At 36.9% G+C, this 288358-nt stretch overlaps 6 protein-coding genes across 25 annotated transcripts in view; 3 read left to right on the forward strand and 3 right to left on the reverse strand.

Annotated features, from left to right (window-relative positions):
* Positions 1 to 9066: 9066 nt before the first annotated feature.
* On the forward strand, positions 9067 to 128827 carry RASGRF2 (Ras protein specific guanine nucleotide releasing factor 2). Of its 3 annotated transcripts, none has more exons than XM_034441205.3 (27): positions 9067 to 11570; positions 43420 to 43526; positions 46862 to 47009; positions 47808 to 47897; positions 49545 to 49798; positions 50783 to 50862; positions 51447 to 51640; positions 52966 to 53075; positions 55680 to 55798; positions 63166 to 63326; positions 65439 to 65505; positions 67010 to 67146; positions 70790 to 70872; positions 71907 to 72155; positions 72952 to 73334; positions 84778 to 84906; positions 86681 to 86770; positions 91982 to 92088; positions 112933 to 113045; positions 116398 to 116458; positions 120447 to 120550; positions 122314 to 122398; positions 123020 to 123217; positions 123727 to 123806; positions 125623 to 125740; positions 126586 to 126654; positions 128364 to 128827. In XM_034441205.3, the coding sequence occupies exons 1-27, from the start codon at positions 11286 to 11288 to the stop codon at positions 128454 to 128456; spliced, it is 3714 nt and encodes a 1237-aa protein (XP_034297096.1). In that variant the 5' UTR covers positions 9067 to 11285; the 3' UTR covers positions 128457 to 128827. The 3 variants fall into 3 exon arrangements, with proteins under 3 accessions (XP_034297096.1, XP_034297097.1, XP_034297098.1); XM_034441206.3 differs by having other exon boundaries at positions 84781 to 84906; XM_034441207.3 differs by lacking the exon at positions 125623 to 125740.
* A 9091-nt stretch (positions 128828 to 137918) lies between these two features.
* On the forward strand, positions 137919 to 168016 carry CKMT2 (creatine kinase, mitochondrial 2). 4 transcript variants are annotated; one of them, XM_060690635.2, is made up of 11 exons: positions 137939 to 138004; positions 145886 to 146007; positions 146362 to 146546; positions 148465 to 148663; positions 151695 to 151790; positions 153335 to 153556; positions 155126 to 155211; positions 159057 to 159180; positions 161220 to 161354; positions 161557 to 161682; positions 167288 to 168016. In XM_060690635.2, the coding sequence occupies exons 3-11, from the start codon at positions 146395 to 146397 to the stop codon at positions 167405 to 167407; spliced, it is 1260 nt and encodes a 419-aa protein (XP_060546618.1). In that variant the 5' UTR covers positions 137939 to 138004; positions 145886 to 146007; positions 146362 to 146394; the 3' UTR covers positions 167408 to 168016. The 4 variants fall into 4 exon arrangements, with proteins under 4 accessions (XP_034297099.1, XP_087741963.1, XP_060546618.1 ...); XM_087885836.1 differs by lacking the exon at positions 167288 to 168016 and adding an exon at positions 163324 to 163439; XM_034441208.3 differs by lacking the exon at positions 145886 to 146007 and having other exon boundaries at positions 137919 to 138004.
* An 11821-nt stretch (positions 168017 to 179837) lies between these two features.
* On the forward strand, positions 179838 to 189981 carry ZCCHC9 (zinc finger CCHC-type containing 9). 4 transcript variants are annotated; one of them, XM_034441211.3, is made up of 7 exons: positions 179838 to 180185; positions 181827 to 181886; positions 183577 to 183954; positions 185822 to 185972; positions 186284 to 186376; positions 188338 to 188406; positions 189789 to 189981. In XM_034441211.3, the coding sequence occupies exons 3-7, from the start codon at positions 183595 to 183597 to the stop codon at positions 189905 to 189907; spliced, it is 792 nt and encodes a 263-aa protein (XP_034297102.2). In that variant the 5' UTR covers positions 179838 to 180185; positions 181827 to 181886; positions 183577 to 183594; the 3' UTR covers positions 189908 to 189981. The 4 variants fall into 4 exon arrangements, with proteins under 4 accessions (XP_034297102.2, XP_034297103.2, XP_087741973.1 ...); XM_034441212.3 differs by having other exon boundaries at positions 179854 to 180185; positions 183557 to 183954; XM_087885847.1 differs by having other exon boundaries at positions 179934 to 180185; positions 181831 to 181886; positions 183557 to 183954.
* A 293-nt stretch (positions 189982 to 190274) lies between these two features.
* ACOT12 (acyl-CoA thioesterase 12) lies at positions 190275 to 220615 on the reverse strand. Of its 2 annotated transcripts, none has more exons than XM_034441210.3 (15): positions 220174 to 220615; positions 215355 to 215424; positions 209376 to 209436; positions 208436 to 208537; positions 207334 to 207469; positions 205488 to 205644; positions 203079 to 203198; positions 199608 to 199755; positions 199073 to 199128; positions 198398 to 198461; positions 197347 to 197430; positions 193685 to 193818; positions 192472 to 192600; positions 191665 to 191791; positions 190275 to 190864 (listed from the first exon to the last, which is right to left on the reverse strand). In XM_034441210.3, the coding sequence occupies exons 1-15, from the start codon at positions 220289 to 220291 to the stop codon at positions 190721 to 190723; spliced, it is 1650 nt and encodes a 549-aa protein (XP_034297101.2). In that variant the 5' UTR covers positions 220292 to 220615; the 3' UTR covers positions 190275 to 190720. The 2 variants fall into 2 exon arrangements, with proteins under 2 accessions (XP_034297101.2, XP_060546617.2); XM_060690634.2 differs by having other exon boundaries at positions 199608 to 199626; positions 220174 to 220479.
* Positions 220616 to 233172: 12557 nt separating this feature from the next.
* SSBP2 (single stranded DNA binding protein 2) overlaps positions 233173 to 288358 on the reverse strand; it is a 166167-nt gene continuing 110981 nt past the window's right edge. For 5 of the 11 annotated variants that reach the window (XM_034441218.3, XM_087885854.1, XM_087885852.1 and 2 more), the window contains 13 exons: positions 274524 to 274613; positions 264663 to 264722; positions 264183 to 264249; positions 262911 to 262981; positions 260842 to 260909; positions 257619 to 257667; positions 256233 to 256268; positions 255077 to 255131; positions 253096 to 253166; positions 252535 to 252613; positions 250724 to 250752; positions 242537 to 242635; positions 233173 to 237315 (listed from right to left, as the gene is read on the reverse strand). In XM_034441218.3, the coding sequence (XP_034297109.1) occupies positions 237286 to 237315; positions 242537 to 242635; positions 250724 to 250752; positions 252535 to 252613; positions 253096 to 253166; positions 255077 to 255131; positions 256233 to 256268; positions 257619 to 257667; positions 260842 to 260909; positions 262911 to 262981; positions 264183 to 264249; positions 264663 to 264722; positions 274524 to 274613 (804 nt within the window). In that variant the 3' untranslated portion in view covers positions 233173 to 237285. Of the gene's footprint in view, positions 237316 to 242536; positions 242636 to 250723; positions 250753 to 252534; positions 252614 to 253095; positions 253167 to 255076; positions 255132 to 256232; positions 256269 to 257618; positions 257668 to 260841; positions 260934 to 262910; positions 262982 to 264182; positions 264250 to 264662; positions 264723 to 274523; positions 274614 to 288358 lie in introns of all 11 variants that reach the window. The other 6 variants (XM_034441216.3, XM_087885850.1, XM_087885851.1 and 3 more) reach the window with 3 other exon arrangements.
* On the reverse strand, positions 281645 to 284750 carry LOC148115080 (uncharacterized). The gene has a single exon (XM_087885849.1). The coding sequence runs from the start codon at positions 284313 to 284315 to the stop codon at positions 282402 to 282404; it is 1914 nt and encodes a 637-aa protein (XP_087741975.1). The 5' UTR covers positions 284316 to 284750; the 3' UTR covers positions 281645 to 282401.

Consider the following 288358-nt stretch of genomic DNA (forward strand, 5'->3'; position numbering starts at 1 on the left):
GGAAGAATGTTAATCTGGCTCTGAAGAAAGCTATTCTTTGTTTTGGGAAGATCAGGTCATTTAGATATCTTGCCAATTCCCACACACCCTGTTTGATTCTGTTCCTACTGAGGAGAGGCAATGATTTCTTCCAACAACCAGTTCACCAAACTGCTCAGAAAGTTAACAGTCGGTTCTCCCGAAGTGGTGCGAACTGGCTGAATCACACCACTGTCTATAACCTGTTTCCAGGTGGAGGGTATCATATGAAGCTATGCTAACATAATGTATGATTAAATACCATTAAAATAGTTCTATTTTAAAAAATTACTTATTAAAAAACATTTTCAATATGAAGTACATGTGAATTTACATATCACATTAATCAAAGTTTAAAGTGCAACAAAGTAAAAAATGTGACTGGATTTTTTTCAAAGAGCTTGAGAAGAAAGAGTACTCTCTCAATACTTTATGAATTAATTTATGTGAATCATATCTCCAATTTGTAAATAGCCATTTTTTATTACTATGTTTCTCTCCCAAAAAGATTTCTATTGTCCTTTCTTTTCTTGTAAAACTTTGCTCTGCATAATACATTCTCTAATCCAGACCACTTATTTTCCTTCCTCTCAGTCATAGTGCTTGTCAACTTGCATTACAGCTGAATAAGAGAGAAATACAAAGGCATACCCTTGGGTGGAAAAGTGGTTCAGCTTTGTAGGATGGGCAAGCTTAATCACATAAAATAATCACAATAGGGACTTATAATAAATATAACAATAAAGGTAATAACCTTGACTGAGTATCACTGACATTAATTTTAAGAACCAAAACTGAACAAAAGGGAACATGATTAGATTAGTTTAGATTAGACATTTGTTATGTTTTCAGGTAAAGCCCATCTATTTCCAAAAATATCGTACTGTTCATATAGGATCAACATATTTATTTAATCTTCAAATCCGGTTGTTCCTGAGGAAGTGGTCTTCTAGCACTTACTTCTTGATTGGTGAAAACCTCCAAGGAGGTAACAAAAGGTTTTGTCAAAATGGCAGTGAATCATCTTGAACATGCAACATAATGCTGTTGGTCTTTAAAAAAATGTGCAAGCCCCCCTCAAAAAAGGACATGCCAGATTTTGACCAGGAATTTTGGAAAACTATTGCCAATTAGAATTTTGGAGAACTATTGCCACTATTGTCAACTTCTCCTTTGAGCTAAGATTTGTCAAGAAAGTGATGGACTTGCAATTGTGGGCATACCTGGTTGAGATCATACCTGGATGTATAATTTTAACTCTTTCTAGTTGAATTTCAAGGTGATAAGAACTGAGATAACATTGATTATATTTTGATGGGACCAGGATAGGAGAGTACAGACTTTTTGATCCTGCTAGATGTCTCAAGTGCCTCTCATACCTTTGATTACAGTATCCTTCTAGACTACCTTTGATGGCTGGGAATAGGGCCTCTGCTCTCCACTCTTCAGGGGGTAAATTGAGTCCTACATTATAAGGTGCCACAGGATTCATCTTTCCTCCAACAGTAGATCGGGCAGGCAGTGGCGGATTAAGGCTCACTGGTGCTCTAAGCACTGACAAATCTTGGTGCCCCCCTCCTTTTTTTTTACATTTTTTTTTATATAAATCTTCATTGGGTTCTTTTCTTTCTCAACTTTGTGGTGCCCCCTTTGGGCCTGGTGCCCTAAGCACGTGCTTAGTCTGCTTAATGGTTAATACACCACTGCAGGCAGGCAAAATCTATAGAGAAATAGTGGTCTCAAAGACACCAATTCCTAAGCCATATAAGATATCACTTTATAGATGATAAACCAGCACCTTGCTCTCAGAAATATATTAATAACAAGTGCAGCTTGGTTTACATGGCAATAACTTGATTGTGCATAACCATACATGTAAAACTATTAATGGAAGTCTCTTGAGCAGATGGCAAAGCTGTGATAAGACTGCAGTTGTAACATAGTACAATGTGGGCAAAGGCTCTATTCTCATTCTGTCTCCAACATATAGACACTACACCAACAATAAATTTTGAAATTAATATCTTTGTATGGAGCAATTTGAAATTGCTATCCGTTAATTTATTTATTTTAAAATTGTTTTTTGAAAACACAACTGATCTGAATTAAAAATCTGATAAAAAGTTTTCCAGAGCTTCATATAGATTTTAAGGGATAAAACTGAAATTCAGTTAGAGAGTAAGATTAATACGTTCATATTTCAGTCTACATACAAAAGTTATACAGTGTCCTTGGTATTCTCCTTAATGTGATGATGAACTGAAAAGATATTTACTGCTATAATGTCATAATTTTAGTTTGATTGTTTAAAGAGTGTTTAGTATATAAATTATAATAGCATGAAGTACATATTTGCTTTATAATGACTGAAGATTACAATAACCCCTTGTTGACCATCCATTCTTTAGAGATAACCTAATTATGGCTGGAATATTGAATGCTACTTAATGTTGTATATTGCCATCTGAAAGACGCTTCAGATTTTCAGTTCTTCAAACAGTGACCCACAATTCTTGTTTGGCAAATGGAAAGGGAGAGCAATTCAAATATTATTGCTATGATTTTTTTAAAAATAACTACATGATAAAATGGAATAGTAAAGGTTCTTGTCTTGTGGGATGAATCATTCATATATATCCACCAGTGACAAAATTGTGGAGAAATTTAACTGTAAACTAAAATTTTGGATAGCTTTTCCAATTACAATTTTCTGAACTAATATAAAAAATAAAACTTAGGTATTATTTGAAAACGTACTTAATGTAACTTTTCAGTATTGTTTATCAATGAAAAATAAGTATTAGTCTTTCTAGAAATACACAATGAGAGTGGAGTTGTAAAGATAGAGGAAGATTAATCTGATAGCTCCAAAACAAACTGACAAATAGTAAAGTGCATCCAATTGCAACTATTTATTTATTTATTTAGTTTGTCAAACATGTACGAGAAAACATCTATAAGTATAAACATGGACATAGACACAGGAAATGAGTACGAATAAATGGGGACAGTAGGACAGTAGGCTGGTGCGCTTATGCATACCCCCTTACAGACCTCTTAGGGTCCACAGTAGACAGTTTAAGGTTTTGGGGGTTTGAGGATGTAACATCAGAATCAGGTAGTGCATTCAGGCATTGACCACTTTGTTGCTGAAGTCATATTTTCTGCAATTGACTTTAGAGCAGTTTACCTTGAGTTTGTATCTATTGTTTGCCCGTGTATTATTGCAGTTGAAGCTGAAGTAGTCATTGACAGGCAGGACATTTAGGAGACAATTTTGTATACTACGCTTAGGTCATACTGTAGTTGGTGTAGTTCAAAGTTGTCCAAGCCCAAAATTTCGAGCCTGTTGGCATAAGGTATTCTATTGTGAACAGAGGAGTGGAGTACTCTTCTTGTGAAATACGTCTGGACTTGCTCAATTGTATTAATATCCGATATACAGTATGGATTCCAGGCAGATAAACTGTATTCGAGAATTGGTCTGGCAAAGGTTTTGTATGCCCTAGTTAACAGTTTGATGTTACCAGAGAAGCAACTTCGTAAAATTAGGTTAACAACTCTTAATGCCTTTTTGGCAATGCTGTTACAGTGAACTCAGGGGCTTAGATCATTTGAGATGACTACTCCTATATCCTTGACAGAGTGAGGGTCGTCTACAAGGTCATATCCGCCCAGCTTGTATTTAGTGTTCTGATTTTTATTGCCAATGTGTAAAACAGAGCATTGTTGGTTGAGATTTGAAGTTGCCAATTGTTCGACATTCTGACACATAGTCAAGGTCGCTTTGTAGGGTAGCAGTATTGTCGGTGGTGTTATATAGTTTTACGTCATCAGTGAAGAGGATGCAGCTGCTTATAATATGATCGCAAAGGTCGGTTTTGTTTTTTCACTAAAGAGATTTTTTTTTTGGATTGAAACTTCCTTATTGTTATGGGTAATTTGTTTTTTCTGGTTTTGGAGGTTACTAATGGTACGTATAGTTTAATGACTCTTTTGACTTCAAGCAAAAAAGTGTTATAATGGTCTTCAGCAGTATTACAGTCAGTGAACAGAATGTGCCAATCAAGAGATGAGAGGTTGGCAGCTATGAGATCATAGTTAGCTTTTTTAAAGTTATAAATTGGAGTTCCATCATTATGACCCTCTTTGCAAGGATATAAATTGAGACAAAAGTCAATCATGCTATGGTCACTGTTGAAAAAGGGTTCTTTTCTTTTCTTTTCTTTATTCTTCTTTATTCCCTTGCTGGTGGATTTGTACAGATAGAGAGGTGGTAACTTATCCTTCTTCTTGTGACTGGTAAGAAAAACAGAGATGTTTACCTTCACCTCTGCAATGACAACCAAGGTCAGTTGGCAGTTATTCTGTCTAAAAGGAAGGAAGTTCCCTGCACTCAGCTAATAAAAGTATCTCAGCTGCATTTATTCTAGGACAGGGTCTCCAACCTGGGCAACTTTACGACTACAAAGCTACTTCTTCAAGAAGAAACTGTTAAGATATCTGCAGATTAGTCTTGTGCTGGTAGTTGTAAATTCCCCAATGTGGATTCTGTGCCAGTTTGAATCCAGTTTTGTGTTCGCATTACATTAACTATGTATGAGATATATGTTGGGCTCAGCTGTTGTATAACTGATGCTGCAATATATATTTTCTTTAAAATGCTCTGCTGGAACTATTTCCTCAGCCTATTTGCTATTGGTGGGTATAACTGCCCTGACTAAACTTACAAGGGGAATTTATATTTACCAACAAAGAAATAAAAGGAGACTAGTATAGATCTATTTCAAGCTATTTAGCTCTCATCAGCTAGCCATACCCTTCTGGGATTCGAATCCGGGTATGGCTAGATGTGAGAGCTAAATAGCTTGAAATAGACTTAGACTAGTCTTCCTTTATTTCTTTGTCGGTAAATATAAATTCAACACAAAAATAGTTTGTTGTGAAAGTGACTGCCTGCGAAGACTCCTGGATTGGGGCTGAAAAGTGAAAGTGGAAATAGTGTGCTCCATCCCATAATTGGGTAGACCAGGTTGCCCTGATAGACCGGTCTTACTGGTAAAAACACAAGGAGAAAATAGCTTCAGGGCTTCAGCTTTTAATCTTATAAGAACCACTGATTTTTATCTATCTGAATGGAATCTATGCACAGAAGAATTTATACAAGTATTGTCTGTTTCCATTCAGTTTAAACATTAGGGGAACAACATAGAATTGGGCATTGACAAATTAGTTTTATCTATATGCATTATCTATGTCTATAAAACTCCATCCATCCTAATTGCAAAAAATGGTATTTCCCCAAGGAACATAAAATGGAATATTTTTCATGAGATAAGTTCCCAATTCAAGAATTGGGTAATATTTTTATAAGGACCAATTAAAATGACATAAAAAGCGTATGCAATACATTCCCACATTCTCCAGAACATAATAAAAAATTGAAAATATAAATTTAGGATTTTGAATTAAAGCCAAAAATTGTTCCAATATTAAACACTTATTGAAAATAAATCCTTATCAATCAAACATCAATTTAAGAGTGGCCTACAGGAAAGAAGAGTTCAATCCTAGGCAGTGGAAGATGTTTCTCTATCAGGCCACAAAGAGAAAATATCTGCTGTGAACTCTGTGTAGGTGTCAGGAAGGCATCTGGCCAGTAAACACTCAGCTCCATTCAGTCGTCCCAACTCCACCCTGAACAAAGGGATTAAAGAGTCGTATTTTTTTTTAAAAAAATCAGACTCCAATTATTTGATTGATTGATTCTTACCAGAGCCTAATCTGAAATTATGGTATGACTTGCTTAAGGTGAGTAATACTCAATCAAAGTATATATTTTGGAACTCAAAAGAGTTTCTAAACATTATTGATGTTCTCAGTTAAATAATTTATTAAATATTTTACTTGAGATGTCTATAGGGAATGATAGCTATCTAGTTTATGAATTTTGTTCCAATGAAATGAATTTCAAACCTTTATATAGTTTTGTATTTGCATCATCAATTATTTAATATTAGCAGTATATTCATGCTTGCTATTTTTTTCTGCAAATGTTGATGTTATTGACCAAAGACTAGTGAGCTTTTCCCCCATAAATTGAAACTGACTTTGGATTCACATCTTAAAAAGTGAGTTCTTCTAAATTTTTAAACTGTTTTTTGGCAGTAGAGTTGCTGGAATACCTGCTCTAGGGCAACATTCATGCTGAATATAAGCTATTAGTAGTGAAATTTACCCCGTTATAACACGTTGCCTTAGTGTTAATTTTGTTGCCATAGTTACCATGTTCTTTTTGATACATTTAGCATTACCAAACATTTCCCTTTTCGAATTCTGTTGTCAGACCATCTCACTTGACTCATACTGGAGAATGCTGCTGTTTTAAGAATTATGCAAGCTTTTCATGGAGACAAAGAAATCTGGCATTGAAGTATACATTGATCGAGAATCAGGGGAATATGACATTGGTCTAATAAATTAATGACCAGTTTTCCTTCTTCTGGTTACTTTCAGTTATGTTGAACTCAATTTCTAATGTGTATCTGGGAATTATGAGAACATTGATCCAAAAGATCTAGAGAACCACAGGTTAGGGAAAATTGATTTTACAGTACACTAATTAGTAGCAGCACTCCATGGCTTTTCATACAATAATCATTCTCACTGACATTTTAACCAAATGCTATTTATAAAGCAAATGCTTTACCTTTGAATTTTCAGCCACTACACATTGGCTGCACTGACACGTCGTGTCAGCCATAACGTGGAATATTTGGTCTTTTATTAATTATGTGTGAACTACAGTATGGCTGGTTCAATAAAATATAATTAAAACAAAGTATAGTTAGAATGTTTGACATCTGAGTTTGGATTTCCTAAATCCATGCCACTATTGTTGGAACAGAACTTTTCTAGGATAAATGGCGATTTTTATTTTTTAAATATATGGGAGAATAATTACTCCATTCATGTTGAAACATATGTGTCCTTCTTTCCAAATAACACCATTTTCTGTACAATACCAAAGGAACATATTAATATGAAATCAGGAGATCATTTTGATTTTTCCAAAATGTGGTGTTGTTCCCAATTCGGGTCTGAACATGGTGCCAAAGTTGATGAAGAACACCATACATGAGGTGCAGGTTTTGTTTCCTTTCACTGAAGTGCTCCAAGAAAAGGGGTCCTGGCTAGAAAATGCGAAGGAACCTCAAACAATAGAATTAACTTTATACATTTTCACTAAAGCGGAAGGTGGGATAAGGGATATATAAAACAAATAATCTAATAAACATTTAGTAATGATCTAACAATTGTCCTATTGATCTCTAGCCGTCCCTATTCCTTAGCCTTTGCTAATGAATGTTCCAGGTCGCCACAATGTAAAAAAGATGTTGAGACTCTAGAAAAACTGCAGAGAAGAGCAACAAAGATGATCAGGAGACTGGAGGCTAAAACATATAAAGAACAGTTGCTGGAACTGGGTATGTCTAGTCTGATGAAAAGAAGGACTAGGGGGAGACATGATAGCAGTGTTCCAATATCTCAGGGGTTGCCACAGAGAAGAGGGACTCAAACTATTCTCCAAAGCACCTAAGGGCAGACAAGAAGCAATGGGTGGAAACTAATCAAGGAGAGAAGCAACCTAGAACTAAAGAGAAATTTCCTGACAGTTAGAACAATTAACAGTGGAACAACTTGCCTCCAGAAGTTGTAAGTGCTCCAAGACTGGAAGGTTTTAAGAAGATGTTGGATAACCATTTGTCTGAAGTGGTGTAGGGTTTCCTGCCTAAGCAGGGGGTTGGACTAGAAGACCTACAAGGTCCCTTCCAACTCTGTTATTCTATTTCTGTTTATTCAAAACACATTCTGTTTGCTCCAGGCCATCCCTATTTCTAACTTCTAGCTGAGGAATGCAGGATGACTCTTTGTTACTGTTATCAGTCCTCTAACCACCTAGAATTGATGCAAGTTCTCTGTGAATAAACATACTTTGTTCTTGCCAGAGAGACTCCACAATTACAGGCACCCGACTTTTCTTTCAAGTGGATGCCATAGCCTTGCTTCCTTTTAGCGGACAGCATCAGTGGGAACCTATCTAACAATGTTTGGATTTAAATGAGCACCATTCATACATCTCTACTGATAGGTATTCCCCACCCTATATCCCCATGATTTACATGTATCTAGAACTGTAGCATTCAAGACATAAGTCACAGCCAATTATCTAAAATGTTAATTGGAAATCATCTTACTCCTTTGTCTGGCATTATATAAATCAGGAAGCAAAATAAAAGAGCCTTAGAAATGAATACTTCAGCATGTATGCAAAATAACTTATCCTTGTTTTATTACATTAACAATATTATGAATAAGATCTGGCAAAAGTTCAGTGTGCTTATTAGGATCAACTAGCAGTTAATTTGATGTACAGGTATAAAATAGGAATTACTCAACTCTCAGGGCTACCCACTCAATAAATGCCTTATATTATGCTGCAAGCTACAAAATAGCTCCTTGAACTTGGGCACGTTTGCAGAGATAAAACAAATTAAATGGTGTTAAAAATAGTTTAGCGATTATGAGTCTCAATGAAAAAAGGAATAGCAATTGCAAACAATGTTTAGCTTAGTTATAGACACTGAGACTCACTCATCAATATCTATTTTTATTGTAATGATTATTCTGGATTTTTGTTTATGACAAGGCAGCTGACTTGATGCAAATTGAAATAATAAATTTTATTTTTGAAACATACCAAGCTATATGAAATGAATAAAAGTATGGGGTAAGGAATAAAAATTTATTAAGAATAAACTATTTTTACTGAGTAATTACTTTCCAAATTGACTGAATCTTCAGAGAAGGAAGGTGTGATCTTTTAAAATGGAAAAGCTTTACAAACGTATTTGCCATTTTATATAGAGACAAAAAGGAAGCATTATCAAGCATAAGAGATAAATTGTTAACCTGTTGCTTGATGTCAGCAGGTAAATCAGATTATAAATTATATATCCTGTTTAAAATGATGCAATATTATTTTGGATGGAAATCTACGTAGTGATGAGGAATGTCTATGCTTGAGGGATTCCAATTACAGATTTTGGTTAATTTAGATTTTGTCAATTTGCCAAGTGACCTGCCAGTCGTATAGAATAGAATAGAATAGAATAGAATAGAATAGAATAGAATTTTTTATTAGCCAAGTGTGATTGGGTATACAAGGAATTTGTCTTGGTGCATATGCTTTCAGTGTACATGAAAGAAAAGATACGTTCATCAAGAATCATAAAATATAACACTTTGCAAATGTGACTGACCTTACAATTGTTCGGGCATTTCAACAACACTAAGCCTTTCATTAGTTATAGATAGTCCTATTTTGCATAATTTTTGTATAAATAGCTGTAGAAGAACATCAAACAATTTTACAACAAACTTAATAACCTATGTTAATTTCTGGAGGCAGATAAGTATATAGTTGCACTATTACTGAACAGAACTCCAGTGCCCTACAGTAAAATAAGGACATTTTTCATTCCAGAATATAATGATATGCTTATTCAGATTAACTGAAACTGAATTTAACAGATTTAAACAACACAGTCCCATGTGGGTCTATTCAGAAGTGACCCTTACTTTAATGGAATTTCAGGCCGGAGTTGATGGTCTTAAGGATGCCAACACTATGATTCTATGGGTTTTTTTTCACCAGTTGCAAAATCTGAAAGGACACAGCCTTCTGTGCTTTTGGGAAAAAATGATAAGATGCTACATTCACCTATATTTATATACTCAAGAAAAATCATGAAGATTTTTTTAACCAACGAAAGCTTATTTGATAATCAGTTTCCCCTTAAGATTTCAAGGACACCTGCAGAAAGATTCCACTTTTTGAGCTGACATTCTTCCAAAGTTTATTTTATAACTTCCTGTCTGTCTGCTGTCTGTGCCATGCAAGTTGCTGAGGGATTTTTGGAGAGCTCAGGAGCTTGTACATGATTGGGTGACATTTTGCCCATTCCTAATGAAACTATTATTCAACTCTCCACTGAAGGTTCCTTTTCCTTCTCAGCATCCAGGCCCAGCACCTGTTCTTTGAACTCCGTAAACGTTCAACCTGTAGAGCAGATTTTGTGACTTCAACAGCCTTGAAGATGACGTGAGGAAAGAGTGGAGGGAAACGCTCTCTCCGTCTCTATGTGAGTTACAAACACTCAGGAACGAGCGTTTACGCCAGAATAACTCCTCCACTAAACTGACGTGTCGTGAGAGAATCTGAAGATACTTTATTCTCGCTCTCTCCAACTAATCCCGCAGCCGGGAAAGCACCGCAGGAGCGGATTATGCACTCCGCTTAACTTCGCAGGTCCTCATTCGAAAGCTTCGTTGGCCCTCCCGCATCGACGTTTCCCCCGCAGAAAAAGCGACCGCTGCCACACACACCGCCTCGGGCATTTTGTCCGACAAATCCGCACTTCTCCTCTCCTTTCTCCCCCTCCCCCCTTCAAACCCCCGTTCCTTCCCTTGGCTCGACGGGCTGGAGATAACGCCCCCATTCCCGGAGGCGGGCGGCAAAAAAAAAAAAAAAAAAAGAGGAGGAGGAGGGAGGTTTGAGCTCTCTAGAGGCGGGAACGCGCACCCACTCCGAGGGAGGGTTGTTATTCCGCGCTCTGGCACCGGCCGCGGTGGCGACTTTGTGCTTTAAATTGGTCTCAAAGCCGATTACGGCTCATCTCCCGAGTGATTATTTTCCTTTCTGGCTCCCGGTGGAGGAGAGGGCTGGGGTCGGGTGTGGAGAGGTTGAATGGGCAGCAGCTGCCGGAGGAGGAGGAGGAAGAGAGGTCCGGAAGCTTCAGCGAGCGCGGCGCGGCTGTAGTCGGGGAAAGCGCGGCTCGCAGAACTTTCCTTGGCGAAAAGACGCGTGAGGCGCCCAGAACAAGGATGCCGCCGGCGCCCCTGGGCGGGGCTGAAGCGCTCGGAGCAGCCGCCGGCTGAAGCAAAGGAGCTCAGCTACAGCCCCGGTCTCCAATAGCGCCCAAGGTGGCGACACCCCCCACCAGGACGGAGGAGCGCGCCGGCGCGAGGCTTTGCAGTGGTGTGCGCCACCGCGGAAAGGCTGATGGCTCTAGGTTCCGTCAGGCTTCGCCTCGCCTGTCCGGAGAAGCCGCGCTCCCCTTCGACGACGCGCTGGTGACGGCAGGGGCTTCTCCCCCCCACCCCCGCGTTGATCCGAGCGGTTCGCCGTCGGCGCTGGAGGCACCATGCAGAAAAGCGTGCGCTACAACGAAGGGCACGCCTTATACCTCGCCGTGTTGGCTCGCAAGGAGGGCACCAGGCGCGGCTACCTGAGCAAAAAGACCGCCGAGACCAGCCGCTGGCACGACAAATGGTTCGCCCTGTACCAGAACATGCTCTTCTATTTCGAAAGCGAGCAGAGCGCCCGGCCCGCCGGCGTGTACATGCTGGAAGGCTGCAGCTGCGAGAGGGCGCTCGCTCCAAAGGGCGCATCCGCCGCCAGCGCTAAGGACTCGGCGCTGGACAAGCAGGTAGCGGCGGGCCCCGCCCTCGCTAGGGTTTTCCCCCTTTCTCCACCTCCTCCTTTGCTAAGGCTCCCTTCCCGCTAATGGGACGTTGGCGCAGAAAAGGGGCTCAACTTTAAAATGGGGTGCCTTGGCCCTGGGCCACGCGCGACCGCGGGGTCTTCTCTGCTGAAGTTCTGGGGCTACTAGCCGAGTCTCACTTTGGGTAAAGGAGATCGTAAGGCAGGTGGAGAGATATGTGCTGCTCTACCCAACGGAGGTTTGGCTCTCCCTGAGCTTACAAGTTTGAGCTCTCGACTAGCTTTTCTCAACCTTCTGGATGAGTTGTGGTACAGACTCCTCTGCGTTGCCCAGCTAGCGCTTGGGAAGGCTGTCGAATGAGTTAGGGTGTGCTTGAAGCAGAAAATGTTAGCGTATGTTAAAGGTGGGGATGAAATTTAGTCAAGGGCGTGATTTTCAACCCGGTTTTTTGGGGGGGGGAAGTCCCCAAGAGAACAATAGAAACATTTCTCTTCCCTGACAAATGTAGTTAGATTAACACGTCTTTTTAAAAAGCCGTCAGCGGAATTGAAGGTATTTTCAGTCTCTTTAAATAAAGCCTCTAGATTTTTCAGCCCCAGAGTACAGGAGGAAGACAGCAGCTAAACTCTTCAACATTCTCTTGAATAGGGAGCAATGTTAATGTTTGGTTTTTAAAAATCCTTGGCCAAGTTTTGGTAGATAACTTGTTTTTCTCAGACTGCCTGCCAGGTGTGAATTATGTTTCATTTCCTGATGTTTTTGCTGGCATATAGCAGTGACTGCTGGCTGAAGAAAAAGATCTTCTGATTCTTCTTAACTGTTTAATAACATTAACTTTGAAAGAGCTATGAGAGAGAATGCATACAATGCAAGTCCACATCAAAATTCAATAAACCAAGGCAATACAGGTAGTCTTTGACTTACGACCACAATTGAGCCCAAAATTTATGTTGTTAAGTGAGAAATGTGTTAAGTGAATTTTGCCCCATTTTACAACTTTTCTCCCCACATTTGTTAAGTTAGGACATTTCTCCCCACATTTGTTAAGTAAGTTAGGTTTTTAAGTGAATCTGACTTCCCCATTGATTTTGTCATAAACATGAACTATTTGTGAAACATCTGAATGTAAATCACGTGACAATGGGGATGCTGCAATGGTCATAAATGTGAAAAATGGTCATGTCACTTTTGTCAGTGCTGTTGTAACTGTTGTAAGTCGAGGAGTACCTGTATAGTACAGTACTACAGTACTAGTCTTTCTATTTATACAACCTTAGAATATTGGCAACGCTTGTTTATGAAGGAGATTTGGGCACATCTATGCATACTTTCGACTAGCACTGATGATGTTACCTAGTTTTAGTAATGAAACATCTGTAAGAAAACTACCAAGCTCAGAGAGTACCAAGGACTCCTTATATTTTTGTATTGCCTGTCTGCAAATGAAATACAGCACAATAATCAGAACATTCACTTTGTCTTTAGCTTCCCTTTAGAAAGTTTTTGTTGTTATTTTGAAACAGCAATAATTAGTGGACATGCAGCTTTGATCAACTTTCTTCTTGAGTTTAACTCTGTTTAATGCTATTCTAGTTGCTCTATTGGCTAGGCAGGAAACATTTGGAAAAAAGGAGTCCAATCATAACTGTCGTTCTTGGAAAGCCAAGACACTCAAGTTTTATTTCACTCTTGGAAAAACAATATGCTCTGCAAGTTATTTTGATACAAAACACATGAGTTTTAATTCAGGATTGGAACACTCAAAAAAGGTATTTTGAGATGAGAATATTTTTCCGGTTGTTTTGTACATTCCTGGTTATAGTCCAATTCATCAGAAGGCACCAGATCAGAAAGATTGGTCTAAAGCATGCTGGCTGGAAATTTGTGAGATGTAATCCAGTTTATCTGAAATACACCAGATTGGGTCTAGAATAAGGCTTTTAAATATTGCTACCTCTTTTTGTACTATATCCCCTGGAGATACGAATCAGGTCTCAGTGTAGAATAAGGAATTAGATGGATTTCAATGGAAAAAAATGGTGTGATAACCTGATGGTGTACTGCCACTTTTGAAAAGTGATCAGTTTTCCATGACATATCATGAAATATAATAGTAAAGTCAGAGATGAAAGAGATCTTTAGCAATAGAAAATGATGTGGTGGCTTTGAAGTAGTCATTCTTAATATAATCTGCCTGGTAGGATTGTTCTTGTGAGAAAAAAATGGAGTTAGAGGCAGAGCTGTTTATGCTATCCTGAGGAAAATATACGATATAAAGTGGATTAATAAATGGATTTAATCTATTTGGAAACTAGTTCTGGAGTTTTTAATGTCAAATGTTTCAAGTATTCGAAATGTGTAAATCTTCAGATGTTTAAGTACAGTTAAACCAAATATTTCTGAACTTTTTCTTATTAAAAACAGATTGTATACTGATTTGTATAATTTATCACACCTTACTGAATTAATTTGAATTTTGTAATCATAATTTTTTGTTTCTTGAAACATAATTCTGGCATTTCTTTAAATATAATATGGGCCCGGTGGCTCAGCAGACTGATAGCATTGTGATTAACATCAGCTGTCTGCAATTACTGTAAGTTCGAATCTCACCAGGCACAAGGTTGACTCAGCCTTCCATCCTTTCTAAGGTAGGTAAATTGAGGACCCAGTTTGTGGGGGCAATAAGCTGACTTTGTATAAATATACAAAAGTATGAAGGCTATTGCTTAATGCATTGTAAGCTGCCCTGAGTCCCCGGAGAGGGGCGGCATATAAATCAAATTAAAAAAATATATATGTGGAAACAATAGGTCCAATTAGCCAGATGATGGATCAAAAGAGCTCAGCGATGTTTATAAGATGAATATATTTCAATTTAGATAACACTATAGTTATTCAAAGTCAGGATTAGATTCACAAGTAGGAAGCAATTAGCAATGGTAGTTTTTAAAAATTGGAAATATTATTATAAAGTTGAAAGTTTAGGAAACGATGCATTTTAACTGATATTTTGACTCAATACAGCGCTATTCTAGACTATTAAAATTACCAATAAAATACTTTGGTTATTGAATTAAATTGTTAATTCATATAGCTTGCTTGATCTAATAAAAGGAAAAATATTTTATATATTCAGAAGTGGTAATGATACAAAGTAACAGAGACAATATTCAATGAGTGATAATATGATGTAAATTCTTATAGTCATTTTACAAGTCTACTCTAAAATAAATTTCATCATGTTCAATAGGTATTTCTAGAATAAGAAGTATTGAACTCCAATTTTAGTCATATGCTATATCAGACTTCAGCAGTGGCATCTTCATTGCCAGTGCATTGTTCCTATGTGAATACAAATTTGCATTTGATGATAGACACTCATTTCTTTTGATTTATAGAATCAAACAGGTGTCAGTTTCTTTGGAAGCACTGGAATTTTATCTCTAAAGGAATAAATTTTTGACGTTTAAAATAATAGGAAATAAATTCTTCATAGCTTCAAAAAATCCATCAATTTAACTATATAAAAATCCAAACCATGCCAGAAAACAAATGTTCAGCTGTTACAGTGAGAGACAGTTAAACATTTTTAGATAGAAATCAAGATGATTTAGAAGAATGTTTTAAAATAGAGGTATTTTGTTTTTCTACTTTTGTGACAAGTTTAAGCATAAATGGTTTCATGCTTAGTTAGCATCATCTAAACACACACACAAACACGGTCAGTTCTTGTTCCCTTTTGCCTTAGTCCCAGCCCCAGCCCCAAACAATATTAATTGTATGAAATTATATTAATTGTTAAATTCTATGTTAATTTTGGCTAAAGAGATACATGTGCTTAAAATCTTGATAAAAATAAATGAAATATATTTAATGGGAAATACGTTTTATGGATTAGACCTGAATTTATTTCACCTGTATTTATTGTATTTCACTGCAATACAATGTTTGGTGATCTGGGGTGGTGATATAGGTGGCACAGATCAAATTATCAGTTCATTACAGTATGCAGAGTGGAGGATGAATGACCTTTTTGGTCAAAGTAACAAGCAAGCCTTCTGTTATTCTACATGTAACTGCAGTTTTTTTTAGTTCTGTGCTGCCATTCTCTAACATGAATTGCCTTAATCATGTTGTTACCTGTAACCATTATTTCACAACCACATAGATCCTAAAATTTCTGTTATTTGGTAAGGAGTAGATGCTGCAAATCTACCATTGGATGATGTGATTGTCATGCATTAGCTGGCTTTTGAGTAGCTAACAGTCACAATTCTTTTTATCTCACAATTTCATCATTTTGTTGCAATAAATACCTATCCTGAAATGAAAAGATTTTTATTTACCGTGTTTTCCCCAAAATAAGACCCTTTCTTATGTTTTTTTGAACCCTGAAATAAGCGCTTGGCTTTATTGCCATGCGCTCAAAAGCCTGATTGGGCTTATTATCAGGGGATGTCTTATTTTGGGGAAAACAGGGTACTTTTGCACTGTATGCAAAACCTATACCTATACCTAGAATAGGTATAAAACAATAAACATATATTGGGCTAGAAAAAACTCTAGAATGATATATTAAATAGGATTAAAATTTCTGGTGGGAACAGTGAAACTAGTTTAGCATTCTCCAGACATGTTAAGACTGAATCTTCCAAAATTTCCCAGACATTGAAATTATCAAGCTAAGTCCCTACCCATGTTTCCATGAAAATAAGACTGGGACTTGTATTAATTTTTGCTCCAAAAGATGCATTAGGGTTTATTTTCCAGTTAGGTCTTATTTCTGAGGAAATATGGTACTAAATGCATCCATCTGGCTGATGATTTTAATGAGCTTATTTTTGGGGTAGGGCTTATATAATGAACATCCTGAAAAATCATGCTAGGGCTTATTTTCTGGTTGGGTCTTATTTATTCATTTGGTTTTAAATATGGGAAGAAAGAGAGCATAGATAAATTTTGCATCAACAGGCATAAAATAACTATTGCAACTACATCTAAGGTTTCATATCTCAGTCTTATATCTCAAGTATCATTAAAACATTTAAAAGTTATAATAATGTGAAATATTTGATAGGCAGAAACAATACTGAATTTGCAAATGCAGGCAGTGAAACAAACAAAAAAACCTTTTAATTTCCAGAAGTGGTAATTTCACATAACTACAGAGCAAATTTTACAGTAATTCTTTTGAGCACAGTACATTATATAATGCATTGTCTGCTTTATATGCCAATCCTAAGCACTATTAATTAGAAGTAAAATCATTTACTATAGCCTAATTTTAAATTAAATTTCAGGCAAAACTGAATACAGAAGATTTTGCTTAAGCACTAGTAAAATATAGTGAAACATCAGGACTTACAAAATTGCAGTATACATTATTCAGTGTTGGCAAACCTTTTTGGCACCAAGTGCCGAAACTGGAGTGCGCGTGTGGGGGGAAGTGCTGGAAACCGGAAGAGCAGCTCCATAGAGTGCCCGCGCGGGAGTGCAGAAAACCAGAAGAGCAGTTCCCTGGCGTGCATGTGCATGCCAGGAAGCTGAGCTTCTGGTTTCCGGTATGCGCATGCACACTGGTCACCTGTGCTTCCAGTTTCCAGTGCTCCCGTGCGCACGAAGACCAGCTGGCTAGTGCCAGAACCCGGAAGAGCAATGGGCAACTTTTGGCGTGCCCAGAGAGATGGCTCTGCGTGCCACTTCCAGCACGTGTGTGATAGGTTCACCATCACGGCATTATTTACTTCAATGAAATCAGTGAAAATAGATTTCATTAGAAGTAAGTTTGGAAGCAGAGAATATTAACAGAATGTAAATATGTACTCATTATTTGCTTCTATATAGTTATACTTTGAAGTTAAGATTATTCAGATGTATTGTGTGTGCATGTGTGCATCCCATTTTAATCTATGTATCAATGTAATACATTTTGAAGAGTTTAGGATGAAAAATGCAAAGTTGCATGGTGAGGTGTAAGCTTTCATTTTCAAAGAACTCAAAGAATCTGAATGTGGAATTTGATGTCAAGTATATAGATGTCAATAACACCACAAAATCTGTGTTATCAGTTACTATACTACTAATTTATGCCAGCACTTTGCTGATTGATGTTATTAAATATCCTAAACAGATAATGAAGAGTTATTTCTTTCTTCTTTGACGTACGTTTTATTCATTTAATTAAAACATATATCTGTCAAATCTAAAAACAAACTCTGGGTGTTTTACAGCCCAGCAGTAGAAACAATATATGTAACTATATTTAAACAATAAATAAAACCAAATCCAGAAAAACCTGGCACCACAACCACACTTCATTGATGTAACCCACCACATTTTCATCATATTCTCACTTCATCTGGAAACTGAAAGAGTGAGGACCTGTCAGATCTTAAGAGGGAGATTATTCCATACGTCAAGGCTGCAATGGAAAAGGCATGCTTCCAAGGGCTACAAGAGGCAATATTCAAGAGAAGGGATCTGGAGCATGGATACCCTGTCAGCTTTTGTAAGATGGGAAGATAGCTTTAGGGATAGGCGGTCCCTCAGACAATCTGGTCTTGTGCCAGGTAGGGCTTTAAAGGTGATACCCATCACTTTGAATTGCACCTGGGAAAAAATTAGGAAGCAGTGCAGTTCATGCATCCGGGATATAATAGGCGCAAACCTAGGAGTGCCCAACATAGCATGCACTACTGCAGTCTGGACCAGGTGGTCTTCAAGAGCAGCCCCATGTACAGCACATTGTATCAAATAGTGATTAAGGCATGACTTCCAGAGAGCCTAAATTGCTTACCAGCTCCTTGCAGGGGAGTGCAACCCTGCCCAGAGTCAGAGATGGCATATCATCAGACCAAGCACGGGAGGTGGGGGAGAAGCTACTCCCATCTTGCCAGGGTTGAATCAAATTTGGTTCTTCCTCATCCAGACCCTTTTAGCTTCCAGGCATTTGGTGAGCATTGTGATAGCATTACCTGCTTGGTGAAGGGTAGAGATGTACAATATAACTGGGTATTATCAGCACATTGATGATACCACACATTGCCAGCAAATGACTTCATCTAGAGGTTTCATTTAAATGTTAAAGAGGATAGGATTAGGACACAGACTTGAGGCCTGAGAAACCCTGTATTACAGGAACCTACAGCTCAACCTCTCCCCTCTTAAGGAAAATCACCTCCCCTTTTAAGGAAAATCACTGCAAAACTGTACCTCCCCCTCCAAATCCCCAACGCAGGCTCAGAAGGATATCAAAGTTGATGGTATCAAAAGCCATTAAGAGATCCAGGAGAGCAAGGACAGTTTCATCCACCACCTCCCTTGTGTCAATTCCTCCAGAATTATCTGCAAATTAATGCAATCTTGGCAGGTACCCTGGCCTGAAAAGGGTCCAACTACAGGCTCTCTGTAGCTAAGCTCCGATACCCTCTCATCAACTTTCCTAAAATGGGGAAGAGTGGGAGATGGGTTAAATATCTAAAACTGTTGGTTCCAAGGATAGCCTCTTAAGAAGGGAGCATAGTAGCTTAAGATCTTCCATTTTATTACTTCTAGGACTCATACATTCTTCTTATAGTTATAGAAGCAATTTGTGGTAAGATGTACGAGAAGGCCTAGCAAAAACCTGGGAGTGGCGTCAAAAGAGGAATCAGCTTAGAGTTTCTGCAAAGCTACAAAGGGACTTAGTCCAGAGGTGAAATTCAGCCGGTTCTATCCAGATCGCGCGATCTGGTAGCGCTGGCGGGAGGCTCCGCCCACCCGCCCAGACGTCATCACGTCCCATTTTTGGCCCCCCTGCATATGTGCAGAAGACTACGCATGTGTGGAGGAGGCGCGAGCGAGTGTAGCATACGCACGCTCACATTTGTGAACTGGTAGCGAAGGTAAGTGAATACCACTCCTGACTTTGTCCAATCCTCTTGAATTCTGTTAATCCTTATTCAGCGCTCAATTCAGCGTTTGTTTACGATTTTTATAATATATTTATATTTATTTTGAAAGTTACCTAAAAGTCAAATTTGATACAGGAAATAAGATCTACTGTATACTGTCCTCATCCTTTAAAGGAATTACGTAACATGTTCCATTGCCAGACTGCTTTATTTTGTTCTGTGAAGGCCATCAGGTTTTGGATCCTGGATTTTTGTCCATAAAAAAAAAGTAATTTGTGGACATTCTTGAGGCAACAAATGATATATTAAAATAAAAATTGATATGTAAAATAAATTTCAAGCACCTGGCTGCCTTCCATTTACTCTTGCTTCGCTCTTTGCTCTGCATAAATGAAATAACTAACTGCAATTTATCAGCATTTTCTGGTCTAGCTAGAATAGAAAGTTAAGATTAATGTTTTCTAAAAAAGGATATGAACCCATGGTTTAATTTCAATTTCTGAATCCTAATGAATCTGGAAACAATTATCCATATTTCACAGGTTTTGAGTTTTTGAGATTTTAATTTAAGACACAGCAGATCAGCACCCGTTTTGGTTTTTTTCCCTTTTCATTTAGCAAATTCTGTCCTAATTCCTACTTAAAGGCAAGGACCCAATTTGTGCGGGCAATAAGCTGACTTTGTATAAATATACAAAAGTATGAAGGCTATTGCTTAACAGATTGTAAGCTGCCCTGAGTCTCCGGAGAAGGGCGGCATATAAATCAACTTAAAAAAAAAAAGTAAGAAATAGTTATTCTAGCTGACATTCTTTTTCTCTCTTGAACTCCATTTGCTCTTCCATTTCTGGCAGAATGTGGGCCATTTTTGTTCAGCCTAGGTAGAAATATTCCCTGAAAGGTTTTCTTCTTTAGCACTCTGGATTGTACCCTGCCTGTCCCCAAGAACAAACCTTTAACAACCAAATTCTGTGTCCATCTTTGGTTTGCTAGCATTACACCTCCATCTATATTTCTTTTTTAAAAATGCTTTATCTGTCTCCTTCCTCTGTTAAGCTCAGCAGTGTCATTTTCCTAATGGAGAATATGCTGTCTAGTAAGAAGAATAGTGTCCTATAAAAGTTACAAAGAACAACATGACTATTTGTTTATATGTTACAGAATGTTGGAGAGTTATGTGTGGCTGGATATTGTCACACTATATTGTCTTGTCAGCTACAATTTATAGTTCGCATTGTTTGTTCAGCCTGATAATAGAAAGTATGTGTTAAAGGACTGCATATTACTGCATGAAATACATATATCCTGATTTATTGAACCAGGTTGAGCCAATAAAACTGTAGGTTAATGCTTATACAGGTAATCCTTGACTTATGACAATTATTCAGTTACTGTTCAAAGTTCCAACAGCATTCAATGAATGATACTTAGGATAAGTCCTTGTAGTTCTGGACATCACAATATTCCTGTGGTCACATGATCACAATTTCCCATGTTCCTTCTGGCTGGCTTCTGACAAGCAAAGTCAACGAGGAAACCAGCAGGTTTGAGTTTGAAGTAATAATCACATGAGATCCTCTCTTAACAACCTTGTTTAAAAATGGCAACCGGGATTGCCAGAATTGCCATTGCACAGGTGACATGGTCACATAATGTCTAGCTTTACGGCCATGTCAGTTAGCAATAGCAATTCTGGTCCAAAGACAAAAGACTAGGACTACATATAGTTAGATATATTATAACACTGTATGTAAAGTTGAGTACAGCATAAGAAAGAGTAAAAATAAAAATATGAAATGAAAAGTAATAAAAGATACCACATTTTCTTGGAATATAGTACATGGAATGATAGGATAGTTTAAGGTAGGTTTGCTGACAGTCAATCAATCTTTATTCGGCCATAGAACAGCAGAGATTTGGAGAAAAATCCTGTAATGTTTTATAACATCCTTGATTGGATTTAATGTTACATGGAGCAAAATGTTACAAACTACAATATTTGTTCTTACAGGTGGAATGATGAATGGTCCATGCTCATCATTCTCTTGAGTGTCCCCTATGTTCTTGAAGTCCGCCTTGGAAAAATTGAGATAGATTTTTAGGAGTTGCAAAGGAAATTGACACTCTTCTTCCTCTAAGATACACTGTAATGTAAAAGAGAAGCAGAAATTTAGACAACAAAGTGCATTTTTTTCCAATATTAAGAAATGGAATGGAATGCACAGTTTGGAACTAAAAAGTAAAATATAATTGTTCTAAATGCTCTTTAAATTGTTTTAAAATTATTCTTACATATAGCAAGAGAAGAACTTACACAAATGTTTGTTATTTAAAGATGAGTAGTTTAAAAATAGGCTACTAGAAAAACCATTTTTGTTGTTTATCTCTGTTTAACTACAGCAGAGGTGTCAAACTCATATTGTCACATTGTTGTCACGTGATGTATGATGGCTTTCCCCCCTTTGCAAAAATGGGGGTGGGCGTAACCAGAGTATGACACCTGCGGGCTGTGAGTTTGACACCCCTGAACTGCAGTATCAAGATCTCTTGGGGCCTAATGTAGGTGTACCATATGTAGGTTGCAAACATATGGATGATCACAAGAGGTTATCAAAAAGTTAATGCTTTTTATATCAGTTTGCTGCTATCTAATGACTTCCTGGATTATTGAAGTTCGAATACCATATACCTATTGTAATAAATATGATAGGCATATTTGAGAAAAATTGTTTGTGCTGCTGCAGTGTTAAAAATGGAAATTGGAGAACATGAAAGAAGGAGAAATTTTTTCAAATTGGTTTCAGTATTGTGGTCCAGTATGTACTGGCAGACATTTTTTTTGATAAATTTTAGAATTGCTGCTAAACACAGAGAATAATTTAAAGGAAGAGTAGCTGAATTAAAATGTTAAGAAAAACAGAACAGTACACTTTGGTAATACTGTAGTTTGTAATATAATTTCAAGCTAAATTTGAAATTTTAATCAGACACGTTATAATAGCTACTATGCAGATTTTTTTTAATTAAATAGCTTTCCTATAGCTATAGTCATCTCTGTGTTTTTTTGTTATTTTTTTGTTATTGTTAGTAGTGTTATTCTGTCGTATTGATTTTCCTATTTTATTATTATTATTATAAGAAGGGAATATAAGCTGGTCAAACTCCTGATGCATTAAGTGTCATGTAAACTCCAGGAAATAATAAATGAAATATTAGTATTATCATGTTTAGATGCAAAAGATATATTGAAATTCACTCAAGGATGTGTAGGACTTGTGATATAGGTGAAGAATAGATAGACTTGGAATTTATGTAGGTACTCTAATGAGATGTTACTATTGGAGATTGTAGAGAGGCAGGATCAGGGGAGGGTTCTAAATTTTGTTACTACCGGTTCTGTGGGCGTGGCTTATTTTGTGGGTGTGGCTTGGAGGTCATGTGACTAGGTGGGCGTGGCTAGCTGGTCAGAGTCGTTTCTGGAAGGTCCTCGCACTTACGACCAGTCCTCGCACTTACGACCCGACTCATTTGTTTGCTTTTAACCCTGATCAGCTGTAGGACGGCCCTTTGAAGCCCCGCGGCAAGAGTTTAAACAGTTTTTTCCCTCTAGTCATCAGCTGGGACTCAGGAGGCAGCAATAGATTGGGGGTGGAACCAAATAAAAGGTAAGAATAACGTGGGGGGGGAGGGTGGGGGGGGAGAACCGGTTCGGTGACGTCATATCGTCACCGCTACTGGCTCGGCCGAACCGGGAGGAACCCACCACTGGGCAGGATGATGAGTGAATCTCAAAGGAATTGTTCATGGGCACACTGGTTGATTGATCAATGATTTACTGATTATATGCCATTGTCAGTGTACATTTGATTACATACAGATTTTGTGGAGACTCTGTCCCCAAGCTGGCCGTTCAGGTATTCTAACACTGTCCAAGCGTATCCACTTAAGGCAGTGGTGACTAACCTTTTTGTTGTTGCGTGCTGAAAGTGTGCGTGCATGCGCATGCCAGTACTCTCGTGTGCCAGCACCCATAATGTATTGCACATCCCCCTGTGCATGCGCGCATCCCACACACATGTGCCCAACCTTTGTGACCACATGTGACCAACCTTTGCCGGCATGAATGGCTTGCTTTTGCAGAGGCAGTGACAGCTCCTTCTCCTCCTGCCAGCCTCACGATCTGGGCAACGTCCAGCCAGCCAGTCATGCCAGCTGGCAGAATCACAGAGAAGCGAGCCACCCAGGTTGCTGCTGCTGGTGCGCCACCCTTGGAGCAATGCTCCATTCTGCCCATGGATACGCAGCAACCAACGAGGGAGAAATGGAGTTGAGAGAGCTGGGGTTGAGTGCGTGCTATCGCCTCCCTCCAGCCCAGCTTCCTGAAGGGCATCTTGCAGCCAAAAGCAAATGCCCTTTTGGCCCACCTGAGGCCTCCTGGTCTCTAGCGCCCGTCTCTTGCAACTGCTCATCCGCTCCCCACAGGGGGAGGGAGGAGACAAAAGAGGGCTGCTCCCAAGAGAACTTTAATTGTTCCTCTTTTGGGTTTGCCTGGCAGCAGCCCGGTTCTTCACATGCTCCTGCCAGTCTCTTGAGACACCTACCCGAGCGAGGCACTGGAATCGTCTGCCATGCAGCGGCAGGGGGGTTGGAGTGGTGGAAAAAGGGCTGGCTGGGTGCCTGACTGGTGGCTTCCTTCCTAAAGAGAGTGATTACAGGTCTAAAAGGAGACGCAGTGGCCAGGAGTGCTGCAAAGAACAATCTCCCCCGATTTGCACGGCAGCTGAGAAAAGCGCCTTCCTCCAGTTGCTGGAAGTTAAAAGGTGGCTCTGCACAGCTGCTCGAAAAACTTTTCTCCCGATGGCCGTTCTCTTTCACGCTCAGAGCCCCATGGAAAGGATTGAGGGAAGAAAGCCGGAGCTCTGGCAGCCTCTGGAAAAATGTTTGGCTCATCGATTCCCCCACCCCAGGAATGGGGAGGTACGTACTCCCAACCCCCCCAGCATCTTTCTGAGAGGAGAGAAGCTCCCTGCTTGCTCGCACACACGGCTTCGGCTGCTGCCCATCTATTGTCTGGCGCCCACAGCGAGGCAACTGGGGAGACGCCTGCATGTTTCACAGCGGCAGTGGCAGCAGCAGTGGCAGTGGTAAAGCCATTGCCCCCATGAGGTCTGCTGCTCCCAACTTCATCCTCTCGGCCTTGGTGCTCTTACCTTACATGGTGGCGGTGCCTCCTCCTCCTGCAGGCCAAAAGTGCAGCCATGCTCGCCTGACCGCCCAAGCTGACTAGTCGCTCTTGCCTTTCCCGCTGCTGCCACTGCTGCTCTTCTGGGTTGGCGGAGCTGCGCAGGAGGAACGCCAGAGACAGTGTGCTAGACGGCCATTGCCATTGCTGGTCTTCGCACGCGCATGCATGTCAGAAATCAGGAGACCATGGCCGATGAACATACACATTCCTGAAACAGGAAGATCATCTTCCTGGAGCACACATGCGCAATGGGCGGCTGTTCTTCTGGTTTTGTGTGCACCAGTGCACATGAAAACCATCTGGCTGGCATGCCGGAACCTGGAAGAGCAATGGGCGATGGCTCTGTGTGCCCAGAAAGATGGTTCTGCGTGCCACTTCTGGCATGCGTGCGACAGGTTCGCCATCACGGACCTAAGGCGTTACAATTTTGAAGCACTGAAAAAATGTGGGTCTAAGATAAATACTGTATGATAGATCTAAGCCAATGTTTTTCAAGCCTGGCAACTTTTAGTAGATGCATAGACTTCCAAAATTCCTCCACTAGCATGCATCTTAAAGTTGCCAAATTTGAAAAGCATTTATCTAAACCTACCATTCCAATGGATTGCTTAGGCGCCAAAGCCCTTCCTGAATAGAGAAAACATTATGTAATTGTGGTGAACTAGGGAACAATTTATAAACAGTAGCTGTTTTGTTTATTATCTGTCATCCAGTCTATTAACTGCTCACACATCAGTTTGGAGCATCAACTGTTTCACTTGTGTTAGTTGAAAAAGGAAGATAGGACTGACTGTAATCTTGATATTAATGACAACAGGGCATATTCTCAGATAGCCTCTTCAGGTGGTTTCACAGAAATATTTAAAAGCACTTGGGATAAAATAGAATCCTAATGAACCTCATAAGATAACTAGCTGCCAAAGAGCAGTGCAATAATTCCCCAATATCATCTTCTGGAATCTATTATGTACTTGGAATGGCACCATTGTAATACACTGCCTTAATATCCCACTACTAATAACTAGCCCAGAAGGACATCATGGTTAATGGTACTGGAAATTGCTAAGAAAACAGACTAGATCAATTTTCCCTAAGAGAGTAAAGCAAATAATTTTTGTTCCAACTTTCTTTATTGATTTCATGTTTTTATGATGAACTGTAGAATAAACAATATTCATGGAGATTTAAAAAAATATAAAATCACAGTGTTGGAAGAAACCTCTTCTAGCCCAGACAGGAACCTCAGATCATTCTAGACAAATGGTTCTCCAATCTTTGTTTGAAATTCTCCAGTTATGGAGCATCTACATCTTTAGCATGAAGACTGTTCCACTACTTAATAGCTTTCACAATATGTTTGGATTCCTATCTGTAAAGCTATCATATTCATTCATTTGCATTGGCTTGCAAGCTATCCAAGGTGGCTTAATTTATTTGTATGACACCCATTCCTGAAGACTCTAAATTAAAGAAATCAAGATGATAAAATAGCAGTTTCAGAACTAGACAGAATGTAAAGTTATAACTTCCTGTTAGGGTCATAAGTAATCTCACTCTGGTGCCTAAATGAAGAACCAGGTTTTCAAAGGATTCCTAAAGGATAGCAGAGTTGAGACCATACAGATCTTGGAGGTGATGCAAGTGCAGTGATAGAAAAGGCACTTCCCTGATCCCATAAGACGACATTGTTTTATTGATAGGACTTTGATAAATGGGAATTTATCATCTGCTTTTGATAGTGTTGTGTGCTTCTTGTTTGAAAATACTATGAAGATATAGGGAAATGTCTGCTGATATTCTCCCCTGTTTTGAAATGTTATTTTCCCTGTGCTGCTTTGGTGAAGTGTAACCTTCATTTGTGTTTTTTTCTGAAGTTTTATTGGCAATTAAGATAAATTGTGTGCTGAGATTGCTAGATTACTTGACAAAGGACACAGCTCATTTGCAAACTAATTCAGATATAATTTTATTATGTCTGAGCTGTAGGACCTTAGTTCTGTACTACCTAGTTATTCAAATATTGCTCTTTTATATAACTGGCTCCTAATTGCTTATCTGCTCAGGAAGCCGAGGATAAAGTGGAATTGTGTTACACTGGAATTTTGGGTGCGGTTTTTATTTTATTTTATTTTTCATAAGGAGAGCTTGAATAAACAATCTTCAGCTAATCACTCCTTTTCCTGAGGCTAACTACATTTTTGTGCCCAGGGAATAAATGCCATCCTGAATTCTTTGGAGAAAGAATAGAACAAAATGAAATCAGTCAAACTGTTTGACTTTTACCCTACCTCTCTGCTTTACACTCAAGTTGCTATCAAAGATTGCAAAACAAAAAGAATATAAAATTTAAAACAAAAAACAAAAAGGGAATGTAAAGTTTAAAAATGTAGATTTAAAATACCAATGAAATATATACAGAAATAATGTAATAATGAAAAAGCATATTGAAGGGCCTGTATTCTTTCAGATTTTAAGAACACCTTTTTCTAATCTCTACCCTCTCTTTTGGGAGGAGTTTGTTGAAAAAGGTGATCAGGTTGGAATTTCAGAACTTCCTGGAGGCAACAAGATTACCAGTTGAATTTCAGGCACAGCAGTACTTTTTGATGATCTCAGCAGAGTTCTCCTAGCAGTTTTGGATACCATCAGTTGTGATACTCTTCTGGATTGACAATGTGCTAAATCCTATGTGGGGTGGTTGTAGTGATTCTCCTTTTTTTGTGTATGGTTACAGTCAGTGATGGTGGGAAGGGCGTAATCAAGTCCAAAGCCTTTGGACTGGACTACTGGATGCCACAGAATCCAGTGCTCTCATCTCTTGTTGTAATATCTATAGGCAGCTGCTGAGTGAAGTTATGCATTGGTCAGGTATCATCAAGATGCTGGTAGTGGTATACCCCTCATTGACAAAGTGATGCTACCAGGTTTCTGTCTCTGGAAGCTAGAGGGAATTAAAGGGAGGCATAGATTTAAGTTCAACCCTCCCAAGACCAAGTGGCTATCAGGATTTGGACTTTTCAAAACCAGGATTTTACATCGCAAGTTCTGAATGGGATTGCATGTCCCCGGATGATACTGGTGCCCAATTTGGGAGTTTTGTTGGACTCTCAGCTCCTGTTCAAAAAGCAGGTGGCTGTCTTATGTGCCAATTCCAGTCATTGCTGAACTGGATTTTCATATAGTATCAGGCACAATCAACAAGAACCACTCATGAATAGTCTCAAGCAGAAGCTTTATTGTTAGTCACCTATGTTACAAGAATCTCACCAGACTGATTGAATTTCCTTGGGAATAATCAGTTTCAGATTCAGGGGGAAGTCAGGCCTGAACTGCTTTTTGCAGTGCAAGGCATCAAAGCTCGCCCCCCCTTTTAACACTTCCCTTCAGTCTATCAGGAGATCCCACCATGTCTAGTCTCTCATTTCTGAGGAGTTTTATGTCTGTTCTTCCAGGATGACTGTCTTCTTTTTTTTGTTGCCCTGGTGTTTCTTTGATTTTTAATTTATATTCCACCCAGAGTCATTGAAACGTTTGGTGGTTTTAGAATTAAAAAACAAATAATACTCAAAGGAATATAAAATATTAAAATGTATGCCCTTATTTATGTGATATCCTTTACATGGAAGTGATTTAAAATCTGGGTGATGTGTCTGGAAGGCAAAACTTAATAAGCTTTGCCAATAAGAGAATTTTAAATTGATATGCAGCTTGAATTTTCTTTTCTACTTTTAAAATGCCAAATTGAATAAAATACAAGATTCTTTTATTCTGTTTCTTATGATTCTATCTAAGATTGCTAACTATCCCTAGACTGCAATAGTTATTTTATCAACTGCTTCTCACAAAAACTTAATGTGCAAATAAAAGGTAATGAGAGCATAGGACACATGGCACTTGGACTGCAATCCCATAATTTTCTGAGAAATGCCTCTGAACTTAGTTGTATTTGTCTTTCTATTCATGTACTTTGACTGCAGAAATAGTGTGTTCTGACATGTATTCATACGCTAAAACCTTAACTCATTGTAAGATTACTTTTAATTGGTCCAGAGCAGGAAGGATATAGATAGGGTGGGGTATGGTGGGAAATTTTGCCTTTAAATGGAAAAATGATTGTGATATAGTTAACACAGTCCAAAAACAATTTGCTGAGAGTAACATTTTGGAAGCCGTCCCAAAACATTTCAGTTGACTTAGCTGTACATTTTAAAGTAACAAGATGATAAGATGAAGTATATTAAAACAGAAAAGCAGTATAATTTAGATAAGGAAAAGTGGCTACTTTCAGCTTTTTTTCCTCTCAGATAACTTCTGTCATAGAAGGCATTGAGTTCAAGTAAGAACTTTAATTAATGTATCAGTTCTTATTTTTTCATTATTTCAACAGGAAATACCCTTCTTGAACAAAACAAAACTTTCAGGTGTGCTTTCTGAACCCGATGTCATCTCAGAAACATCAGAAGGGATGCCTGGTTAGGGAAAGTTTACATACAATAAAGCTCCCCCCCCGCCATCAAGAGTCATTGACCCAGAGGGGTAGAAGAACATTGTATATTTAATGATAATATTAAGTGTACAATATATTCAATTATTTCATTGTATTAATTTAAAAAATATTGCAAGATCTAGGAAGTTAATCTTGAGTGAAGATTTGTCTATTCAGGTGAGAATCCATTTATTATTTATTTATTATTCGTATTTCTGTGCCGCCCAACTCTCAGAGGACTCTGGACGGCTTAACAACAAAGACAGTATGAACAATATACGATAAAAGATGTTAAAAACCCATACACACCCCTCATGGCCGGACCTCACAAGATCGCAGTGGTGAGATCAGCGGCCCCAAGCCTGCCGGAAAAGCCAGGTTTTCACCATTTTCTGGAAGGCCAGTAGGGTGGGAGCGGTCCTGGCCTCAGGAGGTAGCTGATTCCAGAGAGCCGGGGCAGCCACAAAAAAGGCCCTCCCCCGCGGACCAGCCAGGTGACATTGTTTAGCTGACGGGACCCAGAGGAGGACAACTCTGTGGGATCTTACCGGTCGTTGGGAGCTATGCGATAGAAGATGGTCTCGAAGATAGCCTAGCCCTAAGCCATATAGGGCTTTAAAGGTAATAACCAACATCTTGAATTGTGACGAGAGACCAACAGGAAGCCAGTGCAGCTCACGGAGGATTGGTGTACTGTGGGAGTACCTAGGTGCACCCACGACTGCTCGAGCAGCTGCATTCTGGACCAACTGTAGTCTCCGAACACTTTTCAGGAGTAGCCCCATGTAGAGCGCGTTGCAATAATCCAACCATGAAGTGACAAGGGCATGAGTGACTATGACAAGAGCCTCCCGATCCAGGTAGGGTCACAATTGGTGCACAAGGCGAACCTGTACAAAGGTCCCCTTAGCCACAGCTGCCAGGTGTTGCTCTAATCTCAGCAGTGGGTCAAAGAGGATGCCCAAATTGCGAATCCGTTCTGAGGGGGACAACTTCTCCCCCCCCCCCAGAGCTAAGGATGGACAATTGACATAGTCCTTGGGAGGCAATTCCCACAGTCTTGTCTGGGTTAAGTCTGAGTCTGTTTACTCCCATCCAGACTCTCACAGCCTCCAGGCACTTGCACATCACATCCACTGCTTCACTGAAATGATGCAGGGTGGAGATATACAGCTGGGTATCATCGGCATACTGCTGATATCCCACCCCATATCATCGGATGATCTCCCCCAGCAGTTTCATGTAAATGTTAAATAGTAGGGGAGAGAGGACCGAGCCCTGTGGCACTCCACAAACGAGGGGCCTAGGGGTCGACTTCTGTCCTCCTATTAACACCGATTGTGACCGACCAGAGAGATAAGAGGAGAACCACCGTAACACGGTGCCTCCCACTCCCAACTCCCTTAGTCGGCCTAGTAGGACACCATGGTCTATGGTGTTGAAAGCCGCTGAGAGGTCAAGTAGCACCACGATAGAGGAATGACCCCCCATCACGGACTCGCCAGAGATCGTCCATCAGCGCGACCAAAGCAGTTTCCATGCTGTAGCCAGGTCTGAAGCCAGATTGAAAAGGGTCCAGATAATCCGTTTCATCCAATGTCCATAGGAGCTGATGTGCCACCACTTTCTCTACAAACTTCCCCACAAAGGGTAAGTTGGAGACTGGACAAAAGTTCTTTAATTCTGTTGGGTCCAAAGAAGGCTTCTTGAGGAAGGGCCTTACAACCGCTTGGAAGCGTTAACTAAAGTCAGGAGCCAGCCTTGTGTCACCTCCCTGCTGGCCGAAACCAGCCAGGAGGGGCATGGGTCCAACAAACAAGTGGAGGAACTCATTGCACCCACAGCCTTGTCCACTTCCTCAGGAATCACAGGCTCAAACTCATCCCACACAATATGACTAAGACCTGCCCTGGTCATCTTGGTCAGAATTGCCCAATGAGAGTCCAAGTTCATCTGAACCTGAGCGACTTTATCCGACAGAAACTGCACAAATTCCTCAGCTCTATCCTGTAAGGGCTCTTCCGCTCCCCCTACATTAAGGGGAGAACGAGTCACCCTGAACAGTGTGGCTGGGTGAGAATCAGCGGATGCAATAAGTGCGGAAAAATGTGAACATTTTGCCAACCGTACCGCCACTAAATAAGCCCTAATAAAGGCTCTTAAGAGTGTTTGGTCAGATTCAGATTTACTGGTCCTCCAGCACCGCTCTAGACGTCTCTTCTGGCGCTTCATCTCCCAGAGCTCCTCGGTAAACCAGGGAGCTTTCCTGGATCACTGCTCTTGAGAGGTCGCAAAGGCACAATCCAGTCCAGTGCCCCAGACGCCACCTTATTCCAGGCAACAACCAGGGTCTTTGCCGGACTGTGGACAAGGGAGTCAGGTATCTCCCCAAGCTCCTTCTGTAACCCTACAGGGTCTATTCGGCACCTGGGGCGAAACCACTTAATCGGCTCCACCTCCCTGCGATTGGGGAGTGGCATCCTAAAGTCCAACTTCAGCAGGAAATGATCTGACCACGACAAAGGAGAAACATCAATAGCTCTTAATTCCAGATCGCTTCTCCACTGCCCCAAGAGAAACACCAAGTCGAGCGTGTCCCCCCCCATGGGTCGGACTCTGAACTACTTGGATCAGGTCCATGGTTGTCATGGGAGCCATGAACTCCTGAGCCACATCTGAGGGTTCACCAAGTGACGGCAGGTTAAAGTCCCCCAGCACCATAAACTTGGGGAACTCCACCGCCAACCCGGCTACTGCGTCTAGTAGCCCAGGTAGGGATGTTGTAATGTAGCTGGGAAACAGGTATGTCAACAACAGACCCAACTGAACCCTTGAGTCCAACCTCAAGAGGAGGGACTCACATCCGACAATCTCCGGGGCAGGGATCCTGCGAGGGCAAAGGCTCTTATGGACAATGACTGTCACTCCTCTACCCCTTCCCTGGAGTCATGGCTGATGCAGTATCTGAAACGTGTCTAGGTACATCTCTGATAGGGGAACACCCCCCTCTTGACCCAGCCAGGTCTCAGTTATGCATGTCAGGTCAGCCCTCTCCTCCAGGATTAAATCCCGAACGAGGGGGGCTTTATTAACAACAGACCTGGCATTAAATAGCAGCAGCCTGAGGCCAGGGCCCTGATTTCCCAAGTCACCAGGTATACGGGATGAGCCTTGTGAACCAAAACCAGAGGGATAAGAACACGTAATCGCTTTGACATAGTGAGTCCTAGTTCCCCGAGAGTGGCCTACCCCTCGGCTCCCGTCATATCTACCTCTCCCAGTCAAAACCGCAATATTCCGGCTTTCCATCTCCCCAGAGACCCCCTCGCCCTCCCCACCGGCCCCCCTCTTCCCCAGCAGGCAAGGCACTTCATTCATACCGAGCCGGGGGTCATATCTGGGCCCCATCTGCTTCTGTTTGCACACTCAGCAGAGCGGGCTCCATTCTTTGTCCCCGGCTCCCTCATTCTCTACAATTCAATCCCCCCAATTCACTCCTTCTGTTTTAAAACCAACTGAATTCTGAATCCTAATCTATCTAAAACACACTCTCACACACACATATATACATCTCTCCCCGGATAGTTAGTATATCAGGCCACAATGCGGGTATGGTCTAAACTTCAAAACAAATTTGGTCGACCCGGCAGTAAAAATCTGCGGAAGGAGCCACACATTAACTAAACCCTCCAAAATTAGGCTTTTATTTCTCAGTGGCTGACTCTTTCAAGATGTTTTACCAAGGATATAGATAATCGTTAGTTAACAGTCATCTGTATTACCCCAAGAATCTTCTATATTTTTTGTCCTACTGAAAATCATTTCTTTTAAAGGGGATTTCATTTCTTTCTATAGAATAGTCAGCGATTGAAGTGAAGTCCTCTCTGGAAGCAATTTGAAAGATACAGTAGTGTGCAGACATTCAGCTCCTCCTACCTGGGAATATTTTTACTCTAGAGAAAAGCAGAAGAATGGGGGAAATTTAGATGCAGCTGTTATGAGGGGTTTGAGTTGTCTTTTCACAGTAATATGCAACAACCTAGTGTGTTTGTCAGCTTTTCCTTTGGGCTTAGCATAGGTGATGCTTCCTGGAAATGCCTGAGGCTGGATGATTTTGAGGCCAGTGTAGCATTCAGTCCCTGCACATAAATGTTCTATCTTTTCTTTAGACTGAAATGTTGAGGAAATAGCAACCCAAATTTTAAAATATCATTTCAAATTGGTTCCATTAAAGGGATTGGGCATGTAATCAGATTTCTCCGTGCATATATTTTGCTGGATCAAAATTTTTCAAGCATAGTATAATGTATATAATGTGTATTAAAGCTAGTAAAATATTAGATTGTAGAATGTTTTGTATTTAAAAGGATACATATAGCATTTGGCTATACCTTTTTAAAATGGCTGTATTTTTTCTTGGGATCGTACTGCAAAATCCAAGCATTCCACATTCTTTTTTTTAAAAAAAAGTTAAAATAAAAAATAGCAAAAAAAAATTTAAAGAGACAAAGAAAACAAAATAAAATAAGCAAGACATTATTAAAAAAGGAAAAAGTGCATTAAAAAAAAACCTAACACATATATACATATTGTCTCCCCAGTTGAATGCTGATTAATATATTACAAAAACATTTATTTATTTAGAAAATTTTTATTGCCACCTATTCGCACATGGAGACTCAAGGTGGTTTACAGGAATATAAAAACATAATATATAAAAAATAAAACTAATAGAAGAAATTAATCTAATAAAATAATAATATAATATAATAGCCTCCCTCCCCCCATCCTGTGACAACACATCACACAAGCCATTTAATGGACTCCATCCCGCTCTGGGTTCCCCAGGCCTGCTGGCAGAACCAGGTCTTTAATGCCTTCTGGAAGAGTGTTAGAGTAAGGGCCATTCTAATGTCTGAGAGAATGAAGTTCCAGAGAGAGGGACCCACCATGGAAAAGGCCCTTCAGGGTTCCACCGAGTGTATCTCTCTAGGGGATGGGACCAGGGGTGGGTTCTATTTTTTTTTACTACCAGTTCTGTGGGCGTGGCTTATTTAGTGGGTGTGGCTTGGTCATGTGACAGTGGGCATGGCTTGATGGTCATGTGACTGAGTAGGTGTAGTCAACTCAATGTCACTCACGTCAAGGGATGCCTCACCTGGCCCCTTCCCTCCCAGCCATTCCTTATCACATCCAGCCTCAATATATCTATAGTTCTGTAAAAATGTTGTTCACCTTTTTTCATATAGTATGTAGATTATTATCTACATGTATGTAGATTATAGTATGTAGATTATTATCTACACACTATAGATGCACTTTCATGGACCACTGAAAGGAGGAAATGGCTCACATACTTTGGCAACAGGCTTTTAAGGGGCTGCCAGAAAGAAGTGGGAGCAATGTATTTCCAAAGCACCAGAAAGCGAAACAAGAAGGAATGGATGGAAACTGAACAAAGAGAGAAGCAACCTAAAACTAAGGAGAAATTTTCTAACAGTGTGAACCAATATAGGTGCAGAAATATTTCAGTCATAATTTCACATATAAAATAGCCATTCGTGTAATGCAACCTGCATATTGTTCAAAACAGTCATTAGTATTATTTATTTTATTTTATTTTTATTTTTATTTTTATTTGATTTATATGCCGCCCTTCTCCGGAGACTCAGGGCGGCTTACAATGCGTTAAGCAATAGCCTTCATACTTTTGTATATTTATACAAAGTCAGCTTATTGCCTCCACAAACTGGGTCCTCATTTAACCTACCTTAGAAAGGATGGAAGGCTGAGTCAACCTTGAGCCTGGTAAGATTCGAACCTGCAGAAATTGCAGGCAGCTGTGTTAATTACAGGGTGCATTAAACCACTGTACTACCAAGGCTCCTTGGTAGTTATGGTACATTATGGCTGATGTTTGACAGCAAGCCTAAAAATCAAAGATTACAAGAGTGCTTCTTTCTCTGTATGTATACAAAACATCACATACCAGGAATAGCATATTAAGATGGACTTATGCAGTGGTGGGTTTCAAATCTTTTTATTACCGGTTCTGTGAGTGTGGCTTGGTGGATGTGGCGTGGCTTGGTGGACGTGATGGGAAGAATACTGCAAAATTTCCATTCCCTCCCCACTGCAGGGGAAGTTTACTTCAAAATCCCCATTCCCTCCTCACCCCACTAACCTGCTCTGGGAAGGAATCAAACTCCCAACTCTTCATTTCCCCAAATAAAATATTACTCATAAGAAAAGGCTCCCAGAAAAGCAAGGAAAAATCAAGCTGCTAACAAGGAACCCGCCTAATACTCATTCCACATTCCTGCCAGCTGCGTAAAGGAAACTTTGTAAGAAGAAAACAGCTACTGGTGCTTAGAGATAATAGAAGGTGAAAGCCAGAAGTTCGGCTCCATTTACAAGCAGGCAGAAAACTCATTCAAGACAGGATATTCACAATGGAAATTGCCCAAACCTTTTTAGAAACAAAGCCCATGTTGTACAAACCCCAAAATTTCAAAAACATAGAACCATATAAGAATCCCTCCTCTTATCCAATTTGTTGTTTGGCTGACCCAGAAATGAACTACTAAATGTCACTTCGCTTCTGTAAGTAAAAACCTCCTTCCAGCAGGTGCTTCTTGGCTTTTCAATTTAAAGCGACAGCATCTTTTTTTTTTCCTTCTTTGCCAAGTGATCTCCTGGCTGAAAAGCGAGCTGATTTTTTCCTTCTAGACAATCAGTTGGGAGGCTTCTTGGCTTCTCAATTTAAAGCAACAGTGTCTTGTTTTTTTCCCCCTCTTCTTTGTCAAGTGATCCCTGATTTTTTCCTTCTAGCCAATCCTGCTGGGGGACTGGGAGGAAGCGAATAGATTGGGGGTGGAGCCAGGCAGAGGTGGTATTTACCGGTTCTCTGAACTACTCAAAATTTCCACTACCGGTTCACAAGAACCGGGGAGAACCAGTAGCAACTTACCACTGGATGGGACCCACAACATTCCTTGCCTCCACGTTCTAATGGTAGATGTGAGAGAGCAAGAGACGGTCCCACAGATAACCTGGTCTCAAGCCATGAAGAGTCTTAAAGCCCAGCACCTTGAATTGCACCCGGAAACAGATCAGCAACCAATGCAGCTCCTGCAGGAGAGGTGATACATGTGCACACTGAGGTCTACACAAAACCATGCAGGCCGCTACATTTTGCACCAACTAGCGCTTCCAAATGCTCTTCAAGGGCAGCCCCATGAAGATGTTGAAGAGTACTAGATCTAAGACAGAATCTTGAGATATTCTACTGCATGCTTCTCTCCATATATATATAGATGTAGTTTCATTGAAGACTAAACACTGAGTCAGTTGGTCAGCCAATTTTGAATGCATCTGATGTTGATGCTGTTTAGCCCACATTTTTTTCAATCTTATCCAAAAGTAGACTATGGTCTACTTTGTCAAATACCTTACTGAAGTTAAACATGCGACAGCTTCACTTAACAGATGAGTTGCTATCCCAACTGTGGTAACTAAATGAGGATTACCTATGACCATTTTTCAGAATTAGTGTATATCTAACCTGTGGTAACTAATTTGTAATACGGGGTAAACTCATGGATGAAATCCATTAAATGTGAGCATATTTCTTCCTTTGCTTTGTTGTAGGCTTTTTGGTCAGGACCTGAGATTTCACACAGCCATGCTCATATACATACCAAGTATATGACTTCACCATAAAACCAAGAATCCTTGCTCTTATGCACAGTTTGAGTAGGAACAAGGAGAGCAGTGTCAGCAGGGTGCTGGGTCATGCAGAAGCTCCTAGGCAACAGAAGGTCTATCTAGGTACTAGGAAAACAATGTTCTTCTGTAGAACTATTATTATTGAAAGGCAGATAATTAACTAGATACATGTATATGAAATATTATTTGACATTTTTGGATTCCTAGTTTTCAAATTTATTTGATTTTTTTTTTAAAAAAATAGATTACTTACTAATCTTGAGATGTGTAACAAGATTTTCCTAGCAGTAGATGTTCGTAAGTAAGCTAATGATCTGAGAAATGTACAAGAACTAGTATATTTTTCCCCAAACTGTAATCAGCACATCTGTTATACTTCTTATAGCTCTAGCTGTTTTTAGTTCAAGTGAATGACAAGTCCACATTTCAATATATTTAAGACTAGATTTCAAAGATGGCATGTTAAGCTGTTACTGAGATACCTTAACCTCTGCTAGCTACCAAATTAAATACATATCAACAACAAGCAAACTGTGTCACATGGACGGCTTTAATGATTGCTTTATCTGCACATTTCCATTTAAAATAATTGCAAATTATCAGTATATATCATGTAAGTTATTTTCTATGGGTACATTACTTGGAACACTTGACATCTTGTTTATGTAACCAAGCTTGTCTCTGAGGTGGTGTTTATTTGTACTTTCTGATTATAAACAGAAGTGTCCATTTAGAACATAGGCTGCTTTATGCTATTTATTTTTGTGTTTTCCTGAAAATAAGACCCGGACTTATATTTTTTGGGGGGCTCAAAAGATGTATTAGTGCTTAATTTTGGGCGAGCCAAGCCAAGAGATGGTGGGACAGATTGACACCCGATTTAATGGAAGCAGGCGATTCTGATGTGCAGTGACACCAGTAGAAAGCAGAGGTATGGAGGGAGAGCAGGCGATTCTGATGCGCTGCGTGGCCTTCTGCGCCGTCGTGGCCATGGGCAAGCCAAGAGACGGTGGGGATGGATTGAAATCTGGTGAAATCTGCTTGGAGGGTCCTGCTGGTGCTCGCTGGGACTCACCTGTGCTGCACTGCACAGGCTGTGGCTGCTGCTGTACACCGTCTGCCCCCACGCATTCATCATTTCCTGTGCTGGCCATTCCCCCCACCTGGGCTGATGACAGTCTTCACTGGGGCTTATTTTTGGGGTTTGGGATTTTGTCATTTGGGATTTTGTTATGGCTCCTTTCGTAGATGAAATGGAAAGCAGCAAGAGTGACCAGAAAACAAATTCTGGTTATAGAAATGTAGATATAAGAAATCTGTTTCTGGTTGCTTTAGGTTTTGGAATTTGCATATTAATTTGAAGCTGGTTAACCATTTGATAAGCTAGATACTGCAACTTTCTTAAGAGCTTGCTTTAGTCTACTGCTATTTGCTTGTTGAGGGTGGTTTAATAAGATGCTATATAAGGAAAGGATATTCTGTTGTATCAGCTAACCGTATTTTAGTTGTGTTACATGTTTTATGGGGACATACTATGTTTGTCTCATTCATTTTATCAAGATTTTTCAAGTAGTTTTTGTCTCCTGTTGGTGACCAGATAGGTCTTGCAGCATTACACAGTATAACTAATATGTAAAGCCTGGTATGAGATAATAGTGAGGTCTTTGTAATATTTTTTTCAAATCTAGTGAAGTTGTTCATATTCCTCTTTTGCTGCATAGTACTCTCTTCATTTAGCTTTATTTTAATGTTGCTAGTCTCTGACTGTAATTAGATTTTCAAGCAGGCAGTAGCTGACCTCAGGTAAAATGTGTAATGTTCAAGTCAGTGAGGATCTATGATTGGTGATGTTGGTTGGTTTAATATAATAGTCATTCTCAGGACTAAGTGAAATGGGACTTGTAATTAGTTTAAATACAGGAATTGGTATTTTTGTTTCTTATTTGCAACTGTGTCAGAGGAAATGGAGCAGATAAGCATTATTTTTCTTCTGACATGTATATTTGGTAAACCAGGAGTCTGTGAGTTCTAGTCTCAAAAACCAGCTGGGTGATTTTTGGCCAGTCTCTTTCTTAGCCCAATTCATCTCTCAGGGTTGATGTGGGGAAAATAGGAAGAAAAAAGAGTATTGGGTGTGTTTGCTGCTTTGAGTAATTTTTTAAAAAAATGATGTGGGATATAAACAAATAAAATAAAGGCTAATCTTAAATCCAGATTATCTGTTTATCTGGAGTACTAGCTTTTCAGATTTATTTGGGAAATATTATTGGAAGGGAAACCATGTTATGCATTCCTAGACTCTAAGCTAAACGTTATAGTCATTCCCTGATGTTTGCCCTGAACATCTTGCTATTAAGGTATGTTTATGGATAAAAATAAATAGTAAAATATGTAAATCTGGCTTTCAGGTAAAAATATTCATTTGCAGTTGCTTAATAAACCATCAGTACCGTATAAAGATATTTCTGCAGTTGTATGCACTGTAGAAAAAAGAGATATAAACTTATACAAATTCCTCCAATCTGCAAAGATTTTTCTCTCTCTCTCTGTCTCTAACCCTAACCCACCCCCCCTCTCCTAAACTTCACTACAATAATCCATTCTTTCCTAAAAGGCCAGCTGCAAAAGTTCAGGTGATAAGAAAACCCCCCCCCCCCAAGAAATTGTAGTAGAAAGTGAAAGGTTTGGCAGAAGAAGCAATACTAGTACCGTATCTTCATATCTGGACAGCCTTGCTTCAAGTTGAGTTGCAAGAATCATGTACTTTGTGCACTTCATTGTGCTTTTAGCTGAGGCTTCAGGTACTTCCAATTATTTGATTATTTAGGTGCCGGGACTGTTTAGATCCTGGAAAAAAAGGGTTGATTTCTGCATTTGCTTGGAATTTTAGCAGAAATGTGAAGAATTTTAATGTGGGAAATAAACAGGAACAAGGGCACAATAATACTTTTTTAAAAGCTAGGTTGTTACATTTGCTTAGAAATTATATTTAGAGTTATGGACCGTTTTTTTAAATCAATCCTCTGCTGTTTAGATTATTACTCAGGAGACTTTTGGCTAAGTCCTAGGTGTGATTTTGCAATTGCATACAAATAACTAAAATATTTATGTTGAAATGTCTGCTACATATACATGTTTCCAATTTGCACCATTTGCACCATTTTCTTTATTTTGAGATATACAGGTAACTGTCAGAAAGAGACTGGCCAAACTGGGGGGAGTAGTTAAGGTGGAATTAGTCTGGAATTGTTATGTAGGCACACGAAGGCAAAATCTGATACTCCCCACCACCACCACTGAATGTCATTGAACCTTATCACGTCAGGCCCAGGAGCAAACTTCCAGTCTGGGAAGATTCCTGTGAAAAAGGCATCAGCAATGAAGTAGCTAATTGAACTCTTCATGTGTGGTTCTGGTTCTTCATGCCCAACAAGGGGACAGATTTATACAGCAAACTATACAATACTAATAATATGGTATATCAAATAGTATATTAAGTTTTCCAGAGTAAGTCATTATATGACAAAATATGCTATTTCTAATTGAGTCTTGGTATGTAGTGAACAGAGTTGCCCAATGCCTTATTTCTGAATTTTTGATTATATGAAGCTTTTGAAAGTTCCAATAAATAATTCTCACTGAAAGAGATCAACTAATGATTGATGTTGTCATAAAGGAGATTAGATCAACAAAATAAGTTTTTTGGCAGTATCATTCTGGGTCAAATCCAGTAGCAGAGATTGGACTCAGTGTTTGTTTTTTGTTTTTACTTCATGACAGTATTTATCATTCCTTAACTCACTCTGAGCTATACTATCCAAACATCTTTTAGCCCAATTTAGGAAATAATAGTTTCACTTACATGCTGAAAGATTCATTGTAATTCAGTACAATGTATATTACTTGATGTAACTGATAACATCAAATAATATACCTGATGATAATTAAAAAGTAAAGGTATAAGACAATGGCACACAGACAATTAGATATGAACAGCATACTTGTTTTGTGCTTGCTAATGCTTATTCCAAAAGTACTTTTTCAAGAGGCAACTTGACTTTCTGGTTTTTCGTTGAAGACGTTTCGCTTCTCATCCAAGAAGCTTGTTCAGCTCTGACTGGACAGTGGGGAATGGAAGGATTTATACTTCTTGCAGACAGCTGGTCATTTGCATTCTTTTAGCGAGTCATTGAGGCCACCTGGAAGTATATCTGTGTTGTTAGGTTCACCTGAGTAGTGCAAATGGGTGTGGAGCCTTCTTGGAACTGTTGAAAGGACTGTGTTGTAGACTGGAGAAGCGAAACGTCTTCAAAGAAAAAACAGAAAGTCCAGTTGCCTCTTGAAAAGGTACCTTTGGGACAACCCTGACCTGGATGACTGAGAATCTCCATAGACATTGCTGATGTTTATGTTTTATCAATACCAAGTCCAATTTGTAAGTCAACAGCTATCAGCCTATTAAAAATTTAAAGTTAGCCATTTTAATCTTTTTGCAAAGTTTGCTATACAACAAAAGGGACAGCATAAGTAGAAAAGCAGAAGTCACCATTCCCTATTTTACATGTTATAGATAAATGTGTGTTGGTGTACTTCAATTCCCCATTAGATGCAGGAGATAGAAACATTAACAAGGTGAAGAAAAGGAACACAGGATCCATATTCTGTATTATTACCTGTCATTCCTTCTTCTGTTTTCTTCTGTTCTTAAGAGGCCAAGAAGAATTCTTGAGGCCTTAATGCAGGCATCTATCAAGTGTCATCAGGCCAAAGAGAAATGCTTGTTTCAGTTATTAAATCAGTCTCTTCCCATCCCAACTTTGCACAGTTTGACAGAGCATTTCCTAGTTTAACAGTAAAATACAAGGAAACTGTTGTTATTGTTTATGCTGAGTATGACTGCTCTCAATTGCCTATTTTTTATTGTTCCATATTCCGGGAAATAGTTTAACTTGAACATACTGAGTACTTGATGAGAAAAGCTGCAATATTTTGGCAAGCACCCCAAGGTGTTTAGAGAATCAATGGCCATTTTCTAGTTGGTCAGCTATGGATGATGATACCTTTTATATTTGAATCCATATTTTCAGAGGTCATACAGGGCCAGTCCTAAAATTACCTAAAAACCCACATTACTAGTCAGACTGTAACACTCCAACATTCTGGGTTTCTAATACACGAATAAGTGTTTCTTTCAATGTGTACCTATCTAATTATTAAGATCTGCAGGAGCAGGATGTGTGTGTGTGACATGTATGTGCTCTTTGACATCCCATAGCTAGGAGAAGCACTTTATTTGGGAACATGGAAACATACCTTTTCTGTTCTAGAATTCTTTTCCAAGAGATCAAGTTTGATGCTGACCTTGGAATTCCTTTCCCACAGAGGCCACAGGTACCAGCTTTGTCTGCTTTCATTGCTAAGTGATGCTACTATTTTGATGCTAGTATCTGAGCCTAAGGAAACATTGCCCAGTCTTGCTATTTATCTACAAATGCTTTTCTATTGGTATATTTTTTTTTACTGTACTTAATTTTATTCCATTATCTTATTTAATAAAATGCTTTATGAAGGAAATTTGGATAGACCAGAAATAATTTTCCTTGCTGTCTATAGTTAAATTATGCTATTTGATATGGTAATCAGTATAGATAGTGTTGAAAGAGTAATAGACAGAAGTATAGGACATAAGGGGTTTGTATAAGTTTTTGTTTTGTTCTTACATTGTTTTTAGTTGCTGTAAGACACACAGAGTTATGTGTGAAATGAATGGCCATATAAATAAGGGTAAGTAGGTAGACAGACAGACAGGCTACCTGTCATGATAGCTATATGATTCATTTGCAATTAGAAACAGTAATGGTGGCAGCCATTGCTAGGACATCTTCAGACAGCTTTAGGCTGTGAATCAGTTATGCCTGTTCCTGGATTAAGAAACTGCTTAGTCGCTTCCCAATTGAATTATTGCAATGTACTCTACATGGGATACAAATGATTATTTCTCTCTCTCATTTATTCAAGTGATATAAGAAGCCTGAGGAGTGGCTCAAGAGCTATGTTCAGTTATAAAAGGAATCAGGAGGTACAAGCTAGCTAAGACACAATGCTAGCCTGCTGAAATATCAAAGATGGTTTGGCTTAAAACACCTTTTCTGATGATAACATATAGGTGACTGCAGCATTGTGGTAATTTTATTGCTGAAGCCTAAGAACGGCAACGTAATGTGTTTAGAACAGATGCAGGGAGAGTGTCCTACAAACTTGAGATGTGTTTCTGAAGCCAAATTCTTTTTCTGAATAGAGGACCTGTTCAGTTCAGAAATATTTATCACCAAGAGAAATCTCTATGAATAAAGCAGGGGTTCATTGCATGTACTGATTGTACTGATTGTACTATTTAGTTAATATTTACATTTTAATTTTATTGTATTATTATATTGACATTACATTACCACATTTAAACCTTTTAAAAACTATTTACAGTATTATTTCACAGTCCTCTTTGGCCACGAAGGGCAGAAGCCGCTTGAGCTCCGTTGTGAGGAAGAAGCAGATGGAGAAGAGTGGGTGGAGGCTATTCAGCAAGCCAGGTATGAAATTCCAATACTAGCTACTAATAATTTAGTTTGGCTAAGGGACAATGTCTTCCTTCCTTTCTTTCCTTTTCTCCTTCCCTCCTGGGGATTTCTTCACCGTAACCAGCTCCTTTTGTGCCTCCTTCTCTTATAATGCAGAAAAAGAAAAGTTCAGGCCAATACTCTTCAAAATATTTATTTTTACATCATTCATAATGCTCAACTGTCCCCCTTTACCTTGTTTTGTCACATTTGTTCATTATACCTGATATGCAGATCTGCAGTACTAACCTAGCATGATTCATCTATTTTGTCTGTATGGGTAGTCATATCTTCTGAGGTAGGAGCAGCAACTTGAGTCACTTTTTTATTGTAACAGTAAAGTAACATGAAGAGCCATTGCTGAACTCACGTATGTAGACCATTTTTTAATGGTGTCAAGTCATCTTGAACTGTGAAAAGGATGGAAAATAAAACAAACAAACAAATAAAACAAGAGAACGCAACTTCTGGACCATATATGACCTTGCAGCATTCATTTTGTAGTTCCCCCCCTAGTACCCCTAGAACTTTCCACGCCTTAAAATATACAAATAATTTCTCTTTCCTTATGGGTGGATCTCATTGAGAAAAGGACAAAATGGATGCCTTAAGGCAGGAGTGTCAAATTCAAGGCCCACGGGCCAGATGTGGGAGGCGATTGCAGCAAAAAATGGAGCTTGGGTGGGCTGCATGAGGCCCTCCCAAGTTCTGTTTTTGCTGGCAGAGGGCTGGAGTAGGCCATCGCAGCTGAAAATGGAGCTGGGGGGAGCGTGTGAGGCCCTCCTGAGTTCCGTTTTCACTGGCAGAGGGCTGGATCAGGCTGTTGACCCCAGCCATGCCCCCTGCCCCCCTGAGGTCAAACACAACCCTGATGTTGCCCTCAATTGGCCCTCAATGAAATCAAGTTTGACACCCCACCCCTGTATCTTTCTTATCCATTAAAATTCCAGATATTTTGTAAAACAGTCTGAAATAAGTTACCAACCCACTCTGATAACACCATGACATTAAAATACACTCTCTAAAAGAAGATGCTTACTTATAGTTTGATCTCAGCCCCAGTGGCACCATGATAGTGGTTAGTTAGAAATCTGATCTAACTGGAAGAAGTTACTTTGTTCCCCTTCTAAGGAATTAAGAGCAGGATCTTACACTGGATATCAGAGAAGCAGCTGGAAACAGAACCCTTCTGGAGGGCATTTGGTTGGGTTGGTAGATTGGCTTTGCTATATATTTTGCAATCTGTGTTTTACTTTTATTTGATGGTAGATATTTTGTGTATTTTTATCTGCCATCAAAAGTCCTTTAGGATTGCACCTATCTATAAATTTGATAAATTATTTGCTAGTGCTGAATTTCAGAATTTATGGTTTTTCAGATAGTGTGAGAAGATTGAGAGGGAATTTCTTACTTCAGCATTACATTTTTAGTGAAGGAGTTGACCAGAGAAGACGCACTTGTACTTTCTCCTATGAAACTTTCAGCAATCATCCACTTGAAAATCTTGCTAACTTCTAATGCTGGCTGTTCTTGGTTGTAAATATTTCTCTGAACTCTCAGACATATGTCTGGCTACAGTCCACTATTATCCTCATTTCTTATTGTAACTTATTGCTTTTCTTTGTGAGGTTTTACAGAAGGTATCTCTTTCTTGGAACAAAATAAAACATATGGTATACATTAAAAGAGCATTCTTCTGTTTGTTATTGTAATCACAGTTATTGGAATTTAGGTGTATTCAATTCCTGACAAAATGCAAAGTGCATAATATTATTAACTGAGAGCTAATTTCTTTCCTGATGCAGCCCTATAGAATATGGCTTCTATCTTGTTTTCCCAAGGAAAATAGGAGGCTTTAGAGTTGCTTAGAGTTGTAGCCTTCTCCTTGCTCCATTGGCCTCACTTTCTGCTCACAGGATAAATAGGCTTCACAGGATGGGCAAGTAGCTGGAAGTGAAAATAGCCTTTCCTGTAAAAATGAAGCCACCTCATCCCAGCATAGTTGAAGAGTACATATAATTCTGCTTTAGTAAAAGCATTCATTGAAGAGGTAACTGGGCTGGGGCTCCTATAGATTACATGAGCTGACAAATCTTATCCTTCAGAGATCATTGATATTTAGCTGACAGAGTAGAAAAAGACTCAAAAAGTGTGTTCTTGATAAAGAATTAGTGATTTGAGTGCTGTTCTTTCTGGTCTGTCTCTGTAGTTGTTGCCAGAAGATTGCTTCTCTTGTCACCCAGTGTCACCCACCTCAAAAAAAGAGAATATAGGTCTACCTGCCACTTAACGTATTGCATTCTCCTTGGCTGGTTCACTTTTTCTTCTGATCTGAAGGCTGCCCGTTCCCTGAATGACTTTGGTTTTTGAACAGGCCGCCAGACTCTTTTCCTGGCATTTCTTTCCTCAATTTCTCTCGCCACTTTCTCTGTGGATATCTTGGCTGTAGCTTCCTGCTTGTAGAGAAGTACCAGAAACCAGAATTGTTTAACTAGTGTCTCAGAACCTGAGAAGACGGCAATTGCTTTTCCAAGCACACAGAGTACAAGACCGAAAGAAAGCATTTCCTGCATGACACAGGAAGACCTTCTTTATAACTAGAAGAAGTGGAGTAAACCTTTTATTATCAGATCAGTCTACAGGAATTGGGAATAAAATTCCTCTTTGGAAGGTGGCATCACTCAATAATACAGGTTTTTTTTTTATATTCATGCTTGTCCCAAAGCCAAACAAAGCATTTCCATACTGATTGCACAGCTTTAGCATTATACTTTGAGACAAATATATGTCAAATTGCTATGACCAAAGAAAAATCAGTTTTTCTAAAGCCAATGTTTTACAACAGGACCTTCTATCGTGTAATATCAGTTAAATAAAGCATGTATTCCATAGCACATTATGTTGCAATATTTATTGAAAGTAACAATTCATTTATTAAAAACTGTTTCCTTTATGTGTCCCCAAATTAAATATTGGTTCTATACCAGGGAAACCATTGTAGAATGCTGAGAGTGTATAGAGTAGCTACAGTTTATAAAAAAATAACCGTAATGGAATAAATTCTGTTTTGATAAATGTAAGAGTATCTCAACATCAATATTACTAATAAAGCTCTATTTCTCAGCTCTGCATATTTAAATATTCCTGGTCAGATTTATACATAAATTGTAAAACATAAAAATGTTTGGGAATACACTTACTAATTTATTTATTAAGAATAATGGAACCTAGTATGTTAGACTTAGCTTCAATATGTTGCCTACATAATTTATAATGTAAACATTTTCATTATTTTTTTCAACATATAGCTATTCAGATATCCTGATTGAGAGGGAAGTATTGATGCAAAAATATATCCATCTAGTTCAAATTGTAGAGACAGAAAAGATTTCAGCAAATCAGCTACGTCATCAGCTTGAAGATCAAGACACAGAAATTGAAAGGCTTAAATCTGAGGTATATTTCAAAATTCATTCTTATTGTGCTGCTATTGCTGTATTACAGTCTGGCTTCCTTTTCAATCATTGGCAAAAGTTTCATTAATTATAATGAAACTTTGTCTATGAGTAACACCTCTAAATATGAACCTTATTATCTTTCTATTTTGTCAAGTTTATTAATCATTCTTATTAGTCTTGCAAGATTGTTTTTGAATGTTATTTGGAATGGTTGTCTTTTTTCTACAATAGATTGCTTTGCTTGTTACTCTAACCTGGGCAAGCTAAAAGCAAACAAAAAAATATCTGTGACAATTTGCTTTAATAACAATTTGCTTTTTTAGATTCAAGTACTGAGAAAATTTATGACTTTCAGATCAAACAGGTGTTGGACCGTATATGTTTTGTATAATGCATATTATGTGGCCTTAACTTGAAGTAATTCTCATGGTAATAATGTATTTTATTCTACTATGGATCATTATATCTTGGCAGGTATCCCTTTGCCTGCCTGAGTGTTATTTTATATACCTTAGTCCTTTTTCAGAAATTGAAAGTTTATAAAACCACACTTAGACTTAGAGTAACTTGATTATCACTTTAAATGTACACTAATCATCATGCATTAAAATGAGACTTTGTTGCATATAGCTCTCAAAGGGCCACCACCACAATATACACTACATAAACAGGACAAAAAGTAAATAAGTAAGTAAGTTCCAGGGGCTTTAAATTACATCTTCAAAATTTCATGTGATATTCTGAAATCTGTTGAAAACTTTTAAGATTTTACATCTTTGTTTGTTATTTTTGTTAGATTGTAGCTCTCAACAAAACAAAAGAAAGAATGAGACCATATCAAGGCAATCAAGAAGAAGAAGATCCAGATATTAAAAAGATTAAAAAGGTACTTTTCCACTCCTTTTAGATTGAGAAGTGATAACAACATTTCCCATTTTTTCTTTCAGTTAAAGAAAATATATTTTCATTTGAATCGAGCAGCATAACATTTAGTAAGTGTTCCAGAACAGCTAATTATCTTGATGAACTGTTTGGTGAAAGAGACAGTGATCTTAATAAGGACCATGTGGCTTAAAATTCATGTATCAAATACTTGTGAAAACAATTATAAAGAAAAAATTTCTAAATATTGCATTTTTAAGCTTTTGAATGTAAAGTATCACTACAAAAATGAAGTTTGAGATGAACATCTTTTAAGGGGAGGCCCTTAATGGTTGCTATTCTGGCATTAGAAGAGGGAAAAGAGAAAAAAGGGGAGAGAAATTTAAAAGTTTATATAGTCAACAGTGCATTGTTATTGAAGTATTCTATATACATACAATTATGGATGATAATGATACTTAAAATAATAGGTCCTATTATTAGCAGGATTTTTTTCCTTTTCCTTTTACATTAGGGTTATATATTTGTGGCATTTTGACACATGCATTGGATAGAAAATACACTACCACTTTGTTTGACTATTTAAAACCGCTTAATCATGAATAATGGCATTAGGTTTGCCAATTGTATTCTCTGGGAACTCAAGGTAGCATGCATGAATCAGTTCACTCCTTGTTTTATTCCTAAAGTGTCCAACATCCTTGGGAAGTAAGTTGGCATCAGAGAATGACTTGTCCAAAGTCAACACTAAACAATGTTGAATCTGAGTCTTTCTAGTTGAAATCCATCAACTTAACTGTTATGCCACATTAGTTCCTCTATAGTTAATTTTCATTTAAATCAATACAAATTTATTATATATACCTAAGGGTATGTTTCCTTTCCAGTTGATTTTAAATGTGAGAGTAAAAATAGAATACATTAAGTAGAAGCCTATGTAGAGTTTTGGATTGAATGTTCTAAAATGCATATAAACTCATTAAAATAGATGCATCTTTACCCTGGGAGCAGGCATGGTTGTTTTAATAAGTTTTGGATTAGTTGTGTGTTTACTTTCCCTCATGTTCCATTACATATCCTCTAAAACAAATGTGAAGTATGGCTGCTTGGATTTGGTGAATTTAGTTCTGTTATTCAGATGTGACTCTCGTAAATATATTTTCGCTGTACTTAAATCAAACCAAGCATCCTAATTCCTCTGCATAGTTCTGTTTTCTGAGCCAATCTACAATGCCAAATATTCTAAGATCAGCTAAACTATTCTGGTCTTTCTAAGCATGCTCTAAAATAAGAAATAGAAGAGTAATTGCCACTTTATATTTATTAACTGCAGGCATGTTTGCCTTCCTTTCTTGAGACACTGATATTTCAATACATCTATTTGAATGGGATATATATGCATTTCAAAGACAAATGGTTTTTTTATCAGATCAATATGAAGTAGTTTCTCTGAAGGTGGCCAAATTCTGTTATACTGTATATAAAATTAGGTAAGCTTTAACTGCCTACTGCCCACTGTTAATCCATTATCAATCACAGTATATTATTCTGTCTTTATTTTTTACTATTATTGTCGTTTTTAATGCTTTTATTTGTAATGCTGGTCTGTGACAGTAATAAAAATTGATTTTTTAAAAAATTCACTCTTTAGGTACAGAGTTTTATGCGTGGTTGGTTGTGTAGAAGAAAATGGAAGACAATTGTCCAAGATTATATTTGTTCTCCACATGCAGAAAGTATGCGAAAAAGAAACCAGATAGTTTTCAATATGGTTGAGGCAGAATCTGAATATGTGCATCAACTTTATATCCTTGTGAATTGTTTTCTAAGGCCCTTAAGAATGGCTGCAAGTTCAAAGAAACCACCTATTAGTCATGATGATGTTAGCAGCATCTTCCTCAACAGGTATTATTGGATACATTTTAAAAAACACATTCCAATATGATTGCATGAAATTGTTTTCTATCTGTTTTGATTTATAGTATTAAAAATCTGTAGAATGTATAGTACATAATTGCATTTGATTTTTAGAAGTTTGAAATTGAAAGCTCTCATTTCCTTCCTCTTTTGGGTGGCACGGGAAGACTAGATGAATTCCAGTTTTCCCATCTCTAATTGCGGTAGCTTCATTGGGACGATATGGAAAACTAATTTAGGTTGATATTTTCAAAATTAAATTGAATAACATATGACCTTGGATATTTTAAAACTAATGGGCAGGTAATCCCAAATGGCTGAATCAAAGTCAAATGATGCATCTATGGACTCTGCGATATCCTTGCCAATCATATTAATTAGGATAGAAGGTGCAAGAAGGTGTATTTCTCAGCCTAGCAAATCTAGGTGTTTTAGTTTCATTTTCAGCTCTTTAGATAACTTAGGTTTGGGACGTAGCTGATGTGCGTTTATTGGCAACATTCAAGTGATCAAATTGACTTAGAATTTAGTGGGTCCAAAATAGTCACTCCCCAGTCACAGAATGCCCAATTTGGGGATATTCTGTCTGCCACTATTAAAAGAGCTACAGATGCTACTTGATAATCATCCTGATTTTGTGCCTAAACTAGAATTCTAGTTGATTCTGCTTATGATTGATGTATTTAATCTTTTTTTCTTTTGTATACTGCCCAGAATTAATATCTGCATAAATTATTTACATAAATATAGTTAAATAAAAATATCGTTTATTATTTTAAAACTATGAAAAATGCTGCTCTGTAGTTTTATTTATTTTTAAAGTTCTAACTCACTTCATGAGGTGGCAATGCTTATTCAGATAGCCTGTTTTAATAGTCATTTCATGATATGTGCTGATAATTTCAAATAATATATTTTACACAGAGATTTTTAATTTTTTGCTTTATTTTGTCAACTCTTATTTCTCTCCAGTGAAACTATAATGTTCCTTCATGAAATATTTCATCAAGGATTAAAAGCAAGAATAGCAAACTGGCCTACCTTAATTTTAGGTAACTTTGTGTGTTGGTTTCTGTGTTTAAAGAGTAGCATTATATTTTTTATTTAAAAGTTAAGTTTTTTTTAGTTTCTTTACAATAAATTGGTTTATTTTTTATTTGCCCTGTTAGATAAATTTAGAAACTTGCAATATCCCCCTGTGTATTCTTTGTTCAAAAGGAGTGACAATGTTAGGAAGCTGCACTGTATTTCATTACTGTGATATAGTTTACAGCTTTTTTTTTCTTCAGTCAGAAATTTTGTTTTTTTAAATAACTATATTACAGGCAGAAATAAGACAAATGTGATATTTTTATCATTTGAAGTTCTGTCCTTGCATGAGATATACTTGCAAAGAGCCTTCAGGTTAAATTTATTAATATACTGTAGATAAAATTGTACCAATCACTTAATGTTCTCGGAAGAACTGAGCAGGCAAATCGTGACAGTATTAGGGGAAATTTTAATAAAGATGCTTTCCTTTTTAACACCTGTAATTATACAATGCTACAAATGGAATTAATGTGGTTTAGAGTTTTTATTTCTGTGAAGAAAAAGGAATGATTGCAAAAATCAACTATCTTTTTTGTCTTTACAGCTGATTTATTTGATATACTTTTACCAATGCTGAATATATATCAAGAATTCGTTAGAAATCACCAGTATAGCCTACAGGTGCTGGCAAACTGCAAGCAGAACAGAGATTTTGACAAACTCTTAAAGCAATATGAATCCAACACTGCATGTGAGGGCAGAATGCTTGAAACATTCCTTACCTACCCTATGTTTCAGGTAATTTGATTGCTTGCATAATTTTTATTATCATCTTCATGATTTTTGCTGTCAAATAATCTTTCCCAAATGACATTGTTAGAAAGAGTGGCTAACCTGGACTCACTAAACTGAAGAAAATTGCTGTAGAGTAAGTCTTTTTATTTTATTCAATCAAGAGAGATTCTGTATTACAATCTTTTATACTAGTCAGAATTACATAGGCATTAGTATTTTGTTGTTTATTATTTTTTCAGTCATCATTTTGCAGTGATGTATTTTTACACTATACTCAGTTTTCATCTTATGAAAATTAAAATACTTGGGAGGATACCCAAATGGCACTATCACACTGTAGGAATGATACTCAAGCATATCTAAGTATGCATGAAAGTCACAGTCCTCTTAGAGAATGAAGACTGCATCAGCTAAGTATGCTGTTGATGCCATGATATTCTGGTTAAAAAGGATTGTTAGCTCAAATAAGAGAAATAGGCAAACTGGTCCTGGATAGCATCCTGGTTGGACGAAAAGCTTTCAAAATACTTCTGCTGATGTACTTTGCCCATTGCAGCATGCATTTAGAACTTGCTGTAGCTTTCTGCAGCTACAGATTATTCTACTTCAAATAATTATATGGCAGCTACTGTTATTAGCTCATGAAAAATCTGCTGCCAAAGTCCTAGTGCGGGCTTTAAGACTAACAGTGACAGCTGTCAAATAATCACTTAGGAAGAGAAAAATAAAGGTTCATTTTGGTGAAAAAAGCTGGGATGGAGGGAGTTCATCCCTGTCAAGAAACCTGTCACTACAATTTCATTGGGGAATAGCCTTCCTCCCCCCCCCAGCAATTTAAGTGAAGCAACCTTTATTTTTCTATGTGACAGCTGCCCTCAGAATAGTTAATGAAAGCAGCAACTCCCCTAAAGCAGCTTATTAGAGCTTTAATAGCTGCCCTGATACTCTACACATATCTGAAGCCAGGTCAAAGATTAAAGATTAATCTGTTTCACTTTGGATGACTTTCGAAAAAAAACTGATTCAATTTAAGATTTAGCTATCATCAGAAACAGATGCACGCTATGTTCATATTACTCTCACTGAATTGGTATTGCTATTTTAAGTAATTTTTGGGACTCTGAAGACTCCTGCACTGAGCCAAGGATTCGGTGGCCTCAATAACCCCTTCAGACTCCATAATTCTGTGACTGATTTCTGAAATAGGAAATGCTATTTTTTTAGATTGTATTGATGATATTGTAAGGAAATCCAAGATGGAAAACATATCAGGTTATAATTAATTATACATTTAAAATGCACGCTGACCAAGATTTTAAATCCTTTAGATTCCTAGATATATTATCACCCTTCATGAACTTCTAGCTCATACACCACATGAACATGTGGAAAGGAAAAGCCTTGAGTTTGCTAAATCTAAACTGGAAGAACTTTCAAGGTTTGACTGCTTTTTTTTCTCAATATATAAATGTAGAACAGAAGTTTAATATGTAAAATCAGATATTTTTAAAAAAATTGCACTTGTATATTTTATTTATTATGTTTTTATAATGCCATGTTTGAAAAGACTAGTAGCTCAAAGTAACACCTATAAAGACACAACAATCAAAACTCACTCTCTCTCTCTCTCTCTCTCTCTCTCTCTCTCTCTCTCTCTCTCCCTCCCTCCCTCCCTCCCCCTCCCTCCCTCCCTCCCTCCCTCCCTCCCTCCCTCCCTCCCTCTAGGCCAGTGATGCCTTTGCCATCGCATGCCAAAACCAGGCGGAGCGCGAGGGGGTGTCGTGCGCTCGCATGCCCACACCCATAATTCTATGTGCCCTTTTCCCTTGCACATGCGCATGCGACCACCCTACACTCCCCCCGCTTTTGGCATGCGATGGCATGGTGGGCCCATTTTTCGCCCTCCCCAGGCTCCAGAGCCTTTCTAGGAGCCTGGGGAGGGTGAAAACGGCCTTCCCCATCCTCCCCTGGAGGCCCTCCAAAGGCTGGAAACATCCCGTTTGCTGGCTTCTGGCAGGACCGGAAGGCCGTTTTTCCCCTCCCCAGGCTCCTAGAAAGGCTTTGGAGCCTGGGGAGAGCAAAAAACAGGCCTTCCCCCACCCTGAGGTCCTCCAGAGGCCAGAAACAGCCTGTTTCCCTACTTCCGGTGGGCCCAGAAGGCCTGAAAATAAGCTGAGCTCACCAATATGGCGCCGCGTGCCACAGGTTCACCATCACGGATCTAGGCCATGACAAAAAGCTTTACAAAATGGATCAGTGCAAATTTCATCCTGTGTCCAGGTCTAACCAAACTGAAAGGGGTTCAAACAATTTACTTTTTCTGGGATATGTTGACATCCCACTTCCTTGCCAATTACTTTACCCCCAAACAGAAAGATGCACACAAAATGAAGGTTGAGCAACACCTTATTTTGTCTATTTTTCTCCAAAACATAGTAGATAACTTTAAAGTAGACCACGAGGGTATATCCCATCAATGCAATAAGAGCAGCGGTTACTAAAGCTTTGATGCTTTTACTGCCAATGTATAGAGTTGAATGTGAGCTCTTACAGGTATTTAGTCAGATTTATTGGGACCTTCTTCCACTGGCATGCTAGGCATTTAACTTGCCATTTCATCTCCGGGAACCTTTCCAGTAAAATGAAGAGCTCCACATGTATGACCCTGGTTGCCTCTGAATTCCAGATTTAAAAGTAGCACTTCATGGAACTATCTGCCAGATTGCTGAAAAACCAATAAGTGTCTACTGGAATCCATCTGGATCCAAAAGATACCTGGACATGCTGCCTCAATCAGGCCATGACAAAATTAGAATGTCATCTTTTTTTTCAAATAACAAGCCAAATGCTTTGAGTTGGAAACAAAATCTAATGTTTGATTTAAACTTAACATTGCTGGAGTGTGCCCATAGTTGCAAAAGAGGTCATGAACTAAACTTTTCCAAACTGTCCTGCCGCTAGATGTAAACACTAAAAATACACCAGTTTCAGAATTGCCAATTAATTCTTGTACATCAGCCCTACAAGATAGATCAGATCAAGAAACAGATGCAGTGTATAATTACTTTTATTAGAATAACTATAGTAATAGAAACTAGCAAGTTTCTGACTGTGATCTTCTTCTCCCTCTTTTATTTTCATGTGAATTGGGAGGGGGCACCTGCTTTATGCATTTTCATAAATGTTTATCTTTGTATGGGCTTAAGCCATATGTATCTGTTTGCTGGCTTGCTAACAGATCTTCCCAGTCTCTGTCAAAGTCATTCTGTATGATCTCTATGGTCTGTACAATTCTTAATTTACTGCTTTTTAAACTTTATCATTTATCATTTATCAACAAACAATTTATTGGAGAGAGCGAGAGAGAAAGCACGAGAGCGAGAGAGAGAGAAATTATTAGCAGTTTGACCCAGGGTCAAGGCTGAAGGTTCTGAAGAACTTCCTTATGACTCCTGTCATATAATTTTTGCTCTCTCACACCCCTGATCTGCCTATCCATCTTTCCCCGAAGGAACCCCAGCCCTCAAATTCCCTACATCTTAAAGCATGTTCTGGAGAGCATAAGAATCTAAAAAAATATTTCCATTTACCCAGGTGAATTGCAATCTTAGCCAGCAATGCGACAGATATCTGAGCAAAACTATTCTTATAAGTGTACAATTTGGTGGGGCTGTTTAGTGAGAGACACCCCTCCTCATATGTTGGTATAATAAATGAAAAATATGTTTTAAATTGTTCCCCAGTTGGGGGAATTTGTTAAGGGATGTTCCAAAATAAAATAGCTTGAAAAACAGGAACAGCAATTGCTAAGGAAAGAGGCAATTAAACTATTCAGTGTACTAGTATCAAGGAGATCTTGATGTGATAGTCAGGGGAAATGATAGACAAACTTTGTCAAGGATAGCATTCTACTTTGACCAAACAAATATCAGTTATGATGCACATAGAAAGTCTTATGATGGCCATAAAGTTCACCCAAGATATTCTTGCTTTACAAATTCATAACTAGATAACTGATATTTTTGATCTTTGTTTGCAATAGAATAATGCATGATGAAGTGAGTGAGACAGAAAATATACGGAAAAATCTTGCAATAGAAAGAATGATAGTAGAAGGTTGTGACATATTATTGGACACCAGCCAAACTTTTATACGACAAGGTAAGAGCAATGAATTTAACATGCATGTATTGATTAGGAAGTTATACAATATGAAGGAAAAATGAAATTGAAAACAATAGAATTCATGTTGGCATCACCGGGAAGTATAAGATGCAAAATATCTGTTTTTGACATCTGCACATCTATATATTTGTAATTTCCGGGCTGCTGTTGAGCCCCACCTCTGTGCTGTTTTTTTTCCAGGAGACATGAAAAACAGCACTATAATAATAAAGCACCCATGGGAAAGTCACATACACAATAACCGGACTATCATCTTCAGTGGACCAGAAATTCTCTCCAGCACCATGGAAAATAGTTCTGTCTGGCCGATAGATGTTGCAATCCCAAATGATGCCAACATTCGGGCAAAAGCACAGGAGAAACTTGAAGTACTTGAAGCTTTGTCAAATGGTGGAGCGATTGTGAGGAATGAAAATAGCTGTTTGTTGTTCCCATTTTTCATTTGTACTTCTAGAACAGCTCACACAGATATCATTTGATTTCTTTTTAAATTAAAATCATTTATAGTGGCAGATTTTTAAAATAGTGTGAAATATCTGCTGATATGCTTCAGTTCTGCCAATTGGAAGTCCTCTCTATAGTCCTTATGGAAGCTTATCAAATGTTCTAGAACATTATTTACATAATTGTGGTGTGAACTGCTATCATATATGCTGTGTACTTAATTCTCCAAATTCTCCTTCTTATGGAACTCTAATACTGTTCCTGTAAAGAAGTGGTAGTAGAAGTATAAAAAATGGGTAGAATCCTTTAAGGAATTACAAGGCAACTTTAAGCAGAGAATAGAACAGAAATACTAGAGGAAGACATATCTGGCTAGCTGAAATCATGGAGAGGAGCAATCACTGTAATTTGTTTATTGCACATCCCATTCGTGCTATAGAAAATGCTGAAGCAATGTATAGTTGCTTTGTGTTTGTACTTTATAGAATAAAATGATGGCCACAGTCTAATGGTTTGCTTTAAGAGACCCCAAGGCCATTTGCCCATCTCTAATGGAATGTTTTCTTTGAAAAACAGATTCCAACACTGGATATAAGCTGTTGATTTAATGTCTCCACATTCCTAAGGAGTTCATTGTTTGTGAGGTTGGCAGTGGAGATGGAGAAAATGTTTAAATTGCCCAGCGGGAAATGCATTGCAGAACAACTCAAATAGGAAATTTTATAGATATATTTGATTGGATACTTTTTTTTTTCCAAAGAGAATTTCTACAGAACGCTAACACAGTTTTCCAAATTTATATAAAAATTCCAGATAATAATTGTAGTAGAAAACAATTCTCCAAACAGTAGTATAGAAAATAGATTTAGATTAATATGTTCTGCCAGGGAATACAGGAAAGAAGGAAACTGAGTGACTGGAAGAATTTTAGACATCTAAAATTTGATGTTGCCAAGGTGCCAGTGTTTTAAATAATCCTGTTTCCATCCATATTTATTTATTTATTTATTTATTTATTTGTTTGTTTGTTTGTTTGTTTGTTTGTTTCAATTTCTATACCGCCCTTCTCCAAATAGGACTCAGGGCGGTGAACAGCCAAAGTAAAAAACAGGACATACAAAATTTAAAAACAGTTTAAAATAATTAAATATTTTGGCCGTAAATTAAAACAACCCAATTTAAAATCAATTTAAAATTTAACTCAAGCCAGCCCAGCTAGTTGAAATAAATAGGTTTTCAGGGCCCGACGAAAAATCCGGAGGTCTGTTATTGTACGTATCTCTGGGGGGAGGTTGTTCCAGAGGGTGGGCGCCGCCACAGAGAAGGCTCTCCCCCTGGGGGTCGCCAGCCGACATTGTCTGGCGGACGGCACCCTGAGGAGGCCCACTCTGTGTGAGCGTATTGGCCGGTGGGAGGCTATTGGTGGCAACTTCTAAATATTAATATTAAAGTAATTTCTTCACATCGGTGTTTTCCTTGTATTTTCTGTCCATGATTTGAAAATGAAATAGCTATGAAACAGAAAAGTTTGAGTCAGGGCACTGGTATAAATATAAAAATATTTTAGTATTAGAATTCATTCACATACTTAATATTTTTATGATGAGGACTTTCACTTATGAAGTATGGAAAAGGAACTTTTTCTACAAGATGAATAATATAAATAAAATAATTCTAATTAAATGCCAGTTTGTAGGCTTTATCTTGTCATATTTTCAAGATTTTCCTGTGGCACGTTGGCAGAGTTTTTTAGTATTTGTCAGTGGTCTATATAAATTACTTTAAAAAACTTTCAAGGTTTTATTACAAAGCATCCTTATCGTATGTATGTATACCTACTTAGTTTTGGAAGACTGCATTCTTGGGAAATATTTCTGATTATGGAATTCAATAAGTGTATTGATAACCTCTTGATCTTTTTTGTTTGTAAGGGGATTATGCTTGAAATATTCAAAACTAAAAAAAACATTTTGTATGTAGATTACAAAAAGGCAAGTGAATTTTATTAATGTTAAACCACTAATTATGGGTAATCATAGAATATCTATGACTCTTAATGCTGTGTATTAATCATATTATATTTTGGTGTAGTAATATGTGTTCACTGACAGTTTACGTTTGTGCCCATATATGTTCAAACAATATATGATTCATCACATAGGCAGCCAGATCTTCAGACTGGATGTGGTATTTTTGTTCGCTTATTGCAGTGGTGTCAAACTTGATTTCATTGAGGGCCACATCAGGGTAGTGTTTGATCTCAGAGAGCCAGTGGTGGGGTGGGGTGTAGCTGGGTGTGGGTGTGGCCATGGTGGGCATGGTTGGGGTGGGCGTGGCCATGGTGGGCGTTTGGCACAGGCTCAAGATTCATTTTTTCCCCTTTGCATTCAAAGCAGCTATTCCAGAAAAAGGGAGATTTACTTTCTGGCACAAATAGTCTCAATTCCATAATGTAGAGATTAAAGACATGTAAAGTTCCCAATTGCTGTGGAGATTGACTCTTTTCTACAGGAGCAGAGCATAAATGAACAGACAATTTCTCTCCAAAAACTGTCTGTCCAACAGTCTATCATACCTCTGTTACTACCTCTGACACAGCCCCAGAGGAGGACTTAATATTAGTAATAATTTATAAACTGATATACCACCCAATTCTCAATGATTCCAGGTGGCTCACAACAATAAAAAAATTAAATCAATCCCTGGTAAAAGATTAAGATAAAAGATGACAAATTCAGTGATACGAGGGGGCTCACTCTCACTCATCAAAGACCTGGGTGAAGAGCCAGATGTTTTTGGCTCTTCTGAACAACAGCCATCCAGATCTTAGAGGGTATCTAGTTCTAGTTGGCAGATGCTGCTAAAGAGAAGGTGAAGAAGGTGTTGCCTCCTGCAGCACTCTGCCAACCAAAATGTGCCGCGGGGTGCCTCTGCCTCCTACAGCACTCTGCCTCCTGCCCATGGGGCCAGCCTGGAAATATCAAAGGATCGGCCTGTGGTGCCTCTGGCAGCTGAAAATGGGCTGCGGGGGCCTTGCATGGTCCCACCATGGCACATTTTCAGCCTCCATGGCCTCCTGCAGCACTCTTCTAGCCAAAAATGGGCCGTGGGAGGCACCCCTGTGGCCCGTTTTGATATTTCTAGGCCAGCCCCACAGGCCAGATCTAAGCACCCTGCGGGCCAGATCCGGCCTTGAGTTTGACACCCCTGGCCTATTGGGTCCTTCCAGGGAATCTGGAATAGGCAGATATGGATGTTTGATGACATTACAGATATCATCACAGGATATAAACTGTTCCAAGTAAAGCTGCATTTTGCAATTGACTGATCGTGAATTTGTCAGTGCTGATGGTGTTTAAGTGGTGCTCCATTTGTTTTAGGATTGCATCCAAGGCACATACTACTACTATTTCTACCTTTTCTCTATTTTTTTTGCCATAGTCATTCTATTTCTATTTGCATATGTTTGTATTTTGTTTTTTCCCCCTCCAATTCTTTCTCTTCTATTCTGCTATCTCCAGGTATTGCCACATCCACTATCCAGACTTTTTTTGCCTTTCTTATAGACCCTTGTTAAGTCTGGGCTGTTATTTGGCTAGTGCTTGTTTGTCTGAATTCTAAAGTCCCAGAACACTTTATTTTCTTTATCTTCTATTACTTTCGATATTTTATGGTGCTGCCAGTTCTTTCTTGCAGGCAAGTGGTATTTCTTGCAAATCTTCCAGTGTACCATTGTTGCTACTTTGTCATGCTGTTGTTTGTAGTCAACCTGGACAATCTTCTTGAAGCAGCTAACCAGGTGATCCATTGTTTCTTCAGTTTCTTTGTAAAGGCGTCACTTGCTGTCTGTTACTGTCTTCTCAATTCTAGTTTTGTATGCATTTGTTCTTAAGACTTGGTCTTGTGCATCCAGAATTAACTCCTTTGTCTCTTTATTCAACTTTCCTGCTCTTAGCCATTGCCAGGGTTTTGTTATTATCTGTTTCTCCTGCTTATTTTTTTTTAATATACTGGCCATATAATGCTTTGTCTTCCATGCTTCTTTTCTGTTCTTCATTTGGTCTTTCTTGTAGACCAGTTTGGTTTCTACCATACTCAGTAGGCCTTCTTGGTATACTAGCTTCAGTGCATCTTTTTCGCTATCCTTCAGATATTCTTCCAATGTTCTTTTTTCTTCTTCAACTACCTGATGTACTTGCAACATTCCATGCCCACTTGTTTTCTTTGGTAAGTAGAGTCTGTCAACATCACTGCATGGATGAAGTACATGATTCATTGTCATTATTTTTAATATATTTCCAGGGTTTTATCAGAAAACATCCTTATCAGATCTATATCTACTCAATTTTGGATAACTGTGTTCATGGGAAATATTTCTGATAGCATGGAATTAAATAAGTTTATTGATCTTTTTTAAGTTTGTGAGGGGATTATGCTTGAAATATTTAAAGCTAAAAATGCTCTATTGTACATAGACTACAAAAAGGCAATTGAATTTTATTAATATTAAATCACTAATCGTGGGTAACCCTTATAGAGCTATGCTAATACATATTACTCTTAATGCTGTGTGTTTATTATATTATATTATAGTATATTAATATGTGCTCACTGTCTATTTACTTTTGTGCCTATGCATTTACACACACTATATTATAATTATTATTGTTGTAATCCCAAATCAATCCAGAGCAGGAAGATTTCTTCATTAAAAATTATGGACTAGAATCTACTACATTCTCAAGTGTGTGTTGGTAAATAGATTTTTTTGACTTCCTTGTCTGGGGCTGAGAGGGTGGCTGACACAAACTCCCCCAGGTGGTTTCTGTGACTAAGGGAAAATTGGAATTTGGATCTCCCCACTGCTAGTCCAGTACATTAACTATTAAATTATACTGGTAATCTTTGTCATTTTCCCTTTCTGCTCTTTCTCTCTCACACATAAACACAATAACTTAGAAAATATCAAACTATGTTTATTTGGAGTCAAGGTTCATTAAGGACCTCATTTAAAAGTGGTTCATGAAAAAGATTTTGTGGGATCTATTCCTCTGAATTTTTCTGAATTGTTACACTGAATCTTCTCTAAAAGATCTGTTTGTTTCTTGCAAATTGTGACCTATTGTATAGAAAGAACATATTTTTACATTACAGGGTTGGTGTCCATATTAAAATATTTTAGTAATTGGCTTCATATGAATGCATTTATCAGGATCCAGCATCTTGTTTAAATAGATGCCACAAAGATGTGTATTGTCTTGGCTGAGTTTGATTTATTTGGCTGAAAATATGAAATTCAATAAACTATAGTATAGCAAAATTGCATTTAGTGTATTGTATTATTCACATTGACTTATATTTTTAGAATTCTATGTTGTTACCCAGAAAAATCACCAATATTATATTCTCACAGCCACTTAAAAAAAAAGTAAATCTTACAATACTCGTGATTCAAGTTTTTGTTTGCTTTGTATATTTAAAAACCTAATTAACTTGGATGAAAGGGCTACAAACTTCAATGGAATTTACATTTCAATGAATGAATATGTTAAGTATGTAATTGAACTTTATCTCAGGTATATTTTAATAGTGTTTTCATTTAATCTCACATAAGGATTATATCTTTCCATCTATTTAATACTTTAGAGATAGGTTTGCAATAACATAAGTTATGTTTTTTATTTTTGGTTTGTTGAACACATAATAATAGCCTTGTTTATCTGTTAGAATAATCCATGAAATGGGTATATCTCTAAATCCAAGCAAACCACATTTTGAAGACCCTTGATTCAGGATGTGAACACAGTGATATAGTGGATATGGTCTTAGATTGGGAGGCTTGGGTTTTAATTATCAGTTAATCCTGAAGTTTGCATAATGCCTGGAATAAATCTGTTTTGGCACATAACCAAATTACCCTTTTTATAGCATTGTGACAATAAATTGGGATTAATGTTTATATTTCTTTAGCCATCCATCCTCTTTATATTATTTAAGTTTGTTTCATGTTTAAATATAAAATGTATCAGTTTACAAAATAAATATAATACAAATTATGTAACACAATTATAAAACCAGAATGCAACTATTTCCAGGCAGTAGAGTATGTGGCAGAAACCAATGAACTCTGAAAATAGAAAAATGCAGTGTAATACAGAATTAAGGAAAGGACTAGTAAGTGTGTATCCAATTATATGCACAATCCTATACCCTAACCTTACAATATATACTTAAATATTGAAGAATGAAATCCAGATCACATTGGTAAACTTCTATTTGCAAATCCAGACTTTTTTCTCTTCTGTTCTGCTTTTGCTTCTATTGCTGGTTAAACTTGTGACTTAAAAACCTTTTAGAAATTTTTTAAAAATATATATTAATTAGTTACACACTGTTAGCACTCTTTTAATATGCTGCTCTCCAAATACATTGGCATTACAACTTTCAGAATACTCAACCACTATTAGTTGGTTGAGGATGCTTAGAGGAGGGTGTATTATGTTTTTTGTCCTGCCATTGTTTGGTAAATGAGCTCTATATGTTATAAGAAAACATTGTCCTCAGTAAAGGACAAGGTAAGTTTTTTTACTGGACCTTGGGTTTCATGTTATGGTTATGTATAATGAATATATTACAATCTTGTGTGACCACAGGCTGGCTGCGTCACGCACTGGCCACACCAACACCTGGTTTAGCGAACGGGGAAAAAAGTCCTGATACATCACGTGATGCCGCCGTGATGACATGAGTTTGACAGCCCTGATTTAGACGGTCATCTAAATTTGTTATTTAGGTGGCTACAAATATATGACACTAAATTTATTGTAAACCATAAAGAATAAGAATTATTTATGTGCATTATATGTTTACAGAGTACTATTTGCTTTTCTACTTACTAGGAACTCTTATTCAAGTCCCATCAGTTGAGAGAGGAAAACTTAGTAAAGTTCGCCTGGGATCATTGTCTTTGAAAAAAGAAGGAGAAAGGCAATGTTTTCTATTTACAAAGCACTTTTTAATTTGTACAAGGAGCTCTGGAGGAAAGTTGCATCTACTTAAGGTACATATTTTTGTAAAAAAAACTATGACTAGAATAGTGAATTGTAGAACATATAGTAAAATATATGTCTGTTCCGATTAATTGCAGTAAAATAATATAAATCTTTGCAAAAGGAAGACTACACTATTGCCTGCCAGGCAATCAGAGCATCCAGTTATAATATTAACATGTTTAAGGGGACTTTTTGTATTTGTATATGATGGTTTGTTTTATCTGTATAATTCTAAGACCAAAATTCATTTATTTTAATTGTTTTTAAAATAAATATTATAAACTGAATGTATAGTTCAGAAAATAATTAACATTTTCTAAAGAATCAGATGGATTTTCATGCATTTCTACATCTCTGCCTTCCTAAGCTAAATATCCTCCAGCAGAACCATTCGAAATTACCACCTGGCACTGAAATTCTGCTTGTTCCCTCAATGATTTTCTCTGACCACCTTTTTGCTTTTAATATTACATTTTGTATTTTAATTATTTGTGATGGATTGAACACATGGAGAAGCAGTGGAGGGAGAGTTGGCAGCACAGAGCTTTCCAAGGAAGGAGGCAGTATATTCCATCAGAGAGAAGCCCACATTAAGAGACTGCCATACCCTATCCTCTCAGTATATATTTATTCAGGTAGAGAGTGATAGCTTTTATACCTTGGCAAATTCTGTCCATTGGGTGTAAGCAAATAAAGGATTGGACTCCATTGGATTTTTCTGCACCAGGGCTGGGCCTGACATCATTCTGGTTATGACAAGTTTTTTTTTTCAATTATTTTATGGAACATTTAAATATAATACAGAATTTCTAGTACAGCTGTATATTACAGAATATTTCTGGAATTACAATAGTAATATATTCAGATATTAAAAAATAGATATGTTCTAATTTCCTATTTAAATATATTGCTTATTTTGTCAAAATATTGCTTCTGCTGTATTGAAATACTGCAGTTGAGTGCTTCATGTTATTAATCTTATCGGTAAAATTATTTTCAGTTGAACTGGGATAACAGAATTGTTTTAATTGGAAAAAGGAGGTTATGCATTTCCACATTCTTTGCTAGAAATATTAATGTCCTCTGTATTTAATTTAAGAAACTCATTGTCGGGCTTCGAGGTCGTCTCAAATAAATTGCATTTCAAACAAAGTCTTTGAACTCCTTCTTATGTCAGCACTAGAGTAAATGCAGCTTGAAGTGCTGACACTCATCTAGTTATTGGAATAATGCATTATACCATGTACAATATAGAATCATCCTGTCTAGTCCACCTTTATGTATGAAGCCAATAACTTTGGTCCATTTCATCTCTCTGAGACCTAGGAAGAAAGCAGTGGCAAACTGTTTCTCAAAACGTTGCTAGGAAGAGTGCAGGGACTTATCCAGTAAGTTATCAGGAGTTGAGACTGACTTGAAGGCTTCCCCCCATCTCTCTCACACACACATGCACACACAGAGGATGCTTGTCCAAGTACCATATTTTCCGGAGTATAAGACGCACCTTCCTCCCCCCCAAAAGGGGGTGAAAATTTGGGTGCATCTTATATACCAAATGTAGCCCTGCCCATCCACTGGCCCCCACCCTTTGGCCTCTGCCTCCCAGCAATTTACCTCCTTACACCAAGCAGCACGAAGAAACAGCCCATTTCAGCTTCAGCACAGCCTAATTAGCACAAGTTGATTATCCGTTGGATTGGCCTCCCGACTCTCAGCTGTCTCAGGCTGCAGGGATTGCCATTGCCTGTTGCAGTGCGGGCCTCTGCTGCTTGCTGCAAGGAGGTAAATTGCTGGGAGCAGATTTTTTTTTCCTTGTGCTAATCAAGCTATGCTGAAAAAGAAAATGAAAGTAAAGTAGGCTGTTTGCTGTTTGCTGCAAGGAGGCAAAATTGCTGGGAGTCAGAGGCAGAGATTTCTTTTTCTTGTTTTCCTCACTAAAAAAGGTAGGTGCGTTTTATAGTCTGAAGCGTCTTATACTCCGAAAAATACTGTATGTTGAATGAGGTTTACTTTAGGTTTGTATTCATGGATTGTACCTTCTGTTATATAATTTCATATACTTTTAGACTGAAGAATGGTGAAATAGATTTCTGAAAAAAAAATGCAATTTATGTCTCTAGGCCGGAGGTGTCCTTTCATTAATAGAATGCACACTATTTGAGGAAACTGAGATGAATGATGATGAATGTAAGTTCTATCAAATTGTTTTATGGAATTGTAAAATTTTCTTTAAAAAATAGCATTTTATTTGCTTAATGAAATATAGTATAGACACAGAGAGTTACTAATAAAAATTCTAATTCAAGAAATAAAAGATGTACGTATATATGTGTTGATTTATTTATCATTATACCAGAGAAGAAACTGAGAGACTCTGAATTCTAGTCATGCCTTAAGCATAAAGCCAGCCAGGTGACTTTAGCCAGTCGCTGTTTCTCAGTCATAGACAGACGGGAAATGGCAAGCCATCTCCAAAATCATGCCAAGAAATCTGTCTCTACTTGTCTAGCTCTATACATATGAGGAGTTGGAGAGGCTTGGGGGTTTTCAATTGTGGCTTTTTATTGTTATATGCCACTCAGGGTCACCATGTGTGTTTTGGATGGCCATATACATTTGTTTAATAAATAAATAAATAAATTTTGGACTGTTTACTGTTTGTTGGGCTGTTTGTTCTGATTAAAAGCAGAACAACCCATAACAAAGCACACAAAGCAATAGAATTTAGGATAACAAATGCTAAACAGCAACTTATTCCAACTAAGTCATTTCAGGATGGAATCATCCAATATACTAGTCTAACCTCTCCCCCCCAAGGCAAAAATCAGACTTTGAATACATTATGTAAAGTCAACAGGGTTGGGGATCTTGTGGTTAGAAAATAGCAATAGCAATAGCACTTGGGCTTATATACTGGCCCATAGTGCTTTACAGCACCCTCTGGAAGCTTTATAATGTAAACAAATTGCATCCAACAATCTGGGTTCTCATTTTATTGATCTTGGAAGGATGGAGGCCTGTCAGGATTGAATTCCAGGCTGTGTGCAGAGTTAGCCTGCAATACTGCATTGAAACCACTGTGCCACCAGGGCAGGCAGTAATACTGTGACAGAGAAGGCACATTTTCTAGGACCTGCTATATGACTTTACTTCATGGAAGGAATCTCAAACACCTTGCCAAATCTTACATTTTAAAAATAATTACTTAGAAAGGAATATTCTGTACTTTTATCTTAATTTTAAAAAGGTTTAGAAATAATAATGCTGGCATAAAAATTATTACTCAGTTTGTACCTCTGTTTTGTTTTTTCTACTATTAACACAGAGTAGGCTCTGAATTAGGTGTCTTGCCAATTAAAAGTCAATGCTATATTGTCATAACAGAATCATATATATATACACACACACACACACACACACACACACCTCAAGTGAATAGGTTTTAACTGGAACACATAATATAATTTCTCATTTGCTTAATTATAAATTCTGTGAGTCAAAAATATTTTACATTTGCACGAGTCTGTAATGTTTAAAAATATCACTGGTCAAAGATACTAAATTTGTACTTTAAATTTTGACCGTAACTACGCATCACAATGGAAAGTAGTTGTCTCTGCACTGTGATGTAATCTAGATTCTACATTTCAACCTGTAACTGCCCAATTCTGTTTCTCTTTCAATCATGAAGCAAAAGGTTCTGGGCAAGTATTTGGGCACCTTGACTTCAAGATTGTGGTAGATCCTGCAGGTGCACCTCCATTTACGGTGGTCCTTTTAGCTCCTTCGCGGCAGGAAAAGGCAGCATGGACCAGTGACATTAGTCAGGTAAGCAATTTGAGGGGGAGGAATACTACGTAATTCATTCAGCACATTAATGTTGTCTTGGAGCTCATTATAAAATGTATGAATTATTAACAGAATATTGCTTTGAATACAGTGTTGGTGAATGAGTGGCATGCTGACATAGCAGGTAAAAGTAGATGTTTCCCCTGTCCAGTCATGTGTAACTCTAGGGGGTGGTGCTTATCTCCGTTTCCTAGCCAAAGGAGCCACCATTGTCCAAAGACACTTCCGTGGTCATGTGGCCGGCATGACTATACACCGAAGCAAACAGAACACTGTTAACTTTTCACCAAAGTGATACCTATTTATCAATTGCATTTGCATGCTTTCGAACTGCTAGGTTGGCAGCAGCTGGGAGCTCATCCCGTGGTACTTGGGTCTCGAACTGCCAACCTTCAGTCAACAAGCTGCATGTCTTACCCACTAGGCCACTGCACCCCCACTAGGTCTCCACACTCCCACTGACATAGCAGCTGGTGTCTTGTGCTTAGAGTGGTAAAGCCTTCATTTAAATAGTTATTCAGCTGTGAAGCCAAGTGACTTTGGGCCTGCTACTGTTTCCCAGCCTAAGAATTTTAAGATTTTTTTTTTTAAAGGAGCAGGTGATAAAATAAAATTTTCTTAAGTTTCAGTAGTTGGTTTCTAAATGCCATGAAAAAAATAAGTTCCAATTTTCCTATGGACTATTTTCACACAAAGATCTTTTTCATTTTATTTAATAGCTTAGCCCAGCCTTTTACAACGTAAAGCTCCATTTAGATACATTAGAACTGTGAACCGCTGTGCTGACTGACAATTCAGTTGGAAGGGTACCAGGTTGGAAAAAGCTGTCTTTAGTCTTTATGCACATTGCATGCAGATGTCATTACTTTCCTTTTCCAGAATTCTTTAAAAATCTATTGTATCTGCACATTTTCACCTGCATGGAACTGTTCCTGCACACAGAAAAAGTTTTCAAGGAAAATTGAATTTAAGATTAAAGAGAATTGAAAGTGGCCAAATCTGGATATTCTGGAATGGCTTTTATTTCTGATCTCATGTTACAACTGTACCAGGTTTATGTTTTTGATTGCTTGGATCCATTGTGTTAATTGTAAAATAGTTAAAAATAAATAAGTTTTGGCAATGAAAATAAGAGAATGGGACAGTAGTTTGGAAGAGTCACTATGCAAGGTTATACTGCACTAGATGCCATATATGTTTATATATGTTTTAAATAGTATAGAAGATTTTGTACAGAAGTGCCAAGAACTGGAGTACAGAAATAGTTCATAATGTAATACAGATTATACTCACATATCTGCCAATATATATTTCATGGTGCTGCTACAAAAACAATATTTTTTATAGTTACAGTTGCAAAATTTACACTAATTGCTGCAGATCAGCTCAGTTAATCCGAGTTTATCTGATAGTAAAGGAAAAACCAACAAAGTAGCATTCATTTTTTTTTCTCTGTGCACTGGTAATATGATTACAATTGCAGCTAATTGGTATATTATGCATTTAAACATTTAATTGCAGATTTAATTTTGCCTGTCATTATTTAATGGGACTTAAATTAAAGGGCAAAGCTTTTTGAGGCCACATGGTTACTGTATATGTCCTTGTTTACTTTCTGCATGCTAAATTTGCAGAAACAAAATAAAGTTGACTGTTTCCTCCCAACTATTTTATTGTATTAGAAACAATAGCAGAAAAATATTATTTATTTATTTTATAGAGTTAAAAAATGCCTGACTCCATTTGACTGTTTTTTGTATTAAGAAAGTTAAAACAATAAAATATGCATATCCAGAAAAGCATCACAGAACCCCCTGAGAGCTCTCAGTTACTCATGGCTAGGTCTTCTCATCCTCTCAATGGAACATTCTTTCATCACTCCCTTCTTTAGGGTACCCCTTCATGTTCCACTCCCCAAAAGCAATCCAAAGTTCCAGGTCACTCTCACATCCTGTCCATACAGAGCGTCCAAAGCTGGTTCCAGAGAAGCAGAAACTCAATTCTGTTGGGGACTCAGTTAAAGCTGAGCCTTGTCCAGCCACCACAAAGTTAAATTCAGACGGGTATCACCAGACACCAACTTCTGTGTGTTGATCTAACTGACAAAGGACACAATGCCATGCTGCATGCTTCTTCCCCAGCAACATTTCTGTGCAATCCAATGTCCCATCAATCTAAGCTTCCCAGAAGATTCCCTCCCACTCTTTCATTGACTCTCCAGCCCAACCTGGGCCTCTGCTGGCACCTGTTATCTTTTGCTGTACTACTATTAGATTTTGGATTTGATGCCTTAATGAATCATCTTTCAAATGGTTCTGTATAAACTCCAATTGATTCATAGCATTGTATTAAGCCAATCTATACAACTGCTTCCACAAGCATAGTATGTTTGAATAGATCAGAAAGAGTATTTTTGCAAGACTCTATTTAAAAAGAGACTGGCAAACTTTCATATTTTAAACACATTTCAAATGTATTAATACATTTATTAGGAAATATTCAATATTCCTGTAAAACCACCGTTGGAAAAGATTACAAATATTTAAAGTTAAAAAATAGCAAAATGAACATTTGTAACCAAAATATTATTGGTCAATTATGTATGTATGAAAGACAGTACCAGATGAGTTGTTGAGGCCAGGCCTATTTCCCAGGCCTAAGACTTGACACACCCTGGATGATTATTAAGATGGAGGAAGGTGGGCCAGGCTCAAGTGTAGTGGCCTCATTTTTGGCTACAATTTGAATTTGATCGTAATCCACCCTAGAAATAAAGACCTGAAAGATTAATATTGAAATAAAACTGTATTAGCTTGGTTCAGTACCTCACACGGCTTTCTCACACTCTCGAGCAGTTCCACCAGTTGCCTTCATATTTTTATCTGCAAATTATATTGTCTCAGAGCAGTTAATGGAAATAGTGGTGGATAGAATCCAGAAACTGTGAAAGACAGAAGAGTGAACTGATTAATTCCCAAATCTATTATGAGCCTGCCCAGTTGACAACAGCTCCTGGAAAGATCCTTAGCAGCAGACTGTCACTTTTTGAAACTTAATCTTATGACTATGGAAGATTGTTATTTCAGAGGCTTCAAGGCATCAATTGTTTCCAGTAATCGGGAACTGCTGTTTTCAGTGCCTTGGGATTGAATGACCTGATGCAAAAGGAATTTAAAACCTGTGGTTTTGCAATGTTTCCAGGAGCAATACATTTTGAGATGGGAAGTACATTCAGAACAACCAAATATTATTCATTCATTTGCTTATTGACTGGAATGATATTCTAGGCTTTATCCAGTTTGGCCAAGAGATAGAGCTCACCTCAAAGCCACCCAATGAACTTCTGGGGTTGAAGATAGACATGAATGTAGGTCTTCCTTAACTGCTCCAACATTTTAATTTCTGCAGCACACTGATTCATTTGCAACTTCAGGGACTTTAAATAGTAAAGTTTAGTTTTGATTCTGAAAATGTTAAAAATATGGCAGTTCATCCCTTCTATCTTTCCTACTAACTAAATTGTTCCAGATAAAATTTTATTTTCTGTAATTGTAGGATCTGAGATATATAGTATTGAGCAAAAATGAATCTATAATTTGTTTTTTTTAATCAACCTGTCTAGTGTGTTGACAACATACGGTGCAATGGTTTAATGACAATAGTGTTTGAAGAAAATTCCAAAGTCACTGTGCCACATATAATCAAGTAAGTGTAATTGTGTTCTCATGTTACATATGGTTGTCTAGTTTTGTTTAAATTCAGATACAGATTAAATAAAAATTAGAAGTTTTATTTAATTGTATTAATTCTGCATTTCATGAGAATATGTTACATTATATTGTCAATCATTCTTTCATCTATCTAGCTATCATCATCATCATCATCATCATCATCATCATCATCATCATCATCTATCTTTTTAAATGAATTTCCTGGGACCAAGATTTACAATTTACTGCTAAAATTTCATGTAGATCTCATAAATAACCCTGAAAAATAGATATGACCAGTAATAAAATATTCATGTATTAGCTCTCCTTCCAGGATGTTATATGTCAATTATATTACCTTTGTTTTTATTTGGCCAGTCAGATATATTTGCAGAAAGCAGTGGGTTACAAACCAGTAGTTTTTTGGGAAGCAAAAATGATGTTAAAGGTTAGGATTTTTTTCTTTTCATCATATATTTTTTTCAAAATTAAAGGACTTCAAATAATAGCAATAGCACTTAGACTTATGTACTGCTTCACAGTGCTTTACAGCTCTCTCTAAGCAGTTTACAGAGTTAGCATATTGCCCCTAACAATCTGGGTCCTCATTTTACTGACCTCGGAAAGATAGAAGGCTGATTCAACCTTGAGCCAGTGAGATTCAAACTGCCCAATTGCAAGCAGCTGGCAATTAGCAGAAGTAGCCTGCAATACTGCATTCTAACCACTGTGCCACCATGACTCAAATAAAGAACTTAAAGTCAAGAAGGCTGGAAGGCTTCAGGTAAAACAAGAGATGCCCTAAGCATATTGGTGCTCATGTCTCCATATTGCAAATTTGGCCCATCGAGAACCCATGAGACTATTCCATTGGCCATAAATATGATTTTGATTTTATAAGTAGTGTCTACTTAATATTATAAGCAGAACTTGTTTCTTCATATCAGAGACAATCTGCCAAAAAAAAAAAAAAAAGATATCTGACTTTCAAAGCAACTTTTGTAATGTTTTTCAAATAATGTTATGTAGGTCTGATGCCCGTCTCCATAAAGATGACATTGACATCTGTTTCAGCAAAACTCTGAACTCCTGCAAAGTACCGCAGATTCGTTATGCAAGTGTTGAACGCCTTTTGGAAAGATTAACAGACTTGAGATTTCTCAGTATTGATTTTCTTAATACTTTCCTACATACTTACCGCATATTTACCAATGCAACAGTTGTACTGGAAAAGCTATATGATACTTACAAACGGCCTTTCACCTCCATCCCTGTCAGGTGAGTTGTTTTCTATTTTTTACTATTATTTTTATGAAAATATTGGTAATAATAGTCTTCTTGCAAACTGCATTATGTATTAATGGTTTGATAGAACAAAAATCACTTTTGTCCTGCAAGATGCACTTGTTAAGTGAATCTGGTTTCCCTCAATGACTTTGCTTGTTAGAAGCCAGCTGGGAAAGTTACAAATTGTGATCACATGACCCTGGGACACTGCAACTGTCACAAATACATACCAGCTATTAATTGTTTGAATTTTGATCACACGACCATGCAAGAGTTGTAAGTGTGAAAACTTGGCATGTCACTTTTTTCAGTGCCATTGTAACTTCAAACAGTCACTACATGAATGATTGACTAACTGTAGTTTTGGAAATTTTCTACGTGGTATTCAGAACTACTACCATACAATTTTTTTAAAAACAAAAACAAAAACCAGGTACTTGATAGTTTGGACATTCTATTCTCCAGATAGGCAATCTTGGACTAAGTTCTTGGCAAAGACAGGCCCTGCCTATAAATGTGTTACTCTAATCTCTCTGACCTGTGTTGTTGCTGATAAGAATACTTGACAAGCACCAACTAGATCCTAACCAGCAAGGTTAGGCTAGCACATGGTGATTTCTTATCTAATGAAATCACAGATTATAGGAATTAATTTTGTATCTTGGGTTTTTCATTTTCCAGGATGTTTCCAATTGTATGTTGGTTATAGTATTTTCTTTATAAAGTACTTTTTAAAGGCAGTTCTGGCATGGTAAAATTACTTCTGAGTTTTTTATTTGTTCTCTAGGTCTTTGGAGCTGTTTTTTGCTACTAATCAAAACAATAGAGAACATATGGCTGATGCAAAGTCACCACACCTCTGCCGCAAGTTTTCTTCCCCTCCACCTTTATCTCTCTCTAGGACATCTTCACCCGTTAGAACAAGAAAATTATCATTAAATTCTCCATTAAATTCAAGAATAGGAGCATTAGATCTATCTGCTTCTTCTGTTAGCAGTCCTACCTCAACATACAGCCCTGGAATATCATCACCCCCCATGTCAACGAAAGTGCCACTGGATCTCAGCAAAAGCCCTTCATCTCCAGAGCAAAGCCCTGTTTTTTCAGAAGACAATTCAGAAAATCCACGCAATGAGCTTTGCAATAAGCTACGAAGAAGTATTCGAAGAGGTATTTGTCTGTCTATCTATCATATCTACTGTATCTATCATTTATCTATTTCATTATATATGTAATAACTTTATAATGTAGTCTTCTTCAATGTGATCTCCTCCAAGTGTGGGGGCTAGAAATCTTACAATATCCAGACATCCAGGCAGCAGCTAATGGTTATGCTCTCTGCAAGTTTGGGAGTCTCTAGAAATTAAGTTAGGGAAAGTGCTGGATATTGCAGCTATTGAGTGCTCACTGTGATTAATGTGGTTAACTGGATTGCTGTAGAATAGTGGAAGTGGTTTTGCTGATGTTTTGTGTGAATACTGCCCATCAGATTTCTGATACCAATATTTCACTTAAATGTATATGTGAAAAGAAGTAAAAAGCAATACTGGAAAAATAAGCTTTTCTACTTCCAATGCAAGGATCTACAGTTAGGCTAGAAAAAGTTGTTATGATGCAGAGCCAGATACTGTCAGTCATGTGTGTTAATGTTTACTTAATAGGTATGTATGCTATATGGATTTTTATCCCACATTTGTTATTTTTATAAATAACTCAAGAGCATGACAATGACTAATATTTCCCCCTCCTATTTTCCTCACAATAACAACCCTATAAATTGGGTTGGGCTGAATGAGAGCGATTGGCCTGAAGTCACACAGCTGGCTTTCATGCCAAAGGTGGGACTAGAATTTACAGTTTCCACCTTGAGGTTTTAACCCTATTGTTCCGCCAGGCTGGGTTAGCAACATAATTTTATATTGGATGTTTTAAACTTTTGGGGTTTTAAATTAAGCCAAATTTATTTAATACTTTTAAATTATTTTAAATTGATGTCTATTCTGTTTTTAAATAGGCTGTACACCGCCCTGAGTCCTTCGGGAGAAGGGCGGTATAGAAATAAAATAATAATAATAATAATAATAATAATAATAATAATAATAATAATAATAATAATAATAATAATAATAATAATAATTATTATTATTATTATTATTATTAACCATTAGGCCAAATTGTGTCTCTGCCATTGCTAGAAACGGGAAAAAAGATTGTATGGGGATTTATTTATTTATTTATTTATTGGTTCGATTTATATGCCGCCCTTATCCGGAGACTCAGGTCAGCTTACAATGCGTTAAGCAATAGCCTTCATACTTTTGCATATACCTGCTTAGTAGGGCTTTCCCCCCCCCCCCAAGTGGTGTTCTTTTTTATACAAAGTCAGCTTATTGCCCCCACAATCCGGGTCCTCATTTTACCTACCTCGAAAGGATGGAAGGCTAAGTCAAACTTGAGCCTGGTGAGATTTGAACTTGCAGTAATTGCAGGCAGTTGGTGTTACTTAACAGTGCTTTAGTCTGCTGTGCCACCAAGGCTCATCACTCTTTATGCATTGTAATTGCAGTAAAATAGTCCATTACTATGAATTTAATAACATTTTAGAGGCATCTCTTCCACTTTACATTCATTCTCTTGGGAATCTCTTCATATTTTTTTCTTCTTTTTATTATTCTCTTTTAGTTTATTTCTTTCTTTCCTTTTTTATTTTATGTTCATTTCCCCCCAGATGTCTTCTTGACACTATCAGATACATATTTATCAGATAAAACATGTATAACCACTCATCAGTCTTGTATGTATTACCGATTCTCTTGTTCTTTCAATATAAACAAATCAATCATGCTTTTAGTTTTGTATTAATTCTTTTAAAATAGATAAATATGAATACATAATGTATTTGAAATAATTTTTTTCCTAAGCAGATCTCCAATCACCATATTGATTCCTTCTTGGGTCTCCAAACAGCCATGTGACTTTTTCTCTATTTTTTGTCCCATTTCCCACTTATTTATTCATATCACCTAATATAATTTTTTTCTATTTTTTTCTTGGATCATTCATTGAGAATATTGCACAGTTTTCCCCCAACTTTTCAATGGTTCTTCTATTATGAATGTGTATGAGTGTGACAGAGCAGCAGGGCCTTGCCTGCCAAAGGGAACTTACTGGGCCTAGTTGAGAAGGAGGCAGTGGGAAGGAGGCAGCTTTTGCATAAGGCAGGAGAAGTATGAAGTTCTTACCTAATCATGGTGTGGTTCTCACCTAATGACCACAACTAGGATTACTGGAATTACCATTGCTAAAAAGTGTAGTCATGTGATGTTTCAACTAACAATTGATTTGCTTAGCAATGGAAATTATGATCCAATTAGGGTTGTTATATGACCACAACCTATACATTATGTGCCTGAGATAATTTTTTCTTACAGATTCTAGGTAGTAAAATCCAGGCTACAGCCTGTATTTTTCAAATGTGCCACATTAAATGTAGAATAACTGTACTAGCCTATCTTGTGAAATATATACTGTAGTTCAGAACTTAGATGAAAACATTTTCCAGTTTTTTGAACTCTAAAACTCCCATTTATCAAGTTACAATTAGAAAATAGGCTTCGCTTTTACTTCATTTCTGTTACAGATGAAAATACCTAACCTGATATCTGTAAATATGTGTGCTTGTTTATATGTCATTGTGTGATGTCATTGTGTCACTTACCATTGGTTAGTACTTACCATTAGCCCCGCCTTCTCTGTATATAAGTTCTTGCTCCTCCCAGATTAGTGCCTGTCTAATTGTGTTTCTGAGGAAGAAAAGAAATAAATATTACTATTACAAGAAAGCCTACAGTCTCTTATATATGGGCCTAACCAGGATAACCAAACTAGCAACAAATTGGTAGCAAGAGGATGGTTTGGTAGGCCCAACCGAACATAAAGATGCAAGACTCACATAACGACAAAAGAAGACCTGCCACCAGATACATAACGAAAAGAATGGCAGCTCAACTAACTCCTGACAAATATACACCACTTGAAAATATTAAGAAACAAACGCAATTACAAGAAAATGAACTGCTAACACCAAACAAAGAAGATGAGGTAAAAAGAAAAATACTAGAATTAATAGAAACAACTACAGCTGAATCAAATCTGCTTGTGAAAATCCGCAGCATAATAAACGACCACGGAACAGCAGCAGATAACGAAAATAACAAACAAGAAAACTGCAAGGTAAGAAATTCAACCCCTGACTTCAAAAATGACACCAAAGATGGCGACAGCTTCCCGCCTTTTTCATGGCAGCCATCTTACCCACCTAATACCTCTAAAATGCCTGACCAATTACTAAAAGAATTCCAAACCTCAAACTACGAAATAAAAAACAAAACCTACCAAGAAGATGATTACCCGAGTCCAAAAACAAATAAAAAACAATTATTTAAACAAAACAAAGCTCAACCTACTGAAGTAGAAATAGACAATGCTATACAGGTGCTAACTGCAGCACTCGGGACTAAACTAACAATACCAAACAAACAACCAGAAAATGAAATAGAAAATTCTAAACTACCATCTACCAAAGGCCAAAAAGAAATAGACTGTCTAAAGAAAGGCCTAGCCACCCGAAGAAAGACAAGCTGGCAATCATACTTACCTACTGAAGAGCAGCTCCCTGAACAACCCGGCTCCATTGGCAATGGCGGCCCGCCTCAAGCTCCACTTACTGACGACCTCAGAGAAGACTCCCCGATGAGCAGAGCAGCACCCCAGGCATTCTTCAGTCACCAGAGGCCCTCCGGAAACAAAGCAGAGCAACAGAAGGCCGTCTGGGACTTCACCCCAGGAGCTGCAGACACAGGAACCTCCCTCATCGACTGCTGGAGAAAAATGAGGACTGAGCATGCCCAGAACGAGCCTGCAAAGAAAGAAGAAGGAAACATAAATACAAGTCAGCGCAACATAGAGATAAGTAAATACAGACATACATCTACCATACCCAGGCCTTATTGTGAGTATGCTAAGGTCTTAAATCATGGACAGCTACTAAACATGAATAACACCTCACTACACTCAGGGACAATACCTCCAGACTTTATAAAATTGAAATTAGATGGAAGCAACTTAATGGAATGGGATCAGTGTTTACAGATTGTATATATGAAAGAAAATGTTTTATTTTTTATTGATAACCCACCAAATAAGCCTTGGACCTATGAAATAGACTGCCTCCACCACAAAGCATACTATATGTTAATTGTTTCTATTTCCCCAAGTATACTCCCCAGTATAGAGCATAATTTAACTGTATTTGAAGTATATCAAAAATTATTCAGACTGTTCTATAGCAAAAATGTAGCCACTACCACAAAAATCTCTAGGGAATTCTATTCTGCCAAACTAAAACATGATACATCCATGAGTGAGCATATCTTGAATTTAAACGCTGTAAGAGCAGACCTTATTCAAAGGGGAGAAACCATTTCTGACAACACCATGAAAAGCATTATAATTAACTCACTAGATCACAGCTGGGATAACTACATTACACTAATAGATAACCTAAGTATAGAGCAAATTACTTTAGAAAACCTTACCAATAAGCTTATTACTGAAGATAGACTTAGAAGAGAGCGATATACACAACAAAGAGAAGGTAGAAATCAAAGAAGGACTGATTTCAGGGCCAGAGACAGATACCCACATGAATGTCTCACATGTGGATCTGAAAGACATCAGAGTAGAGACTGTCCCAAGAATATAGGATACAGTGACTCATATAAACACAAGGATAGAAGAATACACTTTTTAGACAGAACCTCCCCAGATTACAGGTATAAGAGAAGAGAATCACCACACTCTAGAGAAAGACAAACATACAGAAATAACCCTAGAGAAAATAAGAAAGGATCACTATATGGAATAAGAAATAATAACACTTTGATATCTGATTCACTCAACACCTGGCTCATAGATTCAGGAGCCACATGCCATACAACTCATAATAGAGAAATATTAAGTAACTTCACTGAAAAGAAATATTATATTAAAGTAGCAAACCAAAATAGAGTCCTAGTGAGAGGAATAGGAGACACGCATATAAAAGGTATAGGAAAAATAGAGGGGGTACTATTTGTGCCCGAAATTCCAAATAACATATTGGCAACCCTAAAGTTAAGCTTAGACAATGCAATAGAAACCACTTTCAGAGGTGGAAAGGTATTCATGACTAAGAACAACAGAAACATAGGTAAACTATTTACAAATGATGGACTAACATACCTACTGCCACAAGATAACGAACTAGTCTATGCAAACTATCAATTAAGAAACAAAAAACCAAATTCAGATAGCCATGATGAAAATAATGATAAGAATGCATCAAACACTGATACTAATATGTCTGAAAATTTAAACAATGGAAAACCTATTCACGATAATTGTAGTCACTTACTCCACAGAAAGCTAGGACACGCGAGCTTTCCAGTCATACGAAAAATGTTAGAGTGTTCCGAAGATTTAAAAATAAAGAACTGTAAAAATTACTTAGAATGCTCTGTATGCAATTCTTCCAAAATTAAAAACAAGCCAAAACCCAAAAAAGCCACCCGCACCACACAATCAACCTTTCAACTAATTCATATGGATGTAGTAGGCCCATTAAAACCTTCAATTAAATACAAAAAAAGATACTTCCTGACCATAGTCGATGACTATAGTAGATTTGGTTTTGTATACACCCTTAACCACAAAAGTGAGGTTTTCAAAAAATTTAAGGAGTTCTTTAAAATGGTAGAAACACAATACAATACCAAAATCAAACAAATAATGACTGACAGGGGGTCGGAATTCCTATCCAACGAATTTTCAATTTGGCTAAAATCACAAGGAATATTGCACTTTAAATCTTGTCCATTTTCCCCATTCCAAAATGGAGTCTCTGAAAGGAAGAATGGTTTGCTACAAACCATGGTTAAATGTGTGTTAGATGATGCTGGTTTAAACCAGTCATTCTGGGCTGAAGCCCTTAATTATTCCAATTACACTATAAATCGCTTATGGTCCAGTACAATCAATAAGACCCCATACGAACTCATGTATGGAAGGAAACCAAAAATTGGGCATTTACACGTATTTGGTGTATCTGCTGATGTATATGTGCCCTCACAGTTAAGACGCAAAGGAGAGAAAGTATCCAAAAGACTGATATTTATGGGGTACGAATCAGGAACCAAGGGATATCGCTTCATTGATAAAAATAATCACTTCATTGTATCCAGATCTGCCGTGTTTCATGAACACATGAACTGGTCAAAATTACATCTCAATGAAATTTACCCAGAATCAAAAAATATTACACACACGCACGCAAAACATCACACATCAGATACGAACCCCAAATCCACATCTACTAACAGAATCAAATGCCCAGTAATAGTTAATGATGAATGGAAAAAAGGACACCCCACTTTGAAAGTAGATCAATTAACCGAAAAAGAAGCTAAGTATATGCATAGCGATGAACATCCCCAGAATAGGCCCATTAGATCCAATAGGGGCATAATTCCTAAAAGATTAGATGATTACGTACTGTCTATCCAAGCTAAACACCTGACTCCTAACACATATGATGACATACTTAAGCTACCCCTAGAAGAAAAAAGTAAGTGGGAGGAAGCAATGAAAAAAGAGATGGACAGTTTGAGAGAACTAAATGTATATACACCAACAGACCTGCCCACTGAGAAATCCCCTATTGGCACTAGGTGGATCTATAAAATCAAGGAGCTAGAGGATGGTAAATTCCTATACAAAGCCAGGTTGGTGGCTCAAGGCTTTGCCCAAAGATTTCCGGATGACTATGAAGACACTTATTCCCCAACCGTTAGATCAGAAAGCGTGAAAACAGCACTAGTGTTAGCTTCTATCTTAAATCTGGAAGTATATCAATTTGACGTGCAGACAGCCTATCTGCACGCTGATCTAGATAAAGAAATTTATGTGAAAGCACCCCCAGGAAAGGATACAAAAAAGGGAGAAATTTGGCTATTAAACAAGAGCCTTTATGGACTAAAACAGTCCGGTAAGCGGTGGTATGAGTGCTTATCAAAGATACTTAAAAATATGGGTTTTGTAGCTACTTCATCTGATTTTTGTTTTTTCACAAAAAAAAAATAATGATTCTATTGAATATGTTTTGATTTATGTTGATGATATATTGTATTTTGGACACGACAAAATTAAATGTGATAATTTCGCTGAACAACTAGGCAAAAATTTCAACTTAAAAATATTAGGAAAGGTAAATAAGTATCTAGGAGTCCAAATTGACAAAACAGATAAGGGGTTCAAATTATCTCAGAAAGACAAGATTATGGAACTCATACAAAAATGTAATTTAATTAATTCAAAAATTTGTGATACTCCTATGTCAACTGATTTTTATAGGAATGTGTATAATGAGTACGAACCATTCAAGGATAACACGTTATATCGATCAATTATTGGGTCCTTATTATACATATCTAATTGGACCAGGCCTGATATCACCCTTGCTGTAAATTTGTTGTCAAGACATGTAAGCAATCCTAACTCATACCACTGGGAAGGAATTAAGAGGATTCTAAAATATCTAAAGTCTAGCATTGATATGTGCTTATTCTTAGAACCATTCATTTCTGAAAAACCAACTTTGACCTGCTACGCTGATGCTGATTGGGCTACTGATTCAAAAACCAGAAAAAGTACTTCTGGATATGTTTTTCTTATAAATGGCTGTGCGGTGCACTGGTACACAGGCAAACAGAATTTAATTGCCACTTCCACAGCGGAAGCCGAATATGTTTGTTTATCCAAAGCGGTCAACAATCTAACTTGGTTCGATGACTTGTTAACCAATGTGTGGGATGAACCTGTTTATCCAATTATTATCAATGAGGACAATAAGGCAGCAATTGATATATCAGCTTCCGAAGCAATAGGTCAACGATCTCGACATATCGATATAAAATATAAACATGTAAGACAACTGTCAAGTATAGGATTTATTAAAGCTATCCATTGCAATACTAGTGAACAAATTGCTGATATCCTCACTAAGCCATTGCCAACCAAACAACATATGTATTTGACTTCCAAACTTGATGTGCATATATAATCTTAATAACCCACCATTAGTTAGGTATTTTAGAGGGGGATTTGTTACAGATGAAAATACCTAACCTGATATCTGTAAATATGTGTGCTTGTTTATATGTCATTGTGTGATGTCATTGTGTCACTTACCATTGGTTAGTACTTACCATTAGCCCCGCCTTCTCTGTATATAAGTTCTTGCTCCTCCCAGATTAGTGCCTGTCTAATTGTGTTTCTGAGGAAGAAAAGAAATAAATATTACTATTACAAGAAAGCCTACAGTCTCTTATATATGGGCCTAACCAGGATAACCAAACTAGCAACAATTTCTCTGTTCTTATATTTAAAAAGCATTCTATAGTTAAGGAGTCACTGGCAAATTGTGGATATAATTAAAAGATTTTCTGTTACAGTTTTTAAAAAATATATTCCTTTTTACAAAAAAGATTAATTCCATTTATCAGGAAAGGCAAAATAAATGCTATTTCAGTTATATAATCATAATAAAAAACTTCAAAATGTGAACTTTTCCATTGTTATGTATTGTATATAGTGTATAGTTGTCAGCTGAAGTTCTCATTCTGGTCCTCTATTGGAGCGGGAAAATACTCTTTCCTAATTGGTTGTTTGGCAGATCAGTTTCATATAAAAGGAGCTATGTCAGCCAGGGAGAGAGATTGCCTCACAGGCCGTATTGAATAAAGAACTGTTAGAAATCACTCTGGCCTCGCCTCCATTCTTCACCCAGAACTTAACACCCATGGTCAAAGTAAATGGGATTGCAGACAGAATTTAACCCTGATAAACAGAATAACCTGCAATAGAGAAATGCTAATTACTTCTGTGCAAAGGATGTGTGTTAAATGCACATGTCAATGGACTGGGAGGACTTAGAGCAGCGATGGCGAACCTTTTAGAGACAAGTGGCCAAACTGCAACCCAAAACCCACTCATTTATTGCAAAGTGCCAACATGGAAATTAGACATTAATGGCTGTGTGTTGTGTTATTTTGAAGGGGCAGCACATTTACACTGTTATACAAACTGTATACTCACTACTTTACATTGTAGCCAAGTCTCATTTCTTCAGTGTTGTCACATGAAAATATATACTTAAATATTTACAAAATGTGATTTATTTGACAGGCCTAATTAAGCTTTAGGGTGAATATCCTACATTCCTTTCCCCCTCTCCAAAATAACTGAGCAGGGATGTAATTGTAATAACTTCCCCCCTTTCCTAATATTATAATAATATTTACAGATGGGCAGCAAATTGGAAAGAAATTGGCTTTCAAAAGCTGCAGCTTGGAGGTGTGGCCCTGCCCCTTTCCATCCGCCGTGGAGAAAGGCTCCAGTTCTTTCTAACCGAGTGCTTCATGTTAGTCTTTCCTTGCTTCTTTTCCTCTGGGGGTGGAGGGCTTGAGAAGGGGATTGGGGCAGCCCCGGTGGGATCAGGCGTCTCGCAGAGCAGCCTAGGGGGAGGGGTCTTCACCCTGGCAGAAAATGAGGGGGCAGGAAAAGAAGAGCCTGACGGAGTTGGAGCTGCGGAAGCAAAGACTGATGTTTACAGAGGGCCGAGGTAACCGCCCCCTTGGCGAATTCTGTGCTGGGGTGACGGCGCACGTGCCCACAGAGAGGGCTATGAGTGCCATCTCTGGCATGCATGCTATAGGTTTGCCACCAGGGACTTAGAGTGATTCATGCCTTATTCACCTCTCATCTACTGCAAATGGTCCAAAAGACACTAGTGTGGACAATATTTGGTGTCTCTCATTGAATTCATAAAACACAAAGCAAGCTTCTGCTTCATGGACTGCACCGACTCCCAATGGGCTTCTACGTCTGATGCAGACATATGACTGACATAAAAGAGTTATTAAAAATAACCTAATTCATGCAAATATTATTTTGCATTTTTTAGCTTATAATATGAGATATCTGGATTTTCTGACAGCCTAAAGAATTATTCAGGAGCATTTACTGAAGAAGAAGTGGCTAATATTGTGAGAAAGCTAATAATGAACGGGAGAGTCACAGGATTGAAGGAGCTATGTAAAATATCACGTCCAACTCCTTGCTCTGTACAGAAAGTCAAATGCTTAAAATACCGAGGATAGATAGCCCTTTAGCTGTTCTTGAATCCAGCCAATGAATGGAAGCCCACTATTTCTTTGGGTAACTGGTCCCATTGTTGAGCTGTCACTGTTAGGAAATTGTTTTTACCTTACAAAAGAAACAATGTTCTACTATAAAAATAATTATCACTGCCAAATAAAGTGTTAAATCTAGAAGTCAAATATGTTCCTCATTATCAAGTGCTTTCCCAATCAAAGAGTGGAGCACAGTAAACTCACATCTGGAAACAATTCATGGCCATGATTTTATTATTCTGAATGTTAGTCTTCTGAATGAAGAAATTGGAATTTTGGTTCAGAACCATCATTATTTTTAGAAAGCATCCTTTAAGGCTTGTGATATCAAGGGGAAATGTTTGACATCTCTTGTGATAGATAGAACCTTAGGAATTAAGCTGATAATATCTGAGCTTGTCTATTCTTCCAAGCTTGAATTAGAATAACATTATAGAGGGGATAATTTTATGGGGAAAAAAACTTCTCAACTAAATCAAGTCAGTGGTGATTTATTTTAAATATTAATGTGTAGTACTTGATAGATGAAAGGATTTTTTTTCATAAAGGTAGAACTAAATCAAATCTCAACACTGAAAAGAAAAGCTTTTCTCAGTTAACATTTAATACCAAAATGGTTTTGCAAACTATTTTTAGTGAGCTATATGTTTCCTCTTTCATTAAGCAGTCTTGTAATTCAAATTCCTTCCTTGTTTCTTTAACCTGGATTCTGAGATTTTGTGTGCACCATTAGACTGTCTAAATAGAACTGGTGCAAAAAGTCCAACGTTGCTACTTCCAAGTATGCAGTATCACATTCCCCTAAATTATGGTTGAATTGTTGAATTGAGTTAACATTGAGCTGACATTGCACCTAGTTCAAAGCATCTTGTGGTGGTATCTCCTTAATCCAAAAATGTATTTTCCCTAGGTTGCATGGCTACTATGCAAACCCAATAAATGATGCAACTTCTTTAAGTAGCACTGGCACATGGATAATATGGGTGCCAAGATTATATCAATATAGTGATTAATTATTGAACAATGGTGTTCAAATAGAAACCTCTGCAATTTTATCACAATTTGTATAAACTGAATACCTCATACACACCATACCCCAGTTGATCCATGAATTACTAGACATTGTGCTCATCAATTTAAAAACCTGTTGAGATATTTTTTTTCTTTCAATTATGTATTTTTATATGTGGAGTTATAAATGCTGGTTATTTACTGCCCAGACACAAAATACATTCAGATTTGTTTCTGCACACTGAAAATTAAGTTTTTAGAATAAGAATTTAGTATCTTTCCTGTATTTCTATAGTTCTTATTTTTTTTTATAGCAGGAGTTTTGGAATCTGTACCGGTTGATCATCCTATCCCAGAAAGTGCCTCAACAGTAGATCCTCCTGAGCTGTCTCCATGTAGATCCCCTTCAACTCCACGACATTTACGTTACCGGCAGACAGGAGGTAATATGAAAATATTGACTTCATTACAAAGCTCTGCTTCATGGATTTAAACTGTTCCAATAGGATTTGAATTCTTGTGTAACTCAGTCTGGATTGCAGTCTTTGTCCTGAATTTGTTTCTCTTTTTTCATTTTTTTTATCTCTAGGATATTAATTTCCTATTTTTTAAATGCTTGTTTATCACACAGTATATAGAAAAGAAAATGTAAATAATACCATTCAAAATAACACTGGCAGCAAGATAATTTTTTGCATTCAGCTGTGAGGAAATGTTCTGAAAAATTTTGAACAAAATATACATTTGTTTGAAAAAAACATTAACTTCAGCCTTCTGACAGATTTGTGTGATACAAGCTGAGGGCACATTTTGGCTACCTGATGTGAGGAAGATACATACTATTGTTAGTGAGAAATAAATCTATTTTGTACCTAATAGTAAAATAAGTGTATCCCGTATATACAGTATAGGTAGGTGTCCTAATCTGGCGAAAAGGCTTGAAATTAGCTATTAAGGAAACTGCAGAGAGTATAAATACTAGTTAACAATAACCCCAATGATGGCCTTGGCATTCTTTTTCCTTCCTTCCTTCCTTCCTTCCTTCTTTCCTCATAATACATCTGAGGTATACTGCATGCTACTGAGATATAAAGAATTTAAAATATTTCAGAGGTAATAAAGTATATATGTACAGAATCATACAGTATTCGCATAATATGACATTAATAATTTTGCCTATATAATATAGGGTCACAAACCACTAACAAATAGGAAAATCAAAGACCAGGTTACTGTTAAACAGAATGAAATTTGGGAAGAGGACTATGGATTTGAGCCTAAAGAACATAATGTTGTGGAATCCACTTAAGTCATTAGGTGTTCGCCTGTTTTGGTTACTCCCTCAATGTGAAGAGACAGGGGCATAGCCCAAAAAACAAAACTTCTCAATGGTGGCCCAACTTTATGGAACATGTAGTCCCTGGATAAGATTTTGTCCTTAAAATCTTCCTTTTAAAATAGGCTTTTAATATCTTGAAGCCTAATGAGAAAGAAGGATAGGCATCTTTGTATTTATTTATTTTTTATTTGTTTATACTAACATATTTCAAGATTGCTTGTTAAGATAGATTTCTGTACACTCCTCAAAGTCATGAAAGTGGAGCAGAAATGAAACTGTGTTTGCTTCCGTTCTTGAGTTGCTGTAAAGATTCAGACTAGACATACTGTATCAACACTCTGGAAAATTCAAACAAATTCATGCCTGCCTTGGTAGAGCTTGACAATGGTACTGTTACTATACAGTAAGACTCATTCTATAAGCTAATTCATTTTTGGGAACAATGGAAAATACTAAATTCAGTGTTCGAGAAGCAGGAGAGAAAGAAAGATATGTAATTCATATAATACATAATTCAAAGCAAATAGGGATATGGATATGACGACAGCAAAAACAACACAGCTAATTATAAGTGGGAGACGGCTGAAAGGGCCTATTATGCGTGCAATGGCCAAATTGATTAATGAGATATAAAGGCAGAGATCTCTGTAATGGTAGTTTAATACTCTGACGATGTCAGCTGATGGCTGACGAAAGCTTAGTAAAATAAAAAATTAATTATTTTCGTTCCGGAGCATATATATGTATATATGTGTGTATATATATATAATGCAGAGATATTCAACTGGATTTTTATTTATAAAACAAAGTTAAGTGAGGTGTTTTTATTTATAAAACAATGTCATCTGATGTTGTATTTATTTTTATTTTCCTTGCAGGACAGGTGACTGACAATGGTCATTGTCCTGTTTCTCCTGCTTCGGCTTTTGCTATTGCTACAGCTGCAGCTGGTCATGGAAGTCCACCAGGTAAGATTACTAGTAGATCTATGTGAATCAACCCTGATTTGAATTGAACTGGATATTTGAGCATGATAAGTTTCCAATTCAAGATTTAAGGACAAACCAATTTATTCTACCTGATATGAGATTTGATTTTTAAGAAGAAATTGTTAGTCTGTAATGAGAAGTATCAGAACATCTAATGCTTCTTCAGCTTTTGGACTGAATGGGATAGAAATATTAAGGATTACAGAGCCAAATTTAAATTAATATCTTCACAAATGCTGCTACAATAAATCTTGAATTGCATTTCCAACTTAAAAATAAACTTTTTGAAAAATTATAAAATATGATGCTTTTATGAAAAACCATTGAAAAACAATGACTACTGATTTTCCTTGTGGAGTTGCCATGAGTCTTGGCATCACTGTCAAGCTTAGCTCTTCCAGGGATGTATCTCCTTAATAAGTAGCCGGACACCAATGTAGCTTAATAGTAATATTTTATGTTAATTGCTGGTTGGCAAAGGCAGAAGGAGCAATCTGGTAAAAAAGATTACAGTAAGATATGCATTCATTTGTTTGCTTGTTTTCTTACTTAAGTACATATGTTCTTCTGACTATACTAATTTGTAAATGTTTTGTCTCACGCCCCTTCGGGCAAATATTTAACATGGATAAAGAAAATGATGTTACGATTACAAAACTAAAAGGAACTACATTTGGTGAAATTGTCTGTGCTGTAGCTGTTGAAAGTGCAAGCAACATCTGCCTAGTTGCTAGCATTTCAATATCTTATTTTTACAAAAATCAAGAAGAATAGTATTTCTGTTATAAAGACTGCAGTTTTTTCTAAGTATGAACCTGTACTTGGCATTTTCTTCCTATTGCTTTTTATTGGAAATCTGTGTATTGTTTTATCTCCAAAGTGTCAACTCTCTGGGGTGCAAAGACTGAACATAAATTTGCTTCAATCTGTCTGTAAATTATATATCCATCTACATATATTCTCTTTTCCTTGTAACTTTCACAAACTGTGATGAATTTGAATAGAATTCTATTTTTGTTCCAGAAGTAAGAGCTGTTTTGAAACTGGAAAACTGTTGCTTAGCAATTCTATCAAATGGTTGGGTAAATGCTTTCTTTCAGACTGGCAAATCACACTATGAAGCTTTTATTAAGCAATTATTAAGCAATAACCTTGTATTAAAGTTACTGTTATCTGAGAAAGATAAAGAGGACTCCTCCTTGTTGATAAATACATGTTAATAAATATATCTCCTTTTATAAGGAAAGGCGATGTATTTTGGTGATAGTGCATATAAGGTAAGTTCCAAATTCAGTCCTCTGGTCTTCAGTTAAAAGCATCAGCAGGTGATGGGACCAAGTTTTCCAGGATGTCCTTGAGATACCCTAGGAGACCAATAATACTTTACATTAGACATGATACCTCTTAATAATGCCTCTGAATTCTAATTTATATTAGAAGTTAGTGAAATGTACACAGCTTTCTTTATATTAATACATTAGAAATCTTGGTTGTGGTCCGTTCTTGCCCCATGATAAAGTCTGCATTTGTGGTAGTGCCAAAACAAAAACAAATCTCATTTTATTTACATTTTATGTTAATTAAAATTAAATATACTTATGCTTTATATGTATTTAAATCTGTTCAGATGTTTTTATAAGGAGAAGTATTTTTAAAATAAGTAAATTCTAGTGCGGAAGAAGCAGGAGATAAGGAGTAATTAAATAACTCGCTTCCTTTTTTGGATAATAATTTATTACACAAATGTGTATATTTTCTACTATGTAGACTCTTGAGAATGTATCTGTACCATTCAACACCAGTGTAGGAAGTGACTTTTTGTAAAAATTTCAATTGCCTGTCTTCATTTGAATAATGCTGAAAAACTGTTATAGAAACACAGGATTAGTCAAGATTCATTCTGTTTTGACAGAAGGAACATTCTTATTTATGTGAGCAAAATAACTCATTTATGACTCATTGTTTCTCTTCAACTGATTTAACATTAATTTGAACAAGAATTGCAGTTTCAAATAACAATAGTATAAAACAAAAAAATCAAAATGCTGCACATCTTCATAGGTATTGTTAATTAAATCCTGTGGTTGGAATGGCTGTTCAAAAATACTTCAAAAATACTCCAGACATTTATTACTTCTTTAAAAAAAGGGGTGTTTGGTGGGTGCTTGTTTAGAAATTTATTAGAAAAACAGGAACAAGAAAGTTATCAACACTCTTCATTGCAACATTCTTTCCCATTGGTGGCTGTATAAATGAATGAGAGCAAGAGTAATTAAAATTTTAAAACTGCCTTGCTAGAATATAGCAAGAATATAGTTGAACAGGCGTCTGAACAATGATCATCTGGATGGAACTGGACAACAAACAAATACAGTAAATCAATAGCAGAGATTGTCATCTCTATTCCTGACATGTTTTGACAATCAAAAATGTATTGCCATATACTGTGTGTAAAAGCTACATTTATAATTGCCTTATCTAGTATTTGACTGATAACTCTGGGCATCCTAAATATAAGCTCTTGTTATAACCACAGTTAAACTATCAAATTTTGTAGGAATTAAGTATGCAAGGTATGTACAGCTGAAAGAAGAAATATTTGTTTTCTTTTTGCCTATATTATATTCTTTTGTCTATTCTACTAAGTTACTATTGAAACATCCTGAATGTAACTGTTGTTCTGTTCACTTGCTTTAAGTATTGCAGAGTTGCTGCTCTGCTAGTTTATAGGCTGGAAATAAACATTTTCTTAACATTTTTTCCAAGCCTTAATAACTGTAGTTATTTTTAATTTTTTATGTTTTTATAACTAATACGTTTAAGTAGAATATTTAAAGTGCTGGTAGCTTTCTATAAATTTGTGTAGCTGAAAATTGGCTTAAAGTACTTTCATGAATTAGTTCACATGTATAACACGCGATTGACATTTTCAGAATTCCCTTTATTCCCTTTTGCATATTAAAATATAAATTCCATTAATAACTAAGTACAAAGATGGCATAGCCTCTTCAAAGTAAACTATTAAGATTGCATTCAACTAGCGTAGCTTTGATTTTATCATGTTGAATAATAGACAGAAAGTTAAATGGAAGTTCATCATAGAACTAGAAAATGTTGAAAGTTGGCTTGTTTAGTCCCCAGATAAATGATAGAGCCATACACAGAGAAAATCTCATCTCTAATTCTGTGATATACGACAGCAATATGTGCATTGCAAGCAATGCAATAAGTAGCGGAAAGATTCCTATGAAACAGCACACTTCAAGTGGTTGACTGTCTCCAAATCAGTCAGTAGGTCCTGAAAAGAAGTCAAGCATTCTCCCCAGAAGTAGAATAAGTCCTTCCAATCCCAACTATAGGAAATCTGAGAAAAGGAGAAATGTGCTCTTTTTCTAAATATGGAAACCATTTTGAAGTTTCCCTGCATGTGAAACTGTCTATTCAGTTTTAAGGGAATCAGTTTGGTATAGTGGTTAAGGTATCAGGCTAGAAACAGGAGACCATGAGTTCTAGTCCTGCTTTCAGCATGAAGCCAGTTGAGTTACCCTCTCTCAGCTCTAGGAACCAGGCAATAGTCAAATAATTCTGAAATCTTGCTAAGAAAACTGTAGACACTACAGGTAGTCTCTAGGATGCTATAAATAGAGTGACGCCTGGAAGCTATAGCATCTGTCTATCAAATGTTTGGTATATTTAATTTGTCTGAACAGATGGACAGACTAGCTGCTCACATGGACACTCAGCTCTAATATTTCTGGTTATACAGTATGGGAAATAGATATCTATACATTTATAGAATTGTAGTTAAATCTGCTAGATTCTGTATTGCACTATTGCTTTGAAAATACACGTTTTATCATCTGATGGCTGTCTTAGAGCCAGCCTTAATCTGGTTGGAGTTTGCGGCTAGATGTGCCTTTATGCAATTTAGAGTAGATATGTGCTATTTGAAATGCTGTTAATACACTCTGCAGGACCTTGCCTTTGAAAAATGATCAGAGACTTCAGTGATCCATAAAGCAAATGGTCATGTTATTAACAGAAGCAACATATTGAGACTAAGCAATTACATTAATGTATTAAGAAAATTGTGAACCTTAATTATTTGATCCTTAACTATCAATGTTTGAAACCATAAGGAATTGACTTATTAAAGACTATTTACCAGTAGGCGTTCATGTTTGGGTAAGGTTAGAAAAAACCTCCTTGACAGCATCAGGTGTGCTGCTCAGCCTACCGCTTTCTTTGTAGTTTTGGGGGAAAAAATCATACAATGAGAATTTGAGATTAGGTAGTCCTCAATTTATGACCACAAATGAGCCCAAAATTTATGTTGCTAAGTGAGAAATTTGTTAAATTTTGCCCCATTTCGTTGCATAATTTTTTAAGTAACTCACTGCAGTGCTTAAATTAATAACATGGTTGTTAAGTAAATCTGGTTTCCCTATTGACTTTGCTTGTCAGAAAGTTGGAAAAGGGAATCATGTCACCCCGGGACCCATCAACCACCATAAGTATGAGCCAATTGCAAGTGCCCGAATTTTGATAATGTGACCATGGGGATGCTACAATGGTCATAAGTATGAAAAATGGTCATAAGTCACTTATTTCAGTGCCGTTGTAATTTCGAATGATCACTAAATGACCTGTTGTAAATCGAGGACTACCTGTATTTGGTATAGGGAATATTAGCTACATTCCCCACAATGATACAGTAGCTGCATGTATAGATAGTTAAATTGCATGTCAATTTAAAAGTTAAAAATCTGAGTGGGTAGTAGGGAATAGGTTATGAACAATTAATTTATTGTTTTTTTTCTCCCCTTTTCTAGAAAAATTGCACTTGTGCTTGTTTTAAAATGACCCACATGTTGCTGTGTAATATTATAATATAATATTGAATTCACTTTATAATAATCAGGATTATAGAAAAAAATGAAGCAATTCAAGCAAACATTTTGTTTATAAATGCAGGAAACTCTTTTGGCAGTTGCAAATATATGTTGTAACATTTAATATATATGGTATGTGTAAGCAAAATTTTCAAAATCCTTTGTGTGTCAACAATGAAAGGTTTTTTTTTTAAAAATGGCTTTATCCAACCTAGCTATACTGTGAAGAATTTTACTTTGATAATTTTCTTCATCTAATTGATTTTATTTTATTTTATATCTCCTTTAAAATATGTAGCATTTAATAATTCTGAACGAATATGTGATAAGGAGTTCATAATACGTCGAGCAGCTACTAATCGTGTCCTGAATGTCCTTCGCCACTGGGTGTCAAAACATTCTCAGGTACTTTTTATAATATGTGTTTTCATGTGAAGCAGTGACACATTTTTTTCCACAATTTATGTATTGTAGAAATTCTCCTACTTTCCAGTTTTACAAAAAAGTCAAGAATTTATTAGAGTCGCATCCTTTTTTGTCTCTTTGAGATGTTAGCCATGCTGAATGAGAATTCTGGGAATTTTAATGTCAACACCTATATGGTGAAAACTGCTGGCATTAAACTTTGTAATAGCTTGCATATAATTTTTGGCAGCTTTGCCTTACACTAAGTAGCTCTTCTGGATATTGCTATTACATGGTTTCTATAAAATAAGGTTTGTACAATAAACTGATATGAAAGTCGTTTCCCCCCCATTATTTCTAAAGTATATGCAAGGCTGTCAAGAATCCAACACTGAATCAGCAAAATAGGTTTTCTGTATGCTTAGTTAACTCCTTCTATGATCAGGGCTTTGTTAAATGTAATTGGATTTTTGGCATGATTTTAGAGCAGATAATAGAATCATTATACTCTCTAAATTTGATCCATGGTCCATCTTAAAATTAAGTGTATTATCCTAGAGCCAATTATCCGGGTAATATCATTTCCTATAAATTGTGCTTGACATTTATAGCCTCAAGAGTTCAATTGTGTCAATAGTAGTGCCAATCTCATTTAGAAGATGTATTCTATTATTGGCATGAGCTATGGAAGTGAAGAATTGTGTTTTTTCTTGCTTTTGAGGGCAGTTTCTATTTTCTAAAGGAGTATACTATAGGTTATTTATCTATAATTATTGTGCTTGTGGAAAATGGTACTGTGGCACAGCAGCTTTACACACAACAAATAATGTTTGAATGGTATGTATCATGTTTATTGGCCCACTGATACAGTTACTTAAGCAGCAGTGAAATTGATCCACATCACCTGTCCACAATCTGTCCCCTTTCAGATTGTGCTGGAATACAGTTCCCATCATCTGGATAGCTTTGACTGGAAACAAGATAGTAGCACCTGAAGAGCACAAAGTTGGAGAAAGCTCTCCTTCTAACTAGATTCCCTAGATAATACTCTGATGTCAGTCTTGACATGCTAAATCCTTATTTATTTATTTTATTGTTTATTTATTGGTTCGATTTATATGCCGCCCTTTCTCCGGAGACTCAGGGTGGCTTACAATGCATTAACCAATAGCCTTCATACTTTTGTATATACCTGCTTAGTAGGGCTTTCGGCCCCCCCTAAGCGGTGTTCTTTTTTATACAAAGTCAGCTTATTGCCCCCACAATCCGGGTCCTCATTTTACCTACCTCAAAAGGATGGAAGGCTGAGTCAACCTTGAGCCTGGTGAGAGTTGAACTTGCAGTAATTGCAGGCAGCTGGTGCTATTTAACAGCACTTTAGTCTGCCGCGCCACCAAGGCTCTTATGATTTAATTCTAGGTAGGTTTACTTGGAAGTGACTTACTTGACTAAATATGCTTAGGTTTGAGCTACATAATTACAATTAATTAATTATTAATTAATCACATCAAGGGGATTGTGAAGTTATTTTTTCTTATGTTAACACTTACTACTACTGCAAGCTTCTGTACGTCCACTTCAAGAAAGTAACAGCAGCATACTGTACATTTTTTGCCTTCATCTCTTCATGGTTTTCTACTAGGGCAACAGACTATTGGATAGCATGAAACCTGTTTGCTATATTATTCTGATGTTAATGCACTTCCATGTGATAATGATCTTTTCCAAATTAGATCAAGTATATCTGAAAATTATGCCATAACTATTCACTGCTTTCCAAATTAACTTGACTAAGTAAAATATCATAAATAAAATTGTTCTTTAGGCTTTGTGCGTTTATGTAATGCCTTCATTTACATGCACAAGACTTATGATTGAAGCTGTGTGAATTAATCAGCCATGTGATTTTCAAGCTTTTAATTCAATTATAAGGCCTGCTCTACAATATTCTGATTAAATACTTGGTCTTGTCTGAGACAATTCAATATCATATTAAGTTATAGGCTGCCAAAATAATAAAAGGGGTTTAAAAATTATAGTCATTTTATTAACATACTTGGTGTATTTAAGCAAATGATATAACCAAATTTGATAGATTGTTGTTTAAGAAATAACTGGTAGTTTCTTCAAATGCTTAGCTTTTCCTGAGATATGTTTTCAGACGAGTCAAGAGGGTATGTTGGAATTGGTCATTTATCTTATTATATTTATTATTTATTTATCTTATTATATTAGCAATTCTGCTTCATTTAAAATGAACATAGCTGAGACAAAGTGAATAGGATTTATTTATATATTAATCATTCTGAGAATTATAAATTGTGGATTTATGTGCATTATGTGATTTATGACATTTTGTCTAATTGTTTAGACTCTCTTCCTGTCCTTAAACAAAATCAGAATTATCATGAACCCAGTGCTTTAACTTTAAGGGATCCTATTCTGAACAGCATTCCTGAACAGCACCAGGCTCAAACCTGAATTGGGGAGAACACTTAGGCTTCTGATCTAGAGATTCTTGAGTAAGAATAAAAAGCCAGGAGACTCAGCTACTGCCTATGCCTTAGTTCGAACTTCAGATAGTAAGTTATGTAGCTAAATATGATTTTAATCGCAGCTACTCCTTTTAGATAAACATCATGCAAATTCTTTTCCAGGGAAAGGATCAGAAAGGGATCTTTTCATTAAACACAAGCCACTAAAACTAATGCAAACTAGTTTCTTTCTCTGCTAAAATACGTTTACTGTTTTGGATTATGCATCTAATGAAATACCAGGAAATACTACTACTATTACCAATAATAATTTATTAAATTTATACACTGCCCCATTCCCAGCAACACTGTTTTTCCCCTGTTTTAAAATTCTTTTAAATCAAAATTTTAATCTGTTTTAAATTATTGGGATTTTTTAATTGTCTTGGGCTAAATTATTTAATCTGGCTTTAATTATGTCTTTTAACTTTTGTATTCATGTATTTTATTTTGTGCCTATTCACCGCCCTGAGTCCTTCGGGAGTAGGGTGGTATATAAATCTAATAAAACAAACAAACAAACAAAACAAACACTGAGCAGTTTACAATTGTTAAAAAAAGTTAAAACAAGGAACAACAACATACAATCCACAAAAACAGCACAAGATAAAAGAAAATAATGGCAAAGAAAAACAAAGAGAGGAACAGAAAGGAAGAGAGGGATGTCCTATTCAAAGGCCTGGGAAGAAAGGCAGGTCTTTAAGGCCCTATGAAATACCAGTAGGATGGGAGCCATTTGAATCGAGAGAACCTCATTTCAGAGAACCTCATTCCAGAGGGCAGGTACTTCTACAGAGAAGGCCCACTTCTGGGGTCCAGACAGATGGAATTGTTTAATCAATGGAACCTGGAACATGTCAACCCTGCTAGATTGAAGTAGTCTGAGCAGATACTGTGAATGATAGATGGTCTGTTAAGTAACCAGGCCCTGTGCAATGTACGACTTTATAGAAAGTGACCAGTACCTTCATTTGCATTTTGCAAATTCAAAATTTGCAAAGCTGTTCCTTTTGTACAAGAAAGCTACCCAACTCTATATCTGGAGATGAACTCTACACAGTGGTACAGCCTTATTTGGCATTATGATTGATGTATATCTCTCATTACATGTTCACTGTATGTACATTTTGAATTCATTTGTAGGAACATCATATTAAAGATAGCCCAGGATGCAATATTGAGTACAATATCCTCTAAACCTGAAATATCCTTCTCTTCTACCATTTTGAGAATCAATCTATGTAATATTTTTTATTTACTGGAAATGTAAAATATAAATTCAATGCAAATCTTATACATAATGTATTTAAAGTATGATAAATAAAATATATAGCATGCAGTAAGAGATAAAAAATAAAACACAGTAATAAAACACAAAGGACATTAGGAAAAGGGGTCTGAAACTACAGGTATCTCTCGGAAAACAGAACAAGGTGGGACAACATGTATCTCATGATTTTTGTACTTGTATCAGACTTTATTACATCCTTACATGTTTTACCATTTGGACAAAGACCTCATGATATACATGTCATCATTTTGACTCCCAATCCCAGGTTGATGATTTCACATTGTATTGAGTTTTATTCTAGAGAAAGAGGTGGAGGAAGATAGAGTGACCAGATCTCCATCTGGAGCACCATGCAAAGCTTTTAAAGAAAGGTTAAAGAAAGGTTTTGTTAATGTTTCTGTTGCTATTAATTGATTGTTTAATTCTTAGTAGATTTTTTTTCTTTTCTCTAAAAAGACATGAGAGGTATCTGTGTTTTATCAGAATCTCAACACCTACTCTTTGATATATTGGCTCTTCAGTAAAAAAATAGTCCATTATGTGAGTTGGATATTTAGCACCCAGAATGCATACTCCCACAGCTTTCCTGTCACAACATCTCATAGGTATTTGCATTTCGCCTCAGTAAAGCACAGTGTTAAATAACACGCTATAGCAAATGTACTTTCTTATTTGACACACAGAATTCTTTGATTCATGGTGGCAAGCTATATGCTTTTCTGTTTCCCATCATGTTACATGCATTTATGTTCTGCGAACACAGCCCTAGTTCCTTAGAAGCTAGCTAGATGGATGAGCAAATAGTTGCCCAGGTAGCTGTATTCCATGCAGGGCAGAAATGCTACGATGGAGGGCTTGAGCTACGTGAATAGCTAAAAATGGTAAAATAACACATGGAGCAACCTAGAAGTATATAAAAATGCTTCCTTAGTACAATGTAACACATCACCCTAAAGAAAAATATTGTGAAATGTCCTAATTTTGGAATGATTACAAAAATGGTGTAAATTACTAGAGAAAGAAAAAACAGACTTCTTGAGTTAGAGGAAGAAATGAAACTGGGATGTAGAAATATAGGGAAGATTTTTTTTCTTGATTATGGAGTCACAAAAACAAAAAGATAAGCTATGTCATTGTCAGGATAAAGAGGTCCGGGAATGCTATTTGTCTTACTGGATTCTTTGAGTAACGTACTCAATCAGGTACCTACTCCAATTTGGTTGGCTTTGGATTTCAGAAGATAATACAGGAAGAGGCAAGGACGATAAAGCTACAAAGAGTGGCAGAAGAAAAGAAAGGGAAGTTTATTAAGCAAGGCAGAATTTGTTCTTATATATAGGCAAATTATTCCATCTTGAAAAATAGTGGGGCCCGCACAACACTCCTCCCTGCTACAGACAGACTTCACCATCAGACTTCAGCTGGTGGCTTTCAACTAGGACTTTCAGAATTCTCTTATCAGCATAGCCGTTGAAAACAAATAAAGAATATGCTTGCATTTCCAATGTTAATAAATTTGAAATCAAAATGAAAAAAATGTAATTATTATCAATAACTGTCAAAGCTACTATGTAGAAGTTGTACTCAATTAAAACGATAGTACTAGGAAATGAAAATCTTTGGCTAGATAACAGCTTATTTGCTTGAGAGATTTGAATGTTCCTCTTAACATTTACTTTGACTGTCAGTTTCTGTAGTTTAGTTACAGTATAAATAATACAAGTAAGGAGCTTGCCAGAAATTCAAAGTAGTAATATATTTACATTACATTTTATTTATTACTTAATCGTGAGCAATATGGTAAAAGAGACAGATAGATGAAGAGTGAACTTTTGTTGAATTTTATCTTGATGACTTCCCACTGTGAGATGAATTATTTTGATATTCATGTTTGTACAGTCAAAATAACAGACTTTGATGTCAGTGATGATGAAATCTTTAGTACAGACATTGGCTGGTTTAGTCTTAATACTAATACTAAAATATGGCTGCATTTTCATGAATCAGCATACTGAGCTTATTGCAGTTCCTGGGAAAAATAATTGCCCAGTGATCCAAAGGGACATTATTGATGAAAACAATTAACTGACCTAATAAAAACTATCTTGGGGTGGCTTGCTCCCAGCTAACAGCTCCTGGGGACTTTCCCCCCAGATTTTAAGTGTCTGTGGTATGATGAGAGTCATGAACAATTTGTCAAGAAGAGGCTTAGCTATCTTCATTCCCTTTTTATCCCCTTATTTCAGGCCTACTACATATACAGGGAGGAATGAAAATTAAAAGAAAAACGAAGATGGAAATATTGCTTTGTGGAATTGTTTTAGATTCATGTCTTTATGCTCTAAAGACAGAAGAATGGGTTAAACTGGTCTTGATTTTGTATTGTATGCTCTGATAAACCCAATTTATTTTAGAATATATTCGAACTATTTATGATCTGATTATGTATGGAACTACTGGAATTCTTGATTTTCACAAGATGTTGGTCCTTTAAATAACACAATTAAGTGTGCCATATAAATGCAACCTCTGTGATTTAAGCTTGCATTGATGTACTTCTCCCCTTTTTCTAGTTATCAACTGCAAAATGTGGAGTATTTTTTTTCCTCCTTTAACTATCTGTATCTTAGCATTATATCTAATCTGTGAGTGATGGTCACTTTCAATTTGGTGTAATAATATATTTTTAATATTATTTTTAATATATTTTTTAATATATTTTTAATAATATATTTTTCAGTTATTTTTTCATTTCTTTAAACAATGTATAAGCTACTCTCATTGTTGAGGCAACACTTAAGTGACATACTAGCACCATAAACATAATTTACAATTCAAAATAGAAAATAAAAACCCCTCTTTGCTTGTTTGTAATTAAAGCTATCTACATTTACATGTGTTTACATAACAAAAAAACTGCTGTTAGTTGAAAATATATAACTGGCTTTCAGTGAAACTAAAGGAGGGAAACAGTAGGTGAAAGAAACTTACATAGTTTTGAGAATGCCAGAAATCAAAGCTACTAGATAAGCAGGTAACTAATAAATGTTGAGTAAAGTGTAATTTGATAAGGAAGACAGTATGGTAGTTAAAATGGATTAGAAACCTTGAGTTCTAGTCATCCTTAAGCACTGAAGCTGATTGGGTGTTCTTAGATTGGTCACTCTCTCTTAGCCCAGCCTAACTCACAGACGTATTGAGTTTTGTTATGCTACCTTGAGCTATAAACATAAATAGGGTAGGTTATAAATACAATAAATAACTATAAAGATAACTTATTTCCACTTTAAATAAGAATGTAGTGTATTTTGAAGTAAGATAACTTCACAGTTAGAATTGTACTGTAGATAACTTTTGGTTTCCTTTTAAGTAGTTTTCTAAATGTGTTCAGTTTATCCCTCTCATGATGCTAAGTTACATTCCTCCATGAATGTATTTCATGGAAATGTATTTCCATAACAAGAGATTCTGAACTGGTGGGAAAAGGTAGTTGTGGAGTATGGTGTCAAAAGTTTATAACCACAACCCATTGAGAAATGTATTCATAAAATTTCAGACCTTTATTCTTAAGCATTATATCACTCAAAAATGTTTTCTTCCTTGTCTCATATTTCATGTAACAAGAATACATTTCTTCCTCTTTTCCCCTACTGGATTTCTAATGTGCATGGTTATCATGGCAGACAAAGAGTATATCATGGCACTTAAAATACTATTAGCATTTTTCTTTATCTTGTGTGTAGTAAATTCACTCATGCTAGGGCCAAGGATCATTAGATGTACAGTAATACATCCCACTTCATTTCTGGTGTTAGAGAGGTCATTTTTCTTTTTGACATAGTGTTGATACGATTTTGATCCCATAGTAACAGTAGTAACAGCAGATACGGAAAAAGTGGGAAACAAGGATCCACAACTAAAGCAAGCATTCAGCACAATGGTGAATGTGTAAGGAAAGAGCAGAAAAGGATTTTGGAACATCGGAAAATGTTCCATTTTGGCATGTTTCAGATGGGAGTATATTTAAAAACCACAGTATCTGCATTTAAAACAATGGAATAGGATGCCTTTGCATGCAGTGTAAGTTTTGCATTGAAGACTGAAAGGGCTATTAGAGGTTAACTTTTGTGTCTACTTCAAAGATACTTGTTATGGAACATTTTTGTTGAGAATTTAACTCACTCTTTTTTAAAAAAAGTTATTTGTCAAGAACGTATTAAATAATATATATAAGTATAAGCATGAATTGAATACATAAAATAGATATGAATAGAGGAAACATTAGGACAGGGATGGTAGGCGTGCTGGTGCTCTTAAGCATGCCCCTTACAGATCTCTTAGGAATGGGGTGAGGTCAATGAGCCTTGGTAGTACAGTGGTCTAAAGCACCCTGTTATTAAGACCAGCCGCCTGCAATTACTGCAGGTTCGAATCTCGCCAGGCTCAAGGTTGACTCAGCCTTCCATCCTTTCTAAGGTAGGTAAATTGAGGACCCAGTTGTGGGGGCAATAAGCTGACTTTTTATAAATATACAAAAGGATGAAGGTTATTGCTTAGCGCATTGTAAGCCGCCCTGAGTCTCCGGAGAAGGGTGGCATATAAATCAAAATTATAACAATTATAATTATAACAGTAGACAGTCTTAGGTTAAAATTTTGGAGTTTTTTGGGTGAAACCACAGAGTCCGGTAGTGCATTTCAGGCATTGACCACTCTGTTGCTGAAGTCATACTTTCTGCAATTGAGTTTGGAGTGGTTCACTTTAAGTTTGTATCTGTTGTGCACTCATGTGTTGTTGTGGTTGAAGCTGAAGTAGTTATTGACAGGTAGGACATTGTAGCAGATAATTTTATGAGCTATGCTTAGGTCATATCGAGGGCGGCGTAGTTCTAAGTTTTCTAAGCCTAGAATTTCAAGTCTGGTGGCATAAGGTATTTTGTTGCGAGCAGAGGAGTGGACGACTCTTCTTGTGAAATATTTCTGGACACGTTCAATTGTATTAATGTCCAATATGTAGTGTGGGTTCCAGACAAATGAGCTGTATTCGAGAATTGGTCTAGCAAATGTTTTGTATGCTCTGGTTAGTAGTGTGATATTACCCGAAAAGAAGCTACGCAAGATTAGGTTTGCAACCTCTTAATGCCTTTTTGGTGGGCTTTGGCACTTAGATCATTAGATATGACTACTCCAAGTTCCTTGACAGAGTGAGGGTCATTTACAAGGTCGTGTCCGCTTAGCTTGTATTTTGTGTTCTGGTTCTTTTTGCCAATGTGTAAGAGCATTTGTTGGTTGAGATTTGGAGTTGCCGATTGTTTGACCATTCCGACACAAAGTCAAGGTCTTTTTGAAGGGTAGCAGCATTGTCGGTGGTGTTAAATATTTTTACATCATCGGTGAAGAGAACGCAGTTGCTTATAATATGATCGCAAAGGCATTTATGTATAATATGAAGTATAAAGAGTGTTGGTCCTAGAACGCTGCCTTGGGGGATACCGCTATTAACAGGTGCAAGATTTGACGGAGTGCTCCCTATTTTGACCACTTGTTGTCTGTTTGACAGGAATGCAGCTATCCAATTATGTAGGGGTCCGGAGATGCCATAGGATTTTAGTTTTAGAAGTAGTTTGTCATGTACCACTGAATCAAAGGCTTTACAGAAGCCTATGTAAATTGCGTCTATTGCTTTGCCCTGATTGAGATTTGTAGTCCATATATTTTTGCAGTGTAGAAGTTATAGATTACATGATAATTTTTTTCTGAAACCAAATTGTTTATTAGAGAGTAGGTTGTTTGTTTCTAGGTGGAGGGTAATGGATTGGTTAATGATTGATTCCATGACTTTTCAGGTGATGCAGCATAAAGAGATTGATCTGTAATTTTCAACTAGGCTGAGGTCTCCCTTTTTGAAGATAGGGATGACCGTGGCTATTGACCATAGGTTGGGTAGGGAGCTGGTCCTGAAGGATTTTTCATAGATTATGCTTAGGGGTTATGCTATAGCAGTGGAAAGCTTTTTTAAGAAGTATGCACGTAGTCCATCAGGTCCAATAGATAGAGATGATTTTAGTCTGCGTAGTGCCTTATCAACATTATCTTCTGTGAAATCTATTTGTGTTAGATCGTTGAAGTTATTTGTGGTATGACTAGGGAATGTTGGGCATGAGCCATTGCTGTTTACAAAGACTGAGCCAAAGAATGTGTTGAAGAGGTTTGCTTTAACTGCTTCATCATTGCATTCTTTACCATTAGGTCCTTTTATGGGTGGGATGGATCTTGAGTCTTTAAGTTTGTTGTTTACAAAATTATAGAAGGCGCAGTTGGATTTCGTGCACAGGAGGTTCTCTTCTTGTTTGGTGTGGTAATTGGTGCTTTCAGTCTTTATTTGGTGGCATATATTTTTGTAGCGGCTTTTAAAGTTAGCTATATAGCCAGTTTTGTTTTTTCGCCAGAGGGAATTTTTTTTGGATTGGAGCTTTCTTATTGATATGGGTAATTTGTTTTTCCTGGTTTTGGTGGTGATTAGTGGTACATATAGTTTAATAACTCTATTGATTTTGAGCAAGAAAATGTTATGGTAGTCTTTGACAGTGTTACAGCCAGAGAATAGAATTTACCAATCAACAGATGAGAGGTCAGTGTCTATGAGATCATAGTTGGCTTTTTTGAAGTTGTAGTTGGGTATCCCATTATTTTGGTGATTTTTGTAAGGGCGTATATTGAGACAAAAGTCAATCATGCTGTGGTCACTGTTGAAAAAGGGTTCTTTTTGTAGTCCATAAATTGAGTTTAAGCTGTTGCAGAAAATGAGGTTGAGGCAGTTGTTGAGTCTAGTGTTATTAGTTACTAGTTGATCTATCACTACTGCCCACGTTAGTAGTGAAATTAACTTGTTTGCATGTGCAATATCGTAGTCAGGGGCTCGGTAACATAATAAGAAGTGAAGTGTGGTGTTTAAGGACAGTTCACAGACAATAGTTTCTGGAAGAGCGAGTTCATGTGCAACTTGAATATTTTTTAAGTTTAGTGACTTTTTGTAGAAGATAACTAGTTTACCCCCTCTGCGGGTTTCGCGATCAGACCGGTAAACGTGATAGTCTGTTACTGTGATAATGGAGTCAGGGAGGGATGCGTTTAGCCATGTTTCACAGACAAATATGATGTCAAATGTAGCAGTATTTAATAAGAGGAGGAGTTCGGGCATTTTGTTTACAATGCTGCTTGTGTTTATTAATTTGCATTTGAGGTCAGTAGTGGTTGGTATTGAGGAAGTAAGGGGTGTGCGTACCTAGTTTTGGATGATGGTTGGGTGGATGTTTTGGATGATGGATGATTGGATGTTTTGGGTGATGGAAGGTTGGATGTTGGGGGATTGATTGTGGGTCTTTTTATGCAGTCAGCATGGTAGTCGATATATAGATTTGTGTCGCCTTGGTCTTGGCGTCTTTTGAGTTCTGCACGGAGTTCATGGGAGGGGATCCGTTGTAGTAAGGATAGGTCAGGCCGTGATCAAAGTTTGCTCTGGTTGTGGTTGGATCTGGCAATTGAATTTATAGTGTACATAAACTTTCATTTGATGGCCTCATTTTTGCAGATGACTCTACAGAATCATGGGGCCACTGAGCCATCGCTGTTCTTATATTCTGGGCCATCTCCTGAAACCTCAATGATTTTGTTGGGGGAGATGATTGGTGTGTGATGATTGCTAATGATGTACAATGTGCAATGGAGTACTTTTTGTTCAGGGTGAGGTAGAGGATATTGGTAAGTATTTTGAGGCAATGGAGTACTTTTGTGCAATGGAGTATTTTTTGTTCAGGGGCTTCAGGGGTGATTAATTAGTTTAGTTCAACTTTAACTTTGACCTCTAAAAATGATAATGGATTATGCAGTAGCTGTAACATGCTACCCTCTTGGTACAAGCTCACAAGAGGAGAAATATTCCACTGGAGAATATCATCAAATTGTTGTTCATGTCTCTCTCATTCTGTTTACTGAGTGATTATGGAGTAGAAAGTTATCAGGGCAGCTTCTTTAGCTTCCATCTTCCAGCCATAGAACATTGTCTGGATAATTAATTGCATTTATTCTGAAATTTCTTCTTGCAAAGCTGTAAGTATCAAACAACTTTTTTTTTAAAAAAAAATAATATTATAATTCATACTTGAACCTTACAGAAGTAACTATTTCTTACTAGGAATAAACTAAAAAAACTCCTGACTTCATTAGTATACCCTAGAACTGCTAAGGGATGGGTGGATAGATTCATGAGTGTCTACAGGAGGATTTGTCAAAATTGCAAGAGACAAGTGTAGTGAGTGTCATGAGTGAAGCCTGAAGCTTTTGTCTGTGCATGTGAATAAACTTGGAAAATCCATGGGCTCTGGTTATAAAAGATCCTGATTTTTGATTGATCGTGCCACTCATTCTGCAGATTTTAATCATTTGTGGACAACACTGACTCAAATTCTCCACAAACATACATTACAAGGTTCAGTTCGTTTTCAAATTAAAACATAGATTTTTTAAAAAAAATCAGAAAAAAATCTGACAAATGCTACATGTTTCAGTGTATTCAAGAGCCCAAATAAATAGTTTTATTTATTGTTTGTCAAAATCTTTATTTCAAAAGCCTCTCAAGCATATATTTCATTTTCTTTTTATTCTTTTATACTATTCCTTAGAAACATGGAGTATGACATTCCCAATCTAATGTAACATTTGTATCATGGCCTTTTAACATGTCTTATGTCTTCTTAAAAATTATTGAGGATGAGATCTTATTTTAAAAGTAATAGCAGGCAGACAAACTGGTATTGTGGCAAACTGTTATATAATCCTTCAAACAAAAGTACACCAAAACTCAAAACATGAAACAGACAGGAAAATGTGTAGTTGGTTAATTATTTGAAAAGATATGCACAAAATTCAAACACAGATATCTTTGTTTGCTACGTGGAAAGTTAAATGTGCAGGAGTTTCAAGAACTTTGCTGGTGATCATTGTTTCTGTTTCCATGGAAACATATTCTGAATTGCTTCTCATGTGATGGTATTCATTATAAAAGAGACTGCTACAAAATACTGGAGACATGAAGCTGTTAGTTTAAATCCTTTATTAAAACATCTGCAGTAACCTGAAATATAAATGACTTGAGTTAGTGCTTTTTAATTAATTCAAGCATAAACATCGACAGAAGGTATTTCAACACTTGAATTCACTGATGGCTATCTTCTACCATATTCTTTTTGAAATAGTCTTAATTGTTTATGGGATGGAGGAAGGGACATCTATTAAATAGGAGGAAAAGACTAAATCAGACTGTTCTGTTTTGTAGGATTGAGATAAATAAACACATTCTTTTAAGGATAAATGAGATTCCATAGTCATATAACAAATCAGCTACCTGCCTATTGATTTGATATGGTATAGGTATTTCTTCCCCATTCTAAAGCACTCACTCTGCATTGAAAATAATTATGTAAAATTACTATTTTTAATAACCTAAAATTATCTGAGTTCCAATTATCTACCTTGTGCAGATAATGTCTCCTTCTATAAACTCTTCTGTTAATTACCATAATTACTAGTGTATCCCTGTTTCAGATTCCATATTGAGAGAAGTCTCAATTGGTTTAACAAGAACCAAATTTTTTCATTACAAACTGAACTTCATGGGATGTCCAGCATTATTTTTGTAAAATGCTTTGGTTCCACAGTAAGCTTATGAAAGTGCTCACTTTTCTTAGAAATGTTTCTGCTGCTTTTAATTTGTAAATCAAAATTTTCTTTAATATTTTTTTCTGGATGTTGTCTAGAATCCATGGGCTGTGGTTATAAAAGTGTCAGATGTAAATGCCTTATTCTCCAATGTGTAAATAGTGTACAGACAGGGTATCAGGGGTTAAATTATTCTTCACTTCTTAATGTATTCATAATTCACCACTCCCACATATAGCTCCACCCATTGTATATATAAGGAGCTACCTACACCATTTCCCTTGCTTCTATCTGTGAATATTCAGTGAATATAGAATGCCTAATGTAAATAAAGAATATATATAGTTAAATCTTTAACTCTTGTTGATCTTATTGAGTCTGATCCTGAAAATATTGCAACAAACTGGTAGCAGAGGATGGTTAATTGACTCAATAAAAAAGCTTTAAGATGTCTAAGAAAGATAGGCCCAACACCAGGGCCTACAGCAAAGAAATGGAAACGGAACAAGAAATAATCAACGAATCCACCAATGCAATTTCGAGAGAATCCGAAGAATACACCACTGAAGACGAAGAAATAATTGATGACCAGGAGGAAACCGAAATAGGAAATAACGAACTCAGGTCAGAGATATTAAAACTATTAAAAAGTCAGAAGAATGATGAAAGCCTCATCGCGAACCTCCAAGATATGCTGAAGAACAGCGGAGCAGCGAGAGAGAAAAACATCACCAATGAAAAACCCAAAGATCCAAAAATAGTGAGTAATATGACTGCGGAGAAAATCATTACAAAGAAGAAAAACGATGATCCCGCGCAAAAATTTGAATGGCGGCCATCTTGGTTTCAACCGGCCTCCAAGATGAACGAAGCAGAGCCAATCAGCAAGCTCAATTCAAAATTTCTGGCGCGAAAAATATTATCAGACAACGAAAACAAAAAGGAAGATTCAAACACCTCAGAAGAATCAGAACCAGAAAGCGAGGAAGATCCAACAAAACACCAAATAAAATCAGCGATGAAAACGCTCTTTGCTGCATTTGGGCCAAAACTGAAAATTACTAAAAAGACACCAAAAAAGCGAACGAGCAAGCCAATGCCTCAAGACCTGCCCGCTCCCATCCTGACTACTAGAACGCTGACGCCGGAACCCAGAGAGCCCTGCCGATACCGCCCTACGCCGCAGACCGAAGCAAGCACCAACGCTCTCAATAGAAGAGGAAGAACAGCCACCGTCGCCAGAACCCCCAAAGTCGAACCAGAGACCGACTCATCTGAAGAAGAGCAGAGCGAGCAAGCCGCAATGAGGAGAACCTTCCACGACGACGCCGAAGAAGAAATGAGCAACGCGCATGCGCGAAACTACGCTGACGATCCGGGAAGACATGAACAGGAGAGAAGATCATGCAGACTTGTAGCGAGCATCCCCACGCCGTTTTGCAATTTTCTGCATTTACGAGACCACGGACTACCTCAGGTTGTAAGTAATGGACCCAATAATGTCGGAAATTTACCCAGTGACTTCCCAAAACTAAGGGTTGATGGCATTAATTTACAAGAATGGTATCAACAGCTCCAGGTTGTCTTTATGAAGGAAAACTTACTGTTTTTTATCACTAGTCCCCCAAAAAGACCTTGGACACTAAAAATAGATTGTTTACACCATAGAGCTTTTTTCTTAATAATATCTAGTGTGTCTCCTGCAATGTATCACAGCATTAAGCCAAATTTGACTGTTTCAGAAATTATTCAATGCATGTTTAATTTGTTTCACAGTGACAGTGTAGCCACCACCACAAGGATATCTAAAGACTTCTTTTCATCTAGGATAAAACCAGGGGTTTCCATAAGTGAACATTTAATATCTTTGAACAAAATAAGAGCTGAACTGCATTTGAGGGGGGAGGTGATTTCAGACCAAACAATGAAAAGTGTCATTATCAACTCACTTGATCCATCATGGGACAATTTTATGTCACATTTAGACACAATCAATCTAGGGTATTTATCCATAGAAAGTCTATCTAACAAATTGATAACAGAAGATAATTCTAGAAGGAATCGTTCTAACAATCACACAGAACATAAACCATATAGGAAAGTAGCTTTCCAAGAAAAATATAGTGGAACATTTAAATGTCATAATTGTGGATCCAGGGAACACAATAGAAGAGATTGCCCAAAATTCTTAAAAGAAAGATATAGATCAGAATACAGAAACAAATACGATTATAGACAGCCTTCCATAGAAAGGCATAGATATAGGAGCCCACCAAATCACAGAGAGAATAGAGGGGGCAGAGACAATTCAAAGGATAGAAAGTCTGGTTCACTGAATGGATTAAATAAACAAGACAACACTAACACACAACAAAGTGAGAACAATAATTGGCTTATTGATTCTGGAGCAACTAATCACACCACTAATAACAAAAGTATATTGTCTTCATTTGCAGAAGATAAATTTGTAATTAAGGTAGCTAACCAAGAAAAGGTTCAAGTATTAGGTAGAGGAAATGTAACCTTACCTGGTTTAGGAAAAATAGAGGGGGTATTACTAATACCTGAAATACCTCATAACATATTAAGTGCCATAAAACTAAGCAGAGATTCTGACATTAACATTGTCTTTTCAAAAGGAAAGGCAACTTTGGAAAAGAATAAAATAAATGTAGGCACTGTGGTGACTAAAGGAGGACTACCTTACCTAATAACAAAAGAAAAATGGTTACATAACATTGATTCAAATATGGAAGATTGTATTGAGATAGATGATGAGAATGTTAGCAACAGTGACAATGATGAATGTAAAATATCTCATGATCACACAGATGCACACAACGATAAGAAGCCAAAGATAGGCAAACCAATTCATGATGAGTGTGCTCACATATTGCATAGGAAGTTAGGACATGCCAGTTTTCCTGTAGTGCAAAAAATGACTGAACACGCAGAAGGTGTCAAAATAAAAAATTGTGAAAATTATCTGGAATGCTCAGTATGTAAATCTACAAAACTAAAAACTAGTCCCAGGCCAAAAAAATCTACCAGATCAACTAACAAAATTTTTGATTTAGTACACATGGACTTAGTTGGTCCATTAACCCCATCAATCACTTATAGGAAACGTTACTTCCTGACAATAGTGGACGATTATAGCCGCTATGGATTTGTTTACACATTAAAACACAAAGATGAAACATTTCAAAAATTTAAAGAATTTTACAAACGCATAGAAACACAACACAACATCAAAATAAAACAAATTATGACAGACAGAGGATGCGAATTCATGTCTAAAGAATTCTCACAATGGTTAAAAGACAAAGGAATGTTACATTACACATCTAGTCCATTTTCTCCGTTCCAAAACGGGATTGCAGAGAGAAAAAATTCCACATTACAAACCATGATTAGATGCACATTGGAAGATGCTGGCTTAAGCAAACAATTCTGGTCAGAAGCCTTACATTATTCAAATTACACACAAAATAGAACATGGTCCAGCATTATAAATAAGACACCATATGAAGTGATGTATAATAGAAAACCAAAATTAGCACACATGCATATATTTGGAGTCACAGCAGACGTACACATACCTAAACAATTAAGAAGAAAGGGAGAAAATGTGTCCAGGAGACTCAGATTTATGGGATATGAGACTGGCACTAAAGGATACAGATTCATTGATAGTAACAACAAATTTATAGTCTCCAGAACAGCTGTGTTCCATGAACAAGCTAACTGGTCTAAATTACATCTTAATGAGATATTCCCAAATAAACATGAAGATACAAAATCTCATGAGAAAGGGACTATAGAAAAACAAAATATCAACAAATATAGAAACAAAACTAAAACTTGGACAAATAGCCAACTCAAAATAAAGACAGACACACTAACAAAAAAGGAAGCAAGATATTTGCATGATAACGATAGTAAACCCGAGAAAATCATTAGAAACACCAGAAATCAAATGCCAAATAAATACAAGGATTATGTAATGCACATGAATGGTGAACCAACAACACCCAATACATACGAGGAAGTGTTAAAACTTCCTCACGAAGAAAAAGAAAAATGGGAATTAGCAATGAAGAAAGAGATGGAAAGTTTACAAGGACTAAATGTATTTACACCTGCATCTGCACCTAAAGATAAGACAATTATTGGTACCAGATGGATATATAAAATTAAGAATTTAGAGGGAGGAAATACTCTATACAAAGCTAGATTGGTTGCACAGGGTTATGCACAGAAATATCCAGAGGACTATACTGACACGTATTCCCCCACTGTAAGAACAGAGAGTGTCAAAACAGCTCTAGTGGTAGCTTCAGCACTCAATCTAGATGTATTCCAATATGACATACAGACTGCGTACCTACACGCAAAATTAGATAAAGAAATATACGTGAGAGCACCTCATAGTCCATACACAAACAAAAATGAGACTTGGTTGTTAAACAAGAGTTTATACGGGCTAAAACAATCTGGTAAACGGTGGTATGATTGTTTAGTAAAAGTACTTAAGACCATGGACTTCAACGCTACCACTGCTGATAATTGTTTCTTTGTCAAGAGGGGTGATGATTACATTGAATTTGTATTGATTTATGTGGATGACATTTTATACATAGGAAAACAAAAAGAAAGAAGAGAAACTTTTGTAACTAAACTAAATGAACATTTCTCATTGAAATCTTTAGGCAAGGTAAACAAATACCTTGGTGTCCAAATTAATAAGACAAAAAGGGGATTCAAACTTACCCAGAGAGATAAGATCATAGATCTTTTAAATAAATGCAACTTAAACAATGCCAAACCTTGTGATACCCCTATGCAAACTGACTTTCTAAGGAATTCTGATGAATCTTCTCCCGAGTTCAAGGACAATACATTCTATAGATCAATCATAGGTTCACTCCTTTACATATCTAATTGGACTAGACCGGACATCGCTTTACCACTCAATTTATTATCTAGGCATGTCAGCAAACCAACAATGTACCACTGGGAAGCTGTTAAAAGAATTTTAAGATATTTAAAAAGTACACTAGACTTTTGTTTAATGTTAGAACCTAATGATATTAAAGAACCAAAGCTTACGTGTTATGCAGATGCAGATTGGGCTGGAGACACCTCATGCAGAAAAAGCACATCTGGTTATGTATTTCTCTTAAATGACTGTCCAGTTTACTGGTACACTGGTAAACAAGAACTAGTGGCTACTTCAACAACAGAAGCGGAATATGTTTGTTTATCCAAGGCCGCAAATAATCTTGTATGGTTTAATGATTTAATTTCAGATGTCTGGAAAAAACCTGCTCTGCCTTTTGTTATGCATGAAGACAATAAAGCAGCCATTGAAATATCTAGATCTGATGCCATTGGACAAAGGTCCAGACATATAGATATAAAATTTAAACATGTGAGACAATTATCTCAGGATGGATTTATTAAAGCAGTGCATTGCGACACTTCAGAACAATTAGCTGATATATTAACGAAGCCTTTACCTTCTAAACAGCATAAATACTTAACCTCTAAGTTGTATGTTTTGTATTGTCCTGAATCTGAATGTAACTGGTGTTGTATAACGAATCGGCATTTAGAGGGGGATTTGTCAGATGTAAATGCCTTATTCTCCAATGTGTAAATAGTGTACAGACAGGGTATCAGGGGTTAAATTATTCTTCACTTCTTAATGTATTCATAATTCACCACTCCCACATATAGCTCCACCCATTGTATATATAAGGAGCTACCTACACCATTTCCCTTGCTTCTATCTGTGAATATTCAGTGAATATAGAATGCCTAATGTAAATAAAGAATATATATAGTTAAATCTTTAACTCTTGTTGATCTTATTGAGTCTGATCCTGAAAATATTGCAACAAAAAGATTCTGATTTTCTTGCCTAAAGATGTCCATGACTTGAATATGCTAGGTATAGATTATAATTCTTGTTAATTGGCCCTAAAAGAACATGAAGCTTGGTTCACCATATTATCTTCTAAAAAATGAGCTAATTAAAATGGAAAGAAAAAAATGCTTGGGTGAGTTAAAATTTCAGATGTACATGGAAGTGGAAAAATTTGGTTAGAACTCTGGGGCAACTTTCTTCTGTAAGCCCTGAAGAACCTAGAAAGGAAATAGTATTTTGGAAAGAAACATTGTTATGTGCGAAATTTATGTACTGTACATAAAAATAAAAACAAATATGACAAAATACTGTAACACTCTAGTAAAATAGTTAAGGACTGTTAAACCTATTTAATATTTGCTATCCAGAGCATTGGGGTGAAAAAATGTTTGGATACTAATTTGCATACATTGAAGATAAATTTGAAGGAAGTCAAGTTGTAGCATTTCTAGTGAAAAACACATGTTTCAGGAGGATGCATTTTTTAAAACTGAAACTTTTGTGCAGTTTTAAATGGTGACAAACTGTAAGCTTCTATTTTCATGCATTTTATCCCACAATGCCTTAAACTCTTTAGTGCCTTAGAGTTGTTGTTGTTAGTTGGGAAGTTGTGTCCAACTCATTGCAACCCCATGGACAACATTCTCCAGGCCTTCCTGTCCTCTACCATCCTCTGGAGTCCATTTAAGCTCATACCTACTGCTTCAGTGACTCCATCCAGCCACCTTGTTCTTTGTCGTCCCCTTCTTCTTTTGCCCTCAATCTTTCCCAGCATTAGGCCCTTCCTTCTCATTAGGTGGCCAAAGTATTTGAGTTTCATCTTCAGGATCTGGCTTTCTAAAGAGCAGTCAGGGTTGATCTCCCCTAGGACTGACCAGTTTGATCGCCTTGCAGTCCAAGGGACTTGCAGGAGTCTTCTCCAGCACCATAGTTCAAAGGCCTCAATTCTTTGGCACTCAGCCTTAAAAGAGTAGATCACATAAAAATAATAGATGATACAACTATTTTTCACAGGAGTGTCAGTTTATTACCAATTTCTCTTAAGCAATGTAATTGTTCTGGATTTAATGAAGCAAGATGGAATTAAGTTATAGGATAATAGTAAAACAATATCACCATCATATAAGAATTAATTGTAAAAGCTGCTCAAAAATGGCTTGCATGAAACTTGATATGCATCAGATAATTACAATTGCCAGAAGGGTGATATTCATGGACTAGGTTGTGGTATGCAAACAACTGTAAACAAATAAACCAGAAAATTATAATGTGCAAAAGCAAATGTATGTATTGATTTAAAAATATTTATCATGCTCACAAAGTATAAATCTGTAATATGATTCTTTCATCCAGAAATACTTTGTTTTGCAGGATTTTGAATTAAATAATGAATTGAAGATGAGTGTTCTTAATCTACTAGAAGAAGTTTTGAGAGACCCTGACCTTTTGCCACAAGAAAGGAAAGCTACAGCAAATATCCTGAGGTAAAGAGGATCTATGAGTTTCATAACAGAAGTATTATAAAAGAAACATAAGTGTGATCGATTCAGTTTAGTTTTTGGTGTATCACTTTGAAAAGGGGGAAATATAATTTTGTTACAAAAATGTGGTGTTGATCAACTGTTTCATAGAGTTAAAGCCATTTTAATCTTTCTCTAAGGAATATATACTGCAAAATTATACCCATGAAGAATTAGGATCTTTTTCTTTTCACCAAAAGTTTGATTGCAAATTAAAAATATATGAACATTCTAAATGTATTACATACAAGCAATTTGAGAAGTTAAGCCCCTCCAATAATTCATCTAAGCCGCTTGTTTACATGATAAAAACAATGATTTCCAGTTCCAAACAGTTTGAGTGTTACAATTGAAAAGCCAAAAAATACTTCAAACATTTCAAAAGAAGTAGTGCCAAAATATTCTTCTGCAAGAAAAGCTACAGAAAACTTGTACAGCATCTTATACTGTGGCGGCGGCACAGTGGTTCGAATGCAGTATTGCAGGCTAACTCTGCTGACTGCCGGCTGCAAGCAGTTGGGCAGTTCGATTCTTACCGGCTCAAGGTTAATTAAATCTTCCATTCTTCTGAAGTCAGTAAAATGAGGACTCAGATTGTTGGGGGCAAAATGCTGACTGTGTAAATCACTTAGAGAGGGTTGTAAAGCACTGTGAAACGGTATATAAGCCTAAGTGCTTCCGCTGTTAAATAACGTAATAAATGTTAGCCTGGCATCATAAAACACTTGTTTCTGGTATTATTTGCCCTAAGTATTTTCATATTGATTCCTATATAATTGACTTTTGTATTACACAGTTGATTCAGATAATTTGATACCCTTATTGACAGGTTGGTAGATGGTGGATCTCAGAATCAGTATCAATGGCTCTGCAAGGAATTGAACATCGAGATTCAATGAATGAGTTTTCATAATTCCATGTCATCTCGAAGATAGGTTTTACATTAAGTGCTTCAGGTGTCTCTCGGTGTTGTGGCCTGCCAGCGGAGCTGGTGGCAGACTCGGATGATGAGGAGGTTAGGGAGGAATTTGGGCCAGTTCTGGAGTCTGGGGAAGGCTCTTACGGATGCTCTGGGTTGGACACAGAGATAGAGCCAGGGCTGTCTGACATTTCCCAGCCACCGGAGAGGCAACTGCCTTTGGAGGCTGAGATAAGTAAGGAGGAAGAACAGCTGGGGCCTATTCCAGATGCACGTATGCGCAGACCAGTTAGGAGAGGTGAACAACAGAGGACAAGGAGTCGACTTGGGAAGCAAAGCAAACAGGAACGCTGAATGGCCCCTCCCTGGCTGAGATATAAATAGAAGGAAAGGGAAGTGGTTGTCGTAGGAGACAGCAGTTCGTATTTCTAGAGATTTTGCTCATTGTGTTTCGTGCAATAAAGGCTGCTTGCCAGAACTTAATTTGCAGCCTTTCAGCTGGCAGCTCATGGCCTTGCAATTATCACAAGGAACTGATAAGGTCGGTTGCTACAGTTAACTCCTTGCAGGACTCTTCCTTGGACTTTTCAGTGGGTGAATGCCATTAATTCACAAGTAAACAAAGGGGGGGGGGTTCGTGACAAGGAGTCTGTTTCTTGCTTCTGTTAAGATTGGGTCCGAACAGGGGTGAAATCTAAAATTTTTTGCTACCAGTTCTGTGGGTGTGGCTTAATTAGTGGGCGGGGCTTGGTGGTAAGGTGACTGGGTGGGCGTGGACAAGTCAATGTCACTTCTTTGCCCTTTAACCTACAAAACACAACACAACACAACTGGCTCACCCACAATGTAAAAGCAGCTGTGTTAGACCCAAAATGGCCCCTTCAACAAGCAGGAACCTCACACAGCCACAAAAAGCCCAAAAAAACAACTTTCACACTTTACACACACAAAATTCCACATACAGCTTTGTGAGATTTTGTGTGTTTGTGTAGTTAGAGTGAAACACTACAGAAACACACTAAATCTCAGAAAGCTGCACAAATATTATTTTATTTTAATTTATTTTTATTTTTATATAAAAGCAGCTAAATTTAAAACTTCCTAAACTTTAAATGGCTAGGTCTAAAAAAAGAACAACTAAAAAAAACCCAATTAACTATTTTTTTTAAAGCTCCTAAAGGGGGAAAAAAATTTACCCAATAGAACAGGGGTCTCCAACCTTGGCAACTTTAAGACTTGTGGACTTCAACTCCCAGAATTCCTCAGCCAGCTTTGCTGGGAGTTGAAGTCCACAAGTCTAGGCAGGCAGGCAGAAAGAGCTGCTCACCGATGAGCTTGATTGCAGGCAGAGAGATTCAGTTGCTTGCTGTTGCATGGATTGCGATCCTCATGCGATCAGCAGCTAAGGTAAGCAAGCTGGAGGCTGGGAGGAGGTTCATGGCTCTGTAAATTGGAATTTACAGAGCAATTACATGGCTGATTAGCAGGCAACTCAGCTGGGATGTCAGAGCTTGGCTGGTCAGAGTCATTTAAAAGGAAAAAAAGGCTCTGATGATCGCGGGGCTCAGCTGGGCATGGGGGGCGGGGACAGGGATTTTTGCTACTGGTTCTCCGAATTACCCGCCACAATTGCTACCTACTCCTCCGAGCCAGTCCGAACCAGGAGCATTTTACCCCTGGGTCAGAACACTTGGTCCCTGTGTTGTTTTATAAATGTATGGAAATAGCATGGGATATACTGTATCTGGCATGTATTTATAGAGTACTAGAAACATTGCAATTGAAAATCATTCTGAAAATGCAAGACTTACATGGCATCAGTGGAACTTTAAAATTATGGCTACCATTTTATTAGGCATTATTTCAAAATAGCAGTCATGAAGATGCATCCTGTAAGTTCTTCTTAGGGAAGCTTTTGGTTATATCCCACTTTCTTGAAGTAAGGAGAAGAAATGCAGAGACTTAATTGCTGCTCCTGCTTTGCAGAATACTTCCCCTTACAATTAAGACTTCTTCCATCTCCTATAATGTTCCAGAAGGAGCTGCTAATTTTTCTGTGAAGCATTTGGTTAGTTTATTTTTGCGGTCTTCAATTTATTTCACTTTGAATGACTTATTCATTTATTTGTATTGTTTTAATTAATTTTCCTCTCAGTATAATTTATAATTATAATTTATTCTTGATTGCTGTAACTTTGATTACATATTGTTTTAAAGTATTTATATTTATTGATTGTTTTGTAAACCACCATGAGTCTGCATTGATTTGACAGCATACTAATAGAATAAATAAGCATATATAAACACTTGGAATACCTATAAGATAAATATTAAAAATAGCGCAAAAGACAGCAGATATTTCATTGTGATATAAAATATATCGCTAATTATTTTTAGGACACTTTCTCAGGAGGATCAAGATGACACACACTTAAAAATAGAAGATATAATGCAGATGGTGAGTTTATTTAAATAAATATACGGTATGTTTGGTTTATTTTTTATTTATGTAAATTGAGCTTACTCTGGAAATTATGCTTGACTATTCCATTATTACTGCCCTTTTTGCCTATTACTCTGTGTTATATTTTCCTTTGATCATTAGGTGTTTCAACTGTTCAGTAGTTACAATGAAACAAAATCGCTATGAATATGAACTTTGGTTTGTTGAGATGTTATACAAATATACCGAGAAAGTTGATTAAAATGAGTCATACCTCCAGAAACTATTTATATATCATGACTTTATATATTGTATTACACAAATTGTTTATTTATGTAGCCATCCCTCTCATAGAAAAGTGATTCTAGGTATAGCTCAATATAAAAACAATAGTAAAATAAAAAACAGGTCCAATTAAAAAGACATCAAGAAGTATTATTAATAAGAAGATGGTAGAGGAGAAAAATTGATGTTAAAAACAATGCTGCCATCTCATTAAATCACCATTTCTTTGAGATTCCTAAGCCTGTGACAAAGCCATGTTTTGAGGATTTTTAGAAGAATATCAAACATAGGACTAATCTCACCTTGAGGTGGGGGGGAGATTGATGTTCCACAGGATGGGCACCATGGCAGAAAAAGCCCATCTGTTGGGCCCCACCAGAGGAAATTCTTTCACCAGAAAGAACAACAATATATCTCTTCTTCCAGACCTGATGGACATGGACATGTAAATCAGGTGGAGGCAGTTCCTCAAATAAACCCTCAAATGGCTATTTAAAATTGAAATGGCAATTTGCAAGTAAAACATAAACAGGAACTTATCTTTTAAAAGTGAAAATCTGCTAACCATGGAAGAGTTATTTATGTAGAGAAAATATCAAATTGAATTTGAAGCACAGAAAGTTTTAAAGAGTGTGGAGCACTTGATGTAACTGTGACAGCTTGTTCAAGATCTAGGCCAGGCTCGCGGGCCAGATCCGGCCTGTGGGGTGCTTAGATCTGGCCCACTGGGCTGCCCTGGAAAAGTGAAGGACTGGCCAACAATGCCTCTGTCAGTGAAAACAGAGCTCGGTAGGGCTGCACATAGCCCCCTCCCCCGAGCTCCATTTTCATTGGCAGAGGGCTTCAGGACATCAAGCTGCCCATGCCCACCCTGGCCACACTAACCCCAGCCACACCCACTCGGCCCACCCAAGGTCAAACATAACCCTGTTGCGGCCCTCAATGAAATCAAGTTTGACACCCCTGACCTAGGCATATTATTTACTGTGTTAAGCTTCTTTTTCCTATTCTGTTCTAGGAACACGAATACTCTAGGATTCTGTACATACTATGCATTTTTATTTTAAGAATTGTGTATTAGCAAGTCTTTACAACTCCCCATTATCTATAGTATTTTATCCCTGTACGTCTGTCTGAGTCCACGAGGAAGCTTATCTAGAATCTGAAGATTTATACAAGTACAAGAAATATTTAAAAGGAAAGAAAATAAAGACCCAAATACAGTTGCCCATTTCAAGAATATCCAGGTTCTGATTAAGTAGCCATAAAACTATTAGTTGAAATGGGGTGAAAAAGAATAACATGGTTTACTAGAAGAGGGCATGTCTGGTTGGCTAGAATGCTGAATAACAACACTTCACAAGTAGTCTTTGAGCTACGACTGCAATTGGGACTGGAATTGCTGGTCACTAAGCAGTGTGGTCATAATGTATGATGTCATGTGACTACATCAGCAGTGACAGCAATCCAGGCAGTCTTGATTGCTGCTTAACTCCAGACTCGTGGATTAAGCAAGAAGTGAAAAGGTAAAGAGTGCAGGGATGCCTCAGGAGGGAGATGGAGGCCCTGGGGGCTCACATGAGTTAGCAAGCCACGCATGAATTGGGGGAGGTGGGTTGAGGAAGGCTGGAAAATGAGAACAAGGGGTACATGCATGGGAACACAGGAAGGCTAGGGAAAGGGCATGTGTACAAGCACAGGGTGATCTGGGAAAGAGGAAATGAGGGGCAGGGTGCATGGAGGCAGGGGGGAAAGGGGTGAGATGCTTGGGTACATGTGAGTGCAGGGAGGCTGGAGAAAGAGAACATGGGATATAGGCATGTATATGACTGCAGGGAGGTCATAGAAAAGAGTTGAATGATATGTATCCATATGTACAAGCACATGGAAGCTGAAGCAAGAGGACATGGGATGTTTGCAAGTGAAAGAAGAAAGGAGGGAGTAATGCATGCAAGTGATGAAAGGCCAGGCATAAGGGAGACTTGTCTGAGTGACTTGCAGCCTTCTCTACCAGTTTCCCCATTGACTTTGCTTGTGAGAAGGCTCAGAGAAGATTGCCAATGACAGTCACATGACTCTGGACTGCTGCATCCGGTTGCCAAGTGTTTGTATTTTGTTCATGTTCCCATGAGATGATGCAATTATTATAAGTGTGAGCTGGTTGCCAAGCACTCGGATTTTGTTCACATGACCATGGGGGGGCATTGGTACAGATTGGTCTGTTCCAATGCCCTTCAAGGACCAGTAGTAAATACCTTCGTTCAGTGCTGTCATAACTTCAAACAGTTCAAACTTCAAACAGTTTCTGAACTAATGGTCGTAAACTGAGGACTACCTATACTTCGATAAGAAAGTGCAAATATACTGTAATAGTTTGTTGCTTGTTGTATTACATTTAAGTCATTTTTAAACAGTAGCAATATAATACTCTTTCTGAGAAGTGGCCTACTTCCAGCACAATATGTATTCATATTCTGTATCTATAAATGTCAGTCAAAAGGAGAAAGGGGAAAAATGTCCCAGAATTTTGCAGAAAGATTTTCATTGGTAAAAACCACAAGGCACATTTCAAATCTTGCAACTACAGGTAGTCTTCAGGTTATGACCACTCATTCAGTGACTGTTCAAAGTTACACTAAATGACAGGGATTTAAACCCAGTCACAGTGAGCCATGGCTACTTAATTACCATTTGCAACCTTCCCTACTTAATTCCCACAAGAAAAGTTCTCTGTAGCCCCCCTCTCCATTTATGCTCCATAGTAGCTCCTGCCAACCTGCCCATGTTTCATAGTGACTACCAGTGGCTCACACTGGCCTATCTGCAGCCTTCACTGGCTTACCCTTGCTCCATAGTGCCTACCTGTGGACCTGTCCTCACTCAGTAGCACCTGCCCACAGTTTATGGTCCATCTGCTCTCAGTAGCACTCACCTGTGGCTCTCACTGACCCCCCCCTCCCCAGCAGCTCTTGCCCACTGGCTTGCTTGCCTAGCACTACAGTCTTTTGAGGTCCTTTCTTAATGAACTACACAGTTTCTGGCTAATGGCAGCACCTGGGATTACTAGGATTGCTGTTGCTAAATCATGTAATCATGTGATGTGTTATTGCTTAGTGATGGAAAATCTGGATGGAAATTGCTGTCATAACTTGAGGACTCCTGTAAGATTGGAAAACTGCAATGAAGTTGTTTTATTAGTTTCCAACATTAAGAAAACAATTCTTGGTTTCAGAAATAAGAACTCATGAAATGCTGTTTTGAATGATGGAGAAATGAGAATATATCCTGTCAATGCCCTTTTGGAAGCACTCTTAATTTCTAAAATCTTAAATGTATTAATTTTAGGAATTATGAAATAAAATATTAAAATTTTGAGAGAAATTCATTAATATATATAAAATGATAAACTTTTTAAAATCTGGGTAAAATATCGGCAAAAGGGAAAATTCATTACGGAAGATGATTTTTCCCCCCAGTGTCCTGTATTTTAGGTTGTATTTCTGTTGAAATCAGTTCAGTGATGATTTGGCTGATTTTGCTCTAACTCTCTTAAATAACAGAAAGCATATTTACGTAAGTGCTTTTCCCTTTCAGGATTTTCCTTCAACAAATAATAAAATCTGACTAATAAAACAGCTATTAATCTAATATTGTAGAAAACAAATAAAAAGGTTAAAATTGGCTTTTAAACAGTTTAAAATATATTTTTTCCTTATAGCTAGAGTATCCAAAACCAGAATGCTTTGAAACATTATCAGCGATGGAACTTGCTGAACAAATAACTCTCTTAGATCACATTGTCTTCAGAGGCATACCTTATGAGTAAGTGGTGTTCCAGTCATTATTATGGGAATGAAAATATTTCTAAGCAAAGGTTTGGATAATACAAGAATTTGTATAAAATTGGAATGGATCATACAAACAGTGGAAATCAGTGCATATCTCTCAGCATAAATGGATCATGAAAGTCTAATATCAAAGCACAATGCAGTAAAAGCACAGTATTTCTAAGTTGTTTTTTGTGATCAGGATGCAGTTTATTTCCTGAAAAGGCTAACATATCTGTACATAATAAAACTCCAAAGAACCAGCAATAAAATTTTTGTATGTGCTGCCAATTCAACCAAGAGCCTTGATAGTACAGTGGTTTAGTGCACCCTGTTATTAACACAGCTGCCTGCAATTTCTGCTGGTTCGAATCTCTCCAAGGCTCAAGGTTGACTCAGCCTTCCATCCTTTCTAAGGTAGGTGAAATGAGGACCCAGTTTGTGGGGGCAATAAGCTGACTTTGTATAAAATATACAAAAGAATGAAGGCTATTGCTTAACGCATTGTAAGCCGCCCTGAGTCTCCGGAGAAGGGCGGCATATAAATCAAATTTAAAACAAAAAAAATTCAAAAGTAGAGAATTGAGTTCCAAATACAAAGGAGCCAGGTTCAGTTTGTTACATCGCTAAGTAAAACTTGAAATAATCATTAGTGAAATTTTGATTTGAAAGCCTCAATACTACTTCTAAACAGTATTACATATATGGGCCAGATGGATGAGCACCCTGATTCTGTAGAATGTGGCTTTCTGTTTCCTAATATCTTTACCAGGGGTGGGATTCAAAAATTTCTCTGCCCAGTTGCTGGGTGGGCATGGCCATGGTAGGCGTGGCTACTTGGCCTCCTGCACCACAGTGGGAGGGAGGGCGTTTTTGCCCTCCCCAAGTTCCAGAGGCTTTCCTTGAGCCTCCAGGAGGGCGAAAATGGCCTCCCCCAGGCTCTGGAGGCCCTCTGGAGGCCAGACACAGGCCCATTTCCAGACTTCCGGGAGGCCCGTTTTTCATCCTCCCCAGGCTCCGGAGACTTTCTTTGAGCCCCCGGGAGGGTGAAAACGGTCTCCCCCAGGCTCTGGAGGCCCTCCAGAGGCCAGACTTCCGGAACTTCTGGGAGGCCTGTTTTTTGCCCTCCCAGAGCCTCTGCACTGGCGCTGCACTTACTTGGCATCCAAAAGGGGCCACATGGAGACTCCTGGAAGGGGTGGGGTTGGCGGGGCAGAGACAGCCAGTCCTTGCAACTACCGGTTTGGCGAACCAGATATAAAATTAGCATCTGGTTCTCCCAAACTAGTCCAAACCGGCTTAATCCCACCCCTGGTCTGTACTTTGTTTACTTTTTTAATCAGCAAAAGAGAAGGAGCTACCATTTTCAAAGCATATTCCATGAATATCTTGTTTGGAGGGGGAAGGGAATAATGAGTGTAAAGAAATTATATGAAGCAATATACATGATTCACGCTGTATGATCATGTTAAATAGGAAAATAAGTTGATTTTAGTGGGACCCTATTGTAGTACAAAAGGTTTAGAACTTTTCTCCTGTTTTTTCTTACTTTAAAGATCTGGCTAGAGACAGTTTTTTTCAAACAAACATTATTTGCTGATTTAATAAGGCTTTAAGTAAAGGCTTTTACATTTATAACAAATTCATTTTTAGTAGTTGAGAAAAATTCATTGTAGAATTGTGAAGTTGTGTTCAAAGTAAATGGAGCTAACAAAAATAAATATTTTCTGTTTTTTGCTGTTTCTTTTTTTCCCCCAGAGAATTTCTTGGGCAGGGTTGGATGAAATTGGATAAAAATGAAAGAACACCTTACATTATGAAAACCAGCCAACATTTTAATGATGTGAGTTGTAATAGAAATAGAGAATACTTTCTAAGAATACAAGAATGCTAGATTAAAAATATTTCTGAGACCATAAAAGTTACCAAAGGTAACCAAAATAAAAGTTACCAAAGGATTCCAGGTTTGCTGAAGAGTAGCCAAGCAGTTTGCTAGTAAACATTTTAAATGTAGAATCTTAAGAAATCTGCCAAGATTGCCAAGAAATGGCAAAAGAAACTAAATTATATTTTATTAAGACTGTAAAACAAATTGTTCCTTATTCCTTTGATTATTTCTGCTTAAATGTCACATTGCTTTTTTACTCTTTGTATGCTATTGGAATCTATTGTACAGCTGTTTCCTTTGCTATCTGTTCAATTATTTCTTTGTTTTTGTTTTGTTTTGTTTTGTTTTGTTTTGTTTAATTAGAGGCTTTTGCAACCTAGCATCTCTCAAATGTGATATCAGAATTTTCAATATTCTTGAAAGGTAGCAGGTCAGGAAAGGCTGTCCTATTTTCATCATTTTTGTAATATATGTTTTGTTTGCTAAAAGCCAGACATATTTAAATCATTAATTTAAATATGTGATTAATTCAGTCTTGTAAATGCAAATATTTATGGTGCTAGTTCTTTCATTTAGATGAGCAACCTTGTAGCATCCCAAATTATGAATTACACTGATATCAGTTCCCGTGCTAATACCATTGAGAAATGGGTTGCAGTGGCAGATATTTGCCGATGTCTGCACAACTACAATGGTGTCCTTGAAATCACATCAGCCTTGAATAGAAGTGCAATCTACAGACTAAAGAAAACCTGGGCAAAGGTTTCTAAACAAGTAAGTAATTAATACTGACTGAGACATTTCACAAAAAGGCTTACTCTTGGGTGAAAGAAAGATTGCCCAACCCCGTGAAATAACTGTTGAGCACCAAATTACTTTCATGATGAGAAAATTGTGCAGTTTATTTAACCTAATATTTTTGGTAACCTTTTCATAAGGGTGCATTTCTGGATGTATTACTGTAACGGTTTAAATATTATTCTTGCAAAAATGACATGTTTTTCATGTAAATGTCTGATGCAGCCATGAATTAATTTAAACAATTTTATGATGAGCCTGTTTCAGGACTGTATGTGATAGGACAGACTTTGGTATGTGTATTTGAAGAAGTTGAACAAAGCAGTGAATACACACATAAAGGTTTTTCTGTGCCAACCTCTTATTTCAGTTGGGCTACGTTTAATAAAGATTACTTGAAGAACTACACATTTCTCAGAAGCTAAATTCTTGTTTAGGAAGCACTTTCTGTGTTCTCTTACATTTTTGTCATTTTTTGTTTGTAGACTAAAGCTCTTATGGATAAACTTCAAAAGATTGTGTCATCTGAGGGAAGATTTAAAAATCTGAGAGAAACACTCAAGAAGTATGTCTCTTATTTTGTTCTAATAATTGTATGATTTAAAATTTGCATCTGTAGAGGATGACAGACTATTTTTTTTAAAAAAAAAACATTAGTCCTTTGTTTCTGCAACCTAGCAATCATTGAGACAATTTTGATTTAAATCTGAAATCAAAACTATGTCAGTGATAGCTAATTTGGCTTCACTTCCATATTCTTTAATAGGTTTCCTTTCAGGAAGGGTTCAGTCTCTTTTTCTCCTGCTTCTTACTCTGAGCTGTTAGTTCTCCCTAACATCTGTGTAATATGGAGAACAGAAGATACCAAAGCTTGAATGCTTTTGTGACCTTTTCATTTAGCTAGTTAAAGATTCAGATCTGAAACAGTAATGGCTGTTTTACCATCACATCCATGGCAGATTGGATTACAGCCCTGATTTGTAGAATGAAAGCTCCTGTTACAAAGTTGTTCCCCTTGCGTCCAAAAACCTCTTCTTGCAGTTCTTCCATGAAGGAGGAATTGAGGAATGCTTGTTCTATACAGGATAGGTTAGAGAAAAATAACCCCAGCTTCATTGAGCATATAATGTGTGCAAGAGATGATAAAGAAGAACTTTGACACCTCTTCTTTGAGGAAAAGGACTCAGTGAATTAATGACATTTGTAGGCACAAAAATACGTTATAGGAAAAAGATTATGTTTTGATTTGATGCATGTCCTACCTGTAGTCCAGTGATGGGTTACCGAATTGGGTGAACTGGTAGCAGTGGCGGCGGGAGGCTCCACCCACCTGCCCAAAAGCTTCTGCGCATGCGCAGAAGTGCCGTGGAAGTACGCACACACAAGCAAACTGGTAGTGACGGGATTTGGAACCTGCCCCTCAGGGGTGAAATCCAGCAGGTTCTGACAGGTTCTGGAGAACCGGTAGCAGAAATTTTGACCAGTTCAGAGAATTGGTAGCAGAAATTTTTAGTAGTTCGGAGAAGCGGCAAATACCACCTCTGGCTGGTCTGAGAGTGTGGCGGGATTGAGGATTTTGTAGTATCCTTCCCCTGCCATGCCCACCAAGCCACGCCTACCCAGCCATGCCACGCCCAGAGAACCGGTAGTAAAAAAATTTGGATTTCACCACTGCTGCCCCTGCTGTAGTCCATAGGCTGGAGGTTGCCTTGTTATTCACACACTTAATTCCCTGCAATTAATTGAATTAATTAAAATAGTATAATGACAATCAAATCTGAAAGTTAAATACTATACAGTTATACCATGAATTCAGCCTAATAAATATAGTATTTTCTAAAGCTAAAGTTGTTCTAGCTATCTGTATTCAGAGTACAGGTAGTTCTCGACTTACTACTACAATTGAGCCCAAAATTTCTGTTCTTAAGTGAGATGTTTGTTAAAAGAGTTTTGCCACATTTTATGACCGTTGTTGCCACAGTTGTTAAGTGAATCACTGCAGTTGTTAAGTTAGTATCACGGTTATTAAATGAATCTTGTCAGAAGATTGCAAAATGGGGTCACATGACCTTGGGACACAGCAACGGTCATAACTATGAGTCAGTTCCAAGCATCTGAATTCTGATCACATGATCATGAAGATGCTACAATGGTTGTAAGTGTGAAAAATTGTCATAAGTCACTTTTTTCAGTGCCGTTGTAACTTTGAACAATCACTAAATGAATTGTAAGTTGAAGACTACCTGTAATTTCTGCTAGATAATTGTGCAACTTACTTCTAAATAAAGGTATTTATTTGGCATACATTTTGATAGTGGAAAAAGGGAGGAAAGATTGTCTGTAACTTACATTCCTGACAGTTGGCTTTTCTTATTCTGCAGTTGCAATCCTCCTTCGGTGCCATATCTTGGGATGTACCTCACAGATCTGGCATTTATTGAAGAAGGAACACCAAACTTTACTGAAGAAGGCCTAGTCAATTTTTCTAAAATGCGAATGGTAATTTTTTTCTATAGGTTTTTTTAAAAAAAGTTATAAGAATTTATAGGTATCAGTATATAAGATTATATTTCATAGTTAGTGCAGATAGAAATTAAAAAAGCAATTGTTGATACTTGTATTTACAGTCAATGTTCTATCACCATCTACTGGCATATTTTGGAGAATCAGTATTGTAGTCTTGATTAGCCCTGTACCCATCATATCCACAACATAGACACTAACCCGGTCAAATCTCCTTCTCTGTGTTTCTGGCAACAGAGAATCATTCCTAAACTGGATTAAAAAGCACTATTTTGGAAATACAGAATCCATACCCATTTTTTCTGTATTTTTTAAACCCAAGGGACTTAAATATAACTCAAAGAAAATTAATCTACCCAGTAAAGCATAGAATACTCAAACCCACTCAAAAACCCATTTTGCATACGCTTTGTTAAAAAGGAGCTGGAGAAAAAGAACAGAAAGTTTATTGTAGAATTTAGGCCAACCCAGTAGCATCAAATATACCTTCCCAAATCTCGTTCGCTCCAGTTGATCAGCCACACCCATTGTTGTCTGTTTGGACAATCAGGGAAATGCTATTGGGAAAACAGTTGTTTTAAGTGGAAAGTCCAAAATAGCAATAAAATTATAGTTTTTTCCTAGTTTAATTCTACTGGGTTGGAGCATAATTCCTGCTTTTGGCCTAGGATGAACTGTTCAGAGACTAAAAGAGCTCCAGAAAGAAGAGCAAAGAATATAAACATTGCTATATTTTACAATTTTATATAGAAAAATTAGAATTCAAACCACTGTTCTAAAATTCAACAAGAAATTATTATTGATACTTGTTTATTTAACAGATATCGCATATTATCAGGGAAATACGTCAATTCCAACAGGCTTCCTATCGAATAGAGCATCAACAAAAGGTACAATATTTTCATATCTCCTTTTACCACTCTATACATTTTTTACCTTACTCTGAATATATTAATAAATGCTGCACCATATTTTTTTAATCACTAAAGCATGAATGAAAAATGGTGGACAAATGACTGTACATGTAAATATGTTTATGAGAAATAAAAATAAAAACTTTTTTGAAAAAAAAGCATGTGAAGAGATTTGTGACTTTAAAGTCTCAGCATTATACTGGTATAGGCTTTCATGGCTGGTATCTGTTGGTCAGTGTTTGGTTTCAGAGCTTAGTGATCATGTTGAGACAACTGAATTCCTGATGTTACATCAGCAACGTAAAACCGGTCGTAAGTTACCACAGACCCAAAAATACTTATGACCAGATTCAAAATTCTGCCAACTGTCAGTTCTCCCCCCCCCCCCCAACAGACACATGATTGCATTGTGGCTGTTTGCAGCATCCCATGGTCACATGACTCTGATTTATGTATTTTTGGGGGAGCCGGAAACTGGCATTTACAGCTGGTCCTCAACTTACGACCACAGTTGAGCCTAAAATTGCCATTGCTAAGCAAGACAGTTGTTAAGTGAGTTTTGCCACACTTTATGACCATTCTTGCCATAGTTGTTAAGTGAATCACTGCAGTTGTTAAGTTAGTATCACGGTTATTAAGTGAATCAATGGCTTCCCCATTGACTTTGCTTGTCAGAAGGTCACAAAAGTTGATCACATGACCCTGGGACACTGCAACCATCAAAACTTCATACCAGTTGCCAAGCTTCTGAATTTTGATGGGGATGCTGCAATGGTAGTAACTGAAAAATGGTCAAAAATACCTTTTTTCAATGTCATTGTGATTTTGAATGGTCCCTAAACAAATGGATGTAAATGGAGGACTTCCTGTACTTTTCTGGCAAGAAACACCCATTGCAGGCAGGCAGTGCTAAATGACCGCAATATTCACTTGACAACTGCAGATTCACTTAATGACCACCACAAAAATGCTGTAAAATCAGATCAGTTATGTGATGTTTACTAAGTGGCACAACTGTAATTCTAGGTTAGGGTTAGGGTTTCTGGGCTCATTTATGGTTGTAGGTTGAGGACTATCTATATTCAGAAGCAAGGTGATCTACAATAGTAATATAACAGATGGTGGGGTGGGGGGGGAAGGGGGGGAACAGAGTGGCAGAAGCTGTATCCAAATATTTGCTGGAACTCTACTTCTTTTTGCATGTTTGTAATGTGACCATGTAGAAAAGGAAAGGGGTTTGCATCGTGACACCATGACAGCAGATGCCACTCTTGCTGCCCTCTGGTTCTTCTTCCCAATTTCTTATTGCATTACTATACAAGTCAAAGAGGAAACATGGGGAAAAAAAACATGGGTTCCTTCCTTCTCTGGATTGATCTGTATAAGTAGCCATCACTTTGCATTGAGTGAGATGACAACCTAAAAATAACCCACAGAAGGTGATTTTTAGCCACATTGCTTTGATGGGAGAGCTGGTGGAGTTATGGCAGATTAAATTGTCTGACTGCCATCTGCATTAAAAAAAGTATTTCTGTTCTTTTCTAAATCACATATCTGTTTCCTCTCGTGTTTGTATCAAAGAAGATTGAAATATCTCATTTTGACAGAAACTACAATTCTATTCAAGAAAGTGTATAATGATTCCAACATCACTAAACAATCGTTTCATATTTTTGTTTTCCCAGGTCACTCAGTACTTGTTGGACAAAAGCCTCATCATTGATGAGGACACACTGTACGAGCTATCCTTAAAAATTGAGCCCAGACTACCAGCCTGAGAAACCAATATTATTCTTCAGCCATCCAGAACTTAAGTTTAATGGAAAAAATTATGCATGGCATGCCTCTACAGAATGCAAGGGGCAAAAGCTGAGAAAAATTGAAATTCCCTTTTCCATTAAAGGGTTGCAGAGTCTCACAGAAATACTTTTTCAGAGAAGCAACTGTTGGAGGAACGGAGCCACGTAGCAGAAATGTGGGTCAAATGGTTGTTACTTGACAGAAGTAAAGAGATTTCAAAACAAATAAAGGACTAAAGAAAAGATGGGCAATAACGGTAGGGAGCCAGTCAAGGAGACAGCAGAATGAAATATGAATGCAACGTTTTGCTAGAGTTGAATAAATGATAGCATGCTACTAGAGGAAGAAATCTTGTCTAACTATCTTTGGATGCAATTCAAAAAGCATGCTTTATTTAGGTATTTTGACCAAATTTGCACTTTATCAAGTCTATTGTAAATGAAAGAGTATTTGTAGAAGCAACAATATAATATGTAACAGCATTATTTCCTGAATAATCCGTCCATATAATCCGTTCGGCACGGTGACAGATATTAAAACAGGCAAGATGGCATCTGCAGCATCCACCAGCTTGCCTGTTTTGATACCCTAAAACTGTTTGTTTTAACTGAAGATGTCTGTTCATAAATTAATTTTCCTATATTTACTTTTTTCAAAACCGAAAGAAGACTGAAGAATATCAGTGTGCCATTATGAATACTAGCTGAGTAGTCTAAATATATTATTCATTCTCTAACAATAGCAATATGTGAGATGATCTGGTATGCAAATTAATGCACTGTCTTGCATGGTTGCTCGATATACAAGCTTAGAAGGGACTGGATTGATATTGCAATGTTGTGGCAACCCTGTCTCTATAGTAGGTTAGTCTCTTTGGTAAATTTGTATGTTGTTTTCCAATAGCGCATTTCTCATATAACTTTTGTTAAAATATATATGTCTTAATGAGATTGTGATGTCTTCTCCTATGCACTAGTAGATGAAATGAGTGGGTTTTTTCCCTTTCATACTGGAAAATAGTTCCAATCAAATATCCTATTATAAGGATCGACCTCTTGTCTTCTGCCCCCCACTCCATTGAAGACAAAAAGTAACCCTCAGTTCTGTATTGGCGTCAGAGGCTAGTGACTTATAGTCAGTAGGTTAACCTAAAAAATAATAGGAATAAATCGTGTATAATTTTGATGTTCCGATGGAATTTCATGTTCTTTTTAGATCAAGTTAGGAAGGTGTAGAGTTTCTGAATCTTTTACTTTTTCATAGCTAACGCTACACCCTATGAACACTCTTCTTGGCACTATAATATCATTTAACTACCATTGAGCTTTACATAACTAGGCTAGCAGTAACAAACATATATGTGTGATTATGCATGTGTCTGTATACGATCATGACTCCAGGATCATCTTAATAATGATAAAAGCCAGTTTGTATAATTGTAGCTTGCATTCAAACAGTTGCTCTGCTACATACATTAATAAAGAGATCCCATATTTTCTTCTAAAGAAAAGAAAATTTCCAACACTGAACAGTACATAGACTCTACTATTTATATAGAGTTTTGTGCAAACATACTTGGATTGCAGCCGTGATCTTATAAGAATTAAAAATTATTTTGCATAATCATTTATATTTTTGCTACAAGTCAATCTGTGTATATTACATTCCCTCACCATGAATTCTAGATTACAAGATTGTTCGAACAGCAGTAATTTGTCAAATCCTTGGAAAGTAAAAACATATTTATCCAATTTTTTTAAATTTTGAAAGAGTAAATAATATTTTAATCTCACATTCTCCATATTGACTTTAGAAGGAAGAATATGTTTAAATATTTGTTGCAGAAACTACTTAAGAAGAAAAAATATTTTTGTTTATCTGATTTGAGTAAGTTACTAACAGATGTATTTTTTTAAATCTATGGAGATTAGATTACTTGTAGATCAATTTACATTTTCAGACATAGATACTAGTTCTTTGATTGCCTAAATAAAAGTAGTCTCCCTAAATGGAAAGAATAAACCAATTGTTTAAAAATGCATTTAATATCACTTTTGAATAACTAGAATAAAAAACTTGCTTTTCCAAGGAGTCTCAGCCAGCAGATGAAAAATCCCCTTAAACCTCTTGGGAGCATTACTGTTTAAAAAAGGATGATCATTTGGTCATATTTGAAAATTATTACTTAGTGCTAAACTCTGACAATAGAAAATTAATCTCTGTGGTTTGTTTTTCATCTCTATTTCTAGTATATTGCACAGAAAATCTAGTTTTGTCTAATTACAGATCCCATCCATTATCTGCTCAGTAGGAAATTTAATCATTTAATAAATAAATAAATAACGCCCTATTTTTATATAACTCTATGCGTGACTGCACATTTAAAGGAATTATAAAATACTCTCTTAAGTTTTCAGAAGAACTTAAATAGGAATGCTATAGGCATGTTTAAGTATTTCTGGTTAATATGGTAAATTTCAATGTGAACAATGTTATTTATAGATATTTGTTTATTATCTTTTGTTGAAGATGATTTTTCTTTTCATAAATGCCTGTCAGAAAAAGGTAATAGCAGTTTGAGCATGATAGAAGCATGAATTATATGACCACCAGATAATTTACTGATATTTTCATTGTGTTAATAATAACATTTAAAATTTCACGCACCAGTTATTTAACAGAAGTACACTAATTTCCAAGGCAGGACTTTTCAGTTATTTTCTTTCTTCTAGAGTAAATCAGCTTCCCTTCTTCACAAATTCCATTTAGAACCTATACATTATTTTGTGTAAGTTGTTTGTGAATGTAGTGATTTGTAATTTATTTTGATTTCCTTGTATTTCATTTTATAATATTAGCTTTGTCCTTTCAGGGGGCATTTTGCCTATTTTGGATTCTAAGTGCAACCGAAGGTGCTTATATCTGTTTTTATCCTATTTAATTTACATATTCCATTAAATTATATGATAACTCTTATTCTGTGTGGTCCTTGTTTTCTGACCTTTTTGTTCAGTATCTTTAGCAAGCTTAAATTAATTTTTGTTAACAGGGATTCGACATATATTTCTGCCATCATGAGGGGAGTAGTCAATATTCCTATTGAATATTCAATACTGTCTAAAAGGTAAAGGTTCCCCTTGCACATATGTGCTAGTTGTTCCCGACTCTAGGGGGCAGTGCTTATCTCCGTTTCAAAGCCAAAGAGCCAGCGCTGTCCGAAGACGTCTCCGTTGGTCATGTGGCCGGCATGACTAAATGCCAAAGGCGCACGGAACACTGTTATCTTCCCACCAAAGGTGGTCCCTATTTTTCTACTTGCATTTTTTACATGCTTTCGAACTGCTAGGTTGGCAGAAGCTGGGACAGGTAACGGGAGCTCACCCCGTTACACGGCACTAGGGATTTGAACTGCTGAACTGCTGACCTTTCGATCGACAAGCTCAGCATTTTAGCCACTGAGCCACCATGTCCCCTTCAATACTGTCTAGCGTTATTCTAAAATGTAGTTCCTAGAAGATTTAATTTATAAAAACAAGTTCAAAGTATATTAGAATCATTCATGTATTATTGCATTTGGACAGATTCTGTATTGTGGGCCTTCCATTTAAACAAAATAGAAAATCCCAACTTTTCTTTTTGTAATTGTTGTGATATCTTTGACATTCTATTCATTTATTATTTTTATTGCAGTTTCCTGAATAAATGCCAATAGATTTAAATTGTGTTGAAGAAATATAAAAATAGTAATAGTTCTTTTGCAACCTAATCTGCTAAATACATCAGTGTATCTCTAGCAGTTGTTTAGCTATATCTCAGTGACAAAGTTATCCTGTTTGTAAAATAACTATATAGTACATTATGGTAGATCACTCAAATAGTCTTTTAAAATAGCAATTTTTAATAAGGAATTAATGGCCCATTAATGCTCCATTATAACTAAAAAAAAACTATAAACTTTTTAAGATCAGCAATATTATCAGTCTTTTAAGAAAAAAAACCAATTCAAATTCTTTAAAAGCTTGTACTAATGGAGTTTTATGCAAATTTAGATGTGATGTCAAGAGCCTATTTCTGCCTGTCTGATTTATCTTATAAACAGGGATATTCCTTGGCTGATGTAATTTATGTCACCATACATAATGATCATTTGGGGGGGGGACAGCTGTAATCTTATCTTAAAATGATTTTGATTACAGCCAATATCAGCCTCAACCATTTTAACATTTTGCCTGTTCCAATACTGCATTCATATTTTTTTAAATTTTAGTTTAAGTTGCTTGCTTTCACCTCTCTTATTGGGTAGTTTCTCTGAGAAAAGTCTACATGGTAGACACACAACAGATAAATCTACAGATTATTTTTCACAATAGATCAATCTAGATGACAACTAGTCTGGGAGATAAGATAAATTTCAATGTGCTAGTGAATCTCCTGTTTGTTTCTACAAACCTCTTTACTTGTAGAGATTTAAAAGTTTAATAAACTTTAAATATTAAATTATAATAAAATATGTAAATGCTAAACATTTAATATGGCTGCTCACATTCGTGGAATACTAATAGAAGCAGGTAGGTCTATAACTGTTTTCTAAAATCCACAGGAGGTTTGCTTCAGATCCATTTAGCTTATACTAAAGATCTACTGCTGATATAGAGACAAACTGCCAAAAGACATATAGTGACTATGTCACTCTGTGACATAGGCAAGGGTATCACCAAACCTTCTCTAGCCAATCTCAGACTTTATATGGTCTATGGCTTCAGGGTTGCCAGTCGGTATGTTGATGAATCTCCCCTTGTTCTGCATTCCCAAGAAGACATTAAAAGATGTTTTCCATCTAACAGAACTCTACAATCCTGACCAATTTATAAGTTATTTTTCAGGCATAAATTCTGGGCCTCTTCCTTTTAGAGGCAATGATTATGTAGCTGCTCATTTCCCAAATTAAAGATATCTGCCATCTGTCACTTGTTTACAAATTTCTTTATTTGAAGGATTTACATGGCTGCCAATTCAAATAATGTATTCTGGACAACGTACAATAAATGAACATATCAAAAATGGTTCATATTATTATGAAAAAGCAAAAAAGTTGTGAATTAATGTTAATGCCTTATTTTACTGCAATAGAGAGTCGGGAGTCAATGTTTCTTTTTTCTTTTTCTTTTTTTCTTATCCTTCCTCACTTCTCTTCCCCTTTTTCCTCCCCACTGCTTTTCTATTTACGTTTGTATTTTACAATATTTTATAATTCAATAAAAATGATAAACTTGAACATATAAAAAACAAAATAATATTAATTAAAAACAGATAAACCAAAACACAATTAATTGGTCAAGGGATGCATATTGAAATTCATGGCACTCTTTTAAGCAGGAGCTCTAGTCATTTTCAACAAAAATAGTTTTCCCTTACACAAGAATATGGCATACCATCTCATCATCTTCAGCATTCACATTATCATCTTCTCTATCTTTACCTCCTCCTTCTCTGGTGACCTGGAACTGTCAGGGCATAGCATACTCCCGTGATGGCGAACCTATGGCACGCATGCCACAGGTGGCATGCAGACCCCTTTCTGTGGGCACGTGAGCTGTCGCCCAGCTGAGCTTCACCATGCATGTGCGTGCGCCTCCCATCGGCCAGCTGATTTTTGGAAGGGGTGGGGTGCATGCGGGAGATGCGCAGGGGGTTGTGCAGGCATGCTCGGGGGATTGCGTGGGAATACTCGGGGTGGGGGAGCATGGGGGTTTGTGGTTTGCCCCCTGTGGCCCATTTTTGGGCCCAGGAGGCTGCAAGGAGGCCTATTAGGCCCAAAATGGGGAACGGGGGGGTCGCATGTGCATGCACGGGGGGAATGGGGGGTCACATGCGTATGCACGGGGGGTGGGGGAAGCGTGGCAGGTCATGCACGCATGCGCAGAGGGGGCACATTGCATTATGGGTGCCGGCACACAACAAGAAAAAGGTTATCCATCACTGGCATACTTCCTTCCTTGTTCCATCATGGGTGACTGGAAAGTAGGTCCTTTCTTCCACTTCCATTGTATTTTCAACTAGATTGATTGATTGATCAACTGATACTATACCTTCAGTTCAGTTCTTAGCAGCAGCATTGATTCTTCAGTTGCAGTTCACAATTCAATACTCTGTCTAAGCTCTCAGTCTGTGTGTGTGGGGTGGGGTGGTGGGAGGATTTCCATTTCCTTATCTGGACTTGAGAGTCTCTTCTAACTTATTCTCAGGTGTTTACCATATCCCCAAATACTCTTCTTCCATTCTATGCAGGAGAATGTAATGTTGCCCTTATCTTCCCAAACTAATATGCTTTCCCTTCAGTATCACGAAAAAGCAGATTGTGCAGCATTCAGGAAATGAATTGGGGAGTTTCACAAATGGAACTACTGAAAGAAGCATGTATGTCTCTCTGGGGAGCTCTTCCAAAGAATCAAATTACCAGATTGCCCTTCTGGCATTGAGTACCTAAAACACATTCTTGGCACAAATCTGCAATGCATCTGAGGGTGTGTGTGTGTGTCTGTGTGCACATACGTGCGTGCACGTGTATGTGAGGAGCAATGTGGGACCAGAAGGGAACAATGAAAAACAGGAAGTACACTATCTTCAGGATGAATAAAAGCTGCAGATGAAAATTTACAGGAGAGTTTGTGCAAGTACATGAAATTATGAAGAAATCATTTCAGTGTATTGATCAGTTCTTCAAACACAGCCTAATCCACATTAAAAAGGAATATTGTGGGTGGAAGTAACTATGCAAGGTTTTGATATTATGTACTTAGAGCTGAGTTCTAAAATGTTTATTTTTCAGCATCAATTTCTGTTAGAGAAAATCACTAGTTATTCTAAAATGGAAACAAATTCTGTCAAATTCTACGATGTTTCTATTATATGAAAGTCACTAGAGACCCACTATAACTCATCTCTAACAAATAAAAAAAACTTTTTATTAAATGTTTACCAGACAAAGTTGTTATAACAATCCATGTATTCTCCTCACGCTTTGCTTTTAATATTAAAATTCTGATCTGAAGTCCATACTTTAGTAAACCATTTTGTTCCTATGATTTTCCTCTATTTGATTTTTTTCTTAGCCAGTTTGAGGCAGTGCTGCATACAGTACATTCCTCAGGGTGTGGGGGGGAACTGAGACATAGCTAAACAGTGTGCATAATAACTTGCAGAAACAATTGCCTTCTATCTGCTGTATAGCACTATTGTTAACAGCTTTAAATACTGATTGCCATTCTTCCACAAATTCATCTGACTGTTTTATTTGCTCTAATGTGCACATGAATCTAGATTAGATGAAATGATTTTTATTCTTCTGAATTTTTAATTTTCTGAATATGTTATTTTTCAAATGTACATAGAAATTTGCTATACACAGGGATGTATATTGATTGCCATTTTTAAGAAATTTTGAACACAAAGACAAGTATCTGAAAGAACTTCAGTAACTTAAACAGAGTGATTGATCATTTATGTATTGTCAAGTTGATACTGTCTCTTGGTGACCACAGAGATTTTCTCCATAACAAACTGCCCACACAGGACCTATTATCAATCCATCCACCTTACTGTTGGTTTTTCTCTTCTCTTTCCTTCCACTTTTTCCAGCACCACAATCTTCTCAAGAGAGATAAGTCAATGCATAATGTATCTGAAATTTGATCACTTGAGCTTGGTCCTTTGAGTGTGGTCATTTGTGCTCCAACTCTAGATTGAATTGATTGATGATCCATTTGTTTGTTTTCTTGACTGTTGAATGCTATTTTCTACCTGTATTTGTTCTTTAATTTTAATCCCATTTCTCACTGTTCTTTATAACTGTTAATATTAGGACCTGTAGATCCTTTGTATTTTCAGCTAACAGAATAACGTCAACAGCATAGCACAGGTCATTAATTTTTCTTCCTTCCATTTGAAAACCACCATAGCCTTCTTCCAATTCAGCTTCCCATAGTATATATTCAGCATAAAAGTTGAATAAACAAGAAGATAATGCACAGCTTTATCTGATTCCTTTGCCACCTTGGAACCAGTCTGTTTCACCATATTATGCCCATAATGTGGTTTCCTGACCTATGTGAAGGTTTTGCATGAGATCAATGAGATGTTCTGGGATTCGTTTTTTAAGCACATTCATGGCTTGATATGCTCAATAGAGTCAAACTATTTTTATTATCATATACTGAATTCTTTTTGTTATGGTTTACTTTTTAAATTATCCCAGTGTGCATCAGCAAGAATATCTTGTATTATTTAGCCTTTTGTATAATTTCCTTTTCCAGGTAGGACTATAATTTGTGTTGAATGATCCTAATTATTATTTTGCTAGCATATGAAATTAAGAATATTGTATGATATTTTGAACACTCCATTAATTTTCCTTTTCTTTGGTATTAAAATGCAGATTGTCCTCTTATTTATTTATTTATCACATTTCTACCCCACCCATTTCACATAACTGACTCTGGGCATGTATTGTAAATACAACAAACATCTCACAATATAAAACATAAATAAGAACAAAGTTAAAATAGAATTAAACATGTAAAGATATTAAAAGTTAAAAGAGAAAATGCCCTCATGACACAATCAGGTCACATAGCACTTTCTTCCACTGTGTTGATTTGCTAGCATAGATTGGGTTAGAAGAAACTAATACTTCTTCTATTTCTCATTATATTTCTGTGGCTAGTTCATCAATTCTTGTAGCCTTCCACCCTGATAATTACCAGAGGGCTGATCTAACATGGTCTTATCATACTAGAGGTTCTTATAAGTAGGGGAAATCTTCAAAGATATCTTGGAACAAAGCAGTAAAACGTATGCAAAATCTGTTCAGGCCAATTGTTCTGATACTTGGTTACAAGATTCCAGTAAAAAACAAAACACTACAGAACTAGCCAACCTTGGAGATGCTGCACAAATATGCAGTCTGATTAAACTGAGCAGGAGAAGCCTGTTAATTTGCTGGTACAATTCGCATTATCATGTACAATCCACTTGCTATGGGAATAAGAAGTGAGAGATATGGGGGGGTGGAGATGAGCAGGCAACAGAGCCTACCATATATATGTGTGGAAATCTTCCGAAGCATTGTCCCAGCAGTAAAAGGCCGATACCTCAAAAAGGATAAAGTTCATCTGAATGTACTAATATATAAATTAAAGACTGATGCTAGTTGGGACTTAGGAGTGTCAGCTTGGTATTTTATTTTAAGTACAAAAACCATTACAGAAAGCTAGATGAACTTATTTAATAATAAGAGCACAAAAGATGCCCAACAAATCATTTTGCCTTCAAGGACATAGCTCTATGGTCAAATATTTTTCAAATACCTGAATGGTTAAAGATATTTTTCTCCTCGGTCGTCCCTCCCCATTCTTCATCTTTCACTTTGCTTCTCATGTGACCTATAATTTTGCTGCCACACGAACTTCAGTTTCCTTTACACTTCCTGACTGCTGGCAAACAGGACTTGTGTCACTTCAGCTTCAAGGTCAGTTGTGTTTGCAACTTTTTATTTACCATTGCTGTGACATTTCAAACAGAGGGGTTATTTTAAAAATGAACTCAAAATGCTGCTAATTGAAGCCTTGGAAGAAATCATATTTAATCACTTGCATATCTGTGCAGAAAACTGTGATGGAGACTTATCATGTTTCTATTCTAAATAGTGATCCTGAAATAAATAAGTTAAATACTTGAATGTCAAATTTGTTGTATGCAAATAGCAATAATGTTTCTATAGACAATCTGTTGAGCAGGCAATTTAAAAATGTCACGGCTGCCCATAAATGTCTTTTATTAAGAAGTGAGACTGAAATGTTATTGTCAATGTTTTATTACTAGAGGAAAGTTGCTTGGTATCCAGACTTATTTTTGGCTGGCATGCTCTGTATCTTTTCAAACTAGCCTTCAATAAAGACCATTGCTTTATGAATTTTATTTTATCGATTTCAAAAAAATCCCATAATAATATAATCAGATACTGGAGATTACAACAAGTTAGATTTTGCTTGGTTGCAATTTTCAGCCCTAAACTCTTGACAGTTCAGTAGAAAACCTAGCTTTTCACACTTCTTAATGTTAATGGAAAAAAAAACAAACACTGACAACAAAAATATCACCAATTATTTCTCTGGCGCATTCCTTTAAATGACTTATCATTTGACATGCAGTTTGTAAATGCAGTATGCTTAATTTGACACCACAGCACACAGAATCTGAGTGAACAACTGTCCTGGAAAATATTCCCAATATAGGAGATGACAATTCAAGGTCAGTTTAGAAATTCCTGGTGAAAGCCATAAGTGGATTTTGCGTGTGTCTGCTTAAATAGCAAATGGGGGATATTGAGATCAGCAGGATTGGGGAAGGGGAACAAAGAATTTCACTACTTGATCCACAGTAAGAACTGTGCAGTCCAATTTATGTGATATGTGAAGCTCAGATTGCAAGACTTGGCACCCTATCTGAAACAGAAAATAAGATTTGACACTGATGACCTCTCAAATGGAATAGTAAGGTGGCCAAATAGTTTTACCAAACTAACTTCGCTAGTCATATGTTAGATTTCTTTAGTATAAGAGTGATATTTAGAATGTCCCATTATATTTCTCTTCTCTTAGTTGGTCTCTCAATAATGTAAAGTCCTATAAATATTTTTCAGCACTTAATTTCTTTGAGAGACAGAGAGTAATTGTACATAGTATAACCTCTGATTTAAAAGTTACTTTTGGTGGCATATGGGAGATATTTCAATACTTGTTTTCCAAACTTTTGGAAGTAGCCTCTATTAAATCTTTAGCGCAGGCTGGTGAACATATTTTTTTGGTTCAAAAGTAAGAAGAAATAGGTATATGAAAACATGGATAATAGTTTTAAAAAAGGCTAGAGAAAGATGAATGTTTTCTAATATGTCACTTGCTATGTTGCTTTCAATTTCTTTAACTTTTTCTCTCAAGTTAAAAATGTTGCTGGAGAAAAAAAGCAATTAAATTTGCTCAAAGTTTTCATTTCTCTTTTGTGGCAGTCAGCATCAGCTTGAAAGGTCACAACAACAAATTAGTTCCAGGGGCAGCTTTTGAAATCAGTGTACAAAATTAAAGCATTGTGCTTTGTTCCATCAGCTGCATTCTCTGCAAATTACATTGCCATGAAACCAGTTGTTTCGACTTTAGAATGGGCATCCCATAAATCCTGGTGAAAAATATAGGTTATATTGATTTTTTTTAAAAAAAAATACAACTATTTTAAAGTAGTAAAGGAACTTGTGCTTAGTAACTATTATTGTCTTAGTCGGCCTGAATGTTTCAGCCACATCTCTTTAAATTTTGTCCTATGTGTTTCAGGGTACAAATTATCTTGAATAATATTTGGAGTGGGATTAAAACTCTGGGCACTCTCTTTGCATACCAACAGAAAGTCTAATAATTAACATAATTTGAAATAGAGCTAGGAAAGAATTCTGCTTGAAATTTTGGAAATGGGATGCCCAGCAAAGTAGGAAAGACCTTTCTCTTCTGGGTGCCATCAAGATGAGTTAAATTACAACATCTATTGTACTAATCTGATCATCCAGAGAGTATCATGTTGGGGAAGGCTAATACAGAGTATTGAACCCTAAGGACCCATGGTTTAATTCAAGGCAAGCAGCTTTCTGTACTCCAATCTTTAAGCAATTTTGTGATGATTACAATTACAGAAGATTTTGTCAAACTATACTCATTTTTTTGAAACAGAGCTCAGCTTTGAAAAGGCTATTTTTCCTACTTGGGTTTGAACTATAGGAAGAGATATAGTACTTCACTGAGTCTGAGAAGTGTATAGAATAAATGTACAGAATGCCTTTAAAACTATTTTTACATTGATTGTATACATGTACTGCATACAGAAGAAAACAAGACCTTGATTTATATATGTAATTTCTCTTTCTCTATTTTTTTCAATATGTACGTGATTTTTTCTAAAATGTGTAAAAGGGACAAGGATATCTAACATTAGAAGTCATTTGAAAGAAAGAAATCAGAAGTCATTGAAAAGAAAGTCTAGGGATGACATCATAGCAGTGGTTCAATATTTGAGGGGCTGCAACAAAGTAGAGGGGGATAACCGATTCTACAAAGCACCTGAAGGCAGAACAGGAGGCATTGGATGGAAACTAATCAAAGAGTGAAGAAACCTAAAACTACGAAGAAATTTCCTGTCAGTGAGGACCACTGATTCCATTAATCAGTGGAACAGCTTGCCTCCAAAAGTTGTGGGTGCTCCAACACTGGAGATTTTTAAGAAGAGATTGGACAACAATTTGTCTATAATGGTATAGGGCAGGAATCAGCAACCTGTGGCTCTGGAGCTGCATGTGGCTCTTTCACCCCTCTGCTGCGGCTCCCTGTCACTCAAAATATGCATTACAACCGCCGATATGCAATATGCCAGCACATGATTTATTAAGCTTTTCAACCCCCGGTAGGCCAGCCATGGATAAATCCAAAAAAAGAAAAGTTTCAGAAGAAAACAGAACATTTAATTCAACTACATATGCTAGTTTTGTGGCCACTCAAGAAATAGTCAGGCACGGGAAGGGTTTTGTGGCTCCCGGTGTTTTCTTTTCTGTGGGAAATGGGTCCAAATGGCTCTTTGAATGTTTAAGGTTGCAGACCCCTGGTATAGGGCTTCCTGCTTGAATGGGAGTTGGACTAGAAGACCTCCAAGGTCCCTTTCAACTCTGTTAGTTTTGTTCTGTTCTATTTTTAAAAACTTGGGTTAATAGATATAATCAATATTATGGCATACAGGACAATGTTTCTTTCTCATTTTCCTTTCTTCCTTTAGATGCTGAAAGCTAGTGATAAAAAAAAAAGAAATGTGTTGGTTGTTGAAAAATTGTACATGCAAAGAGTTGGCACCTTTTTCTTATGCAGATTAACACTATTATGGCTTTTACTTTAGGGCAGCAAGATACATCACAATAAAAGACAAACCATCATTCTTTTCAACAATATAATCAAAAGAACTTTCTGGGAGTAATTTCATATAATATTGTAATTGATGAGTATACTTATAGTAAAAAAAATAAGGAAATCAGCCAACTGCAATGCACATTAGTCTGTAAAGGATAGGAAAAGCAGTACCTTGAACTATCAATGTCCATGGTCCTGCTCCTGAACTCGGAGCCATCTTCATTCCTGTCTTGAATTCTAGAAGTTACTCCCTTTACTACTATTTCCAGCTATCTGATTTGAGCTATAGGCTTTTGTAATTATATATTTGCAGTAATGGATATCACTACAAATCAGGTTAGGTTAGATTAGATTACATTAGGTTTAGGCCATTGCACAGTAATGTCCCAGTCAAGAAGCTTTGATTGATATGAAAAAAAGAAAATTCAGTGTCTCTCTATGAACATGCATACATAAAATCTCTTTAGGATAGGAAATTCTTATAAAGAAAACTGTCCATGGTGAACTGCATTTTTTTTCTTTAGCTTTGCAAAGAAGCTAACCAAGTGCCTTACTGAAATTTTCCAGATGACTTTGTACTCTAGACAGTTTCCTCATCTTTAAATTTCAGTTCTTCTCCTGAAAATAATATAAACAGTTCTAACAGTTTCAAACCCCTGAGCTGTCAGATGAAAATATTTTTGAACTTACTTCTTTTTAAGTTCATGAAAAGAATCCTGTTCACTTCAGTAAGCATTTAGAGATGGATTGAGGGGCATTTTTAAAAGAAAAAAATATGGATTACATCATATTTGAGATGTTTGTTACTGTAAACAAGAAGGACTATTTATATTGTCAGTTTTAAATCAACGTGCCTTAAAAGAATGGCTCTACATACCCAGAATGATATTCTGTTATGAGATAGAAATATTATGCAAAACAAAGAAAAAAAAGAAAAGTGGTAAGCAGAAGAGATTAAAGTAAAAAAAGAAAGGCAGAATATAAAATAAAAAAAGGGAAATAGCTAAATCTAGCTTCACAAAATGACCCTGTGGATTTGGTGAACTGAGATTGAACTGACCAGCTCAAGGTGTCAGCCTTGTAAGATAGTGCAGAGAGAAGCATACTCAGAAGTATTAATTCTAACTGTATTGTAAAGTTACATTAACAGAATCTCACACCTTTATAGTCCAAGAAACTAAGGAGCGTCCCTTCTAATATATTTGCCATGTCCCCATTCCTTCTGTAGACTTAGCTGCAACTTGTCTGACTATTGTCCAAACTGTGCTGCTTCCTCCTGTCTTCCAAAGTTATTCCCACATACCATTATACAAGGTTACCCAGCTGGCTTTGTACATACAATGGGACTCAAACACTCCCAATTTCTAGCCCAGTGTCTTAACCACTACATTAACCCCACCAACAGTAAAAATAATATTAGACAGGTTTCTTGCATTTTGGCCAGTATGCCACAAATGCAATTAAAACCCAGTTTTACCCCAAAGATGCTCATTCTATTCTATTCTATTCTATTCTATTCTATTCTATTCTATTCTATTCTATTCTATTCTATTCTATTCTATTCTAGACACTACCACACTATCACCCATATCCCACTAAATAGATGGTACAGTATATGCAATGTGTTGAGACACACAAAACATAGTAATAATATTTTACCATCTTCCTTTCTTAATTTATGAATGTCTGATGAAACCTTTCTCCGGTCCTTATTTTTAGAATAATAATAATAAAAAATTATACACACTGACTTTTTAAAGGTATGAGGCTAGGAAAAATTCTTGATAAAATTACCACATTTTAATATTTTATCTTTATGTCATCATGGAAAGAATTGAACTATTATCATAAGTGTAGGCATTTTTTCCCCTATGTAATAGGCTATAAAATAAGTCTATAACTTATACAACGTATGCTTAGCACATGATACAGCATTGCAACAATCTTTGTGATAAACAACCGTGTTTCCCCGAAAATTAGACCCTGTCTTATATTTTTTTGGACCCTGAAATAAGCGCTTGGCCTTATTGCCATGTACTCAAAAGTCCGATTGGGCTTATTATCAGGGGATGTCTTATTTGGGGGGAAACAGGGTATTAAAATGGAATAATTTTCTTACTATATTTATTTCATTTTATTCACTATTATATAAAATAATAATTAGAATAATTTATAAACTGAAAACATACAGGAATGATCTTAAAATATTTAGCTGAATATTACTTTACTCCAGCACTGAACATTTTCAGCAATATTTTATTGCTTCTAAATTTTCAAATGTACAACATGGACATTTAAAGCATAGCAATTTATTAATGGTTTCTTCTGACAGAATTATAAATTAGATTCATTTCCAGTAGCTCAGAGATATGAACAATTTCTTTCTCCAGGTTAGTTTAAGCCAAATTTTCTATTGAACTACAAAAATCGCTGACCTGGAACTTTTTCTTACGTTCAATGGGTCAGTGCTTCTTCTTGGTGATCAAGTGTTGACAGGTGATTGTGTGTGCACAGGACACAGAAATAGTTTGATTAGTTTTCAGATGTCCTTTGCCCTGAAAACTAATGGAAGCCAGATATCAAAAAGTTTAATATGGATAAAGCACAAACTTCAATGCTGACCTACACCATGATAGGTAATAAGTAAAGAAGTATCAAAAGCACGGATTGCATTTCTAATACAGCAGAATCTTAAAGCTAAAAACTTTTCTAACCAAAGGAAATTACCAAATAGTAGTTACATCACGGTATCAGTAAAGCAAGAACTTGACAGTATTACCAGGATCACCCTAGGCTAGAAAGATTGGTATTTAAGAATGGACTCTTCTTGTACAACACAATGAAATTTCACTAAAGCTTCAAGCAAACCTGTCTAAGAGATGACAGGGGAGAAATTGGGACAAACTAAACAGCTAATTTGATGATTCTGGCCAAGAAAATGTGTATAAGATTGTTTCCTTTTTTCTTTCTTCAATCTACAACAGACTCTTATTGTGATGCTAGATTGTTGCCCCTGGATGTAATGTAACACTGGAAGCTTTTGTCCAAGAGTAATGAACAAATTTTCCTACTTGAAGAAAAATGTATAAGTGCACTGGAGGTTTCAAACAGTATTCTCTATTTTAGACTGGCAACATATAGAGATTAAGCTCTAAAATATGCTTAGCATCATTTGAAGCATTAAGCAAGCAAACAAACATTGTCAATTTAAAACGATCCTTATGGAGAGAGAGAATTTACCTTTGCAGAATCTATGCCAACTTTTCTTTAGCAAGGTTTAGGGATTTTTAAAAATTATTATTACCATTTCTGCAATTTTCTAGGACAAATAGTTTTTGCTACTGGAACACTTGAAGCTTTTGAGTGGCAATCAATACTAGTTTCATATCTGGTTTCAACCCCCCCCCCAAAAATGCCTGGGTTGCTTGGACGGATGACCTGAACAGGAGGAATACACCTTAATTGGATCTTAATTGGTTCTGAAAGCTGACAATCTAGAATATTTCCATCTTTTGAGCATTCAGATTTGCTGGCTCTAAACAGTCCATGTAGACATGGCCCATTAGTTGACTCTGATAAAGGCAGAATAGAGGAAGCATGATTAGTATACTAGTAGCATTCAACACTAATTCCTCGGACTTCACCCACTGACTTTAAATAATAATACCATAGAATATATAGACTTCTATAAAGCCCATAAAGGTTCAGCAGTTAAAGGTGCTAAACTTGCCAGCTGGAAAGCTGACAGGCCAGGTTTTGAAACCTAAGCACTGTGAGAGAGATGAGCCCCTGTTATTTTCCCTAGCTCATGCCCATGTAGCAGTTTGAAAGCATGCAAATGTGAGTAGATAAATAGGTACCACTTCAGTTGGAAGATAACAGTGTTCCTTGCGCCTCGGCATATCGTCATGCAGGCCACATGACCATGGAAATGTCTTTGGACAATGCTAGCTCCCTCGGATAAGAAACAGAGATTAGCATTGCTGCCTTGAGTCAGACACAACTGTACAGGGGAAACTTACCATTACCCATGGAGTCTACCTACTAGCTTTAAGGCTGAGCAGAAATCCTCTAAAGCCACTCTATAAAGAAGATTCTGGTGGTGAGAGCAGACTAGTGCCTCCTAGTCCAGCTCCAGATAATAATTCAGCAGGAAAATTCAGAAAGTTGAATAGGGTATTATTTAGAGCCAGTCAAAAAGTTGTGCTATCTATGGTGGAGCAACAATTGACATTATACTTCTGCTACATCGTATCAATGTGTCTTGTACCAAAACCCACAAAACTATTTTGGCACATAAGGTAGAAAACGTTAGAGGTACCTCTCCAGATCTTTGGAAGAAACACCTGATGTATAACAAATGATATAATTGACAACTTACTTTTCTTCTTTCATCATACTTCTTTCATCATAAGAGCCGAGGTGGCACAGTGGTTAGAGTGCAGTACTGCAGCTACTTCAGCTGACTGCTAGTTCAGCAGATCAGCGGATCAAATCTCACCGGCTCAAGGTTGACTCAGCCTTCCATCCTTCCGAGGTGCGTAAAATGAGGATCCAGATTGTTAGGGGGCAATATGCTATTTAGTATACTGTCTTTGGTGTAAGCCGCCCAGAGTCCTCGGAGAGTGGGTGGCATAGAAATATGACTAATAATAATACTGAAAATCTGCTGCATTGCAGTAAGACTGATGCTTACATTGTATACAAAGTAGATATAACATATTCCAATTACTTTCAGCTTTTCCATTGCCCTATGTTTTTTAAATTATTGACTGCCATGAAAGAAGAATCCTACAAAGAATGCAGTTTGACTGGATGAATATTGTGCTGTGTTTGTTCTACTGATATATATATATGCTTCTGATCTCTCTGGTTTTCACTTTTTTGACAGCGGGCATCTTTCAAAAAGATTAGCTGAGAAACAATGGCTAATACATTTGCACGACTCCTGGTTGGTCGAAGAACTGCTGTTTTAGTTGCAACAGTCAGTACTGGAGCTGTGGCTACTGGATACTTTTTAAATCAGCAAAATGTGAAAGCTGAATCTTTTGGACATAAGAAATTATTTCCTCCCAGGTAATAATTTGATTCAGATACATGAAAATACATTGGTCTGAAAATCTTAAAATATCTGTTGAACATTCTCTACAGTAAGAAGGAATATCCATAATAAAGTTTTTAATTTTTTTTTTAAAAAAAGAAAGAATACCATATACAGTGACTATGAAATTTGACAATGGATGTAGAAACCCAGGAGGAAGGGAAAATATTTCCCAGGATGCAAAGGGAACTAGGAATATGGGAAATATAGCAGGCCAAAAGCCTTGCCAATAAAGTAATGGAGAACAGTGAAATCTTAAATTGTTGCCAAATATCTCATTCATAAACTGAGGGGATGAAAAGTCAAATAGAGAAAAATTATTATTGAGTATGAGGTGAAATGAATGGGAAAACAGAAGCTGAATATAAAAAGTTGTTTCAGATTAGTGATTTTGGCACAAATCCAATGCTACTGTTATAAATTAGAGCTATCGTGCTTTCTCTACAATATGCAGGTGCTATTAATATATAATAATAATAATAATAATAATAATAATAATAATAATAATAATAATAATAATAATAATAATAATAATAATAATAATAATTTTATTTCTATACCGCCCTTCTCCCGAAGGACTCAGGGCGGTGTACAGCCTATTTAAAAACACAAGACAAACATCAATTTAAAATTTAAAATTATTAAATAAATTTGGCTCCATTTAAAACCCCAGAAATTTAAAATACCCCAATTTAAAATTATTATGTCGATAGCCTGGCCTGGCGGAACAACACGGAGGTCGGGGATCTTGCGTATTTACGTATTAATATGATTAGAAGAATGTCTTTATTTAGAAATATACTATTAAATTTCATAAGACCTGCTATTTTACAAGTGTATACAAGATTCTAATCTAAAACTTTTGTAATAATTAATAGGTAGTATTATTCATTTCACTGATATCCCATTTTTCTCCAAGTGATATCTTTTATTTAATCTCTATAATAACTCTATGAGATAGGTAAGATTGAGAGTGACTAAATGGTCTGTTTTCACTTAATTAATTCATAATTGGCTGGCATACAGTAATTGGGCAACCTATTAGTCTTCTGTTAAAATCCGATTTGTAATATTAGGATGCAAAATATCCATATCTGGATATCTAATCTGGTTGGGTTAGATCTGGGGAGACCCAGGTCCTAATCTCATTCAGCCATAAGGCTCATTGGATCTTTCTGGGTCAGCCACTATGATCCATATTGCAAGATAGGTGTGAAGATAAAATTCAGCCTTGTAAAGCTGCCTTGTATCCCTAGAAGAAAGATGGGATGGAAATGTCATAAAGAAATAAAATGTAAACAGACATAATAAAACTACACTTACTTCAGGGGTGGGTTCTACTTACCTTTACTACCGGTTCTCAGCAGGGCGAAACGCTTCTGTATGCGCAGAAGCATTTTGATGACGTCGGGGTCGGTGGGTGGAGCCTCCCACCGGTTTTACTATTGGTTCTATAGAACTGGTGCGAACCGGGGGCAACCCACCACTGACTTACTCATATCAGTTATTTCTTCAGTTCATGCATGTTGTTCTGGAAGTGAAAAAGAAAGACACAAATATGTATTCCCCCCCCCCTTTCCATCTGTCCAAGTGCTGCCATTCTTGACTGAAACTAACTGCAGTTAGTTTCTCCAAAGTCACACTGTTGGGCTTGTTTCTCTTACAAATCATAAATGCCCATCTGAGCTATCAGTTTTCTGCTGTTTTTCCCAAACTACCAAATTCATTGGAAAATATTTATACAGGCTGCTTTTCATTCTTAAAGGCATCCAAGACTTGTAGAATAGTAAGGTGCTGATTGAATGCCTAGGCCACAGTTTCTATTAATGAAGTGGTAAATAGAAACAAGCATTTCCTGCTCAATACAAAAGCTTTACATTTCTTTTTATCCAGTGCAGACTACCCTGATCTTCGCAAACATAACAACTGCATGGCTGAGTGCCTCACTCCAACAATCTATGCAAAACTGAGAGACAAGATGACTCCCGGTGGCTACACACTGGATCAGTGCATCCAAACTGGTGTTGATAATCCTGGACATCCTTTCATTAAAACAGTGGGCATGGTCGCAGGAGATGAAGAATCCTATGAGGTGAAACAGTTTGTATCATATAACAGGGTCTCTTCGACATCTTCATTTACTTCATAAAAACATTAGAGAATGATCGATGCTATTGGAAGAAATATCCATCTGGTTCAGTTCCAAGCTGGGAGAAAATGGAGGCTGAAGGCTGATTGGAAAGATGGTTTAATGATTAAGCAGAACCACATGGTTGTTTCTGAGCAGCTGACCCCATGGAGTTGAGAGGGGGGGTGTTATACCTTCTCTGAGCTTTGCACTTGAGCTTCCTGTTCCTGTGCAAGAACATGTATTGTATTGACTGTTGTAGGGGTTATGCAGGGGTCATAGCTGGCTCTATAGATTGTCTGAGCTCCCAGATTTGATTGAAGTTTGGACTGCTGAGATGATGCAATGAAGAGGCTTTTGTTCTGAAAAGGTGTTAAGCAATTCCTGTTATGGTTTAATACAGTGTTTCTCAACCTTGGTAGCTTGAAGATGGGTGGACTTCAACTCCCAGAATCCCCCAGCCAGCACTGCTGGCTGGGGGATTCTGGGAGTTGAAGTCCACCCATCTTCAAGCTTCCAAGGTTGAGAAACACTGGTTTAATGGCTTTGTCCTGGTTTGGAACTTGAGTGAAGGTTAATCCTATCACTCTGCCTTTGTTCAGACTTTGCTGCAGGGAGTAATGGATTATCAAATCTGTATTTGTAAAAGCTGCCCCAGATCAGTATCTGCTTGGGGGTAGGAAGCTGGTCAGTATCTGCTTGGGGGTAGGAAGCTGGGGCTCTGAGTTTGCCTCCCTTAAGATTTTTTATTTCTTTTTTAGGGGAAATATTTTATCTTGCCTTTTTTTTTTTTAATTATTCCTCAACATATTTCATTCTTCTAGGAGGGTGTGTGTGTGTGGCTTCCCACAATGCATCGCACATAGGCAGGCTTTTAGGAAGACAAAAGAGATCAGCACAAAATTCAAGCTGTGGGATTAATCCTGATATTTTGTTTTGTCTTTGGGGAAATTTGCAGAAGTTTTTTTTTTTTTTTTTTAAATCTGACTGGATGAAATTTAGTGAAGGGGAAAAAAAACCAGCATAAAAGATATACTCTGCATAACCATGTCTTGGATAATAAAATGCAGCACGGAAGGCAACATATATTGGCTTCCAGTATCTGATTTGTCTGCTCAGCTTAAAATTGAGCCACCTTGTCTATGAAATGAAGTAAAAGTCTGTTATAAAAGTATCACATGAAAGATCAGCTATGTAAACAGTTACATCCACATTATTATGCATTTTCTATAGACCATTAGAATATTAAATAATGAACAACCAGTGTCCAAACCAAAAGCTGAGATTTCAACACCTTAATAACACAAGTATGTATTGACATACTCAGTTTAACAGGAGGCAGGAGGAGGCATCACAAAATCTAAATGGAAGCCTATATGTAAATATATATGTGTGTGTTTTTAATAAAGAATCATCTTAAAATATTTATGCACTAATTTTCTGGGTTCAGAATAGGAACAGTAGACTCTTATTTTATTTATTATCTTCCTATAATAACAGAACCCAACACTTTACTGTTTGGCAGAATAAAATAAGCAGAGGCAGTGCAATGTCTCCTGGGTTTGCCTGAAGTATATAACAGCGTGATCAGATATAACTTCTCTTTGCCAAAAGCTCCATAGCAGAGCTTGCACTGCTCCCGGGAAACAGGAGGAAATAAATAATTCCTGTAGATTTTCAAAGCAAATGTTTCCAAAGCTTTATAGAGACTAGGAAAAGGTGGCAAACCTGCTGTGAGTGTTCCTCTATTTTTTTTCTCCTTATTAAATCAACGCAATGGAAGAAAGAGGGGTCTCAAAGTGCCTGGGAAGTTTATTAAACAATAAACTTTTCTCTGGCACATTGCAGCCCATTGTGCCCTGCCCCTTTTCATTTATTTCTTATTAAACTTGAACAAAGTAACCATAGTGAACACTCCAGGGGTGGGTTCTACTTACCTTTACTACCAGTTCGCAACAGGATTGTGCATTCGCATGCGCAGATCGCTGATGATGACATCCGGGGTGGTGGGTGGGGCCTCCCCCCAGTTCTACTACCGGTTCTTGTGAACCGGTCCGAACCAGGCGCAACCCACCACCCATTACCTTAAAATGTGATAATGGGTCTTTTGGTTTTTGCTTTTGTTTAGTAGTTCCAAGAACAGCCTTGGAATCCTGTTTAGTAAATATCTTCCTTTCTATTTAAGTATCCTCTGTGATATTTTAGGTAGGGAATACCAAAAGCATTTCTTAAACTTGATTTTGACTCCAGATTTCTTCCAACTTTTAAAAATTATGGAGACCCCAAAACAGCTTTTGTTTGTATAAATTATATTTATTAATATTAATTATATTAAAAATTAAAACTGATGCATTTGCTGCTTCTAACATTTCTCATGATTGTTTGATGGCAATTTAATAGTGTATTAAAATCAATGAGCATAGGCTGGCAAATAATTTTTATTTTGTGGGCCCCTGACAGAATCTTGGGGGAACACCCCCCTCCGAGGTCCCAGGCCCATATTTTAAGAAACATTGATCTAGAAGATGGTCAATGATTCAATACAGCATTCAGACTTCAAAGTAAAACCACCCAAGAATTTTCCCCATTCCCTAAGTTTAGGTTTCTGCATCAATCACCTATCAGTGTGGTCAAAGCTTTCTTTCCCAGAATGCTTGAAGCCAAAATTTAAATGAGGCTAGCTAATCAATATATTGTAGAATTCCTGGAGCTGAGATACCACAATACACTTGAGGAAGTCAACCTGGCATTTGTTAAAAATTATTCAAAACAAGTCAGCTTCAAAGAAGTACCAAGAGAGCTAAGAATGTTTGTGGTTGTTTTATATTATTGAGAATTTTGTGCAGTTCTTTAGACTGATTTACAAACATAGATGGCCTGAACAAAATAAATAATCTACAAAATAAATGATTAAAATAAAAAGAAAGCACATGGGGGGGGGGAAATTAAATACAAAGTAAACGGGAGAAAATCATATACTTTATTGACTTGACAGGTATTTGCTGCGATTTTTGATCCTGTTATCAAAGTAAGACATAATGGATATGACCCAAAACTAATGAAGCATCATACTGACTTGGATTCTTCAAAGGTAGGACCTAACTTAAGTCTTAAATAAAAAAAAAATCTGAAGACAAAACTAGTTTGAGAATAGCCGTAAAAGAATATTATGATTCTGAATAATATTTCAGTACTATCTTCTCAAAAATTATTTTACGACAGCTAGAACAATAGGACCAAGTGAAACATACCACAAGCCAAACCAGATAAAATTCCCTTAACAAACTAACAAAAACGTGTGCTACATTAAAGCAACTATAGGATACTCAGCAAGTAAGTGTCCTCTTAGCGCTACAAATGGATAACCCACATTTATCTGCATTGTGTGTTTTTATCCCGCCATCTGCTCCAAAGCTGCTCTGTGATGGGAGGTAATTCATATGGGAGATATGACATGCATAACTTACAGTTATAAAAAGTATATAAGTACCTTTATTCTGAATAGTTACACACTTTTCCCAGGTTTAAAATGAAAAGAAAAACCAAAAAAACCAAACCTCCTAAATTTCTGACTGAAATACTCCTAGATTATACCTGCTTTATTTTCCAGATTTGTTCCCTCACTTCCAAATCCAAAACCAATTTTCTCCATATTCCTATCCAGCCATTTCAGGGTTTTTGTCCTGAGTTACAAATAATATTGATATTCCAGATTTTAATTGATTAATATCTATTTTTACTCTGTGCTGTCAGATGTCTCTCTAGAATACTAGTATAGTATCATTTTAAATGTTGGACATTACATGCAGAAAGTGGATGGGTCTAGGATGAAAACTACATTTGTTTTAATTTAATTTAAATTAAATGAATTAAATAAAAACTCCCCATGTGTTTATTGGGGAACATGTATTTGTTTAATTATTTCTAAATTCTGTTACTTCATTGTTACAATTTAATAGGAAAATTAAATCTAGATTGTATGTATAGGTATGTGTGTAGCCATTAAAGGAGATTGTCCATTCCTGCTGCATTTATTTTGTGTCAGGATGTGTATTCTCCTGTAACCCTGTGTGTTGTAAAACAGAAAACAAGGTAAGAGATTGTTATTGACACAAAATAAATGCAGCAGGAATGGACAAACTCATCTGCAAAGAAAAAAGGGAGAGTCAAGATGGGGAAACAACTCCAAAATTGAAGCCAGCTCCTTTTACACATGCCAGGTAATTCCTCATAAAAGTAGGGGCAGGGCTTTGATAATGAACATGGTTTCCATACTGATTGTTTTAACTCCTGTGATGCCCTGATAGAAAGACCAAGTTCACTGCTGAAATAACAAAGTAGACAGCAATTTTGTGATGAATAATTGAATGAAGCATTCAAATTGCTAATTCAAATGGTTACATTTTCTCATGAAGAAAAGTTAACTAATGATGGCTGTTTTTAAATTCAGAGTGAGGTGTTGTAGATCTCCTCCTAGAGGCATTGTAATAACATTGTTAATCTTGGTACCACACAACTGACTGAAATAAAGATTAGGGTTCTTGCTCATCAAAATATGTGAGGCTGATCCTGAGTATTCTTGGGTATAATTCACAACTGTCTCAATATATTTTCAAACTATTTGATTTTGGACAGATTGCCCAAGGGCAATTCGATGAGCGTTATGTTTTATCCTCCCGTGTACGCACGGGACGAAGTGTTCGTGGCCTGAGCCTCCCTCCCGCCTGCTCCAGGGCAGAGAGAAGAGCTGTTGAGAATGTCGTTGTCACTGCCTTGTCTGGGCTGAAACGAGACCTGGCTGGAAAATATTATAGTCTGACAACTATGTCTGAAAAGGAGCAACAACAGCTAATTGATGTAAGTTTAATTGCAAACCTGGGAGTTGAACATAGGTAACAAGGCTATGATTAATAATGTGGAGAGTCTCTCTTGAAGTAACTCCTGGAGATTACATGGACACGGATATGAAGACATGGAACTAATTGTCCTTGCATTCTTCTGGGCCTTTCAGTTTCCCAGTTTTATCTATAATTCTGTTTTCTTGGGGCCCTCTAATGATTCTGCTTGGTTTTTCTGATATCAACCAAGGTTGGTTAGGTGGATTAAGTAAGAGAATTACTCTGGGGTAGGGAGGGTTAATTTGGTTCTGATAGAATTAGACCAGTGGTTCCCAATGTGGGCCCCACACCCCACAGGGGAGCAATTTGATTTTTAATGGGGGCAGTTTGAACCTTGTTTAAATCAAGTTAATGGCCTTTTAGGCTTCCTCCGTGTGAGTAGAGTTCACTTTTTGAGTAAAGTAAGAATTATATGTCATGGTGGGGGGCATCAGGATTTTAGAGATCCTTAGGTGGGGCATGTCCAAAAAAAGGTTGGGAACCACTGAATTAGACAAAGAGCTGGTGTTCACCCTGGTTATGTCTCAAGAATCAGGAGAAAAAAGGGTGCAGTCTCCATTTTGCTGGTTAGATTTATTTTCTTTACCACACTAGAATATAACAAAGTGTTTGTTGCCTGTTGAATATCAAATAATCAACATTTCCCAGCTGGAATTGATTTTTCTTCCCCCTCATCACAATATAAGCAAATTATGCATTCTGATAAGATCCAAGCAATATTAAACACACATGAATATATACACACTAACAGAACTCTTTTATTTGTGGAATTCTGGAAACAATATCTCAAACAATAAAATAGAGTTATTTTAACCACAAATAACTCTAGAAAGTATGCAAGAATTCATAATCCATTGATTTAAAAATGTGAATTGAAAATTTGAAATATATTTATGTGAGGGCCTGGGTAGAATGAGGGTTAAAAATAAATGTAAAAATAAAATGCAAATACACTGCAGTCGTAAGAACACTTAGGAAATGTGTTAATGAACAGACTTGTAAGTACACATAAAACAAAACTGAGTTGTAACTGAGGGATTAACCAGAAAGGAAGAACAGAATTAATCAGCAAAAGCAATATCAAAAGATTAGAATAAATTAGTTTTTTATTTCTATTGTTATTTTAATAAGCCTTGTGTCTCAAAAAATCTTATTTGTGGATATTGATTAACTAAATATTATGTAAAAACAGTAGGTGCGACTCAAATTTTATTCGATGATTCCTTAAAATTAATTTAACCCTATGTTGAATTTAAAGCATAATTTAATTTTATTTTAAAATACTTTTTAATACTTTAATAATTAAAAATACTTTTTAATTCTTTCTATCTTAGCATGTTCCAATTCTTTACAAAACTTTAAAACTACATGAAATTAAAAACATAGGAAACACAGCCTTTTATTTCCAGGGGGAAAAAACAAGTATTATTTTTCTGCACTCTTCAACTCTCTGAACTGATTCACCATTATAATTCAACTTTTTTCTTTTTTTTTCTTTCCCCCTGCCTTGAATTATGCTGGTCTCCAGGACCATTTCCTATTTGATAAGCCAGTTTCCCCTTTGTTAACGTGTGCTGGAATGGCCCGTGACTGGCCAGATGCCAGAGGAATATGGTACGAAATGTGAGATGTGCACGTTTTCAATGTGAAGAAATAATTATACTAGTTTCTAACCCAGTTGCTGCTATTCCTAATTCTGAGCACATGCTTGGCATACACAGTCTCTTCTTTCAGTACATAATCTTTAATCTTGCAATCGGCAATATTTTGGTGGCCATGAGTGACTTTTGACCAGCTGCCAGAAATTTGGATGGGTGGTGTGAGAAGGGAGAATTCAGGAATGTCGTTTTTGTTTTGTTTTGAATAGAGTATTCCAGAGTTTACATTACACTGTCTCATTCTTTCTCACCTCAATATGGCAGGAAACTACTTTGAATTTTCATCAATCATGGTCAGAGAGAACACCAAGGACCATCAAAAAGGGTGTTTTTAGGGCTGCCCATGGCCCTGCCCCCCCTTGTGATCAAAGATGCAACAATAACAAAAAAAGAAAAGAAAATAAATTAGGGATTTGGACCCTTTTCTTTGTTTCTATTCTTAATTGTCAAGAAATATCTAATAAAGTCCATAGATATATTCTGGGGCATGATTTCAATACCTTGCTTGCACTAATGCATGTGTGTGTTACTACATATGTGTATAGATGCTAATTGTTTGGTATTTGTAGACTTCCTGTGTTGAAAACAGGGTGAGGGAGTACAACTCTACTAATTTTTGTGGGCCTCTGGTTGTTTTTAGTACCATCAACCATAATATTTTCCTGGGTTGTCTGGTGAGATTGAGCCATGGGCATCATTTTAACATTGTCTGGTCAACCTATCAGGCTGTGTCTAGAAGGTAATGCTGGGAAAATGTTGTTCAACATTTTCATGAAACTGTAGAGGGAACTTCATACTAATGTCTCCTAGCCCTATTGCTCCTTATTATTTACTTCACATTGCCTAATCCTGATAATGGGCTATATTGGGGTGGGCAAATATGGTCCCTTTATGACCTGTGAACTTCAACTCCCAGAATTCCTGAGCCAGCTTGGCTGTCTCAGGAATTCTGCGAGTTGAAGTCCACAGGTTGTAAAAGGGCACATTTGCCCACCCCTGGGCTATATGATAAATCAGCCTGAAATTAAATCCAGACAACTATTGTTGGTTGATAAAAACTGGACTTGGATATTGTTGTTCCTTCAGTTTTGGATGGGGCTACTATTTTCTGTTAAACAGTAGGAGGTTTTGACAGTTCTCTTGTTTTTCCACTCTTACTGCATTTGCTGGTGGCAGCTATGAAGCTAAGAACCATCTTTGCACAGTCACTTCTATTGCATTAAACTGTTTCTTCTTAACCAGTAGGCTCTGGTGCAATGTCATAGTTATTGCAGCGTAGTCCATTGAAGGTAACTTGTACTATCCCATAGGGTTTAGCTTTGAAGTTAGTCTAATGTTGTTTTACTTTTTCTATTTTACTGATCTCACTTTGAACTGCTCAGGGTTGTGGTTTATAAGATGGACAACCATGTTAGTCTTTAACATAAAAATAAACTGTATAGATATACAAGTATAGTATCTGAGGGACCTTCTGCTGCACTATACAACATGCAAGGTACAAGGTTCATATAATACTTACACAAAACAACCTGCATTAATTGGCCAACTGCTTTTTTTTCTTCTTTTGTTCAATCTTTCCAGTTTTTAGAGACTGTCCCTGCAATTATCTTGGCAAGGTTTTTCAGAAGTGGTTTGCCATTGCCTGCTTCCTAGGGCTAAGGGAAAATGATTGGGGCCAAGGTCACCCAGCTGGTAGCTTTGTGCCTAGGCTGGGATGAGAACTCATGGTCTCCCAGTTTCTAGCCTAATGCCTTAATTGCTACAACAAGCTGGCTTTCACCAACTGTTTACTAGCCTTTGTTTAATGTATTTATATTGATTGAGCTTTTAAGCCTTAAGCAATTTAGGATCTGACTATCCAAATTTCTACTTCATATGCTGCAAAACTGTCTTATTGTGAAGACCTGCCCAAGAGGGTCTTTTGAAGATGCTACTGTCAGAAGTTTCCTTTAATCCTGTTACTTCCAGGCTTGGCAGTTGCAATTGCCCACTGCCCCAATATTGAGAAAATCTGCCAAGACACATCATTTCCTTCAAATGATTGTTACACAATTTTATTTATTTACTGTTCGTTTCAATTTATATTTTAAACCTCTTATGTTCTAGTTTTGTTTCTACATTTTTAAGCTGCCCCAAACGCTCACTAGATCAGACAAGCTGGGTATAAATCAAATACATAGTAAATTAATTAGTCCCAGCTGCACCGGAGAGAGTATTCAAGTGATATTTTTCTTTTGCCTTACAGTGTTCTGAACACTGGCAGGGAATGCCAAAGAAATTTCTATGCCAACCCTCTGTAACAAGACTAGCAGCAACAAGCAGATCATGTGTGAAGTCAACTGACACTAAAGTGCAGCTAAAGCAGGCGGGATGTCAGAATGTGTGGGCAGAACAGGCAGGGAGTAAACAATCCAAGTCTCAAAGGTGCCAGCTGATGAGCCATCGTCAGCCATTGAAAATGCAACCTTGGACTTTGAATTAGAAATCTTAACGGTAGTGGAATTTATCTTGGTAGAATGAAATAGAAATATTTTGAAAGAAAAGAGTGGGAAAAAATATCCAGCCTCTGTTTTATTATATTCAACGGAATACCTTCACTTGTCTGCTTCATCAAGTTTTAAATCATCTTAAAGATAAACATAATAAACAAATGTTCCCCTTAAATCAATTTTTCCTTGCATAGTTACATGATATTCTCCATTATTTTAATTCTTATTCTCTAATGTGTGCTACTCAGCCTGTTGCAAATAATAATGTTAATACCTAGTAATCTTGTGTTCATCCCTTTTCATATTACATAATTATTCTGTCACTCCTGCTATTAAAAAGTTCTTATAATCCCCGCTTTGCCACATCCAACTGATGGCACCCCAATACTCTGACAATACTTTTTGCAATTCCCATTAAAGGATCTCTTAAGGGGTCTTAAGAGAGCAACTGTTTTTTCCTTGTGCAGAATTAATATTACTCTCTAGTAGAGAAGGAACAACTTTTCAAAAAAGGTCTTAGGCATTATCTGATGCAATGTTTCTTAACCTTGGCGACTTTAAGATGTGTGGACTTAAATTCCCAGGATTCCACAGCCATATTCTGAGAGTTTTGGGATTTGAAGTCTGCACATTTAAGGTTGCCAACCCTTAGAAACACTGTTAGTTTTGTGCTGCCCTGAATACCTTGATTACTTTAAAGAGAATGGACAGAATGCAAAGACACTTCTCTCAGACAACATGCTATTTCTGACCCGGATGCTGTTATACCTTGCAGTAGGACTCTCACTTATGATAAATCTGTATTTCACTAAAATTTCCTCCATTTCTGTACCAGTTCTTCCCTGGATTTTTCAACAAACAAGTCAGTTTAGAGAAAATTTAGATAAAGATGATGTATCTCCCAACATTCCTATTTCATAATGTTTTAAACTTGAGAGACAGGTTCATCTTCTTCCATTCAAAACACTCCTCCATGCTTTCCCATTTCCAGTTCCCATAGCAGCATAAGCCTCATATTGCCTTTATTTCAAAATGTTCTAGTATGGCAGCAGTTCACTACCAGTAGGATTAGAGCTGTAATGGTGTTACTTTTTATATAACTTTGGAAATTTGGGATTGTGTGGTTGCTAGTCAAGAGAGGAATGCAGCTTTGGGGATCTTGAGTTACCCTTATTTTTTATGCCACCATGAAAGTCCCAACGTGATAAATAACAAAAGGGAAAGGTAAAATGAATGGACCAGCATCTGTGAAGATGGTTTTGAAGTTTTCTGTGACCAGAACACTAATGAATTGTGCACATCTCTCAACCAGGCACAACAATGATAAAACATTCCTCATCTGGATCAATGAAGAGGATCACATTAGGGTGATCTCCATGGAAAAAGGTGGCAACATGAAGCGGGTTTTTGAAAGATTTTGTCGTGGATTGATAGAGGTGGATGCTTTTCTTTGACTGTTAAAAATGTATTTTTAGATTTTATAATATAAGATCCATTTGTGCTTTTATGTTATTGCTGCTAATTTTTCTTTTTATTGTATGTGATACCATTTGAATAAAGCAGAATCCTATAGTAGCAGAGTTATGGCCTTTTAAACTACAGTGAGGTAATTAGTACAAGCAGCAAATACTGCACAGAAATATAGGAGCTGTTTCTTCAATTTATTCCCCCCCCCTTTTTTAGAATAAGACAGTAGGTACCACACAGCCTGTACTGTGCTCTGCAAATCAACTTGTTTCTCTCAAGTTGGGAGGGATCAGTGACTTTACTGTTGTTAAGGAAGATTTGAAACTCAGTCAAATCAAGTGAAATAGAATTCGGGCAAAAATGTCACACACCAGCTCTTTAGCTAAAGGAAGGGTGTCAAACTTGCAGCCCACGGGCCGGATGCGTCACGCACTGGCCACGCCCACTGCCATTTTAACGAAGGGGGAAAAGTTATGATACATCACATGATGACAACATGATGCCACAAATTTGACACGCCTGACCTAAACAGTTTTAGGATGATATATATTTAATGCTGTTATACCGCTTGTTTAAAATTGACCTGAAATCTAAGATTTTTGTTTTTTGCTTGGAATTTTACTTTGTCTGACGGATCATTCAAATTGTCATTCTTCATTCACATTATGAAATAGTATCACGTACTCAAAAAGTTTTCTAAGTTTAATTCAATGTAGATTTTCTTATAATTTCAGTGAAAATATCAGATTGGCTCAAGTACAAACAAATTGCATGTGAAAGTCAATCAACTTGTTATCTACAAAGCAATGAAAGCTATGAGGAAAGAATATAAATATAAATTATATATTTAATTATAAACAATTAAATATAAAATTTATATATATGATACACACACAGAGACAAAACACCATATTTAATTCTTTTCTCATAGCTTTAATTACTTTGTAGATAACAACCTTGATTAGCTTTCAAATGAAATCTATTTCTTTTTATATGTATTTATGTATGTATGTACCGGTATGTATGTATGTTTGTATGTATGTATGTATGTAATGTTTCCATCTTTGTCAGACAGGTTGGTTAAAAAAAATAGGGAATATTGCCATATTTTTAATTGCAGCAATGATTTTAATATGCATATAGGTTTAAATTGTGACTGAACCAGATTTCAGGAGGCAGGGTTTGAAGTCTTACAAAGTACAAGTAGCAAGAATTGTGTTAAAATGGCCTCCACCTCTCTGTGCGATAAAAGCAACTCTTCTAACATGCTGCTTGCAACAAAATAGAATAGAATTCTTTATTGGCCAAGTGTGATTGGACACACAAGGAATTTGTCTTTGGTGCATACGCTCTCAGTGTACATAAAAAGACAAGATACACTCATCAAGAGGCACAGGTCACAACACCCAGTGACAGTCATACGGTACAATAAGCAAACAAATCATACTAGGAAACAATCAATATCAATATCAATCGCAAGGATATAAGCAACAAAGTTAGTTTTTTTTATTTTAAAATATACTGCATTATTGTGTACTGTGCCATTTGTTCAGGTTAATCATCATAAGCAAATTACACTGTTTATTATATTAAATGATGAGCTAAAATTCATATAATGGCAACAGATTTTATTAAAGAATAACTGAAAATGAGCTGATACATTTCTCAGCTGTGATAAAGCTTTAAACAGCCGAGAAATCAAGATTATACATTTTAGCATCCTTATCTCTAAATGGAAGCCCTGACTAAAATCAGTAGTGTTGTCCTTTAAACTGAAACATGTAGTGTGAAGATCTAATATAGGTTTCTATCTGGCCTCTGAAGCTTTAGCTCTATTTCTATGCTTTATGGATTTATCTGATAGATAAAATGTCCTTATTCTATTTGCAGCAGACTGTTGAAGCTTGTGAATTTGACAAACAACAGTCTGGATACAGACAACTAGTACTGTGCACAGATGGCATGTTAATATGCTATGGTGATTCATTGAATTTTATTTTCTTTCCAGGTTGAGAGGTTAATTAAAGAACAAGGATGGGAATTTATGTGGAATGAACACTTAGGATTCGTCCTGACCTGTCCATCTAATCTAGGAACTGGATTACGTGCAGGAGTTCATGTTAAACTTCCAAAACTTAGCAAAGTAAGTAAGCAATTTATATGACTCCTAAACATAAAAAAATCTTTTGCGATGACTGTAAAATCAATCCAGAAAAGTAAAACAGTGGCGATGTACCTCCTTCCTCTTAAATGGTTTAATTAGATGAACAAGTGTTTACAAACATGCATGTTGCAAAAAAAGGCTCAGTATTTTTGTTTTCAAGTAATTGTTTCTTACATTGTAGGATCCCAGATTTTCAAAGATCCTGGAAAACCTGAGACTTCAGAAGCGTGGCACAGGTGGAGTTGATACAGCGGCTGTAGCAGATGTGTATGATATTTCCAACCTAGATCGCATGGGCCGATCAGAGGTAAATTTCTGCCTAGTTTTTTTTAAATAGGGCCCAGCGCTGAAGAGAAACAATTATTTACCTAAGTGTCTGAATGTCTATGCAGATTCTCAGTCATTCAGGTTACCGTTATCCCAAAGGTGCTTTTTCAAGAGGCAACTGGACTTTCTGGTTTTTCTTTGAAGACGTTTCGCTTCTCATTCAAGAAGCTTCTTCAGCTCTCACTGGATGGTGGGGAATTTTGGACAAAGAGGACCTCTGGTTTGAAAGAGGGGTCAAAGAGGCCATCTACTTCCAAATTGAACAGCCCTCTTTCAACAGAGGGGGAGGGATAGGACATCATCTATCTCCAGTCTACAACACAGTCCTTTCAACAGTTCCAAGAAGGCTCCACACCCATTTGCACCACTAAGGTGACTCTGATGACACAGATAAACTCGAGGGGGCCTTAATGACTCGCTAAAAGAATGCAAATGACCAGCTGTCTGCAAGGAGTATAAATCCTTCCATTCCCCACCATCCAGTCAGAGCTGAACAAGCTTCTTGGATGAGAAGCAAAATATCTTCAAAGAAAAACCAAAAAGTCTTGAAAAAGCACCTTTGGGACTAAGTGTCTGAAAGTATAAGCATATCAATGATATATTCGCTTATATGAGGAAGAATCCCCACCCAACGCAGTGATTTCTGAGCTGACAGTTATACTGGCCCTGAGTGTGTGTGTGATGGAGCTTGTGTTTTAGCTGTGCTTTCTATGATACTCTAGCAGGTATGTTATCTTAACTTTTGGTTTATTTTTAGCAACCTGCGTACAGTTTTATTCATTTTAAAGTTGTGTGCCATTCAGAGTTCTATATATCAGATAGGCGGCGATATAAAATAAATAAATAAATACTGTAACATATGTGTGGATAATATTAAGGAAAATAAAATCACAAAAGGCTGTAATTTTTTGTATGATATTTGAAAAAGTATATAAATGTGATTAACTGAATCTATTCATTGCAAAAGGGATTTCCAATGCCCACAATTCTACTATTCACTGGTTGTTCCTATCTTTCTATTCTGTATCTCTAACATATTTGTTTATTGCTGACCTCTAAATTTCTTTTGTCTTAAATCCTATGTGCCCTGATTGTCATTCTCCATAGAGCAATACTCCTACATAATTCCATGTCACATATAAATGCCTAACTCCCAGACCATCCACTGCCTGGTACAGCAAGGGTTAACACACACACCCTCTCCCTCACCACAGCTCCTCCTTACCTTTAGCCACACCTTCTGGGTACTTAAGGGGCACACACGAGGGCATTGGGCAGTTCTACGGCAACATCTGTAAGAGAGCAGAGTTGGACAAATAAATATCAATGACTCTGAGTATCTTTGGGCTAGATCCTGTTGGATTAACATTCCAACAGTTTTCGAATCTTTTTTACTTTCTGGTTTCTATTTCTCTTCTATCAAAGTCTGTTTCTCCACCTTTCCACTCATGTGTTCCCACCTGAGCTTCCTGGCTCTTCTCTTCTTTCAAATCTTTGATTCAGATTAAGGAAACAGCTAGAAGAACTTTTTCCTCATGCCAGTGTCAGGAAAAAAAAAAGCATGCCTCTTGTGCCCTAGTTTGCACTATCCCTGTTTCTTTGATTCTGTTTATTCCCCCAGGCAGACATCTTCCCCAATGTTCCCCTACCTGCTTGATTGGGAGCTGATGTTTGATTGGCAAATCGATCATCTTGACACGGGAGAAGGACGAGAAGGCAGGAGAAGGAAGGAAAAAGCCATGGGGCTTATAGTCTTCTCTGGTAGCCTATCCTTCCACAAAAATGATTTTAAAAATCAATTAAAGAAATGATACAACTAAAGTATGATAATTTGCAACGAAAGATTGTAACAGTGACTAATGGCTTTTCAGAAGTTGTTATAAAGTTGGATACAAATATTAAATTACTAGAGTCTAAAATGGAGGAAATTGATGATAAGATTTATAATTTGGATAATAAAATACTAAGAATTGAAAAGGATTTAATAAATATTCAAGACAATAGTTTAGAACTAAAGTCTAAAGAGGAAGCCGGTCACGAGACTTATAATGCAGAAGATATAAAGCAAGGGATTGAAAGAGAAGTTGTAATGATGCAATACAGGCTGACAGAATTTGCGATCAGAATTAGAGGTTTACAGGAAAATAACAGTGATGACCTAAGAAAAATATCTGCCCAAGTTCTGGCTGGGATCTTAAAGGTTCATCCTGAGGAGGTATTCTGTAAAATTGATAAGGCCTATAGAGTAAATTCTTGGATTGCAAAGCAAAGGCAACTGCCTAGAGATGTGGTGATTTACTTTACAGATAAAGAAATAAGGAATGATATTGTGCAAAAATCCTTTAATTCTACTTTACAACTGTATGGGAGAAAAATTTGGATATATAAAGAATTGCCGCCTAAGATGTTAAGAGATAGAAAGAAATTTGGATTTTTGGTGACTGAACTAAGAAAACAAAATATTCTATTCAGGTGGGATGTCCCAATGGGTATAATATTGAGATATCAAGGAGTAAGATATCAGTTAAATACTGTTGAAAAAGCGGAAGAATTTTACTACAAGGTCCTTAAAAAGCAAAATCAACAAGAGATAGAAAATCAAGAAAAGCAGAAGGAGATGGCAGTAATGAAGAAACAACAAGTCACAGAGGTCTCCACAGATGAGCCGCTTTTGGATTCTCTCTCAGAGGTCTCAGCTGGACTATTTAATATAAGAGAGGCGGTACCGGATTCTAACGTAATGATTTATCAAGCCACAAACCAGCATGGAAGTCAATCAGTTGATATACAATTTACAGAACCAGAAAGATTTAAGCCACAAAAGCAAAACCAACAAGATCAAGTTCAGCATGAAAACCAAACAGTCAGAATTCAGGATGGAATTCAGAAAGGAATTCAGGATGGAGATCCAACCCACAAAAAGTCAAGAAAAGAAGAAGTAGGTCTCACAAGAACAAAAACTTTTAAACTAAACAACAGTGTAATGCCAGTTATTTATGAGAGGACTGAATATATGAAAAGATAATGGGCAAAGTATTGGTTTATTTTATCCTGAGGAGAGTGACAGATCTCTGCAGTGCTGAACTTTTGGGATGTGAAAAGGGCCTTAAATCGAATGGATTGGAAATATCTTTTTCGTTTTTTGGATTTCTTGATAAATATATTACGTTTATGCTGAGTTACATGGCAAGAGATTTACTGGATTGGGGCACACAGAAGATCTGGTTGTTACCCTATTATGGTGGTTGGAATTAATAATCTGGATAAAAGACACCTCTATAGACATTATATGGAATATAAATATAAAGTCACTCGGGTGGTTGTTGTGTTTTTTTTTTTGCAACATGAAGATATTTGTTATGGATGGGGGCAGATGGTAATTGAAGATTGAAGATACTGAAAATACTGTTGGAATTAAGATGCGATGTTACCCTAACATGGGCGATGGAGTTTATCATCCAGCTGAAAGACACTACAGAAGATATTATATGGATTACAAGTTTAATGTTTTTTTTTTAGGATTTTATTTACATAAGGGAATATTTTTCTAGTTGAGCGGGCAGAAGAAGAAAGATATTAATATGGTAGTTTTGTAGGAAAGTGGGTGGAGATAGGTTAGGTTATTGATTGTTTAGTTTAAAGAAAAGGGATATTATGTCTAGATGTGAATATATATAAAAGATGTGAGCTAAGAGATATAATGATGGGGGGGAAGGAAATGGGTAGCTGAACTGAATAAATGTTAAATTAGGATTTACTATATAGTTTTATAGTGGAAGGTTGTTTTGAAATGTTATATTAATATATACAAAAGATTTGACTTAAGAGATATATGTACGGGGGTAGTAAAAGGGTAGAGTATAGTATAAGGGGGATATGATAATCTTACTAGAAAGAAAGGGTCAGCATATGGAGATGGAGTAAGTGGATGGTAAAATATGATATAATCTGTTATGAATTTGGGTTTTATTATGAAGAAGTCAAAGGGGAAGGGGAGGATGAGGGGGGGTTAGGGAGGAGGGGGGATAAAAAAGGGGGAAAATCTGTATTTGAAAACTTTTTCAATTAAAAAAAATGATTTTAAAAATCAGAAGTAAAAACCACTAATGTCTTTTTCCACTTAGGTTTTATCATACATAAAAGATTTTATCATACATATTCTTGAAAAAATATACTTTACACCCTTCCATTTATTTTACACATATGCCATTTTCCTCATAGGCTACAGTCACAAAAAACATACAAAAAAAATCTTCCTCCAAACAGAAGAAAGGGCCAGAATCACAGATATGTGAAAACCCTTATTCAGCTAATGAAATTTGGTCTGTATTTACCCATTAGAGACATGGATAATGATGTATAATTAAATCATGAATAATGATGGACACCTGAATATTTAAACATCCACATGCAGTATTCCTACATGGAATAATATTTATTCTGAGGAGGACAATCTATCAGGGAAAACTAAGTGTAAAACCAGAATTGAATATTTCTGCCCTTAATTGTAAGGTTTTCCAATGCTGTTAATTCTTCACCCTTTTGATTTCTCCTATTTTGAGGACCACTTTTCCAAATAAAAATGAACATTAGTGTTCCAGTGTCTTTTTAAAAATTATACCACCCCTTATTCATGCCCTGAACTCAAATAAACAAACTTTGGGCAGACATACCCCTTCATCCTCATTCACCAGATCTCAGTGACACAGACCAGGCCCTCCCACTCCTGTGTATTAATCTAGCATTTCCACAATTTAGGACCGTGATGGCAAACCTATGACATGGGTGCCACAGGTGGCACGTGGAGCCATATCTGTGGGCACACGAGCATTGCCCTACTCAGCTCCAACATGCATATGCATACCAGCCAGCTAATTTTCAGCCCTACCTGAAGTCGGGAAATGGGCTGTTTCTGGCCTCCGGAGGACCTCTAGGGGGGAGAGAAGGCCGTTTTTGCCCTCCCCAGGCTCCAAGAAAGCCTCTGGAGCCCGGGGGGCGAAAAAGGGGCCTACTGGGTCCATTGTGCCATTGCGTATCAAAAGCAGGGGTAGCGCAGGGGGTCATGCGTGCATGCACGGGGTGTGTGGCCCATTGAATTATGGGTATGGGTACATGCGTGCACGATCCCTCCTGCATTATCCCCACTTTTGGCACACAACGGCAAAAAGGTTAGCCATCACTGATTTTCAAAAGACAAAAGAAAGGACTACATACTATTACCTTTTAAAGGCTTTATCTGAGAGGCAAGCTACACACATTTTTTTTAAAAAAACCTTGTTGTTTACATCTTTCTAGATTTAACCACTTTGTATTATAGGTGTATGCTTGCACTTTACTTCCATGTTCTAACTTAGTTTGCTTCCACATGGCCAATTTCAATACACATCGTATATCAAAATGACAAGAGATAGATTATTCACAATATACTTTTCTCCTAGAACTAAGAAATGGCATAGTCTAGGAAGAATGGTAAAGTATAATTTACTGAATATATAATAAACCTTGTGGTAAATATTATCAATAGAGCTACCTGATCTTCTTATAGCTTCATAATCTAATATCAGAAACCTTTACTTTTATTTCAGGTGGAACTTGTCCAGTTAGTCATTGATGGTGTGAACTATATGGTTGAGTGTGAAAAGAAGCTGGAGAGAGGTCAAGACATCAAGATACCACCACCACTGCCTCAGTTTGGCAAGAAATAAAACTGCTTCCAGTGATTATCATCTGACTGGAAATATGTCTTGGGGCGGGGGGGGGGTGTGACTATGTATTCTATGTTCCTTTACAATATTAAAGAGAAATATGGGTAACATTTTTCTTCATATAGGTACCTATTAATCAGGGTGTTGGTCAGGGTTGCTGAGAAGAAGACAAGAATGTAAGATATGGAAATGTGCAGAATACAAATGGTTGTAAACATCATTGCTGAAGAGTAGGGTTGTATTTGAAGATTAGTAGTCATGGAGCATTTCCCTATGCTTAATTTCATAAAGCAATCTCATTTCCTTTCTTTTCCTTTCCTTTCCCCAACTATTTCTTCCAATGTCCTTATTCCATTCATTTTGTTCACATTTTCATCTTTCTTTAATCCTTCCTCTTACCCAGCTCCATTACCTCCCTTCCCCCCCACCCCCTGTTTCTGGACACCAATATGCTTATGTTTTCCTCCCTACACTTCCTTTGAGTAGGGAAAAAAAGTATGTTAAATATTGGTTGTTCTCATTTTAGATAAGCACAAATTAATGTAATATATTATTATATGTAAAATTAGATCTTAGTGGAATGTTAAATAAATATTTTCTGATGCCTCAGATGCTACATATCTTTTCAATTCATTTTTAAAAATACATGAGTTATTCACATAGATAATCCTATCTATGGATTTGGCATAAGGATATTATGCCAGCCTCACACTTGTGAGATCCCAGAGAGCAGAAACAGATGAGGCAGCTATGCCAGGATCTTTTGTCACAGTACCCAATGGCAATGTTACTACTCATCAATAACAGCAATTCCTGTTATGTTCCCTCATGGAGTTAATGCGTGGAGTTAAGGCTCTAAATTAGAATGTTACAATGATGTCACACTGCCTGGAATATGCGTATACTTCATGCACAAGCCAAACAACTGTATTGCCATTGTTCTGCTTAATCTCTGACAGGTACCTGCAATTTCACCCTTCTCAGTTCATTCAAATGAATGAATTTTTGTTGATTTCTTGGTGCCCTCTGAGCTTGGTTATTTTCCAGCTGATTTTTCATTACCAGGCTAGCTAACACTATCAGTGCCCAGAGGATGGAGTTTGTTGGTTTATATATTTTATCTTGCCTTGCCAGACACTATCATCCTGAGCACCCATGATGCTACTTAGCCTTATGATGAAATGTCAGCAGGAAAACAACCAAACTCAGAAAACACCAAGACTCCAATAGTTCAACTCTTGGTAGCCTTGGTAGTACAGTGGTTTAATGCACCCTGTAATTAACACAGCTGCCTGCAATTTCTGCTGGTTCGAATCTCTCCAAGGCTCAAGGTTGACTCAGCCTTCCATCCTTTCTAAGGTAGGTTAAATGAGGACCCAGTTTGTGGGGGCAATAAGCTGACTTTGTATAAATATACAAAAGTATGAAGGCTATTGCTTAACGCATTGTAAGCCGCCCTGAGTCTCCGGAGAAGGGCGGCATATAAATCAAATTTAAAAAAAAAACTCTGAACTAGATACAGGTCTACATCACTATTGGAGGTGTAGGGGTGTCTCTCTCTGTGTGTGTGTGAGAGAGAGAGAGAAATAAAGAGAGAAGGAAGGAGACACAGAAATTAGCAGATCTAGAAAGCCTCTTTGAAGGTGAACAAAGACAACATCCTCAACTGGATGCTACTAATTTGGTCCTTTTCAAGTATCTCACATTTACTCAAATAATCAATTGAAATTAGTAAAATTTATTTCTGAATAAACATAGAGTAATTGAGAAGATACATTTCTATTAGCACAGTCTTGAATTTAAAAAATCACCAGATATAACTTCTGGTGTGTTCTCTGTAAACCTCAACACAAAATAACAGTTATACTCCACATCTGCTAATGTCTTTTATGCATAGTAAGAAATAAAATCTATTGATTTCAATTATATTACTGGTAATTTTCAAAAATGCTTATTTGAAGCCAAGTTACAAGTTAGGATTGTGCTACTGATTTTTACTCAAACAGATATGAAGTGAGATACAAATTGTTTATTAATTGCATTTTTTATCTTTTTTCTCATTCTCTATTGAAAACAGTCATGCTGGACATGAACAAACAGATACAATTTATATTGAGATATTATTTTATTAGACCAATACAAAAGACTGCATTTGATTTTTCAAGAATGTTTCATCAAGCATAACGTTCTGTGATGTGCAGTTAGACTATCATGCATATATGCTAATAAGCAAATTAGATAGCAGTGAAGGAACCTAGATTCCCGAAGCTACTTGTCTGGTGTATCTTCACATCACAAAGCTTTGTTGTTTTTTATCACTCATTTCTGTGGCTAGTTTTCAATCAAGTGTTTATATCTTAACCAAGTACCGGTACATCCTGTTTTGGCTTCTGCTATAAATCATCACATGGATTGCCACAAGGGTAACAGCTCAAGTGTTTTTCAGAGAAAAGAATATGGTGAAAATGCATTGCAGGAAGCAAAACAGCTCAGAAGACTTGCCAGGGTTCCAAGGAATATGTGATTATGTCTTAATTAAAAAAAATGGGATGGAAAGCTTTTTTTTAATTATTTTTAAAAATGAATCCTAATCTGGTGTGATTTCCCTATTTCTCTCAACTCTGTTTCAGATGTTCTGTTGTTCTGATAATAGATTTATATCAGATGCTAAATCTCTGGTTATCTAAAATATAGACAACAAAATGCAAAGGTTTGTTGCTATTTATATTAATCTGGGAGATATTGGGTGTCTATCAACTTGATTCTGAGGAGTAGATGATGTTACTAATGTTAGATCGTATTAGGCAGACCCTCCGATAAACAGTTTGTTTCTTAATTTCAGTAGTCTTAAATGGATAGGCTAATTATCTAAGACTATCTGCAACTGGTAATAGAAAGAAATGGAACCAGGTACCATATAAAATTAATTAGGAGAATTCTTTCTATATAAAACCTAAAACAGGAAATTGGTCTTTTTGTACATAGTTGTATGGGTATGATGATAAAGAGAGAAGATTCCTGTTTTAGATTTTATATAGGTAAATTCTTCTTCATTGATAATAACTGGGAAATGCGTATGAAAGTTGTCCTACAAATACTTTTATATAGCAAAAAATTAATTATTTTTCTACAATTACATAGGAATTTGCTGACTGCAAGGAAGAAAGCTGCTGATTCTTGTGAGAAACATAATTAGAATGCTCAGCTAGGAACATAATCAGATTTTTTAAAAATATATTATTTATCTTTTATTAATAAAATATGATTACAGACTGTATTTTGATGAACAAGAATACAGAAACATATGGTCATGTATATGATTTGAAAAAGTTTCATGGAATATAAGATTAATCTAATATAAGATTAAATCAAAAGTAATAATTAAAAAACCTATTAGTTGCAATAAGCAACAGCTACAGATGAACATTTTTTTCTGCAATACTTAAAGATAACCTTTATATTTTATTTAAATACATGCTAAAACAAAGCAAAAAAATCAGCAGTTCTGGAAACCTGTCATTTATGTAGCTATTGGGAATTGTATCTCCTTATATAACATTTCTCTCCTCCCTACTATTAATGGAGCTTTAAGTCCAAGGTGTTTCAGTATATTAATCCTTGCCATTTCGTATGTACTACCCATGTACACTGGATCGAATGATATTGGCACACATTCTGATTGCTAATTTCAAAACTACATCAATTTTTAATTGTATGCATTCAACCAAGTGTTTCCTTTTCCTGATATCTTCTTTCATATTTCCTGTGCTTTCATCTAGATTCACATTCTATATTTAGGAATTTCTTTGCAGCTATTGTTATCCCTCCCCCCCAGTTCTTTTATTCTTTTATCAACCCTGTGCATCTTCATTTAAAAATGTGATCTTCATATACTCTTATGAATTATATGACATTTCACATTTCACAGATGACACACAATAAAAGTATTGTCTCAATCAACCTATATATTTATTTGTCCAACTATATGTTTCCTTGTTCAAAGAACACTTTCTCACTTGAACCAACTCACACAATACCTCACCAGCCAGGAGGGGCATGGATCTAGGGAGCATGTGGCTAATTTCACAGTCCTAAGGACCCTGTCCTCTTTCTCAGGTCCAGCGGGTTCAAATCATTCCCAGATAACCAGACAAGACCCCCTCCATAAGCATCTCCTCCAGACCTGCAACAAGGCCAGCATCCAACTGTGAAAGAATCCAAGCAATTTTGTCTGATAAATGCTAAGCCAATTTCTCTGCATGACTTTGCAAAAGATTCCCTAGACCACTTTATCCAAGAGGGCTTTTGTCACCTGAAAAGAACTGGGGTACAGCAGTCTGTGAATGCAATCACGGCAGAGAAGTACAGCCACTTTGCCATCCTTACTCCTGCAGAATAAGCCTTAAAACAGCTCTAACTCATGTTCAGTCATGTTTGTTCTTAATTGCATGCCAACAATGCTCTAGATATCTCTCATTTCATCTCCCTCAGTCTCTGTAAATCACGGAGAGTGACAGGATCCCTGAGTGGGGAGATGTCAAATGGGTGAAATCTGATCTAACACCTCAGCTGCTCCTTTTTATTCCAAGTGGCAACCAAGACCTTGGATAGACTGTGCAGCAAACCAATAGGAACAACTCCCAGGTCCCTCTGAAACCCACCCAAGTTCATTAGTCACCAAGGATAGGTCAGTCTAATGGATCCAGCCTCCCTGCAGTGGATAGCAGTGCCAGAGAATCCCATGGTAATCAAGGCATGATGGAACCATGACAGAAGCTTCTCTGGGTTGAAGATCATATAGCCACTGCTATATGAACACCAGAACAAGCATGTGACTGCTGTTCTGTGTCAGATTATGAATGACATGAAATAGGCCTATGACCATTATAGTGGCTGGGAACATCTGGGCAGCTTTAGACCATATTCTCAGAGAAGACATATTGAAGTTCCCCAAGACTATAAATCAGAGATGGAGTCAAGAAGCAAATACAGAGATAGAGTCAAGAAGCTCCAGAAGGAAGATTGCTACACAGCAGGCTGGTACCATGGCAACACTCCCAACTGGTTTCTAGAGCCCAACATAATGAACTGGGCCTCACAACCAGTGACTTGTAGGCAGTGCCCCTGAAAGCCATAAGTGATTCCCAGATAACATTTATCACACCTCACCACGGCCCTGGGTTCTCACAGGTGCCCAGCCAGCTTTGCCCAGCTCAAACCTGGCTGGGCAAATCTCTGAAAGGGTCATACCCCCTTCTGAGGCAGCCAGATCTTGGTAATATATGCCAGGCCATTGTTAATCCCTTGGTAATAGCATAGAAAGATTTTGCATTTGACCTTGTTCTATACAAAAGATCAGTGCTTGAGTTAATCCACTCTTTTGTTAACAATAAAAATAATATGAAAACTCCTATTGTAACTTTTCTCAACCAAATACCTTCCAGATATATTGGGATAGCCTTCAGAATTCCCAGCCAACATGGCTATTTGCCATTTAAAGACCAGTACATCTGGACAGCATCAGTTGAAGGTGATTCTAATTCACCTGTTAAATGTTGTATTATTTCAGTTGGATTACTGAGCAGGATTGGCTTTGGATGGGAGATGATCATGGAATTCTACAACTACAGATTAGAATTTTTTAAAAAAGCATATCACAAGAAGCAAAGCCTATATGATTGTATAGTGTATTAATGTACAGTTTTAGCTACTAGAAATAAGATGTTGAGATAGAGTGAGAATGAGAAATCAAAATATTGCTAAAATAGGACAGCATTTTACACTTTGTTTGAATTCTTTTTTAAAAAAATACTATTCCCTTTAGTTTATTGTCCATAGTAAATGCTTAGTGGTCAACTTTTAAATCAAGATCTTGTCTGGGTAGCAACCATTTACAAGCTAAGTAGACTAGTTCTTTGTGCATATCTCCATCTACTGGTAAAGTGTTATAGGGCAGAAAAGTTAATTTTCAGTAAAAAGAGGTAATGATTGTAAATAAATTATAAAATATTTATTATTATCCTATGTTTACAGTTTTCTCAGGAAATACTTGTAATGTTTGATTGCAAGTATTTTCCAGGCAAAGACTTCACTGGAGCCCTTTTGATCCTGGAAGACCACCATGCAAATATTTTTACCATAGGGAACTGTGGTTCATTATATTCCTTATCAATATATTTTTGCTGTGACAAATATTTGCTTGTAGGGATTTGCACAAAGAATTAAAACAAAGTATATCATATGTGCTATCTAGGGAAGTAGAATATCAATATTTTGGCTGTATGTAAACAATGTAGATAGGAATTATTTAAATTATATTTTATTGAATTGTTTTAACTTTTATGCAGATGCATTTGTTTGCTGATAACAATCTCATTAATTATATTTACATATAAAGCAGTTTGGATAAAGCTGAGATAACAGCACATTTCTCTAATATGTTCTTAAATTTCAAGCAGCAATTCTACATTATTACTTAAGGATATAAGAGCCCAATCCTGTGAAATCAAAGAAATGTAAATGTATTGAAATCAAATATGCCTAATTTTGCATTGGATCACACAAACATATAAAACATTCAAGATAAGTGCCACTAAAAATCTTGTAAATATGAACTATGGGTTTATACTCACTTACTGGTAGAATAATTTCAGTAATATATTGAAATAATTAAACAATTCCTGTAATTCTACTTATTTAAACCAGTCCCTAGAACAGATTGTTATAACCTCCTATCTTGCACTGAAAACATCAACTTAGTTTCTTCTGACTGAAATTGGTATTTTGGTTGTTGGAAGGGGTGGGCTTCAAAAATTTTAGCAAGGGGTTCTCTGCCTGGTTGCTGGGTAGGTGTGGCCATGGTGGGCGTGGCCTAGTCAGCCTCCTGCACATGGCGGGGGGTGTTTTTGCCCTCACCGGGCTCCAGAAGCTTTCCTTGAACCTCCGGAAGGGCAAAAACAGCTTCCCCATGCTCCGGAGGCCCTCTAGTGGCCTGTTTTTTGCCCTCCCTGAGCCTCCGCATGCACCCTGCACTTACCTGCATCCAAAATGGGCCGCGTGGGGACTCCTGGGAGGGGCGGGGTGGGTGGAGCGGGGCCAGCCAGGAATGGGATTTGGGGGTTCTCCGAACTGCACAGAATCTTAGCTAGAGGTTCTCCCGAATCCCTGTGAACCCCCAGCAGTCCACTCCTGGTTGTTGGAATGCTGGGAATGTTATTTATTTCATGCTATATGTTGCATTTTATTTTATTCCTAGCTCTATGTTGTTACATTAATACTCATTTGGAGAACTGTAAATCCTTCAGAGTCAGTTATGATTGGAGCAGTATAGAAATCTAGATGTTGTGGATTTAATAAGACAAACACAACTTTTAGATTAATCAGAGACAGATTTTTATATATTGCGCAATAGGTTCAAGGCTCTGTACATGAAGCGTTGAACAAAGACAGGAATTAGGTACAATGGTTTTATACCCTTCTAGACAAAGGATTCTTTGAAGTCAGCCGTTCATATGGTCCTATACATTTATCAATTTTAGTTGACATTACAGTCATAATTCTTTTTGTAGATTACTGAAGCATATCTTTTATCTTTTGACGATGGACAACTTTTAACTCATGTGGATCCCCTTGACCTAACCAACCTTTAAGCTGTATGTCATTAGAATGTTCCTTTCTTCTGACAACTTAGAGGCCTCCTAGAGGAACCAAAAGGATTTTGGCTGAGTTTGTACTTTTTCCAACCGGATGCATTGCTTTTTAGAATAGAGTGAATAGAAAGTTATCCAGTGGTCATCCATCAGGGCCCGCTTCATTACATTATAGAAGTAAACAAATAAAATAAAGTATATAGTGAGGCCACACTGCTAAAGCAACTGCTGAATCTCTTCCTAAACAATTATTATGTTTAGCACAAGTAAATCCTGCTGAATTCAACAGGGATTCTATTTAGGAATATGCATATGATTAGCTATAGTCTGACAGTTCAATAACATTCACTTCTAAATATAATTGATGATGTTATGCTGTTATTGTGCCTTTGTGCATATGTTTCCTAATCTCTTTCATGCAGGAGGGGAGACTTTCAGTTTTGATTTGTAAGGTCCCAAAATACACTTGAGTCACCAGAATGCCAAAGAGAGAGACTCAAGACGAGGCTTGCAAAAAAACAGATTTTATTTATGGCCAAAAACAAAATACTGGGTGGGACTATATCCAGAACATACAGATACAATGCATCAAGGAGGAGATAGCCACACCTTGGGGAAGGTCCTTTTATACCCTCAAAGACGTCAGCTTAGTACCCAATTCTGGCCTCCTAATTTAGGTTTGTGTATTCCTTGTTGCCCTGCAAGGGGGAATAGAAACTTCCCAATTAGTCATCCTTGAGCATTCCTTTGTTTTCTCAATTGGCCATTTGGCCCCCTGGTTCTTGCAAGACAGGAGTTTATCCAGATCAAACATAAATTAGGGCTGAGGTGTAAATTATCCCTTGGAGATACGTACCATGCTCTTAGATAGCACAAGAAAAAACATAGAGAAGATTGATATGGGTTCAGGTCAAATGGCAGGGACATATGTTTGACAAATACCAGATACATTACAGAGGCCTAATAACAGAATAAGTTTGTTACAGGAGATACAAATATAAAGACATAATATGTGTGATACAAATACAAAGGCATATATGTATTACAGGAACCTATGGTTACAGAATCTAGTATACCAGTATATCATATTCTAGTATTATTTATTATATCCTTATTATTGTTTCCGTTTCAGATTTAAAAATATCTTCCTATATCTTAAATCATAATCCATGAAATCTGGAATGATAAGAGAGTTTTTGATCTCCAAAGATGCATTTGAAAAGTGCTATCTTCTCAAATTCATTATGTGTGAGTCCTTAAAGCTTAGCTTTTAGTACCATGACTATCATTTTAAATCATATCTGAACATATTCTAAGTTCTTAAAGAGATAGTGTTTGAGGGAGTTCGACCCTGTTGCTCCCGAGGACGTGGATAGGATACTGGGGCGGCTGAATGCGACCACATGTTTATTGGACCCGTGTCCCTCCTGGTTGGTGCTGGCCTCCCGGGAGGTTACGCGAGGCTGGCTCCAGGGGATTATCAATGCTTCCTTGAGTGAGGGTGTCTTGCCATCCGCCTTGAAAGAGGCGGTGGTGAGGCCCCTCCTCAAGAAGCCTGCTCTGGATCCGGCTGTTTTGGCTAACTATCGTCCGGTCTCCAACCTTCCCTTCTTGGCGAAGGTTGTTGAGAGTGTGGTGGCGCGACAGCTTCCTGGGTACCTGGATGAAGCTGTCTATCTGGATCCAGTCCGGCTTCAGGCCTGGGCACAGCACGGAAACAGCATTGGTCGCGTTGGTGGATGATCTCTGGAGGGCTCGGGATAGGGGTTGCTCCTCTATCCTGGTCCTGTTAGATCTCTCAGCGGCTTTTGATACTATCGACCATGGTATCCTGCTGCGCCAGTTGGAGGGGTTGGGAGTGGGGGGGCACCGTTTTGCGGTGGTTCTCCTCCTATCTCTCCGACCGGTCACAGTCGGTGTTGGCAGGGGGGCAGAGGTAGACCGCGAGGCGCCTTGCTTGTGGTGTGCCGCAGGGGTCAGTCCTCTCGCCCCTTCTGTTCAACATTTATGTGAAGCCGCTGGGCGAGATCATCTGTGGCTTTGGGGTGGAGTTCCATCAGTACGCTGATGATACTCAGCTGTGCATCTCCACCCCAGGCCATCCCAACGATGCCCTTGAAGTGATGTCCCGGTGCCTGGAGGCCGTGCGGACCTGGATGGGGAGTAACAGGCTTCAACTCAACCCTTCCAAGACCAAGTGGCTGTGGCTTCCGGCGTCCTGATATAGCCAGCTGGTGCCATCGCTGGCTATTGGGGACGAGTTATTGGCGCCCATGGATAGGGCTTGCAACTTGGGTGTCCTCCTAGATGCACAGCTGTCTTTAGAAGAGCATATGACGGCCGTGGCCAGGGGGGCTTTTTATCAGGTCCGCCTGACACCAGTTGCGTCCCTTTCTGGATCGGAACTCCCTACGCACAGTCACTCAGGCGCTCGTCACTTCCCGCCTGGACTAATGCAATGCTCTCTACATGGGGCTCTCCTTGAGGAGCACCCGGAGGCTCCAACTGGTGCAGAATGCGGCCGCGCGGGGGATTATGGGAGTGAGCGGCCGCTCCCATGTGACGCCTCTCCTGTGTGAGCTGCATTGGCTTCCAGTGGTCTTCTGGGTGCGCTTCAAGGTGTTGGTCACCACCTTTAAAGCGCTCCATGGCATGGGACCTGGGTATTTGCGGGACCGCCTTCTGCCGCCGATAGCCTCCCACCGACCAGTATACTCCCACAGAGAGGGTGCCGTCAGCCAGGCAATGTCAGCTGGCGACCCCCAGGGGGAGGGCCTTCTCTGTGGCAGCTCCTGCCCTCTGGAACGATTTGCCCCTGGAGATACGAAGGATATCGGATCTCCGGGTTTTTCGCCGTGCCCTAAAAACTTTTCTTTTCCATCAAGCAGGGCTGGCGTGAAACACCCCCCCCTTTTTTTTTTAGTTTTTAGCTTTTTAAATTGTCAAAGGGGTTTTAGTTTTCAATGTTTTAAATTTTTGGGCCACAGTTATTTAATTCTTTTAATCATTTTAAATTTTGTATTGATATGTGTTTTAGTTCTGGCTGTGCACCGCCCTGAGTCCACTTGGAGAAGGGCGGGATATAAATTGAATAAAATAAATAAAATAAATAATACAGTATATAAGATGGATGTGTGACCTATTCAGAGAAATTATTACTTCCCATGATTTGGAAACCGTAATACTGTTAATAAAGTTAACAGTATGTTGGCAAATAACACTGCTGAGTATTTTTTGCTTAAAATTAATTCTTATTCCAAAATTTACAGTTGATTACCTTGTGATTTATATTCAAGGCTTATATTCAAGAAGAAACAATCGCATATAAAGATTATGAGGAATATGATTCTACATGAAATATCATTCTTGAGAACCACAGTAGTATAATACGGTGGTTAAAGTGCTGGACCGCCACAGAGTGACCCAGGTTCTGGTCTACTCAGCACATACCATTCACTGGCTTTGGATCAACCACACTCTTGCAGCCCAGCTCACTTCACAGAATTATTGATGGGGGAAGGGGGAAAGAGGACCCCCAAGATGAGTTCCTGAATGAAAAGTGGTATGTAATCTAACAAAAAATATTTATTGACAGTCGCTGAAAAAACAAGTAGATGGTTTTATATGTAAAAAAGCCATAGACGTAGTGCAGGGGTGTTAAATTGGCAGCCTGCGGCCTGGATGCATCACACACAGGCCATACCCACCCCGGTTCTGCAAAGGCAAAAAACATCACATTATGTCACAATATGTCACACGACACAATCAGGTTTGACACCGATGACGTAGTGGGTCAGATCAAAATCCACAACACTCCTGGTAAACCAACCAGGACAGGAGGGAAAGTAACTTGCTAAAGTGTTCTGACTAACAAGAGGTATTTTACATAAGGTTGCATGTTTGGGAAAAGATGAGCCATTCTCATTCTTCTCTTAGGAAAACTTTGTTTGAGGTATAAAACTATCCCCAAAGTTTTAGAATAGGAATGCAGTTAATGATACAAGATACTCCAATTCATACTTGTTCCTGGTGAATCACCAACCTTAATTTAATATGGGGGTAACTGAAGAAGTGGGGGGGGGGAGGCAGATTTTGTTTAGCAATTTTCAAAAAAATAACAATGTATCCTAGCCCTTTCCTCCATAATAGTTTGCATATCCACCAAACCATGTTACTAAAACCACTATAAAGTCAAACTGCTAACGAGCCATGAAGTCATTGTCCTCTTTTAGCGACCACTAACATTTTCTCTATGACAGGGGTCTCCAACCTTGTCAACTTTAAGACTTGTGGACTTCAACTCCCAGAATTCCTTAGGCAGCAAAGCTGGCTGAGGAATTCTGGGAGTTGAAGTCCACAAGTCTTAAAGTTGGCAAGGTTGGAATCCCCTGCTCTATGACATCCAAATCCGTTGTAAAACTAATTTTCAGTTTTATCAGAGCCACGGATAGCTAGAATGCAAGATCAAATGCACAGTTCGGATAGGTTGAAAGTAAGGCAGAAAAACGGGAACGTTTTATTCATTTGATCAACAAACACTTTATTTCCGTCAGAAACAAGCTCACGTCAACTGTCTATATCCGCGCAAAAATCACAAGCAGCGATTCTTCATCAGAATAACTGCATAAATGTCAGCATATGGTACATTTGTAATTGTGAACGGACAGGAGTCGGTGGATCTAGAGAACAGCATCCCTGCTTCCGCATCTTTAGAAGATATTAATCTTTACGCATTAACCACGCCTTAAATCCCTTCGACTCCGCCCTTGATTGGCAACGTCATAAAAGTGCTGCCTCGTTCACCTCCCGGAAGAGCGGTGCTCAGATGTGGACTTTTTTTTTTCCGGCCGCTCTTTCCTTTACAGGCTGTAGTTTTCGAATGTTCTGGAGGCGTTTTGTCGCATTGGTCCCCGCACTTTCTGTTCTCGGTGCGCAACTGCGTGGTGCGGAAAAGACCTTCCGGACAGTCAGATACGATGGGCGGAAGATAAAATGGAGTTGCTTTTATAATCTGGATCAGCCTAAATCCTGGGAACTGCTCCGAACGAGTTTTAGGAAGTTCGACTGGCGCTCTTCGGCTTCGCCGGAAAGTTTGGGCTCTGAGCCGCTCATTTCATCGATATCTTTAGGTAGGTTGTGAAAATCTTCGCTGTGAAATCCCTTAGAGCGACTGTTAGGTCCCCGGGACAAGAGCCAGTAGCCTCTGACCACGTGTTAGTCTTTCCAACCTGATCACCAGATGTGTTGGGACACCCAGAAGGGACGTCCCATCCAGAATTCCGGTAGTGACTGGAAGTTTGGAGAGTTTTTCATAGAGCACATCTGGAGAGCACCAGTGGTTTCAGGAAGACATGTCATATCTCACTCAAAAACGTTGCTGATGCCAGAACCGAGTTCACAACCCTGTCCTTAATGAAGATTTGCACTTATAAGTTTTCTTTTTAAAATGTTGCAGTGCTGTTGTGATGATAGCTAATATATTGACTGCATTTTATTTCCTTAGTTTTAATTAAATTTCAATGCGCTTTGGTTTTGGGTTTTTTTTTTTTTTTGGTGCAGCTTTTTTGGAGCTCCCTCTATTCACTGAATGGCCAACTGCAACTTTTCTTTAAAAAAAGCTGTGTGTGTGCTTTTGCTGAGGACAGTATGTGGAGCTCCAGGTGTCATGCATGTCAAAGCCTTTCAGCCCTATGTAGGGTATAGGGTTAATAATATAGAATGATGGGAGTTGAAGTCCAACATTTGTAAGGCAACAAACTGCTCAACTCTGGCCTACAAATTCCTTTCAGAGGAATTTTCAGATGTTTAGAATGAGTGAACCTCTATTTCCTTTGTCACTTGGTGGTACAGTTGCAAAATTGGACATATGCCATTCTGAAAAAGAAGTACCTAAGCAACAGTTCTCTGTGCAGGAATGCATATAATTTACCAGTTAACTACTTGCTTTCCATCTTACTGTAGTTTGGTAGATATATGGTTAAATATGGAGCAGCCATTATTAAGTAGAAATACCATCTCTGCCAAGAAAAGAGTGTATGTGGTTAAGGGTATTCCTTTACTCAGAAGTTCTAGTCTGACCAGTTTGTGGAATCGGCTTTAGGATTAATCATTCTTTGGTATGGATTCTGATTTTTTAATATTTGAAGAATCATTAATGAAACTTTTTACATTATCTGTTCCCATGAGGAAAAACTCCTTGTTTTCCTTTTGGGAAGAAACTAATGGCAGAGGACATTACCAAGAAGAAGAAAAAATCCAGAGCAGTGATTCAGGAGTGATTGCATTCCTGATCCAGTTGCAGTTTCCTGATTTATCACCTCTGGATAGAGAGATGGGCCCCATAAACATCTCGCCAAGTCTGTAGAGGAAGCACCCAGAAGGAAATCAGTAGGATTGGCCATTTGACCATGAAACACTTTCTCTGACTTATTTGTGTCTTCTGCCCGAGAGCTCTAACACAAGTTTTGAGCCCATACATTGGCTGCCACTTAACCACTGACCAGTAGATATGGAGGGATTGTGCCTCAGTTAGGTTTTTTAGTATTAGAGACATTAGTACACTCAACCACATTATCTAATATAAAGGGTAATTTCTTACTGTGTAACTATATTCACTGCATTTTGCTGTGTTATTGATTGTATACCCACTTGCCCCAGTGTTTATTGTTGCTACCTGTAGTTCTACTATTTAATCTTATTTTATCCTAAGGGCTATTATCTTAATTAAAAACCCACAAATCTCACAAGGTTTGTTGATTGTGTTTCGTCAGGCAGGCTGGTCATCTGAGAAGAGGAACAGAAGACTCTGATCTTCAGTGGCTCCTTTGGGGGTGAGCACATGAATAGTTTTTATTATCGGAGACATCATTGGTTCCAAACTGTGACTGTGACCCCTTTCTTCAGTCTGTTCTACTACATATGGCCTTTGTGTTTAAAAAGCACAAACTATTTCTTGGTAGAACAAAACCTCCACGTACCTGTTGTAATATATGTAAAGAGTTGCTCATATAAACCAAAGGATTTTTCCATCATTTTCTATAACAACAGGCCTGGAGACTTGCAGCCTATGCCATTTAGAAAGCTCTGGTTCCCCATGACCATCATGCTCTACAAAGCATCTGCTACATTTTTGTTACTTTTGGAATGAAATGTACAGTAAAATTTGTGATATCTTAGTGCTTCTATAATTAAATGTTAGAAGCTCTTCCTGCTATTGGCTCATAATTACTTTCACTTTCTTCATACAGTGATCAGATGACTGTCACCTCATTGATTAAATGTTGAGATGCTATCTCAAAATTCCTCTGTAAATTAAAAACAGATAACCAAGAAGCATTGTAGAATAGCCTGCCTTTTGCTAGTATAAGTTTTGGAAGGAAGATCTATCCCAATAGATGGGGAATGGAGAAAATGACTAGGTATAAAGACATTTTAGATGAAGGAGGAAATCTTAAATCAAATGATGCCTTGAGAGAGCAAGGAATAACTTTAGATTGATGGACCTATCTACAAATAAAATCCAGGTATCAGAAAGATAAAGAACAATGTGGCTTAGAACTAGGACTTAAATGGTTGGATAAAGTCCTGATGGGAACAGGCAAAAAGATCCTGGGTAAATTATACAATTATTTACTAGATGAAGACAGGGCTGAGGATATAACAAAGAATCAAATGAGTGCATGGGAGAAAAATATTGGACATGACATAAATTTTAATGAATGGGAAGAGGCATGGAATAAGAACCTTAAATTGACCAGAGCCGCGACATACAAGGAAAATCATTATAAGATGCTCCACAGATGGTATTTAGCCCCGGCTAGGCTAGCAAAGATATATCCCAATATACACCCCAACTGTTGGAAATGTGGCCATGGTCAAGGCACCTTCTTTCATATGTGGTGGACATGCCCTGAAGCGAAAGAATATTGGAGTAAGATTAGGAGATGGTTACAAGAAATAATTGGGGAAGATATTTAATTGACACCGGAAATATTTCTCCTGGGAATAGTAAAGAAGCCATATGGAAAGGAAAGGATTCATTTAATGATACACATAATTACAGCTGCCAGATTGGCCTACGCACAATATTGGAAAGAGAAAACACAGCCACCAGAAGAGCTTATAACTAGAAAAATACTGGAATGCGCAGAGATGACCAAACTAACCCATGAAATAAACGAAGATGAGAATCCAGAATATTATACTGTGTGGGGAAGGTGGTATGAATGGATGAATGATAAAATGAAAGGAAGAGAAAAAGGTGTGTTAAATAAAAGTAAAAAGTAACTTAAATGACACCAGAAATATATTTTGTATATAGTTAAAACCACTGCACATCTGATATTAATGGAAATGTTAATATTTTTATGTTTTTAAACTTAAGTTTCTTGAAAAAAAAAGTTTTGGAAGGAAGAAATACAGTCAATCATGATTTTCATAACCTCCTGATATTTTTATGCACCTATGACTATTATAATTAGATTGAATTTATCAATGGCAGTAAACATGTGGATTTTATAGGAAGATTTGGATGAAGCCATGACAAGATGGGCTCGAGCAAGAGTCACACATAACAAGAAAGTCCTAGATGCAACACCATGGGATGATCTGAAAAATGGGGCTTCTGGAACCGTAGAAACAAATAAAAGGCAGAGCTCTTCAGATAGATTTTCTTTAAAGAACAACCAAGTGAAAAAGAGAAATAAGAAGAAAAAAGACTACCTGAATGAAGATGTCAATGGCTTTATGGAATACTTAAAACAGAACTCACAGATGTTGCACAATGGCCAGTTGATTGATAGTCATCAGGCAGAGGAAGAAATAGCAACAGCTTTAAAAAAGGACAAGCGGCGAGAACAGAGGAGAGTGAAGCGCCAGGAAATTAAGAAGAATATAATGGTAAGATATTCTTTTTTTTTTTTTCCACTGTTTAATACTTTCTTTTCTTAAAGTGCAAATAAGGACTGCAGCCAAGGGAGATTGAATAAAAATAAGTGATTTACTTTTTTTTCCCAGTTGGATATTTTTCAAGAATATTGCATGCTGCTTCTAAAAAATAACCTGCTCTGAACAATTGGCACATAGAATTGTTAAAATTTTTGGCATTTAATCTCTAAACTGATTTTCATTTTGTACCATATAGGCTGAGTTGAAAGGATTCTTTTATTTGTAAAAGAACAAAATGATAAATTCAGTCTAGTTTCAAGCATGAACAATTGTGTCCCACTCTATTTATGGTAGCAAAGTATTTTCTGACTGATAAAAATAAATTGCCATAGCCTGACAATAACTTTGCTTAATCAGTCTCACTTTATTTGTTGTTTCATCTTTGTGAGGCTACATCAGGGCCAGACAGAGTGCAAGAAGATAGAGTACTGGAAAGAAACAAATTTGTTCGTATTGATTATTGATTGCATGCCATCTAGTTGGTGTTGACTCTTAGTGACCATATATAGATTTTCTCCATGATGATCCTTACCTAACTTTGACCTATCATCACTGTAACTGAGTCAGCCCACCATGCTGATTGTTGTAATTTCTTTTTCTTCCACTTTTCCAGCATTAGAGCCTTTTCCAGAGAGCGGAATTTTTGCATAATGTGTACAAAGTAGGCTAATTTGAGCCTGGTCATTTGTGCCTTAAGTGAGAACTCGGGTTGATTTGTTCAGTGATCCACTGGTTTACTCACTATTGTTTAATATGCAGTTTCTCTGTTCTTTAAGAAACTCACAGTAGCAGATGGTCATAAGAAAGTTCCTATACAGAAATTAGTTAAACCAGAGATACGTGTATATCAGTGCACGAAATTTGTTAAAATCTTAGATGCAACCTCTAAAGACTTCCACAAGCTATTTACCAGATTTTAATTTTTAATGGAAGGGTAAAACATTTAAATAAACTAATCACATTAAATATATTTAATTTTAATGACATTTAAATAATATGTAACCAGTGTTATTTTTTGTTCTGGCCTATCATTACTATGTATAATTTTGCCTTTAGTGTTACATAAATGCAGGTTTAGTGTTCTGGAACTTTTAGCATCCTATTCAAATATATGTGGTTGTAGGATGTTTTTCTTGCAAAACTTTGTTGAATAAAAACAGTTGTTAATTATATGATTGGGTGAGATGACTAGCTTTTCACTTCAAAAAATCTTAACTTCAGAATAAGGGTTAAATTACAAGAAGAATTTTTTATAAAATGCAAATGTAATTAGTGTGGAAGTGAATAGTAATGGATTCAGACAGTGCTGTGAAGAGGAAGTCTGAAAAGAAATCCTTTCTCTGAAGCATTTCTATTTGGAGGATATCTGATTATATATGTGTGTGGCTTCCACTTATAATACACCATGGTAAGTTAAGAGCCTTGGTGGCGCAGCAGACTAAAGCACTGTTAAGTAACACCAGCTGCCTGCAATTACTGCAAGTTCAAATCTCACCAGGCTCAAGGTTAACTCAGCCTTCCATCCTTTCGAGGTAGGTAAAATGAGAACCCGGTTTGTGGGGGCAATAAGCTGACTTTGTATAAAAAAAAGAACACCGCTTGGGAGGGGGGGGCGAAAGCAGGTATATACAAAAGTATGAAGGCTATTGCTTAACGCATTGTAAGCCACCCTGAGTCTCTGGAAAAGGGCGGCATATAAATCAAACCAATAAATAAATAAATAAATAAATAAGTTTAGGTTGAAAAGTGGTTAGTGTAAAAAGATATTGTTTTAAGTCCATAATGAATTCACATGGTAATTCTCCTTGTACTATCAAAGGTATGCTTCCATTGTCGAAAACCAGGCCATGGGGTTGCAGATTGTCCAGCTGTCCTTGAAAGCCAAGACATGGGAACTGGAATTTGTTACCGATGTGGCTCTACTGAACATGAAATTAACAAATGCAAAGCCAAACTGGATCCAGCTCTTGGTATGTGCAATAACTATGGTTCTCAGCATGATAAATGTCACTAATTATGAGGGTAATATTGATTTAAATGTTAGACAGGGGTGGGTTCTACTTACCTTTACTACCGGTTCGCAACGGGATTGTGCATTTGCATGTGCAGATCGCCAATAACAGGATCCGGGGTGGTGGGCGGAGCCTCCTGCCAGTTTTACTACCGGTTCTTGCGAACTGGTCCGAACCAGGGGCAACCTACCACTGATGTTAGAATTATGATGATTTACAAAATCTTAATATATTTCCTTCATGACACAAGCTATATGAATTTCTTTCAGGGGAATTTCCATATGCAAAATGCTTTATTTGTGGGGAAATGGGCCATCTCTCAAGGTCATGTCCTGATAATCCTAAAGGGCTTTATGCTGAAGGTAAGCCCGCCCCTTTTTGAAATCCCATTTTCTTTAAAAAAATGGATTGTTGACATGCTTCAGAATATTTTTCTTATCTTGACAGCTTGAGCGAATGCAATTGCTTTATAAAGGAATGTGTTGTGTATATCTCCTCTTTTGATAAATTCTGCAAATTCTCTCTTGAAAAATTCTGTAAGAAAATACTTTACAGCATTATTTTACACAGCAGCAATATCCAGTGATCTTTGCCATGTTAGTTCTATTCCAAACAAACCCCCCACCCTTTAAAGTATCCTCTTTAAAGATTAGAACATATATGTAGGTTTTATTTACCTTTTCAGATTAAAATTTTCTAAGCAGCAGCAGGAAAAAATTTGAAATTATCTTAATATAGCTGGAGAGTTAGAGGTTCATATCTGTATATTATCTTATGCTTACTTAGTCATCTTTTACTATATATTTAAATAATACGTGCCGGACCTGTTTGAAAAGTTACTTAGTAAAGATAATAAAAGCTGAATAATTTTAGTGAACTTTCAGTAGTACATTCTATTTATATTACATAGATTTTCCAGTAATGGAAATTTTAGAATGGGTGTTAGAACAATAATTGACAAAGCAATCCTGTTTTGTCAATCATCAATCCTGTGATGATTCTTTAACCTTTATCTTTAGAATGTCAGGGATTTTTCAGAATTTAAATAGGACAAATAAAGTGAACATTTTTTTTATTTATTTAGACTTCTATACCACTTCATAGTGCTTTACAGCCCTCTCTAAGCGGTTTACAAAGTTAGCATATAGCATATTGCATATTAGCATATTGCATTAGCATTAGCATATTGCCCTCAACAATCTGGCTCCTCATTTTACCCACCTCGGAAGGATGGAAGGCTGAGTCAACCTTGAGCCGGTGAGATTTGATCTGCTGATCTGCTGAACTAGCAGTCAGATGAAGTAGCTGCAGTACTGAACTCTTAACCACTGCGCCACCTCGGCTCTAACTGCTGCGCCACCAATTTTGATTTGCATTTCCTTTCTTAAAATGTTATTAAAAGATTTACAAAGAACATAAACACCAAGAATAAAAGAAGCAGAGAAAAAAAAATAAGAAAAAGCCTTTTCAAATTTCAGAAAAAAGAATTGGGTAAAATTCTGATTAATTTCGATTTCGGGAAAGAATTTAATTTGGCAAAAAAATAAAAAAAAAAATAAGCAGAAAGATTTTAACCAGTCTTTTCAAGAAACGAAATCTTAGTAAATTTAACCTCCTTAGTCAAAGTGAACACCTATCAGGAAGGGGTTTTCGCCAACTACCTCATTTGTATCCTTTCCCTTCTCTTTTATATTTGAAGATGCCCAGCTAGAGGATGAAGTAGGTGGAGCTGTAGTAGATATAATTGTTTAAATAGCTAAGCAATGGAGAAGAATGGGCTGGGTTAAAGATACAGTAAGGCACATCTTAAAAGTTCACTTGTTTTTCTTTACTTTGTGTGTCTGTGATGGTGGGGGACACATCATGGAGAGAGGATATCAAAATAAGTAGATAAAAAGAAAAGGGTCTTCCCAATCTTGGAAGCTTCACAGAATTACACCTGCTATTCAAACATAATGTGTCTTTATCCAGCCCTTATTAGGCATAGAATCGCCACAGATTTTACTGTCTGTCTGAACTACTTCCCTTTTCTCATCTGTACATGATAGATTCTAATCTACAGTTTCCTACAACTGTTTATGGTCCACTACTAATTAAAAATAATTATGAGATCTTATGCTAATTTAAAGGCTAGCAACTTTTTCTGTTAAAGTAGAATATATTGTAATTTTCATTGGCAGATACATTTTTTTAAAAAATCAATTTCCCGCCATTACATTTATGCTTCATTAAAAAAGTAAAGGTACAATTAATATACATGGCAGAGTGCAATTCATATATATATTGCATTAAATTAAATTATTTATATTTATGCTTTTATAAGGAGGGTCTTGTCGGATTTGCGGATCTGTGGAGCACTTTAAAAGGGACTGTCCAGAAAATCAAAACTCAGGTGAGAAGCTTAGAATTTCTGTTTATTAAGAAGTCAGAGTTATATGTATAGCCAGCAGCACAAATAGGCTGAGGAACAGTTTTTATCTGTGGGCTGTCAAGACTCCTGAATGAGAAATAACACCATAACTACGTAGTATGATGGACTGCAGGGCCGGCGCAATGTGTAACATGTTCACACTGGTGCAATAGGACTGGGTGTTTTGTTAATATGATTTATTGGGTTAGGGATTTTTTGTCTTCACTGTGAGTTGTATTGTGTTGGGGAGGTGCACTGAGGGAACTCAACCAATCTTATTGTACATATGTTGTGCGCTGACAATACAGATTTGAATTGAATTGAAAAAAAAAAGAAGAAGTCAGAGTTATATGTAGAGAGCTTTCTGTAATGAACTCTGGCTAAATAATTACAAAACTCACAACCTTTTTTTCAGATTGTATTGATAAGTTTAATGTGTTATCCAATATTATCCAATTTTTAACAGGTCATTTGATAATCTATTTAAATATGTTCCAAGACGTATCAGCTGTTACAGCTTGAGTACAACACTCACAATTCTTTCTATATATACAGGTAGCCCTCAACTTACAATTCATTTAGTGACCATTCAAAGTTACAATGCCAATAAGAAAAGTGACATGACTGTTTTTCACACTTGTGACCGTTGCATCAGCCCCATGGTCATATGATCAAATTTCAGATGCCTGGCAACTGATTCAGATTTGACGGTTGCAGTGTCTTGGGGTCATGTGATCACCTTTTGCAATCTTCTGACAGTCAATGGGGAAGCCAGATTCACTTAACAACCATGTTACTAACTTTACAACTACAGACTCACTTAATTGTGGCAAGAAAGGTAATAAAATCGGGCAAATTTCACTTAACTGTCTCACTTGACAACAGAAATTTTGGGCTTAATTGTGGTAATTAAGTCTAGGACTACCTGTTTATATATTTTTTGGCACTGAAGAATTTCAGAAGTGAAATATAATGTTGATAGTTATAGTATCATGAAACTTATTAGCCACGCATTATGGAATTCTTGTTACAAATTCTTGGAGTCATCATCTACATCAGATTTATTTTTGAGTAGAAAGAATAAAATTGGAATAAAATAAATAGCATTGTAGCTTTTGGCTTATCAATTGTGTGTAAAGGCTGGAAATGTTAGAAAGTATCAATACTGATATTTTTAATCAAGTTGAATTCTTAGAAGGTTTATTATAATTTGATCTAAATTTAACATGGACAAAAATAAAAAAAAATATGTACTCACTATTGCAAACAATTAGTTGTACAAATTACTGTATTATATCCTAGAATAAAAGACAGTTGATTTCTGATACATTTTTTCTCTTCCCCCCGCCCCCCCAAAAAAACAGATCGAGCAGTAACTGTTGGTCGGTGGATGAAAGGAATGAGTGCAGATTATCAAGAAGTTCTAGAAAACCCTGGACCACAAAAAGGAAAACCAAAAGTACCTAAGATTGTTAACTTTTGACCATACTTATTTTCTGTACTTCTCAACATATGACTTAAAATAAAAACCATAAGCTTTTGGAGATCCCAAAAGTACACATTGTCTTCTGAGTATTGATTTAGTGATAAAATCTAGCCTAAATGGAAACAGCCTGGAGATGAATGAAAAGCCTTTCAATAGGATATGCTAGAAATTGTTTGGTTGACCCATTAGCTTTGAACTGGAAGGAAATCTTTCCAAATATTACATAATCACTTGTCCTTTGCTCAGTACAGGTAACACCCAATTTAGACCACAACTGAAATTGGAATTTTGTTCTCTCAGTGATGTCATTAAGCGAATATTTGCTTATGAAAAATGCAATTTCTAAATAAATGATGGCTAGAACTTAATGTTGTATAAACTTTATTATATTGATTAGATATTATAATATAAACTTATAATTAGTCATTTTTATTAAAGCTAACATTTTAAGTCACCTGATTTATTATACAGAACTCGTGCCAAAGTGACTTGCACAGAAATACAGTTGCAAAATTGTGAAACATAACTATGGTCCAGACTCCTAATACACACATTATAATAAATAGCAGATTTAAGTTCATTTTAAAATAAACATTTGCATCTAAAATATTTAAAATGTAATATTATAGATTGCATATACAAGGATTTTTGTAAAATTTAGAAAATCGTTAGATGGACATTCAGTTAGCCTTGGATGATACTGCAATTGTCATGGTGATGATTTCAAATAAGTAGATGGCAATTGCTTTGTTAGATTGAAAGTTCATAGTTTTCAATGATTTTTATCATTTTCAGTACCGTTTTGGTGCATTAAATGTAGCTCATTTTGCTGCTCTCTGATTCTAAGAACTGGATGCACATAGATGCTATATCTTCTATTGATTCCCGCAGACAAGCAAGGTTTCCAGCAAAGTGAGGCATGATATTATGTACATCATGGATGAAGACAGAAATCTTTAAAATATACAGACAGTCATTGTGATTTAATCCATGCTGTAACCAGCACTAAAGTCACATTGCACTAAATATGGAAGATTCTAAATTTCATATGGGTGCGTGGCTTTCTAAACACAACAAGCATATTCGTTTCAATCACTTCCTAAGGGCTCCATTTTTAGAACACTGGTGTTCATTGGAAGGCCAAATTTATGTTTTATGTTTAGATATAAAAGTTCATTCATGATCAAACAGAGGGTTCAGTCCACCTAATCTCAAAAGATTTTGTGATGAGAGGAGTGAATGAAAGGAAATTTAAATATTTCTGCACCCCAAAAAACAACTAATTCACAGAGATGCTACTTGGGAAGCTATTAAGCTTCTTTTCAATTAAAATGTTTTTCAAGTTGTATCATCCCCTTATTTTTGTAACTTGTAAACTAATATATAAATATCTCAGGTATTTTTGTAACAGTTCTAAAAGTGATTAAAAGGAAAATTTATTTGTCATTTTGATTGGACTTCTATATAAAATCATGAAGATGGTTTAAAGAAAAAACACGATTGTGTGTCAAATACTTCAAGAATCAAGTCTAGTTCATAGTAGACTTGGTGAATATTTCCAATGTAATCACCAAGAGTGTATATGGAAATTTTGAAAAAAACAATACTGGTGAGAAATAGACAGGAATTGAAAATGTACGCTCAGCATTTTCCTCTCTCCATTAGAAAAATTTCTTCAGGTGAAAAACAGAATCATAGCTAGATGTAATTACCAAAATTTACAAAAAGATGGCATGTAACTTCAAGCCACTTACCAAAGAGGAATCCTCATGAGAGTGGATTAGGAATCCAGCACACTGGATTTCATTTTGGTGGTAGTTCTGATGAGCAGGCAGAGTAGCTGTTACAGCAATTGACTTCACTGCTATTATGTAAGGATCTCTAAATTGAATAAGTGTAGCGTTATGATCATTAAAGGACAAAAAAAAAGTCAGTTTCTCTCTCCATTTCTACATGTTTCCCTAAAAACACCAACTGCTGCTCAGGACTGCATCTTGAAAAGTGGCAGCATTGAATGCCTCTATAATGCATTGCTAAAGAAATGATTACATGAAAAATTAGGTATGCAGTTATAGTCAAAAGACTGGTTTGCTGGGATTGTAGCCACGGGCTCATCAGAATTCCAAAAGGTGGGACCAAGAATCTAAGAAATGCTAAGACATTCTATCAATATAAACAAGGCAGGGGTACTATTCAGCAGGTTCTGACAGGTTCTGGAGAACTGGTAGCGGAAATTTTGAGTAGTTCGGAGAACCAGCAAATACCACCTCTCGCTGGCCCCAGAGTGGGGTGGGAATGAAGATTTTGCAATATTCTTCCCCCAGGAGTGGGGAGGGAATGGGGATTTTGCAGTATCCTTCCCCTGGAGTGGGGTGGAAATGGAGATTTTGCAGTATCCTTCCCCTGCTACGCCCACCAAGCCACGCCCACAGAACCAGTAGTAAAAAAATTTGAATTCCACCACTGAAAGGGCTGTTTGCAATGCACATAAACAGAGAAATTACCACAGACACATACATAAACACACTAAATATTTTTTTTTTTACAAATTCGATACTTACTCTGTTTTAGAAGGTTCCCTTTGAGAGACAAGAATTAAAACACTGGGTTTATTTCCATTAGCAGCTGCTGAGGATGTAATGTGGTATATTTTGTCCTCTTCAGTCACACACTCCATGACTCTACAATTTCTACAAGCATATAAAGCATATAGAAATGGGTTTAGAGCTTTGGGTATCACTGAAAAGTAATTCACAGACATTATGTAACCTTTGGATCTCAATTTGTGGAAATCAGTTCTGTTTCAGGTTACATCTGTTGAAGCCTTTTTTGTTTTTAAAGAAATAAGGATGAAAAACTAAAGAGAGATTTCTTTTTACAAATCCAATCTTATTAAACTGACTAACCAGTTCTGCTTTAAAGGGTTGGGGTTTTTTTTGCCTTATTTATTTATTTTACTATTACTGGGCCTAGCTGCTAGGCTGGTTAAGGAACTGTTGATTTATTCCTGAGGTTTTAGATGATGATGATGATGATGATGATGATGATGATGATGATGATGATAATGATGTATTTTGTTTTTTCTGTGTGCTGAAAAGAATACTTTGGCCCCTGAGTGTAAATTAACAAAATACAATAAATGCCTTGGAGAGGTCTCTCAAAACCCTGAGATCTAGTTGATCTGGATCTAGAGACTTAAATTAATTCACAATAGCCAGATGTTTCCTATCCCTTTACTTGCCTTGGGTTGCCACTTAATCCATTTGGATGCAGTTCCATAATGGAAACAAGGCTGAGGCAAAATAGGAGTGGAAGGCCTTAGCTCCTTCTCCAGTATCTTATACTGTATGATCATTTTTTCAAGCAGTGGATCCTGCCTTTCCTTTTCCCTTCACTTCCGGTTCCTTTTGGCTTGTTTCTGAGTCCAAGCTCCTTTTAGCTTTTCTGAATTTTCTTTCTGCAGGCATTTGCTGCTCACGTGCCCCATGGGGGATTACAGCCTAATATGTCTCTACATTTGCTAAAACTGTCTTCCCTAAAAGATCCGTTGTCTTTTTTAGATTTCCTTCATCATAAAATGTTTATAGACTTGGATTGCTGTATATTTCAAATTAAAATATTGCTTTGATTTCACATATCACACTCAATCTTCTTTATTTCTATTCTCATTAAGCTAATCCACATTATTGAAGATTTCGTCAAAATGCCAGCTTTTTAAAAAAAATTAAGGCTGTAAGAACCGATACTAAATGAAAGATATAAAAATATGCTTACGAGTAGTATTTAGTCCAATGCTTATGGAGTGAGAAGTTAGATAAAAGGAAGAATGCCAATTTCGAAGGTATCTGTATTTGCATTTCAACCTTGATTGACAGAGCATTCTCCTCCTCCAGAATGTACATTTTTGTCTAGGGAAAAATGTATTTTTAATGCTGAATTATGCAATCACACAAACTAAGGTTACAAAATGATTTAGTTTTAAAAAGCAATCTCCAAATAAGTACACACCATTCCCTGAAAAGGAGTAAGTCAAGTATCATACAACAATAAAATATAACATTGTGACAAATAATTCAGTTTCAATAAAATAAATTTAGGTCAGAACCAGATGTATAGATTGAAGAATTGTGCAAAGAGAATAAATAAATAAATACAAGAATAGCATTCAGTGAGAAGTAGCAGTTTTACCTTGATAAAAAAACTGTTAACAATAGAAGGAATAATAGCATGCGTAGATATGGAGATGAAAATATGAAGATTTCTATTGGGAATAACCTGCTCCCTATGATTTGACTAACCTTTAAAATAGTCTGCTGAAGACTTCCTTTATATTCTCACTTATGAATAGGAATACAAACCTATCACCAATACGTTCTTTTATATGGGGGAGAAACTAAAAAATTGAAAAGGTTTTGTCAAAAGAAGATTTTTGAGCTTTTAATAACAATAGCACACTGGCTGGGGAATTCTGGAGTTGAAGCCCATAGATCTTAAAGATGTAATGCTTCAGAAACTGTCTTGGAGACTAGTCTCTGGAATCAGCAACAATTCTGTCTTATCTGAATTTGGCTTTGCCCTATTCTCCCCCATCTATTCCCATCAGGTTTGAAGACATAGGCAAGCTCCTAAGAGCCATGGTGGCGCAGTAGTTAGAATGTAGTACTGCAGGCTACTTCTGCTGACTGCCAGCTGACTGCAATTTGGCAGTTCGAATCTCACCAGGCTCAAGGCTGACCCAGCCTTCTGAGGTCAGTAAAATGAGGACCCAAACTGTTGAGGGGAAATATGTTGACTCTGTAAACCACTTAGAGCTGTAAAGCACTGTGAAGTGGTATATAAGTCTAAGTGCTATTGCTAATGGGAGCTTAACAGGAAAGGAGAAGTACTGCTTCAGCATATACAAATACTTTCCAACAACTTCATATATGTATTAAATCACAGGAGAGCCAAGACAATTTTCTCCCTCTTGTGAAAATTCCTAGGGGGCTAAGCAGATGTCTCATAGTAGCACCTAAAAAGCATACCCCACCCCTGCAACTCTTAGCTCATTCAAACACTCCAAAAGGATTATAGCATGAGAAGCTACTGAGAGACGAATAAATACTAACGGGGCCATACCACTTCCATTAGAGCAGCCAAAACTATCTCCGTGCCAAGTCTGGGTTTAAATCCAGACATAAAATCAGCATCCTTTAGGAATTCCTGACATTGCAGTGACTTTGTCACAAGCTTGTCTAAATAGAGAATGCAGAACTTTAGTTTACAATTGTTTGTCTTTTAATGTGGTGGGAAGCTTCAAGAGCTTCAAGAAGAATTAATCATCTCGGGGATCATTAGTAGAATGAAGTTTTATAAGCCAAATCAGGATGTGATCTAATAGGCAAGTAACAGCACTAACCTATTTTATTACTTTAACAGATATCACAGAAATATTGAAAAAGCATCTTAATATGTAATTTACAGATTCCAAGTACTCATTTAATGGGCAAAAAATAATTTTCTTCCTTAAACTAAATATAACTTATGTTATCTACTTATTCGTTTGTTATGTTTAGTAATCATAGTGAACTGTGAATACTGTGAATACCGTGCTGTGAATATGGGAAGACCCGTATTTAATTTTACTCTTATATATGAATCTCTGTATTGAATACACTAGAACAGGGGTGAATTAAAACCCACCCCTGCACTAGAACTACCTACCTCAACTTGATCCTTCACACATGCAATATGTTGGGATTTCAATATGCACTAGCCAAGAAGGGTAGTATTTCTAACCTCAACACATATCAAGAGCATTAAATTGGGGAAAATTATTCTGAAAATTCTGATCAAACTTCTGCCACTGTTTCCTGCACTGTTTAGTCTTCTACTAACATGAAAGTTAATGTTATTTATTTTATTTTATTACCAAATATTTTATGTCCTATACTTAGCAAATAAAACTTTCCCCCCAAACTATATAAATAAGACTAATGAGGATTGTAGTACAATATATCAACAATTATGTTTTGTTGATTATCTTTAACTTTTTAAGGTTAATTCTACAAAAGTGAAAGTCTACAGCAACCCCTAAACAATTATATCTTATGGACTGCAAAGAAATTACTTTGCATTACTCTATCTTGACTCCATTATCTCGGGGTGAAATGCTACCGGTTCAGTCCGTTTCTCGCGAACCGGTAGTAACAAATGTGGCTGGCTCAGGGAACCGGTAGTAAAAATGCTTTAAAAAGTAAAAAAAAAAAGTTCCGAGGAGGCGCAGCACAGCTGATTGTCACAGCTGATTGTCTGAACTTTTTTTTTACTTTTTAAAGCATTTTATTACTACCCATTCGGGCAATAGGTAGTAAAAAAAATGCTTTAAAAAAGTTTTAAAAAGGTTCCGACAATCAGCTGTGACAATCAGCTATGCCGCGCGCTCCTTGGAACTTTTTTTTTTTTTTTTACTTTTTAAAGCATTTTTTACTACCTATTGGGGGAAGTCTGTTTTTGCTCCCAGGAGGCTTCCCTGAGGCCTGCTAGGCCAAAAATGGGGGGGGGGGGAAGAAAGGAAGAAAGAAAGGGAGGGAGGGAGGGAGGGAAGAAAGGGAACGAAAGAAAGAAAAAGAAAGGGAGGGAGGGAGGGAGGGAAAAAGGAGAGGAAGGAAGGACCACAAACCTGGCACTAGACACAGCTTCAGAGGATACCTTGAAAGAGCACAGCAATCAATTCAAAGTTGGAAGGGACCTGGAGGTCATCTAGTCCAACCCCCTGCTCCAGCAGGACATTGTTAGTGAGTTTCTGTCTTCTGACCCCCAGTCACATGACTACATAGCCACGTCCACCCAGTCACATGACCCCACCAAGCCATGCCCACAGAACCGGTAGGAAAATTTTTTAGATTTCACCATTGCATTGTCTTAATGTAAACATAAATAAATCCATGCCTATAGACAGTATTTTCTATAGTTGCTGAAATAATGTGATGTTTCTTGGTCACATCATTTTTCAGCCTTTATTATTCCTAACTGATAGGTATTTAAAAGACACATTTTGAATGTTGAATAGTTAGTAATGATCAATCATGTTTTGTTTTGCAATATATTCTTGGTAAGTAAATCTAATGGGAAGGGGTACAGTTCTGTAATTCGATGGACAGTGTTGCAGTTCTCTACAGAGTAGGAGATCGGTCAGAAGGAAGGTAGTGAATCTTTTGTGACTGAGAGACTTTTGTTGTTAGCACCACGGAAAATAGGAGAAAAGAAAAAAGAATGATTAAGGGAGAGAAAAGAGACCTGTCTGCTTCTGTGATGCATGTAATCTCCTTTACGTCAATTCTCATGTCTTCAGTTATCTTTACTCCAAGTAAAAGGATTTTTTTAAAAAAAGAAACAATTAAGACATGCACACAATTCTTAAAACTATTGTAAGAAAATACATGGATAGTACCTACACGATTTAGAGTCATACATATCTCCCATCCAGGCTTTGCTGCCAAGAAAGTCAATGCTGTAACATTGCTTTTGATTATGAGTGACTGAAATTTAAAACAGATAATTAATTGCAAGCCAGTCAGAAAATATAGGGTTCCCCGCCCCCCTCTTTACAGTGTTGAGAAAGTTAGAGATCGAGATCTTTTGAGATCTTTTAAATGATGAAGGCAATACAAATCTCTATCTCTAAAACTCTATCGGTTTCTCTGATAAATTAAACATACATATTTGACAGGACACTCTTTAAGTTGCAATCTTGTTGATATATGACAGTGCCAAGCTAAAAAAGCATATAGTAAGTAATGGACTAAATCTGAACCCAAAGAACATGCTCAGAATCAAATTTGACTGAATTCAACGCGATAGAGCTAATTTAAAAAAGTATAGAATTGCCACAATAATTTGCACAATTAGCACATTAGGAATATGTATAAAAAATCCTGATACAGACTTACATTACATACATATACAGGCATTACATACCTCTGATGGAAGATTTTCCTTTCCATCACATACTCATAAAATCAGTGCTATAAAACACAATTGCTGCCCTCTCTGCTATCAGCATTATATAAAACCTGTTAATTTTAAAACAATTCTGATAATAAGTAAACCAAGTTTGGTGGGACAAAAGAATATTCCAAAAACATAATACTTAGCAGTAGATTTTTGCTGTTTTGAAAAAAAATAAAATAAATCAGGGTTGGCCAGCCTTAGGGCTTCTAAAAACAGCTTCATTTTTCGTGCTTCTCAAGAATATGCCATCTACTTTTCTTTCTTTTTCTTTTTTACAAAAAAGATTTCCATGGCCTTAAAAATGCCAGAAACAGTGTGTGTGGGAAGAAAGGCATAGACTTCTAGCCCTGGAACTTCCTGTAACATCCCTTCCACATTCCTTGCAGCTGAGGCCAAAAATTTAAAATTGGTCCTAACTTTAAAAAAACTGCTCATCCTGCACTAAATGATCCAATTACTTGATGGATATCAATGTGCAAATAATATAAATAGTACCTGGTGGCTAATGTCCCAGAAATCAGGTGTGAAATTGTTTTCTTTCTTTAAGAGAGCATATCTCCTGAAGGTAATATACACAAGTGGAAAGAAAGCCAAAAGTATATTAAGGAAATACATGGATTTCAAAGAACATTCTACACTTTCAAATAGGTTTAAACTACCCAAACCAAGTATTTTTAAATTACTGTTTATAAATGTTAATTTTGTTTACATTTACAAATGTGATGAGCAATCACTGTAATAACAATCATTGAAAAATACAGAACTGTGATTGCTAAAACGTACCTTGTGGTGATAACTAAATTCCAGCATTATCCTTTCACTGAAATATTAAATCCAACATGCAAGGTATGGATAAGGCTTCTAGATTTTAATGAACACTTGTAGTAATAAAGATAACTATCTGGTAAAACTGGAAGCATTACAAAACAGGAATAGGTATTTTTCCCCTTTCACTTACAATCCCGTACACTGGAATATGTTCCTGAATCTGTTCTGCTCCTTCATTCCAAAATATTTTCCATACACCTATCAGGAATATCCCTCAAACTGAATATTTGTTTGATATTTCATGAATCAAGTAGTCATTTCTGGATGAACTGAGAAATAACAGTGATTCCACTATAAATAAGTTATTAAATATTTATGTAATCTTTGAGGCTTATTTTTTACCTGAATAATCGAATTTTCTTACGTGCAATAGCTCCATGGTACCTTCTTAAGCCATCCTCCAAATGAACAAAGCAGGTAAACAAAGAATTAGCTATAATATGTGAACTTTTCTTAAAAAATAATATTAGTTAAATTAATGTAATTATACTTCATTTTAAGAATAGCTGACAGGTCATGTAACAAATTGTGTGACATAAACATTACAATAAAACAAAGCAGGGGATGAAAACAACTATTTGAAGAAAATATGTAATTAAACTATGAAGCACTCTGAAAAGCTTAAGGCCACACTATAATTAATAAAACAAAATTAATTAGCTCTTTTTCACTGGCCTAAATGATTTTCCAAGTAACATTTAATCTAAAGCACTTTAGAGTCAATGCCTCACATAGAATTCAAATCAAGAAATCACTTTATTTACAGTATATCTTAATTTCTTCTGCTATTGCTGCAATTATAAAAATCAGTAAAAAATAATCTTGCTTTATCTAGTCATTAGCTATTGTCTTCCTTTCCAGTTGAAAAAGAACTCACCTTGGTCATGGAACTAATTCTGGGAATAAGAACATTTCCATGTTTATTGATAGCATTGAAAATAAGAAAGGCACTGTTAATATGCCGTGCTTGACCTTTGGCCCATTCCTCACAATTGTATGCTTCAACCCGAACTCCAACCTCAATACTGAAAAAAAGGTTTTTATTTAGTTTAAAAATGTATTGAAATCTGCAGCAATGATTTATTAGTCAGTAGAATGCAATAATCTTGTAACAACTGGTTGAAATAGATAGCTTAAACAGAGAATGAAAGAGAATATGACATTATTTTTCAAATGCAAAGAAAGCAGAAGATAGGACAAGTTAGAACAGGTTTCAGTTACAGTAGAATTGGTGTTAAATGTCCATTCAGAGAAATGAGAAAGCTCTGTTTGAAGAGAAGTGATAGACTATCTTTTGTGGAACCTCTTCAGACAGAAGCTCAACAGCCAGGTTTTAGAGATAGCCTCACTGGATTTCCTATTTCAAGGAAATGATTGGCTTAGATAACCTAACACATCAAGTTAGGTTCAAAAACCAAGGTTAAAAAATTTGATTTAATACAAGCCAGATTAATTTGTAAAGGGGAAAGAGCCACATTGCTATTGAAAATAACTGGGGGTTACAAAGGAATAGCTGATGTACCAAGTAGTAGCTGTTGGTGACTAAAAGTGTGATCGCAGTGATGGAACTGGCATTCTTGCTGAGACTTGAAGATTTTGGTGGTGCCCAGCAGCATCCTTTGGGGCTGCAAAATTGGCAGCAGTGAATCCTTTCTGGCAGTGGATCCAATTTGGCAGAAGTGGATTTGTTGAGTTTTCAAAAGGCATGAAAGGGCCACACAAGGCAGCTTGGCAGGCTACACGTGGCCTGCGGTTTGAATGTTGTGCAGGCCTGATTGAATGTGATGTGTGAAGTATTGTTTTCTGATCATCCAAGTAATAGGTTGTTTGAATAAAGAAGTAAATAAGTTGTTGTACAATATGATACAAATCTCACTGAAGCTACTTTGGAGTAAAATTGCTCAGAATTTAAAATCTCTAATTCATTAGTATTAATTATTTGAATATGCAGAAGTATATTTCATGTAAATGGATGTTTGCATTATCTGTCCTTGTGCTTTGTCTCTTTTCTTTTTCTGTTATTCTTTTAAATACCAAAAACTTCCATGTAAATGGATTTTGTTATCTTAAAAATATATATCATCGGACCGGGGTATTTACGAGACCGCCTTCTGCTACCAACAACCTCTCACTGACCAGTACGCTCCCATAGAGAGGGGCTCCTCAGGGTGCCGTCGGCCAAACAGTGTCGACTGGTGGCCCCCAGGGGGAGAGCCTTCTCTGTGGGGGCACCTACCATCTGGAACGAGCTCCCCCCAGAGATACGGAAGATCCCGGACCTGCGCACGTTTCGCCGTGCTCTCAAAACTTTTCTATTTCAGCAAGCTGGCCTGGCCTAACTCCCCTCTTTTAAATTTTTAAAATTTTTTAATTCGTGACTTTATAAATTGGGTGTTTTAATCTGTGTTTCGGCCAAAATATTTAATAATTTTAAGGGATTTTTAATATTTGTATTATCTGTATTTTATCTTGGCTGTTCACCGCCCTGAGTCCTTCGGGAGTAGGGCGGTATAGAAATTTGATTAAATAAAATAAATAAAATAAATATCAGAGAGAGACAGAAAAATATGGTATAATGAATATCGATTCCTGCAAATCTTTCTAACTACTGATTTCCTTCCCAAAAATCATTGAATCATTTTCAATTACAGATAGTCCTCGACTTACAACAGTTCATTTAGTGACCATTCAAAGTTACAAAGGTGCTGAAAAAAGTGACTTATGACCATTTTCAGACTTACAACCTTAGCATCCCCATGATCATGTGATCAAAATTCAGATGCTTGACAACTGGTTCATACTTATGACCGTTGCTGTGTCCCAAGGTCATGTGATCACCTTTTGTGACCTTCTGATAAGCAAAATCAATGGGGAAGCCAGATTCATTTAACAACCATGTTACTAACAACTGTGGCAACAAAGGTCATGAAAATTCACTTAACAAATGTCTCACTTAACAGAAATATTGGGCTCAGTTGTGGTAGTAAATCGAGGGCTATCTGTATATCAATTAAAATAATCCAAAAAGATGTAAATCTACAATTGTACTTGATAAAATCTATTTCCTTTGTAAAATATTTCATGTTTTATAGTATGTGAATACATTATGTTTGGCTCCATGGTTAAATAGTGACATAGCTTCAATAATTTACATACCTCTTTAATCCTTTCTATATTTAGAAGCAGAATTAATTTTGCAAAATAAGCACATTTACTTAACAGCAGGAATAATTACTTTTTTTAGGCAGAATACTTTAATCTATCTGGCTTTATACACAATCTTACCACTAGATGTTTATTAAGATGAAGAACAGATTATTTAATCAGTGTCATTGTATAATATTATTATATTATTATTTAATAAATTTAAATAAATAAATATTATATTCTAATCTGTGATATCTAATTTATTTATCTAATCTAGATAAATATTTTTTTTTGCTATCTAAACATTAGGACTTGATTCCAAATATATTATATTATAGCTTCTCTTATTATAGTCAGATTTGGTGATGTGCTGGATTCTGCTGATACTGTAATAGAATACAGAACAGAAACTGGATTTAGGCTTAGCACTATGCAAAGTATCACAGAATCATAACACTGTAGAATTAGATTGGATTTTAGGGAAATCTAGTCCAGTGTTTCTCAACCTTAGCAACTTTAAGATGTGTATGGACTTCAATTCCCAGAATTCCCCAGCAATCATTCTGGGGCAACTTATGTTCCTTATGGATTGTCCTGAATTACCTGGAGCACGGGTATCAAACTCGATCATGTCACTTGACATATTGTGACCTATCACAATGTTTTTGCCTTTGTGGAGCCGGGGTAGCCGTGGCCTGCGTGTGACACATCTGGCCCATAAGCAGGCAGTTGACAGGCATGACCTAGAACAGTGATGGTGAAACTTTTCAGCACCGAGTGCGCGTGCTTGTTGGGGCTACAATCTGGAAGAGGAACTGCTGAGGGTGCATGTGTGCACCGGGAAATGAACTTCCGGTTTCCGGCATGCACATGCGCACCGGCCAGCTGGTCTTCCAGTTTCTGGCACGCATGCGCACGTGACAATCAGCTAGCCAGCACGCATACAAGGTCTTCTTTTCGGGGGAAACAGTATATATACACACACACGCACACACAGTGTGATATATATATGCATATTCTTATATATATATATATATATATATATATTGTGTTATACAGAATGCTTCAACATCAAAGCTTCTTCAAGCAAGACTATACGTATTTGCAGTGTAGTTTTGCACACACACACACATATATATCATATATATATATGAGAGAGAGAGAGAGAGATGATAAATATTCGTAATATATAGTATTTTACCTTTTCTGAAAAGTATTATTAACTATAGCATTGAAAATAAGGCGGTCACCAACAGTTGAAGGTCCTCGGAATTTGAACATATCTACAGATTTCAGAGTTGGATGCACATGACACAGGCGGCTGAATGAAAGCAAACAAAATAAAATACATATTTTTTATGGCAATGCAACTCTGTAAGATTTCTACATAAATACTGCACAAAACTGATTTTCAAGTTTAAACTAGCTCTGAAAAAATTAATAAAAGGTATTCAATGAGAAGTTGTGAAGTTTAAGAATTGTGCTTTAATATTCATATTTGGGAACAATCCTGTATATTTTTTATAGATACAACATTACATTCTTTCTTAAATTTTAATGTAATCTCATAATTAGTCAATATTGCTTGGCTAATAAATCCAAAGGGATTTTAATGAAGTTTTATTTGGGGCTGTTCCAAATTTATCAAGATTTACTGCATCTTTTAGAAATGTTGGGAAAAAAACCACCTGTTGTGGCCCACAGTGATTTACATAAAAATAATTTTTAAAAATTGGCCCAATGCCGTAGAAGATGTATTTTAAAGCCTACAAAGAGAAAGTGATATGGAAACAATGATATGGGAACTTCCCATGCAAATTTAAGTAGCCCAGCTGGAAAAAGGACAGCAACTCTAGGATTTTCTTTTTTCAATGCATATATTAGGAAACTAGTTGTAGCACATTACCAACTATGTTGCTCATTTTTTTTTCACTAATCAAGCTTCTTGAAAAATTCTGTGAAATCAAAGCAACATGTTGACAAATAAGGGAATTTGTCAGTAACAAATTCTTAAGTAGTGACTTACATCTGTATCATCAACGATCACACAATCACCTCTTTGTTTGTATTTTTACAAATACAAATGAAATCCTTTCATTTATATGTGAAAATAAATCTAGATTTATTTAGATTTATTTTAATACATAAATGTTCTATAACACTTTGGCTAAGAACTCAGTGTTTGTATGAGTCCAAAATTTTTAACCTTTGTTTAGCAATGACATTGTTTTGGGCCATTATTTATCCTTAGCGTAACTCAATTACCTCTTTATGATGTACCAGAATTGTTAAATGTGCACAATTATCTGTTTCTAATTAATTTAACTGAGCATCATTATAATGCATTCAAATTACTTTGGATTTCATTAGGAATAATTTGCTCCTCCTATTTAAATTGCTAAATATCTAATTTGCAATACTCACAGTTAAGGGCACCAGCAGATTAATATCAGACCAGATGTGAAGGATATATAGGTTTGTTGTCTATTTTGTTCTTAATGTTGTTATTGAAAATTAAAATAATTTTATTAAGGCAAGACTTCTGTGCTTTCGTATAGATCTTATTCTAAAAGATTATTTCCGGATCTAATGTTTGCTTAGTATTACAATAGTTAAAAATGAACAAAGGATAAAATTCCTCATCATGGCAATGGTCTTTTATTTGTACAGTAAGAATATTCTTTACAGGTCCCTAAACTGATCAGTCCTCTAGGGCAGATTTTAATGTTGGGAAATTACATGGCAGATGAGAAACTATTCTTTTTTATAGATGGTATTAGTTCCATCACTTGATAAACTGTGCTAGATATCATCCATAAACTTTAGATAAACCATTCTGAGTTTTAACTTCACTTTGTGTTTTGCGAACAGCCTTTTTAAAAACTAAACGGCCTCTTTTTATTCTTCGGCAGTGTGTGGCCATAGCAACTCTGCCACCTTCCAAAGGTCAAATCTAATTGTGAGTTGTTTTACAAAAGCTTTGCGGCAAGGTCATTTATTTCTCAAGCAGAATAGACCGTTTTTGGTTACCATTTAGCAATGTTTCTAATGTATTTCCATAAAATACAGTAGAATTTTAACCTTACTGGTTATGCTCCTTATTTTTCTTATTACAACTATTTAGTTTCTTACAGCTAAATATGACCCCTGTTTTGTCCGATCGGATGTATTACAGATATTTGGTGTATATGTTTACGGAGAAATGTTGCTTTCTTGGGTCTTTGGTGATTATAACCTTTGATAGATTTACAATTTTAATAAAATGATTTATTTATCTGGCAACGAAGCAAAAGCAGTTATTATTGCGTATAAGTTCAGGTTACGAATCAGAGCTACATGAATAATGAATGGGAATGACACATCGAACATCCTGACAATGAATCTGGCCCACTGGAGTGTGAAGGGAATTCTAATAGAAATTCATGTCTCTCACACACAAAGAAAGAGCTGCATGTACCCTGCAATTGGGGGAGGAGGATGGAATTCTCTGTGTGATGAGATGAACATTCAGTGAGACCCTCCCTCCTCTTATTTTTCCCTAGTAGCCATTATTTCTCACTAAATGTGCCCGATAATATCTAATACAGAAGAAAGTTCTTTGAAAAGGCACCTTGCTGAAATAGTAGCCACTGTTTCCATCCAAGCCATAATTTGGCCACCAAATGTATTTCCTTGATGATTGGCATGAGGAGGCAGGACGAGTTCAATACTCTGCACATGAGTGCAATCGGTGTAAACCACATCTTTCTCTTTACTGCAGACATGATCTAGAACATATAACCCTGGTGTTAGGATAATTGCCAAGCACTCCAAGTACACATACATTTCAACTGAAGTTACAATGTTTTATTCTAGCACAGCTTTATTGAATTTCATAGACATCGATAACATTTGTATTGCATTAGAAAAATCCTATCACTTCCAAATTCTTTTAGAACAGACATTTCTCACGTGCACTATTATTACAGGAAGTTCTCCAGTTATGAAAGCAATTGGGACTGCAATTTCTGTGGCTAAACAGTGCTGCTGCAAAGAACAACATCACATGACCGCATCACTTAGCAACAGTAATCTTGTAGTCCAAGCTTCTGTCATAACTCCAAGACTATACAGGTCATTAAGTAGGAAGAGACAGGATCTCCAGATAATCAAGCTAGCAAGTGAAAGCTGTGGGTGAGAGCTCTGGGCAGGCCGGGCTTGCTGTGGTCAAGAGGGGGGTTGCCGATGGCAGGGATTCCGGAGCATGGGAGGGTGTTGTGGTGGGTACCAAGGACAGGCACTCCAGAGTGCAGGCAGAAAAACAGCACCAGGGAAACTTGGAAATCACAATCATGTGATTGCAGCTCACTGTAACATCATAATTGCCAGCCAGGCACTGAGCACCCATATCACACTCCTGTGATTATGGAAATATTGTGATGGTTGGAACGGCAAGAGCTGGTTGTAGGTCCCCTATGTTCCGTGCTTTCACAACTTTGAATGGTCACTGAATAACCCAAGGACTACCTGTATTGATTCTGATCTCTAAAAATGTCATGTTATATATCTTTAGAGACCAAATTGATTAGTTAGAATTATAATGGTATTTAAATGTATTTTAGAGATAAAATAGGAAAGAAAATACAGTATCTTTCTATTATCAGGAAGGAAGATATTCCTACTAAAAGTGTATGTTTTTGTTTTAAATGCCAGCCAGGCTAATCTGTCACATGATTCCACTTGACCTAAATTAAGCCTTTGGCTTCTGTCCCAGTTTCATTAGTTTTATAATCCCAGAGTTGTAGTTGGATCCACCTAACTGCCTTGCATTTTGGATTTACTTATCAGCCTATTAAATTAGTAATTTCAACAATATAATTGAGCTTTGCTTCTTTTTTAGTGAACTCTGTGCTCATTTTCAGCAAAGCAATCTTATCATTTGATAAATTCATCCTTACTTTATCTACTTTTTTTAGGATGGGCCCAATGCTTGTTTCAATAATATTCTCTTAAAAGTGAAGATCTGAAAATACATAAGCTGCTTTCTAATGATATGCCTTGCATAAACAAAGTGTGTATGGGGGTGGGGTGGATGGGGTGATTGTATAAGTTGAAAGAATGGGTTCTATCGTTTGTCTTGATTCTGTTTCAATGCATGCATTAATTATAAGTTCAGAAACACGTTGATGTTAGAGTATGGAAACGAAACAATGACTAGAGAAAGCAATAAGCTAATGGCAAGCTTGTCTATATTGCTCCTAGTTTTTGGAGATCTAAAGCAGGAATATCACCTCACAGAAGGGCATGTGGCTTTCCTTTATATCTTTTCATATTTTATATTTTTCATAAATGATACATTACACAATGCTGTGAGTTCCCAGGGCTTTTTCATTCAAACGATGCAGCCAAGGAACCACTGGAACTTCTCCCCATTTCAGAGAATTGGAAATGAGGAACATAACATTTGTTTTACTGACCATTATCCATGCCACATTTATCCATTAGATCATTTAATACACGTTCATGATCCAGTCGAATTTTTCTTCGCTCAGCAGCCAGGGCATGCTCTATGAAATCTTGCACAGTGAGAAGCTTGACTGGCTTTAGGTTAATCTAAATATTAAAAAAGAAAAGAAAACAGTATCAGCAAGTCATAGTAAAATTATATTATGAACCCATTAACAGTAAAAAAATTATTTCTGCCACATTATTTCTGTATCTGTAGTAGTACAGATTCTACTACATCTGTAGTAAGCTTAATACTAACCTAAAATATTTACTAACCTAAAACCTACTAATCATTTAATAAACAATTTCTAATAATTTATACAATATTCTAAACATGAAAACAAAAATCATGAAAAAAAACCTAGAAATGCAAGATGCTAGGGATTATTCTACATCTTTAAACTCTATAACTCAGTTTGCTGCCCAGTCTACAATGTCCTTAAATAGTTGATTTCAATGATCCTCATTAGCTTTAGTGTACAGGTGATCCCCCAAACTATTTCCTTGCAATAAATGGAACTATGGAGATGTGAACAGAACTTGCACTCATTCATTGCCTCCCCAGATTTGCTCCGAGTGATTTTTCAGTGCTGTAGTGCAATGCTGCAGATTTTTAGAGATATCCAGGTAGACGAGAAAATGTAATTGCCTTTCCATTCTTTAAGCAAAAGCTATCCTAGCAGCACATATTGTTAATTGTATATTGTCCTAAACATTCTAGATTACCAAGATCATTGGCAATGGTATATGTGAAAATGGGTTCCTTTTTTAAAAATAAAAATTTAAATATGGCAGCTTAGGAACAATGCTAATAATATCTGCAAGCAAAATGAATGTTTTATATTAGTGAATTATATAAATACATTATTTCAAAAAAGGAATTGCTGAAAATAATACATGGCGCAAGAAAATATTTAGAAAAGGTACAATGAAGTTATTACTCAGAAGTAAAATTTTTCATTCTTTTATTGTCAATTTTAAAAAAAAGGAAACAGTAAATAATAATGGCTTTCTGGCAAGTTCACAAAGTTAGAAAACAGAAACATTAGAATTTTTCAATGAAATGTTTACCTTCTCTTTTTCTACTGGCCTTGCAACGTATGTAGAGAAAGCCACACAAATTAGTTTTTGAACATTAGTTAAGGGATCCTGTAATGTAACTCTGACACCAACCTATGTGCAGATAACAAAGCCATTGTTGAATTCTAGGCAATTACATAATTGTGAACAAGTGCATTAGTAACAACTATTCTTTTCATCTTAATGGAAATAAGAAGCTTTACTTTTTTCATGTATACATCATAATCCCAAGCAACTATGCGGCACTATTAGAATCCACATCCCAATCCAGACACCTGATGATGATTTTATCTCCCACATGGAAATCCCTCGGCTGCAACCTCCTTCTCGCCCACCAGCACTGCCGGTTGGAACTCTGAATGGCCCAGAACTCAGTATGGTGGCTGTGACAGGGATATGAAAAAGGAAACCCCCAGCTGCTGCCACCACTGTGGTGAAGGGGCCACCCCAATCTGGCTGCTCCCAGCTGGCCACGCCAAGTTGACCCATTCTATGCTGGAATTGTCACTGCTAAGCGGGACATTCACATGATAGCTAGACATTTGTATTTATTACAGTAATTCAATTTGTTTATTTAATCTTTATCACATCTTTTATTAGAGGTTTACTGCTGTAGCCTCTTAATTTTAACTGCACAAACAAGTCTTTATAAGACATAGGGCTGAGAATGACTGGCACAGAGTCACTTATAGACTAACTTCAGTTTCTATGTTCAACTCTTTCAACTTTGAAAAAAAATGTTTTATTTAAATATTTAGAGATTTAATATAATGCTGAATTTGGAAAATAAAGCTATTAAGAGTATGGAAATGAATGAAGAAAAAGCCATCTGTGATGGAATTTGCATGAATTCATTTCTTCCCTTGCTTCATCCTGCCTAAATATAATAAAATATAGTATTTCAACTTAAATAAATACACTTATCTCTTACCTCCATACTGGTAGTGAATGCCCTGTTTACCTTTGCTGTAATGCTGATAATCTGCCCAACTCTGTTTAAAAAAATCATATATAATTACAATATCCAAAACTGTAATGTACACCTATGTGTTTTGGAAATAACTGATATAGAAATCATATAATTTCAAATATCCTATCTTAATATTATGGCCAGAAGTGAAGGGGGAGTGGAAAAAGACTCTCTATGGATCTCAAAAGATTATTGTCCTTTTTCCTTAAATGTCAATGGCAGGAATACTGGCCAAGCAAACTCTTTTCACAATTAGTCGCACTTGAAGAAAGAATTTACAAGGGAGCCTTTAAATCTGAATTTAAATCTAAATTTAGAACTGTCCAGGTAACAACTCAATGCCTGATTGTTTTGTCCATTTAGCTTAATGTCATGAAAACTAAGTGGCAACACGTCTCCAAAACATTAAAATTTCCCACTTTGCATACTAACTGTTTCAGAGTTGGTATTCAGCAGGTTCTGACCAGTTCTGGAGAACCAGTAGCGAAAATTTTGAGTAGTTCGGAGAACTGGTAAATACCACCTCTGACTGGCCCTCCCCCTCTATTCTCTGCCTCCCGAGTCCCAGCTGATCGGGAGGAAATGGGGATTTTGCAGTAACCTTCCCCTGGAGTGGGGTGGGAATGGAGATTTTACAGTATCCTTCCCCTGCCATGCCCACCAAGCCACGCCCACAGAACCGGTAGTAAAAAAAATTGAATCCCACCACTGAACTGTTTGTTTTATCTGGTCCTAGAGCAGCAATCCCCAACGCTTTTGACACCAGGGACCAGCTTTGTTGGAAACAAGTTTTCCATGGAGTGGGAGATGGTTTCAGTTTTGCGCGCTCATCTGCTGCTCACCTCCAGCTGTGTGGCCTGGTTCCTAACAGGCCACAGAGCGGTACCAATCCATTGTGGCGTGGGGGTTGGGGATCCCTGTCCTAGAGATTGAAACTAGGAACCTTTGGAAACTGTTTACCAAGCCAGACTATTAGTCAATTTAGAATTTCAATCAGAAGTATTTGCTTCTCTTAGGGAAGGTAGGAAGTAATTTAGGACCTTGTTGAAGAATGCTTCAACAAAGGATTCTGTCATTTTCTAGATAGTTTATTATTTTTATTTTTATTTTATTTCCAATTTCTATACTGCCCTTCTCCCTGAGGACTCAGGGCAGTGTACAGCCAGAATTAAAAACATGCAATACAAATATTAAAAAACAATTAAAATATCTATAAATTTGGCCCAAAATTAAAAATCACTACCAATTAAAACATTTTAAAATTTCTTCTTAAGCCAGCCCGGCTTGCTGGAAAAAATGGATTTTAAGGGCACGGCAGAAGGCACTGAGGTCTTGGATTCTCCTTATCTCTGGGGGCAACTGATTCCAGAGGGTAGGTGCCCCCACAGAGAAGGCCCTCCCCCTTGGGGGTCACCAGCCTACACTGTTTGGCTGATGACACCCCGAGGAGGCCCTCTCTGTGAGACCGCACGGGTCGATGGGAGGTCGTCAGTAGCAGCAGGCGGTCTCGAAGATAGCTAGGCCCTATGCCATGGAGCGCTTTAAAGGTGACGACCAACACCTTGAAGCGCACCGAAGACCACCGGGAGCCAGTGCAGCTCACGCAGGAGCGATGTTACATGGAAGCGCCATGCTGCTCCCGTCACTACCCGCGCTGCTGCGTTCTGGACCAGTTGGAGCCTCCGGGTGCTCCTCAAGGGGAGCCCCATGTAGAGAGCGTTGCAGTAGTCAAGGCGAGAGGTGACGAGGGCATGAGTGACTGTGCACAGGGAATCCCGATCAAGAAAGGGCCGCAACTGGCGAATCAGGTGAACCTGACAAAAGGTCCCCCTGGTTACAGCCGTCAGATGTTCCTCTAAGGACAGCTGCATATCCAGGAGGACTCCCAGATTACGAGCCCTCTCTGTGTGGACCAAAGACTCGCCCCCAATAGTCAGTGATGGAGTCAACTGGCTATATCGGGATGCTGGGAGCCACAGCCACTCAGTCTTGGAAGGGTTGAGCTTGAGCCTTTCTTCCCCATCCAGATCCGCACAGCCTCCAGGCACTGGGACATCACTTCAAGGGCATCATTGGGGTGGCCTGGGGTGGAGATGTACAGCTGGGTGTCATCAGCGTACTGGTGGTATCTCACCCCGAAGCCACAGATGATCTCGCCCAGCGGCTTCATATAAATGTTGAACAGAAGGGGCGAGAGGACCAATCCCTGCAGCACTCCACAGATGAGAGGCCTTGAGGTCGACCTCTGCCCCCCTGACAACACAAACTGCGACCGGTCAGAGAGAAAGGAGGAGAACCACCGCAACACGGTGCCTCCCACCCCGAACTCTTCCAGCCGGTGCAGCATGATACCATGGTCGATGGTATCAAAAGCCGCTGAGAGGTCTAACAGGACCAGAACAGAGGAGCAATCCCTGTCCCGAGCCCTCCAAAGATCATCAACCAACACGACAAATTTCCGTGCTGTGCCCAGACCTGAAACCCGACTGGAACGGATCTAGATAAGATGTTTTCTCCAGGAATTGTGGAAACTGTCGCGCGACCACACTCTCAACAACCTTCGCCATGAAGCGAAGGTTGGAGACAGGACGATAGTTGGTCAATATTGCCGGATCCAGGGATGGCTTCTTGAGCAGAGGCCTCACCACCGCCTCTTTCAAGGCAGCGGGGAAGTGACCCTCACTCAACGAAGCGTTGATAACACCCTGGAGCCAGCCTCGTGTAACCTCCCGGGAAGCCAGTACCAACCAGGAGGGACACGGGTCCAGTAAACATGTGGCCGCACTAAGTCTCCCCAAAATCCTGTCCACATCATCGGGAGTCACAGCATCAAACTACTCCCAGATAACATTCTCAAGACTATTCCTCGGCACCCTGCCCTGATCTACCCAGTCAGAGTCCAAATCCCCCCAGATCTGAGCGATTTTGTCATACAGGTATTGTCCGAAATCCTCCGCCCTGCCTTCCAAGGGATCCTCCACTAGTTAGTGTCACTTAAGGAACATTGCTTTTGTTCTCTAGAACCTTGGATCTCTGAAGAATGCACCTTATCAGAACAAACTACACAAATCCTATTTAATTCATTATGATACTTTATCCAATTATCTTCTGTGTATGTTTATAATCCAATTTCTATGTTGATATTTTTTATTTAAAATCAGAGACCAAACAGACAGATAAAAAAAATTGATCAAAAGACCAAATTCAATTCCAGTGCTTTCTAATGATGATCACTGTTGAAAAGAATTTATCTATTTACAAGAAAACACTGGATGGATCTAATTAAACATGCACTATCTCTTCCGCAGGTCATCCTAAACACTTAGGAAGTATTATTAACCCTGAGGGCTATTTGTTTCAATGTTGGGAGTGTACTGCTTGCTTCCATCACAACAAAAGTGCATGTTTTTAACACAGACCTTGGGAATTAGAATGCAAGGAACATTGCCCTGTCACAGACCATTGCATTTTCATTTGTGACTGATGAGAACCTTTTGAATGTAGCAGTCTGAGAGCTCTTGCTAAGGATCCAGGAACAAATGCAAGAGTCCAAAGTGCAAATATTTGTGCAATAAAAATATAAGAACAGGAAATGATTCTATAATGTAGGGGGAAAAGGCTCTATTTTCTTCTCTGAAAGGTTGAAAATTCCATGCTCCAAAAATACCAAACACAGCTGTCCTACATACGAAGTGGAATAGTACATAATTGGCCTAAATATTATATTATAGCCAATTTGCTACATGTATTGTGTTCATTTTTCTTGTGAAAAAGCATGTTTGGGTAGGATTCAGTTGTCCCAAGAATTTAGTAACATAATTATTTTTCAAATTTCTGAACCGGCAGCTCCTTCAGAGGGATTCTGGGCAGTATACAATAAAGTATATATAAAAACAGTACATAAAAGTTTAAAAAATTAAAAAGAAGCAAGGATAATAAAACACTGTTAAAATTACTTAAAATTACTAGCCACAGCTGCACTCCCCATTCAAGGCCACAGAGCCATGTTTTAATTCCTTTTCAGAAGGCCAGGAGAGTGGGAACCTGCCTTACAGTGGTGGGATTCAAATTTTTTTACTACTGGTTCTGTGGGCGTGACTTGGTGGGCATGGCATGGCGGGTGTGGCTTGATGGGTGTGACAGGGGAAGGATACTGTAAAATCTCCATTCCCTCCCCACTCCAGGGGAAGGTTAATGCAAAATCCCCATTTCCTCCCGATCAGCTGGGACTCAGGAAGCAGAGAGTAGACGGGGGCGGGGCCAGTCAGAGGTGATATTTACCGGTTTTCCGAGCTACTCAAAATTTCCGCTACTGGTTCTCCAGACCTGGTCAGAACCTGCTGAATACCACCTCTGCTGCCTTACCTCCAGGGGAAGAATATTACACAGGGTGGGGGCACTTTTCCAGAAATCTAAATTAAAGAACACACCTTTCATTTATAAAGAAAAAAATCCCTGTTTTGGAACATTTTTTTCTTGTTGTTGGCAAGTACATCCACCTGTCAAAGTAATGTAAATGAAGCGGGCTCTGATAGATGACCACTGGATAACTTTCTATTCACTCTATTCTAAAAAGCAATGCATCCGGTTGGAAAAAGTACAAACTCAGCCAAAATCCTTTTGGTACCTCTAGGAGGCCTCTAAGTTGTCAGAAGAAAGGAACATTCTAATGACATACAGCTTAAAGGTTGGTTAGGTCAAGGGGATCCACATGAGTTAAAAGTTGTCTATCGTCAGAAGATGATTTGAGTCTATGCTTCAGTAATCTACAAAAAGAATTATAACTGTTTTGCAAAGAAACTCAGTAATTAGGAAATGTCAATTAAAAATGACAAATGTATATGACCATATGAATTGCTGAGTTAACAGAATCCTTTGTCTAGAAGGGTATAAAACCATTGTACCTAATTTCTGTCTTTGTTCAATGCTTCATGTACAGAGCTTTGAACCTATTGCGCAATATACAAATTGTCTCTGATTAATCCAAAAGTTGTGTTTGTCTTATTAAATCCACAACAAAAGGAATCTTGGATATTAATTGAAATAAATCATTATTATCCTTTTAATCCAAACAAATGGCTTACAATTTGGAATGTAGTCTTGGCCTTTTGGTTAAGATCAAATGTAACATGTAGTGGATGCACTCTGTTTTTGAACATTTTGTTATTTTCCCACCTAGCATCAAATTGAAATGCAGTCACAAACCTTTAAGTGTTGAATTTTGTGGAACATTTTTAAAATTTGTTCTCATTTTCTTTCACTAAAGGTAATTATGCACAGCAGTGCTGCTGGGGTATTTAATCTTAGGTTCAATGCAATTGGAGATGTCAAAATAACTGAATCAGCCCTTTCCCCCTTTAAATGGAATGCAGTGCTACATCTGCTGGTTCTTCCTTGCAAATGTCTCTCCCAGCCCAGTTTGTTTTTCATTTCAAACCATTTGGAGGAAATCAACTGGAGACCATTTACAGGGAAAATAACAGAAAATGAAAGTAAGAAAGAACTTACTTTCTTTAGGACATGAAAGGAAGCAACTATTCCTTGAACAACCACATTATAAATTCATGAAGCATGTACAAGAAATGTGACAATTAATGACTTTTTAATTTATCAATAATATTCATTATCAGATCAAAAAATTAAGAATTAATACCTTTCTAAAAATAATTTAAATTTAATGTTAAGAATTAAACTGTAAGAAACAAAACAAATTAAGTTGCAACTCTCAGATTTTCACAGTAAATGCTTTATTTACTGTTAAGAGTAGAAAAGATCAATATATTGTATCTATAGAAATTTAAATTTTCTATTTTCTTATAATGCTTTTGCAATGAATCATATTCCTAAAGTGCCAATTATATTTCTATGTTTATATATACTGATTAAAACTACGGTATTAACTAACAAACTATAGTAAAGCTTGATAAAATTAAGATCTACCTGGCTGTCTCTTCAAACTGTATGTCATCCACTGATGCTGTTACACAGGGAATGCCAGCATGTTTTTCAGCTTAGAAGAAAATAGAGTTTATTGGAGGTAAAATTAAGTACTGGGAAAAAAAACAGCTTATTTATTTATTTTATTTATTTGTTTGTCAAACACGTATAAGATAACAGATATAAGTATAAACATGATCATGAATACAGTATAAGGATACGAATAAATGGGGACAGTAGGACAGGGACGGTAGGCAGGTTGGTGCGCTTATGCACGCCCCTTACTGACCTCTTAGGAATGGGGTGAGGTCAATAGTAGATACATCATATAAATTTACATCATATAAATATATCATATAAATACATCATATAAACAGTAGATACATCATATAAATTTATATTAGCATCCATTAACTTTTAAGCAAGATTATTTTACTATTTTAAGATATTTTTAGAAAAGATATCGAAGAATGCATTGTTGTATGATTGTTTGTCCAATATAAAATAATCCAGTACTGAAATGCAGCATTCAACTTTTATGAGAGTAACACTTATGCATTGAGGCATCTCTGCACAGACATGCCAAGAACTGTGTTATTATGTCTGTATGGTAAAATTTAAAAATTATGTAATGTTTGTATAATACTAATGTTAAAATGATGAAGAAACTGTTCACACCCTTGAAGCTCAGATAAAATGACCACTGGACTGAATAATTATAATTTCTGTCTTTTTCCCCCCCTCTCCATGCAGTTTACATAAAAATTGGGATGGCAAACCAGCTCATGATGTGAGAGTTCCCTGACTGCAGATAAAGGAATAAACTTCCTTCTTCCAAGTCAGACGACCGCCTTACTTATCACAGCATTAGATTTCAGAAACCTTATCTGCGCCCTGAGATACCTTTGTTGAACCTGGGAGCTGATATGGGAAAAGCAAGCCGTCACCTGTTATTATGATATGCTTCTTTTTTATTCCTATTAAATAACTAAGATTGATCCAGCAGCACACAAATATAATACGCAAAAACAAAAAATATACTCTGCTTGGAAAAAAATATTGCCATATTTTTTATCATGATTTTTAAATTAGCTTATATTCTAATTTCAATTTCAATTCATTCAATGGAGTGCTTCAGAATGCTTCCTTCCATTTCTAGATTCCCAGAAAACATCAGTTATACTAGATATATACTGTATAAACATATATTATATATAGATAATATATATATATATATTTAGATTATAGATAGATACCATGTTTCCCTGAAAATAAGACCCTGTCTTATATTTTTTTTGAACCCTGAAATAAGCGCTTGGCCTTATTGCCATGTGCTCAAAAGCCCAATTGGGCTTATTATCAGGGGATGTCTTATTTTGGGGGAAACAGGGTAGATAGATAGATTATAATTTTCTCTTCAAAACCAGAATTGAGTAGGAAAGAATGCTTAAAGGATTAAGACTTCATTGTACTGAAGAACACCTAAATACTGTCAAAAATAAAGTTTTTGGGAAACGATTTACAATGTTTGAATCATGTACTGTATTGCACAAATTACCATAAAACTGGGTAAGCAATTTAAATATTACACATTTTTTAAATATTTAAATGAGGTATTGCCTTGGAAGACTGAGTAGAATAAATTAGGAACAAGTAAGACAATTATGAAATCATAAAAGAACAACCAGCATTAAAACTGTTGTATGGGAAAATCTTTTCCTCCATTCTGCTTAATGTAGAAATTTAGGATGCCTACTGTGTAAGTCCTTAGAAACACACAAATCCAAATCTGCAAAGGATTACTGGGGCTTTTCATTGGAACACTTGCTAATTGGAACTCTTCCTTATGAGTGTAAATGAACTTGCACTCAATTAAAGCTTCTATTTATAAGGTCCTGCTCAGTTTTTGTAAACATCTCTCTCCAAAGAAGTACAAATTCTTGGTTAGATAAGGTTTAATCCAACCAAACAATTATAAATATGCCTGATATAACTTTTTAGATAAATATATTATTTCCTAGAATGACAGAGTTGGAAGGAACCTTGAAGGTATTCTAGTCCAAACCCCTGTTCAGGCAGGAAGCCCTATATTTCAGACAAATGGTTGCCCAATCTTTTCTTAAAAACTTCACAGTGCTGAAGCATTCACAACTTCTGGAGTCAAGTTGTTCCACTGATTGTTGTTTGACATCTAAGGAGCTAGAAGAATTTTTAATTTGCATACTAGAAGGAAAAAGAGCCTTATATAATAGCAGCTAAGTTCTTGATTTGATATGGCAGGTTGATTCTGAACCATGCCTATCAAAGAGAAGAATTGTGGGGAGGGCACATCACAACTGCCTTCTAGAACTTGAGGTGCTGTCACAAAGAAAAGGGGTTTACTTATTCTCCAAAGCACCAGAGGAAAGGACAAGAAGTAATGGGTGGAAACGTTTTAAAGAAATATCCAACCTAAAGAAATTTTCTGACAATGAGAACAATTAGTCAATGGAATAGCTTGCCTTCCAGAGTTGTGGGTGCTCTATCACTAAAGGTTTTCAAAAAATCTTCAGTGGACAACTATTTGACCTGAACAATCATTTGACCTGGATGACACTGGACAACCATTTGACAAGGATGGTATAAGGTCTCCTGTCTTGAGCAGGATATTGGACTATAACACCTCGAGTTCGCTTCCAAAACTATGGTTCGATATTCTATGAAGTATTTAATTATGTTTTATAAAGCCTACAAAGCATAAACATCTTAAAATTACAATGTAAGATCAAAGCAGCAGCTTAGCATAGATATAATCAAATCTCTGTTGAAAAACTGTATGGGTAAAATGTGAGATCAAAACACAAAGCAGTCCAAAGAAATCAATGTTAAAAATAAATAAATTTAATGGAGCTAGAAACTGGAATTAGTGGGTTTGCACTAAAAATATTCCAAAATGAAGAAAAATTCTTAAAAGAATAATTGTCATAACAGCTTACTTATTACTGGTATTCTTTATTTCCTTCTACATTGTTGTAATAGATTACATATTGGTTCAAAGAAGCAGCCATAAAATTAATATACAGTTAGCATTCTGCAATTCAGAATGGGGGCCTGTGCAGAGAGTTGAAAAAGTCAAGAAGTAGAAAACATGTTTTCTGTTGAATTATTATGATAGGTTGCATAGTCAGCCAGAAATTTAGTCTGGATCTGGCTTTTTTTTTTTGTCCACTATCAAGTCCTTCCCAAGGACCTGGGGAGGCAGATGTTTCTATTTAATAATTTTAAAGGTATCATCAACCATCATAAGATGTAAGCTGTTCCTAGCAAAACTGCTTTTTGCAATTGACTGGTGATTTTGTTAATGTGCATTGGGCTAGAAAGTGGGAAATCATGTGTTCAAGTCCCATCTTAGCCATGAAAGCCAGCTGGATGATGTTGGGCCAGTCACTCTCTCTCAGCCCAACCTATCTTATAAGGTTGCTGTTATGGGAAAATAGGAAGAGGAAGGTGTGTTGGATATTTTCACTGCCTTGAGTTATTTGCAAACATAATAAAGTCAGGATACAAATAAATAAAACGGCACAATTTTATTATTTTTTATTATATTTTTATAATTTTTTATTCCTGCAGTTTTTATCCAATTAAACTATCAGACATTAAATCAGCATTCTCCAATCTAGGGACATGCATATGAACTGGGACTGCCGTTCCAAGATGCACCAAGCAACCAAGATAAACCAACGTGCCTATAATCTGTTAGTAATGGTTAATAATGGTTAAGGACCAAAGTTGCAAAATACTATAAAGGTAAAGGTTCCCCAGGACATGCGTGCTAGTCATTTCCATCTCTAGGGATGGTGCTCATCTCTGTTTCTAAGCCGAAGAGCCAGCGCTGTCCAAAGACGTTTCCGTGGTCATGTGGCCAGCATGACTAAACAGCGAAGGTGCACGGAGTGCTGTTACCTTTCCACCAAAATGGTCCCTATTTTTCTACTTGCATTTTTTACGTGCTTTCGAACTGCTAGGTTGGTAGAAGTTGGGACAAGTAACGGGAGCTCACTTTGTTACGTGGTGCTAGAGATTTGAACCGCTGAACTGCAGACCTTCTGATCGACAAGCTCAGCATCTTAGCCACTGAGCCACCACGTCCCTCTAAATATCAACAGGTAAACTTACTGTTGCTGGGTTCTTAAAAATATGTTTGAAAAATAAAGTTTCCTCATACAGTATAGAATGTTCTTTAGTCCAGCTATTATTTCATTAATCCAATGGTAAATTATTATTTGGATTGCCCAGAAAATTATCAGGGGCTTTATACTATATATTCCAGGATGGGTAGGTAGATAGGTAAGTTACATTCATGGTAAACTTTAAAATAATCGTAATCGAAAGACTGAAGAATTACTGATAAAACCCCACTTAAAATTTATGAAAAACAGAACTACTACTACTATCCACAGGAATTTAAGCAAGAATCCCTTTAGGTTGACTCAGCCTTCCATCCTTTTGAGGTGGGTAACATGAGGACCCAAATTATTGGGGGCAATATGCTGATTCTGTAAACCGTTTATAGAGGGCAGTAAAGCACTATAAAGCGGTATATAAATCTAAGTGCTATTGTTATTGCTATTGCACTAACTACCGTAACTAATAGTAGGCAAATATATATATATATATATAGAGAGAGAGAGATTTTCTGCTGTGTTTTTCTCCCGCCTGCCCATTGAGCCTACGGATTTTGCAGCTGCAGAAAAACCCCGGCGACCCCGCAGATGGGGTCCCCAATGCACGTCGCTCTAAGAAGGAGGTGCCCCCGCGAGAGGAAAGAGAGGCTCGCGCTTACCGGCCAGGCACGCCGTGGTATCGATCCACTTGAGAAGCTGGCCGGGGCTGAGGTCGCCGAGGTGGTTCGTGTGAGCGGGAAGGAGAGTCTGACACATGTGCACTTGCGCGCTCGCCATGGCACCGTCTCTGTCGCCGGCGAGCGTCCCTTTGCCGCGGCGGCTCTGAGGGCGAGAAACGGCCGGAGTTTCGCATTCCCTCCCCCGGTGCTGTGGCGCTCACGCGTGATTGAATGTGCCCCGGCGCGCTCCTGCGCCTCTTATGCAAGACCGGCCGCACCGTCCAACTCGGCTGTTCGCTTTTGCCACGGGTGGAAGGAGTGCGGCGGTTTCACCTTTCCCCTCCTTCTCGAGCTGTGGCAGGTAGCTGCGAGCGAGGTGTGGCTGCGTCGGTTCAGCTCCTGCGAAATAATTAGAATGAGAAATAGCGAGGTGAGGCGCATCATTGAAGCCAGTCGATTTCAGCTGTTGCGCTGCGTGACTGGAATTGTCTTCTCCAACCAGAAGCCTTTCAAGTATGTTCCGAGGCCTGTTAGCACAACTCCAACGCAGGCTGTATGGGAGATTAACAGAGTTGGAAGGGTCCTTGGAGGTCTTCTAGTCCAACCCGCTGCTCAGGCAGGAAACCCTACACCATTTCAGACAAATGGTTGTCCAATTTCTTTTTAAAAACTTCCAGTGTTGGAGCATTCACAACTTCTGGAGGCAAGTCATTCCACTGATTAATTGTTCTAACTGTCAGGAAAGTTCTCCTTAGTTGTAGGTTGCTTCTCTCCTTGGTTAGTTTCCACCCATTGCTTCTTGTCCTGCCTTAAGGTGCTTTGGAGAATAGGTTGGCTCCCTCTTCTTTGTGGCAACCACTTAGATATTGGAACACTGCTATCATGTCATCCCCTAGTCCTTCTTTTCATTAAAGGTACTCAAGTTTGTAAACCCAATATTTCTGAAGAGCTCTGTCCAGAGAAAAGCCTGGTGTAAAGTCCACAAGTTGAAAGTCAGCCTTAGGAAAATGACATGTATGGTTCTTTTTTTCCTCAAGGATCCCATCCAAGATTCTTAAATACCAGAGTAAGGAATTAAGTAAGGAATTTCCAGGGTTTTTTTGGCCATCAAGCCAGATTGTTCCCATGCCAGAAGTCATCAAGTAAGCCTAGAAAAAAATGTGTAACGCTGATACCTGCTCAAAGGAAACACGTGGAATGTTGCTCAATGTGTCACAACTTGGTAGCTTTAAACTGGAATCTTTTGTATTTCTTGTCTTCTGAGGGACACCCCATTGATTTCATGCCTAAGGCAAACTCTCCATCTCTAGGCTTTTTCAGTGAAAATTAGGCTGCACCATATACATATTTATCTGGGAGCAAGTCTTATAGAAATGTAAGAAATGTTATGGAGTTCTACAAGCTTTATTCCAAGATAATAGGGTATATAGGATTGCAGGTTTATGAGATTAAAAAGAAACAATCTTAAATATAACTATTATATCTAGGATGCTTCTATCAAGACATCAGGCATTGTTCATTTTGTATTTGAGATTTCTTTTAGTTTTGTTCCTTCAAATGATATGCATCTATAAATTAGGTGTTTTTAATACAAAAATAAGAGTAACTACAAATACCTCTTGGCAAAATATTTGCCACATTTCAAAAGAAAGGGGGAAAATCAATAAAAAAACTTGTCAGACAATAGCTATTGCAATATAATATGCCAGCTCTTTTAAAAGCAGACTAAATAAACAGACCACTTACTACATTAATTGCAAAGACATGGAAGTTTTATCCAAGATGAATGTCTCCTCAGAACAGGATTTATAGAATTGCTTTATTTCAGGTAAAGTTAAGGAACTTGTAGCAGAGAATTAGTATATCAATAATTAAATAATATCAAAATAACTTAATAAAACATTAATAAATATTAATACTATAATCTAATATGTAAAAAATATCTGTCAATCAATAAAATGCAATTATATCAACAACAATATCATACATCTCAAATGTATACAAATCTTCATTCAAGCATTCCAAAAGTCTTTGTAAAGCCAGTTAGCTGTCCAGATGTGGAAAACCCACTTAGGGTTAGGGTTAGGGTTAGGTCTCCATGAACTTCGGAGAGCAAAATTAAGAGCCTTGGTGGCGCAGCAGACTAAAACCACTGTTAAGTAACACCAGCTGCCTGCAATTAATGCAAGTTCAAATCTCACCAGGCTCAAGGTTGACTCAGCCTTCCATCCTTTCGAGGTAGGTAAAATGAGGACCCGGTTTGTGGGGGCAATAAACTGACTTTGTATAAAAAGGAACACCGCTTGGGGGGGGGAAGCCCTACTAAGCAGGTATATACAAAAGTATGAAGGCTATTGCATAACGCATTGTAAGCCGCCCTGAATCTCCGGAAAAGGGCGGCATATAAATCGAACCAATAAATAAATAAATAAATAAATAAATAAATAAATAAATAAATAAATAAATAAATAAATAAATAAATAAATAAATAAATAAATAAATAAATAAATAAATAAATAAATAAATGGATGGATGGATGGATGGATGGATGGATGGATGGATGGATGGATGGATGGATGGATGGATGGATGGATGGATGGATGTCACCAACAGATTCCCTGCGCATCTGTATGAGTAGGAGGGCGTTGATTTTTACGTCTGTCCAATCTACGTTTCCTGTTAAAATACATGGGGAAATTCCATTAGAGGGAAAACACACAGTGTTAGAGACAGGTTCCATGAACTCATGAACTCAGAGGGCAAAATTTATCTCCAATGGATAACTACTGCATGCAATGCTTAAGAGGGTGGAGACTTTTTGGGTCAGCTGTATCTACATTTCCTGGCCAAATATATGGGAAAATCCCTTTGGAAGGCAAGTCCATTTAGGATTAGGTTTCCATTAGCTCAGAGAGTAAAATAGATATCACCAATGGATTCCTAGTGCATAGATATGATTAGGAAGGTGGAGACATTTGCAAACCATCCTCATATTGTTTCCCGGTAAAAGTCATGAGAAAGTCACATTGGGAAGAAAACCCATTTAGGGTTAGGGTTAGGTCTTCATGAACTCAGACAGCAAAATGGACATCACCAGATTCCTAATCAGTATATAACTGGTCATTTTCATTCTTTTAGAGAGTTGTTGAGGCCACTTGGAGGTTTATCTGTGTCCTCAGGGTCACCTGAGTAGTGCAAATTGGTGTGGAGCCTTCTTGGTGAAAAGACTGTGTTTTAGACAGGAGATAAATGGTGCCATATCCCCCCCTCTGTTGACAGGGCTGTTCAATTTTGACATAGATGACCCCTACCAGCAGTCCTCTCTATCCAAAATGTGCACCTTGCTGTCTTCAGAAGAGTGGCCTTTGTCTTTTAAACAAAGACAAACCACCTTTGGGACAACCATGACCTGGATAACTTAGAATCTCCATAGACATCTGGGAAAATCCCATTTTTGGGAAACCTCACTTAAGGTGAGGGTTAGGTCTCCATGAACTCAGAAAACAAAATGCATGTAACCAATACATAGGAAAATACATGGGAAAATCACATTGCAGGGGAAACCCACTTAGGGTTAGGGTTAGGTCTGCATGAACTCAGGGAGCAAAATGATGTCACCAATGGAGTCCTAGGGCAAAATAGGCCTTCTATGTCTTTCCTGTAGAATACATGGGAACATCACATTGTAGGGAAAAACCGTTTAGGGTTGGGTCTGCGTGAACTCAGGGAGCAAAATGGACATCACCAATGGATTCCTAACACATTGGTAAGATTAGGAGGAGGGCCCGAACTTTTTGAATCCATGTTCTATATCTTTCCTGGTAAAATACAATGAAAAATCCCATTGGAGGATATATCCACTTAGATATAGGTGTCCATGAACTCAGAGAGTAAAATGAATGTTGCCAATGGATTCTTAGTGCATTCGGAGAAAAAAACCACTTAGTGTTAGGTCTCCCTGAATTCAGAGAGCAAAATGGATGCTGCCATTGCATTTCTTGTATGATAAGGAAGGCAGAGACTTTTCCAGTTCACCTTCTATATCTTTCCTGTTTTTAGGGTTAGAAAGATCTTCATGAACCATAATGGATGTCACCAACAGATTCCTAATGCATTGTTATGATAAGGAAGGCTGAAATTTTCCCAGGCCACCTTCTAAATCTATCCTGGTAAAATACATTGGAAAATCCCATTGGGTGTAAACTCCAGGGTTATGGTTAGATTTCTATGAACTCAGATAACAAAATGGTTGTCACCAACGGATTCCTAATACATTGCAATGATTAGGAGAATGGGAAAATTTCCAGCCTGCACTGTATATGTTTGTTGGTAAAATACATGGAAAAAACCCATTTGAAGGTATATTGATTTAGGGTTAGAGGGTAAGGTCTCAATTACCTTGAAGAGAAAAATGGATGTAACCAACAGATTCCAAGCACATCGGTATGATTATGTGGGTGCTGACTTCTCCACCCTCTATATCTTTCCTGATATTTATTTATTTAGCGTATGGTTGGTCACACACAGTATTAAAACACTTCATTTTTACAGGTTAAGAACAATTAAAACAATAAAAAAACAGTAAGAAAATCTAAAAGGAAAACAGAAATAACATTTCAAAGTTTAATGTCGAGTTTGGAGATCCAGTCAGTAGCTGCCGTTGTTATGCAGAGGAAGTCCCTAGAATTTCCTGATAAACTTTATGGGAAAATTATATTGGAAGGAAAATGCACTTAAAGAGTTAGGGTTAGGTCTTCATGAACTCAGAGAGCAAAATGCAAGCCACCAATGGATTTCTAGCACATTGATATGATTAGGAGGGTGCACACTTTTCGTGGGAGGAATTTATAGGTAATCCTAACCCTAAGTAGATGTCCATTTTGCTCTCAGAGTTCATGGAGACCTAACCTTAACCTTAAGGTTTTTTCCCCCCACCAATGGGAATTTCCCATATATTTTACCACGAAAGATATAGAGGGCGGTCTAGAAAAGTCTCTGCCCACCTTATCATACAAAAACACTCAGAATCCATTGGCAACATTCATTTTTGTCTCTGAGTTCATGGAGCCCTAACCCTAAGTGGGTATATCCCCCAATGGGATTTTCCATTGCATTCTACCAGGAAAAATATAGAGGGCGGGCTCGAAAAATTTGGACCCTTCTAATTAGGCTGGTGCATTAGAAATCCATTGGTGACACCCACTTTCCTCTCTGAATTCATGGAGACCTACTCTAACTCTAAGTGGATATAGCTTCCAATATGATTTTCCCATAAATTTTCCCAGGAAAGATATAGATGGCAGAATGGAAAATTTTCCACCCTCCTAATCATACCAATGTGTTAGGAATCCCTTGGCAATGTCCATATTGCTCCCTAAATTCATGCAGACGTAACCCTCAGTGGATTTTTACGGCAATGTGGTTTTTCCATGTATTTTAACAGGAAACATAGAGGGCAGCTGGAAAAGTCAGAGCCCTCCTAATCATACACATCATACCTTTCCCACTACCAATTCTAGGAATTCAAAAGCTTTCATTCCCTGAAAATAACTTCCAGTTTTTAGATTATCTGAACCTGCTGATGGGACAAGCAGAACAATATTTTTGAGTTAGCACAAAGGTTTTGTTTTTGTGAAAAGGAAGTGCGTCATTGTACTGAATGCAGTTTTAGGTAGTAGTCTGAACTTTTTTTGGCATGCACCCGAGGACACCTCTCTGCTACATTATTTTCCATGACATTCTTGGATATAGTATTTATTTGCTCTTTGTTAATAACCAATCATCCCCTCTCCAAGTATATTGTTTCATATATACACACTATATGTGACAGCTCAAACCTCTAGATCAATTAATAGAGAGTAGGTGGCAGGGACCAAACATCCAAATGCCTAGGTTGTTGTGATGCCTCAGACCTTTCTATACTATCTCCTTTCAGAAATTCAAAGGTCCAACTATGGAAATTAGTTTGGTGTGTCCAAATTCTTTTGCTTTTAATGAACCAATTTTTCCCCATGAACTTTTAAAATCAAACTTATTTTGAAACACATAGAATAATATCAGTTGATGAAAGAAAAATGCTGACTGAACATAAAGAAATGCTTTGCATCCTAGTCAGAATGCTTAACCAATTACCTTTAAATAATTTTAAACAATTCTATTTTAATGTTAAAATTATGTTAGGACCACTTCTGAATATAACTTAAAAGAGAGAGCTTTTAAAATACAACTTATTTTGGAAAATGAAACTTTATTCTAAAATGTATCCAAAATTGCAAGACACAACACGATTAAAACAGATAAATACATTTTATATACAGAAAGCATTAAAACACAATTGTTAATATAATTTTATACCATTTTAATGAGTTTCCATCAACAAAATTTTACAATTTAAAGACTTCAATTGCAAAACAGTTTTAAAATCATATGTATAAATTATGTCTACAACAACTCCAATACAGGTAAAGTAAAATACAAAAATAATCAATACTGAAATTCAAATACAAAACCCCAAATAATGTTGCACAGGTACATATGTACACTTGCTGAAATCATGCAGTAACACAGTGCAACAAAATTAACTGTCTTAGTTTAAAACCTATCACAAAATGGAACAACCATATCTGCAAGCAGAAGAAAATATATATTTGTAATAAATCATAGTGCATTTAGAAGTTAAATTTTATAAAATGATTGCTGAGTGATTTATTTTAAAAACTTCCCAGTTGGTTCAGACATTTCACATAACTCTAAATTACACTTCTACGAAATTAAAATTTAGAACAGTTTAAAAAGATTTAATGCCAAAACATTTCTGCCTGTTTTCAGCTTTTAGTTTTGACATCGTATCTACTTGCAAGGTATCTGTATCACTTCCTTGTTGTCAAAGTATATGTTTATGAAATATTTGATCAAAATAAAAATTTAGACTAAAGTAGGTGAAATTAAAGACATACCTTGCTAGGAAGGAAGGAAGGAAGGAAGGAAGGAAGGAAGGAAGGAAGGAAGGAAGGAAGGAAGGAAGGAAGGAAAAGACACTAGACTTAATATGTCCAGTTATGTGCCAAAGCATATACATACAAGCTGTATATGGTGAAAAATGTCTATACCTAAGACTTTGACCACAATGGTCTTGATTGCACAAAAACACATCTCAAAGGAATTTATGGCTTGAATGACATTTCAGACAATTAGGTGAGCTAAGTCATTTGTGAGTGTGGTTTCTTGCACAACATTAGGCCACACTGTAGAAAGTTAATGTTCAAAGAACTGTGCAGTAAAATATTTAATATGCTCCAACAGGAAAAATATACTTGTTACAATTTATTTTGCCTGGCCAGAATTTTTACATTAGCTGCCATTTGGTTTGCCACAATCCAAGTTTATTGATTCCATAGTAATTTGTATTTAATCAAATTTTAATCACTTTGATAAGATTTATCTATATGCTCTGGTTCTTGCTTAGAATTCTCTTGGCAAATCAAGCCAAGAGTTGAAAATAACAGATTAACCAGGGGGGGAGCATGATGTGCATGTGTATAAATACATATACTGTAATATACAATGGTATGTGTATATATCTACATACATACATACATGCTGTATTCTAAATAGGGTTTCACATTCTGTACAAAAGGTCACTTAGACGTATATTACTGCAAAAATAGGCCAATTTTTGTATGCACACAGTCTTATAGTATTTCTGGAACCTGTGATAGGATACTGAATGAGATGCTGGTGGTATGTAAAGTCAGGAAGAAAAGTTTCTTTTTACTAAAAGGAAGCAAAAGCCTGTAGTTTTTAGTATAAAAGGTGGAGAACAGGGATTGCTAAAAATAGAAATAGTAGTGTTAACACAATGCATATTGTAGATAATTTTAACTACAATAATATCATTTGTTCTAAATTCTCTTAACTCAGCCCTACAAGATACATAGTACTGAAATTGTTTTGAAAAATAAAGGGTGCTAAACATATTATATATATATATATATATATTGCTTTTTTCACAGGTTTGTTGGAAATAACAGGAAATATTGCTGGATTGATTTTTTTGCTGTAAAAATCAAACAGCAGTGAAACTTCTTCCGTGGTCTGGAATTTTCCTCTTTCATGATTGAAGGGTACATGAGTGAACAGCAACATGAATTGCTAAGGGCCAATCCCAAATACATAAAAAAAGAACATGTAGTTGCTGATAAATTAAAAAAAAACCCAGTGGAAGACAGATGAGAACAATTTGGATAAAAACAAATAATATGTTTATGATAAAATTATAATGAATATGGAAAGATGATCAAGCTCAGCTTTCTCAGACTAAAATATTATTAGCATCCCCCATTGTTTTCAATATTTCAGAATTATAATTCAATTAAAATTTGTTTAAAATGTATTTAATTTACAGAATGTCTAAAAACTTGATAGAAGAATAAATTGCTACAGAAAACCACTATAAAATAGGTGAGTGTATAAGAATATTTTCAATTCATTAAACCATTGTGCTAATATGTGATCTCATATTAATGTTGCAAGGTATTGTAGTTGGGAATACATTCCAAATACGTCCTACGATTTGCCTCTACAATATTTCTATTTAATCAGTATGAACATTACTCATATTTAACATAACTTGTAAATTATGTATTGTCTAATTTTTATTTTAATTTTTTGAAACGAGTGTTTACTAGACAACCATTTAAATGTACAGCGGAATATTTTCATTAGCTAGCTTTCCATGAGATTCATACATACCTAAAGCAAAGTTATTTTTGACTGTAAACCTTATACATACATACAATAGAATTTACTCCTGGACAGCACTGTTGAGGGGTTAAATACAGTTGAACATATTTCATAAAATCTGTAGCTTCTTTAATACATTATATGGATTGAATGGACAAGTTATAGTACAATAAATTTTTGCCAGTATTTGTTATACGACTTATAAAGAATACATTTTGAAACTATTAAGGTAGTCACATTCTAAAAATTAATTGTGACTAGGACAATTTTAACTAAACTAATTAATTCCACTAAACTATATTTGGTCACACATAATTGGACCTATAACCAAAATAGTGTCTTCAAGGTCTATATGCAGCCCTGAGATTCTGCCCTGTTGATTGATGATGTATTTTGATTCCAATTCCTAATTTCTTAATAAATTAACATACTAAAGTACAAGTCCTCAACTTACAACCATTTATTTAGTTACTGTTTGAAGTTACAATGGCACTGAAAAAAATACTTTGGTTTTCACTTATAACCGTTGAAGCATCCCTATGGTCACATGATCAAAATTCTGGCTCTTGACAACTGGTATTTATGACAGTTGCACTGTCCTAGGGTCATGTGATCACTATTTGTAACCTTCCCAGCTGACCTCTGACAAAATAAATAGGGGAAGCCAGATTCACTTAATAACTTCACGATTCACATAACAACTGCAATGATTTGCTTAGCAATTGTGGCAAAAAAGGTCATAAAATAGGACACACCTCACTTAACTGTCTTGCTTAGCAACAGAAATGTTGGGCTCCATTGTGATTGTAAGTTGAGGAGGACTATCTGTAGCAATTTCACTATCCATTCTGAATATTAAAAAAGCCAGTTTTATTTACTGTAATAATTGGATTTCTGCAAAAACACTTTGTTTTTACACTGTGTAGAATATTGTTTTCTGTTCCACTATGGATGTAAGGGAGGATTCATAACTCATATTCCTCAATTAGTGACCTGTCTGCTATTTCCTGAATTCTGAGAATCTGAATTTCAATGTCATGATGTGGAAATTCATACAAGAAAATTTGTTTCTGAATGTGGATAGCCTCTGAAAGTCTTGGAATTTGTTTAAAGTGAAAAACTAAGAAACTTACAGATTTAAATAACACATTAACCTTCTGTAGAAAAATGGATCTAACGCCTATTAAGCCTTAATACTTTATCAACCTCTTGAAAAGTTTTTGGTTAATGTGAACCAGTTTTTTAAAAATAGAAAAATTATACCTTACGTGGTTTTCCCAAGTGGTTTATTTGTTAGGTATGGAACTACAAGCATGTACATATCCATTTTATATCAACACTTTCACATTCTTTCCTCTATTCCTTATATTCTAACTTTTGTGTGATGTGTTTCCTTTCAGTAAAAATACACAGAGATACAGTACCATAAAATAATGGACAATAAATTGAAACAAGCTTGTTTCTGTGGAAATTTTTAGTACTGATATTTCACTTGTTTTGAAAAAGACCAGAGTGATGCAATATGAAACAGATCAAGGAAAGATGTGGCATAGGGGCACTTTGATGAAAGGAGGAAGACAATGCAGCTTCTCAACAGAAGTACTTGAAAATCTCTTTCATGGTAATTTCATTTCATTGCTTTCAGACAATGGTGTAATAAAAGCACATTCTTATTCAGTACATTAATTAGTTTGTAATTTAATACTGATGGCTTAACAGACTAGCAAATTTCAAACCTATTTATGGCTACTGGAGATTATAAATTGATAATACTTTTAATATTCAAAGATTGCAGGCCTTGAAGTATTAGGAATCACAAGAATTTTTAGGTTGTTGTATGTATGAGTTTTTCTTGGGTAACAGCCATTTTAGGGAACAAAATAATGAACTTAATTAGTTCTTGATCTGATGTTAAAAGTTGGAGTGTGTATATTTTTACCTGCTGAATATAGGTAGAAAGTAAAGCATGGATTCACCAAATAATTTTTCTGCAAGATTTTGATAGCAAGCAATGAAAATAAGCTTTACTGCTTACTCTTGGTTGAAGAAATACACATGGTTTTCTACATAATAAAAACTTGTACTTTAAATGTTCTAAACTTCTCTCACCACACATAAAAAGCTGAAACTTAGTTTTCCTATATTCTAGGAAAATCCTGAATTTTTGCTAGACTATAGTATAGTAATCTATAGTATATTATAGTCTTTCCTCTTACTTGCAAATAAATGAAAATGCTGTTTCTATCAATATTTTTATAATACAAATCTCTAAAATGTGTTTAAAATTCAAAAAAATTGTTTAAAATTCCAAAAGCCAAAACCATTTTCTAAAAACAAAACAAAATCTGGTCTTCAACATCACTCAGTAGATATACACAAAGACAACTGGCCAAGGATCTAAAAATAGTAACTGTAGTAGTTATCGTAGGTGATGAAATAAAAGCTAATTTTCCCACTCAAATTGTGGGATTTAGCTTTAACTTGATAAGACTCATCTAAATTAAATCTTTCTGGAAAGAGAGGATAATCATTGGCAAATTTATTAAACAAGCCTTAAGTACTAATCCTAAAAATCCCAATGCATATATAGCCATTATTTCGCATGCCAAATTCTATGTCATATTATACATTTTTCTAAATGATGCTAAATTAGTGAGGTTTTTTTAAAAAAAATATTGTAAATGCTCACATGGATATTCAAAGTATGGCCATAAGTCCTTGAGATCTGATTACAGTACACATTAAATTAGAAAAAAACTATTAACTCTTAAGTACTGACATACTTTAGTGGTACAATTGGAATCTAATGTCCAGAATAATTCCGATGATGAACTGTTCAAATTCTTTTATAATTTGAATTATAAACTATTTTGTTGTTGTGAACTTAATTTAAAATGGGAAACCATTTATTTTCTAAATCTTTTAAAAATACAATATTGAAATTGCACAGGACATCTACAGAATTATTAGAAATTAGAATTAGTAATCTTTCAGATGCTCTTATTAAACTGAGAAAGAATATGGCCCAAATGTATATAAATATTACTATTTTTACTTTTTAAAATAATAACTTTTAAAAATGTTAAATCAGCATATTTAATACTAGACTGAATACTTTATTTGGCCAAGTGTGATTAGGCACACAAAGAATTTGTCTCCGGTTCAAATAAAAAAAGAGTAGCACTAAAAATCTTTAGCACTATAAAGGCTAAAAATAATTCAATTTTCCATTTAATTTTATATGTGTCAGTGCACAAATCTGTTTGCCTAACTGCCTGCCTATCTAGAATGCCATTGTTTGGAAGGGCATAAAATCTTAATGCCACAAATAGTGGATAACATAATTGAAACAGCCTTGAACTAGAGCCTTGGTAGTACAGTGGTCTAAGGCACCCTGTTATTAAGCTGGATATTAAGACCAGCTGCCTGCAATTACTGCAGGTTCGAATCTCGCCAAGGCTCAAGGTTGACTCAGCCTTCCATCCTTTCTAAGGTAGGTAAATTGAGGACCCAGTTGTGGGGGCAATAAGCTGACTTTGTATAAATATACAAAAGGATGAAGGCTATTGCTGAGCCCATTGTAAGCCGCCCTGAGTCTCCGGAGAAGGGCGGCATATAAATCAAATTTGAAAAAAAAGAAAAAAAAAAAACCTCAAAAAAGTCCTAGTTGACAATTCCAATGAATAAAAACCGGCTTCACTTAGTATAAGGAATTTTCTACAGGAGCAAGACTTGACCAATCTGTTCAACAGTCAGGAAAGATTCCATGTGCAAATGCATTAATGGTATTCCTTGGCATTGAAAGAATTAGACAACCTGTGTTTGCATAGATCTCCATATGCACATCAGAACATTTAGAGAAATGTGTATTATATAATTACATTAATAATTGTACATCTTATTAAGATTGAAAATATGAATTTTTGTATTTTGATACTAAATTATAACTTGAAATATTTAAGCTTCATGTTGTTTTTTAAAAAATATTTAATATACCGAAAGAGTTAACATACACATTTCTATTCACTAGTCACGCTTAAAATTCCAGTGTACTGTCAACTGGAATGAAGGCTTAAGTTGTGCAATAATTTCTGATGAATTGCATGAAAAAATACTTTTTTTTTTTTACTTTTTCCAAATCGCCCTATATCATGGATATACTGTTGTTAAAAACTATATGCCAGGTCTGCCCACAATAAAATGAGTTTCTTCAAAAGGGAAATCAGGGAATAAATATATAATACAGTAGGACTCATAAAAAATCAGTGCAATATTTATTGGCAAAAATGTGTGACACCAATGTAAAAGAATAAAAATGTACAACTTAATCCTCTTCAAGGAATTCACCATCTAATTTTATAGCTTTGTTAACATCCAGCATATTGACATATAATCACAATTATGATAAACATAGTAATGACTTTTAGTCAACTGAGTTTTGATGCTAGGTTGTAATCCATAGATACAAAACAGCTACTCTTATTAACCAAATAGCCACTCTCTTGTTATAGCTATGATTAATTTACATTCCTCTGTTTTCAAAAGGATTTGGTATATCATTAATTGTTTGGTGCTACATATGCAAGCCATGTGCTTATTCCTTCCTCTCTTCTTTTCATGGCATCTTCTACTTAATGGGTTAATTCTGAGTTTTGGAAAATCATTTATGGCTGTTATATTAAGAGTATGATTTGTGCTTGCCCTATAAACCAGGATTTTAAGGAATTAGGATTTGATTGCTTGGCATTACATGTGAGCCAGCCCTGTAACTGGATTGAAATATGCATATTAAATCAGCATTACATCATTTTTCTTAAAAACAAAAATGTCAGTTGGAAAAAGCTTTAACTAAAAGTACCTGATAATTAAATCAGGTGCTTTTGGATGTCAGCTGTTCTAGGTTTATTTTTTTCATTGGATCTAGTATAGAGATGAGAAAGTATTTGGGGTGCACCAATTAGGCCAGGATAGTGGCAACCAAAGGTTCAGCTGATGATAATCTGATGAATCAGGCAAAAATGAAAATCTTTCAACTAGAAATTGGTTACTGTGACCTAGAAGCTTGAAGGACCATTTCCTCATTGTGGCTGAATCAGGACTTGGTGAAAGCGAGGTAAAAGAAATTATACCACCTTTTCTGAACCTATGTGTGCAACAAGTTGTGAGAATAAAGAAAACCACACCAAATTCAATCATCCTAGATTTGATTTTAAAGCAAACATTTAAATTCATGTTAAAACATTTTATGTAGGAACCACTAAAATGGATTATATCCTGTATGTTTATTACTTGATACCGAATCTATTTCTGGGATTTTAAATTTTTGTGTGTTTGTGTGAATGTGTATCTGTGTATGTACGCACACACACACACATACACACACACACACAGCTCCAGGCTATGAAATCAATTTTAATTTACTTATCATTTTTTTCAGTAACTTCTAGCAAAGTTTTCAGAATATTTCTAAAGAGACACAGGTAGGAATAAATTTGATTTTTTTCAGGAATATTTTTAAGTAGGATACAAAAGGAAGCTGATATTTTGATCACATATAATCCTTTTAAGAAGTCCATATATATATATCATGTTTTGTGAACTGTTTTCACTTGGCTTTTGGAGAAATTGCATTAAAAAATTCCCAAGGTGGGAATTAGAATCACGGCATTAAGGTTCATATAGGACTACACCACATAAAGTACATGTGGAACTTTAACATGTGAGAAATAAATCAATGACTGAAAATCAATGATCTATTTTAATTTTGTACTTCATATTGCCAAATTCTATAAATAATTTACTAGAACATACAGAAGAATCTAAACAAAAATACAATGTATAACTAGCATCGTCATTAGATATTATATGCACAGCATTCATAGTTATCATTTTATGTGGTGTATTGGAAATGAGTTACTGGAAAAATTAGGCACAGAGATTTTTACATGCATAAAATGAGTATCTGAAAAACTAAGGATTGGGGATAAGGAATCATATCCAAAACTGCCCTTCAATTCAGAGAAGACACTTTGTTCCAGCAGAAGTTCCCATTAACAAAAGGGAGAGAAAGGACCTGGTTCCCATTTTGTTTTCAATTCCCTGGAATACATTTTTGAAAGAGAAAGAATAGACAATCTCTTCCCTCATTGCATTCATGGAAGGTTTGGTTGAATCAAAAAGCTTTTCTGAAGAAAATAACTTCACTGGATACTATCTAGAATTATTGTCTTGTTCCGAGTGTTCAATAAAATGAAAATAAAATATTTTGGAGTCATAGATTAAATTTTGTAAAAATATAAACATGTGTTAGGTTACACATTGCAACTTTACTCAGTTCTTCAAGGTTAATTTAGAAGTAATGGTGATACTTAAGAACCATGCCCAAAGTTTTGTTAGGTATCATGTTTTGTTTCCATGATGGGACTTCATTTCCCTTTTTCAACTTTCCCGGTACAATCTAAATTTTCTCTATATGATTTCCTAACCCTCCAAAGCAGATTTGATGGTTAGTAGGCGAGAGGAAACATATGTTCCACTGGTGGATTCTATTCTGCTTGGAGTGACATGATGGGACATTGCCCCAAGTTTTCTTTAACACCAGAACAAAATTTAAAGAATGATCTCCCCCCTCTTATTTTTTTTTTAAACAATCCAGATTAAAGTGTAAAATTGCTTCGTATTCAAATATTCTTTCATTGCAATTTCAGCAGGAACTATAGATTGCAACTATTGTAAAATTCTCAGTTACTTTTTATAGGTGGAAATAAATTCTTGTAGGCAACACGAGAAAGTTACAAGATATGCAGATAATGGAAGCTGCTACTATATCGGAATTACCAAACATTATAGTAAAATTGAAAATAGGAATAAATATAAAATAGTTAACTTTTCACACATCATTTACTTGCCAAAAAAAAGGATGGGGAAATTATCATGCTTTCCTCATATAAAGCACCTTAAATTTCTCAGTTATTTGAAACTCAAGAAAAAATGATATTGGATGAAATTTACCATGGTCTTTTAACATAAAGGCAATTAAAATTCTTTTCAGATTAATAGCTGCATTTGTTTTTGATGCAACAGATGGAATAACTTAAGTCAACATTAAAAGTTATAATAAATGTAATAAGTTTACCGATCATTAAGATAATATAGGACTTTTAAGTTTATACTGATTTTAGAAACATCCAAAGTGGTTTAATTATATTGATAAAATATAGATAGTGTGATGGAGATAAAGCCAGTAAGTATAGCGAGGGAAAGTAACTTGTGTCTCTTTCACTTTGGCATATGAAATAATTTGAATATGCATAAGTAATCTCGGGAGACTATGATGAATATTAGAGGAAAATATTGTGTCTAAGCAATATACTGTATAGCTGTTTTTATTATAATTAGAACCCCTGTGGAAGATCATACTGAGTATTTCCCTAACACAGGAATCCTGCCAATTTTTATTCCTGGATTGCTCCTGCACTTTAATCGAAGCCCAACAAATATTTTGTATTTCTCTGCATAGATCAAAAAGTTGAGCTAAACTCAGTCATACCTTGAAAGCAAATATTAAAGGATATGCATCCTAGTCCTCAAAATATAATTTGGGAGTAAACTTGTTTTGATGTTTACCACCATGCAAATATGTTTAGTATAGCAGTATTAGACATTTATTAAGAAGTAGGGCACAAAACTGTTCTAATTTCTTCTCAAAGGCAAAGAACAAGTTTAACACACTTAATTTTTTTTCTTGAGTAAGTGTAGTTTTCAATTCACATGATTACTGGTATTAAATAAAACTTTATGAAAGCCCTCTTATAAGCAATTTTATTCCTAACCATGATGGCTGACAATGACAAAAACAGAATGTATCTGAGATCAGTTTTAAAAAAATAACTTACAAAGCAGTGATATACACAGCACAAAACAGGTCGGATGGGAAGAAGGAAGCAGTTCTTTTGAAAGATAAAATGTAAACGTAAAAAAGATGGAATAAAAGTCCCTATTTCTTATTTCTACTTAAGATGTCATGTGATAATATTTTACAACGTCCTGCAGGTCTATATATGTATGTGCTCATATTTATGTCTCTGTAACACACACATACATACACCTATCCCTACATATACATACACAGATAATTGTTTGCAGTTCAGTCTTGGGCAGCTCTGATATGCCACATATTATAGCTGAAACCAGATCAAGACCCACTTTCTTCACAAAACAGGGAAGATGGTTGGAAAATAACGGTGGGTCCAAATGTGGCAGAAATCTTTTCTGTTAAACTGTACACAGGGATGAATATTTTTTCTTCTTTAGTAGCTCTCTGGAGAGGGCCAACTCAGTGCAGCCTTCACGAAGAAACTTGATATTGGATCACACACTCATTGTCATGCTGGGAGAATACTGAAAAATAGGAATCCACATTTTAGCTACAACTCATTTACCAAGATACTAATAGTGAACATGAAATGCAAGTATCTTGATTAATAATAACAACTTAACATATGACTACTACTCCTAATTTAACATAACAATTTATTCATTCATTCATTCATTCATTCATTCATTCATTCATTCATTCATTCATTCATTCATACTTCTATACCGCTCTTCTCCTTTCGGATTCAGGGCGGCGAACAGCCAAAATAAAAACATTTATATATAACATCACAGTCAAAAATAGATTCAAAATAATCAAACAAATTTGGCTCATAATTTAAAGCTTGTCAATTTAAAATCCGTATCAAATTTTAAAACCTACCATAAAATCAAGACAGACCGGCTAACTGAAAAAAGTAAGTTTTTAGGGCCCGATGAAAAGTCTGGAGGTCGGAGATAATTCATATCTCTGGGGGTATATTGTTCCAAAGGGAAAGTGCCACCACAGAGAAGGCTCTCCTCCTGGGGGTTGCCAGCCGGCATTGTCCGGCTGATGGCACCCTGAGGAGGCCCTCTCTGTGGGAGCGAACCAGCCGGTGGGAGGCTATTGGTGGCAGAAGGCGGTCTCATAAGTACCCTGGCCCTAAGCCATGGAGCGCTTTAAAGGTGATCACCAACACCTTGAAGCGCACCCGGAAGTCCACTGGAAGCCAATGCAGCTCGCGCAGGAGAGGAGTCACATGGGAGCGCCCTGTCGCTCCCATAATCCCCCGCGCGGCTGCATTCTGCACCAGTTGGAGCCTCCGGGTGTACCCCAAGGGGAGCCCCATGTAGAGAGTGTTACAATAGTCCAGACGAGAGGTGACGAGTGCTTGAGTGACCGTGCATAGGGAGTCCCGGTCCAGAAAGGGGCGCAACTAGCGTATCAGGCGAACCTGATAAAAAGCCCCCCTGGCCACGGCCGTCATATGCCCTTCTAAAGACAGCTGTGCGTCCAGGAGGACACCCAAGTTGTGGGCCCTCTCCGTGGGGGCCAATGATTCGCCCCCAATAACCAGCGATGGCGTCAGCTGGCTATACCGGGATGCCGGCAGCCACAGCCACTCGGTCTTGGAAGGGTTGAGTCGAAGCCTGTTTCTCCCCATCCAGACCCGCACGGCCTCCAGGCACTGGGACATCACTTCCAAGGCATCGTTGGGATGGTCTGGGGTGGAAATGTACAGCTGAGTATCATCAGCGTACTGATGGAACTCCACCCCAAAACCACAGATGTTCTCACCCAGCGGCTTCACATAAATGTTGAACAGGAGGGGCGAGAGGACCGACCCCACAAACAAGGCGCCTTGGGGTCGACCGCTGCCCCCGTCAACACGGATTGCGACCGGTCGGAGAGATAGGAGATGAACCACCGCAAAACGGTGCCCCCCACTCCCAGTCCCTCCAGCCGGCGCAACATGATACCATGGTCGATGGCTGCCAACACAAACTGCGAGCGGTCGGAGAGGTAGTAGGAGAATCACCGTAACACGGTGCCTCCAATTCCTAACCCCCTCAACCGCTGCAGCATGATACCATGGTCGATGGTATCAAAAGCTGCTGAGAGGTCTAACAGGACCAGGATAGAAGAATAACCCCTATCCCGGGTCCTCCAGAGATCATCCACCAACGCGACCAATGCCGTTTCCGTACTGTACCCAGGTCTGAAGCCAGACTGGAGCGGATCCAAATAGACAGCTTCATCCAGGTACTGGGGAAGCTGTCGCGCCACCACACTCTCAACAACCTTCGCAATAAAACGAAGGTTGGAGACTGGATGATAGTTAGCCAAAACAGCCGGATCCAGGGATGGCTTCTTGAGGAGAGGCCTCACCACCGCCTCTTAACATAATGTGATATCTCTCTGGCTTGGCAATGAAGGTAAGTGTTGTACCTTATTGTCTATAATTTTGCATGCCATGTAATATTTGATTAAGCAAAATTGTGCTACAAATATCTGGATTCTGAAACCTCTTAAGTTTCTCATGATTTATGATACGCATTAAGAGTTTTGTTTTCTCCTGCTTCCTTTGTTTCTTTGTGGAAACAAATTGTTTCACAATTTCCTTTGTGAAAATTGTGTGCAAATTTATATATATATCTATATGTATGTATGTATGTATGTATGTATGTATGTATGTCTAAATTAGTATGTGAAATTTAAAGCAGAACATATACTATTATAGCAGGAGTAGCAATCAGTCACCAACATGGCTTGTTACCCTTTCCTTGCCTCCACTATAATATTAAAAATTGTAACATTTCCTAAGATCATCAAATTGCACAAGATTTCAGTCTAATAAACTATTGGGATCACATAACAATGGCGGGCAGGGGGAATGGGACAACCAGGTCCCCTCCCTATGTCTTGACAACTGAAATGGTTTAAGAGTTACTGATAATTTCTTGACTAAGTTACTGAAATGTCTCATCCAGTGTATACAGTACACAGAATTTGCTGATTTTAATACTTTAATTTCATCATTTCACTTCAGCAACTGATGAACTATTACAATATTTTTATGGTTATATCACTATGTTAAAAAAACTTATGATATTGTTTCAGAGGGAGATTCTTCAGTTAGATTAATATCAAGATCTAACTGAAGAGCTAGGCATAGAAAAACTGCAGCAAAGTTAAAATGTAAAGAGCTTTCTTCCTTTCCTACTTCTTGTTTAATTGGCAATTTTAATATGAAAATCATACTGTACCAAAACAATAACAGCAATAATTTCAATCAATTTTATTACAGTCACAGACCAGCAAAAACAGTAATAATTTATACAAAGTGATTACAAATATGATTCCATTAAATTGTATGCATTTTCTTGAATTGAAAAAGTTCTGCTAAAAGTGAATAATAATTTCATGGTAAGGAAGAAATATTTATTAATCACACAGGATGAAAATCTGATATTTTTATTATAAAGCCAGTTTTATCTAATCTGGAATGATAAACCTTAAATCCAAGTTATTACCATTGTATATAACTTTTGTATTAGTGTTTTTCTCACTGTTAATTTATATCAAAAATGTATTTACTGGAAATGAAATAAGCATAAAATTATTTGTATATACATGAAAACATATTAAGAGTAAGAATGTTTATAAACTATAAATTGATTTATATACCATTATTCTATTAGAATATTACTCTCTGGTTTTAATTCAATAAATTTTTGAACGTTCTAATGCAAACAGTAATAAGAAAGTCAGATCTATCTGCAGCAAGTTGTTCTAACAACATTTAATTTCATTTAGAACAAATTGTTGATTGACTGATGGACAAATGTTATTTTATTTAGAATTAAATATGAATCAAATAACTCTTCAAAAAAAGAGAATATTTTAAAGAGTCTTAAGCATTGGTAAAAATTTATCTTAATAGAGACACTAGTTGGCTTAAACAAGTTAATTCTAACAACTATTGCTCAGAATATTATTTCCAATTTATTTTTTGGAAACTACCTGATCACCATTATTCTTTCCATACACTAACTGGATTCACAGGCAACACATAATTTAACATGAAATATATCATTTATTATACATTTCCGATTCTTTTTCTGTCTTTGTAACCTCAAATCAGGTAAATTTGTTCTAATCTAAAACATGGAAATATATATCTCAGTTGTTCTTTTAAATGTATCCTAAGGATCAATTCAGGAAATGTTGTGCAGAATATTTAGTCCAATGTTGGCTAAATGTTTTGTGGAAGAAGTGGGACTATCAATTATTTCAACATATTGAGAAAAAAAATCTCTTTAAGGAGCTACATTTCAAACAAAACATCTTTCATACTGGTCCTCCTGATTCAGTAAGATCTTAAGAATTTACATGAAATGTAAATTAACAGAATACATTTGATATGAGTAAAGTAGGTAACTGAATGTAAAATTGTTACTACAATTATTGTTCTGTGAAATTATATCAATTTCTATTTAGCAAAATTGAAATTAGTGCTTATTGTAACACTGCATATCATACTTTTAATTTTTGTTAACAAAATAATAATATAAGTGACAACATAGGCAAAAAAACAAACATATTTTTCTTTACATTGTCACTTATAGTTTTTATTTTGGTTTATTGATAATAGAAGAAATGGGGAAAGAAATTTAAATTTATCACTATTATATACTTCTTGGGCAGTATCTTCCTTGCTATAGGTTCAAATTTGTTGAAATTGGCTTTGAATGCAGAAATATATGCAACATAACTTCATGCTGAATGAAAACACACTTTTGATTCCGTCTTTCACACTTCATACACACAAATACAAACCCTTACATATATGAACAAAAAAAGTGTGAGATATAATATTAAACATTACAATGTCTACTACAATAGATATATTAAGTAATGTTAAATTTTTCAAAAATTATACGCAATTGCCCCATCATTCTTTTATTTTTTTTAAATGTTGAATTATAGTTTTTCAATTAACACCTAATTGGCCTTAATCTTAAATATAGATGTTATACAATCCCTTGAACATTTCCCTTGAAATTATTATTATTCTTTACATTAAATGGAAACTAAATTTATATTTTATTTATTCATTAAATTTATTTGCTGCCCATCTCGCCACAGTTGAGTGGTGGCTTTCAACATAAAAGGCAATAAAACCATAATAATTAGATAATTCAAATAACAATTTATAACAACTTTATGTCCATTTACTGAGAAGTAAATCTTGTTGCACTCATTCACAAGTTTTACAGTACTGTATACCTAGTTTTTTATTTAAAAATAAAGAAAAACTTACTGGCCATAAATACTGTACAAAAGTGATTTAAGAAGGTTGTGGAAGTTTTTAAAAAAGAGACTGCACAGGTACCTCCAAAAGATCATTTAATTGGTTTTCTTAACCACTATAGACCAAATGATCTTTGTGAATCCTTCTATTGCCATCATTCTGTGATGTTAATAAATATGTTCAGGGTTGTCTTGCTATGATTCAGCATATGAAGCAAATGTATCGTGTATGTATCATTCCTAGTAATACTATAGGCAATAGCAATGGAAACTGCAAAACAAGCTTAACATAAGTGTTCATAACTTGATTTCTTTTCACATTAAACACACAGCCCTTAATCTATTATGGGTACAGGAATTCATAAGTATTATTATACATGGCAACACCTAAAATGATGAGGTAGAGCTGTACATCCAGCAGAACAACCAGAATAAAAAATAAGTACTTACACTTTCACTCTGAAAAGGATTTAGAAAGTTACCCCCCATTTCACCATCATCTCGAGGGGTCCCAGGCTGATTGCTCATACTCATATTACTTGGAGAATTCTATTTGGAAAACAAAGCAAGAAAATCAAAAGCATAAATCATATGAAACTTTTTAAAAGCATCCCATGAGAGATACTTTTCTTTCACCCACAAGTACAATGCCCTCATTCTCAAGGGTGAGAGAAACACATATCCAATAGGGATTATCTTATATTTGCCAACCTGTATAAATATACTGAGTGGGGAAAGGTTCCTCTTGTACACCTGTATATATTATGTAAGCCCAGTTTCATGTCCATATTATAACCTTGGCAAAAATCACAAAGTCAGGGGCAGGGCTGATGATTTAGGGCCCCACTACACAGCACAAGAAAAGTCAAACCTAAGAACTATTCTGAAGCCAACCATGACATTTTCATTCCTCTTAGCATTGAAATGCTGACAGATGTGCAGAGATTACATGAAACCAATCCATCATCTCTTAACTGATCAGTCAAGAGATTGCAAAAGTTGTATTCACTAGCTCTGAAAAGGTTTTTCAATCCTGTATAGCTGTTTTCAATTTATCTTTCTTCTTTTGAAGATTGTGTTGGGACAGAATGGGAAACAGGATTTTATTTACAGTTTTAAGGCTGTGTTAAAGAGGTGGGTTTCATCAGTTTCTGACCAGTTCTGGAGAACCGGTAGTGGAAATTTTGAGTAGTTCGGAGAACCGGTAGTAAAAATTCTGACTGGCCCCGCCCACATCTATTCTCTGCCTCTCAAGTCCCAGCTGATAGGGAGGAAATGGAGATTTTGCAGTAACCTTCCCCTGGATTGGGGAGAGAATGGAGATTTTACAATATCCTCCCCCTGCCACGCCCACCAAGCCATGCCCACCAAGCCATGCCATGCCCACCAAGCCACACCCACAGAACCGGTAGTAAAAAAATTTGAAACCCACCACTGTTCTAGATGCACATTTGTATTTAAGTTAGACATGCATTACTTTGGGTGAGTCCCCCTGAAGACTTCAACTAAGCACACTCATTGCTCAGGTGATGATTTAGCAGAATTATCAAGCAGGATTGTACCGTGGGTTTCATAATGAAATTATGGCCCCTCCTCCCTGTAGCACCTTACATGAAATGCCTCAACATTTTTCTTTCTTAACTTTAACTTTCTTAACTTAAGAGTGAATAATAAGAATAGGGGTGGGGGGGGGGGGAAACAGAGATAAGTACTTATTTTGAAAAGTTGGGTGGGAACAAGGTCAGACAATTCAGTAAAAGTGGTTGGGTCATTATGAAAAAGAGAATGAGAATAGTGACTATTTGGTGAATAGCTGTTTTGGAAAAAAAAAAACCACGTTTCTTTCAAATCCATAATTTAAACAAGTGTCCTAATATGTACAATAGGGAAATCAATGAATCTTAGAGGTTAATTGTTTATGATTAGTGAAGAATTCAAGGATGGTGAAAAGTTTTAAATGTGGACAAATTATTCATTGTATTAAGAATAGATTTTGGAAGAAAATGATGGTAGAATAAAAAATGTGAAAGGAATGAAAGTGAAAGTAAAAAAATAAGTAACTAGAGGAAGATTTACAAAAGGATACACAAAACAAAATTAAGAAACAAATGGAAATGAAAAAACATGAAATAAACTTGAATGAGCAAGAATTTTTGGCAAATAAATTAAGAGCATCTAAACAATTTTTTTTTGAAAATGCAAATAAACCGGGAAGAAGGTTAGCATACAAAAGAAAAAGAGAAAAAGAGAAGGAAGTAATAAAATATTTACAAGATGAAAAGGGGAAAATTCATTATAGAAGTGAAGAAAAGAAGAGAATAATTCAAAATTATTATGAAAAGCTCTATTATCAAGAGAAGATATCTGAAGAGAATACAATTTTTTAAAAAACCAGTCCTACCTAAAATATCCAAACAATACAAAGGGATGTTAGAAGAGAGAATAACAGTGATGGAGCTAACAGAAATGATTAAAAAACAAAAAAATGGGAAAACACCAGGTCCGGATGGACTACCAGCGGAACTATATAAGACATTTCAAGAGGTGTTAAACAATGTAATATTGGAATTATTTAATGAACTTTTATTAAAAGCAAAAATGCCAGATTCCTGGATAGAGGCCTATGTAACACTTATACCTAAAGAAGATTCAGATCTGCAATTTATAAAAAACTATAGATTGATTTCATTGTTAAATGTGGATTATAAGATTTTCGCTTCTATAATGGTGAATAGACTAAAGAGACTATTAAATGAATTCATTTGCATGGACCAAAATGGGTTTCTACCTAAAAGGCAAATTAGAGACAATATGAGGATAATTTTGAATACGTTGGAGTATTATGAGACACATCCAGAAAAACAAATGGCGATGATATTTCTAGATGCACAGAAAGCTTTTGATAATGTAAATTGGCAGTTTATGATAAAGCAACTACAGATAATGGACTTTGGGGAGAGATTTATGAATACTATAAAAACAATATATGATAAACAATCAGCTAAGATAATGATGAATGGAGAAATGACAGAAAAAGTTAAGATAACAAAAGGAACAAGGCAAGGATGCCCATTATCCCCATTGTTATTTGTATTGACTCTAGAAGTGCTAAATAGAAATATAAGATGAAATGAAGAAATAAAAGGGATGAAAATTAAAAAAGAGGAATGTAAACTACAAGCCTTTGTGGATGATTTAGTATTTATCTTGGAGGAACCCCAAAAAACAGGACCCAAATTATTAGAACAAATAGAGGAATATGAAGAGGTAGCAAGTTTAAAAATAAATAAAGAAAAAACAAAAATATTGGTAAAAAATATTACAGAAAAAAAAAGAGAATTAAGGGAGAAATTGGATATACAAATTGTGAAAAAAGTGAGATATTTAGGAATACAATTAACTTCAAGATGTGTAAAAATAAAAGAGGATAATTATTATAAATTAAAAAGACAAATTGAGAAAGACTTGGAAAAATGGAAAACTTTGCAACTATCATTTATGGGAAAAATAGCAATAATCAAGATGAATATATTACCGAGGTTATTGTTTTTATTCCAGACAATTCCTATAAAAATTGAAAAGACTTATTTAAAAGAATTATATGGTTTTTATTTAGAAATGATAGATTTGGATAAGATACTTGTGGGAACAGAGGATAAAATAATTTTAAAAATCTATAGCTTTCTGCTTAGTATGGTCAGTGGCTGAATGATCTTGGTAGAGGGGACCTAGACATTAAACCCTTGTCATGGACAGATCATTTGCTCCTTCGCTTAGACTTTCAAGCCGCTTCCCCCCGCCGCAGGGAGACGGAACCGACTAGATGGTTCCGTCCCAGGCGCCTGATGGATCCTGAAAGGTTCCAGATGGAGCTTGGGCCGTTTCCCGAGACTCTGGCACACGACTCGACTGAAGATCTGGTGGCCGCCTGGGATAGTGCGGCCACAGGGGCTTTGGACTGCATCGTGCCTTTGCGGCCTCTGACCCGATGCCGATCTCAATTGGCTCCTTGGTTCTCTGAGGAGCTGAGAGAGATGAAGCGTCGGAAAAGATGCCTAGAGAGTGTTTGGAGGACTAGTCAATCCGAATCTGACCGGACACAGGTGAGGTCTTATATCAAGACCTACCTAGTGACGATAAAAGTGGCAACATCTAACTATTTTTCCGCTCTTATCGCATCTGCAGAGAACCGCCCAGTCGCTCTGTTTAGGGTGACCCACTCCCTCCTTCGGGTGGAAGTGCGGGAAGATCCCTTGCAGGGTCGAGCTGAGGATTTTGTGCAATTCCTGCATGATAAAGTCGCTCAGATTCGGGAAGGCTTGGACTCCGACTGGGTGAGTCTGGGGAGGGAGATGGGGGTGAGTCTTGAGAATATTATCTGGGAAGAATTTGACCCTGTGGCTCCCGAGGACGTGGACAGGATTCTGGGTGGGCTTAGTGCTACCACATGTTTATTGGATCCGTGTCCCTTCTGGTTGGTACTGGCCTCCCGGGAGGTTACACGAGGCTGGCTCCAGGGGATTATAAATGCTTCTTAGAGTGAGGGTGCCTTTCCTGCCGCCTTGAAAGAGGTGGTGGTGAGGCCCCTTCTCAAGAAGCCATCCCTGGACCCGGCTGTATTAGCAAATTACCGTCCGGTCTCCAACCTACGTTTTGTGGCGAAGGTTGTCGAGTGTGTGGTGGCACGACAGCTACCCCGGTACCTGGAGGAAGCTGTCTATCTGGACCCGTACCAGTCGGGCTTCAGGCGGGGTACAGCACAGAAATGGCATTGGTCGCGTTGGTTGATGATCTCTGGAGGGCTCGGGAGAGGGGTTGCTCCTCTGTCCTGGTCCTATTAGATCTCTCAGCGGCTTTTGATACCATCGACCATGGTATCATGCTGCAGCGGTTGAGGGGGTTAGGAATTGGAGGCACCGGGTTACGGTGGTTCTCCTCCTATCTCTCCGACCGCTCGCAGTTTGTGTTGGCAGGGGGGCAGAGGTCGACCTTAAGGCGCCTCGCTTGGGGAGTGCCGCAAGGGTCGGTCCTCTCGCCCCTTCTGTTCAACATTTATGTGAAGCCGCTGGGTGAGATCATCTGTGGTTTTGGGGTGAGAGTCCATCAATACGCTGATGACACCCAGCTGTACATCTCCACCCCAAACCACCCCAATGATGCCCTTGATGTGATCTTCCGCTGCCTGGAGGCCGTGCAGGTCTGGATGGGGAGAAATAGGCTCAAGCTCAACCCTTCCAAGACTGAGGGGCTGTGGCTTCTGGCCAGTATAGTCAGCTGGTGCTATCGCTGACTATTGGGGGTGAATCTTTGCCCCCCACAGAGAGGGCTCGCAATCTGGGTGTCCTCCTGGACTTACGGCTGTCTTTAGAAGAGCATATGACGGCCGTAGCCAGGGGGGCTTTTTATCAGATTCGCCTGATCCACCAATTGCATCCCTTTCTGGACCGGGACGCCTTGTGCACGGTCACTCATGCCCTCACTTCCCGTCTGGACTACTGTAATGCTCTCTACATGGGGCTCCCCTTGAAGAGCACTCGGAGGCTCCAACTGGTCCAGAATGCGGCTGCACGGGTGGTTATGGGCGCATCTCATTACGCCCACATAACACCTCTCCTGCGCGAGCTGCACTGGCTCCCAGTGGTCTTCCGGGTGCAATTCAAGGTGTTGGTCACCACCTTTAAACTGCTCCATGGCATAGAACCAGGATATTTACGGGACCGCCTTCTGCCACCAATAGCCTCCCACTGATCAGTTCGCTCCCACAGAGAGGGACTCCTCAAGGTACCATCGGCCAAGTTATGTCGGCTGGCGATACCCAGGAGGAGAGCCTTCTCTGTCAGAGCTCCTGCCCTCTGGAATGAATTGCTCCCGGATATTTGTAACATCTCTGACCTCTGGGTCTTTCACTGTGCCCTCAAGACCCTACTGTTCCGACAGGCGGGGCTGTCTAACTGAATGATTTTAAATTGGATTTTAATATTGGGTTTTAAAATTCGGCCAAAACTATTTAATGATTTTAATTAATTTTAACTATGATATTGTATATTTATGTTTTTAATCTTGGCTGTACACCGCCCCGAGTAAGGGGAGGGCTGTATATAAATAAAATTATTATTATTAGTATGGAATTAGTGGAAGAACCAGTAAAGGAAACAATGATTGCTTGGACAAAAAAATGTGAATATTCAATTGAGCTCGATAGATGGCAACAGTTATGGGAAAGGAACTATAAACTAACAATGTCCAGTGCATATAAAGAGAATCAATATAAAATGTTTTATAGACGGCATATGCCTCTGGAAAAATTGGCAAAAACATTTAAAGACAAATCAGCTAAATGTTGGTAATGCCATCAAATACCAGGATCTTATTATCATATGTGGTGGACATTCCCAGAAGCTAGAGATTGGAGCAGAATTAAGACATGGTTAGAAGAAATGATCCAACAACGTATTGATTTAAAACCTGAGCTTTTCCTATTGGGTATACTACCAGAGAAAATTAGTAAAGAAAATATATACTTGATTATACATATAATAACTGCAGCGAGGATTGTATTTGCACAAAGATGGAAAGCAGAGAAAAATCCCTTTGGAAGGGAAGTAATTAAAAAAATCTTAGATTGTGCAAAAATGAACAGATTAACTTTGATGATTAAAGAGAGAGAAGAAATGGACTATTATAAGATATGGGGGAAATTTTATGATCGGTTAAAAAAGAGTTATGGATAAAGATTGTGATAATCAAATAAGGAGAATGTTATATTAAATGTTATGTAATTTTGGAGGAAATATCGCAACAGAGAAATGGAAATTATCAAGGAGAAATGAAGATAGGAGGAGTAATAAAAAGAAGTAGTCACGGAAGAAATACCAAGAAGACACACGGAAGGATTGATGTACTACTTGGTTTGTTTAAAAAAAAACAAAAAACTTTTATTAAAAAAAAAAGAAAGTAAAAGTAAAAAATGAATACAAGAACGGAAAGCAGGAGCCTGTATGTAAAAAAACAGTAAAGACAGATTAATTTCCCAAGAGAATGATGGAAAGAAGATGGAATCAGAGAGAATATGGAAACCAGGGTAAGAATAATTATATTACAGCATGTCACAGATATGTGTGGAATTATGCTTGAAAAGAGGATGTCTAGAAATGAGAATGAGAAAGGGAAATGGAAAAAAAGGCAAGTTTTAAGTACAGAGTCAAAGAGAGCAAGAGTGGTTTGAGATAAATAGTGGAAGATAAAATGTTAACAGATGTTAACATTGTTTTGGAATTCTGTAAAGACGACTAAGCAAGATACATGTAACAATGAATGGGATTAAAATAACAGTGATATCGAAGACAAAATGTATTAAAATGAATTTATACATGCCATAAGGATGCTGAAAAATGCTACAGCTGCAGGTATAGATGGTTAACTGGAGAAGTGTTAAAACATGGATATGGCTTCCTCATGGAGTGGCTGTGTGACTTGTTGAATACCACGTCATTATTATTTCATTACACAAAAGAAAAGATAGCAGGAACTGATGCAAAAACTATGGGGGATTTGTTTAAGTATGCCTGGAGAAGCATATGGCAGAATTTGGATTTAAAGAGGTGATAATGAGCAAATCTGTTAAGAACTCTGTGGTTTTATTATGGGAAGAGTGGTTTACAGACCAGATTTTTGCTTTTCAGCAAGTCACTGAGAATGTATGAATGTGAGAAAGAAATTTTACTGTATGTTTGTTGATTTAAAGAATGCTATAAAGTAAATATGCTTAAATTATGAAATGTTTTTCATAAATATTGACTGGATGTTGATTGCTGAAAATAATAAGAGCAGTATATAAAAGAAGTAAGGCATTTGTGAAAATAAATTGAATGCTTAATACATAGTTCAACACTGAGCAGGGAGGGAGAGTGTCCCCTTGTTTGTTTAATTGTAGATATGTGCAAGGAATGCTTGTGGTGATAGCAAAGATGTTTGGCTGGGTACAGGAATATATACTTTTGCATGCAGGCATGTAGTATACTTGACTGAATACACAAATGTGATAATGGAACTGTATATGGATGTGCAGGAAGTAAAGATGACATGTCCAAGAAGTACAGTGAAGAGTTTAGGCCTAAAGCTACTATAGTTTTAACAGTTTTCTTCTTTTTATATTATGTTTTTAATTTCTTTTGACTATCTCTTACTTCTGTTCTGCATTGTGCTGTTTTCCTGGAAGGGTGGTGAATATATGCAGGAATTGTCTTTGATAAGATCAACTATGAACTTTAAGAAGAAGAAAAGAACAAACTATAGCCAGAGTCACACATAGTTTAAGGAGGAAACCCTTATAAATCAAGGAAAACCACTTGGAAAAATGAGAGTATTTTAATGTATACCTGTTTTTCGAAAGAAGTCTGATATCTACATTTCTATGGTTTGAGACACAAATGTAGCAATAAAACTCAGCCACTTTAATGAAAATTAGGTTTTAGTTCATGAGCCACAGATAGAAACAATGTACATCTTCAGATTTCTGTTATTAGGAAAACTGGGATATCTTCAAAATCAGCATAAGCATTTTCATTTTAAAACAGATATTTTAACAGTCCTTTTGTTTAGAGGAAAAGCAATGTTAAAAATAAAATGTTTACTTACTTTGGAGATACTGTCCATATCTCCTGAGCCTTAAATTAAAAAAGAAACCTCAGTTTAATTAATTCAATTTAAACAATGCATTCAGTTAAATCTTAAAACATCTTTCACTTTGTTGCACTGATGATTTTAGATTTAGAGGTCTCACATGCTCTCATGTCTGAGATCCTAGTTCTTTTTCAGACTGCTTTCTGAAGAGTTTTTAGAAATCCTAAGAGGTTGCAAGAATAAGGAATAATGCTCTGTGTAATCCCAAAGCTAAATAAAGAATAAGCGTTGTGTAATTTTATTTCATTTTGCGCTTGCACTGATGGTGCTATCTCAAATAGTATTGCTCAAATAATGTTTATATGCCTTTTCCATTGATGTTAGCGTGCCTGCTATTACAATTATTTATATGCTGCCTACTCAAAGAAATCAGGAGGTCTTATAATAGTTCCATTAAACATATCCATAAAAATTATAAATGCTAAATCATTAAGTATTTTTTAAAAGGCTGCTGCATGCTTCCACTTAAACTCAATTCCTAAAAGCTCTGTGGAAGAGAATGGCTGATGGATAAAAGGATGGAGGTTAGCCTGATTTAACAGAATGAACTATTCCGAAGTGAGATGGCTCCTGCTGAGAAAGCCATTTTCTGGTTTTCCAATCCCCTGATCATTTTCAGGATGGGCAGCTGCAGCTTTCTGTCCTGGCCATCCTATTTAGATTCTTTCCAAAGAAGGTGGTAAACTAAGGATCAACTTCTTAACTGAAATCTATTGCCAACCAAAGCAGCTCTCATGAAATAGATGCTTTATAGCAGGGGCATCAAACTCGATTTCATTGAGGGCTGCATCAGGATTGTATTTGACCTCGGGTAGGGCGGGGGGACATGACTAGGGTGGACGTGGCCAGTTCGACATCACTCGCTCCGTTTTTGGCTGCGATGGCCTCCTGTATCCTTCTGCCTTCGAAAATAAAGCCAGGCCCAAGCTCCATTTTCATTGGCAGGGGCACCGTGGGTCCTTCGCTGATTCCAGGGCAGCCCTGCAGGCCAGATCTAAACATCCTGTGGGCCAGATCCAGCCCGCGGGCTTTCAGTTTGACATCCTGCTTTATAATTTCTACCTAGCAGAAACCAAGAATCCAAAAGAACCCACACACGACACAATAGCTCTTTCTGCTAGAGTGCAATAAATGAAATTTCCATAGAACCAATGAGTTTATGTATCTCAGTTATTTTGTCCCATTCAATCTCTCATAGCCTCCAAGTACTGGTCAGGATTTACACAGCATCTCCTGTATAGTCTGAGTTTGAGATATAAAGCTGAGTATCATCAGCATATTAAATACACTGCACCCCAAACCAACAGATCTTTCTCGGCAATTTCATGTTGATGTTAAATAAGAATGAAAAGAGGCTCAAGCCCTAGAGCATCACACACTTGACTGGTCCAGGCTGAACCTCTTCTTCAAAAACATTGATTGGAATTGCCTGCAGAACCATCACCTACAGCATCCCAAATATCCAGCCCTCACAAGGTTACCATAGTTGATGGCTGTTGAAGCCAACAGGATGAGGAAAAACACATCAATTTCCTCCCTTCTCAATATGTGCAAAACATAACATATAAAGCAGAGAGAATAAAATCTATAATGTCCCTTTCACGATCATCTGACTTTTTTTTTCTAATTTAAGGAGCTCATCTTTATTTGTAATTTCTAACTACAGAAAAAATTTGAGAAACCAATAAAACAGTTGAATATGATATATTTTAAAAACGGGATACATTACCTAGCACAGGATTTAAAAAGGCAAATTATATTCTTACCTAGTGATCCATTCATATGATGTGAATCCATTCCACTTAATCCACCCATTGGACCATCTGACCCTGGTCCCATTGGAAACTGCAAAAAGGGGAAATACGTCATACTCCAAAAATGTTAATAATTTGTAACAAAGAGAAATACAACTCATAGGACATAATTCCGCTGTGCCCTTAAAACCTTCTTTTTCCAGCAAGCCGGGCTGGCCTAACACTTTTTAAAATGTTTTTTAATTGTTTGTTATTGTTTTTAATCATGGGGCCAAATTTATATATATCTTTTTAATTGTATTTTAATATTTGTAGTTTATGTTTTTATTTGGCTGTTTACCGCCCTGAGTCCTCAGGGAGAAGGGCGGTATACAAATTTAAAAATAAATAAATAAATAATAAATAAAGAGATTAAGAAAATGTCCACGATAGATAGATAGGTAGGTAGGTAGGTAGGTAGGTAGATAGCTAGATAGATAAATAAATAGAAGATTAGAATATACAATTATTAAAATTTTGGATTTAGGGAGTCAGGCATAAATTCAAATGTATGTATTTATTACGGTTATTTACATTAGGTCTGTTGGCTCCAGGAGGTACTGCATTCATTAAAGTGTACATGTTATCTCCAGAGTTGGTTGAATCTGAAAACAAAAATGCCAAGTACTTTCAATGAAATCAATGAAAACAATTAATTATTATTTTTAAGGAAAGACATTCCAGTATTGCTTTCCAACTGATTATTAACATTCTATGAATCAAGTATAAGATACTTCACAAGATCTACAGCCACCGATAATAGACATTTATTACAAAGTAATAACTATAGATTAGAATCCAGATCACTAAGTGAAAGGGCACAAAGGTTTTCCTAATGAGTCATGAATAAGTACTTTATTTTGATTAGGAAAGAGCAATGACATTGTGAGGTAAGATTTGAACTTTCAAAATGATCATGAAGTACAGATAGTCCTCGACTTACAACAGTTCATTTAGTGACCGTTTAAAGTTACAATGGCACTGAAAAATGACTTATGACTATTTTCCACAGTTACGACTTTTGCAGCATTCCCATGATCACGTGATCAAAATTCAGATGATTGGCAACTGGTTCATATTTATGACCATGCTATGTCCCAAGGTCATGTGATCACCTTTTGTGACCTTCTGACAAGCAAAGTCAATGGGGAAGCAGATTCACTTAACAACTGTGTTACTAATTTATCAACTGCAGTGATCCACTTAACAACTGTGGCAAGAAAAGTTGTAAAATGGGGGAAAACTCACTTAACAAATGTCTCACCTAACAATAGAAATTTTGGGCTCAATTGTGCTTGTAAATTGAGGACTACCTGTATTCCGTTAAGTAACAGAATGTGTTGGATTAATGGCACAGAGGTCCTTGTTGGATTGTAAATAATATGTGTATGCATTTTATTTATGAAATACAAAATGGTGCAGAGGAACAATAAGAATATAGGATGAGTTTTTAAAGTTTTGTTTGGTAAAGTCTCAGTGTATTAACTTATATTTAAGATTTTAAATATATACTTTAACTATTAAAAAAGAAATTCATCTATATTTTTTGTGCCAAAACCAAAAAATGAGACAAATACTATGTTTATCCAAAAAAACAAACAAACAAACAAACAAAACCCATAGATTATTTATTTATTTTATCCAAATAATGTAACTTTAATAAGTTGTAATTTTAGGTTAGATAAGACTATGAAGGGAGCCAGTTTGGGATAATGGCTAAGGCACCATGCTAAGAACCAGGAGACCATGTGTTCTAATACCACCTTAGGTGGAAAGCCAAATGGGTAACTTTGGGCAGTCATGCTCTCTGAGCCCTAGGAAAGAGGCAATGGCACTTCTGAAATCTTGCCAAGAAAACTGCAAGAACTAGTCCAGGTAGTTGCCAGAAGTCAGCACTACTTGAAGCCAGATCAGCTTTTATAAGTACACTTTTCTTTTCAGGGAATTATTTTAAACTCAGAGTCATCATTTTCCCCGCAGATAAATACAGTAGCAAAATGTTGCCAGCATTTTTGTTTTATAATTATGTATGCGAGAAATAGTCCCAGAGTGAGGAAAACTATAATAAGGCATTCTGAAAAGTAGACGAGATCAAGGAAATTACGCATTATTTCATAGCTTTGCATTGACGCCATTTTTAGGCAAACATGGTAATTAACAAAAACAATAATGTAGGTTAATCTCACATTATATTTGAAAATATTTTTGAAGATTTATGCAGTAAAATGTTGTTATTTCCTGTGATACAGTAAGCCATAACAATTTGTGTTCATAATGGGGAAAATTAAGGAATTATCTTCCAGACTGAGAGAATGGTTGATATAACTTTGGCAGTTTCCTATAAGTAATATTGTGTGTTCAATTCATGTAAACTAAGGATATCTAGAATCTGCTAAGTTCTGTAAGGAAATACAGTGGTTGAGAATTCTAACAATGGCTATTGAAATGTTAAGCAAATGTTAAACGATTGCTGTGTCAAACATTGCCATTTCATTCCCCCATTAAAGTTATCTACCTGCCGGACTAGGCATGATGGGTGTTCCAGGTGGCCCTCCACCTCCTGGTGGACCCTTAAAAAAATGAAAGGCAAATCAGGAACATACATACACACAAATATTGTATAAGCAACATAATTAAAAGATTTGATTAAACAGTAACTTTTCTATATATCTATCATTTATCATTTCATTTTCCAAATGGTTAGATATAATGTCACTCAAAGATTTGCTTTTTTTCAACAAGAAAACCTAAATAGCCCAGAAAAATACAATTATTCAGCTAATATATATATTACCACCAGATCATCTCAAATTCATAGTTGTTCCTTAATCTGATTCAGGTGGATTGACCTGGGTAGTATTTTCCTCATGCGAAAACTTGTCAACTTACACAATTAATGAAAGTTGCAAAACTGGCTTGGATAAGCAGGGGTTGGATGAAAGACTGGATAGAGAGATAAATAAAGCACATTCTGATGGGAAAGACTTGAGGCTTCAGCCCACGGATACTTTTCTCTCTAGTTAGCTCTGATCTTCCATAAAATCTAACAATATTCTTTCAAAAGAACTTTGCCAGCATTTCTCTTTATCATCCTGCTCCAATTTTAAATATATACCTTTCCTATTAACCCTTTACCTTGAAGCCTGCTCTAATTTCCTATTTATGTGTTTTTTCCAACTTTTATTTAATTGCGTCTACATTTTTGAACTTCTGTTTTTTCCTGTTCAGCACATAGCAATTTTGGTTTTTATAACTAAAGCAAGTATTAAAAAATTAGTATATAATCAATATACACTGGTGATTCAGTACTTATTGTTAATTGGTTCTGGGAGGTGCAATTAACACCAAACAAAATTTTCCCATAAGGAATAATGTATTAGTCATGAGGTAACTGACATCAGCAAGTTCTAGCTTGTGCACTGACTACCAAACAAACAATGAATATCGGGACAAAATATTTGCATCAAAATGCATTCAGTACCAAATTCAATGAGTTCCAAGCATTTGAGTACCGAGATTCCACTGTACTAGAAATACATGGCAGACATAACTGATATTTTTGTGCTTTTTTCTCAGCAATTGAACATCTACTGTATATTTTAAACTGAACAGAATGATGTATGCACACTGATGAGCACTGCACACATAAATGTACACACACACATACTCACTACATAATTCCCAGGTGAAGCAGAAGAGTACGGTATCTAAAAGACAGTAAGACAACAAAAATAGACTATTCTTTTCAGTTCATATAGACTAACAAGGTTTTTATAAATATTATTTTATTATTTTACAGTTAGTTTTACAGGAAAGAAAGAATATGCTCAGTTTTTCAATTAATTAATTCTATTAAGAAAGGGAATGGTAATATCAAATCAAAATCAGTCATATAGAATTACAGGTAGTCCTCACTTAAAGTCCATTTGTTCAGCTAACTGTTAAAATTATGACATCATTGAACAAAGGGACTTATGACCAATCCCCTAAACACCCCTATGGTCAGGTGAACAAAGTTCAGGCCCATTAAGGCTCACCCACATTTACAACTGACTTTAGGCCACTTGCCTACCTGCTGGGTGTCACTACTGAATTGGCCATTTTATCCTGCCTATTTGCTGCATCTGGGACTTCTGTCATGCCTGCTCAGGGTCTCTATTCACGCACTAACCAGGGTCTTCAAGCTAGGTCCTTCTTTTGCACTGCTATAGCTGGGGCCATCTTTTGTGTGCCAGTGAAAACTCCTGAGTGAGGCACAAACAGTATGAATGGAAGTCCTGAACAGAGTGTAAGAGAAGCTCTGGCTGCACCAACAAGAAAGAAGTGCAAAAGAAGGACTCAACCAGTACAGTACTGGTACACATGACTGGATGGTGGGTGCAGCTGGTGGTGGCAGTTAAGCAGATGGCCAAAAGGGTACAGATGGGGTAGAGATAGGCAGGTGGGGGGAATTCAAGAGGAGGCAGTCCCTTACCTTACTGAGGCTTGGGGCTGGGAGGGTTCAAGCTGGGAATGGCTTGGATCGGGTGGGGTCCTCGCCTAATTACTTGTGGGATTCAGTTAACGATGGCAATGGGGACTGCTGTCACTAAGCGATGCAATCACATAATGTTGTACTTTAGAGATGCATTGCTTTGCAACAGAAATTCTGGTCCCAATTACCGTCGTTAACCAAGGACTACCTGTAGAAAGAACATTTTTTACAATTAGTTTTACCTTAACTTTACATATAGAATTTCAAAGAAAAATAAAATTTTAAAAAGTCAATTATAAACAAAACAATAAATTTGATTTGATTGTGCAATTATTAATATTTTAGGTACACAATCAGGTACACAAATAATTAATTACCATATTATCTAAAGATCTCTGAAATAAGAGTAATCTTTACTAATGCCAAGTACAACCTCTAAAAAGATCTTTTGGGATTATAAAAACTAACATTACCATTAACCAGACAGTTACTATGTGCAAAAACTGATAAAACAAGCACGTTTTGATTAATTTACTTTCACTTCTTTTTAACAGGACAATGCTTCATATAAATGTTTACTCACAGAATTGGCATTTGTAGGGTTTGGCCAAGGTCTACCACCTCCTGGACCCCTAAAATAAAGATCAAATTTCAGTTTAAATAAGCAATAAAGCTTATTTAACTATAAACTATTTAATAAGCATAAACAAAATTCATTAAGTTGTTGCTGATATTCTTTCAAAAAAGCAATTACTGAAGAAAACAAAGAAGTACAATTGATATTATTTATATTTGTAATTTAAATTTAACTTATAGTTTAAATGTATAATTTAAAATAAGAACTTTATACAGATTAGTATAGTAACTGCAGTCAACAGACATGCCTAGAAATATTGTATGGAGATATTTTATATAATATTCTGACAAGAAGAAGTAAATATCGTCTAAGGTATTTCTAAAATAATCAATCCATCCAGTATTTTAGGTAGCATCACTCTCTACCATATCTGTCTTGACCAAATCTGAGTTGTTGTATGTTCTTTATAAATTCAGTAAATGTACACTACGTATTATTTTAGTTACAGTGTTCATATCTTATTGTTTTACCTTTGAATTAGAGCTGTGCTTACAAATTTGTGAACCCTTTTAAATGTTCAATATTTCTACATAAATATCGACTAAAACACAATCTGTTCTCCATACCTCCTAAAACTAGATATAGAGAACCAAATTAAACTAATGGACCAAAAATATTGCACTTGTTCATTGCTTTATTGCTTTAGATCGAACTATATTGCATAACCATCAACCTATTTCCAGCCTTGTGAATAAGTGGTAGGATGGCAATTGCAAAGGAACTTAGAGAAAGTACTACCTTACCCTTTCCAGTAAGGATTCAGGCCTGGGCAATGGACAAGAATTACACTGGTAATTCTTACATCAAGATATGGATGGGAAGAGCATGATAGTATTAGTCTTAATGGATTTGCTGAGGACCTTCAGTATCATCAATCATGCTATATTTTTGGACTACTAGCAAACATTCAGAATCGGGGATACCATTCAACAGTGATTCCACTCCCTCCAGAACTGATAGTTCCAGTCATACATAGGGGAAGTTGCAAAACCTATGACAGTCTGTTAAACGGTGTCTACAGGGTCTGACTCTTCCCCACTTGACCATTTGGGGTAAAATATCATCAATACACTGTTGACACACAGCTTGGTGGAAAACTTGACGCTATAAGGATTTAGATGGTTAATAAAAAAAAACAGATTCAGGCTTAATTCTGACAAGACTGAATGACTGCTGGTTTGGAGGCCATCATCTTTAGCTCTTTGTAGTCTGTACTCCCCAGAAACAGCTGGTATGTAATTCTGGGGTTTTCTTGGATTTTTATCTTCTGCTGAAACAGCAGATGAAAGCTAATTTCATTCAGGTATTCCTGGAATATAAGACACATGCAAGGTCACGTGCCCTTGTCACATGTTTGGACTACTGTAATGCATTTTACATGGGACTGTCCTTAAAAACCATCAAGAAACTGCAGTTAATGCAGAATTGTAGTTGCCCACATACTAACTGAAAATATATGGTATGGTATGTAAAACCAATATTGTAGAGCTGAATTGCTGGTATTTGCTTTCAAAATATATCTCCAAATACTAGTTATCAAAGTTGAAGCCCTACATGGCTTGGACCCTCATTATCTACAAAATTTCTTACTTCAAATAGTAACATATTGCACACCAAATATGTGACTGCCAAGAATGCTTGTTGAGAAGGCACACTTCTCATAAAGGTAAACATCTCTGCAAAACCCTACTGTGGAACACCACTTTGAGATTTAATATCTGCACTCTCACTTTTAACATTTAGTAAACTTCTGAAAACCTAGTTGTTCATAAGATATTTGAGATAGTAAAGTGTGTTGTCACACTGCTGCTAAATTATGTCATCAGTATAATCAATGGGTTACTATGACACTATTTTATTACACTGAATGTATAATAATACTATTTCAAAGATACTAGTCTATACCACTCAGAGACATATGACTGAAGCAGTGTAAAAATTCAAAATAATTTAACAAACAAAACAAAACAAAAAATAAAAATATTTTTAAAAATCAATTAGAGCTTTATATAACCATACACAAAACCTCTAAAAAAATATATTCTCTCACTTATACCATGTAAATTTCGTTTTCTTGCTGGATGCATCATACTATTAATAAAATCCTTTATTTGCAAAATGAAAACTTTGCTAACATTTGCAGTTCTTGCACCTGAATGAAAATTAGTTCCCATTACATTGTTATGAAATAATCACTTCTGGTAGCTAAGGAACAAGGCTAGAACCTGGGAAAGTTCCAGTTATGCCTTAGGTACGAAACAAGCTGGGTGACCCATCATTCTCTCTGAGCCTTAAGAAGCAGGCATGGCAAGCCACTTCCTAAATCTTGCCAAAAAACCTTGCAGGGATTAGTCCAGGCAGTTACCAGGAGTCAACACTGACTCAAAAGGACCAAAAAAGAGAAAAGTTGTGAACACTATGAGGTTGAAATACTTCTCACATTATTCGACTTTATATCATTCAACCTCCATCAAAAGTTAATGTATTTTAAGAAAGTCTCTGAAAAATGTTTCTTCAATTTTAACACTAGCCTAAATATTAATCTTGGCTGTAAAACCATCTTTTATTTCTTAGTATTATAGAAAGGAAGGATTAAATCTACCTTGAGAGATTAGTATGTTCTCAGTTTATAAGTGTCTAAAAGCTCAAAGGGACTGAAAAATGTATTTCACAATACATATGGTGGACCCTAACAAGCCAAGCAATAATACAGTCTGACATTTTAAGCATATTTGAAATCTTGCTGCTGATGAAATAAAACCCTATGAACTTGTTAGCTTCTAATATATTGAGCATTAAAAGGAGGTTTCATATAACGCCAGATAAAATGGATATGCAAACATGTTTTATTTCAAAATGTTTTGAATATGACATGTTGCAAAACATCCTACATCTGAGCTATTTCAAGTATTTTCTGAAAGCTTGTTGAGTTGCCAAAATCATGAAGCTACCAGATCATTTCAAGAAATCTTTAGGCTCAGAATATCCTGCCCACTCCACCAATTAAAGAACAAATTCCTGTTGGCATTTTGATATGTTGTCATTATTGTTTGCCAGTTAATCAATACATGTTTGTGTGTCTTTATTTTAAATGTGCCTACATCCCTGCCATTACTTTTAACTGAAGACAACTTCCTTATTGTGTGTTAATGCAATTTACATTACTTACATGTTCATTCCTGGCATTCCAGGGCCACCTAAAGCATTCAGTGGGGGTCTCATTGCACCTCCATAGTTCTGCAATGATAACCAAGGGTCAGACTACCACAAAACAAAAAAACAAAACCAAAGAGGAGGGGGGAAAAAAAAGGACAGCAGGTTAATGACTTCCCTACACATCTGCTAATTGGATCGGCCAGTGTCATTCATTGTTAGGTTTTTAACTGCTCAATTTATAAACAATTATTATTTCTATACTCCCTCTGATTTAAAAAAAACCTATTTAGCGTTTTCTTCTGACCTTATTATCTTATCAAAGGAAGTAAACACATTTAATTGATTAATGAAGAGTATACCATTTATAATAGCTAGCACAATTATCAGTGAATGGCAGGTTTTGCCATTCATGAATGCTGACTCAATATTCTAATATTAAGGGACTGGGTAATTTTAAAAACTAAGCTCTTAAGAATAAGCTGTTGTAATCAATAATAGATTTATTAACTTTAGCAATAGACATATGTACTTATACTATGTAAGAAGACTTATATTTTTACTTAAAAGCATTTTACAACAATGGACTGTTCAATAAACACACAAATGTTTATTGAACAGGGAAAACACACAAATGTTAATCTAGAAGTGCTGTATTTATATACAAAGATGCACTTTCAAATTAACTATCACATCAGCAACACAAACTAAATTTTCTACTAATTATTTGAAAAACTATACTCTTCACAGATCTGTCCATAATTATAACTTAGTCACTCTAAAATAAATATATCAGCTTAATTTAGTGAGTGTTATACATAAATTTTAGTTTTGGGAACTATAATTAGACTAGATTGTCTAAAACCATTAAAATAGTTCTTATTTCAGTTTCTGGAAGAAAACAATTTTGATAGTTCCACTATTAGAAATTTTAGTCATCACAATTTTATCTGATTAAAACAAATCTGAGGAAAAAGGTTATAAATATAAGTTTTCACAGAATGCTGCGGCTTTATTATTTTTATTTTTAAATTGCTGTTCTAAATTCTGTTGGCTGGATTTTGATCCTCTTCACAAATTAAGAGCAAGGTGAAATGGGAAAAATATTTTTAAAAATGAAAATCTGAGAAAGATTTTGGCCAGCGTAACTTAAAACAAGTATGGAGCCTTAAGAAGGTAGTCAACAGCTGTTAGGTAAACACCTGCCTAGCATGGAAAGGGAATGAGGAGGAAATAATAATCTTTTGTAGCATTTATTTCTTGACCTGGCCTACCTCAAAGGGATCTACAAAGGAAAATCTGTAAAATTATCCATTTGATGTCTTTCATGTTTTCTCTCTTCTCTCTTTCTAGTATCTCAAAATACTAGAAAGTATTTTGCATTTATTGGAGGAATATTTGTAATATAATATTGCAGTGTGATGTAATATTAACCAAAGAAATATTGGAAGCCCGATGCTTTATATAATGTTAGGTAACCTTAATTAAGGTGAGGTAAATTAATTTGTATATTTTAACCATATTTATTTCAATTAAATGTGATTAAAACATTTAAAAAATATTTTACAAAGAACAAATGGATGTAATGTAGTAAGTTATTGACAGAAATCTATTACAAGTGTATTGCCAAATTTGCTCCCAATATCAAACACACAATGCTTCTGTATGTTCTTATCAATTTATCAATCATAAATTTAATATATAAATGGGTTATGTAAAGAAGTTTATTTATTTATAAATTTATAAGCTCTGGCTAGCTTACAAGTGTACATGAACAAATAATTCTAAAATCATGTAACATTCTAAAGCAGTATTAAAATTAAATGTTCAGGCTTTAAACACCAAAACTGTATAAAGTTCTGCCAGTTTTTAAGGCTCTGTATTTTAACAGCAATTTATCTTTGATTTCTAACTAAAAGAAGCTGTGTGCATGTTCTCATCCTTGTTCACATCTTTCAGAGAAATTATGTACAATAACTTCAAATAGCGGAATATGTGTACTGTAAGAATACATCTCTTTGTTTCTTTCTCTCATAGAAAATTATGATAAATGTGATCATATGTAAGACAATTAGAGCTATATACCTGCGGGCCTAATGGGACCATTCCCCTAGGTGGAGTCATCCTCTGCATTGGTCCTCCCATATTTGGATGACCTAAAAGATTCATGAAAAAAAAATAGAAATACAATTTTAATTGTTTAATCAGATTGATTCAGATTATAAATGCATTTTAATCAGAGTGAAAATTTGTTTTTCCTATGGTTAAAATATTTTGTAAAAAGTGTATCAGATACGAACTCAATCAAGTTATTTTTCTTCCATTCAGATTCAAAGAGAATTCCTCTTCAAAGTTGATGTCTCCCATTCCTCTCATTTGGGTTTGCCTAAAAACATAGGACTTCCTCCCCACAACTTTATTTTAATTAAACTTAATTAATTTAATTAATTTAATTAATTTAGCAGAACAACATATTAGGAAAGCATTTATCCCTGCAACTCGTATTGGTGATAGACAGACAGATGACATTTCTTTTTGTTTAAGTAAAGCACATTTAGATATAGTAGTGCTGCAGAACATAAATTGAAGAGTTGTTCAATATGAATTTTGTCAACTAAATATATCATCTTGTACAAGAGGCCAAATAATGTGCAGCAGCAGGATGTATTTTAAATTATTTAAAACCTTTAATAAGAAAAAGACTAATAAATCTCATTAGGGTAAAAGGATCTTTAAGATAATCCTACCGCCCCACAATCAATAACATTTTACAAACATGAAAATCTATGATCTTGCATGATTCGGTGAAGACAGGAAAACAAACTTTGTGGGTCCCATCTGCTAAAGAGTTCAATCTAATGGGAACTAGATGATGTGTCTTTTCTGTTGTGGCTCCTGCTCTTTGAAACATCATTCCCCCCTGAGGTGAAGTCAATCCCATCCTTGTTAGCCTTTTGGAAGGACCTGCCACTTTGTAGATCCCATGGGAGTCTCCAAGATGGTTGTATTTTGCTGAGATGGTTGTTGTTGTTGTCTGCAAGCCTGCTTTTTATTTATTATCATTTATTGTTTTAAGTTTTTAATGGTTGCACATTGTTTTAATTGTTAGTTGCACACCACCCAGAGTCATGTCCAGTGAGATAGATGGCTATATAAGTTAGCTAAATAAATAAAACACGAATTACTTAAACAGAAATAATTGTTCCCTTTTATATTTAGATCATGAGAATAATAGCATGAATGCATTTCTTACAAAATTCTGGAAGCTGTTTCAATGTATTAACAAATGGAAGGTTGATGATAAAACTGTCATTTATTCAATTATTTCTATTATAATATTTCTATTAATAATTTTACCTTGCTGCCGTGTTGGATCCATCCCACTAGGCAATAATGGCTGACTTCCTGGGACACCTCCTAGTGCCTATTAAAAAGTTTTCAGAGAAATTTTCTACTTGAATATCATACTTAAACAACTTTTTAAAAGACACACAATCTATTTTCATTTTTTAAAAACCCTATAATTTCATCCTAAAAGAATGGGAATCTAAAATTACCTTCTTTTACAACTAATCCCAATTTATTTTGTATATTATTTTACCATAAAATCAAATTTAAATGTATGGTATTATAAAGACAGTAATTTATATACGGAATATGTTTACTTGCTGTAATATCTTTAGATATGATATCCTCATACAATAAACATTATGTCAAATATCTACATCATAAATGCAGTTTTTAAGACCTGCTGTTTTAAAAAAATGGGTAAAAGTTTGCCTTTCCCAGGTAAATGTTTCTTTGCATCCTGCAATTTACTGATTAAAAAACTGTTACCTGATTGGGTATCCTTAAAGGTGGCCTTGGGCCTCCTGGATATCGAGGAGACATGAAAGGCTACAAAACAGGAAAAAATGCAATAAAAATAGAGATACAAACCTAATCCAAAAGTAAACCACATACTGCTTTAGCTACATGATCATCTTTATTTTTTGATCAAAATACATTTTTTGCTAATGGTGATCTTGATCTGGAAACCTCTGAAGGCCTCGAAAGCCTTCTATTTATAGAAATATCAACACTCTGTACGTAACCGTCTGCATATTTTTGCCAAAGACAGAAATTTTCCTAAACAAGTCCATATATACTAGCTGTTATTATATATCACTTTCTCTTCTAACCCAGGAATTGTCCAGAGGATATTCAGAAATTGGGCAATTCTAAGAGCCTGAAAACTAGCCTCTGGGAACATTCATTCTGGTTGAGCCATGATAAGTGACCAAAACCAGGATTAAAGTCATTCAATTTTCAGAGCTCTTTTATCAAATGGCTGCTTTGTTGTTCAACTCAAACATGTACATACTGTTCATAAAACTAATTCACTGAAGAAAATCATGGTTCATTATTAGACATTTTAAAAATACAGGTAGTCCTCAACTTAGACTGGTTGCTTAGCAACCGTTCAAAGTTATGACGGAGCTCCCTGGTGGTATTTATGACCCAGTACTGAAGCTCTGATAGCAGCCCCTCCCTTCCCCCCATCACATGAACTCAAGTCTGGCACTCGACAACTATGCTGCATTTGTGGCCATTTGCAGCATCCCATAATCATGTGACTGTGTTTGATCTAAAATCAGCATTTAACTTCTGACTTTCGGCAAAATTGGTACATAGTGAAACATTGGTTCAATTAATGACCAGGCAATTGTTTTGTGATCTCAGCATTTGCTTAACAATCACAGCAAAAAGGTAAAATTTTTGTCACATGGATCAGAGGTCTCCAACCTTGGCAATTTTAAGCCTGGTGGACTTCAACACCCAGTTTTGCTGGTTGGGGAATTCTGGGAGTTGAAGTCCGCCAGGCTTAAAGTTTTCAAGGTTGGAGACCCCTGACATGGATGACTCGGTTTACAACCATTACAGTCTATGACTATCATGAGCAGACTCCATTACGGTTGGAGGTTGAAGACTTTACTTAAAAAATACCTTGCATAGCCAGAATTGAACAAATGATATTCTGCCACAATGCAATTCAAATACTTATTAGTTATTTAATAAGCTACAGACTTTGTGTTGTTGAGTAACATAGCAAAGTCACTTTTTTTGTATAAAAATAAGTTTAGAATCACATGGCTTGCTGTTTTGCATTTTCATTCCCCCCCCCCCCCCCGAATTACAGAAATGTAAATATAAAGGGAAAGCTCTAGTCACTATACAAGAAGAAAACTGAATCTTTTAAGCACAGTTTTGAAGGCCTGAAAGGAAAGTATTTCAGTTAAACAGCCAGCTTTTCTATACTAGTATTACACTATAGAAAGAGATACTATTAATAGCACAAAGTAAATTAAGGTAATCCAAAATTCAAATGGCTTTATAGGCTAAAGCTTGGAGAAAAAAATATTAATTTTATAACCATTCATTAATATTCAACTTTTTAAAACTCGAATAGTACAATAACAATAGCGGTACTACACTAGGAATTTATATTACCAATGTAATACCTTTGCTCTTTCTTTGTTTTTTATCCAATAATTTTATTAAGAATTATATTAAACAGAAAAATATATATAACCCCTAAACACAGTAAAATATATAGAAAGTGCAGAACCCCATTAAAAAAATAGGGAAAAATTAGGAAAATAGGAACAAGAAACTTCCCCCTTCATCTCCACCAAGTATATTCAACGTTAACATTTTATCACTGTCTCTTAAAATAAAACCAAATGCATCTTCATTTCACACCTCACCCCATTTTCTAATTCCTCAGCTCTATTTATTAATTAGCAAGTTTATTCTTTCTCTGGAATGCACAGCATAATATGTACAGTACTATAAAATCTGTTCTGTGGTTAAAAATGCAGAAAATGCAGTGGCCACAAGATGGCATTGTGCTCTTATAATCATTATACATTTTTATAGACTTTCACAAAAAACACTTATAAAATATGACTTTTAAATTCAACACCTATTTTTATATTTTGATTTGTAACTATAAGTGATAACTTTGCCAATTTGTAACTATATAACAAAATGGAACAAAAATATTATTCACATTAAGCAAACGCTTGATTTACTGGACTCATGGGAAGTAGAAAAGTCTGTTAGACCCGAATGTCCATTAAATTTGAATGGGATTTGAAGCATGCGGAAAATATATTGTATTTGGGTAAAATAGTTAATGGAGTTTACATATGAATAAAATGGCATTATGCCTATGAAATAGGAAAACAGATTTTATCTCTTGCAACTAACATCTAGCAAACTGAAGGTTATCATTTCATATTTTCTTATCCTGATATACCTTTCAGTCACTACTAGTTACTAATATAAGTAATTTATCAATATTTTATTTTGTAGATTTTTTTTACAAGATCATCCAGAATTAAATCTTTTTTAGTGTATCTCATATCAGGGAGGTGTTTTTTATTTTCTGGATGACTTGCCACTTATCTTTTTACATACATCTATGGGACTGATTCAATGCACCAGTGCTCAACTCATATATTTTAATTTTCCCTTAGTAAAATCCTCTGCTACATTCATTTTAGAAAATCTTATATGGCACCATGATCATCTAACAAATAAATAGAATATTCAAATCTTGTGAAGCGTAATTTATGCATGTAGAATATGCATAACGTACATTTATTTAAATGTACATAAATGTACATTTATTTCCTAACTGTAACAAATACAAATTAATTGCAACTGAGTAATGATAATTATTTGAATATATCTGTACATATAATTGTTACAGAAAGATCAAATGCCTGGAGTGCATGTAACTGTTTAGCAATTAGAAGCAGCAAAATTCATTTTGAACCTATTTTGATCTATATTCTACATTTAAAAAAAGTACTGGTTCTTCTGGTGTTTGTATCAATACACATTTTTAAAACTGGCTGAACATTATCATAAAGTTTTTTTTTTTTTTTTACAATCAATGCATTTGTCAACTGCTTATTAAGTCAATTTCCCCCTATATTTCTTATCATATTTCAGGTTCACCACACATGTGTACAATTCTGCAATTTATTTTACTTTTGTTCACTTTATAAGATTGTTTTTTAAATAATGCCTTGGTTGCAGTCTTTGAAAGGACACTGGGTTTGTATACTTCCTTTTCTAATAACTTTCGGAAATTGCTTGTTAACTGCTTTTTGGCTATTAGGTGAATTGAAACCCCAGCTGAGTTTCCTTGAGCCCTTTGTGAAAGAAGTGTTAAATACAAATTTTAAGATCTAAAAAAAAATGTTTTTTTTTTTGAATAAGCAGAATACCATCTGCTCAGTTTAAACTTTCACTAAACATTCCATTTAATTTCATCCAGGTTTTACCTCCATCATATATCATTCTTATTACATTCAGCAATAAACATTAAATTCTACATGTATGCAAAGTAACATTCATATTTCAAGACTGTTTACTTTCTCATAGGCTCCCTCTAAGTGTAAATAATTTTTCCTTTACATTTCTCAATTACTTGATCAAAAATTTGGTTTGCACACCTCTTCGGTATAAAGCTGCATTATTGTATTTCCATAGCTTTTCTCATTCTAAGCTCTTAGACCCTTTCAATCAGAGTTCTGCTAAACACCTTTCCTGATGCTAATTGTTGGGGTTAGCACCAGGTTTTCTTTTCCCCCCAGTCTTGCTGCCTTTTCCTTTGTATAGGGAAATAATAATATTTTCTTTCTAATTTGCCCAGATGTGGTCTTTACACTTTAATCATACTGCTTAGCCACAAGTAAATTGCATCCATATTTCAACATTTTGCTAGTTAAGCTATCAACCTTCTTACAGGATTTATAATCCCCTCTTATCATTTTTCTTGCATAATATCGTTCTTTAATATATCATTGTCATACAACTTTCTTCCAGCATTCCTCCATTTCAGTTTTGTCCCAAATAATTTCATCATTCCTGTTTCGTACTCCATTCACTCTGCTGATGATTCCTTGTTTAGGCCTTTTCACCCCTCCTAAAACTATTTTTTAATTTTTAAAAAATCATACATATCACTATTGTAATTCTTTTTTTTAAACTTAACCATTCCTTGCTCTGTTTGACTATATACAACTATTTTTTTCTCGTATATATAGAGAATACATTTCTTGCGCTGACTCTAACCCAAATTAAAGGTTTACAGGGTCATAAAAAGGGACATGGATTTTTTTCTTATCCCTTAACTTTTTTTACTTCATCTGTGAACAAGAAGCCTTTCTCATATTTCCTATTAAGCACTCTGAGCAGTGGTGGGTTTCAAAAATTTTTACTACCGGTTCTGTGGGTGTGGCTTGGTGGGTGTGGCATGCCTTGGTGGGTGTGGCAGGGGAAGGATACTGTAAAATCTCCATTCCCTCCCCACTCCAGGGGAAGGTTACTGCAAAATCCCCATTTCCTCCAATCAGCTGGGACTTGGGATGCAGAGTAGATGGGGGCGGGGTCAGTCAGAATTTTTACTACTGGTTCTCCGAACTACTCTAAATTTCCACTACTGGTTCTCCAGAACTGGTCAGAACCTGCTGAAACCCACCTCTGACTCTGAGCCACAACCTGTGTTTATTCTGTAACATAACTCTTGTTACTCCATTTTAAGCAGCTTCCTTATTCTCTTTCTGCATGTTCCCATCCTATTTGTTCTGATAAGCAATAATCTATTACTTTTTAAAACGGGATTCATACTTTGTTTCCACTGCAACTGTTCTACTTTCACACTAATTACTGTTACTTCTCCCCCCCTTCCCACCCCAAGATCTATTCTCGAACCTACCAAAAGTGCTCTGTCCCAAGTTTTGCTTGACGCATTGTAAGCCGCCCTGAGTCTCCGGAGAAGGGCGGCATATAAATAAATAAATTAAAAAAAAAAGTTCACATTTGTAGGTATGAGTGGACTGATCCAAGTATTTGAAACAGAATCTTTGTTTTTAAGATAAAAGTTATTAAAAGTTTAAAAGAGAACATAATTTAATTCTGGCTGTGCACTGCCCTGAGTCCTCAAGGAGAAGGGCGGTATATAAATTGAAAATAAATTAAATTAAAATTAAAATAAACACTAACACGAAGATATTGAATAAAGAAATTGAAAGAGGAAAAAAAGAAAAAAAGTAAAGTACAGAAAGAAAGAATAAAAATAAATAGGAAGAAGTTTTTGAGTTCCTTTGCAGCAAATATGTAGGATTACAAAATTACCTTCTACTCTATAATTACAACAAAATTCACAACAAAACTCATCATCAAAATCATAAGCCTTAAATGCATTTTTTCTGTTTCATGCTAAAAAATCTGTAAGGGGTTTCCAATCAGCCATAAATGTAGATATTTTTCCTATTAAGAAAGTCAAGTTAATCATCTTTGCAGATTGTATCATCTTCCTCTATTACGGTGTCAAACTTTTCAACTTTTGAGACTACAGTAATCTTGCTTCAGTTGTCATATATAAAAAAACAAAGTCCCATAGCATTTTTTAGCTATCTGTCTATTAATCTGGTCTCAATTGTACATTAGTCAATTAATGTATTTATTTGTATCCAACTTTTTTTGGTTTTTCACATGTCTACCATAAATGATAAAGTTTTCCTTCATCTTGTTCACATTTCCAACAAAGATTCAAAGTACTTTTTAGACAACTTCTCTGGTGACAAATACCAACAATACATCATTTTATATAGCTTCTCTTTAAGGCTAGAACATAATGTAAATTTCAATCCTTTCAAATCTATCTTTTTCCATTGATCAATGGAATATTGTAGCTAATTTTAAAGCTCTCTTTAAATACATAACATTCTTTCACTTGTTCTTTTTCTGTTTCATATTTCAACAAGTTTATATATTTTAGCATTAACACGTTCATTCTTTGTACATAGTTCTATTTCAAACTTAGTCTTGCATTGTTGAAAAGCCTAAAACCTTTTATCCACTTTAAACCTTTCTGATAATTGTATACAAGAAAATCATTTTATAATCCCCATGAAAAAATATAGCACATTGTATTACTACATAATACCATTTATGTTTACTTATGATTTCTTGTCTATAGAATGCTTTTTGTGCTGAAATCCACAAAGGTATTTTTGGGCACAACCTAGATTTATATTTATTCCATGTTTTAAGAATGGCCTGCCTGATGTAATTAATTTTGACATCTACACTAACCTTATTATACCATAGATATCCATGCCATCCAAATCTCAGATCATGTCCTAACTGCCACAATCCATCTATTTCTTTAAAACTGAATATTTTTCAAAGCAGATATTCATCAAATAGACATTATTCCCATTCACTTTTTGCTCTACTAATGGCCCAATCGCTTTTTCCACATACTGTAATATCATTCTCACCCACCCTTTTTAAGTGTCTAAAAGAATAATATTTTCTACTGGATTTACTTCATTCAGTACATTGCAGAATGTTTCCACTGTCATCATTCTAAAATGTAACATACAACTATCATCATCTGTAATCTTCTACTACCATAAGCACCTACAACAATAAAGAAGACACCAATTCATAATTTTATCCCCTACATTTCAGCTATTCCATTTATAATTAAACCTACTTCTTCATTTCCTTGCAGTTATATGCCAATCCTATCTCATAGAATCAGACCACCTTCACTCAGATCAATTATATACTTCCCCCTTTTGTTAGGTTGGCAGATATTTAGCCTTTCCCACTCCTTTCTTTTCATATTATTTTTTTAACCTTTTACACTTTTACACTCAATTTGCATTCTTCCCAATTCCATGGCCATTACTAAATGGACCAGTGATATTGTCTTCCATTATTCATGACTTTTGGTAAGATAAAGAAGATATAAACTATGTTGTCAAGCCTAGTAAATACACATGTCATATGCAGCATTCCCAGATAATTATAACTTTTTGGCACATTGTAGTTAGTATTTATTTTATTCTTGAGATTTATAAGGCTACCCAACTGAAACAGAATTCTTTTTTCTGGGTGGCATGGAGAATAAAAGTATGCCATAAATATAGCCTCAGCTCAGATTTACTCCACACATATTTATACTAATGTATGCTAGCTCGGATTTCTATTCACTACTTTGCAAGTATTTTGCACATGAACCACCACCTAAAAGATATATGCATCAGACTGACACCTACCTACACAAGGAGACCTCTAGTACCTTTATGATTTCTATATCTTAGGTTCACTAAGAAGTTTATAATAACATCAATATATTCCACTCATACTTTTTTTACTCAGCCTTTAACACAATCTGGCACTTAGATGTGAGTACTTCTTAAAAATGATTAGTAATTCTTTAGCTAATTTTGGAATTTTTTATTAATTATTTTTACTTTTATGTTATAAAGAAGAAAATTAGAAAAGAACATAAAATAAAAAGAATACAGAATCATATATTCAAAATGCACTGAAAAATGTAAATGAGTTTTTTTTCAAGAGAAAAATTATTATAGATTTTTTTCCAAGAATCCAACAAATGGATATGTATATTCAACACAAGTACAAATAATTTTACCATACTTGATAGAGAAATTCAAGAACTCAATGCAATGTTACTGCTATGTATTATCATACATCCAAAATGAATTGAATCAATAAAAATAAAATTAATGGTAAATATAAATACATTTTTATCAACTAGGACACATATCACTCTGTGTTAGCTATGTATTTTTTAAAATAAAATTTTGCATAAGTCTAAAATATTTTTTTATATTCTGGGTAAAATGATCATGAATTTCATCAGGAATTTTTGAATTTAAGAAAAAGTGGAACCCTGGAGTTGTATGCAATAAAATGCTCTAGTTTTATGAATTGGGATAGGGTTAAAGACATATAAATGGCACCACGTCTGATTCTCTATGGGGAAGTCAAGATAGAGGCAAATCTTTTATCAGCAAAACACTGAGCAAAGCAATCACTTAAATAGGAGGTCTCCTGACTCATCTTTCCCTAAAATGAAATTTACTACTCTAAACAAGGCATCTGATTGGCACAATAGGGCAGGAAAAATAGTAACACTTTGTCTCCATTATCACTATAATGTAGAGTCAAAATGACTTGATGAAATTAACTTTTGGTCTTCAAACAGCACTCCACATATTGTTTCTAGTGTTCCATCTCCCAAAGCTCTTCAGTAAAGTAAGATTAAAATTAAGAATAGAAATGGGCTTGGGAGCAGGTTATCAAGAGCTCAGATTAACTCCTTTACCCAAAATTAATTAGGTCACCAACAGAAGTGCCTCTCAAACCACTGGAAAACTTATCGTCCAGAAACTGAATCCATCCGTTTCCATTTAGTACGTGGACAAGACGAACCCTGTATAGCTCCCAGATAGCATCTCATCCTAGGTTGACTAGGAAGTAATGTGACCACAGCACCAAGTTAAATGGTTCTGCATATTTAAATCATCACATAACTGCTTTGAGGCAAGTACAAGGTCAAATATATGACCATGAATTATTTGAGATAAACCTGTGGTTTTAAATACTGAGACTTTTTTTAATTCAAGAGAAGAAAACTGAAATCATCCAATACCAAAAGCAAGGAGATGATAAACAAACCTGTATTTGGATAAAAATCAAGGAGCCAGCTATGTAGCAGGATTGTCGGTGTGCCAGCTTCTGCCTGTAGCCCAAATTAATGTGTATGTGCTTATCCTTCAGCCATTCTGACTCTACTTTCAAATTCAAATATGTTGTCCTCCCAACCCTACAACCTGGGTGGGCACATCTCTAAAATGCTTGGATTGCCTAGCAGATCTCAGTAATACACACTAGGTATGTCTGTTGTGAATGTTGTGAATTAAGCTGTGAATGAGCACAGTCTCTCTCTCTCTCTCTCTCTCTCTCTCTCTCTCTCTCTCTCTCTCTCTCTCTCTCTCTCTCTCTCTCTCTCTCTCTCTCTCACACACACACACACACACACACACACACACACACACACCTCACACATAACACACACACAAAATCTATATGTACTGTATATCTATATTTTCACTATCCTGAGTAACAGTTTTTATCCACAAAAGCTAATACAATTCCATTCATTTGGCTTTGTTTTACCACTTAGTGAAACATAATATAATTTGGTTCCCAAATTAATGCTTTCATCACTTAACATAATTTGACATACAAGTAGTCCTCGATTTGCTCATCTTTTAATGATGACCTGAGGTGACAACAGCCTTGGAAATGGTGCTTTATGGCCTTCCAACAATCTCACTGTCACATGATTTCAATTCAGGTGCTTGGCAACCAGCTCACGTTTATATGGTCACGATTTCTGATTACAAATTGCTAGTTTGAACTTGCCTAGCAGCATTAAGCTACTATTTGCTGTAGCATATATCTTTAATAAAGAATTAAACTAATACAATTGAACTTAAGACTCTACTAGACAAAGTAGCAAAGCAAGCAACCAATTTCTTCTATTATACAACTTCACCTGTGGCCCATTTAAATTAAGTTATCATTGCGCATTTAACATTTTATCGTAGATTTTAAGTTTGCACTGCTGATATAAATAGCATAAACTTATTTTCTACTGATAAAATCCATAGTAACACCCTATTCTATCCCAAACGTTTAAATACGGTGCATTTTATTCATGGAAGAAATGGTGTACTTTCATGGCAGTGCCAAAAACTGCTACTTTCTCTTTTCTAAGTTCTGAAAGCCCTATAATCATTTTTTTCTGAATACCTGAAAAAACCCCGGTGGAACAGGACCTACTGGCATGCCATCTCCTGGGGGAATGTTTCCTAGCACTGGACTGGGAGCTGCTGCAGCGCTCTGAAAAGAACAAAGGAAAAATAAACCTTTGTCATTGCACACAATAGGCATAAAACCAAAATATTACTTTGACCATAGTGTGGCAAGGCAGAAAGGAACACTCTCTGCATGACAGATTTAATTTTTTCTTCCATTTAAAATAATTAGTGCTCATTTTCAAAGTGCAGAAGTGAAACACTTAAATACAAACGTAGATTTCTTTAATAAATGACTGCCTTACACTCACAATTGAAAGGGAAACTCAGGGATCAGGAACTTCATTTAGTTTAAACAAAGACTTGTAAATTGTGCATTTACAAAAGGTTCTATTACACCTCAGTCCAATAGGCAACTTCCGATCAGAAAAGTAGCATGTCAGCTAATCAGCTAATATTCAAAACAAAACATTATGAAAGAATTCAGTTGTAAATACACTAACACAATTCTATAACTAAATACATAGTATCGGTGCAATTTTATAATCTATTACGAAACAGTCTCCTTAAAATGATAATGAACTTTATATATGTAGAATGATGCTTTAAGTGACCAAATTAAATATGATAAATGATGCAAACAGTTGCAGTATGAAATTGGGAGCCATATTTAGTTATTTTTCTTATTTCACTCTGGTGCTAATAACAACCTGGGAGACAGGAATTAAATCAAGAAAAGAGTACATATCTAATGAAAAAGGACTATATTTATCCTACACTACTTTTCAAGTAAAAGGTGGAAGATCCAATCTTAGTCTTCCACATAACAGCTTTCAGTCCTAAAGCTGGGATTCTCAAACTTGTTTGCACTGTGAATCCAACAAAAGTTGGGATGATGCCTATGCTGATGGTAATTCAAGATCAGATGGAAGACTAAAAACCTTTTCTAATCCCCTTCCTCTTTGCATTACAATCTAGAATCATCCCAAGCAGCTGGTTGGGGATGATGGGAACTGTTGCTGCTGAAGCCTGGCTTTTGGGGAGGCTGGCTCATCTCTGATGGCTTTTCACTTGGGAAGGTCAGCCCTGTGTGGGAGCTTACATTGAATGTTCTTCTCCACTCTGCATAATTACCCCTGATGAGCAAGTAGCTGGGATTTCTGTATTTCTGGGAGAAGTACCTCCCTGCTAAGTACCTGCTTTGGAAATTTGGGCTCCCTTAACAAAAGCTTTGCAGACAAGATGGTAAAAGTGAAGGGGATGGGAAATCATTTTAAAGGGAAAGGAGAAAGGCAGGAGGAAAAGAAAATAACAGCAATAACCTAAGGATAGTGAAGCACTTGTGGAAATTATCTACTTGTTTTCTATGGTGCTCACAATTTGATTCTCTAGTCAGTCCTTTAGTAGATTCAAAACATGATGACCCGCCAGCTGTGATAACCCTCTTGGAATCTATCGGATTGTGACACACAGCTTCAGCAGCCTGTGTGGCTGCTGAAGAAGTATTGGAGGAAGAGGCTGGTATTGAATTGCTAAACCAGGAGTGGAGAATGAGACTTCTTCCAATTTGCTAAATATATATATAGCTATCCTCTGATGTGATAACTTTTGATCAGAATCTGTTTGCTGCTCTTGCCAGTTGTCAGCCAATGATGGCAGAAGAAGCCAAGTGAGAGTGTCCTGTTAGTACCAGCAGTTATTCAATGTAGTGTGCTTAGTGACATTCTCTGTTCTCAATTCTGAGAGGGGGAATCACCTTCATCTGGGCTTGTACTAGGGGTGAAATGCTCCCAGTTCGGACCGGATCACCTAATCCGGTAGTGATGGTGGTGGGTGGTTCGGAGAACCAGTAGTAAAAATCCCTGTGCCCTCTCCCCCCATGCCCAGCTGAGCCGCACGATCATCAGAGGCGCTTTTTTTTTAACTTTTAAAAGCATTTTTTCTACAACCTCTTCGGCCAAAAAAATGCTTTTAAAAGTAAAAAAAAAAAGCCTCTGATGATCGCACAGCTCAGCTGGGATCTTCAGAGGCTTTTAAAAGCATTTTTTCTACAACCTCTTCGGCCAAAGAGGTTGTAGAAAAAAATGCTTTTAAAAGTAAAAAAAAAAAAAAAAGTTGCCCACCCAGTCACATTACCTCCCCCTCACCAAGCCACGCCCACAGAACCGGTAGAAAAAAATTTACATTTCACCACTGGCTTGTACCTCTCTCTCTTGTCAGCTCTGTGCTAGGTGCAGCACAGATTCTTTCTATCCGCCATCTCCAGAAGTTAGACCTCTATGCTCAAGTTTCCTTCTGGCATTTTAAAAAATATTCTGGCCCCCAAAAATGTATGAGCCCTCTCAAATTAGCTTGTAGCCTCCAAGGGAGTCATAGGCTATAGTATGAAAATTCTCATCCTAAGGCATTCTCTTTTATAGGAAGTTAACATATGTTATAATACAACTAAATTTAGATTATCCTGAATTAATGCAAAACAGCAGCTGCAGAAGGAAATAAATTAACATGCTGATCGTTGATTAGATAACAGGCTAAGATGAAGCCTTTATCATAATTTTCTTCCAAAGTATGGAACTTTGAATGTGCATTAAAATTGAAAGCATGCAGAACACTACTTTTGTTTTTGTTTCCTATACAATTTGGATTCTTCCTTTTGGCAAATGTACAGCTACTTATATTAAAAGTTACAAAAAGCTTTGAAATAAAATTGCTCAAAAACAAATTGATATTATGGATTTGTATATAAAAAATGTTAATCTTTGAAAGAAAATATATTCCATAATTAAGTGAACCAGAGATGAAATACACTAATTTTTGACACCTTTCAAACTAGGTAGGCAGGAAATATAGCTCCTCTATTGCAATAAATAAATTGCTATTTCTTCCAGATATTCATATTACCATTACATCTAGATTTATACAAGTCTTTCTAACAGCACTATATTTTGGTGCTGTATTTGGTCTGAAAAGATTTCTAACATCATACTCTTATGAGGTCAGAGGATTTACTTATTATAAATGAACTATAACTTCCCATGGAATAGAATTGGCCACTGGGTGTCACTTTTGTACCCAATATATAAAGTTCATTTTGAATTAATTGAGTTTTAAGCATAATACCCGCTTAAGGAACCCTACTACATAAATTTGAACATGTAAAACTAAATTTCACTATGGTGACACAAGGTGATGCTGTTTTACTATAGACTTACAAAAATAGGGGTGAAAACAGGAAGTTTAGATTGCAAACATTTCTGTTTTTGCTGATGAATACAGTTTAGTCACATATTTAACTGCTACATTAAAAATTAGAACTAGAGCTATAGTGATATGAATCTGCATGTATGTCTGTACAGACAAGCACACAATAGTAGGTAACAAACTAACATTCTATCCATTTTAACAGTATCTATGTGATTATATAAAATAAATACAATTATACATAAAATGAAAAGATGTTAACTAGAAACTTCTTTCAATGTGCCTCAAATAAATTATAAAATATTGGTGAAATTCCCAAAATAATTTTTTCTTTAAAGATCCAAATTAGTTATAAAAATAATATTTAAAGTAATTATATGTGGACTTCCATGTAGTGCAGGGGTGTCAAACTTGATTTCATTGCAGGCCACATCAGGATTGTGCTTGACCTCAGGGGACTGGAGTGGGCATAGCCAGCTCAATGTCACTTGTGTCGGGGGCGCCTGTGGTGGCTGGAGTGCTCTGCCAGCAAAAACGGCTCCTGAACTCCATTTAGGGGTGCGACGGCCTCCTGCAATGGAGGAGCTCGCGAGGGCCGCATGGGGTCCTCCCAAACTCAGTTTTTGCTGCCAGAGGCACTGCGAGCCGGTCCTTTGCTGTTTCCAGAGTGGCCCCACAGGCCAGCTCTAAGCACCCCGCGGCCGGAACCGGCCCGCGGGCCTTGAATTTAATACCCCTGATGTAGTGCATTAAACATAATTTAGTTTTAAAAATCATTTCTCAGTGCCGTCTTTTCCTGTAAGGCTTCTTACTTCTATTGCCGATTAAACATGTCTTCCTGTCACAGTTTATGAAGTTGAAGCATCGTCATAGTTTACTGCTAATTGCATACATCATCCATTAATTATGATGCAAAAGTAAAATTTTATGTTTATCTGTAATCTAGAGCAGGGGTGAAAAACTGGCGGCCCACAGGCCGGATGCATCATGCGCAGACCATGCCCACCCTAGCTTCACAAAGGCAAAAACTGTCGGAATACGTCACGTGATGTGATCGAGTATGACATCCATGATCTAGAGGTTTATTTAACCCTCTAGACAGTTTACAATTCAATTACAATTCTAGAAAAGTTGCATACTATGAGTTATAGTTATATATTATACATCCCAAAACTGATTGACTATACTTAGTAGTTTCCTACTTCTCAACCTACAGTATTGCAACAGTTCTTAATTTTATAATCTGAGAAATACTACTCAGCAATTTGCATTGTTTAAAAAAATTGATTTTTTGGAGTCTGTTTCCTATGTCAGCTAATGTGACATATTAAAAATATAGACTTCATTATAGTGCATGAGACAGCAACAAGGCAATGGATTGGGCGTTGACTTACCTGAACGCCCCTTCTGGGGGCTGGGAAGACAGCGGTCAGGAAAGGGTTATCTGCTGCAATCCAGCGAAGATCGGGTCAGGAAAGTTGATAAGCTCCTCCTCCTGTCGCTTGCCAGCTTTCGGACGAGGAATGTGATGTTTCCCTGACAACGCACTAGCCCACCTGAAATTAATGAAAAGAGAAAGTGGACCAGCCAAGACGAACCGGCGGGGCAAAGGGCGGGGCTGACCGCTGTCTTCCCAGCCCCCAGAAGGGGCGTTCAGGTAAGTCAACGCCCATTCTAGGGAAGCGGGGAAGACAGCGGTCAGGAAAGGGACGTGCCAAAGCCCGAGAACTATAGGGAGGGACCCGCCCGGGACGTAGAGGCCTGGTCCGCACACACCTGTTGGAGAACCCGGCGGCCGAATGCCGCCTCCGCCGAAGCGAAAGTATCGATCTTATAGTGGCGGATAAAGGGAGTGGCAGAAGCCCAGGTGGCTGCCCGGCAGATGTCAAGGAGGGAGGCCTGGGTGGCCCAAGCTGCAGAGGTGGCAGCACTGCGGGTAGAATGGGCAGTGACACGCCTGGGGATCGGAGTGGAAGAAGCCTCGTAGCAGGAGGCAATGGTAGCGCGGATCCAACGACCCACCGTATGAGAGGAGACCTTGAGACCTAGAGTGGACGGTTGGAAGGAGACGAAAAGCGCCTCCGACCTGCGAAATGAGGACGTTCTCCGAAGGTAGATGCGGAGAGCACGGCGAACGTCCAAGGAGTGCCAAACCCGTTCCCTCGGGTGGGATGGGTGGGGACAGAAATCGGGAAGTATTAACTCCTGAGACCTGTGAAACAGGGAATTAACCTTAGGTTGAAAAGTTGGGTCCAGACGGAGCACCACCCTGTCCTGATGAAAAACGCAGGTCAGCCCTCACGGAGAGGGCTGCCAACTCTGAAATCCGTCTAGCGGAGGTGATAGCAACCAAAAAGGATACCTTATAGGATAGAAACCGTAGGGACACTGTGCGAATAGGCTCAAACGGTGCCCTAGTAAGAGCGTTCAACACCTTTGGGAGGTCCCAAGTGGGGTAACGATGTACGGGAGGTGGCCGAAGATTCGAAGCCCCTTTGAGGAACAAGCGAATCAGGGGACGTTGAGCCAAAGAGTTACGGGACCCCAAACAGAGGATGGAAGATAAAGCGGCTACTTGCCTGCGTAACGTGTTTGGTGCGAGGCCGGCGGCCAACCGCTTCTGAAGGAAGACGAGTACCTGGTTAGTTGAGGCCTGTTTCGGGTCGATACCCTGAGGTATGCACCATTCCGCAAAGGAGCGCCATGTAGCCGCGTAGATGCGTACTGTGGCTGGGCGCCGCGCCGCCGAGATGGTGTCAATCACGTCGTGGGGCAGGTGAGACTCCGACAGGAGCTGGCGCTCAACCGCCAAGCGGTTAGTTGCAGCCAAGAGGCGTCCGGATGGACGAGCGACCCCTGATGAAGAACGTCAGCGGGAGGAAGACGCCATGGAGGCAGAGCCGAGAGTGCTTGAAGGTCGGCAAACCAAGGCCGACGAGGCCAGTAAGGTGCCACGAGGATCATTTCTGCCTGCTCCGCCAGAAATTTCTGGACCACCCTGGAGAGGAGGGGAAGGGGGGGAAAGGCATAAAGGAGACCTTTGGGCCACCTGCACAAGAGCGCGTCTGTGGCTTCCGCCATCGGGTCCGGAAATCTGGAGATGAAACGTGTTGTTTGTCGATTGTCACTCGTCGCAAACAGGTCCACTACTGGGTCCCCGAAGCGGCGCGTGATCCGCTTGAACATGATGGGGTCGAGACGCCACTCGCTGTGGTCCAATGGAGAGCGACTCAGCCAGTCGGCCTGGGAGTTGACAAGGCCGGAGATATGGACTGCTCGCAGTGATCGCAGGTTGGCCTCCGCCCAGGTTCCCAATCGATCCGCCTCTTCCATGAGAGAGCGGGACCGGGTCCCTCCCAGGCGATTGACGTTGGCCTTCGCCGCCACATTGTCCGTCCGGACGATCACGTGCCGGTCCCTGACGATGTCCGTGAAAACTCTGAGGGCCAGGTAAATGGCCCGGAGCTCCAGCCAGTTTATGTTGTGTGATTTGTCCTCCAAAGTCCATGAGCCCTGGGCCATGTGGGAGTGGACGTGAGCCCCCCAGCCCAGGAGGCTGGCGTCCATTGTTAGAATGACAGGGTCGGGCTCCCTGAACTCCCTCCCTTTGAAGAGGGCCCTGGAAGACCACCAATGGAAGGACTGGAGGACGGTGGGGTTAAGGTGAACAATTTGGTTAGAAGCCGAATGGTGGGACTTCTGATACGGGAGAAGAAACCACTGTAGGGGCCTGCAGTGGAGACGGGCCCATGGCACGATGCCGATATACGATACCATCTTTCCGAGGAGTTGGGAAAGGGTCGCCAAGGAAACAGGAGGTCCCCGCGCGACCGAACTGACCAGAGACCGCAGGCTGGACAGACGTTCCTCGGAAAGGAAGACCCTGCTCTCGACCGTATCGATGATAGTCCCCAGGTGTTGGATCCGGGTCGTGGGTACCAGATGGCTCTTGGCCCGATTGATGGAGAAGCCGTGAGCCGTCAGGACCCGGAGGGTGGAATCCAGGTCCTGATGCGCCCTATCCTCCGAGCTCGAGAGAATGCGGAGGTCGTCTAGGTAACAGAGGATCCGAATTGGGAGAGCCCGGAGGTGTGCCGCAATAGCGGCCATTAATTTAGTAAAAACTCGGGGAGCCGAGGATAAGCCGAATGGGAGGGCGCGGTATTGGTAGTGACGGCCCGCATGACAAAACCGAAGGAATTTGGCGTACGCCGGATGAATGGGGACATGAAGGTAGGCCTCAGTAAGGTCCACCGAGGTGAGAAAGTCCCCTATCCTGATGCTCTCTAATATTGAGGAGAGGGACTGCATTTTGAACCGCCGGTAGGGGACCCAGCGGTTCAAAGCTTTGAGGTCTAGAATGGCCCTCCAACCCCCCGAGGATTTCTGAACGAGGAACAGGCGGGAATAAAAACCCTGCCCATGCTGCTCCTGCGGCACCGGCTCGATGGCCCGAATGTCAAGGAGGTGTTTGATGGCCGAGGCCAGCAGGAGCCGTTTCTGACGATCCCGAGAAAGGGGGCACCGTAGAAACCTGTCGGGAGGGGTGGAGAGAAATTCGAGGGAGAGGCCCCACCTAACCGTCTCCCGGACCCAAGCATCGGACGAAGTACTCTCCCACTGGCTGGCAAAGAGAGCCAGGCGGCCCCCAATGGGAGGACTGGGAGGGGAGTTATCTGGACCTGCGGAAGGGACGTCCGCGGCCCCCTCGGGGAGGACGTCTGGAGAATCCCCTTTGATTCTGGAATCCCTGATGATCCGGAGGCCTGGAACGAGGGTAAGGGGCCCTGGGAAACCGGCCCCCCGAATAGGGGAATTCTGAATGGCGAAAGGAGCGAAGGTTAGCCGGAGAGGAGCGATACTCAGAACGCCTGGAAACAGGTGGAAGGATACGTTTTTTGTCCTTTGTTTCAATTAAGAGGAGTTCTAATGGGGCTCCGAAAAGAGAGGGACCCTCAAATGCTGAAGAGGCGAGACGCCACTTTGATTTAGCGTCTGCCTGCCAATTCCGTAGCCAGAGCAACCTCCGAGCGGTTATGGATGAGCCAATTGCCTTAGCCGAGAAACGGGACGCATTGAGCGTCGCGTCGGCAGAAAATTCCAGGGCCGCTAAGATTTTGTTAAGATCCTGGTGGGTCCTGGAATCTGTAACTGGAAGCCTGTCCTGCAGCTGACGGACCCATAAAATGCAGGCCCTGTTAAAAAATGACGAGGCTATGGCGGATTTAGCCGCCCAGCCTGATGCTAAGTGGGATTTAACCAGTGCCTGTTCCAGGCGCTTATCCTCCGGACGAAGGTTGTCCTCCGGAGGGCCAGTAGCATTGGAAGGAGCCGGAAGGGCTGCTACTGGAGGATCCACAGTTGGAATTTGCAGAAGGGAGGCCAACTCTGGGGCCACATTGTAAAACCGCCTGTCGAGCTGATTAGGGTTAGGCCCTGAGGCAGGCGCAGACCATTGCTTCTTAAGAACCTCCCTGAAAAGCTTCGGGCCTGGGATCTCCTCCACCTCTATTTCAGGGACCTCAAAAAGGGGAAGGGAACTCTGATCATCCCCGCTAGAGAGAGGGGGAACCTGGGGGGTACCCAGGCGGGTAGTTAACTTGGCTTTGTGCAACAGGGACCTAAACAGGTGAGGTTTAAACAAGCCTATAAAGGATGGCTGATCAGGAGCCAAGTCCTCGTCCTCGGAAAGGTCTCTTTCCCTAGCATCCTCTTCTTGATAAGATGGATGTTCTGATGGAACCCCTGAATCGGTCACTACTGCAGGAGGATCCTGGCCCTCATCTAAAAGAGAATCCCCATGGTGAAGGGGAGAACCGGCAGATTCAGCCACCCAGGAGGATGTTCTGCGCTGTAATTCCGCTTGAACCCCTTTCTGAATGGCAGATTGAATGTAGGCCATGAGTTCAGGAGTGACAGCAGTCCCTGGAGGTGCCATGTTCCCCAAAATAGTGGGTGCAGCACCCGAAGGTGCAGAGAGGGTAGGGGCCTGGCCAGGGGAAGGGGTATCCGACTGGGAGCCAAAAAGAGCCTCACAAATTTCCTTCTGAGGAGGGGCTGGCAATTGCCCCCCGTCTGGGGATAAGGGACGAGAATCCAGATTTTGGGCACCCGCCGGATCAGGAGGGGAGACTGCAGAATCCTGGGGGGCCAGAGGAGTTACAGTGGCCATCACCCCCTGTTGGACTGGGGCCTCTCTAATGGAGGCATCTCTAATAGCCTTCTGTATGGAGCGTTCTATTGCCTGGTGAAGGCGAAGCTCCTCCTTAGCCTTTGCTGCAGCCTTTTTCTCCTCCCTGGAGGCCTGAGCCTTCTTTGATTTTTTTGCAGGCTCCGCTGAAGAGGGACCAGGAGCCGGATCCTCAGGGGAGTGGCGCTTAGCTGCCTTAGAGGGGCGCGATGCCATGTTGAAAGTAAGGCCCCAACTGCCACGAGGAGAATCCAAAATGGCGGCCGATAAAGCCCAGGCGTTCAGTGGTGGCCTAGAGGCAAGAAAATGGTGGCCGCTAATAAGGAGCCCTTGATCTAGCCGCCCCTTAAGTAAAAGCCGCGTCCCAATTAATACAGGCTTAATGGAAAGCCTCATACAATACCGCTTCTGTCCAGCGATGAACCAGCCAATCCGGCGCTGCGAAAGCCTCAGTGGGAAGCGCAGGCGTTAACGAGCGTGCAAACAGCGTGGGCTCCGAGTTTGTAAGCGAGGCGGCTGCTGGTGGTTTAAGTAGTTGGAAGAGGTGCCTTCGGCGAGGGAGAGATCGCTCGCCGGGAATTCAAAGAGCAGCCGCCCGTAATACAGAGGGAACCTCAACTTCAAAAGGAGGTTCCCAACGGCGGTTTCGGGCGTTAACCGTTCGCGCCGAGTGGGAGAGACCCAGCCAGGGGGTCTCAATCCCCCCAAGACCGCAAGCGGTCGCAGCGGAGTTGGACCAAAGAAGCCCTTCTCGCTGCACACCTCAGAAATTTAAAGAAATTTAAAGAAATTTTGTTTTGAAGCCAATTAACTCGCAAAAGGAGACTGTGATTCAGGAGAGGGGCTAAGTGCGTTCGATCCAGCACAGATCGAGTCAGAAAGCTGGCAAGTGACAGGAGGAGGAGCTTATCAATTTTCCTGACCCGATCTTCGCTGGATTGCAGCAGATAACCCTTTCCTGACCGCTGTCTTCCCCGCTTCCCTAGAGCATATAGCTATTTGAGCAGAGTGATCTATAACCATATAGAATATGTAACCTTCAAGAACATAATTAATTTTATCCACACGGCCACTATTCTTTTTAAATAATATAAAAGATAAATCAAGCAATGGCATTGTTTAGTCTTGGCTGTTCCTTCTGATATAAAGAAACATATTGTTCTGAAAAATCACTGTCACTCCTTGGCAAGGGTCACAAAAGACGACTCTGGCAACATCTCATAATCACTTTTTTATAACGAGTAAAGAACTTTACATATTAGAATGGAGAGATCTATACAAAAACAAAACAAGCCATAACATTAATAAATCAATCAATTATAAAAGATGAAGAGGCAAAGTCTTAATTGGAAAAGTAACAGAATACTTCAGTATTGGTCTGTTTATATTTGGTAGTTACTTCTAACAACTTTGATATGACTGTTAGTGAAACTTGTTAAAAAGCATAACTATTTAATGAATATTTATAATTCTAAGGTTTTAGGGGAATCATATGCTTGCCAGTTAGCATTTCTAAGCAACTGAAGTCTTGACTACAATGCAAAGTCAGTTGGACAACAAGTGTTCTCTATATAGGATTTATATCTAACTGACTGTATCTCTACCTTTTAGAACCTAAGGCAGTCTCTATCTTTTAGAACCTAATTTTCAGAGAACTGGCTTTAAAAGGTAGTTTTAAGAGAAGCAGAGAGCAAAATAGACATAGCTTCAGTTTATTTTTCATTCTAATCACCATCTCACTCCATAATGACCTACTTCACATCAAAAATGATTTGCTTCTTGTAGTTCTGCTGTTTAATGCCACCTAACTCTTAAATCCAAACGAACTGGAAGAGGACATTGATTTTATTATTTATTTATTGCTTTAATTTATATGCCGCCCTTCTCCGGAGACTCAGGGAGGCTTACAATGCGTTAAGCAATAGCCTTCATACTTTTGTATATTTATACAAAGTCAGCTTATTGCCCCCACAAACTGGGTCCTCATTTTACCTACCTTTGAAAGGATGGAAGGCTGAGTCAACCTTGAGCCTGGTGAGATTTGAACTTGCAGTAATTGCAAGCAGCAGATGTTAATAACAGTGCATTAGTCCACTGTGCTACCAAGACTCTGAGTGAGACTTGGGGGAAACAGAAGTTCAGAGCTTGAATGTGGCTTGTTTTTAATTTTAAAATCTCTGTTCTGTCCCCAGTGGAATCGTTTCTAAACACAACTGTTGAAATGAAAATGTTTAAATAAAAAGGTTATCTTGCTAGGGTGGATTTTATCAATTTTGCACTAAGAGAAAAGGAATTTTAACTATTCTCTAGCCCTCATACAGACATTTTAAGGTTTATAAATTATTGTTTACTATCACATTTTATAGAAAGAGCTGCCAATTTTGAACATAATGGATTCTTCCAATAGTACAATTTTTGGAAAAATTATGTAGACTAGATATCTGAATTGCTCCCTGTAACAGGATTTTTTCAACAAAGATAATAAAATGGTAATTGTTCTGATGGATTAGTTAGTATGTTAGCAAAGGCAAAGTATTTTATAGCTGGAACCATCAGTCCAATGTAGAATGTTATGCTATCTACTGTGTAGTATTGCAGATTGATACCTGAAAAAAGAAACAAATGCATTTGAATCCATAAAATGTATTTTTCTACTGTAGCTCTAATGTCCTTATATTCAAGGTTTCACCATCAAGATAAACAAAACTGATCAACAATTCTACTGTAGGCTAGCAATGTAGAGAAAGAAGGAAATCACATTAAATTCTTTTTCTATGCATGATGATGGGATAGAGAGGTAATTGAGATATCATGAAAATAATTAAACAGATTAACAAAACTAATACGAAGCTTGTAATAAAAATAAGCCAAAGCATATATAGGTTCAGATCTAGTGAACTTGCCCTATCAGCTAGCAGAGAATCAATTATTTGCTTCATGCAGTTTAATGCAAACTTAATTATTTTAATTAACTAATGTAATTAAGTTAATTTGTGTTATTAAAGTTACTATAATGCATGATTTGATTATGGACCAAGAAGTGTTGATTTTAATCTATATGACCTACAATGGATTAGAACTTTTCAACCTTAGGGGATTTAGTTTTATGCTACTATGACCACATCAACTTAAGTATAGGAGACATGTGCCAAAGTATTATTCAACTGATTCAGCAGCTTAAAGTCCAAATGGATATTTTGGTTCATTTTGGGGGGAAAGAAAGCTTAAGTCTAGTAAAAATCTAGAGAATTGGTGATAAAAGAATTGCAAGCTGGTTGTGTTAGAATTTAGTAGGAGTACTGATTTTAAAAAACTCAGCAATGACATATTTGCAATCCTCACATTAATGAATTGTTTTAATCGTCTCATCTAAAGTACTTCTGAATTTTGAATGATACGTTTAAAATGTTTCCCTTATAAAGCACAGATAATTAAAATTTCATTTTGAATTTTACAATTACTATTATATTTTATTTACACCTTAGCATGCTGTCAGGTGTTTTTTTTCCCCTCTCTTTCTTCAAAATCTTGGAATGTTAGTTTCATTTTGTGCTCTGAAAGACTGGAAGTTTTAAATTTAGTTAATAGTAAAAGTTTAATAATGCTTATCCAGTTTATATAACCTAACTTTATAAATGAAGTCAAACATGTTACTCCTTATTAAAAAATAAATAACAATAAACAAAATATTACAATCCTAAAAAAATCCCAAAAAACTGCATGACTAAAATTCAAAGCAATTTTCCATACCCATATTATAGCGTGAACCTGATTGAAATTAATTGTATTTCTCAGACTCCAAAACATCAGTATAAATAGCATCTGTATCCAAGGTTTGTGCAGGCATAATTTTATTTAAAATTATTTTCAGAAAATACTGTTTTATTATGCAACATCTGTGTAAACAATCATAAATAGCAAACATACATAGTAATTGTATTCTCCAGCAAGAGAGGAAAATGCTGCAGCAGTGAAATAAGTTTACATGCTGGTAACTTCTAGCGTAAGATATTTTTGGCACAACTAATAACACTATGCTGGTAGATTCCATGCTCTGGCATAAGTTTAAGTACTTAATCATCCCAGGATCAGACCATATTTCTGTCATACCTAAATAGTAATTTTTTTTCTGCTAACATAGTGCTTACGAAACTTTCTGCTGTGATAGCTAAATCTAAATTATGAAGTCAAGTAATGAACAGAGGTAAAGTATTCCATTTTAATAGCTGTAATAAATAGCTCTAATTAACATAGAAAAATCCATTTTAGTTATTTTCATAATAGGGAATATGTGAATTGGTGAATATTGCTACAGTCTTATACTTACTTACCTGGGCTGTAAATTTCACTGTAGGAATTATTTCTGAATGGGCATGTGCAGAATACATTAATATTAGAATTTACAAATGAGCTACCATTATACTTAAAAAATCACCTAC

Source organism: Pantherophis guttatus, chromosome 2, assembly GCF_059756535.1.
Source record: "Pantherophis guttatus breed Tessera chromosome 2, ASM5975653v1, whole genome shotgun sequence".
Lineage (NCBI taxonomy): Eukaryota > Metazoa > Chordata > Lepidosauria > Squamata > Colubridae > Pantherophis > Pantherophis guttatus.

Bases quoted from the DNA above. Each gene is read 5' to 3' on its own strand.
- RASGRF2 (XM_034441205.3), top strand. From the start codon at position 11,286: ATGCAGAAAAGCGTGCGCTACAACGAAGGGCACGCCTTATACCTCGCC. The intron at 49,799-50,782 runs GTATTATTGGAT...ATTTCTCTCCAG, and splicing joins AGCAGCATCTTCCTCAACAG to TGAAACTATAATGTTCCTTC. The intron at 73,335-84,777 runs GTATTTGTCTGT...TTTTTTTTATAG, and splicing joins ACGAAGAAGTATTCGAAGAG to CAGGAGTTTTGGAATCTGTA.
- CKMT2 (XM_034441208.3), top strand. From the start codon at position 146,395: ATGGCTAATACATTTGCACGACTCCTGGTTGGTCGAAGAACTGCTGTT. The intron at 155,212-159,056 runs GTACGAAATGTG...TCTCTCAACCAG, and splicing joins CCAGATGCCAGAGGAATATG to GCACAACAATGATAAAACAT. The intron at 159,181-161,219 runs GTGGATGCTTTT...TTTTCTTTCCAG, and splicing joins TTTGTCGTGGATTGATAGAG to GTTGAGAGGTTAATTAAAGA.
- ZCCHC9 (XM_034441211.3), top strand. From the start codon at position 183,595: ATGACAAGATGGGCTCGAGCAAGAGTCACACATAACAAGAAAGTCCTA. The intron at 183,955-185,821 runs GTAAGATATTCT...GTACTATCAAAG, and splicing joins AAATTAAGAAGAATATAATG to GTATGCTTCCATTGTCGAAA. The intron at 186,377-188,337 runs GTAAGCCCGCCC...TGCTTTTATAAG, and splicing joins TAAAGGGCTTTATGCTGAAG to GAGGGTCTTGTCGGATTTGC.
- ACOT12 (XM_034441210.3), bottom strand. From the start codon at position 220,291: ATGGCGAGCGCGCAAGTGCACATGTGTCAGACTCTCCTTCCCGCTCAC. The intron at 199,129-199,607 runs GTGAGTTCTTTT...GTTCATTTGGAG, and splicing joins GAATTAGTTCCATGACCAAG to GATGGCTTAAGAAGGTACCA. The intron at 197,431-198,397 runs GTACTATTTATA...TTTAAATTTCAG, and splicing joins TCTGGGACATTAGCCACCAG to TCACTCATAATCAAAAGCAA.
- LOC148115080 (XM_087885849.1), bottom strand. From the start codon at position 284,315: ATGAGGCTTTCCATTAAGCCTGTATTAATTGGGACGCGGCTTTTACTT.